General features: G+C 38.1%; 1 long non-coding RNA gene across 1 annotated transcript; it reads left to right on the top strand.

The window, feature by feature from the left end:
• Positions 1-81562: 81562 nt before the first annotated feature.
• Positions 81563-215135, top strand: LOC122241001. Its single transcript, XR_006220893.1, has 3 exons — positions 81563-81834; positions 136708-136754; positions 214988-215135. It is a non-coding gene; the product is annotated as an uncharacterized LOC122241001 (long non-coding RNA).
• Positions 215136-245243: the final 30108 nt, after the last annotated feature.

The following is a 245243-nucleotide window of genomic DNA, read 5'->3' as shown; positions in this document are numbered from 1 at the left end:
TATGGAGTCTTAATGGAATTTAAACCCTCTCCTTTCTCCTTTCTCCCTTTTTTGTTCAGTCTCTCGTGTATTCTTTCTTTTCTCTCCAGATGCTTTCGAGTGGGGGTATGCTATCTGCACTCTACCCGCCCCCCCACCATGTCCATCCTCTCTCCACAAGCAAAAACAGCTCTTGCCCCCCCCCCCCCATGGCTTCTCTCTCCCTCAGTTCATCTCTCCACACCATGTACCTCCTGAGTTCTGTGTTTCAGGTTGTATAGATTGTTGTGTTGATCCTCAAATCAGTTTTCTAGGTGTGCAAGATGGTTTAGTGTTGATCTGGCTTCATTTCAGGGAGGAGAGACGCAAAAAACAATTTCCATGCTGTTCCACCATCTTGGCCCATCCTGTTTATTTTTTTTAAGAGAGAGAGAGAGACAGACAGACAGGAAGAGCACAAGCAGGGGAGGGGCAGAGAGAGAGGGAGACACAGAGTCAGAGGAAGGCTCCAGGCTCTGAGCTTTCAGCACAGAGTCTGACATGGGGCTTGAACTCACTAATCGTGAGATCATGACCTGAGCCAAAGTAGCATGCTTAACCAACTGAGCCACCCAGGTGCCCCCTGAATTCCTTTATTAAACTCCCATTTTCCTTGATGATGGAAACTTGACCTTAATTCAGGGTGTTTCTGTCTCCTTCTACTCCTGGGGGCACATCTTCCTTCAGAGGCAAAGTGGGGTGGAGAGCAAGGTGAGTTACAATGACGTTTGAATGGAGTGGGTTGGGTCCTTGGTCTTCATCCATCCAGTCTGGCATCCTCTGAAGTGTTATTCCTCCTACCCAGTCTTGGTTACTAATATCTTTACACATTGACATTCTGTAATTTCCTCTTTGGTCTAAATGAAATAAAAGAGGTTATAAGAATGTTTAAAGCAATATGGAATGGGAGGGAAGAAATACACAAGCGTGGATGATATGATCATCTCAACATATTTTGGCAACTTTCTCCTACTATGATTTATATTTGGGGTGCAACTTGTAGCCTTTGAATGAGGAAAGAATATTAATTTTATTTTCACAAAGAAAGTAGTAGGTGCTCTATTTAAGTACTTTAAAATGAATTGATTCAAATACTTCAAGCAAAGAAATTCTGAGGAGCCATTTAATTATTCTCACGAGACTAACTGAATGTGAACTTCAGAGACCTTATTTTTAAAAATTTAGACATTGAGTTGTTTGGAGGAAGGTTTTTCATATGTTCCTCTGCCCCATGGGGAATTTAAAGTGCTCTATCATCTAATCTCTTATTTTATGAGCAGTACTTTGGTACTAAATCTATAGCTAAAAGTTGAACCACTCATTCACAGTTGGAGCACATCTGAAACAAAGATAGGTCAAAAATAGCTCTGTGATAATTATCATCTTTTTGAATAACACAGGTTAGCATTTATAACCCATCTAATTCTTTTGTACTGATGAAATATATTTTTTAAAAAATAACGATTTCTGTGTATGTTATTAATTGTAATTTTCACTGGGGAAATTGGAGCACAAAACATCACAATGTTCCCCTAATTACACTGTGGCAGATGGAACAAGAACTGTATCTTCTGCCAATTAACTGTGTTTTTTTTCTTAAATTACAAGTGCATGGTCATTTCAATAAATGTCATGTTTCCTATTTTATGCATAAGCTTTCTGCTCCTCTGGAATATTTTCTTGCCCCCCATGGAAATAAAGGAAATTGAGCAAAATGGAACAAAGAAGATAACAAATACATTCAAAAGTGCCATTATTTAATATTTTCATGCCACCACTTGAGAATGAAATTAGACTGCAAGGTACAACATGGGCAATTGGGCAGACCTTTGCATAATAGGTGTTCCCATTGTACAAGAATCTGGGGGATTAGAGCGTTTATCCAGGTGGAATAGAGGGTGAGAGGAAGTGAATTGGCCACTGCTCAGCCTGGGGGAGATGAGGTGGAAAAGCCTCTGAGAAGAGAGACCAAGGGAGCATTTACAAGGTAAGTGAAACCCAAATTTTGCTAGTTCTTTTAGATTCCAAGTGGAGGGAGCGGATGTCAAAGGAAGGAAGAATCAGAGATCATCGGCATGAGATTTTTAGAAGGGATGTGGAGTAAGGAGTTGGAATTCAAACTGGAAGAAACCACAAAAAGAGTTAATGGTATGGGGCACCTGTGTGGCTCAGTCGGTTAAGCATCTGACTTCAGCTCAGGTCACGATCTCACAGTCCGTGGGTTCTAGCCCCACATCAGGCTCTGTGATGATAATTCAGAGCCTGGAGGCTGCTTCAGATTCTGTGTCTCCTTCTCTCTCTGCCCGTCCCCCACTCTCTCTCTCTCTCTCAAAAATGAATAAACGTTAAGAAAAAACAGTTAATGGTAGCACTAATGACATTTTCTGTTACAAGGTGATATTAGAAATTGCTTATGCTTGAAATGTTTTTATTTCTGTTCCTTCCACCATTGATTTGGTTGGGTTTCCTATCTATAAAATATATGATCAAGGGGCGATGACAAGCCTATTATTTATTGTGTGCCATGTGCTGTGCCAATTAGCAGAAGCATGTAGCATGGTCCCTTGCAGTGAAGTATGGGATGCATAGAAGAATGATAAAATTATAATTTGGTGGAATTGCAAAAATTAAATGATTTGCAAGTTATGGAGGTAGCTCATAGAAGAGAATGATTGTTGCCTGGGTTTGAGTAGGGAATTCTGGGTAGCTTTTGCAGAGAAGTGTTCTAGAAGATAAATAAGAGATGGTTAGGTACATAAGGAAGGAACAGCATTTTAAAGTTTATTTATTTTGAGAGAGACAGAGACAGTGCAAGTCGGGGGTGGGGTGGAGAGAGACAGAGATAGAGAATCCTAAGCAGGCTCCGTGTTGCCAGCCCAGAGCTGGATGTGGGGCTCGAACTCACAAAACTTTGAGATCATGACCTGAGCCAAAACCAAGAGTTAGATGCTTAACCGACTGAGCCACCCAGGAGCCCCAGAACAAGTATTTTAAATGGAGGATATAACATGTGAAAATTCACTGAATCAAGACATTTCAAAGGAAGTAATTCTCTTCAAATATTTAACATAATACAGATTTTAATTCATAGTTATTAATGTTTTAAATAAAACTCTTGTGCTAGAGAACTGTCATTTTCCTGGTCATTTTGGGGGGAATTATTATTATTTTTTTTTATTTTTCTACTGCCAATAGACATTTGCCAATTTTGGTACTGACTAATGTCTCTTTCCCCATGCTGCTCTCAAAAAAAACCCAAAAAATAAAAAAAAACACATTGCTTGTATTTTTCACAATCTGTTCCTTACTCCATCTTTGTCAGAGCACCAGTGAAGGAGGAACTCGATTCTTTGCGTTAGAGAAGGCTCAAGTTACCAAGAAATGATTGAGTCAGTTGCAACTGGGCAGTGGTAATTCAGTAGTACTAATACTAGGAGCTTTTCCCAAGGTCTTGGGCTTTCTTTGCCTTCTGGGTGGATCTCAGAAGATGAGTCTATCAGGCAAGAAGCAAGCCTGTTTCTGATGGGTGGCGGCCACAATTAATGTGGTTTTGTGTCAATTTAGCTAATCTGGAAGTGCAGTGCCTAGAATTTCCTTCCTTGTCTGATTCTAGGTTAGTCCCAAGAGAAATTTTGTGAGATTCGGAAGATGAAGCCAGGCAACGGCCGTATCACTACAAAGGCTTGTTTGGCTGGGTACTACTGCGGCCTTGCGTGACTGCTGCTCCAAGTCTGCTTGTTGACCTTGCACACTAGCTGGGACCCCAGCTTCTCTCACTCCTTTTGGATCCCTTTCTTCAGCTTCTCAACTTTCTGGGCAAAGCCCATGTATGTGGTCTTAGCCGAGCGCACTGGCTTCTGCAGGTCACTCGTGTTAGGTGTGAGATAGACAAGGGTTCAAGTTTGTCCTCACTCTCCCCCACTTCACGTTGGCTGTCAACTCTGCTCACTGAGAGTCACTTCAGGCCTGTGGCCAGAAACAGAGCCAATGGCATCCACAATTGTGTAAAGTTGCATTTGTAGTAAGTCTCTTCTTTCCTGCGGTGGTTCTGCTTCCCTGATTGAAACTTCACTGGTACAGTTCCCTCACCACATGTCATGATGCTCATATAACTAATTTGTAATTATTAATTGTGTTAAGGAATTTGAATAGCATATGTAATTGAAATTACAGGTGATCAAAGGTCTCATTTAATAATTTCAATGATTTTGGGGCGCTTGGGTGGCTCAGTCGGTTAAGCCTCAGACTTCGGCTCAGGTCATGATCTCGTGGTTTACAGGTTCGAGCCCCACGTCGGGCTCTGTGCTGACAGCTTGGAGCCTGGGGCCTGCTTCAGATTCTGTGTCTCCCTCTCTCTCTGCCCCTCCCCCCTCACGCTCTGTTTCTCTCTCCTTCAAAAATAAACATCAAAAAATAAATATATAATTTCAACCATTTCTCCTAATAAATATTAAAATTAGATGACTCACATTTCACCACCTTTACAAATGGATTGAATGATGAATTCAGTTAATGATTTTTTCATCTAAATTAATGCTCTTTCCAAAGAGCACAACTTAGTGCTAGGGGGGATTAAAACCGTTATAAAACCTATCCTCTTTTTGGCATACAGTGGGGGTGTATGGACAGAATGTTTACAGGTAGGATAAAAGGAGAAGGCTAAAAATTTGAATGATGATTTGGTTATAGTATAGGTACACATACAAATATTGACACCATTTTTAGAAATTCCAAGAGCTCTTGTTCTTGCATATGTGAATCAATCCTTATTGACTCTGGGCTTGACCATGCGATTTTCTTTGGCTAACAGGCATTAGCAACTGAAGTGCAGACAGAGGCTTGATAAGAGCTTGTGCACTGGGGCTTGGCCTTTTGGAAAGTTCCTTCTTTAGAGCTTGTTGCCATACTATAAGGAACCTTGGGCTGAGTCATGAGAAGCAATCTGGAGAGAGGCTTGGAGGATTAGGGGCTGTCTGGGACTTATCAACTGAAGGCAACTGCATGAGCAATATCCATGGAACAGGAGAATCACCAGCTGAACCTTGCCGGAATTCCTAATAAACAGAATTCTGTGGAATAACAGATTGTTGTTTAGGGGTGGTTGGTTATACAACAATGGAAGATTGAAATAGCCATGACAAAGCATTAATAATAAACTTGTTCCTTCTTTTTTCTTTTCTTATAAAAAACTGTTCATTGACTTAGTTCTGACTATGCCTCCTTTTACTCCTTCCTTAAATTCCTTATTACTTTTCATGGTCTCCACTTCTCCTTTTCTCATCAGAGCATGGGTGGTCGTTCTTCTAGGTAGCATGAGTTGGGAGACACTTAGAAACCCCATATACCCCAGAATATCTTCCTTCTCAGTCTGTCCTGGTACTTGAGACTTCAACATTATTTGAAGAATGATTTTTTTCTTCTAAGCTACGAATTCCCTTCTCCAAGGACGAACTATGCCTGGACGCATAATATTATCCTCTGTCAATCACCATGGAGCCAGGATTAGTTTGTTCGTTTGCTCTCCTTGGAAGAGGCAGGGAGGAACTGACTCTAGCTTGCCAGGGGGCCCTGCCCACACATGTACATCTGCCTGCAAGTCTTCCCCCTTATTCTGTCAGCCAGTTAACTACTTCTCTTCCTTCAGCTCTGGACTCCATTAACAGTTTCTTAGGGAAGTGTCCCTGAACCCCCTGATTAAATCTATTCTCCGATTACAGGTGCTCATAGAACCAACTGCCTCTTGTTCAGAGCAATTTCAATCAACCTTTTAAATATGTAATTATGTTATATTTACATCACCTGGGACTATAAGCTCTAAGGAGATAGAGATCATGATTATTTTTGCCCACTGTGGTATTCTCGATACTTAGAATATACTCTGACACATGGAGTGTATTTAATACATATTTGTTAAAGAAACAAATGAATGACTGGGTGAACTGAGATTCTGAGCAATTGAATTCTCTTTTCCTTTCTTACTTTAGACCCTTTTGTGCCTGGACTGGATGTATTAATACCATTTTAGGCAAGAAAGAAGGCACGTGGCATTCTAAAATCTCTGAGATGTTTCAAGAAGGGAAATTATTAAAATATCAATACTACCCAAAACAATCTACACATTCAATGCAATCCCAATCAAAATTGTACCAGCATTCTTCTCAAAGCTAGAACAAACAATCCTAAAATTTGTATGGAACCACAAAAGACCCCGAATAGGCAAAGTAATATTGAAGAAGAAAACCAAAGTGGAAGGCATCACAATCCCAGATTTTAGCCTCTATTACAAAGCTGTAATCACCAAGACAGTACGGTATTGGCACAAAAACAGACACATAGACCAATGGAATACAATAGAGAACCCAGAACTAGACCCACAAATGTATGGCCACCTAATCTTTGACAATGCAGGAAAGAGCATCCAATGGAAAAAAGAGAGTCTCTTTAGCAAATGGTGCTGGGAGAACTGGACAGCAACATGCAGAAGAATGAAACTAGACCACCTTCTTACACCATACACAAAAATAAACTCAAAATGGATGAAAGACCTAACTGTGAGACAGGAAACCATCAAAACCCTAGAGGAGAAAGCAGGCAACAACCTCTTTGACCTCAGTCACAGCAATTTCTTACTCGACACATCTCCAAAGGCAAGGGAATTAAAAGCAAAAATGAACTATTGGGACTTCATCAAGATAAAAAGTTTCTGCACTGCAAAGGAAACAATCAACAAAGCTAAAAGGCAACTGATGGAATGGGAAAAGATATTTGCAAATTAAAGGGCTAGTGTCCAAAATCTATAAAGAACTCACCAAACTCCACACCCGAAAAATAAATAATCCAGTGAAGAAATGGGCAGAAGACACGAATAGACACTTTTCCAAAGAAGACATCCAGATCGCCAACAGACACATAAAAAGATGCTCAACGTCACTCATCATCAGGGAAATACACATCAAAACCACAGAGATACCACCTCACGCCGGTCAGAGTGGCTAAACTGAACAAATCAGGAAACTACAGATGCTGCTGAGGATGTGGAGAAACGGGAACCCTCTTGAACTGTTGGTGGGAATGCAAACTGGTGCAGTCGCTCTGGAAACCAGTGTGGAGGTTCCTCAAAAAATTGAAAATAGAGCTACCCTATGACCCAGCAATAGCACTACTAGGAATTTACCCAAGGGATACAGGAGTGCTGATGCATAGGGGCACTTGTGCCCCCAATGTTTACAGCAGCACTTTCAACAGTAGCCAGATTGTGAAAAAAGCCTAAGTGTCCATCGACTGATGAGTGGATAAAGAAGACGTGGTTTATATATTCAGTGGAATACTACTTGGCAATGAGAAAGAATGAAATCATGCCATTTGCAGCAGAGTGGATGGAACTGAAAGGTATTATGCTGAGTGAAATAAGTCAGTCAGAGAAGGACAGGTATCATATGTTTTCACTCATATGTGGATCCTGAGAAACTGAACAGAAGGCCATGGGGAAAGGGAAGGGGACAAAAATAGATACAAACAGAGAAGGAGGGAGGCAAACCACAAGAGACTCTTAAATACAGAGAACAAGCTAAGGGTGGATGGGGTGTGGGGGAGAGGGAAGATGGGTGATGGGCATTGAGGAGGGCACTTGTTGGGATGAGCACTGGGTGTTGTATGTAAGCCAATGTGACAATAAATTGTATTCATAAAAAATAAAATAACACGAAACAAAATTTAAAAAGGGGAATTAAAAATTAAGGGTGCTATGCTGAAGCTAAGACTTACTAGAACATTGTGGACTCCCTTAAAATGCCTTATCTATTTAAATTCTTACCCCTGGATAGAAAAATTCCCAGAAATAAGAAAACTAGTAAGAGTTAACATGAGTACTAGCATGTGTTGTAAAAACATTACGGGGCTGCCATAAATAGTATTTCTCTTTTTCCATGCAGTAATAGTTAAAAGCTTCCCTTTATAATTAAACAATTTTGGATTATTGAGGAAGAACTGTAATGCTTTATTTTAATTGAGGTATAAGTGATGTATAATATTATATTATTTTCAGGTGTACAATATCGTGATTTAATATTTGTGAACACTGCAAAATGATCACCATAAGTCAGAACTACAATGCTTCAATACACTTTGTAGTTCTCGCATTTATCTTCATTAAAGTATGTAATAATTAAACAGTCATTTATAGTAGGTTTACTAACATGAGAAGAAAAAAAGAAGTGTTGGAGCTTTACATTTTATTTTAATATTACTATTCTCACTTTGAACACGTTGAGCAAGAATGGCAATCATGATTTAGCCAGTATTTAATTTATGAAGAGTGTTTTTGTAATCCTCATAGCGTTGTGAAATCAAAACCTTCCACTTTTATTTCCTTAGGGATAATTGCTGTTTATTCTCCAATTTAGAATATCTGGGAAAATAATTGACCTGGAGAAGCATCTCTCAAAAATGTGGTGATAATGGCAGGTAAGAGGAGAATGGTTTCTATGGTTACAAAAGTTTAGGCAATGCTGGATTAAACAAAATTCAATGGTATTTTTCTCTTTTTAATCACAGGGACTGATGACACTCTCTGTAAAGCTCCAAGAAGAAAGGATATACAGCATTTCCCACTGTCTTCTGGTGACTGAATTTTAAAATGTAATTCAGCATTTTAATTAATTAATTTTTATTTTCTTTGTGTGCTGTTTGGAATTTAAATGTGCTCTGCTAACCACCTAGAGAGAAGTCTTCTCTTAAAAAATTTTTTTTTAACATTCATTCATTTTTGAGAGACAGAGATAGAGCATGAATGGGGGGGGTGCAGAGAGAGACGAAGACACAGAATCTGAAGCAGGCTCCAGGCTCTGAGCTGTCAGCACAGAGCCCAATGCGGGGCTGAACCCACGAACCATGAGATCATGACCTGAGCTGAAGTTGGACACCTAACCTACTAAGCCACCCACGTGCCCCTAGAGAAGTCTTCTCTTACGCATTTAGAGAGGTATGTCTATACATTTACCAAATCCCTGGTGACCTGTTTCTCTCCTGGCCTTTTCTATAACCTATGATCCTCTTGTTCTAGGAAATACTTACTGTGTTCCTATTTCTATCAGCATGCTAATTATAATAATAGTTACCATTTTGAATATTCACTATGTGCCAGGCATGACTGTAAAAACTTTCAATGTGATAACTCATTAATCACAAAAGAATAATCCTTTGAGTAGGTATCCCATTTTACAGATGTAGAGGCTCAGAGTCCAGTGAATTAAATAGGTGGTGGGATCAGGATTTGAACTGGGAAGTCTGGCTCTACTCTGAGCCACAATACTATGCTGTCATACAACTGATTTGCCAACTAACTTTAAGAAAACAACATCTTGGTAAGTTGAGAACTACTTGTAAATTGTGAGCTCTTCGAGATGCTAAACAAGCAAGGCAGTGCAGTTTAATGTACCAATTTGACATTTGCTTAACTTCATGCATGTGTTTGGCAGTCGATTTTTCCAGAAGACTTCTTCACCTTTTAGAAATACAGAATCTGTTGTTTTGGTGTGGTGCCATGAGAAGGATCCTGTGCTTTGCTGCTAGGATATGGACTACTTGTTTCTAAGTGCAGGCTGCTCTTGAGTTTTCCTTTTCTTCCTTTTTTTCTTTTTTTAATGGTGTAGCTGTAGACCTTATGTTAAATTTAAACAAATATATCCACACTATAAGCTACAAATAATTCAACTACAAAACCCATCGTGCTTCTGGTATTAACTACCACTCCTTTCTTTCTAGAAAGTTATGAAGCTTGTAGTCTAGACTGGTCCTCCTCTTTGCTATTACCTGAGATCTTTCTTGACTTCTGTTCTCCATGTTTCCTACAGAGGTTGCTTCTTTAGAGCAGAGCTTATTCGGCTTCTGCAGAAAATTGTCTCATTCTGCAGTTGCCCAAGTTTAGAGTCCTCTCTTCTTTTTACAGCCTAAGAATTCTGATGAACCACATTCTACTCTCTGTATTACCCCAAAGTTAGTCTTTCTATACTTGTTTATATAATAAATGTAAAATCAAAATAAAAGATAAAAGTTTATTGATTATTAGAGGCAGAGCACAGCTGAAGCTGTATAATCTAAGGAGACTCAGGAGACTCTTGAGCTTTCGTTACAGTTTTGTTTTTTTGCTCGAAATTGTGTAAAATTATCAAGGTTTTCTAAAACAAGAGAACTTAACTTTAATCCCAACATTAGTTTATCTTCTCTATTTGAAAGCTATTTTCTTTATCAACCAAAGCTCTCAGATGGGTAGTTGACTTTTGCTCACACTCTCTTCACTTGTCAGAACCCTTTGTTTTTGGCTCCTACCCTAATTATTTAGCTGAAATCACTCTCTTGAAAATCAACCTCCTTATCACTCAATGTAAATCTCAGGACTCATTTTCTTGGACATCTCTCTAATATTTGACAGCATGGACCAGGCACTGCAGAAAATGGCTCCTCACTGGTATACTACTGCTGTAATTAACATAGTCTCTGAGCACATGACCTCCTTGACACTTCTTTTTCCTATATTGAAAAAGATCTTATATTAACTAAGATCCTTGACAATTCTTCCACACATGCTCCTGATTATTCATTTCTCTCCCATTTGTACTCTGTATTTTTTTTTTCTAACTTGGTTCATTTGGGCCCATTTCCTTTCCTTTGCGATAAAGATCCAGAAGCCTGCCATCCAGTGGGTTGACTGTTGCTTCTAACTTTGTGTTACCTACAAGTATGGCATCAATTTTTTCATCGAATTCACTGAGGGAAATAATTCCCTTATTTCACAGAGCGTAGGATGAAACTGAATGATACAGGCTACAGACTCTTCTCCAAGTCTGACATCAATCTGTTAATCAGGACAATTTAGGTACAAATAGCAATAAATCTATTGCATCCACATTTCTTCACTTTTTGTCCAGGAGGGTATCTTTAAAAGCTTTGTCAAATTTCTTCTGAAAAAACACAGAGATAAGGAACTGACTAACCTAATAAACATACAAAAACAGAAATGAATTAGTTCTGGTAGGACTTGTTTCCTATGACATAATCATGATTCACATTACATACTGTTCCCTTTTAAAATGTTCATAGCCTGAGATTTTAATAATTTGTTCTAGAATGTAGTTGAGGATGATCAGTATATTTCCAGTCCATCGTTTATAGTATCTACGTCTTGCCATGTTTGGAACGTCAGGGATATATCTGCCCTCTATCAGTCTTACAACATTTCTCTTAATTTCTCAAAGATGGCTGACCACACATTTAGCAGTCTCAAGGCATATTCTGAAATTATACTTGGAAAAAGCATATACAGATCTTATTTGGACACATTTTAGAAGAGTAAGAGTTTCTTTATAAAGTCTGCTCTTCTGCCTTTCCCAGCTAGAGTTCACTCTACTTTTCAAAGAAGAAAGGAAACTAGCATTTGAAGAAACCAACCCTCTGTATGTTCCTTATTACCAAGGTCTGAAAACTTGTGTCTCTCATGTTCACATTTTTTTCAAAATACAACATAAAGAGCCCAGTTTATTGTTCTATTTTTCCACAATCTTGAGTTCACTTTGTACTTTTGCTTGCTTTGGCATTATTCTTATACCTCTATGACACTTTTTATTATTGTCCTTGGTAATGAATCCTTTTATCATCTTTTGTTCACTCCGTTTTAATTTTTTTTAATGTTTATTTATTTTTGAGAGAGAGAGAGAGAGCAAGCATGTGTGATCTCGTTAGCAGGGGAGGGGCCAAGAGAGAGGGAGACACAGAATCCAAAGCAGGCTCCAGGCTCTGAGCTGTCAGCACAGAGCCTGACTTGGGGCTTGAATCCATGAACCATGAGATCATGACCTGAGCTGAAGTCAGACACTTAACCGACTGAGCCACCCATGTGCCCTGTTCTCTCCCTTTTAAAAAACATTTTTTTAAATGTTTTTATTTATTTTTGAGAGAGAGAGAGAGAGAGAGAGAGAGAGAGAGAGAGAGAGAGAGAGAAAGGGGCAGAGAGAGAGGGAGACACAGAATCCTAAGCAGGCTCCAGGTTCTAGGCTCTGAGCTGTCAGCACAGAGGAACTTGAACTCATGAACCACCAGATCATGACCTGAGCTAAAGTCAGACGCTTAACTGAATGAAGCACCCAGGCACCCTGTGTTCACTCCCTTTTAAAGTTTGAAATCCTAGAAATGCTGTGTATTGTCTTTCTTGCATAAAACATATTCATAAGCATCACCTAAGACTTCCAGGTTTAAAGAAAAATTAGAACAAGAATCTAAAAATACCTTCAAACCAGTTTGAATGCAGAATCATTCTAGATTTTTATGGTTTCTCCTTAATCTTCTATATTTGTCTCACTTCCACCTGATTCCACCCCAGTTTTTGAACTTATATTTGATAAATTGATGTAGTATTTACTGAAATTGTGTAATTAATACTGTATAACTACAACTAAATCTGGCATAGACGTATTTGGGACAAAATCTAATTGCCTCTTGTTGAGCATTCAACTCAGCTGCTAGGAACAGAAGTTTTATGAACGTTTTAGGGTAGCTTTCTAGCCTAAGCATCAGTAAGCAGTAGGTGTAAATCAATACATTTTATAGACATAATAGAGAGCTTTGGTTAATCTGGTGAGTTGGTTAAATGGAGGTTGACCAAGAGAGCTCCTACTGTAAAGATGTACACCTTGCCATCTGATGAAATTGCAAAATAGTATCAGTTCTATTTCACCATTCTGATTGGAACTAATTCTACTCTACACTATACTCTATCATAACACCTGTAATACTTTATGTCCCTAATGTCTATATCTGCTGGATAGTGAATTTCTTGAGGGCAGAGATTGTTCTCGATAAATGGTTAGGTGAATATATTAAAAAAAATCATTTTAGTGTGATAATGAAAAGGGGAGGAAGAAAAGAAATGCATGGACAGATACAGAAAACAAAATGTCAAAGCCATTCTGGGATATTGCTACGGTGAAATGTGCCACTTTATGCTGTCTGAGGACCCATATTCATTGGTCGTAGAAAGGCCAGTGGGAGTTGGAAATAGAAAGCAAGCTAATTCTCAATTTCTGAAAGTTCAAAAGAACAACAAAACTTGAAATACATAGTTTTTTTAAAGTTTATTTATTTATTGAGAGAGAGAGAGAGAGAGTGAGCGCACAAGCAGGGGGAGGGGCAGAGTGAGAGGGAAAGAGAGAGAACCCACACACTGTGTGGAGCCAGATGCAGGGGCTCGAATTCATGAACCGGGAGATCATGATCTGAGCCAAAACCAAGAGTCTGAACTTAACCAACTGAGCCACCCAGGCATCCCAAAATACATGACATTTTTAACCTTAGCCATAATATTTGCATTTAACAAATCTCATTCTGTTTTAGAACAATGGTAAAATGGTGCTCATTTAGGCTTAATTAGTACAGATTAAATTGTGATCATCTGCAGGAACTGTTCTGTAATTATTCTGCTTCTTCACTAGATGGTGCTTGTGAGCCAATTAGAAAGAAGATTTTATTTATGGTTTATTCACTGAAGGGGAAGCAAGGGGAAATTTGTGAATTAAATAGAATAAGGCTATGAAAAATTAGAAAAATCTAAGACAGCCCTTTATAGTTGTTAGAGTACTTGGAGAAAATCTCATCTTCCTTTTTGGTAAAAATATTAAACTCTTGAATGAAAAAAAAAACCCATTAAGAAAAATCACCAAATTCTGAATGTTTTATGGGCTAACTGTCCAAATTTAGTGAATTAAAAATTTCTCTTTCCTCTGCTTAAAATACAGCATTAATCTTTGGCTGGAAGCAAAACCATTTAAATTGTTACATTATGAGAGTAATAGTTTCATTTCATAACGTTTCTTTGTGAAAGGGGTTATTGTCTAGATTTTACATGGTGTGCGATCGGCAATATCCCTTTACTTTAATTTAGAGGCATTAAAGTGTAGGAGCTGAAAGAGAGGGCTCTGGATTCATACCACTTGGACTTTACCCCAGATCTGCCCCTTCCTAGCTGTGCAATCTTGGTACTTCCCCTCTATAAACTTCCTTTCCTTCATCTTGCAAGATGAGGTGCCATAGTCTCCATCTTATGTATAAAATAATATGTGTATTAAAGACTTAAAACGGTGCCTGGCACATAGTAAGCCCTCAGGAAATGTCAACATTCTTGACATTTCTCATCATGTTTCATTTAATAATAAAGACTGATATTTTCCCAGTGACAAGACAATCGTGGAAAATGTCAATTTAATTAAGTTTGCACTTCTTTCCTCCTTTTTTTTCTCATTCCAGTATTCTAACCTATTACTACTCTGCCTTTATCTTATATTTTACCAAGTATTTGTTTCAGGAACAAATTACGTTCTTGCACAGGGGAATTCTTATCTCTGCGTCGTTCCGATTCCAGTCTAAGTGCTGCGGAAGCGAGCACCAGGCATTTATGTCCTAACGTGTGGTAGCTGCGATCGCTTAGCCTTTTTGAATTTCAGGAAAAGATGGTTTTGTTTTCTCATTATAGTTCCTGAGATCGAATGATTGCGGTGACTGACGGCAAACATCCCCCAGGGGAGTTTCTGTTGCTGATACTACCTGACGGTTGTTAGGATGCTTGGCAAGTATCACAGCAAAGAAAGAAAAGTGTGTGGGGAAGAAATTATTCAAGAGAAATATTTTTTCTTCCCCAAATGATGGCTATATGAATGTGAAAAAGAAAAGGATAACCGTTTGAATAGATAGATCAAAACTGAAGAAAGGCTATGTCCACATCTGAGAAGTATTATGAACAGATTCCCCAATCGCAATTTTTGTTTACACTTCTATTTTTAGTGTATGTGGACCCCCAGCCCCCACCTTAACAGTTGTCATCATATGATATGATTGGCGGGACCTGTGTCCTTTGTGCTGAAATATAGGAGATGATATATGAGGAAAAGGTAAGTGGACCATGATGGCCACAAGACAGCTTGTATTTACTAGAGAGTTACTCTGCTAGGGGGGATGGTAGAAATTCTACCTGAAGGGTTACATTTAATGCTCACCACAACTCCACAACGTTGCCTTTATTATCATCCCCCGTTGCCATTACTGCCATTATCACCACTGAGGAAATGGGTATTTGGAGACATTAAATGGCTTTTCCTAGATTGCATAGTCAGCAAATGATGGAGCTAGTATTCAAGTCCAGTCCCGTCTGACTCCAGAGTCGCAGCATTTATCCATCATCCTCGAATGTCAGTTCAAACAAAGACATTGTTTGAATTGATGCTGGAAGTAGGCTGTACCCTAAATGACACATTTCTTAATTGGCCTACCCTGCTGAGACATTAATTTGTCAATGTAGGGCAGTATCCTTCATTGGTTTCTTGCATGCCTGGGTAGTCACGAATCAAACTGTCCTTCATAGTTTGAAGATGATACCACCGCACGTGTGTTGTGGCTGAGAAAAACCAACATCCGACAAGCAGTTCTTTCCACATCATGTATACATGCAGATTGCTCTCTGGTTTGTGGCTCTGGCCTCTGTCGGCAGAACCTTGCTTCTGTATTTTGTTCCGCCAAAGCGTGGTTAGCCGAAGCTTCGTTTGCAAAAGGCTTCGCTCTCAGTGAGACTATACGCTCATCAGGGCATCTTCTGTTCCTGTCTCCAGCCATTCTTCGCTTGGCCACACCATCGTCTGGATTGAAGGATCGTCGGAAGTCTTTTGGCTTCCCAGGTTTTATGTGCAAGACCCGTTAAAATAGTGTGCTGAGGTCCCTTTTAAATACACACCTGGTCTATTAGAACTGAGTTGGGATGATTCACCATTTCAAGGCTAGCGGACAGACTGAACTGCCGACCTTGGTTACTGAGTCTTGCCGTTTGTTGTCCTGAGATAGTCGCTCATTGGACGGAAGATGCTGGCCATGTGTCACAGTCGTAGGGAGGATTGGTCACCCTCCCTGTTTTATAAAACTTCATTGTGATCAGGTGCTTGAGTATACTTCCAGGGCCCACCAGTCTATAACTCTTATTAGTTACCCTCTAACTACTTGTCCAGGTAGAAAGACAGCTGGTGGCTGGGACTGGGGGTGCATTTGATGACAGTGGGTCATGATGGCTTGGCATTCAGCTAACAAGAAAGCAGCTGCAGTGAACTCATCTTTGTACAACTGTATCCCTTCTCCTCTTCCTCCTTCTCCTCCTTCTGGGCCATATTTATTGACTGCACATTGTAAGCATGAGCCAGGGCATGAGCCAATGTGTAAGCGCATTGAGCCAGGGTTTCTCAGCCTCAGCATCTTTAATATATTATGAGTCCAAATAAACCTTTGTTGTGGGAGGCTGTCCTGTGTGTTGTAGGATACTAAGCAGTGTTTTTGATCTTTATCTACTAAATGTCAGTAGCGGTCTCTCATCCTTTCCTCGTCATGATAATCAAAAATATCTTTAGACATTACTAAATGTCTCAAAGCGGGGCAAAATTACCCCGAGTTGAAAACCACTGGTCTAGGGATATTGTTTCATTTAATCCTCATAATAATTCTATGAAATAGGTAGAAGTATTATTTCCCAGTTTACAGGTGAGGAAATGGAGGCTTATAATGTTAAGAATTTGCCGAGGGTCATACAAAGAGTAATTTTTTGTGCTGACATAGCACAAATCTGACCTCAAATCCTGGTGTCTTCTACCTATATGCCATACTAATTACTACTATATGAATTTTGGGTTCTCTTATTGATGCTGTGTCCTCTGATAGTCCACTCCCGGGCCATATTTAACTACTTTCAATCCCTGTATGTATTTTATTTTTTCATTATTCTGTGCCTTTGCACATGCTGTTCTTTCTGCCTAAGATTAACTTTGCTCCCTCTTTCCATCTAAAGGAAACACATTAATCTTTGTAGCCTGAGCCCTAATGCCATCCCTTCTATAACACTAGACCTTGTCACTATACCTATACCTACCCATTGCCACTTCAACAAGTTGCCTGGGTATTTTGTACTTACAGGTAGGACACTGATATAATATTACGTGAGCTTCTAAAAACATAAAATGTAAAGAAATAAGATTGTATTTTAAGAGTTAAAACATATAATAAACACATAATAGGTTAGAGATGGACAAAGTGACTTTAAAGAGACCAAACTGTCCCTGGCTTAAAAGCTTTGGATATTTCCCTTTTTAAAAAATATACTTTATTTTTAAGTAATCTCTACACCCAACATGGTGCTTGAACTCACGACCCTGAGATCAAGAGTCGCATGTTCTGCCAACTGAGCCAATCAGGCAACCCAACTTTGGCTACTTCCTGATAAAAGGATTGCTGTATTCAAAGAAGAAAGTTTGTCCATGAGAATAGGGCTGGGAATCATAGAAATAAAGTCAGAAGCACCTGGTGATGATGTCCATCCCAGCACCATCTAGGGTAAAGGGTGTTATGTCAGGCCAATGTAAGCACCTAGTTTGTCTGTTGGTTACATCTACTGTGGATATTGAGACAGCAGAGTGGTAGAGCCTGATTTTGTTATGTGTTTGACTATCCACTACACCATTGTTTCCTCAAGGCATAGACAAAATGATGTAGGTAATACATGCACGTTCTTACGCGACATAGACTCATATGGTGAAAAAGATATCCGCTTACACTTACCCTTACAGTTTTCTATGAGACATTCTGACACTTTAAGCAGAAAGTTTAGTTTTGGGGCCAGTATGCCTTTAATGCCTTTAACACCAATCTCCCTTTTAAGCATAGAGAGAACAAGACTTGCACTCAGGTCCCTTTGCAAATAATAACTTCTAGTTAACTTGAATATTATTGCTTAGTTTCCATTTATTTTTGTTTCTATATTATGTTTGGTTGAACCAATCAAAGGCAAGTTATTTCGTTTTCCATTTAAGGGAGTGATTTAAAGTTTGTTTTGAAAGTAATAAGTAACAAAATGAACATATTTCAAGAAAAAAAATTAAATAGCCATAAAGGTGTGGCAAACAGATATGTCAAAGTCAGGTAGGATTAGAGTGACCAACTCATCCTGATAGAAAAACAGAAAATCTTAAATCCCACCTCAGTCCTGTGCAAGCTGGAATGATTGATCACCCTAAGTAGAATATGAAAATGTTTGGTGTTTCACACACACTGTGTTACTCATTAAAATTGCAGGACAATTCAGCCCGAATGATTCGAATGAAGAGATTTACAGAGGTGTGGTTAGGTTGAGGGAACAAACAGTGGATACTGAGGTGGTCCACAGAGACTAGCAACAACTGGAAACTATTACCTATCTGGAGGCTGAAGACACAAGGGGGAGGAAGTAGTATTTCCAGGCTCAGGGCCCAGTCAGTGGAGTTGGAGCGTAGATGATGAGAATCCCAGTGGTCTTGAGAGATGAGGGTCCTGCCAAGAGAAGTGGAACCAAGCAAGGAGAGAGCAAGGAAGGAACATCCCAACTTTTCTCTTTTCCCACCCTCTAATTTCCTGCTGGTGCCTCTCAATAGCTGAACCCATACTGAAGCCTCTGGCAAGGAGGGTAGGGGCATGTATGAAGGCCACTGGGGCTAGTCTCTCTGGACACAGTGCAAGGCAAAGAAGGGCAGAAAATGAAGATAGAGGGAAGGAAGCAGAGGAAAACCACATAGCTTCCAAGTTCGTTAGATCATCTTCTGGGACGGCTTATAATGTAGGTACAGGGAGACAATAGGCTGGTCAGCGTGACCTGTGTTTGTTTTTGTTTCTTTCTTATTAGATATTAATGAATCAGCATGTTGGTTTTATAAACCAGGATTTTGGGAGCTTTGTCAGAGTAATTTTTCCTGAGTCTGATAAACTCTGGGATACTGTTTCTGAGAAACAAATAGATTCTGGGTTTGGTGAATTTACCAAGCGAATGTCACCTTGTGCTAGATTTCATGAATAGTCAACTGGCCTCCCCCAGACAAAAAATAGACCCTAACTTCACAGTTGTATGAGCTGTACTCCTTTCATTAAAGTGTTACCGTTATTATCTCAATTTAGCATTCTTGGAGTTACCCAATTGCCATAGTGACTGAATTTCTCACCCACGAACCGGTCTTGCTCATGAACTAGATTGCATCTCTTACTACCCAACCCATCATGGTGCTTAGATCCAGAGTCCTTAGTGTGTCATATTAAATTGTTCAGAATGTGGCTCTTGATTTCCTCTTTAGTTTTGCATGATATATCTTTTTTGATACTTTTACTTTCAACTTTTCTATGTCCTTATGTGTTGTTGTTTTTAAATTTAAATCCAAGTTAGTTAACACATAGTATAGTAATGATTTCAGGAATAGAATTGAGTGATTCATCACTTACATATGATGCCCAGTGCTCATCCCAATAAGTGCCCTCCTTAATGCCCCTCACCCATTTAGCCCATGCCCCCACCCAACACCCTGCCAGTAACTGTCAGTTTGTTTTCTGTATTTAAGAGTCTCTTATGGTTTGTCTCCCTCTCTGTTTTTATCTTTTTTTTTCTCTCTGTTTTTATCTTATCTTTGCTTCCCTCTCCCTATGTTCATCTGTTTTGTTTCTTAAGTTCCACATATGAGTGAAATCATCTGATATCTGTCTTTCTCTAACTAACTTACTTCACTTAGTTCCATCCACGTTGTTGCCAATGGCAAGATTTCATTCTTTTTGATCGCTGAATAGTATTCCATCCTATATCTATATGACATCTTTATCCATTCATCTGTTGATGGACATTTGGGCTCTTTCCATAATTTGGCTATTGTCGATAGCACTGCTATAAACATTGAGGTGCATGTGCCCATTTGAATCAGCATTTTTGTATCCTTTGGATAAATACCTACTAGTGCAATTGCTAGGTTGTAGGGTAGTTCTATTTTTAATTTTTTGAGGAAACTCCATACTGTTTTCCAGAGTGGCTGTACCAGTTCTATGCCCTTATGTTTTTGACCTGTTCCTTGTAAAAAGTTTATTATTTAATTTTTAAAAATCTAGGTACATACACATAGATACACACAACCACATATATATCTATTTAAAATTATATTTATTTCTCTTTATATACTGGAAACCATGAGTTCACATCAATATTTATTAATTCCTATCTGATTCTATTTTTTTTCTCTTTCTGTATTTGTAACTCAAAAGTGAAAGCATTTGCTCCCATTACCCTAAATATATTTCCTTGTTTGACCAGCTCCCCTGTTGATTTTCAGATTCCTAATGCTGCTGTTGTACCCTCCCTGGTGGATGCTCTTGTTATTTTCTTGGAGGTCCAATATGTCATGCCTACCTGCCCCTCTTATGTAGATCCTGGTCCTGCTTGGGCTTTGACACCCACATTCAGCTGCCTCTCTGCATGGATACATCTTCTGCTCAGACTCTTATTTCCCCTTGTTGGGCTGCCTTTGTGCTTGGACATCCTCTTCATCTTGCTTAGGTCTTGACTTCTGTAATTTGGTCACTTACCTGTATAGACACACTCTAGTGTCCAGATGGTAATAGTGGTATGGATATCCTTCTTACCTCACTTGGATTCTGATAAGCCCGGCCACACTCCCTTGTGAAGGTCTTCTCCCTGTTTGGGATCCTGAGTCTAATGTCTCATGCCTGTCTGTTCCCCACACCCATGTGGACTCCTTCATCTTTCACAGGATACCCCTCCATTGGACACCCCACATCAGACTGCCATATTGCATGGATGTCCTTATTACCCTGTTTGGGTTCTGACATCCCATGCTGGACTCTTCTTTCATGCTGGTCCTTTCTGTACTCTGCTTGGGCTGTGATTCCCTATCCTGGGTCACCATTTTCTATGGATGCCCTCCTCACCCTATTTTTCCTCCCCTCAAGGCTCTGACTCCCTGTGACAGGAAGCCCTCCTCATGGACACTCTACTTAATCCACTCAAGGCTATGATGCTTCACTCTGGGCCACCACCACTACCCTAATCCAGGGGATGCCTACCTTGCTCTGCTTCTCCTAGTGGCTTTAGAACCCAATTTTTAGGGAAGAGGTAAGGAAGGAAAAGAAAGGGAAAGCAAAGAGGAAGGGATGACTTACATTTTTAAAAAGATCACTCTGCCATTCTGTTGAGAACAGACTAAAAGTGAGCAAGGGTAAAAGCAGGGATACCAGTTGGGAAGCTAATAATCTCTAGGTAAAATGTCAGTGGGTCCATTTAGTATGTGAGCAGTGGAGGGGAGCAGTCATCATATTCTATACTTGTTGTTGAGATGAGATAGTGCCAACAGATAGTGCCAACTCATTGCTGACAGAATGAGTGGATGTGGAATGAAAAGAGTCAAGGTTCACTCCAAGATTTTTGTCCTGAACAAGAAGAAAGATGGAGTTGCCATTCATTGGAATGAATGGAGACAACTTGGAAAGGAGTAGGTTTTGGGATTGGAAATCAAGAGTTCAGTTTTGGACATATTAAATTTTAGATGCCTTCCTTTTGGGATGAGCACTGGGTGTTGTATGGAAACCAATTTGACAGTAAATTTCATATATTAAAAAATAAAAAAAAAAATAAATAAATTTTAGATGCCTTTACTCATCCAAGTGGACATGTTATGTATAAAAGACAAGAGTTCAGGGGAGAGATTGGGGTTGGGGGTCATGAAGTTATATATGGAATTCATAGACTTGAGCTCACCTAGGAATGAGTACAGGTAGAGAACAGATGAGGACTTAGTACTTGAGCATTTAACATTTTGAAAGATAAAAAAGAATAATCATCAAAGGAGACTGAATAATAACATTCCCTAAAGTTAGGAAAAGAACCAAGAGGGAGTGATGTCTCATAAACCAAGGGAAGAAAGTGTTTCAAGAAGAAGAAAACAATGATGCTGATCCAGTAGAGTAAAACTGGTGATTCAGAAGAGAGTAGGAGCAACCCTAGAAGCCATGACCTTGGTTTAAGTGAAAGCCATCATGTACAAGTGGAATCATGTACAAGTGGAGGAGTTGGCCCCCCCATGAGACCATGGGCAGTTCACTGTTTCTAACAGGCAAGAAGACAGGGTGATGGAATAGTAGAAGTGATGGGAGTAACATGTGGAAGGTACTCTTTTTTTTTTTTTTGACAGCGAAAATGAGGGTGCAAGTCAACAAGGAGCAGAGAGAGAGAGAGAGAGAAGTGGGACTCACCTGAAGTGGGGCTTATGTTTTTACCCAAGTGGGGCTTGAGCTCACCCAATGTGGGACTCGAACTCATGAACCATGAAATCATGACCTGAGCCAAAGTCAAATGCTTAATTGAGCCACCCAGGTACCCGGAAGGTACTCTTCTGATGGTTTCTATTTTCTTAGTGAAGTTGGAAGTAAGGCCTATGATGTTACTCATATGTGGAATTTAACAAACAAAACAAACAAGCAAAGAGGAAAAAAAGAGAGAGAGAGAGGCAAACCAAGAAATAGACTCTTAACTATACAGAACAAAGTGAGGGTTACCAGAGGGGGAGGTGGGTGGAGGGATGGGTTATATAGGTGATGGGGATTAAGGACTGCACTTGTGATAAGCACTAGGTGTTGATTGAAATGCTGAATCACCATATTGTATACCTAAAACCAATATTACATGTATGTTAACTACCTGGAACTCAAATAAAAAACTAAAAAAAGACAGAGGTTAGAGCTTACAGTAAAAACAAAACAAACAACAAAAAAAGAAAATCTAACAACTTTACTAAAATTTTACATTTTTGTGTGAAATCAATTGATTTATTCATTCATCAAATGTTGTCTATATATGTGCCAGGGTTCAGGTTAAAGCACTGGGGACACACAGATGAATGAGACTCGATCTTCACTGGTTTGGGACTTGTGTTTTTTTTATTTGAAAAATAATAGTAAGAGCTTATACAGTAACTACAGGACGGAATCCTAAATACAAGTAGGTGAAAGGAGTAATAGGAAGGATTCTAGATTCTGACTTACTGAGCTCTTATTTCGGTTCCTCCATGTACTATTTATGTGAACTCCAGAAAGTAATGAACTTTTCTAAGTTTCAGTTTCCATGTTATACAATGGACATAATAATAGCACCTTCTTTATACAGGTGTTACTAGGATTATGCTATTTAATGCATTTTAGACACTTAGTGTTATTAGCACATGTTGGGTGCTCAGTAAATATTAGCTATTATTGTTATTATCACTACAAACTTACACAAAGTGTTTGGTGAATGCCAGAGCTAACTGAAGGCATGATTACACAAGGAGTTTGTTCCTTAAATGGTAGGTTTGCAAAGCTATAAGTAAAAGTCTACTCAAATTATCACACATTAGAAATGACCTTACTAATAAATTTATGGAGTTATATTATAGAAAATGGACAATACAGTATTTACATGACACAAATTTTAGAGGCGAGATAATGGATGAGCACCCAAGGTGAGCATAGCCATGGGAACTGCACACCAGACCAGGCAGGAATTGAGAAGCAATCAATGTGATGAGGCACATGGACCAAAGGGAACTTCATGAGTGATAGTAGGAAACGGAGAACTCAAATTTCCTCAGACCAACAGTTCTTTTCCCCCAAGGTATTTTCAGTAATACAATTTTGGCTTTTGTAAGTTGAGTTAGAGATCTGTTTCTACCACATCAGAGGAGGCATGTATTCAGTTTTGATACATGATCCATAACGTGTTCATGTCTTATTATGCATCTGAAATAGTCTTTAAATGGTTTGTTGAATTCTCTTTTTCTAGTGTTGTAACAAGGTCGTTTTAGAGCCTCCCTTCTAAAATGGCTAGAACATTTCATCAATCCAACTCATGTAACTGTAATAGCTATAATTTATTTAGTCCTTATTATGTGTTTTACTAAACACTTGTGTGTGTGTGTAAAGTTATCTTTAATCCTTGCCATAGCTTTGTTAAAAAGGCATTTTCATATCCGCTTGACAAATGAAGAAAGTAAGGCCTAGGCAGTTAAACAGTCTGCCCATGGGACAGACACCTGGGTAAGTGATGAAAACAGAATTTGAATGCATGTTGGCCTGACTCCAAAATCTGGGTGCCTTCTATGACTCAGAAGAATTTTTCGAGAGTTTAGTTTTTATCAATTGAAATGGCATAACAGAGTCTTTACAATGGACTTTTGTGTCACAATTTTCTTTTCTCAATGGTACGAAATATTTCAAAAAGGGATTTAAGATGTTGTTCGGGGATCATTTGATAGTGTTGTTGTTTGCACATCCAGCCTGCTAGCCCTGAAGCATCAGAGGATTGCAAAATCGTCACATACCCTCTCTGTGTATTCTATTTCTAATCAGATCCTTCTGTGATGTGGTCCATAGAGAAAGCAGTGGTGCCAGAGAAGGGTTGTAAATCCAGTTTATGAATCTTGGGAATGTCTCATTTTTCATTCAGCTTTGATATCTAAATATTGTCATTGTTCTGGAACATCCGCATGAAGAGTCCTGATAAACACACTTCTCAATCTGATATAAGTTAACCCATATTACGGTAACCCAGGCTGGCCCTCAGTCAAATGCTTTTATGATGTCACTAGCTTGGGAACCAGCTGACGCACGTTGTCTATTAATTTTTAGGGCTTTAGCCAATCGTTTATTTCCTTGGCCTTGAGGCAGTGTAGAATTGGGATACTCAGTGAGTAAGGAGGAGGGAAGATGAGCAGAGCATCATGTGAGTGTATCAAGTACAGGACATATATACTTCTTAAACATACCAGGCAAGATCAGGTAGACAGGTTCTGGGTAGAGCTGTTGATAATTGACGATGTCACACCTGAATTTGACCAAGAGTCTTAAAAAATCTTTTTATTAGGAAATTTTCAAAAATCCATAAAAGCAAAGGTAACTAGTACTAAACTCCAATATATTCATCACTCAGCTTCAACAATTGTCAGCAGTTTCCCAATTTGATCTCTGCCCCCAGGCCCCCATGCCCCCAGGCCCCCGGGCCCCCAGGCCCCCATGCCTTGACTTGCTTCCCTTTCCCACCAAGGACTGGGAGCAGATTCCAGACTTCATCATCATTTGATCTATAAATACTTCAGTACATATTACTAACAATTAAGGGCTTAAAAATATCATCACAACACTATTGTCATAATCTAATACAAATAACATCAATTGCTTAATATCATCTAAAATTTAAGATCATTTAAAAATTTGCCGGTTTTCTCAAAAATGTCTTTTCTAGTTGGCTTGTTAGAAGGAAAATATAAATAAAGCCTAATTTAGATTTAGTTACAATGTCTGTTGAATTTTCTTCAGTCTATAACAGGTTCTCTTCCTTTTCATCCCCTTTTTCTTTGATGGCGTTATTTTGTTGAAGAAACCAAGTCATGGGTGCTACTTGAATGTGCCTCACTCTGGATTTGGCTGACTGCATCTTCGTGGCATCATTTAGTTTGTTCCTAATTGTCTCACATACTTCCTGTGAATTGGTTGTTCAATTTAGAGACCATAATATTCAAGTTAAAACAATTTTGAGCTACTTCATAGGAGGTGCTGTGTACTTCTTATTACATCACGCGAGGAGGCACACAATGTCAAGTTCTCTCACTATTAAGGATGCTGACACGGTGTTTAGGTGTTTTCAGCCTGATTCCTATCTCAGAGGTTCCCAGCAACCTTTACCTAACGGTCTTAGCAGCCATCAATGACTGCATAGTTTTATTACTCTTCCTGCAGTAGCATTGGTGTTCTTGTTCCCAACCACAGTTTAGTTGCCCTCAGGTAGAGTTTGTGCCAAAGAGACAGGATAAATAGTTAATTATTTCCCTATAGTATCAGTTTATTATTTTTGCGTAGTGAGTTGGTGCCCTTAGAGATTCAGTGGTGACTGAAGAGGTGATTGTTGTAGTTTTTTCTTTCGGTATTGATAAACTCATAGATTTTTATATATTTGATGTTTTTTTAAAATTCCAGTATAATAACATACAGTGTTATAGTAGTTTCGGCTGTACAGTATAGTGATTCAACAATTCTATACAGTACTCAGTGCTTATCATGGTAAGTGTCCTCTTAATCCCCCATCCACTTCCCTTCTGGTAACCACCAGTTTGTTCTCTACAGTTACGAATCTTGGGGCACCTGCGTGGCTCAGTCACTCAAGTGTCCAACTCTTGGTTTCAGCTCAGGTCATGATCTCATGGTTCGTGAGTTTGAGCCCCACATCGGGCTCTGTGCTGATGGTGCAGAGCCTGCTTGGGATTCTCTCTCCCTCCCCTTCTCTCTGCCTCTCCTGCTCTCTCTCTCTCAAAATAAATAAAGTTAAAAATATCTTTAAAAAGGGTCTGTTTTTTGTTTGTCTCTTTTTTTCTTTGTTTTTTCCTTATATTCCTCATATGAGTGAAATGAAATGTATTTGTCTTTCTCTGACTGACTTATTTCACTTAGCATTATATGTTCTAGCTCCATCTATGTTTTTGCAAATGGGAAGATCTCATTCTTTTTATAGCTGAATTATATTCCATTATATATATCAATCTTCTTTACTCAATTATCTATCAGTGGATACTTGGATTGCTTCTATAATTTGTCCATTGTAAATAATGCTGCAATAAACACAGGGGTACATATATCTTTTTTGAATTAGTGTTTTTATATTCTTTATGTAAATAGCCAGTGGTAGAATTACTGAATTATATGATAATTTTATTTTAATGTTTTGAGTCTCTATACTGTTTTCCACAGTGGCTGCACCAGCCTACATTCCTACCTACAGTGCAGGAGGGTTTCTTTTCCTGTACATCCTCGCCAACACTTGTTGTTTATGTTTTTGTTTTTGTTTGTTTGATGCTAAAAATGTCTTCGCTTTGTGAGAGCCCTCTTTAGCCAGTGGGTTCATTTGAGTTCATTTCTATGTCCTTATTGCACGACCCTGGTATTCTCTGACTTCTTGCTTCTGGCATGACAAGTTCTCAGGCTCATCTTGTATATTGTGCAACCTAGAACATGGTGTTTTGAGGTCTGAGTGCTAGATGTGCTTATTACTACTGAGTTGTCATTTTTCCCAGGCCCTTAATAAATATTTGTTTTTTAGAAAGAGAAAAGTGAATTATGAATTCATTGTGATATTTCATATTCAAACGTAAGATACAAGGTTTTTATTTAATCATTTTGACTTTACACGTACACCTCTGTTCTCTTATAATTGAAGCTTCATTTCTAATCACATTAACGTATTACTTATTTACTTTATCCAAATATATATAATATTGGAGTTATATATGATAGTTTCAAAATAACAGTCATATTAGGGGTGCCTGGGTGACTCAGTCAGTTGAACATCTGACTTCAGCTCAGGTCATGATCTCAAGGTTCATGGGTTGGAGCCCCACATCAGCTCTGCGCTGACAGATTAGAGCCTAGAGCCTGCTTCCAATTCTGTGTCCCCTCTCTCTCTCTGCCCCTCCCCCACTGGTTCTCGCTCTCAAAACCAAATAAACATTAAAAACCAAAGAATTATCACTACTAACAACAGACATTTAAATGTTGTTTAAGATGTTTTTTGTGGTTCTTTGTATCCTTAGGATGTATCCCACTATTAATGTGTAATACAAATAGTGTATTTTGAAATACTTGAAACAATCCTTCTCTATGTGGTTATGCTGTCAACTTTATATTCAGTTAGGCTAGCTTGCTTATTTAGTTATTTATTTAAAGTTTATTTTGAGAGAGAGAGAGAGATAGCATGAGTGGGGGAGGGGCAGAGGGAGAGAGAATCCCAAGCAGGCTCCACACTGTCAGAGCAGAGCCCCAGGTGGGACTCGATCTCACGAACCATGAGATCATGACCTGACCGGAAATCAAGAGTCTGACGCTTAACCAACCGAGCCACCCAGGCACCCCTACGCTTATTTATTTTTAAATTTTGGGGATTGCCTCTGCGATTGGGGAAGCATACATTGAGATGGTGCCTCCACAAGTTTGGGTCCCTGAGGCCACATAATTACAGAGCTCCCTGCTGATCTACCCTGGACATGCAGCGTGAGTGAGAAGTAACATTTTCTGTCTTTGAGATTTTTCAGGTTGTTTGTTACTACAGCAAATCTAACCTATTTTGATGGATATGATCTTTTCATAGTAAGGATATTATTAACCCTTTGTGATACAAATTGCAAATACTCTTCTTAGCTTGTCATTTGTGTTTTTACTTTGCTTGTGGAGTTTTTTTGCCTTGTAAAAAGTTGTTATTTTTAAATTCGCAAGAAGTGTAGTCAAATATATCAGTCTTTTCCCTTATTGCTTCTTGGTTTTGAGTCATGATTAGGAAAGTATTCCCCAAGCTCAGATTATTAAGAAATTCAGTCATGCTTTTGTTTAGTATTTTTATGGTGTTTTTGTTTTTGTGTTTACATTTAGATCCCCGATTCACTTGGTTGTGAGTCGGATACATTCCCCACCCCCTATATGACCCTCTAGTTGTCTCCAAGATGCTTATTAAAAAGTCATTTCTGGGGCACCTGGGTTAAGCCTCCGACTCTTGGATTCCACTCAGGTCTTGATCTCACGGTTGGTGGGTTTGAGCCCTACATCAGGCTCTGTGCTGACAGTATGGAGCCAGCTTGGGATTCTCTCTTTCTTCCTCTCTCTCTGCCCCTCCAGCGCTCTCTCTCTCTTGCTCTCAAAATAAATAAATAAACTTTAAAAACCCTCAATTCCTCCAATTATTTGTGATGCTGTGTTTATTCTATATTCAATTTTTATGTGTACTTTGGTCTATTTCTGGATTTTCTATTTTTTTTTTTTATAAAATTTTTTTTTAACGTTTATTTGTTTTTGAGACAGAGAGAGACAGAGCACGAACGGGGGAGGGTCAGAGAGAGAGGGAGACACAGAATCTGACACAGGCTCCAGGCTCTGAGCTGTCAGCACAGACCTGACGCGGGGCTCGAACTCACATACCGCGAGATCGTGACCTGAGCCGAAGTCGGAAGCTTAACCGACTGAGCCACCCAGGCGCCCCTCAATTTTCTATTTCATTGGTCTGTTCAGTCATGAGTGCTTTTTATTTTATCTATCTATTTGTTTATTTTTAAAGCAGGCTCCAGGTCCAATGTGGGGCTTGAACTCAGGGCCCTGAGGTCAAGAGTTGCACACTGTGCGACTGCTCCCGACAGGCACCCCCATCAGCCCTATTTTAATTATAAGGGCTTTAGTGTATATTTAATATACAGTAAGATCATACCTTCACATTGCTCTTGTTTTAAGATTTTTGCTCACTGTTATTGCACGTTTCTTCTTCCAGACTTTATATCTAACTTGTCTAGTTTTTGAAAAAAATCAAGAGCTATTTTTATTTGGATTTTATTAATTTGTAAAATAAGTGTAGGGAGAAATGACGTGTATACGATGTGGAGCCCTCAACAACACAGTGTGTTTGTTGAGTTTCAGAGAATTTTATAATTTTTCTCATACAGGCTTCAAACATTTCTTGTTACCTGCTTTACTATTTATTTATTTATTTATTTATTTATTTTATTTTTTATAAAAGTAATTTTATTTAAGTTTTAGTTCACATACAGTGCAATATTGGTTTCAGGAGTAGAATTCAGTGATTCATCACTTATATACAACACCCAGTGCTCATCATAAAAAGTGCATTTTTAATACCCATTACCCATCTAGCTCCTTCAACCGCTAGTTTGTTCTCTATCATTAAGAGTTTCTTGTGGTTTGTTTCCCTCTCTCCTCTTTTATTTTCCCTCTTCCCATATATTTATCTGTTTTGTTTCTTAAATTCCACACGTAAGTGAAATCGTATGGTATTTGTCTTTCTCTGATTGACTTATTTCATTTAGCATAATACATTCTGGCTCCATCCATGTGGTTGCAAATGGCAATGTTTCATTCTTGATGGTTGAGTAGTATTCCATTGTACATATATAGCACATCTTTTTTTAAAAATACTTTGTTTCTTTTAATACTTTGTTTAGAGAGCAAGAAGGGAAAAAGTGGAGAGAGAAAGAGGGGAACAGAGGGTCTGAAGTGAGCTCTGTGCTGACAGCAGAGAACCTGGTGTGGGACTTGAACTCATGAAGTGTGAGATCATGACCCGAGCCGAGTCAGATGCTTAACTGACTGAGCCACCCAGATGCCCCTTTACCATATTTTCTTTTTTTTTAATATGAAATTTATTGTCAAATTGGTTTCCATACAACACCCAGTGCTCATCCCAACAGGTGGCCTCCTCAATACCCATCACCTACCCTCCCCTACCTCCCACCTCCCCCATCAACCCTCAGATTGTTCTCGGTTTTTAAGAGCCTTTTATGGTTTGGCTCCCTCCCTCTCTAACTTTTTTTTTTTCCTTCCCCTCCCCCATGGTCTTCTGTTAAGTTTCTCAGGATCCACATAAGAGTGAAAACATATGGTATCTGTCTTTCTCTGTATGACTTATTTCATTTAGCATAACACTCTCCAGTTCCATCTACGTTGCTATGAAAGGCCAGATTTCATTCTTTCTCATTGCCACGTAGTATTCCATTGTGTATATAAACCACAATTTCTTTATCCATTCATCACTTGATGGACATTTAGGCTCTTCCCATAATTTGGCTATTGTTGAAAGTGCTGCTATAAACATTGGGGTACATGTGCCCCTATACATCAGCACTCCTGTATCTCTTGGGTAAATTCCTAGCAGTGCTATTGCTGGGTCATAGGGTACGTCTATTTTCAATTTTTTGAGGAACCTCCACGCTGTTTTCCAGAGCGGCTGCACCAGTTTGCATTCCCACCAACAGTGCAAGAGGGTTCCCATTTCTCCACATCCTCTCCAGCATCTATAGTCTCCTGATTTGTTCATTTTAGCCACTCTGACTAAAGGCATGAGGTGATATCTGAGTGTGGTTTTGATTTGTATTTCCCTGATGAGGAGTGACATTGAGCATCTTTTCATGTGCCTGTTGGCCATCTGGATGTCTTCTTTAGAGAAATGTCTATTCATGTTTTCTGCCCATTTCTTCACTGGATTATTTGCTTTTCGGGTGTGGAGTTTGGACTTGTCACCTGCTTTGAAAGTATACCTTGGATTATTACCATTTTGATAAGGCAGGAAATGTTTCTTATTGATTGCTTTAATTAGCATAAATTTCTAAGTCCTTACTCTACTGCAAACTGGCCACAACACCCTAGACTATCCAGCAGTTAACCTGTAACCAAATTTTCTCTTCTGGAAGAAGGAGAACAGATCTTGTTTGAGATTTCAGATTGAGGGAGAGAGGAACTGTAAAACGTAAGCTTGTAGTGAGATGCAATTCTTCAACTCCTTGTTGTTAGTTTATATATTTTATAAACAGTTTCTCCTTAACATTTTTTCCCTCTAAAAGCATATAATTTCTTTTTCAATTCCTGCCTCATATTACATTACATGAGACAAATTCCCCACAGTACAGAACATTCTGAAAAATTGCTATAAAATAATATTAGATATAATAGGAACACTGAGATCATATATTCTTAATTACATACAGTCAAATGTATATAGAGAGCACAAACCAAGCCTAACTTTGTTTGTGAAAATTGGGGCAAATGAAATCCTATAGGAATTACCCACAGATTACAAGGTTTATAAATGGGTGTTCCTGTGAAACAGAACCATTTCTGGAACAGGTTTTTAAGTTATCAATGCAAGTGAAATTATCACTGGCAAATAGTTGTGTAACCTAAATCCAGGACCAAATCCAGCACTAATATTTTACCCATTTTTGTCTTCAAATACAAAGCTTTCTCCTCCCAGTTGGTTTTGCAAAAGTGGTAGATATGCTATACAACAGAAAATAGTGGTTGCTTTTTGTTGCTATTTCATTTTTTAATCGACAGTTTTTACATATAGCTTTTTTAATTAAAAAGAAAAAGTTGTAAATAAGATTTTGGTTCTCTCCATGTTGCCAGAGGCAAGTGGTGTATACGGCAGCACAATTATGGTTTTATGCATAGTGCTAGGTCAAATCCTGGGCCTGCTGGTCTCTGGCTATGTGACTTGGACAAATCAATAAACCCATTAATCATAGCTTTGATCGCATAAAGTTGACATGAAGATTAAATAACTTTTTAAATGCTTAGAGCAATGTCTAACAAATAATAAGCTATATGACTCCTGGGTAAATTAAAAAAATAAGCTTATGCACTCTACTGTCTTTGTCAACATCTTGGTTCAGATGAAATTAAGTCAAAATAAACATAAAAAATGTCTGCAGGTATGGGTAGGGATGAAGGGAGAGAGCCCAAGCTAAAGAAGGCACAGTCTACTCTGTTTGTTGTAGTAATGGTAAATGGATTTATGGGCTGATTTTTCTCATATGAATCTCAAGTCTTTCTACCATCTGGTGAACTTACCTCCTTCCATCCATTAGGATATTTTCTGAGTCTTCCAAGTAATAAGAAATCGGATTCTGGGGTGCCTGGGTAGCTCAGTTCGTTGAGCTCCCGACTTTGGCTCAGGTCATGACCTCATGGTTCATGGGTTCGAACCCCACTTCAGGCTCTGTGCTGGCAGTTCGGAGCCCGGAGCCTGCTTCGGATTCTGTGTCTCCCTCTCTCTCTGCCCCTTTCCCACTCATGCTCTGTGTTTCTCTCTGTCTCAAAAATAAATAAACATTAAAAAAAAAGAAATTGGATTTTGGAAAGCTTGCAGTAGAGACACTCAGCTCAATTGCTGCCTCCGAAGGAAAGCCCTAGGAGCAGAACAACAGTAAAATCATGACAAGTCAACAGATAGGCTGTTCATTAAAAATAGTTAGAGTTAATCCTATCTGCTCATATTCTGCTTAATAGAATCCTCAAACACTTCCCATTTCATAGAATGCTTGTTCCATTCTAGTTAACTAGCTGTTTTCACTGAAGCTCAAATCCATATGCAAACTATGAATACTTGTAAATAGGAGATAATGGGAGTATCTGCCTTTTGAGTTATATTGGATTCAAAGGAAAGAAAATTATATTGGACTCAAAGGAGAAATAATACAACTCAGCATCCATTTTCCGTTATTCCTTTTCATACAACTCCCAAAAGAGAAACAAAACACCCTTCACATACAGGGATATTTTTCTCACTGGTCATTGGTCTCCACTAATAACTCTGCCGTTCACACTCAGGGAGACCACAAAGAGTGAAATTAAATGGAAACTCAGGCAACTGCGTGCAATAGTACAAATGGCATAATGTATCCTTAGGGCCATTACACAAGTGTTTGCTTTCATGGAAAATTTTAACTGTCTATGCTTGTAGAGAAGGTTTAGTAACATCAAGTACTAATATAAGATGAAGTGCATGTGGGAGCCAATCCAGGCAAAGCGTCTCCCGCTACCACTCTCCTAAAAGACTCAAATTCTACATGTATTGTATCTATCTCATGGTGTTCCCTTCTCAACCCTTTTCATTTATTTAATGTTCACTCATTTATTCATCAAACATTTATTTAGCACCTACTAAGTGCCACCCACCCTTCCAGGGCCTAGGGATACTATGGAGGGCAAGGCATGGAGCTTACATTCTAATGGAGGAAAATATATAATTATGCAATGTAGTGTCAGGTAGTGACCAGGGATTTGAAGATAAATATAGTAAGGTAGGTGGCTATTTTAAGTATGATAATTAGGGAAGGTTTCTCAAAGGGGAGGACCTTTAAGCAGATGCTTGAATACAGTAAAGGAGGGAATCAAGGACTTCTGGAAAAGGGTTCAGGCACAAAGAACACTAGGAGAAGAGACCAGTAGTTGGAGGCTTCTTGGTGCAGTTGAGGAACCACAAGAAAGAGAATTTGGTTTGTGAGCTGAGTGGGTGGAAAGTGTCAGGTAATAAGATTGGAATGGTGGCCAAGGACCAGATTCTGTAAAACTTGCTTGGCCATGGATTTCGTTCTTTACATGAAAGGAAGTTGATGGAAGGTTCTGAGCAAGAGAATGAAATAAAATGGCTTACTATTTTCACAATTCTTTGGCTGATATGTAAAAAATGGAATGTAGAAAGGCAAGAGTGGAAACAGAGAGGCCAGCTGGCTACCACTACACAGTTACAGGTGGTGATAAGGGATGAGGAGAGGGACAAAGGAATAGAAAGTATGTGCGTATAATCCCTCATTGGTGTTCTATTTGGAGTAGGACTCGCGTCCTCTTAGCTATACAGATTAAGCTTTTATATATCTATCCACTGTACTTGCCTTCTAATTGGATGGTACTATTTTAACTGGCAAAAGATAGATAATAAAATAAATCCCCATCAACAGAGAAATGGTTGATTAAACTCCGACACTTACTATGAACTATTAAGCAACGTTTAAAAGGAATGAGCTAAATTAATATTTGGAGGGATTCAGCTTTTATATATCTCCATTGTACTTTCCTTCTAATTGGGTAGTACTGTTTTAAGTGGAAAAAAAAAACCCCAGGAAATAAAATGTATCCCCATCAACAGAAAAATGGTTGATTAAATTCTGGCAAACACTTACTATGAACTATTAAGCAACCATTAAAAGGAATGAACTAAATTGATATTTGGAGGGATTTCCATGATAAACTCTTAAGTGAGCAAAAAAGCATATATATATATGTGTCACCTGATCCTTGCAAATCAAAGAGAATTCCCAACACCTATATTAGCATGTATATCAAATTATGTATATATAAACATATTAAAATGAGCATGCAGAAGAGTATAAAAATATACATGCAGGTTGTTAACAGATTGTTAACAGTGGTTACTTGGTTGAGAAGAGATAGGCTTTCAGTGCTTAAGGAACATCTATGAGATTTGAAGGCAGAAACCCTGAAGTAAGGATACATCCCAGTACAAACCAGATGAAATAAGCCTACTGCGGGATACAAAGTGAAGGATCTAGAATTGTACCTGAATGAGTCCCTTAGTTGTGGTAATTAAGGGTTACCACCAGTTCCTTAGGGAAGAGGAACTGGAACTGGATTGCAAAACCCAATGTACACTTTTTATGTGGAGTTTTACACAATTTATTCATGGTAAAGTGTATAAAATTCTCATGTAAAAAACACTGTAGACATAAATTGATCTAAGAAGAGATCTAATTCACAGTCCTTTGGATCTTTAGCACATGCATGATGTAAATGTACTTCTGAGAATGTTAAGGAATGAAATGAGTCGGTGACTTCAAAATGGCGTGTATGTGTGTTCAGCCATCTTGAATGGCTAAGCAGAGAAAAAAGATGTACAGGTTGCTAAAGACAGACTTCATCCACTTGGTCTGGAATCTGCTTAGGAGGGAGGTGTGACCATACTAAGCAGAGTTTTCTGAAGCCCACATCAAACACCTTATCTCCGGGGAACTTTTCTCCTCTATATTTTGACCGTCAACCAACACGTTTCCAACGAAACCTGTGTTTAAGCAAGAACATTTGGTCTCTGTGGCGACATTTGGTAATTAAAACAATTCCTTTATTTAAACCCCCGTCACTGTAACGATGACTACACTTTAGAGGAATTCTGGGAAGAGGAGTGATTTCTTCACCTCCTGAACTCTAGTGTGTGAACATCATAGAGAGACTTCTCATTCTGGCTAGTATGGCTTGGCCTACATAGTTCCCCAAGTTGAACTTTTGGCAGGTTAGTTCACTAGTGACCAAATGGTCCTTGTAACAAGCTCTGCTGATCATTGGGCTGCGTTTCTTCATCTGCTTTGACTTTTAAAGTGATTATATGTGAGTAGTATCTCATGGGAGATTGAGGAGAAGGAAGAGGTTTTTTTACCTTTTGGAAAGGCCATTCATTCAGTTTTGAAAAAGTTGCCAGAAAACCCCATTGTTTACAAATTTTTCCACTGTGTTCTGTTTATTTGCCAAGAAAAATCTTGCACCATACCAACTTGTTTTAGTAAAACAAATGGCTCCTTTCACAATACAGCTCAGCATATTTGTATATTTACATGAGTTTTCCAGCATGCTTTGGGAGGAAAGATTCAGCTACATTTGCACATGTTTTGTTTTCCCTTGTGTGTAAGCTTTGACCTCCCAAACTAGCTCCCAGTGAACCCACAGGCCATGGATTAGTTGTAGGCATTTTGCTAAGCCCTCAGTTGGATAGAATTTTGCTGGATTCCTTGAAACAAATAGGATGTTTTCAGGGAGGTTGAACTAGTTTTAATATCTGGGTAAATTATGGGTGTAAAAATGATCGTGGACAGTGCCCCTGGCACCCCACCTTCCTGGGAAGACTTGAAGCTTATGGACACTTTGTTGGCCGTTATTTAATTGTGTAGCCTATCAAATAGCAACTTGCAACAGGCTCATAGACATGGTACCAGGCTATTCAGCTTGTCTGGACTGGAGGCAGATTTTGTGCTATCCATTTGGCCTATGCTTCACGGATTATATTCCCTAATAATTTCATGGTTGGTCTATAAATAGTCTAAGCAAAAATTTTTCAGGCGTTTCAAATAATTTATAATTCATATGGTATGTTTCTCCAAGGGGGTGAAAGAAATGCTCAAAGGCTCACACTTTTTAAACCTAAGCACTTTCTAGTTGGGTGATCTTGAACTAATTCCTTCTCTTCTCTCACTTTTGGTTTCCTCCTCTGTAAAATATGGGTTTATAAAACCAATTTCATAAGCCTATTTTGAGGACTAAACGAAATAACACAGTTAAACATCTAGTATGGTGCCAGGCACATGAGCAGGTCTTTAGTAAATAGGAACTGCTACTCTTATTATTGGTGTTATGATGATGGTTAGGATGATGTAGGTTATTTCTACTTCTGTGGATCCAGGGATAGGTGACTGAATCTAAATAACAGTGAAAGGCACATACATAGGTAGGTTGTTATTCTGGTTCTCTATACACCAAGGAAGCCTCTAGAAATGGAGGGGAGAGGTTCTGTAAGTGTGCTTCAAACACTGCTTAACCTTCCAGTAAACAGAGTGTTTTATTCATAGCAAGGAGAATTTGGCCATCTTCTGTGACATATTGGTTTGGGCTGGAACCAATCTTGAGGAAGTTTTGGAAATCTCAATTCCATACTGTGAAATGAAGCATTATGTTTCTTTTTTTAAAAAAATTTTTAATGTTTATTTTATTTTTGAGAGAGAGAGAGAGACAGAGACAGAGCGTGAGTAGGGGAGGGGCAGAGAGAGGGAGACACAGAATCTGAAGCAGGCTCCAGGCTCCAAGCTTCAGCACAGAGCCCGATGTGGGGCTTGAAGTCAAGAACCATGAGATCATGACCTGAGATGAAGCTGGATGCTTAACTGACTGAGCCACCCAGGCGCCCCTGAAGCATTATGTTTCTAACGACACTACCCAGCATGTTGATGTTCACTGGAGCACAATCATGCCTCAGGACATCGGTGCCAAGGAAAAGGCTAATACAAACCAGCTATGCCTTAAGATGAAAACTTTAGCCTAAAATGTTGCCAGTGTTTTGGCCCGTATAGAAAGGTCCATGAAATCATTGAAGGATAAAGTAGCATAAAAGTCGTCAAGAGGAATTTTAAATCAGTTGAACTTGCCTTTAGGTCCGGTTCCTAAATGTCCAATTTAGTAATAGAGAAAGCAGCAATGGGGTAAGAGTCAGTGCCATTCTCAACTCTTTGCCACTCGGGGGAAAAAGTGAAAGAAGGCACTAATGATTTTGAAAAATCACCCTGCCATGTCACAGCATGTCATGCATTGGGTTCTTGGATAAAATACTTCCATGAATAGTGAGTCAGTTTCCTAGGTGCCAACCTCACAGGGCAGGGTAATAAATCATCCAAACTATAGGGGAGTATTGACTGTTCTTTTGGCAAAGGAAGTAATTTCCCCTCACTGATTTTAATCCAGTGATTTTCTTCCATAAATGTGCAAGAAAGTGCTCTCCAGGCAACAGAGAGCTGAGCCCAGATTATAAGTGTTATTTGATGGTGCTGCTCTTCTGTCATTGTCACAATATACTAGGATATCAGCTTTCAGGATACAAATCCAGAATACTTCAATGCGGGGTAAATTTCCATGCCATGGTCGTTAATAAATAAATGAATGTAAGACCCCAGTAAAGCCATTCTCTCAGGTTAGTGTGAGTATTTAGAACCTTGGGGACTAAAATTGCAACAGAGAGTCTTGGTCATAGCATGTGCATGTTGTTCCAGTGTGAAATAAGTCTACCTGTTAGTGACACTGACAGCCACCCTACAGAGAATTCTATAATCTTCATTTCAAGAACAACTGTCTGAGCTCTCCAATCTTATATCCCCATTCTACAAGCAGTGCTTTTGTTACTTGTGGATTTATTAATTTATAGTTAAGAATAATGGTAAAAATCTGTGATATGCCCCTAGCAAGACAAAGGGCACAACATGAATTTTATTTACTGACTTCCTTTCTCCCTCTCATTTTTCATCCCTTTAGTTTTTCTTTGATTTTTTTTTTCCATATGTGTTTTAAAGTTATTTTATCTGGCCCTATTATAAGTTTCTTTTGAAGCTACTTTAAATCCTTTCTGGAGTAAGTCACACTACCAACAAACAAATAAAAAACAAATATTCATTTGTAATAATTGGACCACCCAGTTGAAACATGCTGGTAGCTTTTCTCCTTGAAAGGGTAATGGCATTGCTGTTATTTCGTCATCCCCCCTTCCTTTCTTTGAAACCATTATCCTGTGGCTTTGAAAATTCCCATGGAGGAACAAATAGTTCATTTGCGTCTAGAATTGCCAGCAAGTTCAGAAGGAAATTGTATCAGAGGTAACTTGTGTCTAAGGAGCAAAAATGTAACTTTTTTCTTCTTCCGCCCTTCCTGAAGACGACTACAGGCTGAGGCCTTGGTCAGAACTTCTAAGGCATTGCAGCGCTCTGACAATGGACTGCTGGACAAGTTCCTCATCCTTCCATGAATGATGCCACGGTTCATCATGTCAAACTGGGAGGTGGCCCTCGTCACAATGTGGAATGGGTTGCAAAATGATGAAAACAGTACACCAACTTGGCAGATTTCAGGAAATGGCAGAAATTACAATGTGGTCTCACTTTATTAACTATTTTAACATTCACTTAAATTCAAGAAGAGGAAAGGGAAAAACTGATTTATGTACCAGAGATTAGGGCTGTAGAAGGAAAATGGAAATTGCAGAGGCTTCTCTCTTAGTTCATCTGCCAGACACCTGTAGAATTGCATTTCAATTATGTGTCTGGGTCAGGTAAAAACTGGCTGGTTTCTGACAATGGTCTTTCAGATGGGACATCACCGAGGAGGCAAGACGCACAGGAGGCTAATGTTCATTTCCTATGAAAGGAACTGAGGATGTCAAAGTAAATTGGAAAGGATAGAATCTGGGCAGGCAGCTGGGGCTTGGCTCACACTTCAGGAAAACGTTGTGTCTAGTGTCTAGTGATTGCCCACAATTACAAAAAGCAGAGGAAGGGGGCCCCACTTGACAACAATTGAATTTCAGTAAGTTTTGCTATTGGACCAACATGAGGAGGTGGGTTTTCTTTTAAAAAGTTCTCAATAAAAGTCAGGTCTTCCCTGAATTCATTATTCTAAAGACATCTGCATTTGAAAAATACTTAAAATTCTTCTCATATCAATGGATTTAAATGTTATTCACTAGTAATTCTTTGGGTCTTTGAAGCTTTCAGCTAAAGTTTTGGTTTATGACTCAGTGTTACCTTATGTTATTGACTATCTATTGCCATCTTTCATGTCAGGAAGCTCTTCATCTACTGAAACTATTTGTGAAGATATGCCGTGCATTCCTCTCAAAAGAAAAATTATTTTAATGTGACTTGCTTCAACCAAACTTTTTATTTATATTATTTACATTCATTTTACAACACCTCATAAGGGGGGGGGAATATATGTAGTATTAATGATTAAATGAAATACCGAGAGATATCCACTTAATTTTATTTTTCTTCTATTTCTCTCTAAATGAACCTACTCTTTTCTTATGCATAATCATAAATATTATAACAATTTTTGGAACAGAAGTATAGACATTGGCTTTAGGAGCTCTCCTGGTGTAAGAAAATATTTTATTCTTTCTGGATTTAGGGGGTTATTTTTGATACGTTTAAAAGAACATTTATTTTTATAAACATTTTTAGGAATATTTCTTTATTTTTGAGAGTGAGAGAGAGCCAGAGTACAAGCAGAGGAGGAGCAGAGAGAGAAAGAGACACAGAATTTGAAGCAGGCTCCAGGCTCTGATCTGTCAGCACAGAGCCTGATGTGGAGCTCAAACTCACAAACCACGAGATAATGCCTGAGCTGAAGTCGGACACTCAACCGACTGAGCCACCCAGGCGTTCCTAAAAGAACATTTAAAAGAAGGGTCTTGGCAGGGTGTCTGCGTGGCTCAGTCGGTTAAGCTTCCGACTTTGGCTCAGATCAAAATCTCAACGTTTAGTGACTTCGATCCTCGCGTCGGGCTCTGTGCTCACAGCTCAGAGCCTGGAGCCTGCTTCAGGTTCTGTGTCTCCCTCTCTCTCTGCCCCTCCCCTGCTTGCACTCTGTGTCTGTCTGTCTGTCTCAAAAATAAATAAATAAATAACATTAAAAAAAATAAAATAAAAGAAGAGTCTTGGGGCACCTGGGTGGTTCAGTCGGTTAAGCGTCTGACTTCAGCTCAGGTCATGATCTCAGGGCTCGTGGGTTCGAGCCCCACATCAGGCTCTGTTCTGACAGCTCAGGGCCTGGTGTGGTCTCCCTCTCTCTCTTCACCTCCCCCACTTGCACTCCCTCTCTGTCTCTGTCTCTGTCTCTGTCTCTGTCTCTCTCTCAAAAATAAATAAACACTAAAAAATATTTAAAAGAAGAGTCTTAAATAATTTTCTAATTTCTAAGCTAAGGCACACATTTATTTAGCAATTATTTTGGATAAAAATGAAGGTTTTTCCCCCTTTCAGAGTACTCTCTAGAGTCAGTGTGAACTTCATACTCTTGAAATATCAGCAAAATCCAAACAGGAATCCTTTTCATCAGTAAGACAGGCGATTAATGATATATAGGACTTTCTGGTCATGTGTTCTACTGACTTACCTATGAGTTAGTGTTGCAAATTAACAATCTCAGTAGTTTCATTCTACATAACAGAGGTTTAATTCTTAGTTTTGTTCTCATAATGTTGAATATAGTCTGCTGTGCTGAAACCAATATCTATTCTTTTCATTACCCTGAGTCCCTCAATGGGGATGGAGAAAGGGTTTTAGAAATGAAGGCATTTTATAGAACAGATCTTTACCCCTTAGAATGATCCATATGTTTGCTAGTGCTCCCCTCAAAAGTGCACAGCAATGATGCTTGAAAAGGAGATTAAAAAAATACCTTGTTGCTTGCTGTGCTTTGTTTCTGTATCATCCACCTCAGAGCGTTTCTTTTGGCCTGTTTGAATCTCAAGTTGTGGAAACATTGAAATTTCCATGAGTTCTGCAGAAGATGGAAGTACTTAAATAAACTTGTTGTAATTTGGAGGTATGATATTTATACCACTCTATGAATATTGCTTTTACTGTCTATTTAAACAATGTATTAAGGAGGAGTGAACTGACCTCCGGGGTGTCAGCTTGACACAAACCAGAGGCAGATGGAATGAGGGCCCCAGGCATTATGTCTTCTACTGGAATATTGTACCATTTGCAAAGACGCTGCATGTTTCACTGTTCACGCAGTAGATGACCAGTGGTGAACCCTGAATGATTTAGAGATGTTGTGTGGGGTATTGCTAAAATTTAATATAAAGACCTAAGTCTTACACACGCAGGAATTTCACTTTTGATGTTAAGATTGGAATGAAGAAAAGTGTGGAGGAATGTAGCCAGATTGAAAAACCATCTTGACCTATGAGGGTGAAATATACGATGGTTATGTAATGCCAATTCCCTAAAAGAATGAACATTTTTTTCTTGTGAAAGTGTCACTAAATCAATGCGGTGACAATTAAAACCTGACTCTAGGAAATGCATACAAATGAGGCTGGGGGACCTTCCTTGAACCATTAAAAAAAAAACTCCAACTTTCCGGGCACCTGGGTGGTTCAGTCGGTTAAACGTCCAACTTGTGCTCAGGTCATGATCTTGCAGTTAGTGAGTTCCAGCCCCGCGTCGGGCTCTGTGCTGACAGCTCAGAGCCTGGAGCCTGCTTCAGATTCTGTGTCTCCCTCTCTCTGCCCCTCCCCTGCTCGTGCTCTGTCTGTCTGTCTGTCTCTCTCTCTGTCTCAAAATAAACATTAAAAAAATTAAAAAAAAAACTTCAACTTTACAAACTAGTAGATTCATTTGCCAAAAAATACAGTTCTCAGTCAGTTCTTTCCTCAGATCACTTTAACTATAATTCTTATTTGAAATGATCAGCTGAGATCCTTTTTTTTTTCTCCTTGATATGGGAATTGATGGAAGCTCTTTCTGGGCCTCTCATCATTACTTCCTTAAGTTGAAGGATTGGCTGAAGACTTCCACGTTTTCGAAGTTAGCATTTGGACTTCGTGGGAAGTGGTCAATAATGTCAGGTCAGGAGATGGGGCCAGAAGAAGGCAGAAGTAGTTCAGTGACTAATGGGAGCTTCTGGGATAGATTGGAGGTTAGGACCTCAGAGATCAGGCCAACCTGGGCATCGCAGAGTTTGAGAAGATGTTGGGGTGGACATATACAGGTTCAAACTGAATAGAGATTATAGGCAAATCCATGGTTAGAAGATGCAGAACTCAGTGTCCACAGCAGCCTCGTGGAGTGGAGCAAGTAGATTTACAATTCAGGAATCCCAGGTAAGATTTACTAAGGAGGTTTAGGCGAAGCAGCCAAGCATTAGCAAGAATGTTGATTTTAACTTGGGGCATTAGCCAGGCATAAAGAAAGAGGACCCAGGAGATGAGGGAAATTTTCTCAAACCCTGAACAGTTAGGTGGATTTATACAATATCAGGTTAATCTCAGGACAAGGGTAATCTTTCTTTTGTTATTTTTGGAAACTTTTTAAAAAAAATTATTTATTTATTTTAATGGGGGAGGGGCAGAGAGAGAGAGAGAGCGAGAGACTCCCAAGCAAGCTCCGCACTCTCAGCGCAGAGTGGGGCTTGATCCCACAAACCATGAGATCATGACCTGAGCCTAAATCAAGAGTCAGATGCTTAATTAACTGAGCCACCCAGGCACCCCTCTTTCATTGTTTTAAAAAGGTTTTTTTTTTTTCTTGGAGTGAGCTTAACTAAATCCTCTGTTGGCACTTGTCTGTTTTAGTAATTCCTTTTTTTTTTTTTCCTATACAAAGGAAAAGAGAAGTAAAGGGTTTGGGTTGCTGTAATTTGTCCATGGAAAACTTGCAGCCTGATCAAGTTCAGGGGTTTTGGGAGAAGAATGGATTTGTTACATAGGACCAAGAGTCATCTTCTGGTATTGATCCCTAATTTTGCCTGGGAGAAGAGATGCTCCTATATTATCCCGGAGCTGAACTCCTTTTTCTTACATGATCCTCTCTTGGTAGGATATGACCATGCTTGAAAAGATAGAACTCAAACAAGGAAGCATGGAAGATGGGTTAAATCTGGAAGGACTTTGGTAAGCCTTGTGTGTTGGTTGAATAATGATGAAAGATCTGTAATGTAGGTATAGAGTTTGACAGGTCTATGGTTTTTGAGTGACAGTTATACATTTTACCCCACAGAAAAATCATGTTCTACTCAGCAGTAATGTTTGGCTTGGTCTGCAGAAACTTTTTTATTTTTTTCAACTTATGGGTCAACATAGAATAGATCTTTGCACTGTTTTGTATATAATTAATGATGGAGGGATCAAATAAGGGCCTGGGTATTATAGCATAAGTTTGGTGGAGAAAACTGGCTCAAGAATAAGGAATGATGGAGATAGAGTTGTGTGGAATGAAGTTGTGGAAAGAAGGGTAGGGGTTGTTCTGATGGTGACAATCCTAGGAAGTATCTTAGGTACTAATAACCACTTTTCACTTTTTTCATGTTTATTTTGTTCACTGTAGGCTTTGCAATGATGAATAGTAAGTTCTAGAAGGATAAGGAGAAGCTATAGACTAAGGGTAAGGTGAAGGTCTTGACTGGAAAGGATCTCTATTAGAAGGCAGTATGTTTAACCAAAAATAAGTTCAGAACCATCTGATTTTTGGAAAAATATGCTTAAAAAGCATGGGTAGTGATGATGTTCTCAAAGAACTATGAGAAAAGATTGACAATTTAGAACAAAAGTTTTCACAGGGAACTGATACTACCTCGCTCTTAGGTGGGAGCAAACACATGGCCTAGAGGCCTGGGGCTTTCTGTTCCGGAATCTTTTGCTTTCTCACATAGGATATTTAGCTGAACTATTGAAGAGTTAAAATTCCACAGCCATCTTATTTACCTTAAAGATCTTGGCTGAAATCTTGGGGCCTTAGAAGCTCCTTCTATGTACTATTCTATTTCTATTATTTCTATTATTTCTATTTCTATTTCTATTTCTATTTCTATTTTTATTTCTATTTCTATTCTATTTCCTTCTATGTACTTTCTCTGTATGTGATATTTTACATGGGCCAGAAGCTATATCAAGCATCTTAAAAGGTGTCTTCTTTATATCTTTCTTCAGGTGGTTCGTTTCCCACTAATGTAAATTTCTTTTTTCTTGGTTGTGAATTTTATGACTATTACGGTTTTTTTTTTTTTGGTGTGTATAACATAATTTGAATGATGATCTCTTGGTCCAGAAAGGCAAGAAAAAATTAGTATATTTAAGGTGTCTTGGTATACAGTTGCCTTGGTTGGAAGCAAGGATAACAATGGGTTACGTAAGGACTAATTCAAGTATATGAAGCAGTAGGCATCTCATTCAGGGTCTCACTCAGCAATGCTTTGTCAGTGTGTCCTATTTAAGACTTTTTGAATCTTTTCTGGAAGCTTGTCTCTGATTTTAAACTTCTTTAAACTGGCCCAATATGGACAGTGTCTGGTGCACCCAGGGCTCAATGTTGGTAGAACAAAGACATGGGAGAGTCCCATGTGAGAAGGGAAAAAAAATCTAATATAAAAGCCTGTCTCATAATGTGTTAGATTCAAGTGTACAGGAGAAGGGTATAATTTAAGAAAAGAGACCTTTGCCAAGAAACTAAAACAAAAGTACAAGACAGTGAAACTTAATACCAATTAAAACCTCAAGATATAATGCAAATATTATCTAGCTCTTATAAAGTTTGACCAGAGAAATGGAGGACCCAATATGGAACAAAAACAATTGGCTTTAAGGTTATTAAGTGTTCCCCGCCAAGGAAGTCCTGTGTATGTGCCTAACTAAATGGGACCCTAAACCACTCCTGCATTAAACATGATAATATAAAGAAGTAATTGGAAGAACAGGCCTAGTTATGTTCAAGGTGGGTGACCCTGCCTGACTTTCCTAAACAAAGTACAAGGAAGGAATCTGGATCAAGTCAAAAAGGATAAAAGAGGAAGAGAGGAGGTGATCTTATAGAAATATATAAACCCAAACCTGTGTGATTGGGAAATTGTGAGATCCTGGAGATCGGTTGCTCCTTCTGCTTCTCCAGTTTTCGTAGGCAACCAGTCATTAACTGAGTATACATGCCTCACCTGTTCTTCTCATTGGCATCACTGCCTGAAAGAAATTATAGTAGGAAAAGGCAAGAGTCCATTCTCCCCGAGTCTCCTTTTGAGTGGCTAAGATTGGAGTGGTTCTCAAAGTCTAGTGAGTTGGGCCTAAAAGCCTGGAGGTTTGCAATGACATTTGAAAAGTGAATGTGCTTTCAGAATTTTAATGTTGTGTTCCATATCGTACCTGATTTGCTTCATTATGGTGCCACTGTTTGCATCAATATGAATGACATTTCCAGGTGTGATCTTTCAAAGATTCTGGGATCTAGTTTCAATTATTTGATACCTTTGGGTTTTTTGAACTTATAATTACATAATTGCAGGTCTTATATTTCTTTATGGGATTGCAATGTTCCGTGGACTTCGATCTGGGGCTTCTAATTCACAAACTTTCTTAGTCACTTTTATGCTCAGACCAAGGAGTGATAATGGATTAGAGGATGGGGAATCACATATTATTGGCTGAATTCCCACATTGCACATCTGGGAAAAGTCCCCCTAGAGGAAAGCACTCCACCCACAGAGTACATACGGAAACTGAGACTCCATCTTGGAATAGGTCACTCAGATCATTAAAGGGGGCCAAGAAATTTTTTGGTCCCCAAAACCCAACTTCAACTTTTTAGGAGGATACTCTCCCAAGTCATTTGGGTGGCTCTTCATTTTCCATGACTTCTTCTCCATAGCTATTTTCCCATTCTTAGCCCCTTTACTATTAGTCACTTCTTCCCAAATCAGGAAAGGAATTAAAAATCCTTTTGTTTCTAATCCTTCCACTCTCCTTAGTTCTTAATTATATCACTAGCTACTTTTATTTATTTTTTTACTGTTTATTTATTTATTTTGAGGGAAGGGAGGAGCAGAGAGAGAGGGAGAGAGAGAATCTTAAGGAGGCTTTGCTCTATCAGTGCAGAGCCTGATGTTGGGCTCAATACCATGACCTGTGAGATCTTGACCTGAGCCAAAACCAAGAATCAGATGCTTAACAGGTGCCAATAACTAGCTACTTTTATATCCTTAATACCCAGCAGAGTTTCTGGAATTGTATATTATTGGGTTGTCTCCCAGAAATTGATAAAGCAGGACCCGGTTTCCAGTTGGTTGTTATTTCCTTGAATAGCAATTACTGCCTTTGATTGGCAGTCTTAAAAAGGAGGTGTGACGGATTGAGCATCCAAACCCTAACAAAGTTCATAATCTACCGATTTTTCTCAGAAATATATTCACTTGTACTTTAAAAACCCCTTGTCAGAAATTGTAAAACTGAATCAGCAGACATTCATGAGTATCCATACTAGTGATATTTACCATTTATTGAAGTACCCTTTTGTATCAGGAAACTGTTTGCTATATATTCTTTCTACTCCTTGTAACAATCATGCAAGGTGAGAAAATTGAGGCTTGGAGAGTCAACAGCTAGTAAGTGTTATGGCTGGTGTTCAAATCCAGGGTATCCTAAACTCATCACAGAATGCCATACTGACTTATGAAACTGTTCTACACAGAAGAGATACAGAACTTTGGATTGACACACTATGTGTTAGCTGTTTGGGGCTGCTTCTGTTCATTTGATGGCAACTATACTCATTCATATTTCATTTTATCCTAGCAGTCTAAAAGAGTTGACGAATTTCCCAAATGCCCTAGCTTTTAATTAGAAGGGAGAGGTGGCAGTATTTTCTGTATTGCTAGGCACTTTGTTAAGAGATAGATTATCCTGTACTCACAACTTACTGTCAGCCAGGTACTTTTCTTCCATTTTAACAAGGGAGGTAACTGAAAGGTTAAAGCTTGCTAAAAGTCAAATCACTGTTAGTGGTGAGGACAGACAGGATTTGCACCAAAGTTTGTCTTTAAACCTCATACTCTACCCTTTCCAGAATGTGATAGGTCATGTATTAAAAAGATCCTTTAGAACTTATTTTTAATTAGAATGATTTGAGATTACACATACCATGCCCCTTTAGCTCCTAAAACTTTCTTGTATATATCTGAGAGAAAGAGGTATTTTCTTTTTCTTTTCTTTCTTTTTAAAGTTTGTCTGTTATTTATTAATTAATTAATTTTAAATTCTTTTCTTTTTTAACATTTATTCATTTTTGAGAAAGAGAGACAGAGCATGAGTGAGGGAGGGGCAGAGAGAGAGGGAGACAGAGAATCTGAAGCAGGCTCCAGGCTCTGAGCTGTCAGCGCAGAGCCCAGTGTGGAGCTCAAACCCATAAACCCTAGGATCAAGAGCTGAGCTGAAGTGGGAGGCTTAACTGACTGAGCCAGGCATCCCTTATTTTATTTTATTTTATTTTATTTTATTTTATTTTATTTTATTTTATTTTTGTTTTTAATTTTTTTAAAAATTTTTATTTTTTAACGTTTATTCATTTTTGAGACAGAGAGAGACAGAGCATGAATGGGGGAAGGTCAGAGAGAGAGGGAGACACAGAATCCAAAGCAGGCTCCAGGCTCTGAGCTGTCAGCCCAGAGCCCAACGCGGTGCTCGAACTCACGGACCGCGAGATCATGACCCGAGCCGAAGTCGGAAACCCAAACGACTGAGCCACCCGGGCGCCCCTTTAATTTTTTTTTCTAATGTTTATTTAGTTTTGAGAGAGAGAGAGAGAGAGAGCACGAGTGCAAGTGTCAGCAGGGGAGGGGCAGAGAAAGAGGGAGAGAGAAAATCTGAAGTAGGCTCCAGGCTCTGAGCCATTAGCACAGAGTTTGACACCAGGCACAAACTTACAAACCTTGAGATCATGACGTGAGCTGAAGTTGGATGCTTAACCTACTGAGCCACTCAGGTGACCCTAAGTTTATTTATTTATTTTGAGAGAAAGAGTATGCACATGAGAGAGAGTCTGGGGGAGGGGCAGAGAGAGAGGGAGAGAGAATTCCAAGCAGGCTCCACATCGTCAGCACAGACCCCGATGTGGAGCTGTAACTCAAGAACCAAAATCATGAACTGAAATCAAGAGTCTGATACCTAACTGACTGAGCCACCCAGGTGGCCCTGAAGGAAAGGGATATTTTCTTATATAACAATGATACAGATATCAAATTTAGAAATTTAACTTTGAGATGATATTTTAATTTGCAGTTCATATTTCCACTTTTCCCACTGCCTAATAATGTCCTTTTTAACATTTTTCCTTTTCAGAAGAGGATTTAGCCTAAGAGCACGTATTTCATTTAACTATTATGATCCATGTGTCTCCTTTAATCTGTAACAATTCTTCAGCATTTCCTTGTCTTTCTTGGAACATTGACATTCTTGAAGAGAATGGGCCAAGTATTTTATATGATGTTTGTTGATTTAGGTTTGTCTGTGTATTTCCTCATTACCAGATTCAGGTTTTGCATGGTCAGCCACAAGACCTCATAAGGATGTCGTATCTTTGTCAAGCTATCATATCAGGAAGTACATGTTTGTTTGCTTTTCATTGGTGATGTTAAATTTTGATAATTTGGTCAAGGTGTTCTCTGTTTTCTCCACTATATAGCTACTATTCTCTTTCTTGCAACTAGCAAGCAATCAATGAGGAGGCATTTTTAAGACCATGCAAATTATCTTCCTCATCAAAATTTAGCAACCATTGATGATTCTTATTTGTACCAATTTTACTATGATCATTGTCAAATACTGATTTTCAAACTCCTCTCCTTTCACACTTATCTGTTGGACTTTTGCTGTAATTAAAAACATTTCTCCCCTATGTATTTATCTATTTATTGTCAGTATTGACTCATGTATTTCTGTTTTATTCAGTATCTCATAATTTATTTTTTGTCTTTTTATTTTATTTTAGAAAAGGAGAGAGCTCACGAGTGGGGGAGAGGGAAAGAGGGAGAGAGTGAGACAGAATCTTAAGCAGGCTCCATGCTTAGTGAGGAGCCCGAAGCATGGCTCTATCCCATAACTCTGGGATCATGACTTGAGCTGAAATTTAGAGTTAGTTGCTCAACCAACTGAGCCACCGAGGCACCCTAATATCTCATAATTTATTATTTCGTGTCACTTCTTTTCATACTCATGGATATGGCAAGTTGGAGCCCTGTCATATGGCTTCTGTGTTCTTTTGATATGCTGTCATCATGATTTTGAACACTTGTGTTTTGGCTTAAAAATCTATTTCATGCTCATATTGTACTTTCCCTGATACCCTGAAATGGCTATTTCTCCCAGGAGCTCGTTTTCCTTTAAGTGAAGAATGGTATTTGGGAAACAAGATGGGCACTGCTATGCTGCTCACTGCTACGAGGGTTTAGTGCTCCTACGCCCTGTTCCCTCACAGCCTAGCCAACAAAATGTATTGTTGAGCGTTTGAATATTTATCAGTCTGATGAGAGAAAAATAATACCTCAGGGTGGTTTTAAATTTGCACTTCTATTATTAGGAGTGAACTTGCCTTTTCATATATTTAAGGAACTTTATGAATTACCTTTTTTGCTGAATGTTCCGTTTGTCTATTGCCCATTTTTCTAAGGAACAACTAGCTTTTTCTCTGTAATCTGTATTGTATTTGTCATTTTTTAGTCTTTGACCATGATACGCATATTATAATTCTGACGCCCAATTCCAATATGCCTGCATGCATCTGTGTGTGTGCAGTTTCCCTAACCACCGAGCCATTCTCTGACACCAGCTGGGTGTCCTATAATTCAACTCAGTTCTGGCACCATCTACCCAGAGATAGCATCACATCCCACAGGTCAAAGCTTCAGGCCACCCACACCTCCTTCAGATGTCAATCTCAAGTCCAGGTTACCAGCTGGGCTCCTGAGCCACCAACTATAGATTGGCAGTGACGACTCCCTTTTTGGGTTCGATTAGTTTGCTAGAGCAGCTCACAGAACTCAGAGAAATAATTACTTACTAGATTACTGGCTTATTATGAAAGGATATAACTCAGGAACAGTCAGATGGAAGAGAGGCATTAAGGCAAGGAACGGAGAAAGGGGCTGTGAAGCTCCCATGTTCTCTTCAGGAGAACCACCCTACCCAGACCTGCAGGTGTTCACCAACCTGGAAGCTTTCTGAATGTTGTTTTTGAGGCTTTTATGGAGGTTTCATTATCTAGGCATGATTGATTAAATCCCTGGCCATTGGTGACTGAATTCAAACTCTAGGCCCTCTTCCCTCCCCAAAGGTTAGGGGGGTGGGGTTGGAAGGTCTAACCCTCTAATCACGTGACTGCTTCCCCTGGCAACCAGCCTCCATCCTTAAGTGAAGTCCCCAAGTAACCTCATTAACAAAACAGAAGACAACTTTGTGGCTCTCAGCTCTTGGGGATTTCCAAGGAATTTAGGAGCTTTGTGCCAGAAATGGGGACAAAGACTATATGTATATCTATATCTATATCTATATCTATATCTATATCTATATCTATATCTATCTATACCTATATCTATAATCTATCTATTTCACAATATGGATTTTGAATCATAGCTTATAGAGGAATTCATTCATGTTTTCTTCAAGTACTTGTATGCCTTTATTTTTACATTTATATTCCAGATTCTGGATCGATTTGGAGTTTCTTCTCCCATATATTGTTGGAATGGATCTAAGTCCATCTTCATTCCAAGTGGCTATGCAGTTGGACCAATATCATTTATTAAAAAGGCCACTTTGTCCTCGTTATATGAGATATTCCCTTTACCATATACTAGATTTCCATAGTAGTTGGGTCTTTCATTTGTCTGTGTCTATTTATGTGCCAGTAACACATTGTTTTACTTACAGGTAGATCATGTTCTAACTTCATCTTTTACAGATGAGTAAACAGAGACTTAGAAGGTCAAGTATCTTTTCCCAAACCAGACGATGGCAAAGTCAGGGCTGGAAACTGGTTTTCCTTCTCCATGCTGTATTGCTCTCATCTTTCTCTTCCATTGCCTTTGGTGAGAGTGGAAAGTCTAGTTACACGGAAAAGCCTATGTTGTCTAGAGAGGAACCATGGGATTATGCTCTTCTTAAAACAGATTTATAGAAAGAGTCAAGAGGCAAATGTCTTTTGGGAGAATGTAAAGGAATACTCTGCCACTGGACTGTTCTATAGAAAGTTAGACCTGAAAAGACATAGGGTGAGCAGTAGAGAAATCAATAAGAAGAAGCTGAGGAGCAGGGGGGTTAAGTGATATGTCCAAGGTCACACGGTATACTAGTGACAGAGCTGTGGTTTAACACAGATGCCCTCAAATCCCTTCCAGCTCCTTGGCAATGATTAATCGAACACTTTTTTGAACAACCACTTCTTTTAAGCTGCTGTACATTTGTGTGTACATTAAAATTGACCTTGTTATATAACGTCTGGCACAAAAAGTTATTGGTAGCCTGCCTATACCCCACTTAAGTTCCTGCTGAAGTTTTTACCTAAAGAATGAAAAAAATTGTTGGATGGGCTTGAAGAGACAATTCTTCTTATAAATAGTGCTAAAACTCCTTTTTATATTGGACCTGTTCAACTAAAATCTAAACAACAAAGACATTTGATTTACTGCAGGCATTAGGTTGGAGTGTTAAGTGGTTGTTTTAATTTTAGAGTTTTTATAAAAGAGCTGCTCTCACCATATAGTTGCTTACAATTTAAAAACAGAGACAGATGATTTATTATAAACAGTGTTTTTGAAAACTAAACTTTTTTTTGAAGAACTAAAAATATGTATTTCAAAATTTTTCAACTCCGGGAGATGTGGGACCTGTTTTCTTTTCCCCCTATGGGAATGGTATGTGGCTGTTGAGTTTTAAATGGTGAGAGAGTCTTCCTTGGTGGCATCAAAGAGTAAGAGAGAGGAGATGGGCATATTGTGGGTTCTGCATTTGAGCTGAAGACAGGGCTCCAGACAAACGGGGTAGGTAACAAACAGGGTAGGTTTGATTTGGCTCGTCCACTCTCATCTACATTGCCTTCTCTAAATTCCCATCCCCTCCCACCTGGCCCCACCACCCTCTCTCAATCCAGCCAACAGAGGGAGCATGACTGATCTGAATGGCAGAAGAGGTGAAGTCACTACTAAAGGGTTACTCTAAGTCTCACCGTAAAATTCTGCAGTGCCCAGGAGTGCCAATGCCCAGTTTACAAAGGTGTCCCCTTCACCTTTCAAGAGGAAAATCCATGAAAATCGGGTTTTGAAATGCTTAGGTTGTTTAGCTGTCATAGGCACGGAGTGTTTCAAAATTGTTTTGTGTAGGGGTGCCTGGGTGGCTCAGTCGGTTAAGCGTCCGACTTCAGCTCAGGTCATGATCTCGTGGTCCGTGAGTTCGAGCCCCCGCGTCAGGCTCTGGGCTGATGGCTCAGAGCCTGGAGCCTGCTTCCGATTCTGTGTCTCCCTCTCTCTCTGACCCTCCCCCGTTCATGCTCTGTCTCTCTCTGTCTCAAAAATAAATAAAGGTTAAAAAAAATTAAAAAAAATTGTTTTGTGTAAATCTGTTCTTGAAAGATGGAAGAGATTTTTTTCTTGGGAAACTGTTTTTGACTATTTAGAAAACACTAAATGTTTTTGTATCTCTGTGTGTGAGGGTCTCTATTGTTTAATGGCTTTACTAAATGAAAAATAAAAATAATTCTGATAAAGGTCTATATATTGGAGAGTGCCCAACACAATGCCTTTTATATACTAAATATCCAGTTATTATTATATCCCAGTTTCCAGATGGGCTCCTGTTGTTCCTCATTGCATCTTGGAAAGAGATTGCATCATCTCTAACATGGACACACACACACACACACACACACACACACACACAAACAGCTAAAAGCAAATTGTGGTGTTCTAGCACTAGATAAAGATCTGAAGAGACTCCAAGTACTGGAAAGATTATTCTCTTCATCTCTCCACCCCCAAGTATATTATTCAAAGTAAATCAATGCTAAGCCATCTGAGATTTAGAAGTATGCTGAAATTAAGATGGTTTCTTTCTTGATTTCCTGATAAATCTCTGAAAGCTCAACGTCTCTTTTTTTCTGTTAACCATTCCTCCTCTCACTCTCATGTTTCCTCTATCCTTGCCTTGAGGGTGCTCCAAGCAAGTGTTTAGTTGTGTAGACAAACCTTCTACACATTTCCTTGGAATATGTAGTAAAACACTTCAGCCAGAAAAGTATTGTTTTCCAGATTTTGTTACACCAAAGCTAACAAAAATCTTGTTTAGGTCAACAATTATTGAGTAAACAGAGCAATACGGTATTTTGCATATATTTTGGGTATTGTTCTAAGTGATTTACATGTTTTATTCACTCAATTATCACATAACCCCATGAGGGTTTTATTTTTATCTCCATACTACAGAAGAAGAAACAGCGACAGAGAAATTAAGAAACTTGCTCCAGGTTACCATCCTAGTAAGAGGCAAAATTGGAATTTTGCAATAAATTAGGAATTTACTGCATCTAGGCATTGTGGCTTTAGGTTATTATGCTCTACCGCTGCTCCTCTCCAAAAGAATTAATAATAGCCAGCATTTTCATAGTGCTAGACACTCCTATATGCACTTTATGTATATCAGCACTTTTAGTCTTCACAAGAACTCTATGAGGTGTGCTCATTTTCTGTTTACTTCTTCAGACACTCTCCATTCTTCCATACTTGCTCTGTGCCTTGAGAGACTGACCTCTGTTACTGAATATTTTGCTTTATGGTTTCTGCTTATGTTTGGCCAATGGAAGTTTCCAGCATGAGGTCAGAAGGTGGAAGCAAAGTGAGATCATGGTACTTATTTCCTAAGTTCCCTTCCTTTTGGGTCACTGGGAGTGGTTGTATCGCTTACTCAAAGGCCATATAGCTCCTGTTTCTTTAGTCTTCTTTAGTAGTCACTCTCTTTGGGTTCTGGTAATTGCTCCCTCCTCTTCTCTATTAGGCTTAGGGGTAGCGAAGTCTCTCTGCTGTTGGTAGCTTAAGGGTGCCTGGACCCCCTGCTCACAACTTTGTAAACAGTCCCTTCATTAAACTCTCTCACACTGAGAGTGCTATTGTTTTCTTGCTAATACCCATACTAAGCAAGGTATATTCTGTTATTATCAGTATTCATATTTAATTTATAAGGCACGGAGAAATTAAGTAAAGGGCCCAAGGTAATTGGTAGAATGGTGATTAAAATCTAGGCTGTTAGCCACTACATTATTCTGCCTCTTGGTTTAAATATATGATGGGGCGCCTGGGTGGCGCAGTCAGTTAAGCGTCCGACTTCAGCCAGGTCACGATCTCGCGGTCCGTGAGTTCGAACCCTGCGTCGGCTCTGGGCTGATGGCTCGGAGCCTGGAGCCTGTTTCCGATTCTGTGTCTCCCTCTCTCTCTGCCCCTCCCCCGTTCATGCTCTGTCTCTCTCTGTCCCCAAAAAAATAAATAAAAAACGTTGAAAAAAAAAATATATATGTTGGGCTTTCTTGCAATATCAATGAACATATCAAAGGATAATTGATGGGTAGTTTACTGTAGCTAATGATAGTGATGTAAAGATTTACAGCATAAAAGTTCTATGGGGTAAATGTGAGTTCGTTCATGCATGTATTAAATATTTATCCAAGTTTTATTATTTTTGTCTTTTTTTAATATTTAAATTTGTTAGTTAACATACAGGGTAGTCTTGGCTTCAGGAGTAGAACCAGGTGATTCATTTCTTACGTATGACACCCAGTGCTCAACCCAACAAGTGCCTTTCTTGATGCCATCACCCATTTAACCCATCTCCCCAACCCAACACCCCTCCAGCAGCCCTCAGTTTGTTCTCTGTATTTAAGAGTCTCTTATGATTTGCCTCCCTTTCCGTTTCTATCTTATTTTTTCTTCCCTTCCCCTGTGTTCATCTATTGTGTTTCTCAAATTCCACATGAGTGAAATCATATGATATCCGTTTTTCTGACTGACTTATTTCGCTTAGCATAATATACTCTAGTTCCATCCACATTGTTGCAAGTGGCAAGATTTCATTCTTTCTGATCACCAAGTAATATTCCATATATGTATAATGGAACATTACCACATTGTGGTAATATATGGTATATATATATATACCATATACATAGTGGTATATTATCACATCTACTTTATCCATTTGTCAGTCGATTGACATTTGGGCTCATTCTGTAATTTGGCTATTGTTGATAGCACTGCCATAAACATTGGGGTACATGTGCCCCTTTGAATCAGCATTTTTGTATCCTTTGGATAAATACCTAGTAGTGGAATTGCTAGGTTGTAGGGTAGTTCTATTTTTCATTTTTTGAGGAACCTCCATACTGTTTTACAGAGTGGCTGCACCAGTTTGCATTCTTACCAACAGTGCAAAAAGGCTCCCCTTTGTCCACATCCTTGCCAACATCTGTTGTTGCCTGAGTTGTTAATTTTAGTCATTCTGATATGTGTGAGGTGGTATCTCACTGTGGTTTTGATTTGTATTTCCCTGATGACGAGTGATGTTGAGCATCTTTTCATGTGTCTGTTAGTCATCTGGATGCCTTCTTTGGAAAAGTGTCTATTCATGTCTTCTGCCCATTTCTTCACTGAATTATTTGTTTTTTCGATGTTGAGTTTGGTAAGTTTTTGATAGATTTTGGATAATAACCCTTTATCTGATATGTCATTTGCATGAATATTTATCCAAGTTTTAGATTTTGGGGATAAATCATGAACAAAACAGATTCTTGGTTTCAAGAAATTGTGATGGTTTGTGGATGGTTCAGAGACTTACCTATTTTTTCTCCAATATTTTGGATTTGATTAGCAAAGAGTGATATAGCAAAAAAAGCCCTGGTGTTTGATACACGTGTAATTATTATCCAATATACACAACTTTAAAAAACTTTCTTTTGAGTCAGTAATGTTAATTGGCGATCAGTAATATGTTTTATTTTTCTAGGCAGTAGAAGTTCTCCTTTGAGTTATTATGTGCATTCAAACTAAGCACAATATGATCAAGGTATAGAGTCTTACAAAATCTGATGACACTTTTTTTTATTCTAGTACTGGAAATAGAATACCAATTAATATACATGTGAATTCTTTTCTCTAACCAATTGAAATATTCCTTTTGGGCAATCATTCCACTATAAGCTTTTAGAAAGGAGAACCTTGAACTGGACATAATAGTCCTGGATTCTGATGCCAACTTTGCCTCTAACTGGCTATGAGATCTGGTTCAGAGAGGCTAATTGTTGTGGACTGAAGTTTTCTCATTTGTGTAATAATGAAGCCGGGCTAGGTTCTTTTAACAGTAAGGCTCTCCGACTCTTTGATTAACCTCTATTGTTTTTTATCTCTAACCATTATTAGGACACACAAAAGTGAAGGAATGCATCTAAAGTAAACATTGTATTTAAAAATACTGCAGAGTTGGAGTGATATGCAGGCCTCTTGATATCTGTTCTCTGATTACAGTGCCTACAAAGAAATGAGGGCTCGTTAGGGTGACATTTGCTGCCATAACAAACTCAAAATGTACAGCCACTCAAAAACAATAGAAATTTATTTATTTCCCAGTGGCCCCCTTTTACTCAGAGCCTCGGATTGATCAAAGCTCTGGCATTTTTGATACATGTCTCTCAAGATCATTGTGATCTGACAGCCAGAGGCAAAGAGAACATACAGGAACACATTTAAGTTTTTGTAGGTTAGGTCTGGAAGGGGCACTTCCATATCACTTCCATTCAGATTCCCTTTGCTAGAACTCAACACATGGCCCCACCTTAATGCGGGGAAAGCTGTAAATATAGTACAGTTGTATGCCCAGGATAGAGAACACATGGATTTTAGTGAATCATTAGCTTCTGTGCCTTAGAATGGAAGTGACATATGCAAGAGTGATCTTTGTTCTCAGAGAAATTACCTCATTCCTACCAGGTTGTTTGGTGGCCTCATTTTGTCATATTTTAATAATTCTTTTCTATAAATTCTCTTTACATTAGTTCTATAATTTCTGTTTACAGTTGTTGCTTCTTATGATGCTTCCTCTTTTTTTTTTAAATATTTTATTTTTTTAAGTAATCTCTGTACCCAAAGTGGGGCTCGAACTTATGACCCCGAGATCAAGTGTTGCACATTCTACCTACTAAGCCAGCCAGGGTGCCCTCCTGATGCTTCTTATATCAGTTCCTTCGATAGAAATAAGAAAGAGAGACTATGACATTGAGCAGGAATGAACAAAAGTATTTTTTCCTGGGGTGCCTGGGTTGCTCAGTTGGTTAAACATCCGACTTTGGCTCAGGTCATGCTATCACGGTCCATGAGTTCAAGCCCTGCATTGGCTCTGTGCTGACAGCTCAGAGCCTGGAGCCTGCTTTGGATTCTGTGTCTCCCTCTCTCTCTGACCCTCCCCCATTCATGCTCTGTCTCTCTCTGTCTCAAAAATAAATAAACATTACAAAAATTTTTTTAAAAGTATTTTTTCCTGAACATGATAATGAGGGAAAGGGTGGAGGAAGAACTGATGGAAAAAACAGTTTTAAAAAAAGATGCAGCAAAGAAATGTTTTTAAAAAGACAGATGTGGGTGGAGCAGGGGCACTTATAATGGCTCTCTGAATTATCATTCTTTCAAGGGAATTGAGACAAGAGTCACAAGATTAAGACTGCGGTAGGATGTGCTGCCTTCAGGAGTGTCCCTGGCAAAGACAACCTGAAAATTATGGCTTTTGTGGTTTTCTTCTTGTTTCTTGCTAAGAAATATATGGAGCCACAACCCTATCAGTGGAGCCTCTTTTTCCTCAGTCTTCCCCTCTCCCAGGGCTTGTTACATGCTCCCTGCCAGCAGCCACAAAACACTGAGAATGTCCTGAGATAGCATGTTTTCCATCTCAAATCGTGATTCATGAATCCCCTTTGTTGCAAACTAACCTGTGGAATGGGGGAAGGAAAGGAAAGAAGGAGCAGTCAGGAATAGCACATTTTTGAGGCTTGGGTTCTGAAGTATTCCAAGAACTTCCCTGAAATTTGATTTATCATCGCAGCATCTTTGAAAACGTAAGCAAGAGCCCAACAAATTAAAATAAGAAAAAGGTGACTGCCCAAGTGAACCTCAGAGGTAACTGACATAGAGGAAGGTGACTTGGAAATACAGTATAATTTTGTTGTAACTTATTATAGATATCCATTTATGTAATAGGTGTCAAATTATGCCTTTGGGGGAAATAAGAATCATAGACTATAAGGGCTGGTTCTGATATTGTTAGCCTATGGCATGGTGGTAGTCCAGACCCTTTCTGTATTTGGTAAGACTTGTCAACTTATTTATTCACTCAGAAATATGAGAAGCAGAATGGTGCAAATTACAGAAGAGAAAGGGTACTTCGTTCCTAAAGGGGAAGCCTAGGTTTTAGGACTGGCTCGCCATGATCTTATGTGACATTAGGCAAATTATCTAACGTCTTTAGACCAAGGTTTCCTCATTAGTAAAATATGTTGTTTTAAATTATCTTTAAGGATTCATTAAATGTGGACATTCTGTAGCTGTTGGTTATTGCCTTCCTTTTTCCAGAGAAGTTTAAGGTAGCTGATTCTAGAAACGTGTATTTTTAGTTCTGTATGCCAGGGTACCACAGGTCTTTAATAATATATTATTGAATAATATACTCTACTAGTTCCAACAAATATAGATTTGGCTTAAGAGTCTTCCTTCAATATTCAACGAGTTTTTCTTTGTAGAGGTGTCTGGCCAAAATTAATTCATTCAAAAAATGATTTGTGCCTACTATGGGACTCTGTAAGTGATTAAGGTATGGCTTCTGCTTGTTAAAGACTCCTCGAAGAGTAGGAGATCTAGGGCATTTATTTGAATAACTATAATATATGATGGAGTGTTAAATGCTCCTAACTGCCTGCTTCTCATACGACAGGAATTCACCTAAGGAGATTTCTGCCTCCATTCTCTTTTCTTTCCAGACCTGATTCTCTCTCCATAGGTGCATGTGAGAGGTGGGGTAGTGAGAGAGGGCTCAGAGATGCTTGTGAGAATAAGGCCCTGACCAAGGCAGCATAGGCATATAATAGTGAATTATGTAGATAACAGACTTCAATATCATAAAAGGTAAATCTAAATCCTGGTTTCTTTATTTAATAAATTATCTAAAGGTGGACATTTTTGGTAACCACAGTGTGTAAGAATGATTTCTCACTTGAAAACAAATCTGTTCTTGTTTGCAGGAGAAATACGAAGATAGCAATGTTTTTCTTTTCCTGTGTGGCCCAACGGAAACACCATGTGGTTTTGGAAACAGAAACTCCCAGATTTTGAATCTGGACACTGTTTCTTACTTGCCAGTCATACGATTTCCCTTTATGTGAAAGTGGAGGTAATAGTACTTGTCTCATAGAATCGCACAGTTTAATAAATGACAGTCAATAAATGTTTGTTTTCTTCTTTGATAGTTGAGGCAACAAACAATAATATATTTATTTACTTACTTGATGTATACCTATAGTCATCTGTTTTCCATTGAGAAAGCTACTGTCATTACCACTTTGACTAAAACTTAGACAGTTATTCTTTATTTTTAAGATAATATATTAGTTAAACCTTCAAAACATTAAGTAGACAGGGTCTATTGGTATGAAGAGTGAGACATCTGATTCATTTTACTTCTGGTGTTTTACCAACAAATGGCCAAAGAGGGGGTTTGCTTGTGACTCATCTTCTCTCAGATGCAATGTCTAACTTGCTGACAGGTCAACTTTTGTCTTTGTTTTACACAGATGCCTTCTGATAGTGATATCTACGTAAGATGAGGGCACATGGTCTTTAAACATTGATGTCATGGGAGAAAGAATGTTTAATCAACCAAAGCCTCTCTCCCCCACATCTCCATTCCTCCCTGTTCTCCTCTCCCTTAACAACTCACACCAGATTGTGCATGTTCCTGCACGTGACTTTAAAAAGATATCCACGCTCTTGTTTTATTGACATCTAAGGAAGAATTCCACTGGGTAAGAGAGAGCCATCTGGATCATGAGAACATGGCCTATACCACACTCACTCCGTCAGTTTATCATAATTAGTGTGATAGGTACCAAGGGAGGTTATAGCAGCTCTTTCCGTGGAGATGTTTAACTGTTTGTTATCACTAGGGACCATCTGACTTGGGTACAAAAGATGGGGCTATATGACATCTGGAAGCTTTTTTCAATGCTGTTAACTCTATTTCCCAGATGTTGGTGTGGTGGTTTGTAGATACTGTAATACAGTATTCAAAGGACAAGGAATTCAAATTCTCTTCTTGGACATTTCTAGGTCTCCTTCATTCTCACGTACCTTTTGTTGAAACATGAAAAAGAGACAAGTAGGGTGGGGAGCAAACGGCTGAGGGGCTAGTGAGAGTAGATAAGGGGGACACATAAACTTATGTAAGGCATTGAAATAAGTCTCCATGGAACCTCATGTTTTCAAGCAGTTTGAATTAATTGCTCCCAAAGAATTAATTTCTTCTCAAGGGAGAGAACCCTACATCATAGCAATGAATGTGAGTCTTTGCACAAAACAGAGATACATGGTTTTTGTTCAGTGGGTTTGAAAAGAATTCTATTTATGAATTTCCTTTGTAGTTCACATCATGATATTTCAGGGGCCTTGTCCGTCTTAACATAGTACAAAATTAGCAATGCATAATATAACTGGGCACAACAACATTAGACTCAATAAACAAAGCCAGATTGAACAGAACAGTTTGTTCAGGACTCTGTGTAGGGTCAGGAGTTGGGGGGGTGTGATGTGGAGAAGTCTAACCAAATTTCATGCCAACGATTTTAACATGTGTGAGACCGAGGAAATAGTCAACCGAATGTTATATCCATCAAGTTTATTTTTTAGGATGTGAAGTGTGAATGTATATTCCTTGGAAATTTATCTCCTTAAAATGTAGTAAAAACACGGGGCGCCTGGGTGGCTCAGTTGGTTAAGCGTCCGACTTCAGCTCAGGTCACAGTCTCGCGGTCCGTGAGTTCAAGCCCCGCGTCGGGCTCTGGGCTGATGGCTCAGAGCCTGGAGCCTGCTTCCGATTCTGTGTCTCCCTCTCTCTCTCTGCCCCTCCCCCATTCATGCTCTGTCTCTGTCTCAAAAATAAATAAAACGTTAAAAAAAAATTTTAAAAATGTAGTAAAAACAGAAAGAATTTCTAGAAAACTCATAGAACATACCATTAGGAAAAATGATTAATTGCTGTGTCAATTACCTCGCTATTAAATTTTGGGCAAGTTCCCAAGGCTCTGCCAAAATAAAGCCTCTAGATATTAGTTTCTTCATCTATAACATGAGAGGTTAGATTAGATGATTTCTAAGGTCTATTTTTGTTATAACATCATATGGTTGTCTAATAATAAATTCAACATTCAATATGTATTGAAGGGTATGATAATCCCAGAATTAGCCTGGGTACTGTAGACATGGAGATAAAGAAGGCAATAACCTTGCCCAAGAGGCTTGTAGACCTGTCTCCTCTGCCTATGTTCTAAAGAGCTTATTTAGAATTATCTTGTTTTTTCATTCACATTCCAAGATCCATGGAATATGTTGGTGGTGGTGTCTCTGAATTCTTACCATTGATCATGAATTACTGCAACAGAAAACGAAAGCATTAGTAGGATATTGATTAGTGACAGAATGTGCTGATGGAACGCTAACTATGGAGCTTAAGTGTTCTTGGCCTTTGGATGCTAAATAAAGTAATCCAAGTTGGGACATTACCTGCATCTTTTTTTTTTTTTTTAACATTTATTTATTTTTTAGACACAGAGAGAGACAGAGCACGAGTCAGAGAGGGGCAGAGAGAGAGAGAGAGAGAGAGAGTGAGAGGGAGAGGGAGGGAGACACAGAATCTGAAGCAGGCTCCAGGCTCTGACCTATAAACACAGAGCCTGATGCAGGGCTCGAACCCACAAATCATGAGATCGTGACCTGAGCCACAGTTGGATGCTTAACTGATTGAGCTACCCAGGCACCCCACCATTACCTGTGTCTTAATGAATCTCCTGTTTTTGTCTTTTTGTCTTTTTGTCATTGATTCTGTATCATTCCACTGATACTTAAAAGCCTATGGAAAAGTTAATTTATAACTTGCTGAAAGTATTTTGGAAACAGGCAGAAAATGTTATCTCACTGTTCCAAATGGTTCCATGTTCAAGTCTGAGCCTGAGGAGGTCAGTGGTGGTGTTGGAGACGATGGTGGGAAGAAGACAGAGCAATTATGTCAGTTGAGAGGAATGAGCATAAGGAGGGAACAGATTATGAAGATGGACAAGGAAGATTAAGACCAGTCTCAGGGGGGCCCATGCTTGGAGTGGGTGGGATGGAGGTGGGTGTGGGTTAGTAGGCAGTGACAAATTTACTGCATTTCTACATTTCAGTGTATTGAAAGTGGGGAAATTCCTTGGTAAGTGAGAAGAGATAAACTTCAGGAAAAAAAGGACTATCACCATGAATACAGCAGCAAGGCTTTAGAGAATACATTGTAGAATGAAAATATACAGTTCCAAATAAATTAATGCATAGTAAGTAATACATGGGTTATTAAGGAAATTTGAATGATTGAAATGTGTTTCAGGGACGGTGACATTATTTTAGGACTGAAGGTCCTAAAAAAGCCAAGCTGTATGGGGCCATAATCCTGATTCGAATTCTTATGTTCTCTTGAACTGATTTTTATTGTCAGGTTTACTATGTTTTATATCTTACTATGTAGTATATTTTATGTTGTGTGATGACATGTTCTTTGTCCAAGGATATATTTCAGTGCTGGGCATCGTGAGCTGAGGTTAAGTATCTGAAGAATAATGACTGAATTTTCCAAATACTTGGTTATAGAATTTTCTCATGGTTTGAAGTGTAGCTCAGAAATTTGGCTGAGGCTTTAAGAATTGTTAATTACTTGCTAAACTTTACATTTCATCCATAAACAGATTAATAACTCATGACCAAAAAGTTTTAATTTACATTAGCATAGTCATTTACCAAGAAAATTTGCCAAAAGTGTGCCACTTTCTGGTTATAATATAGGAGCATCCACCTTTGGGCAAACTTTATAGTTAAAACTTGAATACATGAAATAAATTGGGGTGTGATTATTCCTGATTAGAGTAGGATCTTTCATTTTTATGAGAATCATAGAATTATTTTTATATGTAATTTGTTATACATACAAAGATTTGCAAACCTGAAATTAAAATTAGTCACAGACATTGCAGATTATATTGATTAAAAGTCATGAAGCATAGTATTGTTTGGCATGATGTAGGATCAAAATAGCTTTTTATTTGGTCTTGAACTATATAGAAAATTGCCATTACTTAACTTATTAACAAAAAAAAAAATTTTTTTTTAACGTGTACTTATTTTTGAGACAGAGAGAGACACAGCATGAAGGGGGGATGGGCAGAGAGAGACGGAGACACAGAATCTGAAACAGGCTCCAGGCTCTGAGCTGTCAGCCCAGAGCCCGACGCGGGGCTCAAACTCACAGACTGTGAGATCGTGACCTGAGTTGAAGTCGGACGCTTAACCGACTGAGCCACCCAGGCGCCCCTTAACTTATTAACAATTTTTAATGTACATATATTCAACATGTGGTGGTTTTAAAATATGTCCACAGATTCTTTCTCACTCTTCCTATTGAGAGGTGGAATCCTCTTAGAACTGGGTGGGCTTTTGTTCTTGCTTCAAGGGATAGAGTATGAGATTGCTGGAATACGAATTCTGAAAGCCTTCAGCAGCCGGTTAAGTGGGCTGACTGCCTTGAGGCCACCATGCTGTGAAGAAGCCCAAAGTAACCCATGTGGGAAAACCACATGGAGAGACCCTGAGTTTCCATGAAGAGACAGAGATGCTGGCCAACCTCCAGGTCTCTGGCCTCTTGACATTTGGGCTCTAGTCACCATCTCACTGCACCCACCTAAGAGACTCTAAGCCAGAACTGCCTGGCTAAGCTCTTCCCGAATTCTTGCCTCAAAGAAATGGTGAGAGATAACAAAATGTCTCCTTATGCCACTAAATTTGGAGTAATTTGTTATGCATCAGTAGTGACTGAAAAATGAGGATTTGAAAAGAAATATGAAAATCACAAGATTAAAAACCATTTTGGGCAGTGATTGGTAACATTAGTGGGGATGTGTCGTATACTCCTTTGAGATTTTGCTGAAAGCAATGAGCCTTTATCTTCCACCCCCCCCAAATTTTTTTATGTTTATTTAATTTTGAAGGAGAAAGAGAGACAGAACATGAGCAGGGGATGAGCAGAGACGGAGACCCAGAATTGGAAACGGGCTCCAGGCTCTGAGCTGTCTGTCAGTACAGAGCTGGGCGTGGGGCTCAAACTCACAAGCTGTGAGATTATGACCTGAGCTGAAGCCAGACAATCAACCAATGGGGCCACCCAGATGCCCCTAAACCAGAAAAATTTTATATATAATTTCAGTTTATTCATAATTGGCATGAAGCACAGCCTTGCTCAAGATGTCCGTTTTAGAAGCAGTTGGACAATAATTTCTTCAGGTATGTGATACAAGATAATTATTGCAGTCGTGTGCAAAATGTAACTCTCTTTCTTTTGACTAAAAACGAAAGAAGATAGTTATACAAATTTTTCATTGTCTACTAAATGAAAGCATAGATATGTGTCCAGGAAGACTGGCTTTTCCATGGCACAAAATTCCTGGGGAAATTTATAGTTTGGAATTGTATTTGACCTGACTAGCCATTAGAAAGGGTATCAACTGCTGTTTTTCAGGAGTCATTGTCAAATGGCTATTTTTCACATAGGTTGATTGGCTTAATTCTTGGCTAAGTAGATATGGCCTTAGGAAAATGCACAGTTCCCAGCTGATGGAAACTTCATGAAGTTTAAAAAGTGCTTATTTTATTATCTTCTCAACTGAAGAGGAAGGAAAACCTTAAAATTTACATTTTTTATTTGCTTCAGGCTTCTAACCAACTTTGGTATTTAACCAAGTAGTTGTTTTATTTTTTATCATGTGACAAGTAGTTCAGTGATTGGTAGTTATTGGCAGCAGGTTAGCAGGTGAAGGGTGCTAGGGCCAAGGTCTCTGTGAGTCCTCTGGCTTCCCTGTCATAGTTGCAAACTGGCTGTTGCAGCTCAGCCATCAATCTCATGTTCCAGAAAGGAAGAAGGAGGGAACGTGGGAAAGAAAGGGTATCTATATCAGAGAAATAAAGTTCTCAAAGTTCCCTCAAATCAGTTTTCCCAGAAACATTTACCGACTTCCATTGGTCAGAACCGTCACAATGTTACTTCTAGCTGCCAGAGTTGCTGAGGTTTTTATTCTTTCTTTTTTTTTAAACTTGGGAACTTTGCTATCTTTCTGCCTTCCACTCCCCAAATAGGGATTATTTGGAAAAGAGATAGGGAAGTGTGGATACTGGGAAGGGGAGCTAGTTGTATATACCAGCTCTTTCACTAGTAAAGTTTTTAATAATGTTTTTAATGTCATATTCTGAAAATAGTTTTCAGAGCTATCCCATGTCTGTTGATTTCACTGGCCTTATGTTTTCTATTACTTGCGATGGTATTCCTTTGCATATATCTTTAAATAAGATAATTTGGCATTTGAGTCAGACGCTGGGGGATGCAAAAGTGCAAATATGTATTTATTCAGGCTCTTTGGGAAAAAACACCCCACAAAGTTATAACATCTTTTTATGTGAAGAGTTAGAGATTGAAATCTATGACAAAGAAAACTTATGCCTCTTTATTTATTGTTGTATTGTCCTCTGTTATAGACGACTTTAACTAGTGGTTCTAACACTGGCAATATATAAAAGATATTCAGATATATTTCCTGGCAGGGCAAATCATTCTTAATAAAAGATGACTGTCACATGAGTCCTACCATGTTGCCCATCAACGAGTCTGGCTACCAGTGTATAATTTCTGTGGGAGCTGAAAATATAAAGACATGTTGCAAAAGTTCATTTTCAACTAGCTGTTAATATCCAGTAAACAGTGTGTTCCGTATTATCAGCGCTTTTAACTGAAATTGATTATTTTATAGCTGAATAATGAAATTTCCTATTGTTTTCAAGACTGCTAGTCAGAAAAATTAACAAATTGCTAAGAACAAAAAGGATGAGTATGTTTTGAGGTGATATGCTACTGTACTTCCCAATGGCTGCTACTACATTTTTCTTTGTAAAATGAGAAAAGTCAGGATTTGAACTTACCGCAAATTAAGTAGTCAAGTTGAAAATTCTCTTTCTGCGAAAATAAAGGAAATGAGTTATTCTAATTTTCTGGCAGAAAGTTCTCAACATGACCAGTTTTAAAGAATAACGAATCTTCCTAAGTTCTGAGAGAATAAAGATTTGAATAAAATGTGTGCCATTTATGTGTGTAGGGGGAGAGTGGAGCCGAAAGCTATAAAGAGGACAGATATTACCCAACAAAGCATCTGAAAAATGGGGTTTTGAGTTTCTTTTTATAGTGAAGCTCTGCGTGACTAAAGGTAAAAGGGGTTTTGAAAAGAAATTAATAAAATATTCGTTAAAACCACATTTCAGACTTAAAGATGAAAAATAAATATATTCTCAGAGACAACTAAGTCACATTTTATATACTATCTAAAGAAATTGAATTTTGCCTGCAGCTTGAAAAATAAATATTTATTTGTCTCAGTGGAGTGCTTTGCAAATTTGTTTTACAGGTGAGTCTATGTTTCTAAATCCTTCAGCATTCTTCTGTATCCACACAAATGGGCAGAGAAATACACGCAAATGGAACATTATTTCCCCCATAAATTGTTTTAAAAGGTATTTTAAATTTAATTTGGAAATTATGGAAAGGTTAGGAAAATATATAACAGTAGGTAGAAGGAAGGAAAATTAACCAGAGACAGCCAGTGTTAATATTTTAAAATAATGTTCTTGAAGCGGCATTTCAGGCATCTTTTTTTGAATGATTTCTTTGATATACCAGACAACCAACATAATGTATTAGAAATAAAGATGAATCTTACTCATAAGGAAAAATAATAGAGGAAACTTTTTTTATGATAGGAAGTAGCTATGAAAATTTAACTTGACGTAAAAATGTAGGTAATTGAAATATAAGTTTGGCATTTCCATTTTTTCAAAGTAATTGTGCTGGATGTGAGTGTTTCTAGGGATATCCAACTTGTGAGGCTGGTATGAGGTAGCTGAAATTTTATTATTCCATAAAATATACCTACCTGGTTCTCTCACTGCTGTGGTTATTAGTTCTGATTATTTAATCTGATAAACTAATTTCAAACAAATTATTAACTTTTAATTTTTTTAAGTTTATTTCTTTTGATTAAAAAAAATTTTAATGTTTATTTATTTTTGAGAGACAGAGCATGTGTAGGGTAGGGGCAGAGAGAGATGGGGAGAGAACTCCAAGCAGGCTCTGTGCTGACTCAGTCGGGGCTGGAACTCAGGAACTGTGGGATCATGACCTTAGCCGAAATCCAGAGTCTAAGGCTTAACCAACTGAGCCACCCAGGCACCCCACAAATTAACTTTTAACGGCTTCATATGACTCTTTCTCTTTTCCTTCTTATTAGAATATTGCTAAATGCAACTTAGTACCAGTGAACCAATTAAAAAAAGTTTTTTTTTTTAATGTTTATTTACTTTTGAGAGAGAGAGAGAAAGACAGAGCACAAGCAGGGGAGGGGCAGGTAGAGAGAAAGAGAGAGGGAGATAAAGAATCTGAAACAGGTTCCAGGCTCTGAGTTGTCAGCACTAAGAATGACTCAGGGCTTGAACTCAGGAACAGTGAGATCATGACCTGAGCTGAAGTCGGATGCCCAACTAACTGAGCCACCCAAGCTCCAATTTTTTCACCTCAGTGAACTAATTTTTTTCATATGAAGCTTGTAAGAAGGAAGTTGGATTTTGTCATTTTTAAAAAATTTTTAATGGTTATTTATTTTTGACAGAGAGAGAGACACAGCATGAGCAGGGGACAGGCAGAGAGAGAGGGAGACACAGAATCCAAAGTAGGATCCAGTCTCTGAGCTGTCAGCACAGAGCCCGATGCGGGGCTAGAACTTGCAGACCACGAGATCATGACCTGAGCCAAAGTCAGACACTCAACCAACTGAGCCACCCAGACGCCCCTGGATTTTGTCATTTAAGTCAGTATTATATATGTGATGCCTAGCTCTATTTATGTATGAAATATAATCATCATTCCTAAGAATACTATTATATTAGACTTAGACATCTTGTAATATATCATCAATAAAACATTCATATCACTATACAGGAGGAAGATCTTAAAATGCAAATTTATAAATAGGCTCCTATATCAAATGACTTAGTCATAATCATAATCTTAACAATTTTTTTGAGATTAAATTAGCAAGATGCTTCTTTTAGTCATAGTTTCCAATGTCTTAAAACAGAACCATAAAGATATGATAGCTGGTTATGTTTTTTTTCAGTATGTTTAAGGATTCAAAGGTTAAACTATTACTTCAGAATATACTTAAATGTTACTACAATAATATACAGATAATTAGAATAGTACAGCCTGAGTAAAATAAACATCACAGAGGGGATAGCATGTGAAAGAGGCTAATGTTATAAATAAATATTTTTCTAGGTAGGAAATAAGTCTATTGGTTTGGACACTAAGGCATTAGGGTCACATCTTAGTGATCTATTCCTATTGCCTGACCTATTCTCTCCCTTCCAGACCTTGTGGATTTATTTTTCTTCTTACAGATTTGCTGTGAGAAAAATTAACAATTCTTAACACTGGTCTCAAATAACAAGGTTATTACTTTGACTAATGTAAATTCTGTACAATACCGAGCTTTCCAGCAATCTCCAATCTTTTCTTACATCAACTATTTGGCCAATGTCATACGTTGCCATAGTAAAGAAAACCACACACAATCAAATGTGACTCCAGAAATACCGAAGGTTAATAGGTTTCTACTGAAGGTTTATGGGAAGAGTAGAAATGAGCTGCATTATAAAGCAAGATTACCTAAAAATGTTCTGAACATCTTCCCTGAGAATATTGTCATCAATCCTATTGATATCAGGTAGTATTCTATAAACTAACAAAGAAGTGTGTGTGTGTGTGTGTGTGTGTGTGTGTGTGTGTTGGGGGTGGATTTTGGATAAATAATCAATGGTATCTGTGACATCTTTGAGGGTCCAGTATCCAGCCCTGGAGTAAAGTCATGAAAAGGAGCTAGTGACTTTTCTCCTTAGAGCCTAATCCAGGTGACTCCCTCAGTTTATTGTTTGGGTTTAGATTTGATTTAGATTTGATTCTTGGTTCCACCATTATCAAGCTGTGGGATGCTAGCCATTTTACTTAATCTTTCTGTGTTTCAGTGTTCTCATTTGTAAAATGGAATTACTGATAATCTCATTTCAATAGATTATTGTGAGGATTAAATTAGGTTGTTTATTTAGCACATCACTTGGCATATCCTCAACATGCTGAATTTTCAAGTTAAGCTTGAAAAAAAGGTAGCTTTTAACCTCATTATTGTCTATTATTGTTTACTGGAAGCGGTAGAAATACTTCACTGCTGTATCTAAAAAAGAAAAAAAAGCCCTGATTTTTAGTGTTTGCCAATTTCTGTGGTGTAAACACACCCACTATAGCTGATTCAGGCTACGAATATGATGTCAACAAGATGACCAAATTCTGGAAATTTTAATTACTGGCTTTCATGAGTAGGGTCTCAGCTGGCTCTAGCATATCCCTGAATGAAAGACTGTCATTCAAACGGCATCTGGTCATGTATTTACTCATAAGCTTAAGTTGCATTAAGGTTGTTCTTTTAGTTGTTAGCAAATGAAGAGGAAGTTAATAATCTGGGTTTCAAGCAGATCTGATAATTCCGTCATTGGGCATCGTCATTGCCTCATTGATTAATGTTATAAATGGGCATATATATTTAAAGTGTCATATTTAAAGAACTGAATGGACCTGGAGAAAAATGATCATTTTTACTTTTTCTTCTTCTTTTTAAAATGTCTTCTGAAATGTCTTCTTTAAACATCTTTGTTCTGAGAACCAGCATCATTTCCCTGGTTACAAGTGCTTGATGAAATGCCATCCTAGTTATTTAGAATGGCAGATGTCAAGCTTTTGTTCATGTTTATCCTTTTTAATTTAATTTAACTTTTTAAATTTAAATTCAAGTTAGTTAACATATGGTGTAGTCTTGGCTTCAGGAATAGAACCCAGTGGTTCATCTGTTACATATGACACCCAGTGCTCATCCTAACAAGTGCCCTGCTCAATGCCTATCACCCCTCTAGCCCATCCCTCTACCCACCTCCCCTCCAGCAACCCTCAGTTTGTTCTCTGTATTTAAGAGTCTCTTATGTTTTCCCTCCCTCTCGGTTTTTATCTTATTTTTCCTTCCCTTCCCCTATGCTCATCTATTGTGTTTCTCAAATTCCACATATGAGTGAAAACATATGATATCTCTCTCTGACTGGCTTATTTCGCTTAGCATACTCCCTCTAGTTCCATCCATGTTGTCGCAAATGGCAAGATTTCATTCTTTGTCATCACCAAGTAGTATTCCATTTTGTGTGTGTGTGTGTGTGTGTGTGTGTGTGTGTGTGTGTGTGTATCACATCTGTATCCGTTCATCAGTTGATGGACATTTGGGCTCTTTCCATAATTTGGCTATTGTTGATAGTGCTGCTATAAACATTGGAGTGCATGTGCCCCTTTGAATCAGCATTTTTGTATCCTTTGGATAAATAACCAGTAGTGCAATTCCTGGGTAGAAGGGTAGTTCTATTTTTAATTTTTTGAGCACCCTCCATACATTTTCCATAGAGGCCACACCAGTTTGCATTCCCACCAGCAGTGCAAAAGGGTTTCCCTTTCTCCGCGTCCTCACCAACACATGTTTATATTTTATATATATAAATATAAATATATATATATATTTATATTTTATATATGTACATCTATGTTTATGTATATATGTTTATTTGAATGATATTGTAAACAGAATGATTTTATCTGGAGTTCTCTTGTTCATTTATTTGTTTAACTTTGTTCTTCTCTACTAGAATTTAACCTCAATTGAGAGAAGTGATTACATTATTGCCTTGTTTACCTTTTATTGTCAGTGCCTAGAAGAGTACCTTGTGCATTAGTGCTCAGTAAATATTTGATAAATGAATACATGAATAAACAAATTATATATCTAGATATACTGAAGAAAATCATTCTTCTATTTGGCCTTTGGGACTTGGCTTTAATTTTCCTTATGATTTATGCTTTTTAATAATTTCATTCAAGAGAGAAGATAAGAATCATCTAAATATGCAGATAGAAATTACGGTTTACTACTTAATTCTTACTGGCTATCTGCCAGAAACTCTGAGAAGTTTAGGTGAGTATAAAGGACCAATTATTCCCAAATGTGTAATTGTTTCTTCAAAAGAAGTATGGGCAGAAAGGCCAAGTTCTGTTGCAAATTGAATGCTGTATTGGTAACCAACTAGGTAGATAGTATTCCCTAAAAACCAAAATCGGCATGATTTATAGGGTAAGGTGAACAGTGAATCAAAAATACAGTTTTCTTATTACAAAACCAGATTCAAGATAGGATGCTTTAAATTGTTTTGAAATACCTAGAGTTTATGGACTGATGGTTGGAGTTACAATGACATCATTTTATATCTATTTAAGACTGTCTAGCAAGCTCAATTACTGAGATTGCTAGCTCCATTTTTTCCATTTAATTAGTCTGAAGTGGTCAAGGTCTGAAATTCATTTAGGGACTTTGGGCAATTTGATTTGATATCGAATCTCTTAATATATGACTCTTGAGTGCATTAAATGGTCATCAGGGATTGAATGGGTAAAGCAGCTTATCAATATTATAGATTCTCTCTGAGATTGAAACTTAGTCCCAGAAGAGTTTATGTTCTAATGTGCAGCTAACTGAAAACACAAATCCATAGTATTTGGAGTTTTGGTGATGGCAAAATTAGCTTTGAACTTTCTAACTTTAAGATGTCTTAAGAGGAGACATGGAAAATGGAGTTAGGACCTGATGCCTTAAAGGCTAATGAGAATTAAAACCAACTTTTATGCCACAATATGAGCTAAATGTAGCTAAAAAGCAGAGTTAGATCAGAGAAAACAAATGTTTCAAAATAGCACACGTTTTCAAAGTGAAAAAAGCTGAAGGAATAGCAAGAAATACTGATATTAAATCTGTAAAATAGATCATTTACCATTTGTTTTCTAATAAAGATGTATTCATTCTCAGAGCAAAAATATAACTCTTTCAGCGATTAAAAAAAGATTTGTAGGAAGTGTATTAAAAGATGAAACTTTTTGGAATCAATGAATTTGGAATTGTTAGTAATGAACTGTTACCCCTATTGAAAAGAAAAATTCTTCAAAATGTTCTCAACCCACTTGTATTGGTTTGGAACTCAAAATGAATTGTTTTAGATCATAGTGCAGTCTTTAAACTGTATCAGATGGGTCTTTATAATTTTTTTTAAGTGTTTATTTTATTTTTGAGAGAGCATGAGCGGGGGAAGGGACAAAGAGAGAGGGAGACACAGAAACTGAAGCAGGCTTCAGGCTCTGAACTGTCAGTACAAAGCCCGATAGGGGACTTGAACCCATGAACCATGAGATCATGACCTGAGCCAAAGTTGAACACTTAACCGACTGAGCCACCCAGGGACCCCAGGTCTTTAATAATGTTTTTTTTGCTTCAAGGAAAAAGAATATATATTCATACTATACATAAACATATAAAAATATAATATAACAAAATCTTACCTATAAAATTAGCGTACTATCCATACAGCTTTTTATTTTATATATATATGTATATATATATATATATTCTCTAGTGGAGATTATATATATACTATATACTATATACTATATACTATACTATACTATACTATATACTATATACTATATACTATATACTATACTATAGTATATAGTATATATATAGTATATATGTATATTAGTATATATATATTAGTATACTATATATTAGTATATATATTAGTATACTATATATTAATAGTTTATTCAAAAAATTGAATATTTTTACTTTCAGAGATTTTCTTATTAAATGTATACACTTGGTCATACAAGAGTTCAATCTATGTTAAAGATAACTCTCTTTGAAGATCTCCTGTTTTATGTTTATATTTAAAAATTTTGTAAGGCACACGTAAGAATTTGTTAAGGTAGATCTCACCATATATATATGTATATATATATACACACACATATATATATATACATATATACATATATATACACACACATTTACCACAATAAAAAAAGATATTCTCCTTGAGAGGTTATTTCTCAATCGGCCTATCCATCTGTCCACTCACTCTCCATTCACCTCTTATCTATTTATAAATATTAAACTAGCAGTTCATTGATATGTAGGAGACTGCAAGTAATAAAGTCCCATATCAAAAAACTGTTTTATTGTTTTTATGACTATGTCCAAATATTTTTTTTAGGACACTCAATATCTGTTGTATAGGTTGTTTTAATCACTATAATGTATTAAGGAGCTTTCTGCATAATCACCACTTGAGTGGTCTGACATTTCATGTATATAATTTAAAATGTTAATAGCAAATTAGAATCTCAAGTTTCATATCCATTCAAAATCAGGTATTTAAAAAAATTTGCTTAAATTATTTGGAAGCTCCTGATTTTTTAAATTAAAATTATTTTTTTCTAATAGTGATTTTTTCCATGGCATTTATCCAAAATTAAAGGTAAGTTTCAGAAGAAACTAGAAGGATTATCTTGTTCTCAAAACCTTATGAAAGCAAGTAGTCCATTCTTTCCCTTCCTCCTAGCCCAAGTTCACCATCTCTTCAAGTTTCTCTTACCCTGAACCCTGGTGCCAACCTCTGTTGATCCTCTTCATTTGCCGCTCCCCCGTTAAAGCTCCAACTCAAGTCTAGACTAGAACCTTTCTTTTGGCTTCCCCTGCTGCCCAGATGAGGCTGATTAGAAGTTTTATGAGATTTTGGGGGCGGGGGAGGGGGAGAAAAAAAGATAGAAAAATTAAAATAGTCAAACTTATACAGTTCAACTTTTTGAGTCTACTATACTTAACTCATCCCCAAGGCTCACAGACCTATCTTTTTCCATAACTTAGTTCTTAAAGTAACAACTTTTCAGCTCCTCCAAAGGTACTATCACATAAGAATAACCTGTTTGCCATTTTGTACTCTTGTGGATGAGATCAAAAGGCAGTTCTAAGCTTTCTCATGGTTCCATTTCCTGTTTGTAGTGATGTACTAATTCCAGGGTCAGGTATTGGTGAGATTCTAATGATCCATAGAATGAAATCATCTGTCTTTAGTGGGATCTTGTCCTGTGTATACTAAGAATGTGTAAGTCTCCTCTAACAAAATATTAACCACAAAATTAGCCTACTATTCATACAGCTTCAATTACGTGGTTTCTTCAGAAGAATTCACTCTATTTCAGAACTGTGTAACAGGATTTTTGTGATGCACTTATGTATATGTGTAGGGATGTGGTGGGGGCACGACAATCAACACTGTAGGATTTCACTCATATATGGATCTAAAAAAAGTTGAACTCACAGGAACAGAGAACAGAATGCTGGTTGCCAGGGGCTGAGGTGTGGGGGAAATGAGGAGATGTTGGTCAAAGGGCATAAACTTTCAGCTTATAAGATGAATAAGTTCTGAGGATCTAATATACACCATGGTGCTATAGTCAATAACATTGTTTTGTATACTTGAAATCTGCCAAGAGAGTGGATCTCAAGTGTTATCACCAAAAAGAAAAAAAAAAAAAAGGAAAAAAAAAGAAAAAATAACTCTGTGATGTGATGGGTATATTAACTTGATTTTGGGAATCACTTCACAGTGTGTGTGTGTGTGTGTGTGTGTGTATATATATATATATATATATATATATATATCAAACCAGCACATTGCACACCTTAAAATATATACAATTTTATTTCTCAATTATACCTCAATAAACCTGGAAACAAAGGATTTTCTCTATTAGTTTTATTTCCCTACTCATTCTGTTTTTGGGTCTTGTGCTTCAATCTATAGAAGATAAGTTTTTGGATTGCCTACTGCTTGGAATCATCCGCATTCCTTCTCCCTCCTATTCATTTGGCTGTTGGAGATGCGCATAATCTTTTTTTCCATTTTTTTTAAAGTAATGATCTTCTTAATTGGTTTAAATAAATGAGTCCTGTGCCACCAGTTCTCAAAATCAAAAAATATAGTTTAAACTCATTAATTCAGATCTAACTTATTCAGAATTTGTGATGATGTGGTTTAAGACTGGCTTAAGTTGACTTTGAACAGTCTTTGAGAGAATGGTTGCTGAGTAAATTATTAGCCCTATTGCATCACAAGGAGAGTCATATTTCCAGAAAAAGACATGGAATTTAAGAAACTGTCTCAAAGTCATGCAATAATTAATGATGGAGACAGGACAACAGCTCAGGACTCCTAATTCCCATCTACAGGCAACTTATGAGAAGAAACTGTTTCGGACATTTCAGCCATTTTAGAAATTCCATTTGTGTACACAACTTGATGAAAGCCTACAGTTTTTCAGAATCATCTACACTTTACTGTGTGTACATGTTCCTGCTGCTCGTATATAACAAGATGTGACTATTTCACCCAATTTGGAGGTACAAATTTCTAACTAAATGAAGTTTGGGAGTAATTGAGAAAGTGAGAAGACCTTTAAAGAACTGTAGTATCATTGTTAAGCAACTCAAAATTAAATTTAGTCATAGGGTAAACTGATATGAGGGAATGTGGCTAATGCTGTCTGAGGAAACGGAAAAACAAGGAAAGGGTATATGAAAAGAATAAATAAGGGGTTATGGACATGTTCTCCCATTTGGACGTAACTGGCCCACAGGATGTTAAAAGAAATCAGTTTAACTCCACATTTGTGTACACGGTAGGGAACTGGTTGGTTACCCAATATGGACTTTAAAGGAACAAACAAGAAAGGAAATGATTTATGTCTGTCTTTTGAGTAACACAGAGGAAATGATTGGCGATGTAGACATAAGGGACTGCTTAACCGAGTGATAGCCATCATAATTCAGTTAGATTGTAATTGAGAATCAAGTGAGACCCAGAAAAGTAAAATTTAGGATGATGATTGCCAAATTAAAGCAGAGAAAATGCTAAAAAGAAAGGCGATACTCAGATACAAAGTCAGGGCAGAAGCTCAGGAGGACAAAATTGAAGGTTAAAAGAAATGGTCCCCCAAAATATTCATTGGTTTGGTTTTGCAAATTTTAGAGTGACTAAACACATAATATGGGGAAATGAAAAGTGTGTGACTAATAAACTAGACAATTCAAATGATGGCCAGGAACAATTATAGAATGAAGCTAAAAATAGTGTAAAATGATAATAAAAGTTACATTGGCAAAAGTAAATATCGTATCACAAGAAGCTAACATAAAGCAAAACTTTTTTCAAGATTCTAACATATAAAATCTCAGACGGGGCTGCAGCTAGCCCTAGGAAAATGGCAAGGAAAATCCATGCATGGAAGGTGTGGGTACATTGCTAAAAAAAGGAAAAGAATTTTAAAATTGAGCTGACAGCAAATACAGCGTGCCCTGCCCCCTTAGCTTTGACGGTACAAGTAATTATTCTACCTAGGGTAAGGTAAAGACCAAGATTTATTTGAGCTTTGGGGAGATCCCATGTAGAGCATCACACTGAGACTGCCTTGTTACTGAGCTGGAGGAATTTGCAACCCCTTGCCTAAGGAGGCAGTTCTTCCGTTTGGCAGAACTGATGCCATGGAGAAAATATTGGCCCTGGAGTCAATAGGCATGGGTTTGAATCCAGGTCTGCTACTTAGAACCTGCATGAATTTAGACAAATCATGTTAGTTATGGGATTCAGTTTCCTCAAAGTTATTGGTTAGATGTGACCATTTCTCATTTCCTTTTAAGCTGAAGGATATGGGAAGAGAAAAATATAAAAATAAAACCAAAACTGCACTTTCTTTCGTTTCTGTATCTGTGTGACAAAAATCTGGGGCTTAGAAAAGGGAAGCCTCCTAATTTCTTTCTTTTTCCTCCTGATCTCTGGTCCTAGTAAGGATTCTAAGACCAAATGCCAGGTGGGGAATTTCATAACAATTGGAAGGAATATTCTTTGAGATTCTGAAAGTCTTTGTAATTCTGTTGAATCCTTGCTTAGAGACGGGGCCGAGAAGCTTAGATACCCACTGTGCTTTTTCAATGCACAATAATTATCCTCACTCCTTCATTCAACAGAGATCATTTTAGAGCCTACCATATGCTAGTATGTACTAGGGTGTATACGTACAAAACTAGGAAGGCTTACTCTTTCTCCTTAAAGACTCACTGTAATGAATTCAAATTTCATGTATTGCATCAGTGGAAATGAATATGGATTCGTTGCACAGTAACTTGGATGTTTTTGTGAAGAACACTAGAAAACAGGTTACTTGACATCAGCGTACTTGTTTTTCAAAAGGTACTTTATGAACTTAATATGGCTTTTCATCAGGTTTAAGACATCGTCAGTTATTAGACACATCACCACTGTAACAACTCCTTAACGGGCGAAAGAAGAAATTGCCACATTTATGTACACATTGATTTTCAGACACATCCCAGTTTCTGAACTCTTAAAATATGAAAGAAATGTGATTTATAATTCAAGTCATAAAATAGTTAGCTCTTGTTTACTTGGTTTTGGAGATAAGTAGTGCCTCAGAGAGTGAAAAAATAGCAAATTCTCCTAAGCCAGAAATATTAAATAAGGTATTCCTGCACTTAACAACAGTACAGAAAGGCATCTGACAATCAGGACATCTGCTGCCTTCCACACAAATCACAAGACTATTTGTGAAGATGTCATTTGCGAGGGAATTCCAAGACAATGCAGCTTCCCCGTGTCAACCTGCGTTATCTCAGATACACATTCTCCACTGAGTAGGCCTAAAGGTTGGTGACCAGGTCAAGCTGAATTGCCACTTTTGAGAATTCATGTAGAGTCAAAAGTGGAGGTGTTGCAGGGAAAGGATAGAACAAATGCTGTTTATTTTTCATGTTTTATCTATACAACATGGATAATTACAAGTCAAAGGCGCAAATAATCGAAGTGAAGACGGTGGCCAGTTGCAAGCAGCTGCGGCTGTAAACAGCACGGGGAAGTAGATCTCCAAGCTGTTTCTTTGAAAATAATCAAATTTCTCAATGTACAGGGTGATTGGATGTATTTGTTTTGTTTTGTGGGCATGTGTGTGTGTTTACATAAATCACATTTCTTGTGCCTTCAAGAATATAGCACACACACATATTTACCTATCATGGGACTAAAATGCATGCTCATACAATTTCAAAAACATCACAATGTTTTGAAAAACTAGGTTGCAAGTGATATGTACAGTAAGCTTTGGGCCAAGTAGATGTAGAAATGGATCTCGGGTGCCAAATCTGATTTGGACAGCAAATTGTCTACAGAAATCGCTGCCAAAAATAGTAGTAGTGGGTCAGAATTTCTTCCTGTGTAAACTTATAGAAACATTTTCTGTATCAGGTATATTGTGTGTCATCTGACTAAAGTCATCTTGAAATAAGCCAATAAACTATTTGTTTTAAAATATGCACATACTTAACATATTTTATTTCAATAAAAAGCCCGTGGGCTAGAAATAGACCATATCTGATTCTGTAGGATTTTTCCTGTATAAATAATTTATCCATTTGTTCAATCATTTGCTCAGCTAAAATTTATGGGACGTGGCAGGAAATATATGAGTAAAAAATTTTAAAGTAATATGATGGGTGCTCCTATTGCTGTAAGCACAGAGTACAACAGGCTTTCCTGACTCAGCCCAGGGGAAGAGGGACAAGGCAAACCACAGAGGGGTGGGAACCACATAGCTTGACCTGGGGATGCATGATCAATGCCTTGCTTCTTTCATTGATAAAGAATGAATATCAGGGCCCCTGGGTGGCTCGGTCGATTAAGTGTCTGACTTTGGCTCAGGTCATGATCTCATGGCTGGTGAGTTCAAGCCCAGCATCGGGCTCTGTGCTGACAGCTCAGAGCCTGGAGCCTGCTTCAGATTCTGTGTCTCCCTCTCTCTCTGCCCCTCCCCTGCTCATGCTCTGCCTCTCGCTCTGTCAAAAAATAAATAAACATTAAGCAAAAAAGAGTTCCAAAACAGAACAAAACAAAACGTCCGCTGAACTGAGCAGTGTGCTTTAGGGACATTCTGGTGCAAGCTCCTTATCTCCTTGTGGACAAGAAACAATTTACAGAACTGTCACCAGACTGGGGACCACAGTTTGAAGACAATTTGAGTAGGGTTATATTGGAAAGGGTAAGACTGTCTTCAGGGATTTAAGTTGGAGATCATTAAATAGAGGTAGTGCCAGTAGAAGTGGAGAGAATGGGACAAATTCCAGGAATACTTAGGAGGAAATACGTGTAGGATTTGGGGAGTAATTGGAAATGGGGTTGAGGGTAAGTGAAATAGTGGTTGAGCATTTCGAAATTTCTGGCATGGGCAACTGGTATTCATCAACACAGGTGTACCCAAAAATAAGCCTGGTGACCAGATGATGGGGTCAGTTCTGAACATGAGCATCAAACAGACAATTGTGGGGCAGCTGAGAAGGTACTTGCAAATACGCATCAGAATATCCAGATAAGAAGTCTTGACTGGTGGATTTAAAACTTCATAAAATTAATAGCAGTTAAGTCTTGATTATAGAGGAGGTTACCCACGGAGGGTAAATAAAGTAGGAAGGGAAGAGAAGAGAAGCAGGGATTCTATCTGGGGTCAACACTGATGAGTAGTTAAAAATTTTTTTTTTTAACGTTTATTTTTTATTTTTGAGACAGAGAGAGATAGAGCATGAACGGGGGAGGGTCAGAGAGAGACGGAGACACAGAATCTGAAGCAGGCTCCGGGCTCTGAGCTGTCAGCACACAGCCCGATGCGGGGCTCGAACCCACGAACCGTGAGATCATGACCTGAGCTGAAGTCGGACACCCAACCGACCGAGCCACCCAGGCGCCCCACTGGTGAGTAGTTTAAAGAAGAATCAATCTTCGGGGCGCCTGGGTGGCTCAGTCGGTTAAGCATCCGACTTCAGCTCAGGTCATGATCTCCCGGTCTGTGAGCTCGAGCCCCGCGTCGGGCTCTGTGCTGACAGCTCGGAGTCTGGAGCCTGTTTCAGATTCTGTGTCTCCGTCTCTCTCTGGCCCTCCCCCGTTCATGCTCTGTCTCTCTCTGTCTCAAAAATAAAAAATAAACGTTAAAAAAAAAAAAAAAAGAAGAATCAATCTTCAAGGGCTGAAGGAGCAATGGAAAGGGTTAGAGAAAATTCGGAACAATGTTACCGGAGCCAGTGTTAAAAGATTTATAAAAAAGGAGAGAGTCAACATGGTTAAACTCTTCAGAGCTGTTTACAAATTCATTTTGGTAATACCACATCTAGCTGCAAATGGGGTGCAACCCACATTTCTGTCTGGCCATATTTTTGGAGCCCCCAAACTGATGATTGCTGAGTCAAGTTCTTAGGACACAAATGAGATAAACAAGAAGACAACAGCTGTCCCTGGGGCAGAAAGGTTTGTTAACTAATGTTTTTTTCCTGCCAATCTGAATTTGGAAAGGAAGGGACAGTGTGAAATTTTACCTTCCTGTCTTGACCAGGCACCGTAGAGAGAGAGCTTCGAGAGCTGATTCTGGTAAGAATTCTTCCTCACTCTTAGCTGGCTTCTGCCAATTTTCCTACAATGCCGTCTGCGCTCTCTAGAGTGAGTGGACAGTCCCAGCAGGTCTCATTCTGGTCACCAGAAGCTGTAGAGGAGAAAAAATAATTTTCCCGCCAGCCTTTATAGTGAGTGTGGGGCTCTTTTTCTCTGGGGCACCTTGAAAAGGGATACACTTATTTAAGATGGTTCCAAGTTCTCCACAATGACCACTGTAATTCAAGATTATCTTTGGTAAGGTTAAGCTACTTGTTCTGCCTTAAAAACAAAATTTTATTCACCTGGGGGCCTCACACTGGACCCAGTTCCGCTTAAGGAAAATCCAGTCCGGTTTTTAGGTCAGACCCGGTCCGATCCGGGGACTTAGCCCGAGTCTGGACCCAGTTCGGTTTTTAAGTCAGACCCAGCTGGTTCAGGCTGGTTCCAGACTAGTGGGAGAAAGAAGTCGTTCTTAAGTCTGAAGGCCCTTCATGCAAAAGCTGTAGAACCAGAGTCCGGGATCCAAGAGGTGCTTACCCCCCACCTCCGGAGGCAGTGAGAACGCGGCGAGTTCAAGGGGCTCCACAGGTACCTACGTTCGGTTGCTCGGTGCTCCTGGGGGCTCACGGGGGTTCCTTCCGTTCCTTCTGACACCAGAACTGTTAAAAGATAAACTGAGGCGTATTAAAAACGTTAAAAGTTTATTTGAGCGAAAATCAGCCCGAATCAGCCAGCACCAGGCCAAAAGGGGTTTGAAGCGCTCCCATTCCAGTAACTTCTTTTTTACAAAAGTTTAAATTTAAAAAAATTTTTTGGGAGAGAGAGAGAGAGAGAGAGAGAGGGAGAGCGAGCGTGAGCAGGGGAGGGCCAGAGAGAGAAGGAGACACAGAATCGGAAGCAGGCTCCAGGCTTTGAGCGGTCAGCACAGAGCCCGCTCGGGGCTCCAACTCACAAACCGTGAAATCCTGACTTGCGCTAAAGTCCGCTGCTTAACCGACTGAGCCACCCAGGCGCCCGCCACTCCGGCGTCTTCTATGCAGCAAAGATATGTGGTGACCCTCAGAGTAGATTTAGTGAAGTGCAAAGCAAAATCCAGATCAGCAATTTCCTTCGTTAATTTACAGTTTCTTACTGTTCAGTAACTTCGTTCCTAGTTTACCCTCAAGGACTTCAGTTCCTTCATAAACGTTAATCTATAGATTTTCCTAAAAGAATAATGGTTTGAACAAAAGACCAGCATTCTGGAATGTCTTCAGCCCCTGATTCACCAGTTAACCAGTTAAACTTGGGATAACCCTCTGAGCCTTCAGTTTTCTTATAGGGTTTTCAGGGAGATTGATCCAGATAACGAATTTGAAATTATTTTGTAAGATAAATCGAACAGAACAAATGTTGGTAGGTACGGTTTTTGTAAGTTATTATTTCCATGCGGTGTATGGTAATTTCACTGGAGTTGGGGGTTAGGCTGAGTTGTTTGTGTGCTTGGTTCTGTCACTAGTGGTATAAATTTGGGTAGTTACTTATTCTCTTTTGCTCTCAGTTTACTCACTGATGAAATGGGACTAATAGTACTTACCTCACAAGCAGGTAGAGAGGAGGAGTGTGCCTGGTGATGCATCGAGCGCACATTGGTCAATCAGATCCCAGCATTAGCTTGTCGGGTTCTGGGTTCATCGCTTGTAGCTGGTTGTTGCAGTTTAAGAAAAGGACTGAGAAGAGTTTGCACACCTCGAAGCGGGCCTGACTTGTCCAGGCAGCTAGCAGTTAAGGGTCAAATACTCATCTTTCCAGTCTCGTTTTGGGCATTTTCCCCTAGTGGTTGCTTGGGTTCCAGCTATAAACAACCATTGTGTGTTCCTTAATTGTGCCCCTGTGCTTCTGTATGTGTTATGTGTCCTCTGCAAAATGACTTTTCCTCTTTATTGCCTGAAAGACTCCTCTCGTTTTTTTTTAAAGATTAAATTTAAGAGCTACTTCCCCAAGGTAGAATTATGTGTGCTTCCTCATTGCCTCTATCATGTTGAATCGAATCTTTGGTGCTATTATCTTCTATATACAGATGGTAACAAATATCTATTGTTTTAATGATTGTTTCTTATATTTTAAAATGACCTCGAGATGTAAAAATACCTCAACAAAGTACAAAGGAGAAATACTGTCAGTTTTGATTTGCCTATATAAAATACGTCTGAATTCTGTAATTAAGAAATGGTATCAATTTATGCTACATAAGGACCTTGCCAGCCTTGACTTTCTTACCTTTGGAATATTAGGCGCTTTCCATTTATTTAAGGGGACAAAGGGTCAGCCTTACCCGTTAGGGGTGAGCTTATTTCAGAATGGAGGAAATACCATTTATATTGAGAGCTGCATGGTTTGTTGAATACTTGGCTGGAATCCTATAAAAGGAGAATTCATTAAGTGTCGGTTAAGCCCTGTAAGTCTCTGTCATTGTTATCATCGTGTTTTCTGCCAAATAAGAAGATAACATTTGTGTGGAAACATAAGGATCCGGGATTCTTCAGCAGGGGGCATCTGGAAATAAATAAGTGGACGCTGTTATGTGATTACAGTTGCAATGATCTGTGCTCTGCAAGAAAATCCTGATTGTGGCATGTGGCAGGGAGGACCCTATTGCAAAACTCTATCCTGCATGACTGTAGTTCAGGGTGGACAGTGTGAAGTGCAGGGAGAACACGGAACTCGGTATTAGAATTTGAATTCTGGGAGTTTGAATTCTCATTCAGCCTTCACAAAATATATGACTTTACTTTTATTTGTTTGTTTATTTATTTATTTATTTATTTATTTATTTTAAAATGAGGTCAGTGGTAGTTGCTTCACTGGTTTAAAAGGACTAAATCACGATTAAATGAAGATTAAATATGACTACTTTATGCAAATAAAGTGATATGCAAGTGGAATAATTTTAATAGGGATCTCTTGAAAATGCAGTCATTTTAACCAAAATAAATTAATTTCTTGTTGTGAAATGTTGGGTTCTATGCCAGTTGGTGATAGTGGAGAAAGCTGTGTTGGGGCAGACAATGCTTTCTCTTTACATTAAATCATATAATATGAGCAACATGGCGTGGAGTCAATAAAAAGCAATAATGAGGGATATAAGATTTATTTGATTTTTTCATTAAGACTGCTCATTTTTTCTCCATTCTGTGATTATTTTGCTTCCAAAACTTTTGGCATTTACATATAAAGATTAACCAATAATAAGAAAGCACACAAATGTTTTTACATCTTTTTTTTTTTTTTGAGTTTACCTCATTCTTTTATAGCTTCTCTCATTGATTCTGTTCTTTTTCCTTTGTAGAAAGATAAAAAAAAAGACTGACTTTTTAGGAGTGGTAATTTATAGATATATCAGTGGCATGAATTGGTTTTCTGATGGATCTTATTCTGCCTTTTACTTAATCTCTCAGCAAATGATTTCGTATTGAGATAATAGAAATACCGATAGATAAATAAGCAGAGCAAACAGGTAACAGAAGTCACAGTCAAGGATACTTCCCACTTGGCTTGAGCAGATACAGGGAACACCTTGCATTTCGTGGTGAGTCTGGCCGTGTGGCAGGACCACAGCCTGTGCCCTGCAGCAGCTACCACAGTGCACGTGTAAGCAATCTCTGGAGGGCACATGGCGCCATGGGGTAGGATAGATTTATGGGGCTGTGGTATGTGAGTCAAATTAGACTTTTTTCTCTTCTTTTCTTTTTTTTTTCGTTCTCTTTTCCTCCCTCCTTTCCTCCCTCCCTCACCCCTTTCCCCCTTCTCTCTTCTTCCTTTCCTTTCCTTTCCTTTCCTTTCCTTTCCTTCCTTCTTTCCTTCCTTCCTTCCTTCCTTCCTTCCTTCCTTCCTTCCTTCCTTCCCATTTTCCCTTTTTCTTCTTTTCTCTCTCTCCTTTTCTCCCTCTCTTTCTCTCATCTCTCTGTCTCTCTCCCTCCCTCCTTTTTTCTTTTCTTTTCTTTTCTTTTCTTTTCTTTTCTTTTCTTTTTTCTTTTCTTTTCTTTTCTTTCTGTGTCTCATGTCTGAAATGAGTATGTAGTTGGAATCTCAGGTTTAGTAAACTGTCAGTGTGCAGAGGAAGGGGGAGAAGGAGGTGGGTGCAACATGAGCTGACCACAGCTGGAGGCAGATGGGTTCCTTAAGGACCTTGAGGGCTTTAAAAGAGGGTTAGAATGTGAGCTGGGGGGTGCAGAGTGGGATGGTGGTGTGTTTGACAAGATGTTTTGTTGACAAAGCTCAACTATAAGCTGGGCATATGGTTGACCTGGGTAGGCCTGAAAAAAAATTGCAGTAGATGAAATTTTTTTTTTTTTTTTGCTTCTCTGTATGTCTTTTTTCTGGAATCTAGATTTCCTTTTTTCTCCTTTCTTAACCTTCTGGGAACAGCCCTATTGGTTAGGAGGAATTTATGTGACAATTTTTTTGTGTTGCTCTTTTAAGGAATACTCACATTGTGACTATATTAATTAGTTGAATGTATTGATTAGATGTCGGTTTAGTTGCTTGTCATGGGGGTTGGAAACAGCAAGGTTTTAAACAAGATGCAGTTTTCCTTCTCTGTCTCCTAAAAGTCTGGGGAGGTTTGGTGACCTCTCCATAGAGGTCTCCATAGAGAGGCCAGGGGCCTGGTTTTTCCTATGTTGTTATTCCACTTTGAGTATTGCTCTTATCTGCTCGGCACTTTGTCCTGCCAGCATGAAGAAGAAAGGAGGAAAAGGGAAAATGAGGGAATTCCCATTTCCTTTAAGGGCATGACCAGGAAGTTGCCTTTGCATCCCATTAGTTCAGACTTGTTTCCACGACGCAAAGGAGACCAGCATTTTTCCTTCCTTCCTTCCTTCCTTCCTTCCTTCCTTCCTTCCTTCCTTCCCTTTTTTCCTGAGTGCCTATCTTAGCTCAGGCTGCCATTTACTGGGGGTTTAAATAACAGATTTTTACTTCTGTTAAACAGAAGTTTTTACTTTCTGTTAAACAGAAATTTACTTCTTATAGTTCTAGAGGCTGCAAAGTCCAGGATAAGGTGCTGGCAGATTCTACTCCTGATGAGAGCTTTCTTCCTGGCTTGCACACAGCCACCTTCTCCTATGTCCTTACATAATGGGGAAAGAGAAGGAGAAGAAGTTCTGGTCTCTCTTCCTCTTCTTAGAAAGACACTAATCCCATCATGGGGGCTGCACCCTCATGAGTTCATCTAAACCTCATTACTGCCCTAAGATCCCACTTCCAGATACCATCACATTGTGGGATAGGACTTCAACATAAATTTTGGGGGTATATAAGCATTCAGACCATAATGGTACCTACTCCTGGATAAAAATTTGGGATTCTATTTCAATAGGAAGGGAGAATAGATATAGAGATATTAATTATCAGCTTCTCTGGCATTACTAGAGAAGCTAATGCTTAATGTAGTGGGTTAGGATTTTCATGGAATTTTATTGGAAGGTGATTTTTAGGGTGGGATAATATTCTAGGGTTTATTTCTTCATTCAACAAATATTTACTGAGTATAACAGGGACCATGCTAGAAAGTATTGGGGATACATTGATGAGAAAAAACGTACATGTTCCTCACTCTCATGAAACTTACATTCATAAAGGGGGTGAGAGAAATCTATAAAATAACCACAAATATAAATATGTATTTCAAAAGGTGATAAGTGTTATAAAGGAAAAAATACTGAGTCCTATGAGATTGTATAACAGGGCAATTTGGAAAGACTTCCTTGTAAGGAAGACTTCCTGAGTAAAATTTGAGCTGAGTTTTGAAGAGTAAGAAAGACAGAGGGGAGAACCTTTTCAGCAGAAGAGACTATGTGTACAGGCCCTGAGGTGGAAAGGCACATGGCTTATTTGAGGAACTTAAGGTGGAACATGACAACTGAAAGGAAGAGGGCTATGTGGTGAGTCTGTAGGCACAGCAAAGGCTATATTAGGCAGAGATGTGGAGGCTATCTTGAGGATGTTGATCTTTAAGAGCAATGTGCTATTATTGAAATGTTTTTAGCCATGGTTGAGGTGATCAGATTTACATTTGGAAAAGCTCACACTGGTGGCCTGGGGGAAGGTAGGTTCCAGTCGATGGAGAAAGACCAATTAGGAGGTTGTTGGAGGGATCCAGGTGAGAAATGATGGCAGCTTAGAAATAAGCAGTAGCAGTGTGATGGAGTGAAGTGTATGTATGCAGGATATAATAAGGACATAAAAAAAAGTTAACACATCTAGTGATACATTGGGTGTAGAGGATGTTGGAGAATAGGAGTCAAAGAAGACTTTTTGGTTTCTGGTTTAAACAGTTGGATGAGGGACGCATGGTGGTTCAGTTGGTTAAGAGGCTGACTCTTGATCTTGGTTCAGGTCATGATCTCACAGTTTGTGGGTTCGAGCCCTGTGTCAGGTTCTGGTGCTGACAGCTTGGAGCCTCCTTTGGATTCTGTGTCTGCCTCTCTCTCTGCCCCTCCCTTGCGTGCTCTCTCTCTCTCAGAACTAAATAAGCATTAAAAAGTATATTGAACAGTTGGATGAATAATGGTGCCATTCACTGCATGACACGGGGTCTTTGGAAAAGGACTAGGTTTTAAGGAGAAGAGCATGAGTTTGGAAATGTTGAGATTGGGGGCCTTTGACATATTTGGAGATGTTAAGAAGGCAGTTGTTTCTATAACTAGAAGTTCAGAGAGTGGTCTAGTTGGCCAACATTAAAAAAAAATAAGAGGCAATTGAGACTATACCTTGTGTGGTCCAGAGAAAGAAGAATGTCCAGGGAAGAACCTGGGGAAACTAGAACTTTTACAGGATGATTAGGAAGTGGTTGAAACAACTGAACAATTGAAATAGAAAGTAAGCAGAGAGGTCAGGGGCAAACTAGGAACCTGGGGTATTATGGGAGGCAAAGAAAGAGTGTTTGAGAAGGAAGTGTCAAATGCTGATAAGAAGTCAAATAAAAGAAGAGTTGAACATAGATGAACCTGGAGGACATTATGCTAAGTGAAATAAGCCAGACAGAGAAAGACAAATACTGTATGATCTCATTTACATGTGGAATCTAAATAAAAGTTGAACTTATAGAATCAAAGAGTAGGAAGAGAGTTACCAGGTGCTGGGGCGTGTCAGGGGGAAGGGGGGAATGGGGAGATAGATGTTGGTCAAAGGGTACAAATTTGCAGTTATGGAGGATGAATAAATGTAGAGGTCTTGTGTACATGCATGAAGACTGCACTTAATACTCTGTTGAACACTGGAAATAGGCTAAGAGAGTAGACTTCAGGTGCACTCATTACACACACATACACACACAATGGTAGATGGTAACTGAGTGAGGAGATATGTTAATTAGTGTGTAGTCATTTTACTACGTATATGTGTATCAAGCCATCATGTTTACACCTTAAATATATAAAATTTTTATTAAAAAAAGAGCCAGATGTCCTTTCAGTTTAGCAAAAAGAATTGTTAGTGATGTGAGAGAGAGTTATTTTTTCTTAAAAATATTTAATGTTTATTTTTGAGAGGGAGAGACACAGTGTGAGCAGGGGCAGGGGAGGGGCAGAGAGAGAGGGAGACATAGAACTTGAAGCTGACAGGTCAGAGCCTGGAGTCCCTTTGGATTCTGTGTCTCCCTCTCTGTCCCTCTCCCGTTCATACTCTGTCTCTCTGTCTCTCAAAAATAAATAAACATTAAAAAAGAAAGAGTTGGATGCTTAAGTGACTGAGCCACCCAGCTGCCCCCTATTTCTGTTTTTCTAAGGTGGAAATTTAGGTTGTTGTCAAGTTTTTGATATCATAAATGATGATGTCATAAACACTATTGTATGGATCTTTTGTACTTGGTATAGGAATTTCTCTGGACTGTATGTCTAGAGTGGATTTATTGAATATAGAGTATACATAGACTTAATTTCATAACATATTGCTGAATTACTCAGTAGAATGGCTGGCCAAGGACATTCCTTCCAGTTGTGCATAGGGGTCCCCATTTCTTCATATGCTTTTGATTTGTGGAAATGTAATGGTGGATATCATGGAAGTGAATGATTAGATCTATATGGCAAAATTTAAGGAAGAAAGGAATATATATGCAATTAACTTTCAAATATCTTATAATAAAATTATTAAATTCTGGCCCATTTTCCATGGCAGTCCATGTATCCTTTTCCTTGGATTACTGTTCCCCTTCATTTATTTTATGTGCTTTAAGAATCCAAGAACTAAATAAAATATTTATAGACAAATTTATGAAAAACATATCCTCTATCCTAAATAAAATGAGTAATTACAAGTTGAGAGTAGGCTATTAGTCTAATTCTAAGAGTTAAACTCTTAGTGGAAAGCTGCTGTGAGGGACTATTTCCCAGTTGTCCTTCTTTCAAGGTTTTGAGTTGGCTGAGAAAACTTCCTGAAATTTCTGGGAGCCCTTTGAAATGTTAATAAGATTCTGAATCACCCGGTTCTGTGGAAATTATGCAATCAAGAAAAAATGAATATGTAGTTTATATTCATAGTTCTTATTTGTGTGTTTTATATTTATTTTGTAATAACACGAAATATTTAGTTTGTGTTTGTGTTGGAATTTATTATAACCCTGTAACCCCATCCTCTTCCCTTCAGCATATTATTTTTTTTTTCTGGCTTTTTTGGTCTTGATTTTCATTTTTTATCCTTTTAATCCTGTTGACTGAGGAAATAATGATCTTTTAGGTCCTTTTAGCTTGTAAGAAACAGAGACATGCCTAGGTTACCTTATTTAATGGGGTTTATTGTAATGATACCCTGGGAAATAAGGAGGCAAGAAACAGTTTCAGCTGCCAAATATTCAGGCCTCAAGAAGACTGTAGTGTACTTTAGGGTATAGTTCTTAATGGCTCTGACACTCTGAGACTTAGAAATCCAGAAACTCATTACTCCATATTTCATGTGTTGCCACTAGGCTGTCATTATTTGCTACTTCTACGTCTGCTGTCCCTGACACTTCTCTCCCCCACCCCCTTTGTAAATGCCAAGTTCAGACCTCCCCCTCCCCCCCCCCAGTTATACCAGGGTGTTATAATTAATCATCATCTATTTTAGAATGCTTCCCCAACCCCCACACTGAGCTGAGTTCTCTTATGAGATTGCCTCTAAAAGACTGCCTTTGGGTCAGCTGCTCATTCCTAGTCCAGATTTTGTGAGCATGTATCTGGATATCTTACATGTGAGTAGGTGGGCATGGCATGACTAGACACCTTCCTTTAAGTGGTCGATACAACTAGAAAGGACCTTGCTTGACCAGACGATACAAATTACCTCTATTTTGTTAAGCATGTAGAATAAACTTATATACTTCATCTGCAGGCATTTATATGTCTACATAATCCTTTAAAGGATTTCCTTCAAAGCTAATATGACCAACTCGTCCTGGATTTCCTGGGTGTTTCTGGGTTTGAGCACTGAAAGTCCCTCATCCTGGGAAATTCCTTATTCCCGGGCAAATTGGAAGGGCTGGTCACCTCAAAGCCTTATTCTTTCCCTTTTCTCTCTTTTTCCTCCCTTTCCTCCTTTCTTTCTTTCATCCTTCCCTTCCTCCCTCTCATCTACCCTCCTTCTTCCTTCCTTCCTTCCTTCCTTCCTTCCTTCCTTCCTTCCTTCCTTCCACAAATACTTATTGAGTATTTGTGAATCTCTATGCCGGGTGGTGGAGAAATATGGGTGGTAGAGAAGTAGTGGTGAATGGGACAGGTACATTTCATATTTTTTCTGAAATGACAGTCTTTGGTGGTAGATAGAACCATCAGACAGTAATTGTGTGATGAGTGAATGGAAAGGCAAAGTGCAGGGTATACTGGGAGAGAGTAATGGGACCTGGGGGTCTCCATTTGATTTAGTGGATAGTGAGGAAACAGCTGAGAAAAAAAGACAGACAAGCCCTCCTTCTCATGTTTGTGTGTGCACGTGCATGCGTGTGTGTGTGTGTGTGTGTGTGTGTGTGTGTGTTTAGTGGGGGAGATAATCAACAAGTAAACAAAGTGAATACTCTGAAGAAAATAAAACCAGGTAATGAGACAGTAACTTGACAAGAGACCAGGTAGTCAGGGAAGTTCTTTTTGAGAAGGCGACATTGTGGCCAAAACTTGCATGGCAATAAGGAGGTAACTATCCATGGTAATGGGAATGGAAAGGAAGCTTGCGTCACTACAGTTAGAGTAATGAATGATAGGTGAGCCCAGAGAAGCAGGTAGAATCCAGGTCATATAAGGTCTTGGGTTTGTAGGCCATGGTAAGAAACTTTATTTTAAGGGTGATGTAGTATGTTTTATGTAACCAATTCAGGGAATAGTTTCCTTCTTGAGTAAGATGATTAAAGACAGAAGTAATATGAACTATAATATTTGAGCTACAGGGATTAAGGTTGATAGTGTCATTCCAGGTCATAGAGAACTTAAGAACTGATAGCCTTTGGAGAAAGAAATTATTTCATATTCAAGATACTAGGTTTAAGAGGGGCAGTGAAGCATAAAAATTGTCTAATAATTTTTAATTTAAGGCTGATCTCCAAACTCGTATTTGGAAGCCACTGTGTATTTATACTAGTGTTTGAAGAGATGTGATCATATTAATTTCCCAGAGCAATGAGTACAGAAAGAGAAAGTCAGAGAACCTAGGATTATATGTGGAGACAAATCCAATTTGACTGTATCAAATATTCGAACCTTGTTTTTGAAGCATTTAATAATGGCAAAATGTCTTGAGCTCAGCAAATAAATGCTCAATAACGGTAGTTCACTTAGTAAAACAGACTTTCAAAACCTATATAGAAAAACTATGAACAACCCTTGCCTCAGGGAAGATGACCCGATTCTCAGACCTTTAAAGTAATGGCAATTGTCTATGGAAACTCACACTCTTATTTTAACCTGGGTAACTAGATGGTATTCCTTCAGAATGGGAAAGTTTTGGATGAGGTTTTAAAAGAAACATGCAGACTATGAATTTTATGGGAACATTGTAGACAAAAAACATGAGTCTAGTCTGAGTCAATTTGTTGCTTTTTTTGAGCAGCCTATTTTTTTGTGAAAAGTTAAGTCTCCTTAGCAAGAAAAGTACTCAGAACAATTGGCAATAGTTTTCATTTTATATGCCCATGCATCAGAAAGACCCAGCTGACACTTAGCTCATCTTTCAGAAAAAGATTGACAAGGGAGCAAATGAAGAAAAAATGGTAAGGGAAGAGAGAGGAAGGACCAGTGAAGAGCTGAGGATTAGGGACCCAAGAGGGTGTGGAACTAGTCTAAAGGGGTCTTTTTGTGTTACTGTGAGAGGCAGGGAGTGGAGTCTTGGGCTAATCTTGATGCATGTAAGCCAGGGCGTCACAGAGAGAGGAAGAGGGGAAACTCCCCATTTCCCATATCCTGATAACAGGTGCTCTGAGTTCAGTGAGGTAGGTATGATTTCCACTCTACAGATGAGATATGACACGGTGACATGGCGCATACGAAATCTCACAGACAGGACATATGAGAACTAGAGCAAGAGCTACAGCAGTCATGTGTTCCTAATTTTCCTGCGGAGTCATGATTTCAGGGCTCTGCTCAGTGGTCCCCACCGCACATTTTTATTTGTGAAACCATGTGTCTCAACTCACTAGAAGCCGTGTATTTTGGGGCATGCCTCAGCACTCTTTCTGCTCTATTTCCTATATTATCTCCAAGAAGGAGTCTATCAGATTCTGTAACTTTGACAGATATTATTTCGTAAGAAATTTACCCAATGGATATCTAACAGAGAAGTGAATGTCTCACAGTTGGGATGATTTACCCTTAAATTATGGGTAGCCACTGGGCAACCTATTTGAGATGGAAATTTCTGCAATAATGACTAAGCTGTGGTGTTCAAAAGGCTTTTTCTTTCTTTCTTTCTTTCTTTTTTTACTACAGTCATAAATATCATGGAAAAACAAATCACTGGTTTTTGTATGGAAAAATAAGGGGAAGCATTTTATCTTCCCAACTGAAACATTGGAACATTTGGGCAGTGTCAATGAGAAAGATATTCGAAATAGGACTGAGATGTATATCCCAGAAAGAGAAAACTGTCTTGGCATGATACTAATCCACATACTCTTGAGGATGAGAATGCGCTCAGAATGAGAATGATTTACAATTTAGGAACTATTTTGTCTTAAAAAGATAAATTTTCTTTTTTTAAAGTTTATTTATTTTTGAGATAGAGAGCAGGGAAGGGGCAGAGACAGGTAGACAGAGAATCTCAAGCAGGCTCTGTGCTATCAGCCATGAACTGTGAGATCATGACCTGAACCGAAACCAAGAGTCGGACACTTAACCGACTAAGCCACCCAGGTGCCTCCACAAAAATAAAATTCTGAGGTACAGTCATTAATGATTTCGCTATGGGGAATTCAAAGTTCAATAATGACTCAAGCACACCATACAACACAGTTTGAAGCAAAGCATTGTGATTGGTGAGAAATTCAAATAAATACAGACCAGATTTTGAATAGGAAAGAGTAGCTTGTTTTGAATGTAGGTAATGTGTAAAATGAAAATCATGAGCTATGAACTCTTTGTAAGTTTAATAATTTCTAACTAAAGAGTAGACTAGTCAGAATATACTCTGATCTTAAAAACAAGTTTTGTAGAGTGTCTTATCTAATTAACATTCCACTGGAAGCATAGGGTATCATGTAAGCTGGGGATAATTAGAAAAATAGGTCTTGTAGATGGTCTCTGATTTACAGTACTTTTTGCTGGATAACAGATGATTGGGTTTCTAGAAAACACTTACTGAATATTTTAATGTGGAGGGTTGAAAATAATCCCAGAGGTGCCCGTACCCTCAAGAAGCTTCTAGTGAAGTAATAGAAGACATAAATATGAAGAGCTGATCATTCTCTCTTTGATTCTTCTCTCCCTCTACTTCCTATCTTCTCTGTCATTTAGGCAAGCTGTGTTATTCCTATTTGCACAAAATACTAAACACACTTTAACCTCCTTGTCTTTTCTCACACAGTTCTTACTTTTTAGAAAACAGCTTCTTCCCTTAATCTCTGCATATCCAAATCCTACCAATCCTTCTGGCCCAACATTTAGTTGCCTTTAGCTTAGGTGAAAGAAAGGACTTTAGAATTGAGAAAGTTGAGAAGCTGAGAAGTTAGACATTGGGGCATTGGAATCATCCTCAACCTGAATGTTGAAGTCACTGAGAGTGATGACTGATGGAGAGGTGGAAAGGAAGACTGAGCGAGGGGTAGGTATAATGAAAAGAGACCAGAGTATTTTAGAAACTGGTATTTGATGGAAAAGAGGGTGAGGAAAAGGAGGCATAAGTGAGGTTTCCTTTTAGAAGAGGAAAGATATTTGAGTGGGAATTGTAGGAAAGTCATTTGGGAACAGTGTTTGGGAGGAGAGGAGAACTTTCATAGTGAGTCCCAGAAATAGGGCATTCAAGACTAGGTATGTAGCCATCAGCCCTGTGGTATCCCCACATGGTGGCCTGGTTGCATTTAAGAGCAGGAGGTGGAAAGACCAATCAAATAAAAGCCTGAGCCTATTGAAATGCTAGGACTTTGTTCTGATTGAACAGGACTTCCACAGAGCAGAGGGGCAGAGGGCAGATTGGGCAGATTAGGTGCTGGCATGAGAGGGACCATGTGGAGTAGGAAAAAAAGCATGGCAGAAATTGGGAAGGGTGAAAGCTTGTGCTGAGGATGCTGAGAGTGAATAACTGCATCAGATTAGGAGAGAGCTGAGAGGGATATAGTGAGAAAAGGAAGAAGTGAGTGTGGAAGAAGTTGTGACTATTTTCATGTATGATTATTTATCGGATTTGATATAAGTGGGGTGTGGATTTCAATACCAACTCTCTATCAGCTAATAGAGCTTCGGGGCTGGGAAATTAACATTTTTAAGTCTATGTCTTAATTTGTAAAATGAGGAATCATGACACTTGGCAGACATCTCTCATGAGTTGTCTTGGGAGTTATATTAAATAAGATCATATTAAATATATAAATATATTTTTAGAGGAAGGAGTTTTATTTAAGTTAAGTTGCTTAGTAAACTAAGCTGCTGTTTCAATTCAACAATGGTAGTCATTTCTTTCTTAAAGAAGTTGGAATTCATCATCCCTAGAGTTCCAAGTGGAATCCTATGCCTTCCAAGGAATGGCTTCCTCTACTGAGGAAATTGACATTTCCTTCTCACAGGTGAACCACACTTAATAAAGTGGGGTTCAACAAAGTTGCCACAAAGGAATTGAATCTCGGGATCCAATGAAAGATAGAAGGAGATTAAAATTAGTAAGAGTTGTAATTGCTTTTTGACTTTGGGGTTTTCTGGTAACTAAAAAAAAAAAAAAAAAAGGAAACAAAAGCCTCTGTCTTTTTTCTATCGATCATTAGATGTCTGCTTCATTCTCTCATGCTCAGGCTGGTCATTTTATTGAAAATTGTTGCCAATGCTGTGTGCTGTGTTTAGGAAAAGGGTGCGAGAGGGGAGTAATTATAAGTACTCTGGCCTTTCATCAAACCCAGGAATCTTAAGTGACAGCTGTTTGAGGGACTTGTCATTCAATTAGGCGGTTTGAAATGCTGCCAGTGGTTAAAAAACCTGTGGTTCATGAGTTTGCAGCCACTGAGGCCCTCACAGTCTCACAAGAGTACTTGCATTTCATTGGAAACCACTGCTTTGTTGGGCCAGAAGGATGCTGGGCAGACATCCTGACCACGATGTTTATTTCTGGAGGGCAGAAATCACAATGGAAATTGGACCTGAGTCTAGCAGAAAATGATTCCCCCTCTTCAAACATGTATAACATGGCAGTTAGAAATGAAATGTCTGTCTATGTTTTTAGCCCACTGAAAAGATATGGAAGGGTTAGTACCAGAGGAGTACTAGCATGTGTTCTGTATATTTCTGTCCTTCTCACCACGTGAAAACCTCATCTCTACTTCACCCGATAATGATTAAGTTTCTCTTTCGTAAATGGTATTCCTAGATGTATGTGGGATGAAAAGAAAGTAGAAAGCAAAGTACTTTTTAGAATTTGATCATTATTGGGCGAGTTACAACAGGTAGTGAACAGTTTCAGGGCAATTCAGAAGCCCCCGTGAGACTGAGTACCGATAGGGTTCAGCGGAGGCTGAGTTAGGAATGACCTCCCACAAGTGGGGCTCCTAACGAAGTGCTCCTGGGAGAGGATAACGCCACCAAGCCCATGCCGGAAGAGGGGGAAGTAGCCCTGCCCTGAACCAGTTCTCTAATATCAGTCTGGTCTGTCTCTCTGTTTCCTCTGTTTTTCTTTGGCCTCTGCCTGGCTTTTTTTTTTTTTTTCTTGTCGTAACTGTACTGTGCTAGATATTGCAGACCAAATATTTATTTATTAATCTGTTATCCAAGGATACAGTATTGCTTTTGGCCCTCAAAAGTGATTAGGATTGTCTTGATGAGGGCTCCTTCACTGAATATATTCCCAATCTTAAGGCCTTTTAGAATGTTACACTAAAACATTTTAAAACTATAGAAAAATACATTAGAAACAAATAGTGCATGAAGAGGTTATTTCTTAGAACCTGTCCTATAGGCTAGTAGAAACGATGCAGAGTTTTCTTACCTCAACTTCATGCTGTTGCCATTTTAAAAAACGTGTAAGATGAATGTTGTGCGACTAAGGTACGATAAAGATGTTTAAGTACAAATAAGCAAAAAGAGGTTAACCTACCTTCATGCTTTGTGTCCTTTGTTGATGTCACCCAAATCACTTATTGCCAGAATCATCTTGTCTTTGTTAAAATTTGGTGGTCAAGCAGGAAGCCTTTCTTATTCATGTCTGTCCTCTTGCTCCACCAATGTAAGAAGCCTATTCTCTGAGAACAAAGGACATCTCCGTTCAAAAAGTTGCCCCCGTAACCCTAACCCGATACCTGTCTGCCGTTAAACCTTCTACAGTAGATCATTCCTCAGGCACACAAAGGCATCTCTTCTCCCAGCGCCACATTTATCAGCAGAAAAAAAGCAAACACCACCACTTTCGCAGGTACACAGTGTCTCCACACCTATTACAGTTGAGGGCAGTGGTGACCTTACCCTGGCCCAAACCACCCACGAGTAGCCTTTGATGTTACCGAGCCTCATGTTTGAATACAGTCTAAACACCCCACGTTTGAACTGCAAGAGTTCTGCTTCCAGCCATGTTAGAAATGATATCAAAGACGGTCCCATTTTAATGGTCTTTCTCTTTCAGAGAGAAGGCAGTTGGCGAGGGAAAGCGCGCCGAAGCTGTTTCTTCTCTGTTTTTAGTTCTCCCGCCCGTCCGCACTCCATCTCTCCTTCTCCACCCTATGCACATGCCACACGTCTGTCACGAGAAGGATTGACTGTTTTGGGGAACAGTAGAGTCCTCTGGGGGAAATGAACCCCTTTCTTTTTACAAGTGAAAAAAAATCCTTCCTTCACAAGAGATAATTTTACGTGGAGTTTCCCCAGAAGAGTGGGTGACATTCATAATTTGGGTAAGGCACCAGGTGGTTTTATAGCACAGTGGGAGAATAGTCACTAGAGGAGGATAATTAGCCAGTGGGCCCAGGAAGTCAGGAGTTCCAGGCTTAAGGCTGATGATCATTTGAGTAGGAAGAAAGTTTAACAATCGTATTGTACAGGAAGTTCATTTTACAGGTGAGGATATTCTTGGTGTGAAATAGAGTCAAGGCCTTTCATGGAAACAGATTCAGTGATCAGATTATTTCAAATATGGAATGGCGTTCAAAGGCTCTGAGAAGCTGGCTATCTTCTGTTATAATATACACGCGCTTAGGGGATTTAAATCTTATGTTCAGACCGTGAAAGGTCATTTTTGCTTATAGACTCCTAAGAATAAGACACACTATGTGATTATGTGTCTCGTACACTTCTAAGTACTTGGTAGATTTAATTCATTTATTCCTCACTACAACGCTATGAGGTAGGTACGATTACTGTCTTCCCAATTTTCCAGATGGGGCAACTGAGACGTAGAGAAGTCAGGTAACCAGGTCGAGCTGACCCAGTGAGGAAGTGGCAGAAGTAGGATCCAAAGTCAGGCTTTCGGCTGCTGAGTCCACACTCTAAACCACTGCATTATACCAGGTCTCTGACAGTATCTGACTGAGAAAGTCAGAAATACAATTTTTTTTTCCTTTCTCACAAGTTTGAAAATAGAAATTATTAGATTAGATTTATTATTACTTTTTAAAGAAAAACAGATTTCTATATCTGGGTTGCTGTCACTGTGGCAGCACAACGATACATAAATGTCCAGTTGATCAATTCCTGTGCTTTCTTGCCAAGTGACAGCATTCACAAGGAAGAAACCCCTTATGGAGCTTTGCCTGAATTGTTTCATTTGTATACCTCTTGGGAGGGAAAAACGTCTTTGCAAATTTCTTGACATTACTTTCTTTGAAATTGTTAAAGCCTTTTGTTTACCAAAGGCTTTACACTGTTAAAAGTAAAACTTCCTCAGTGTTCTGAATTTTGGCCCAGTTGGTTAATCTTTCAGGAGTGTTGAAAACAGGGCTTTAATTAGCAGTTTTATCAGTTAACCTAGTCACTCATCTCCAGTTCTTATCTGAGTCCTTGGTAGTGCAGGCACTTAGGGACATCAGAAAAAGGCCGACTTGTCAGTGTGACAGTTGAGAGGCCTTCTGTGGAAGGAAAAAGAAAGATCTCAGAAATGGACAGTATTACATGGAATCTGATACCGATCCAAAAGAAATGATCTCACCAAAAGAAGCTGGAAGAGGACTTGGTTTCTCTTGTATTTTTCTGTAATCCTCTATGGTATGTCAGTCACCTTTGTGAGTCAAGACAGAATCAGTGGTCTTGTGTGATGTGAAGATGGAGCCTCAACGAGGGAAAAGTTCTAAACCAGCTGCTTGGTCACTGAGCTGAACGTAACCCTGGAGTGGTGCTTCGCTACGCAAAACCAAAGGACCGTTTGGAATATTAACACGGGGCTTGGAGAGGTCAGTTTCCTGGTGAAAGTGAGAAAAGTACCAGTCACAGGAAGTATATAGAAAGAGCAATCACATTTTGCCTTCTCTAATGCAATCCAATTAGAGAGGTGTGAATCTCTGAATTTAATTTATTTATTGGTCTCATTTACTTATTATATTCCTCATTTGCTAAACATCTTGTTTCTCCTGTATTTGAATTGCATTAACACGTACCACTACCTGGAAATAAACCTCTACTTCTTCAGAAATGAAAAGCGCTTGAACTATAAAAAGAAGATCCGTAAATTCATTATCTCAGCATGGGTCTGCTATCATTGCAACAGCAGAGAGAATCACAGGGAAAAAAAAAATCCATAAGGGATACTTTGGAGCCAGGAGATACTTATGCTTGCCTAAGCAGTTCTGATGATTTGATAGTTGAAATGTTTACGCTTTTGTCCACTTAGATAACGTACTTAGGACATCTATTTTAAACAACAGATAATTGTAGTGGTGCACTGAGGAGGCTGACATAGTGGTAGTTGGTATCTGAGGATTATTAAAACAAACTTAGATGGTTGTTGCATAGGGTGACTCTTTTTGGCAAAGCAGTTACTTAGTGTTTCATGCTAAAAATGATAGTGTTTTAGATTTATCCTAACACCACAGAAAAACACATTTTTCTTCAGAAGCAGAAGGGTGGAACATTAGTTAGAGCTTAAGGAAAGCTTACTTTGATCTTCTGTTTCTTTCAGCCGTACCTGAAAAGTAAAATCGGCATATGACCTTATTTCGTCTCTGGTTCTCTATTCTTTTTTCTTCTATATCGTTCGACTTAATTTCAAAGTAGCTAAAAGTGCCAAAATCAAAGACCAGGTTAAATTTTCCCCGAAGGATATTGAATGTCATGGTCATTATTCTAATAATAAGAGGTTTGTGTAGCTGCTTTGATTTCCACAAGCTTCGTAGCCCCTTTTCTGAGGGGAAAAAAATACCTTTCGCCTCAAGTTTTCTCACAAGTAAGCAAGCTAAATATCATGCCAGTCTTCGAACTTGTAGCAAGCTGGAATCCTGCTGCCTTCACTTTTTGAGATAGAAATATTGGCAAATAAAATGGAAAACTCACCTCAGTCAACTTTATCAGGCTGTGATTTCTATAGATAAAATCTGTAGGAGATTTGAATTTTACACTTTTCTAGTTCCAATAATGGCACACTTCATGGAGTTAAAGATTTCTCAAAATTACAGGATGACTATAACAATTACATATATATGTATAATAATCTCTGTAGATGATTGCAGTAATAACTTGAAGTAGTTTTGAATAAGTGAGTTTTAAGCATCTCTCTCCCTGATCATTACTGGTAATTTGCCAGTTCACACCCTCTGGTACCCAGACACCTACGTTTTTCTGGGTCTGCGATCTCTTGTTCCATCATCTTTCTTTGTCCCTCCCACTCTCATATCCCTTCTTTCCTCCTTATCTGACTAACAGTCTATCATTATAATCACTTACTTACACCTTCAGCTCTTTGCCCCTTTCTGACTTCTCGTACTAACTACTTGTCTGCTCTGATCCTGTGCAGCTGAACATGGCTGGAAAAACACACATAAGCAAGCTGAGTGGCCTCGTTTTCAATCCGTGACCACTAACCTCAACTGAGCCTCAGGATGACCACAATCTGTTTACATTTCTCTAATCCATTCATTCTCTCTGTCTCCTAGTGGAAGCAGTGGTTCTCAACCAGGGGTGATTTGTGCAACCCCTCCCACAGCCACAGGGCATTGGCAATGGCTGGAGATGTTTTTGGTTGTCACAGCTTGGAGGAGGGAGTGCTACTGGTGTCTAGTGGGTGGAGATCAGGGATTCTGCTAAATGTTCTATGATGCACAAATAGTGCTCCCTGTCCCCCCAAAGAATGATCTTGCCTTGAATGTCTATAGTGCCAATTGAGAATCCCTGTGTAAAGCATTTTATAACTTTTCTCTGTTTAAACGTCCAACACTCTCTCTGTCCTGTGCTTTCAGCTAATGATTTTCCCTTTTCATCTGAGAAAATAAACAGTTTGAAGACACTTGTTTCACTTCAACTAGCATTCCTTCCTGTTACTGTGGATGCCCATCTCTGGTCCTAGATAAGGGTGACCCCTCTTCATGTATTCTAGCTCCCATGCCCCCTCCTCTACTCAGAGACAGAGTGCCAGTAATTTTCTATTTTCTCTTTTGAATTACCAATTCCCACCCTTGATTATTCCCATCAACAAAGCAACATGCTGATAACATCTCCTGTCTTAAAAATGAAAACAAACTAAACCCCCAAATCTCTCTTGTGGACAGCATGATCCATAAATTTTCTTCCACTTTCTCCTGAACTTGCTCAAAATGAACTTTCATCCCCTCTACTCCAGAGAAATAGTTATCAAGGTCACCAGTCATGTGTGTACTGTTTTATCCAGTGGTCATTTACTCATCTTCAATTTTCTTGTGCCATCAGAGACTTTTTACATAGTCAGTCACTCCCTCTTTCTTGAAACCCTTTCTTCACCTGCCTTCAGGATAATACACTCTACTAGTTTCCTTCCTCATTTATGTATATCTCCTCTCAGCTTTCTTTTTTGGTCTCTCTGTGTGGCATAAGAAGAAAGATATTTGGCCTTTATCCCTGGGTTCCTGGTATAGGGTTCTTAAAATGCTAGGAATTCCCTGAGTAATAAAGAGTGACAGGAATATCTTTTGTTCTAATGAGGTGACTATTGGTGGCCCCTTAGATAGCTTTAGGATGGGGGCTGGTCACCAAAAAGATCAAGTCTTGATTAAAAGGTTGGAACTTTCATCCCCATCCCCCAACCTCTGGGGAAAGGAGAGGGGCTGGAGATTGAATTAATCACGATAGGCCATAATCATGGCTATGTAATGAAACCTTTATAAAAGCCTCTAAATGATGGGATTCAAGGAGCTTCTGAATTGGCAAACATATCCATGTGCCAGGAGGTGGTGCATCCAACTCCATGGGGACAGAGGCTCCTATACTCTGGACCCTTCTGGACCCAGCTGTATGTACCTCTTTATCTGGCTGTTCATTTATATCATTTGTAATAAACAGTAATACTAAGTATGGCATTTTTCTGAGTTCTGTGAGTCATTCTGGAAAGTTATTAAATTGGGGCCAGGGATTGTGGGAACTCCTGACTTTGTAGCCAAGTCGGACAGCTTTGTAACCTGTGTGGTAACTTGGGGACCTGATGTCTGAAGTGGTGTCTGAAGTGAGGGTAGTCTTGTGTAATGAACCTTAAACATGTAGAGTCTGACTCAGGCTCGGGGTAGATAGTTTCAGAATTAAATTTTAGGACACCTTGTTGATGTTGGAAAGTTGGAGAATTGGTTGATATGAGGAAAAGCCACTCATTCGGTGTCAGGAGTGGGACTGGCTGGACTAGTCCTGGCTCATGGAAACTTGTGGTTTAGGAAGAGAAGGGATGATTAGACACAGGATAAGGAACCTTTGATTGTTGGGTGGCCACATAGTGACCTATGGTATGGATCAGCAACTGTGTTGCAACCATTTACTAAAGGTAAAGCTTACCAATGGAATTTAGAGATAGATCCAACTCCGAGGGAGTTGGTTCAATGGATGTATAGGGAAAAGCAAATCAATAAAGTAAAAACCAAAACATACAGTCCCTTGATTATTGTTATCTGTAATAGCTAATATGAAAGTAAGAGAGTGCTGGGTCGGATCTTGATGCTGGAACAAGCTCAGATTTTGGTTAGTTTGAGGTTTGACCAATAGCCTCAAAAGCAGCTCCCAAAGTGAAAAATTATATAGGACAACAAGAGTACCTTTAATACCTCTGGCACTAAGAAGGTAGTCTATGTAGGGGAGGGCAAAAGCAAGAAATTATTGAAACCAAGGGGGTATGGTATAAAAGAGTTGTCTCATTTTGTGGATTGATATCATCAGCTTCCTGAAGAATATTTACCAAAATGGATTGTGAAGGTGGCTAATTAAGAACAGTGGAGTTTCTTTTGGATTCAATGCTCTGCACTGGAAGAGCATGTTTGGACTGATGCAGAACCCACAGCTCACTGCAGAACAATCACAGATGGCTGTCGCTGATCCAGACATACATTAGTTTATTCCGAAGGGAACAGTCACTGTAAGGTCTGGTAACTCTGAGAACAGACACTGACTGACTTTCTCTGTAAATGCCAAGTGGAACACCCCAGATAAAGCAGCTTATATGTTTCATATGCAAGCCATATGGGATTGGCATCATGATAATCAGGAAATTAACTAACTGAATATGCCTGTTATCCAGGTCCCTTTTGGTCTCTTTTGCATGGGTATCCCATGTAACCTTGTTGCAAAATCAGCAACAGTCTAGGAAGTCTTATTGAATTTGTTGTCTCAGCTTCCCCTGCTGGGTCTCACACATGCTAATAAAAACATTAGATTACTTAACAAGAGACTGCAGAGGCTGAGGAGAGAGTCAAGGGACTTGTCTTAGCAGAATGGGAAATTTTAAATGGTTATTAAGAAATGGGGTAAATAGAGCAAATATTGATAGGGGCAAAATAAGGAGGTAAAGAAAGGCAAGATTTAAGAAACTCATCCCTGCAGAGTGCAAATCTTTAGATCGTTATTATGAAATGGGATGAATTAAATAGGGTTGAAACAAAGGTGCTAATAATAGCACTATGCTTTGGGTGGATCAAAGGGATCCCTTGCTGATCCTCCAACATTAAAGTGCTGTAAACTAATCTCTTGTATATACCTTAGTGTGTAGAAATTTTAAAAGCCATAAGCCATCAACATAGGCAAATCAATAAATGTGATACACGCCATTAATAGAATGAAAGATAAAAATCATATGATTATCTCAATAGAAGCAGAGAAAGCATTTGGCAAAATACAACATCCTTTTGTGATAAAAACCCTCAACAAAAATTGGGTATCAAAGGAACATGAGGGATGTTTGAAGTAGTTGTGTCTCTTTTACCTGAATGTCTTTTGGGGATGGACATTGTGTGTGACTGGAGAGCTGTTCCTGTAAAATAGAAGACATGTAAATCTACCTTTCAGGCAATATTAATTGGACATGCTAAATGGGAGCCAACAAGATTCCCTGAGCCCACGCAGTGTAGAATAGTAGCTGGAGTGCTGGCATAGACAAATTGTCTGAATGGAGTGTAGACTGGGGCTTAAGGCAGAAGCTTATGAGTGCCTCCCAACATTGACAACTAGGACCAGAGAATTTTCGTTCGTCTTAGTCTGTTTGGGCTGCTGTAACACAGTGCCATAGACTGAGTGGCTTGAAAAGCAACAGAATTTTTTTTTTCATACTTCAGGAGGCTATGAGTCAGAGATCAGGGAGCCAGCACGGTCAAATTCTGGTGAGGATCCTCTTTCAGGTTACAGATTGCCAATTTCTTGTTGTACCTGAACATGGCAGAGAGTAGAGAAAGGAAGCAAGCTTTCTCGTGACTCATATAAGGGCACCAATCCATTCATGAGATGACCTCATCTAATCATAATTACTTCCCAAAGGCTCCACCTCCTATATGTCATTACACTGAGAGGTAGGGTTTCACCATAGGAGTTTTGGGGGAAACAAATATTCAGTTCATTGTACCAGTTGAAAGGCAATTACTAGCTTGTGGCCAACTATTAATTGAAACTACTCTTGAGGGTTGATGGGGGGTGGGAGGGAGGGGAGGGTGGGTGATGGGTATTGAGGAGGGCACCTTTTGGGATGAGCACTGGGTGTTGTATGGAAACCAATTTGACAATAAATTTCATATATTAAAAAAAAAAAGAAACTACTCTTATGACTGAGGGATATAAAATAATTTTGAAATCTGAAATACCCATGATGTTTTGGATGATGTTGAAAAAGCATTCTAATGGGGAGGACAGTGCCGAGAGAGTTCCATACTAAAATGGAAATGGTTTATACTAGATCATACTACCAAAAGAATGTGGAGAGGAGATACTCATAAGCAGGGAGCCTCTTTTCTCTAGGGCTGAATTTGGAATTGTCACTCAGTGCCCTATAAACAGTTCCAGACTGACCAACAAAGAGCTGTTTGGTTTGTGAATGGCAGTTCCAAGGTAAATGGATGGCATCCTATTTGGAATGCCACCACTCTGACTGAAAAAGGTAAAAACAAATCAGCTCAGTGGGCTGAATTGCATGCTCTTTTTCTAGTAGTGATAGAAGAATTGAACAACGACAAAAGCACCGATGGTTTTTTTTTTTTTTTTTTTTTTTTAATTGACTCATGGATGATGGCTTGGCCATATGGTTAGGCAAGAGGAAAGTGGGAACCTGACGTACTGCAGGGGTGCCCTTATGGGGCACAGCTCTGTGGAAATCACTATGGAAGTTTGAGGGATGCAGTGAAGTAAGACATGTCTATGCCCATCAGAAGAACTGCTTTCCAGGTTCAGAAGGTGATTGGAGCCACCAAGTAGACTTTTTGGTACACTCTCTTGAAGTGGCTGCCTGGATTCATGAATTGAGTAGACATAGTGTGGACTGCAGCAATGCACAGAGAGGCTGAGCCTAGACATATTCTTCTTGTACCCTCTGAGACACAAAATACTAACAAGAACTGTCATGTCAACAAGAGAAACAGAGATGTCAGATGCCTGTGAGGAGGATTCCTGGAGGGATGCCCCACACATAACTGGCAGATAGATTATATTGGACCAATGCACGTAGCCCAGGGGGCAGTAAATGGGTCCTGAAAGGTATGGACACTTACCTATCAAAATCCATATGGGATTTGCATACTTGGTGAAAGGTGCAGATGCTCAAAATACTATTGAAGGTTTGGAACAGAAGATAACTGCACCAGTTTGGGCTGCTGAGTTACATTTCTTTTGACTAAGCAACACTCTTTATATTTCATGGTATCCAACAGTGGGTAAAGAGCTATCATATCCAATGGACATAATCATGTTTCATGTCATCCTCAGAGTAGTGGTCTAATAAAGAATTGGAATGGGCAGTTGAACATTTTTCTGTTCCAAATGGGAGGTGGGGAGATATGGGTATAAAGGGCTGGTTTACATGAACGTGTGCTTATATCCCCACGTGAGAGGGGTAAGGACTACTCCACCGGATAGATTCTGTACATTTTTTACCTGTATCACTTCAACTTTTGCGTTTTCATTTCTGATGCAGTGGTTCCAGTCTAGGGATGCAACTGTGGGTGACAGAAGCAGGGATGATTCCTAAGCAAGTAACTTGTAACTATACCTTTGCTTTGTGCCAGAATTCCTAAAGGCCTGACTGGGGGAGGTGGGTTGCGTTTATGCCATCTGGAAAACGTGGGGCTGATGGTTGAATAACTGCTGTGTTGCCTAGTTGTTGGGACAGCTCACTAGTTCTGTACCTGGGTAACCCTACCCTGTGTGAATGGGAGTGAACTGGGAGGAAAGCATTTGCTTGTCTAGTATTGCTGCTAGCAATTTGGAATAGCATAGGGGCTAAACCTTCCGAAGGTAGACATTTTAATCTTTTGACTTCCATTTTTCAGGTTATATCTAATACAGAGGCTATCATTTGGGAAGGAATTTCTGAGAACTGCTTCCTATTGCTATTTCAAAATCTGTGGGGTATGATACTCAGCCAGACACTGTGTCAGTATAACCTTGATGTGATCAAATGCTTAGAAAAGTCCCTGGTTATAATGGACAAAATATAATGGCAGCATGCCCACCATGCCTGCGCATCACCCTTGTTTTCTGGATGGAAAGCTATTAAGCAAAATAGGGAAAAACAATAGATTCCTGATGGGATTAAAGCAGTGGACATCATGTGTAGATCCTAGATCTCCTGGGTAATGTCCCCACATTGAGATGGCAAAGGTCATTAGAGACCTTATGTAGGTGTGAATACCATTCATGTAACTCTAGTATGAGGGACTGAACATTTGTGGGTGCAAAACATACATATTAACTGCACTCAAGACATTAGTTCCTAATGGCAACAACATACATGGTGAATTAAATAGCATTGGCCTGCAAGACAGAAAAGGGATTCCGTGGAAACAAGTGCCAGTCTAGGTATCCTGGGACAAAGTGAATTTGCTTTTAATGAGGAGCAGCATTTGGAGGAAAGGGATTTGTTAGCTAGAATAAGTAGATTAGAGGGAATTCTCTTTAGGGATAAGACAGAGAATGGAAATCAGCCTGGAAAGATGAAAGATCAGGCAGATTCAACAAATAATGCTGGATAATGCTAGAACCCAGCATTGGGAAAGGGTCTGTACCCTGACCCAACAGAGCATCTTGACTATTTTATTTTAATACAGATAGAAGCTGAAGTGGCTATGGGACAATGGCCCTTAATTCTAGCCATATTTATCAATACATTTTGTAATTTCTAGAAGTATGTTCTTCCTTACAGTAAAATTTTCAATGTGGCACAAAACATACTTATTTATGGTAATATACTCAAGTATCTTAAAAATTGTTTTTGAAGCTTATTTATTTTGAGATTGAGACAGCACGAGTGGGTGAGGGGCAGAGAGAGAGAGGGAGAGAGAGAATCCCAAGCATGCTCTGCACATTCAACATGGAGCCCAGTGCAGGGCTTGAACTCACGAAACCATGAAATCATGACCTGAGCCGAAACCAAGAGTCAGATGCTTAACGAACTGAGCTACCCAGGTGCCCTATAGACTCAAATATCTGAGGTCCTCTGTCAAAGGTAGTCAAAAGTGGATAAACCTATGTGCAGTAATTAATATTTCTGTATTTTATCTTATTTACAAATGATCTAGCTATTCAACAAATGTCCTTCATTTAACTTGTCACAATATACCCTTAATGTTTCAAATTACCAAAAAGATTTTTGAAACTATCTTTAAGTACACATACTATAAACCATAATTGTTGTTAAAAAGTTCGTTTATAAACTTTATCTTACATCTATTAAATTTTCTTGTTCTTAATTATGTTTTGATTAGTCATGAAATTTCATGAGACATTAACCAGCTAACCATCATTATAAGTTATCTTTCTTGCTGACAGATTCTGTGACAGATAAACTTATTTGGCTTTTGTAAACACAGGTACAATAAAAGTATTATTTTTAAAGCTGATAACGACGTGCCTGTTTTAATTAAACCAACAAACTTAAACTAGCTTGTTTACTGAAGATTATCCTAAGATTATCCTCGACTGCCTGAACTTGAGAAACATTTGGGTTAGTTTCTACATTTCCGAGAGTATACTTGATTTATATAAATGCTTGTCTGTCTTTGAGCCAATTCAATAGAGCTCTTTACAAATTAATTTTGGTAGCACCATCCAGAGGCAGAAAACAAATCCCGCATCTATAACATACATACATACACACGAACACACAGATAGATATAAGGAGGGATTTTGTAGCTTTTGTTTTAAAATTTTAGCTCTGAGACAAGTACAGTAATGCAAAACTCACTAGTTTATAAAAGAATAGTTGGATCCAAATTGTGTTTCCCGCAGATGTAATAAGTTACCTGTTCATATGGCTAAAGCTTTCATTAATATTTGTGGCAGAGACTTTTAAGATTTTCATGGTTTTCAAAGTAGCCTTTCTATTTCTTTCTTTCTTTCTTTCTTTCTTTCTTTCTTTCTTTCTTTCTTTCTTTCTCTCTTTTCCTTCCTTCCTTCCTTCCTTCCTTCCTTCCTTCCTTCCTTCCTTCCTTCCTTCCTTCCTTCCTTCCTTCCTTCTTGTCCTTCTGGTAAGAATTACCTTAGCTCCTGGAGAGGACCAGGCAGTATACTTACATCTCAAGGCAGAGAAAGAATGCAAGTTCCACCAAGAGGGATTTTTAATCCCTAAATCCAGATCTTTTAACAGTATCTGTAAGCCTTCTGAGATGAATAGGGAGGTTTTGGGATTGGTAAAAAGGGGATGTGGACTTGGAATTGTTTGTAGAGCTTCATTTCTGTTCTTGTGAAAACTCGATTTGTAAGAGATGTACCGTTGTTTTTAATTTTTCAAAGAATGAGTTGCAACCTGAATACTATCAAGAGGCTACTCCTCCCATCCAACTCGATTATCCTCAGTTTACTTCTTTATATCAGGGAAAACATCTTCAACTGAGATGAAAATCAGAAGATAACTATGTTCTAGGTAGAGCGGTGTGTCTTTGGAAAGTTTTAGTAAATCCTTCCTCAAAGGCTTCAGGATGTTTTTCTTTCCCTCTGGATACATAGTTCATTGTAGCTTGGGGGAGAAAGCCTCAAAAAAAGTTCCTATCAGGCTCTGAATATCAGTTTCCAGTTTTGTCAACTTCTGACCACCGAGCTACTACTTATCAGCCTGGATGAACAGTAAATATTCCTGGCAGTATTGAATATACCCCTTGGACACAAATGGCATTCCCAAAGAGGGTGCAAAAAATATTGCCCTCCCAAGATCCAGGGCCACTCTCAAAGATAAGTGAAAGAAAGACTCAGATAATTCCCCTGAGAGCTGGCAACAGTCAGCAGGACCCTAGCTGCAAATGGGGTACAACCCACATTTCCGTCCAGCCATATCTAGCCACAAATGGCACGCAACCCATGTTTCTGTGTGGCAGTATTTTTGTGGCCCCCAACCTGAAGGTTGCCAAGCGAAATTCTAAGGACACAGACAATACAAAGGAGAAGGAGACAGCTCCCTGGGAGAGAAAATATGAACAACCGGTGGTTATTTGAAAGCAAATTATGAGTCACATTTCAAAGATCTAATTCTTAGCAAATACTTTTTGCTCGCCAACCTGAATTTGGAAAGGAAGGCACAATGTGAAATTTTACCTTCTTCTCTCAACCAGTCATCACAGACGGTGATCTGGGAGAGTTGAGTTTGGTAGAAATTCTCACCCTTTGCTGGCTTTCTGCCTGTCTTCTAGGATCCTGTCTCCAGGCTCTGGAGTGGATGGGGTGTTCCAGCAGGTCTCATCCTGGTCACCAGAAACCGTAAAGGAGGAAAAATAATTCTCACTTTTGCCTTGGCTGAGACACCTTTTGTTCTAGGGAAACTTTCAAGTGGATAAACTTATCCAGGTTAGAAGTTCTCCACTGTGGCCACTGTAATTCACGATTATCTTTGGTAAGGTTAACCTGCTTGTTCAGACTTAAAACAAAATTGTATACACTGGAGGCCTCACACTTGACCCAGTGCAGTTTAAGTGTGCCCAGTCCAGTTTTTAAGTTGGACCCAGTCCAAGTCTGCTGTTTCTGGACCCAGTTTGGAAAAAGAAATGCTTAGATAAAGTCTGAAAGCTCATAATGCAAAGCTGCAGAGCTAGGATCTCAGAGGGCCTTGGCCACCACCTCCAGAGGCAGCGAGAAAGCAAGCTCCAGAAGCTCCAGAGGTACCTATTTCTGCTGGCTCATTGCTCCTGGGGGTCATTTGGGGTCTCCTTGGTTCCTTCTTCTGATACTAGAACTGGTAAGAGATAAGCTAAGGCATATTAAAAATTCCAAGAGTTTATTTGAGCAAAATTTGACTTGAATTGGGCAGCATGCAAACCACCAGATTAAAAAAAAGAGCTCCACGGCAGGTCATGATCTCATGGTTCCGTGGGTTCAAGCCCTGCATTGGGCTCTGTGCTGATAGCTCAGAGCCTGGAGCCTGCATCTGATTCTATCTCTCCCTCTCTCCTTGCCCCTCTCCACTTGTTATCTGTCTCTCTCTCAACAATTAAAAAAAAAAAAAGAACACAAAAAACCTATTAAAAAAAAGGGCTCCAAGGAGCAGTACAAAATGAGACTCTTATAGGCAGAAGGGAGCAGGAACAGAGAAGTTATGCCAGGCAAAAAAGCAGGTTGGTTATTGCAGTTACTTTCCTTTAGGGAATGGCAGGGTCTCTCAGGCAAATTAACTAGAACTGATCAGGTGATTCCTGATTGACTGGTTTAAGGTTCCATTTCTGAAAGAGTAAAAACTGTACTTACTCTCATTTTGAAGATGTGGGGCTTAGCATAGGTAATTCCATTTTGGGCTGGTTATCTTGTTTTTAATACTGGGAACTGGTGTCTAAAGTGGGGGCAGTCTTGTGGGATTGAGCCCTTGAACCCATGGAGTCTGATGCTAGCTCTGGGTAGTTAGTGTGAGAATTGAATTGAATTGTAGGACACATATTTGGTGTTGGAGACTAGGAGAATGGGTTGGTGTAAGAAAAAAAATCACTCACTCGGGGCGCCTGGGTGGCTCAGTCGGTTAAGCGTCCGACTTCGGCTCAGGTCATGATCTCACGGTCCGTGAGTTCGAGCCCCGCGTCGGGCTCTGTGCTGATGGCTCAGAGCCTGGAGCCTGTTTCAGATTCTGTGTCTCCCTCTCTCTCTGACCCTCCCCCGTTCATGCTCTGTCTCTCTCTGTCTCAAAAATAAACAAACATTAAAAAAATTAAAAAAAAAAAATCACTCACTCGTCATCTGCCCAACTTTTAAACACTGACTGCTCTACGGCTCAGCCCTGGATCTCTTTTTTGCCCTGTCTATGCTGATTGGAGATTACATCTGCATTCTGATTGGAGGTTACATCTATTTTCGTGACTTTCAAAATCATCTATAAATTCTTGAATCCTAGGTTTTTATTATTAGCCAGAATTTTGTCTTTAATTCTAGACTCTTTTACCCAGGTGCCTTCTTGACACGTCCTCTAGAATGTCTAGTACATATCCCAGACTTCACATGTATGAAACCAAACTCTTGTTTTTCCCTTCCCAAACTTCTCCTTTCACAGTTTTCCTCAGTAAAAAGCAATTCATCCTTCCAGCTGCTACGTCCAAAAGCTTACATGTCACCCTTGTCTCTTCCTTTTGGAGATCTCACATCCTGCATGTAATCTGTCAGCAAATCCGAGTAGCTCTGCCTTTAAAACATCAGAATTTGACAACTTCTCACTGTCCCCACTGCTGTTATCTTGTTCAGACCACCATTATTTTTCACTGAGAATATGGCAAAATGGTCAAATAATGTCACCTTTCTTCTACTCCTGACACAATCTGGTCAATTTTCAGTTGCTACCATTTAACTCAGAGTAAAATCCAGAGCTATTAAAATGGTCTAGAAGGCTATAGATGATGTATCCTCCATTCTGACCTGCCAGTCTCCCGTCCATTCATGACGCACCATCCCTGGCCTTGCTACTTTTCTCATATGCCCGACTTGCTCCGGTCTTAAGCCCTTTATATTTGCTCTTTCCTCCACCTGGAATATTCTTCCACATATTCCAATGTCTCTTCCTCATTTTATTCAAGTATTTGTAGAAATTTATCCTTCTCAGTGAAGCCTACTCTGTCCATCTTAAGTCTTTTTTTTTTTTTTAAGTTTATTTATTTTGAGAGAGAGAGTGAGAGCATGTATGCATGTGCGTATGTGCAAATGCACACACATACACACACATGCGTAGGAACATGTGATGTGGAGGGGCAGAGAGAAGGGGAGAGAGAGAATCCCAAGCAGGGTCCATGCTGTCAGCAAAGAGCCTAACTCAGGGCTGAAACTCATGAACTGTGAAATCATGACCTGAGGTGAAATAAAGGATCGGATGCTTAACTGAATGAGCCACCCAGGCACCCCTGTTCATTTTATTTAAAATTGCAACTACAGTGAGTCCCAGAATTCTTTGTTACTCTTTCTTGCTGTGCTTTTCTCCATACCGCTTATACTCACATGTTATACCATATTCTTTACTTGAAAAAACAAACAAACCCTATTTTCCTCTTTGAGCATATAAGTTTCATAAAGTTCAGATTTTATTATTATTTTTTTGGTCTGTTTTGTTCACTGGTAAATCCTTAGCACCTAAAACAGTTCCAGGAACACAGTAGACATAGGACAGATATAAGTAAGATGGATAAATGAGTAAGAGAATTGTAACTGGATACCATACAAATTATTCAGTGATAACAAAGTCCAGCTGGAGAAAAAGCACTAAGTGACAGTATTAGAGAGATACATAGTGGGGGGAAAGGAACCAACAGCTGCTGACCATTTACTCTGTTCCAGGTACTATGCTAGTTTCTTTATATATGGTATCAAAAGAAATATTAACAATGATTCCTGTGACATGAGTATTCAGTCATTTTATAGAAATAGTAACCAAGAGGAGTAAAATGAATAGCTGAAGTTCACATAGTTAATAAATAGAAGAGACAGATTTCAAAGCTAATACTGATTCCAGATATCATAAACTTTCTATGTTAATCATGATTCTCACAAAGAGGCAGGGAAATACCAAAAGACGTAGCTTCCTCTGATGGATGTCATTGAGTTTAGATCTTTTTTCCCCCAGAGTTTCTTAAAAATATTTGTATCTTAAAATAATCACGTATCACAGAATCTGGATAATATACACACAAAACGTAACGATCAGATTTTAAATCAAGATTGTGTCATAATTATATTACATTTTTTATTTTAGGAAATCTTGCTAGGAAAATTATCTCAAGGTTATACTGCTGTATAAAGTGAAATTACGCTGAAATATTAACTCTGATTTGTCAGCATTTTTTGAAGCTATAGAAAAACTTTTATCTTCTTGACTTAAATAATTTTCAAGGGTTGTGTCACCTTATGCATTTTGAGAGTGCCTCTATTTTCTGTCTCATTGCAACCATGTGCTATATAAAATACAATCCAACAATACTCATTTTCTTTTGAATTTATTCCATTGAGACATTTCCTAACGCTTACCCTCACAAGCTTCCAAAAGGAGATTATGTTTATCCTTTTAGTAAAGAAAGTGAAAAAGTAGGTAGTGTTTGGTTAACTCAGTTATATGGACATGTTCCCTTTGGAAGGGGAAAATTAGATAGGTCTCCCAATAGATTTATATTTTAGTTATGATTTACCATCATCAATTTATAGCAGAGAAATTAATTATTTTTTCATGATAATAGAGGTCACAGAGCAGTCAGTGACTGGATGCTAGTGTCTGATGATTCACAGCAGTCCTTTTATTTTGGACATTTATTAACTTTCACAGGGTAGCTTTCTATGGGCTGTGACAAAGGTTTATCTTATGGAACAAACTCAAAGAAAGATACTAACTTGTATGGGGTTGAAGAGCACAAAAATCAGTAGTCTATTACTCTGGAAGGCAGCTGTAGGTCAGCACATAACTAAGATAAAGGAATGATCTTTTTCATGATAAGGTCACAAAGTTCTATCAGTGCTGTATATTTAATTAATATTAAAAATGGAAATTATATAAAAAAGTGAAAAGTTGAAAGCATGATATAGCTACAACTTGGAATATTACAGGGTCATTGAACATTGTAATATTGCAGAATTCTATGAGTATGGGGGAATTGTTCACAATGTAGTATCAAGTAAAAAGACTACATCCACAACAATGTGGAAAATAGGGTATACTTTTGGGAACTATATATCCATATCTGCACATAAAATGCTGAGTGCTTACACTTGAGAGATGGTGTAAGGTTATTGTAAGAGAGATGTGAGGTTATTGTAGTAAGAGGTGTAAGGTGTAAGTTTATTGTAAGAGGTGTAAGAGGTGTAAGGTTATTGTAAGAGAGATGTAAGGTTATTGTAGTAACCTCATTAATTTCACTGAATCATTTGCTGTGTGTGGGTGGACAGGGTGGGGTACGGCTATTCCATATAGTCAATCAAGGATTCAGGCTGTTGTTTCCACCATCTTGGATTCAGGCTGATGTTTCCACCATCTTCAATCAGGGTTTCCAGTGTCTCCTGGACACTGACAATGAACTGGCAGATGGGAAAAGAAGGAGAGTAGAGGATCTCTGGAGGTTGTATGGGCCACGCTAAAAGTGAAGCAAATCACTTCTGCTACATTGGCCAGAACTCAGTTCTATGGCCTCATCTAATTATAGGAAGAGTAGAAAGTGTGGTCAGCTTGTGCGTCCAGGAGAAGAAGGATTAGCTTTTGGTAAACACAGAGCAGTCTCTGTCTCATGTAAGATCCTGGGTAATATGTATACTCATTCTCATTCTTTACTCTGTTTTTAAGTGGTCATTGGATTTCTATGTCTGTGCTTAAGGCAGAAAGCAACATCTATCATCACTTGATTTTGTGCCAATTTTGCTACTATTGCCACCACCAGATCTTGAGACTGACAACAGGGTTCTATATGGAGGGACGTAGGGTGGATACTTACCTAGGATGAGCTTTTCAACGTTGCATTGGCCCACTCACACTCTGTTGTGTCAGCCATTATTTTGTTGTGAGTCAGAGTCTTGAAAACTTGCCATTAGTTTTGAGGATCATAAACCACAAGCCATTATAGAAAATGACCACAAAAATAAAGTAGCTAATTGCAGCCACACCAGTTTTATGTCCGTGGCATTTAGTACATAGTAGGTGCTGGAGGAATGCGCATTGACTGGACTGATAGTCTTCCCACATTTTTCCAAGTGGTGGTCTTTTTCTGTCCATAAACTAGGAGCCCCTGAAAGGCAAAGACAGTGCCTTCATTTTGTGAATCTCTTTTGGTATGTGTTTGTATAATTCATTTTTAGTCTCTTTCTGCCATATGTTGGGGAATATACAAGATTATGTTGTTAAGGCCAAATGGAAAGATCTCTGGGTTTAGAGGTAGAAGCTAGGCTTAGCAAATAATCAGTTCTCTGGCAAGTCCATGGGCACAGTGGCATTCACTAAATACTTTTTGGGTGATTTAGGCAAGTAATTTCTCCTCTCTGTCCAGTATTTCTTTTTCCATAAAGCAAGTATAATACTGATAATATCTGCTCTATTTCTGGCACCCCTGTGAAGATCAGAATGCTCTTAGTTTTCACTTACAAACTTAAAGGATGTATGTGACCTATCTAGACTTTAGAAATACAATCTTCTACAGTATTCAGTTAAATTCTGCTGGATAGTCTCCATTTGTCTCTGTAGGTCCACTCTTCAGTCTTCTCCACTCTTCTGTCACTCAAGAGGCTGATCTCTGGATTTTTATCAGGTGGGCACCCTTGACCTATGGCTTACGCCTCAGAGAAGTACCAGTAAGGAGACTAACTAGATGGCTGGAGGAAAGGGAGTTTGGGATGTTTATTCCACAGTTTCTTCCCTGCAGGGCTGTGGGTTGGCAGAGTCTGTGTTCCTCTACCAAAGGCTGTGGCTCCTGTCTGGTAGGTCTCTCCTACTATAGTTACAGCTTTCTCCAAGTTCCTATAATGTCTCTTTTCCCTTACCCTTTCAAGTCTAGGGGTGGTAGTGGTCTCAGGGTTTTTAAAAAAATTGAAGTGTAGTTGACATGCAGTATTATATTAGTTTCAGGTGTACAGTATAGTGATTCGACATTTATATACATTGTGAAATGATCACCATGGTAAGTCTAGTTACCATCTATTAGCATACAAAGTCATTACTATATATATATAATATATAATATATAACATATAATATATAATATATTATATAATATATATTATATAATATATAATATAATATATATAATATATAATATATAATATAATAATATATAATACATATATTATATATTATACATATATATGTGTACATATATATTATATATTATACATATATAATATATATGTACACATATATATTATATATATATCAATTTTTAAAATGTTTATTCATTTTTTTTTGAGAGACAGAGAGCATCAGTGGGGGAGGAGCAGAGAGAGAGAGAGGGAGACAGAGAATCTGAAGCAGGCTTCAGGCTCTGAGCTGTCATCACAGAGCCTGACATGAGGTTCAAACTCACAAACTGTGAGATCATGACTTGAGCCAAAGTCGGACGCTTAACCGACTGAGCCACCCAGGCTTCCCCAAAGTCATTACAATATTATTGACTATATTCCCTTTGCTGTACTTTATATCCTTGTGACTTAACCTATTTTATAACTGGAAGTTTGTACCTCTTAATCCCTTTTATCTATTTTGGCCATCCCCCACCTCCCCTCCTGTCCGGCAGCCACCGGTTCTCTGTATTTATGAATCTGTTTCTATTTTTTGTTTTGTTTTGTTTTTTAGGTTCTACATATAAGTAAAATCATACTATATTTGTTCTCTGTATGGCTTATTTAACTTGGCCTTAGGGTGTTTTTATCATCCCTGTTGTTGCCTTTCACCTTGCCCACCTTTGAAAGTGGCCCTTACCCTCAGATAATTCACTCCTTTTGAATGTGCCATAATCCTGTCGGGACTCTGACCTATACATATTCCATAGATATCTGTGCTGCATCACCATGCATAATATGCCACACTTAAGAAAATGATATTGCTTAATGCATGAGCTGTAACAAGAGATTTCTTCAGAAATGGAAGTAATCTTCATATTCCCCTGTGTGCATTATGCAGTAGCAACACAGGCTAAGCCTGTCTGTAGGAAGCTGATCAAAATTCCTGACAATTAAGATCGTAAAATGTCATAGACGTTATTAACTTAGAAACAATGAAAGGGCATAAGAATATTGAGAAATGTTAGAAAATTATTTATAAGTTGTGCAAATATTGTGGCTGCCTAATTAATATAGGATATTATGCATGCATCCAGGTCAGCTCCTGAGCAGAAGGCTCTCTGATTCTCTGCTGCTTGGGTAACTTGTATCCCCCTCCTCAAAGAAGGTGTATTTTTCCTCTGAAGATTTCACCTTTGGTATCCTTTCTTTGAAATGTTTCTCTGGCATAATACAGGGGTTTAATGTATGATTAGATTGACTCTACATCTCAGTTTGAGATTGTTTCAGTTTAATTAAGTGCTAGTTTAATTTTAGTATCACCCCCCTTATACTCTTAAAAGTGTTCTAATTTGAATGAGAAGTTATATTGACCCCTATGTATAATAACCTTTGCTGTTGTTTATGGAGATATTGAGCTATATAAACTTTATAAACAACCTGTGTAAGTTTCAAATACACAGCCTCATTCTGTTATACCGTGTCATTTACACAAATTCTTGTATGGTGGTACCTGTGGTTCTTGGTTTGTTTCTGAAATTGGCTACCTGAGTATGGTAGACTTAATTCTCTGGTCATTTAGTTTTTCTTTCTTGGGTTCAGGGGTAGCATTCAATTCCAGGTTGAAATAGCTTGGCCTTTCAACCTTATCTAAGTGCTGTATTCCTTTTCTAAAGCAGCACACTTCTTTTTCTTAACTATAAGCTATTCTTTGATAGTTGAACACTTAAAAAAAAAGCTGTATACTTTTTTCCTCTTGGCAGAAGTCATTCTGAATTTTTCTTTGCTTTTTCTATTTCATTCTGTTATCCAGTTTAAAAAGTGTCATGACAAAGTATCATGGTATCAGTTTTAAAAGTATCAGGCATATCGAGATATCTCTATGCACCATGTCAAATTTGTTTTTCTTCAAGTTCTTCATATTTTTGAAAACATTCATAAATTTTAAGCCCATATAATTGTACCAGCCCTGGGAAGTGGGAGTTTGAGGAGAGAGACGTTTTAACTGTGGTACCTCACTGAAGATTTCTGAAATATGAAATCACAGGCAGAATTTTATCTTTTGTAGTCATTACCACATAGTCAGAGATAGCTTATTAAAGCTCTGAGATAGGATGCATAGAGTTAAGAAACTTGGCAACCTAATGGAATTTTTCCTCTAGCAAATAGTATTTGTTACATAACCACCTACTCATGAAACACACATCATCAATAAAATGTTTCATGTTTTCAGAGATATTGTTGAATAAGCACTGAAATATCCATTGCTATCAATTACTCCAGTTTCTATATATTTTTAAAATAGCTTGATTAGTCAAAATATTATTTTGTCATTTATTATCCATTTACTCATCTGGTCAAGAATTATTTATTGCGGTTACTCTATGTCAGACATTGTGTTAGGCACTGGGGATAAAATGATAAATGAGAAAGATACAGTCATTGCTCTTGGGGGGGTTGCTTACAGATGGGCAGAACACAAATAGGTACCTAAAGAACAGTGTGATGAGAGGCATACAGGTGTAAAAGGCAGACCTATCTGAGAATTAGTGATCAGACAAGCCTTCCTGAGAAAAGTCCAGTTTAAGCTGGGCCTGAGGAACAAGTGTGAGTTAGCTAGGATAGAAGTAAATGGGGCTGGGAGAAGGAGAAGGGTGGAATGTGTTCTAGAAAGAGAGGATAGCGTGTGTACAGGTCTGCTGGTCTGGGAGAATGGGACGCATTCAGGGAACCAAATGGTCTGGCTGGAATATGGAGTGTGAAGGGAGAATGAGGCTGGTTGGAAGCAGAGGGCTGATAGGTTGTTAGCCAAGGGGAGGACATAGGATCTAATGGTTGAGGGCACATGTAAATCATCTTACATCAGATTCAAGGATCTGGTCCAGCATACTTTTCTGGGATATGTTTCTACCATTTATCAATATGTGCTCTAGGGTGCAGGCCCTGAAGACCGTAGGCTGTTGCTCTTTCAGGGAGGTCCTCTTTCATCTGTCTCCAAAGTCTGTGTTCTCCATTCGACTTTCCTTGATTTTCGTGGTTGGGAAATGCCCTCTTTCTGTTGTGAACTTCCACAAGTCTGTGTACCTCCCTGAATGAGGCTTCACGCATAGTTTTCTTGTGTTTATGGCATATATTAGCTCTCTTTGCCAGATCATGCCTTAAGGACAATAGTTTGTCTTCTTTATCCATTTATCTCTGGTAGCAATTGCCTAAGAATAAATATGACACTTGTTTGGTTCATATCCATCTCCAGTGAATCCATTACAGTTTGGAAACATTCAACCTCATGCAGTCCACATGTTGAACTCTGGGATCTTCTTCTTTTTCTCTATTCTGAGTGTACTTGCAGCATTGTTGGTGCGCAGGGAGCTAGCCTGAACATCACTACTCTGACCTCAGTGGAGTAAAGAACTCAACCAGCAACAACAGTACCTTGGGGTTGCAGGCTGCTCTTTTGCTATTATAATGGGGTGAAAGAAAAATTTATATGAAGTATAGACAAGGACTAGCAGAGAACCTACTAGACAAGATTAGTGGACTCCCAGATCTATTTGGGAGGAATTGGAAGGAGATTAGAGTTTTTGTGAAACAGGTGGGGGTTAAGCTAGAGAAATACTTTTGTAAAGCTGCCTTCATGTTCCAATTTCCACTCCTGGTCTGGGTGCATGGCAAACATAAATCACCTACATTACGTTTCATTCATTTCCTCAAATGTATCTATGAACATCTTCTGGAGGGGGACCCTGATCCTGTGGGATAATTGAGCTGCATGGTTAGGGAAGCACACACCTTCCCTGTGATTAGGAACTGGGGTACCGCAGCAGTATGACATTGCAGAACCTATCTCCAGTTCTTAACTGCCAGCTCACATTAGGGGCTCTCGGTGCAGCACACCAGCCTCTCCTGGGGTGATCTGGGTTCTGGGGTCCAAGCAGTGAAGTTGCAGATGTATGAGGTGGTAAACTCGGAGCCAGGTTAGCATCATCATCCCTGAAGGAAGCACCAGTCTTTTTCCTGACCTGATGGGGAGCTGGAGTCCAAATCTTGTTGTTGACCATTTTGAATCGTTTTAAGCCCCTGGCCACAGTCAGTTTCCACGGAGCTTTGTGGGATGCCAGCCTTCTCTCTGGAAGGTCGTCTGCGGGAGATGGATCTTGGACAAGTTATCCTTATTCCTTTCTAAACATGTGAGGTTAAAGGTGCGGAAAATATCTGATTGTTTTTTGATAGATGATCTAATTATTTTATTCTGCTTGTACATTGCTTAGCACTATGACAGGCACAACAAAATTTTTAGCTTTTTTTAAAAGTATAAAACTTGTATTTTTATATTACAAAAGTAATAACACTGTGTAGAAAAATTTAAAAAATCAGATAATGTAAAAGAAAAATTAGAACAGAAGTAGTTTTCCATAGCTTTTTTTTCTTTCTAGAGAAAAGTATATACCTACACATGCAAATGTATTTGCATACACATGTGTGTATATACATCTTAATTAAATTTTTGTTGGTAGTCTTGGACTTCATATAAGATAATGGTATGAGACATTTGAATATTGAGGGTTTCTATAGGAATTTCATTCACATAGATGTACATATATATGGGCAACTTTGGAGAAGAGACGATTATGGTCACATTATTGAATTAAATTATTTATGGAATTAAATTAAAATTTTTTGTAATCCAAAATAAAGAGGCCTTCAGAAATTGTAGAACAATTTTGGTAACACTGAACTAAATATCAACACAATTGTACTCAGAGAATTCTATCACATGATAAACTTAATAACTAATAAATGGTGTCTAATGATCGAGAAAGCCCTTACTGTCTGAGAAGCAATCATGTGACAAGGGTCACCATGAGATAATGACACAGATCATTCTGGTAGCTTCTGTGATGTAATGCCCATTTTTTTGTTTGTTTGTTTGTTTGTTTGTTTGTTGGCTAAGTCTCTTTCCAGGTGGGTCAACATAGCTGTGAAGAGTCTCAAACTGAAGTTTTGCTGTTTCATTTGGGGAGAAACCGCTTTGTTGGGCAGACCCATTGAGAGTTCACTATTAATGCTCCAAGGATTGTTGATTCTTTTCTTTGAGGCAAGAAATTTGGGGGCAATTTGTATTGGATACAATATATTGTTTGATAAAGTAAAATTAAAATGAATTTTAATTTTTTTCTTTTACATCATTGAGAGGGTTTTTTTTTTTTTTTTAAATGTAAGCCACAGAAAAAATATTGCCTCCCAACTATCTAAAGGGAGAATAACATGGATGCAGAGAAGGAGTAATTTGTTGGGAAGAGATGAGGCTGTTCTTCCACAAAACATAGACATCATCGAAGCAATGTTCTTGGATGGTAAAACTTCTTGGTGGCTGCCAAGCTTATATGGTATATCATTGATGTCTAACATTTATTATTACCTATTGCATGGATTCTGAATAAAAGTATTGCCTTGGGAACTTGAAATCTAAAGTAAACCACTTCCAGATACTGAAGAAATGATGACTTTTAGGAGTGCCAAAATGATTCAAGATGAGATCTTACAAAGAGCTTGTAATGAGCAGTTTCAAAGTCGCCATCAAGAAAAAAATTTGCAAAGGATAAGTAAGATATTTTAGACAAAAAGTTCATTTTCTGACTAGTTAACATTTGGTATGTGAATACCTTGTTTGTATGGGATGTGATATGCAGAATTAAGGCAGTGCTCCTTGTAAGTTAAATTTAACATGTCAATGCTTTAAACTTTAGGCATTAAAAAAAATTGTTGTTGAAATTTATTCATTTTTGAGAGGCAGCAAGAGACAGACTGTGAGCTAGGATGGGCAGAGAGAGAGGGAGACACAGAATCCGAAGCAGGATCCAGGCTCTGAGCTGTCAGCACAGAGCCCAATGTAGGGCTCACACTCACGAACCGGGAGATCCTGACCTGAGCCGAAGTCTAATGCTTAGCCGACTGAGCCACCCAGGCGCCCCTGGGCATTTTTATTATTATACATCACATACCTAACTAGGGTTATCATTTGAAGGATGATTTAATTCGTTTTGATCACTGGGAGTCACAGATGTGAATAGCAGATATTACTTTAGTATAAGAACAATACAGTGAGAAACTGCTAAAGTAGGTTGAATTTTTATTTTTTAATTAAAAAACTTTCATTTTAATTCTAGTTAATATACAGTATTACAATAGTTTCAGGTGTACAACATAGTGATTCTACAATACCATACATCATCTGGTGCTCATTATGACCAGTGCACTCCTTAATCCCCCTCACCTATTTCACCCATCCCCCCACCTACCTCTTCTCTGGTAGCCCTCAGTTTGTTCTCTGTAATTAAGAGTGTTTCTTGATTTGTTTTTCTCTCTCTATTTTTTTTCTCCTTGCTCACTGTTTTGTTTCTTAAGATCCACATATGCATGAAATCATATTGTATTTGTCTTTCTTTAGCTGAGTTAATTCACTTAGTATTATACTCTCTGGATCCATCCATATTGTTGCAAATGCTGAGCTTTTGTTCTTTTTTTATGGCTGAATAATATTTCATTACATCTATCTATCTATCTATCTATCTATCTATCTATCTATCTATCTTCTTTATCCATTCTTCAGTTGACGGGGCTGAGCTGCTTCCATAATTTGGCTATTGTAAATAATGCTCCTATAAACATTGAGGTGCATGTATCCCTTTGAAATAGTAGTTTTGTATTCTTTGGGCAAATACCCAATAGTGCAATTGCTGGATTGTAGGGTGGTCTTATTTTTACTTTTTGAGGAATCTCCACACTGTTTTCCACAGCAGCTGCACCAGTTTGCATTTCTACCAAGAGTACACAAGAATTCCTTTTTCTCCATGTCCTTACCAGCATCTGTTGTTTCTTGTGTTGTTGATTTCAGCCATTCTGACAGGTGTGAGGTGATATCTCATTGTAGTTTTGACATGCATTTCCCTGAGGATGAGTAATGTTAAGCATCTTCATGTGTCATCTGGATGTCTTCTTTGGAAAAATGTCTGTTCCTGTCTTCTGACCGTTTTTAAATTGGATTATTTGCTTTTTGGGTGTTGAATTTTATAATTTCTTTTTATTTAAGAATTTTTTTAAAACCTCCCAATGTGGGATTCAAACTCACAACCCTGAGATCAAGAGTTGCATGCTTTACTGACTGAGTCAGGTGGGCACCCGGAGTTTTGTAAGTTCTTTATATATTTTGGATACTAACCCTTTATTGTATATGTCATTTGTAAATATCTTCTACTTGATAGGTTGCCTTTTAGTTTTGTTGATTGTTTCCTTTATATGGCACCACAAAAGACCCCAAATAGCCAAAGCAATGTTTAAAAAGAAAAGCAAAGTTGGAGGTATTACAATTCCGGATTTCAAGTTATATTACAAAGCTGTTGTAATCAAAACAGTATGGTACTGGAACAAAAACAGACATGTAAATCAATGGAACAGAATAGAAAATCCAGAAAGAAACCCACAGCTATGTGGTCAATTAATCTTTGATAAAGTAGGAAAGAATATTCAATGGAAAAGGACAGTCTCTTCAACAAATGGTGTTCGGAAAACGGGATAGCAACATGCAGAAGAAAGAAACTGGAACACTTTCTTGCATCATACACAAAAATAAATTCAGAATGGATTAAAGACTTAAATGTTAGACCTGAAACCATAAACATCCTAGAAGAGAACACAGACCATAACCTCCTTGACATTGGCCATAGCAACATCTTTCTAGGTATGTCTTGTGAGGCAAGGGAAGCAAAAGCAAAAATAAATTATTTGGACTATAATATATTGTATTTTTAAAAAAATCTCTTCTTGAAAAATAAGAATTTATAGCTCTTTTCTTTTCTGTTTCTTATCAGTGTGATTTCTCTCTTGTCACAATATAGGACAACTTCTAAACTGCAGGTTTTTGAGGTTTTTTTTTTCCCCCCCTGGAAGAACCTGAGAATAATTCTGCCTTTTTGAATAAAATGAATTGGTTTTTGGTATTTTTGTCTGTTTTTAGGCCTTCCAAGTTTGTGGGTGTGTTCTGGTCAATTAAAGAATTAGAAGCATGACACAAACATAAATGATTGTTTTATTATTTGTCTTTTCCAAGAAGAACTTCTCTATAATTGCATAGAAAATTTTGAAAAGGTTCAGTGCCCACATCTAACTGTCAAGGTTTTTGGCCATTATCAGATAAATTCACAGAAAAATGAGGATATTATTTGAACTCGAAACTTATAATCTATTTCCAGTTTGTTGACATTGACAGCCAGAAAGATAGATTATTTGGAATTTTTGCTAAGCTGATGATATAAACAAACACAACTAAATGCTCTTAAGTTTTAGGTTGTTTACATTGTACTCTGTAAATTTCTGTCCCTGTTGTCACTGCATAATGTTAGATATCACTGATACCTGCTTTATCTGTGGTGTCTGAATAACATAATGGTCAAATCTATTATTTCTCTTGTTTTAAATTCAGCTAAACAGGTTTGAATCCAAATGCTTTGTTTCTTATTTGTCTTTGAGCAAGTAGTTCTATTGAATTTTCTGCTTAGTAAAAATCTAATCTGATGAGTTTATTCTGGGTCCTTGTGTAAGAGGTGATTCTTAGGTGATAAAATTCACTGTTCATCTTTCCTGCTGACATTGCCTAAACCTCTGCCATTAGGTCCTTTAAGTGTAAGTATCTTTATCAGCTCATTTTGATATCTTTACATCACATGTATTGTGCCTGTGAAGGTTAACATCTATTTCTGAACAGTTTTGTTAATGCGCATAGGGTGGCAGAAATGGATGGGAGGAGGACTAGATTTTGATAGGGATTTGAGGCGAGAAGTAGTTTGAGCATAAGTGGCTGCCCCGGAGGGCTGGCTATGATGGCACACCCACAGTGACACATAATCTATTCATGCCCTTCTGTGACTCCATCCCCTTTCTTTTCTGCCTCTTCTCAGCGGTGATTGTTATCCTGAATCTTGTGTTTCTCATTTCCTTTAAGAATTATACAGTTTAGCGTATTTGGTTTTGCATGATTTTGGGTTTTGTATAAATGGAGTTATACTTTTGTAACTTGCTTTTATCACTCAACATTATGTTTCTGAGGTTCATTGATGATGATGTGTGTAAACATAGTTTATTCATTTTTACTGCTAGATAGTATTGTAATATATGAGCATACGATGTCTCTGTAAACATATTTAGATTTATCTGTAAATATAAAATTGAGATGTTTCCTTCTTTATACAGTTGTAAATCATGCTGCTGTGAGTATTCTTTTGCATATCTTGTGGTGCGTGTTAGTTTTGCTAGGGTGGTGTTTTTCACACTCTGGTTTGTGACCCATCACTGGAATATGAAATCAATGTAGTGGGTTGTGACTAGCATTTAAAAAAATTCCTACAGTAGACCAGACTAGATTGGAAAATGTCAGAGTGCATTCTGCCTCTAAAGGCTGAGGATTGTTTCTTGGAACTTTTACTTCAGTATGTATATGAGTATGTTATATATATGCATGTGTTGAATTGTGACATAAAATATATATATTATCTATTTAAAAAAAATTTTAATGTTTCATTTATTTTTGAGAGAAACAGAGTGTTAGCTGGGTGAGGGGCAGAAAGAGAGGGAGACACAGAATCTGAAGCAGGCTCCAGGCTCTGAGCTGTCAGCACAGAGCCCAATGCGGGGCTTGAACTCATGGACCGCGAGATCATGACCTGAGCTGAAGTTGGACGCTTAACCAACTGAGCCACCCAGGCGCCCGATTTATTTATTTTTTAAATGTTTATTTTTGAGAGAGAGAGAGAGAGAGAGAGAGAGCGTGCCCCCGTGTGTGTGCACAAGTTGGGGAGGGGCAGAGAGGGGGGGAGAGAGGATCCAAAACCCCATGTGGGGCTTGAACTCATGAACTGCAAGATCATGACCTGAGCCGAAATTAGACTCTCAACCGATTGAGCCACCCAGGTGCCCCTAAAATATATTTTTTATTAGGGGTCATAACCCTAAATTTTGAAAGCTACTGCTCTAGTATACATGGTAAGGAGTAGGATTAATGGGACACAGGTTCTCAGCTTTATTTTATTTTTAGGTTCTCAACTTTAACAGTTAACACCAAATTATTTTCCAAAGTGGTACTACCAATTTGTGCTCTCAGCAGTGTGGAAGAGTGCCAGCTGCATGTCACACTCACAAACCTTTAATATTCTGGATTTTAACGTTTGTGATAATATGTGGGTGAAATAGTATGTCATGGCGGTTTAAATATTCAGTTCTCTGATTATTGTTAAAATTGAGCTTCTTTTTAACTTTCCCCATGTCCCTCATAAACAACACTTTTTGCTCCCTTTAAAAGGGATGCTTCCCAAAATAAGATTGCTTCTGAAGATTTCTTATTCATTTATAAGCTTATGCTTTTCACAGTGAAGTTTCGTAAAGAATCTGGTTGGATTCTAGCTTGAAAATCCTGCCAGTGTGATGATAAAGGTTTTGGTAGATTTTATGGCAACTGGAAGTTAAATTTAAGTTAATCCTGAAGCAAGAATATATGTAGATCAAAATGAAAGGTTTTAAGTTGAAATTGCTCTTACGAGTTTAAGATCGTGTTTTGACACATTTACTTTCTGAGATATGTTTCATGCAGCAAGGGGTTTCTATTGAATTAGTAACTGCACTTTTGATAGAATCCTTTTCTTATCTGCAGTGGGAGTGAAGAAGTGGGTGCTGTTTTAATGTCCTATAAATATGGCACTGAGGGCTATTTGTTGTTTTTCTGACTCTGCCCCCTCCCCATCCCCTCTGCCGCCGCCGCCCAGCTTTATTGAGATATAGTTGACATATAACATTGTCTAAGCTTAAGGTGTGCCATGTGATGAGTTGATAACATGTAAATAGTGTATAATGGGACATGTTCACTGCCACAAAGTTAGTTAACACATCCTTCATCTCACAAAATTACCATTTTGTTGTTATTGGTATAATGAAAACATTAAAGCTCTATTCTCATAGCAACTTACAGGTATACAGTACAGTGTTGTTAAGATAGTCACTATGGTGTACTTTAAATCCCTGGAACTTACTAGTTTCATTAAGTGAAAGTTTGTACCCTTTGACCAATATCTCATTTCTTTTACCACACAGGCCCTAGCAAGCACCATTCTACTCTTTGTTTCTAAGAGTTGTGTTTTTAGATTCTATATATAAGTGAATCATACAGTATTTGTCTTTCTTTTTATGACTTATTTCAGCTAGCATAATGTCCATAAAGTCCATATGTTGCTATAAATGACAAGATTTCCTTCTTTTTTTATGGCTGAATATTTTATTATATACACACATATGTATATATATCACATATTTTCCTTATCAATTCATCCATTAATGGACACTTAGGTTGCTTCCATATCTTGACTATAGTTAGTCTGTTCTAGGCAGCATATAGTTGGGTCTTTTTTTTTTTTTTTTTTTTTAAATCCTTTCAGCTAGTCCATGCGTTTTAATTGAAGAATATGCTCCATTTACATTTAAAGTAATTATTGATAGGTGAGGATTTACTGTTGCCATTTTATTAACTGTTTTTTGGCTGTTTTATAGTTTTTTTTTTTCTTTTTCTTTTGCTGTCCTACTTTATGAATTGATGATTTTCTGTAGTAGTGTAGTTAGATTCCCTTCTCTTTATTTTGTGTGTATTTACTATAAGTGTTGTTTTGTGGTACTTGAGGCTTACTTGAAACACTGTGTTCATATAACAGTAGGTTTTAAGCTGATAACAACTTAACTTTGATCACATACAAAAACTCTACCCTTTTGGGTAAAGGGGAGTAGGAGGTACAGATTTTCAATTATGGTATGAATAAGTCATAAGGATGAAAGATACAGCATAGGGAATACAGTCAGTGGTATTGTAATAACGTTGTATGGTGACAGATAGTGTCTACACTTGTGTTGAGCGTAATATAACATATAGAGTTGTCAAATCACTATTTTGTACACCTGAAACTAATATAACATTCTATATCAACTGTACTTCAAAACCCCCCCAACCCCAAAACTCTACCTTTTACTCCTGCATTTTATGTTTTCTGATGACACAATTTATATCATTTTATACCATGTACTCATTGACAAATTATTGTAGCTATAGTTATTTTTAAAAAATGTTTATTTATTTTTGAGAGAGAGAGAGTGCTTGTACGTGAGTCAGGGAGGGGCAGAGAGAGAGAGAGAGAGAGAGAGAGGATCCAAAGTGGGCTCCATGCTGACCTCAGAGAGCCCAATGTGGGGTTCGAACTCATGAACTGTGAGATCATGACTTGAGCTGAAGTCAGATGCTTAACTGACTGAGCCACCCAGGCACCCCTAGCTGTAGTTATTTTTAATATAGTTGTCTGTTAATCTTCATTCTAGAGTTAAGGAGCCAACACACCACCATATCACATTATTAGATTATTCTGAATTTGACTATATACTTTACCTGTGTGTTGTGTATTTTTATGTTTCCATGTTACTTACTAGTGTCCTTGTGTTTCAGCTTGAAGGACTAACTCTTTTTAGTGTTTCTTGTAAGGCAGGTCTAGTGGTGATGAACTCCCTCAGCTTTTGTTTGTTTGGGATAGTCTTGATCTTGCCTTCATTTCTGAAAAGCAGCTTTACTGGGTAAAGTATTCTTGGCTGGCAGTTGTTTTCTTTCAGCACCTTGAATATATCCTTCTATACTCTCTTGGCCTGCAAGGGTTTCTGTTGAGAAATCCGCTGATGGCCTTATGGGAGCTCTCTTATATGACAGAAATGTTTTTTCCTCTTGTTGCTTTTAAATTCTCGCTTTGTTTTTTATTTTAGACAATTGAAAAATATTTTTTTTAACGTTTATTTATTTTTGAGAGACAGAATGCGAGCAGGGGAGGTGCAGAGAGAGAGGGAGACACAGAATCTGAAGCAGGCTCCAGGCTCTGAGCTGTCAGCACAGTGCCTGATGTGGGGCTCAAACCCAAGAACCATGAGATCATGACCTGAGCCAAAGTCAGATGCTTAACCAACTGAGCCACCCAGGTGCCCCTGATTTTAGACAATTTTTAAATAATGTGTCTTAATATCGGACAAAGGGCTAGTATCTAAAATCTATAAAGAGCTCACCAAACTCCACACCCGAAAAACAAATAACCCAGTGAAGAAATGGGCAGAAAACATGAATAGACACTTCTCTAAAGAAGACATCCGGATGGCCAACAGGCACATGAAAAGATGTTCAATGTCGCTCCTTATCAGGGAAATACAAATCAAAACCACACTCATATATCCCCTCACGCCGGTCAGAGTGGCCAAAATGAACAAATCAGGAGACTATAGATGCTGGAGAGGATGTGGAGAAACGGGAACCCTCTTGCACTGTTGGTGGGAATGCAAATTGGTGCAGCCGCTCTGGAAAGCAGTGTGGAGGTTCCTCAGAAAATTAAAAATAGACCTACCCTATGACCCAGCAATAGCACTGCTAGGAATTTATCCAAGGGATACAGGAGTACTGATGCATAGGGGCACTTGTACCCCAATGTTTATAGCAGCACTCTCAACAATAGCCAAATTATGGAAAGAGCCTAAATGTCCATCAAGTGATGAATGGATAAAGAAATTGTGGTTTATATACACAATGGAATACTACGTGGCAATGAGAAAAAATGAAATATGGCCTTTTGTAGCAACGTGGATGGAACTGGAGAGTGTGATGCTAAGTGAAATAAGCCATACAGAGAAAGACAGATACCATATGGTTTCACTCTTATGTGGATCCTGAGAAACTTAACAGAAACCCATGGGGGAGGGGAAGGAAAAAAAAAAAAAGAGGTTAGAGTGGGAGAGAGCCAAAGCATAAGAGACTGTTAAAAACTGAGAACAAACTGAGGGTTGATGGGGGGTGGGAGGGAGGGGAGGGTGGGTGATGGGTATTGAGGAGGGCACCTTTTGGGATGAGCACTGGGTGTTGTATGGAAACCAATTTGACAATAAATTTCATATATTTAAAAAAAAATAAATAATGTGTCTTAGAGAAGATCATTTTGGATTGAAATTATGGGATGACTGTTAGCTTCCTAACTTGGATGTCTAAGTCCTTCCCCAGGTTTGGAAAGTTCTCAGCCATTATTTCTTTAAAATTTATTTATTTTGAGAGAGAGAGAGAGAGAGAGAGAGAGAGAGAGAGAGAAAGCACGTGTGAGTGGGAGAGGGACAGAGAGAGAGGGAGAGACAGAAAATCCCAAGCAGGCTCTGCACTGTCAGCCTGGAGCCCGATGAGGAGGCTCGAACCCACGAATAACTAGATCATGACCTGAGCCAAAACTAAGTTGGGCGCTTAACCGACTGAGCCATCCAAGTGCCCCTCAGCCATTTTTCTTGAAATAACTTTTTTGCTCCTTTCTCCCTGTCTTCTTTTTCTGGGACTCCAATGATGTGTATATTGTTTTTCTTGATGGTGTTGCATTAGGTCTTGTTTATCTGTGTTCTTTTGTAGTTCTCTGAGCATCTTTAGAACAATTATTTTGAAATCGTTGTTGGATAATTCGTTATCTCCATTTCTTTGGGTTCATTTATTGGAAGTTTACTGTGTTCTTTCGTTGGTGACATGTTTCCCCAACAGTTTGTGGTTCTTATGGCCTTGTGTAGATGCCTGTGTATTTGAAGAAGCAGTGACCTCTTTTAGACTTATGGACTGACTTCAGTAAGGAAAGACTTTCGCCTGCTGGGGGACACTGTGAAGTGTGCTGTGATTATGGGTTTAATGGTACCGGACATCAAGTGCAAGGGCATGTGGTGGTTCTAGTCTGGGGGGAGTATGATGTCTCATTGCTCAGACTGCTGAGGTCCATGGCATCAACAGCGGTGTGTGTCTTAGTGAGTATTGGGGTCTGCAGTGGTTGCAAAGGCTGTTGAGGTCCTCAGCCACACCTCAATATTCGGGGGCTGGTGGTGGTCAGTTACCAGGGCAGGTCCTGGCGGCGGTCAGAGTGACGGTGTACATCTACTTGTGTGGCTACGGGCACCAGCTGCAGGCTCCTGTGGTCTGGCAAGGGCTGGCTGTAGATATACACATAACGAGGGCGTTCAGGACCAGCCGCAAGGACCAAGGCCAGCTGCAGGCACACTGGCCACTGCAGAGGTCCCGGCTGTTGGCATGTACTCTTGTGGCTGCAGGGTTTCACCTGGGGTACATGCACAGCCGTGGAGGCTGGTGGTGGGAGTTGGGCTGGTGCTCTGGGTGCACAGCTGGAGGGGCTCATTGCAAACAAGCCCGGCGGTGCAGGCCAGTGACAGGAGACAGGGCTAGAGCCAGGGCCACACACAGCTGTAAGGTCCCCGGCTGTGAGTGTGCACTTCTGTGGCTGTAGTCTCACCCTAGGCATACACTGTGGAGGCTGCTGAGGGAGATTAGGCCAAGGATGTGTAAGTACTCAGTGGAGGGGCCGCCCGAGCATACACACGGCCGTGGGGGGTCAGCCTCAGGGCTCTAGGCTGGCTTCTTGCACTCACGCAGCTGTGGAGGCCTGGGCTGGTGGCGGTGTGGGTTTCAGGCTCCAGCATGGGGAGGTGATCAGTGAGTGTGAAGGGGACCGTGGGGTAAAAATTGGTGAAATCTGAAGGGGGTCCACAGCAGCCTTGCCGGCTATTGGTTTATTCAGTGGCAAAAGCTGCCAGGGTCCTCTTCAGAGCAGGACACTGGGAAACACAGTTGATTCTGCTGTGTGGTTAATACTGGTAGCCCCTGCTCTTCTTCATTGATCCTAACTGCCTCAATTCCTTTCAGCTTTGCTGGACTCTGGATGGGGGAAAACTGAAGTGGGTCCTTTGTGTGGTGTCCCAAAAGGCTGGGAAGGAAGCTGGTCACTTGCTCTGCTCTCCCTTTTCCCAGCCAGGGGAACTCTTTCTGGCCAGGGAATTTCCTCTTGGCCGTAAACAGGGCTGGCCTGAAGGATGGGATGAGGCAGGCAAAATGAAGCTGTTCTTCCTTCCCTTTTTGTATGATTATTCTCCGGTTTTTTGTTCCACTGCACTGCTGAAGTTTGTTAAGTGGGCTCCTGAACTCTCCCAGAGCTGTTCTTGTTCATAGATAGCTAATCATTGATCTTTGTTGAGGGATTGGGGTGGTGTCTCCTACTTGGCCATCTTCGTGAGATGGCTCCTTTCTGATTCTTGAATATGTCAGATTAGAGACACCTTTATGTGGGTAGCTGAAGGGATGTCCTCATTATTTCTATGTGGCAGTCTCAGCACATAGATGTGATCTGTCACACCTTATATCATTGCTCACAGCATTCTAGCCTCTAAGAGTGAGTGGTCCTATGAGAAGTTCTAATGAAATGTTCTTTAATCATGCAGTTAATAGCTCATCAGCTCCAGAATAAAACCTACTTGGTTTTAATATTCCTGGTCTTTGATTATGCTTCATTGGACCTTAATTGTTAGAATTCCCTCATGGATACTCCATCTCTTAGAAGGATGAGAGAGAAAGAGACAGATAATCCTTCTTATATGAAAATAAAAATGACTTTTAAGTCTGCCTTATGTTTTGGTAGCCTATATATATGTATATACATATATATGTATATATATATATATATATATAGAGAGAGAGAGAGAGAGAGAGAGAGAATACATATACACACAAACTCTTAAAATATCTACATTCTCCAGTCATCATCTTTATTTTGTTGTGATCTGCCCCATCACCTTAAACTAGCCTTGTGAATTTCTGTAAAAATTTTCAGCATTTGTTCTATAAAATACCAACATGTTAATAGACATTCCTTATGTGGAGTTGGGGCACATATATTTTAAATAATCCCAGACTGAGAAACATTATTCTTACCTGAAAAATACAAAACTATTAATGAAGGAATCACATTTTGGATATGGTTGGGAACACCTAAACCACACATCTCTTGTGCAGTATTATAAAAGTTGTGGGTACATTAGATCAAGTTGATTTCTTTCAAAGTGCAGACATGAGAGGTAGATTTTAAAGGAAGAAAACATTTACTGTAAATACAGAAATAAAGGAATGAGAAACCCCCAGGCAGCTGCTGTGGCTCCTCACCTGGGCCCTCTTGGGAAATACAGGAAAAAGAAAAATGAGAGATCAGGGCAGAGCCTGGACACAGCCGTAGGCTAGGATTTGCTTGTAAGTAAACAGCTTCTGACCTGAACTTGAAATTCTAGCATCTGTCTCTCAGAAAAAGACAAAAATGTTAGAGTTCTATAGCATTTCCTTAGAGTTTCCCTAAATAGCCAGGTCTGTTTGCATTTCAGTATCTCTACAGTTAGCTGTTGGCCTTCCTACAGCTTGCCCACCTGGCACCTTCCTCTTTCTCTTTATGTCTCACTTCGAATAACTTCCTCCTTGAGTTGTCCCCTGATTACTGAGCAAAGGCTCTGATGCCCCCTCTCATAGGCTCCTTTGCAGGACTCTATTTCCTTGAGTTTCTCTTCCAAATAGAACAAATAAATAAAAACCCCAAATTTGTCTTATGGTCAAATAATTTTGGGAAACTGTGCTCTAGACTTCTCATATATTTATTTGAGTATTAATGGTCCTGAAAGATAATTCAGGGAAGAAATGTGTTTTTACCCAATGGTTCTAGGATTGATTGATCATGAAACATCTCTTTTGAAAAACATCTGTCTTATGTCTCTTAACAAGGTTGGGAAATGCTGTTTTATTTTGTTGTGATTTATTTTCTTTGTACTGTGTCTATACATGACCATAATTTATTGGTATCATCAGTGCTTGATATAGTGCCTGGCACATAGTAGACCTTTAATGAAATTATTTGTTAATAAAAACATGGGAGAGAAGAAGGTAATGACTCCCATGTTTGACGCGTGGGAAGCTAATAGTTACTGTTGTATTACAAACTACCCCAAAATTTAGTGGCATAAAGCAGTCTTTTTTTTTTTTTTTTTTAAATGTTGATGGCTTTCGTGGATTTGGAATTCAGAAAGAGCACAGTGGTGACAACTTCCCTTTGCTTCACAATGTCTCTGATGTTTTGCGGGATGATGCAAATGGCAGGGGGTGCCTAAAATGGCTGGGGGCTGGAAGGGCTTGGCTGGAGGACCCACTTTGACGATGGCCTCTTCACTCACAGGAGTGGCCAGTGCATCCTACCTATGACCTTTCAGGCATGGCCATCTTAGCATCATTGAGCTTTCTGCATCCTGGCTCAGGGCTCCAAGAACGTGTGTTTCCAGAAACCAAGGCAGAGCTGCCAGTTTCATTATGACCCAACCTCAGAAACCTCAAGTGCATCAAAGAACTTATAGCCATGCTTCACACTGGCATAGCAACTGTGAGAATAGTGATGCCACTAATTGATGTGAAGGATTCAGGAGAAAAGTTTGCCGGGTAGGAGAGAGCGGGAAAAGAATGTGTTTCAGTGTGAGGCACGTGTGAGCATCCAGGTTGGGATGTTCCAGGGGAGTTGCAGGAGTGTATCTAGAGCTCAGGAGAGAGATCGGGAGTTGAAAATGAGGGTTAGAGGTTACATCATGTAGGTTGATGCCGCAAGCACAGATACGATTCTCTAGGGAAAATTGGTAGAGAAGGAAGGAGAGAGGCTCGGACACAGACCTGGTGTTAACAACGGAATGTGTTCCCCCTCAAATTTATAGGCTGAAATCGTAACACTCTATATGGTGGTCTTCAGAGGTGAGGCCTTTGGGAGGCGATTGAGTCATGAGGGTGGAGCCTTCAGGACTGGGATATAAAAGAGACCCCAGCGAGCTCTCAAGTCCTCTTTCTGCCACTTGAGGCTGCAACATGAAGTTGGCAGTCTGCAACCTGGGTGGGGGTCCTCACCAGCACCTGACCGTGCTGGATCCCTGATCTCTTTGGACTTGTAGCTTCCCGAACTGTAAGAAACAGATTGCTGTTGTTTATAAGCCATGCAGTCTATGGTACTTTGTTAGAGCAGCCCGAACTTGACTAAGACACCTGGGTGATGCCAACATGTAAGGGGAGGCAGAGGAAAATAAGTGAGGAAGAGAGCTGAGAAGTTGCAGCCACAGTGATAGGAGCAGAGGGCAGTATGGTCCTGGGCAGCCCAGGGAAGACTGTTCCGAGGGCAGGACGGTCCACAGTATCACAGTCCCAGAGAAGTCGAGTATAAGGAGGCCCAAGGAGTATCTACCGGATTTAGCAGTTACAGGATGTTTTGCCAAGGGAAGTTTCAGTGAAGAGGCTGTGGGTGCCAGAAGTGGTGGCGGGGGCCTGTTGTTGAGGTGTTGGGGTGAGGCTGGTGGTGGGAAGCCGGAACACGGGGTGCTGAGGGAGGAGGCTCTGCTTTCGCAGTCAGGCTGGGGCTGTGTTCAGGTGGTGAGAGATCGCCTTCCCCTAACCCACAAAAGCCTTTCCTTGTGATCGGGAGTCACATGACAGCTCATTCACAATTGTTAGAAATGTGTAAAAGTCATTGAATGGAAAAAGCTTTTAGGAGCACAAGGCAGCCAGGGTGGATCACATAACAGCGCAAACATGTGACACATCTCTAGATAAGCCTGAAGCCACAGCCAGTTACAGCTCCGGAATCTGCCCGGGAGTAGCCAGTGCGAGGAGCAAATATGCTTCCTCTGTTTGGCCTCTGCTGGCTGCTGGGAAGGGCAGTTTGCCAAGTGAGTTTTCCTGAAGGGTTAAGAGTCGTGCGGGCTCTATAAGATATGTCTCCATATGAGGAGTGAGTAAGGGCCGTTGGGACAAGGAGGTGTTATGTCACCTTACACATTCTACTAGTTAGCCTGACATTTCCCTTTCAGAAAAGTCAAATGCAAGCCTACAGGAAAAACTGTTTTGCTGTTCGATGTTTTCGCTTCTGCAGGACTTGAATGTGGCCATTGGAAAAAATTTCTTCCAGTTAAATTATGATTAAATGAATTAGTATACCCAAAGTTCTTAGAATATCGCCTGTTCTAAGAACCAACACCATATAAATGTTAAAGTATTATAATTTATATTTTATTATTATGTTGTAGCTTTAAATACAGAATTATAGTTTGATTTGAAGGACATTCTCTTTTCTTTTACATTTCACAGATGAGATAAACTTCATATTTTGGATCTTTTCAAGAAACATTATAAAGGTAGGAGTAAGATTTCTTTAGCCCCAAGTGAAACCATTACTGGACAACAAAGTGGTAGTGATCCATGGGGCCAAATTTGACAACCGAGTGGATATAGTTATCCTAAGTGGATGTTCTTTGTGGCTGGTGAGCTTTGATTCCAGTGATTTGTTTTCAACTTTGAATATCCAGATTGAGAGGGCATCCTTTTGGGAAAAGCGGTGTGTTCAAGTGATAAAATGTACGGCTGTAAGGTGATCTGACTTGAAGGGGCCTACTGAAAATTTGGAGCCCCATTGTGTACCTCCTGTCTTTTTTGCTGTCTCAGAGAGAGAGAATGCTAGCAAGTTCAGGTCAGAAGCTGTTTACTTACGAGCAAATCCTAGCCTAAGGCTGTGTCCAGACTCTGTCCTGATCTCTCATTTTTCTTTTTCCTGTGTTTCCCAAGAGGGCCCAGGTGAGGAGTCACGGCAGCCGGCTGGGGAGGTCTTGAGTGGGATCTATGGGGATTATTTTATTCCTTTATTCCTACTCTGAAAATAAAATCTTGTCTACCAAAAATCTTCTTGTCAGGCTTGCACTTTTGAAAGCAGGATTCCAGCGTGAGTCAATGCCCATCCATATTGGTTTGCTATAAATCCACATCTAGCTGTGGACTGGAAATCAGGGAAAAAGTAGAAGATGTGATTTCTGAGTTTCAAGAAGTTCCACAATATATTTTAAATATGAATCAAATCTATCTATATGAAGTAAATATGCACTTAGGAATATGAAGTATTTATTTTGAAATCTAGGTTTTCTGATCAGAAAAATATTGGGACACTTTTTTGTCATCTTATAGGGATGTTCGAGGAAGGTGGGATAGACTAAGATAGAGGAAATATGATTAGTTAGAGACAAAGTCTTGTTCTAAATTTTTTTCCCATTGGTTAGAAATAGACTTTCAAAGTCTTTTAGACAGAAATAATTATGGGGAAATCGAAAAGGAGAATAGATATGACTAGTTATTCTATGAGTGTGATCACTGGGCTTTTCCAGCACTTTTCTCAGTTGAGGACCAGGTTGAAAGGGGTCATCTACAATAGTGAGAAGGGATGCTGTGTCCTGACAGATATATGGACTTGAGCTTCTGGAAACAAGTAAGGTGGTCTCTGATACTTAAGTAGAGGAAATTTAATTTCAACACAGGGAAATCAGTGTGTTTTACACCCAGCAGGTGTTCTGTAAGTTCTTATTGTTCATAATATGCAACTGACACCTGAACTTCTGAGGGTTTCATGGATCCTAAATTCCTGAAATGTCTCCACCCCCCGCCCCCCGATAATGTGCTCTGACATTCAGCTGAGTCTTGAATCTTCTTCAGGCTGCACATGCATGCTTGAAAACCTCTTGGAAGCTAAAATGCTATGCCCAGATTAGGCAAATTTCATAAATATGTCTCTTTCTTTTACTGTTCAGGATAATAAAGTCTTTAATAGGATTTTTTTTTGGCCTTAAATATCAATTTGGGTGATATGTCTATGAATATTGGTCCTCAGTAATTTTCAAAACTAAGGTTGGTTACCTTCTAGAAAATTATATCTAAAGTCAACTGTTCCTACACTGAATTTTGTGGGACTTGGAATAGAGCTAGTTTCTATAGAGTTCTTATGTCTCTGGAACTCACATCCTTGTTGGTATAGAGACTAGAGTTTGTATCTTTAGGAAACGAGGCAAGACTTACTGGTAGTCAGAAAGCATTAGTAGTAAACCCATCTGCTCAGGTCAAGTTTTGCTTGCTTGATGTCTGTGGCAAGATCAAATGGAATAACAGATTATTTCTAATTTTTCTAATTAAATTTTGGTTATCCAGATCAATGGAGATGTGACAAGAGATTATGGGGGAAAATAAACTCTCTGTCTTTCACACACATACACATTCACACAAATGTATATGTATATTTGGAATTTCAGTGACTCAAAGAAGAAAATAGTGGACTGTATAGACTTCACATCAAAAACATTCATTTGGAAAACCATAAAATAGTTAGGAATAAACATAACCGAAGAGGTGAAAAATCTATACCCTGAAAACTATAGAAAGCTTATGAAAGAAATTGAAGAAAACACAAAAAAATTGAAAAATATTCCATGCTCCTGGATTGGAAGAACAAACATTGTTAAAATGTCGATACTACTCAAAGCAATCTACATATTCAGTGCAATCCCTATCAAAATAACACCAGCATTCTTCACAGAGCTAGAACAGACAATCCTAAAATTTGTATGGAACCAGAAGAGACCCTGAATAGTCAAAGCAATCTTGAAAAAGAAAACCAAAGCAGGAGGCATCACAATCCCAGACTTCAAGCTATACTACAAAGCTGTAATCATCAAGACAGTATGGTACTGGCACAAAAACAGACTCTCAGATCAATGGAACAGAATAGAGAACCCAGAAATGAACCCAAAACGTATGGCCAACTAATCTTTGACAAAGCAGGAAAGAATATCCAATGGAATAAAGACAGTTTCTTCAGCAAATGGTGCTGGGAAAACTGGACAGTGACATGCAGAAAAATGAACTTGGACCACTTTCTTACACCATACACAAAAAATAAACTCAAAATGGATGAAGGACCTCAATGTAAGACAGGAAGCCATCAAAATCCTCGAGAAGAAAGCAGGCAAAAACCTCTTTGACCTTGGCCGCAGCAACTTCTTACCCAACATGTCTTTGGAGGCAAGGGAAACAAAAGCAAAAATGAACTATTGGGACCTCTTCAAACTAAAAAGCTCTACACAACGAAGGAAACAATCAGCAAAAGTAAAACGCAACTGATGGAATGGGAAGAGATATTTGAAAAAGACATATCAGATAAAGGACTAGTATCCAAAATCAATAAAGAACTTATCAAACTCAGTACCCAAAAAAGCAAATAATCCAGTGAAGAAATGGGCAAAAGACATGAATAGACACTTCTGCAAAGAAGATATCCAAATGATGAACAGACACATGAAAAAAATGCTCCACATCACTCATTTTCAGGTAAATACAAATCAAAACCACAATGAGATACCCCCTCACACCTGTCAGAATGGCTAAAATTAACAATCAGGCAACAACAGGTGTTGGCGAGGATGTGGAGAAAGAGGATCTCTTTTGCACTGCTGGTGGGAATGCAAACTGGTACAGCCGCTCTGGAAAACAGTACAGAGGTTCCTCAAAAAATTAAAAGTAGAGCTACCCTATAACCCAGCAATGGCACTACTAGGTATTTATTCAAGGGATACAGGTGTGCTGTTTTGAAGGGGCACATGCATCCCAATGTTTATAGCAGTGCTATCGAAAATAGCCACAGAATGGAAAGAGCCCAAATGTCCATTGATGGATGAATGGATAAAGAATACACACACACACACACACACACACACACACACACACACACACACACACACGTGTGTGTGTATATAATGGAGTATTATTCAACAATCAAAAAGAATGAAATTTTGCCATTTGCAACTAGAGGGTATTATGCTAAGTGAAATTAGAGAAAGACAAATATCATATGACTCCACTCATATGAAGAATTTAAGATACTAAACAGGAACATAAGGGGAGGGAAGAAAAAGAATATAAAAACAGGGAGGGGGATAAAACATAATCAACTCTTAAATATAGAGAACAGAGAGTTGCTGTTTAGAACAATTATTTCCTATGAAAATTTAGTGTCTGAATTGAGATGTGTTATATATATAAAGTATGCACTGGCTTTTGGAAATAATACAAAACAGAATGTAGAATATCTAATAATTTTTTGTAGTAATATTGATTGTTGAAATCATATTTTACATATATTGAAGGTATTATTTTATTTAATTTCATCTGTTTCTTTAAAGTTTTGTAACGTGGTTACTGGTAAATTTAAAATTACCTGTGTGGTTCACATTATATTGCTGTGGATGGTATTGGAATAAGCAATACATGGTACAGTGTTTCTTTTGAGTTTAAATATTATCATTTATTGTGGTCACTGATATATCTTTATTTATTTGCATTACTTTGTTATTTTGATGCTTTTTATGATTTTATTCTTTCTTTTTTTTGGTTTATATAAAAGTTTTAATTTTTAGCTTCTCTTTCATGGTACAGTATTTCAAATGAAAAAAATTCAGTAAAAGCATGGGGAATATCTGAAAATAGCTGGGGCTTTTAGGTATTCGAAGGAGAAAAAACATTCCAGATAGAATGATACTTGCAAAGGGCTCACATAGGAAGTGTATGTGAGGTTCATTCAGAGCAAAGTGTGTGCATTAACTTGATGTGAAGTGGTGGGCAATTCAGTTATAGAGGTAAGTCCTGATAAGGCCTGATTGTGAGGGTGCTGAATGCCAGGCTAACAAGCATGGATCTTATTCTCTAGGCAATTAAAGAAAAACTGGAGGTTTTTAAGAAAAGAGGATATTTTATGGAGGTTAATTTTGTTTTATTTGAGTGGAGAAAAATTGAAGAGGAGATCAGTTAGGATAACATTATGATACTCATGGTGCAAGGAGGACTTGATTTCAGTTGGTGGTGGTATTAGAAATAAAGCCAAGGGGTACCTGGGTGGCTCAGTCCGTTAAGCATCTGGCTTGACTTTGGCTCAGATCATGATCTCACGGTTCGTGGGTTCGAGCCCGCCTGGGGCTCTGGGCTGACAGCGCGGATTTTACTTGGGATTTTCTCTCTCCCTCTCTTTCTGCCCCCCTCTTCCATTTGTTCTCTTTCTCAAAATAAATAAACTTAAAAAAAAGAACTAAAACCAAGAATGAGAAAATAGTAATATCTAATATTTATTAATTGTTTATTTTATGTCAAGAATTGTGTTAAATATTTTTGCATGAGTCATTTTATGTAACCCTCATAATGCTTCTCTGACATAGGTACTATTGTCCCCATTATCTACATGGGGAAACTGAAACATAGTTAAGTATCTAGATGAGAAGAACATCTATATGACTTCAGACTGGGGAGAAGCGATCAAAGAAGTTTTGGAAATCTATTTGGTTATGCCACTAGCGAGTATCCTTTTCTCTTTTTAGAATATCAGGAGATGGAGGTTGTTATTTTACATAGTTCACCAGTTGAAATTAGGTCCTGCTTACACCATGAATATCATAATGTTATCCTAACTGATCTCCTCTCTAATTTTTCTCCATTCAAATAAAACAAAATTACCCTCCATAAAATATCCTCTTTGCTCATAAACCTCCAGTTGCTCTTTAATTGCCTAGAGAATAAGGTTAGCCTCCTCTAATAAGTTGAGAGTTGACTAGATATCTGGAGGAAAGGAGAGAACAAGGCTTATGGCTCTTTGGAAGGAGAGCGTTCCAGGGAAAGAACATCAGGTACATGAACATGAGGTAGCAGCATGCTACTTGGCATGCTCCAGGACTAGCAAAGAGCCTCAGTCCAGTGTTGACTGGGCAAAATAAAGAGGAGAGCTGTGTGGAAATAAGTTCAGAAATGCAGGTATGCCAGCCCATGTAACATCTTGTGCCTTTATATAACTTTGGGTTTTATTTTGAGTGAAATGGTAAGATACTGGAGGAATTTTAATAGAGAATTGACTTAATCTGACACCTATTTTCTTTTTCTGAAAAAAAATTTTTTTTAACACTTACTCATTTTTGAAAGGCAGAGAGAGACAGAGCGCGAACGGGGGAGGGGCAGAGAGAGAGGGAGACACAGAAACAGAAGCAGGCTCCAGGCTCCGAGCTCTCAGCACAGAGCCCGACGCGGGGCTCGGACTCACGGACCACGAGATCATGACCTGAGCCAAAGTCGGCCACTTAACCAACTGAGCCACCCAGGCTCCCCAATCTGACACCTATTTTAGAAAGAGCACCCTGGCTGGTATGTGAGATTCAATTTTATGGGACAAAGATGGAAGCCAGTTAGGAGGATACAGCAATAGTCCAGATGAGAGATGATGCTGGCTGAGACCAGCATGATAGAGGTGGAGGTGAGAAGAAGTGTTTGCATTCTGAATATTAAAACAAATAGGATTTTCTTAGTTATGGAATATGTGGTTTGAGAGAAAGCAAGGAGTCTAGGACGACTTCAAGATTTTTGGCTTGAACCACCGGAATTGGCTATTTATTGAAATAGGAAAGAATATGGTCAGAACAAATTCTGTGGGGAGGTGAAAATCAGTTCTGTTTGGAACATTTAGAGATTCCTGTTAGCCACCTATGGCAAGATGTCAAGGAGACAGTAGACTATAAGTCTGGAGCTCAGGGCACATATTTAGGTTGGAAATACAATTTTGGTGGCATTTGTAATATAGTTGGTATATGAGGAAAGAAACTGGATGAGATCACTAGGGCATTAGCATAGACAGTTAAAAGACCTGAGATTTGAGCCCTGGCATGCTCTACATTTAGCATTTGCAACTTGGGGAGATGAGCAGAAATCAGCAAAGAGACCAAAGGCATTGCCAGTGAGGTGGAAGGAAAACCCAAAATGTGGTGTCTTGGGAGCCAAGTGAAAATAGTGTTTCAAGGAGGAGAGTGTGATCAAGAATTTCAAATACTGCTGTTAGGTTAGATAAGATAACTTGGGAAATAACCATTTGATTTCTCAACCTGGAGGTCACTAGTCACTTTAACAAGAGTTATTTCTCTGGAGTGTTGAGGGAGGAAGATTGTGTTCAGAAATTCAGAAGGCAGTTTTGAGAAAGGACAATAGTGAGTGTAGCCCTTTTATGGGGGAGGAGTTTTGCTGTAAAAGACGGAAAAATGAGATGAAATCTGGAAGGAGATATGGCGTCAGGGAAGATTTTGATTTTGTTTGGTTTTTAAGAGGGAATGTAGGGTGCTTGTATGCAAATGGTAGTGATCCACTGTGGCACAGGAGGGGAGGGGAGAATTGCCAGAGCAGCCTCATTGAGCACTTGAGAGGGGATGGGATATTGTGCACAAGTGGAGTTGGTCTTTGGCAGAAACAACTGTAGTAACGGGAATGGTATTAGATTTAGTAAATTCATAGTATCCAATTGCTGGTAACCAATTTACCAAATTGCACATCAGACTGTTTCTTTAAAAATGCATTCTTCAACATATTAAAAGACCCTCATTCACACTCAGAGTAAGAGAAATGGAAAGTTAAACTGCAGTGACATAACTTTTTACATCCGTCAGGCTAGCAATGAAAAAAAAATCTTTGATAGCACACCATGTTGGAAGAGTATGGAGAAATCCTCATTCTTATACATAGCGAATGGGAGTGTAATTGGTACAGCCTGTGTGGAGGGAAATTTGGCAAACATCTAATTTATAAAAAGCAAAATATCTCTGTACCAGATTTTTCACTGCCAGCTTACTCTACAGGTATGATTACCTATGTGGGAGGTGATATTTATTCAAGAATATTTATTGCACCGCTGTTAATAGGAAAAGATGATGGAACAGAGTATTTAGCAGTAGTGGACTGATGTGAATTGATGTGATATGAATTGGATACAGTTCAACATGATGGAATTGGATGCAGCTGTAAAACAGGAGTATGGACTCCATTTATCTGTTAATACAAAAAATGAGAAGTACTGTTAAGTCACAAAAGGAGTTATAGAACAGCATGGTACAGTTTTCTATCATTTGTGAACAAATAATATACAGATATGATTCATTTATATATTTGCATATGTCTAAATGTCTCTGGAAAGATCTAGCAAATATTTAAAATAATATTACATGGAAGGTATTGTACTGGCTCATTTTTTATTTGATAATCTGTTTCAATGAGGAGGTTTAGTTTTGTAAGAACAAGGAAAGTATGAGAATCAAACAGTAAACATGTTTATGACTTCAGTACCTTTGATCTAGCTAAAAATTTTAGTTATAGGCAGCTACTAATGTAAATCTAAAATATCAATAAATGAAAATATGTGTTATAATTAATGAATCAAAGCAATCTATTTCACTTTTTAAACAAGTTAGAATATCTTAATTTTTAAATTGCCAGTAAAATGTAATAAATTATAATTTTTTATAATATGTGGCATGTGCTTTAAAATATTTTAACAAATTATATATTAATCTCATTTATTACATCTAAAGTTATATTCAACAGTGTATTCGAACATATTTTATATATGTTAATAAAATATTGAATGCTTTGGTGGATTTAGCATTTAAACAATTTTAATATTCCAAATTTTTTCTTAGATTTAGATTTTTTAATAGGTATATATGTTTTTCATTATTGTTGCAGTAGTGCATCAGAAATAGGCTTTATAACTGCTTGAAGAAAGTGTAGTGCAATTCTCCTAATTTACTTCTCTTTTTTTGGTTCAGTTATATTTCTTTCAGATTCTAGGCAATTAAGATCTTGCTTTGTTTTGTATATTTGATCTACACCAGCACAAGGAAATTAAGACCATTTAGTTTTTCCTTCAATTACCTAAATTTGCTCCAATCTTTTGCTTCTTCTTGTCTGGGGAACAGAGGCCTTAATATATATTGAATATATCATAACAGATGCATGTTGAAATCAGACCTGATAATAATCCTTTTAGGTTCCTTAACGTGATATCATATTAACCTATGCTAAATATTTACACATTTAGGAATGTAGGATTCTGTTTTTCAATGTTATTGACTGTACTTTCTAAAGTAGCACTTGTCAAATTAAGCTCATTTCTAATAGTCAACAAGTGGTGTTAATTTCAAGATTTCTAACATATAGTTTTTAAACACTAGAGTGATATCTTTTGTCAGAACTGAGTACAAGAGTTGACAATTCAAAGACATACCTTTTTCTGAATGCTGTATTGTTAAGAGGAAATACTTGTGAACAAAAGGTGGAAATAACCATACTGGGAATCAGGTAACACAGGCTGAGAACAAGGATAGTGAATAGAACATATGGGCAAAGTCTAAGGGCTTAAATGACAGCTCAAAGACAAGATGGGATTTCACCCATTTTCAAAACATTACTTTTGTGTTCTGCTTTAAAGCATCGGCTTTAAAAAGCATTTGCTTTTCTTCAGTTCATATGATAGTAAATATCAATGCTCAAGCAGTATCTATGAGCTTCCATTTACTTAGGGGTGGTAGAAGTATTCATATTTTATTGCACTTTATTCAACAACTAGATCCTTTTCCAAGATGCACATTCTCAGGTGTATTTTATAGATTCATTCTTTACATGTACATGCTATAAATATAATTTTATTTTTCCTTTTTGAAAATACTAGGATTGTGAAATAGAGAGGAAATATTATAGTCACATATATTTAAAAATAATTAATTTACCTTTAAAAGCTAAGGTCAAGAACTACAAACGCCTACTAATATGTGAAAGCATGTAGAGGTAATTCTAGCTGTGTAATTTTGAAAATCCTCATAGGAATATTTTATAATGGTGCTCTTGTAGCAAACTCATCTGTAATCACCTAAGTGATGTTAATTAGAGCAATTTAGAGACCTGGAACACCCCTGCAGTATTATTACTAGCAGAAAAAAATTACTAGATATTTCCAAGAACTATCTACATATTATTTGGTATTCTGAGTGGTATTTTTGTGAATGAAAGATAAATATCACATTGTCAAGAAGCAAAATAACTGGCGGAATAAGGTAAACGATGTGAAACAGGGCAAGACTGTAAGTTTGAAAGACATCTGAAAGGCACAATCTGGAGTAATTATGACTTAAATTCTTTTGTAGGGTTGACATATCAAACTAACACATGATATGGATAAGTAAAATGAGATAACATGGGTTTGGGTGGAAAGTAGGATAGGATTTTGGAGCTAAGGTCAGTTTTAAGATAGAGATTTTATGTTGGGATATTAATAATGAGAATATCTGGGGCGCCTGGGTGTCTCAGTCGGTTAAGCATCTGACTTCGGCTCAGGTCATTATCTCACAGTTCGTGAGTTCAAGCTTCGAGTTGGGCTCTGTGCTGACAGCTTGAAGCCTGGAGCCTGCTTCGGATTCTGTGTCCCTCTCTTGTTCTCTGCCCCTCCCCTGTTTGTATTCTGTCTCTCTCTCTCTCAAAAATAAACATTAAAAAATTAAAAAAAAAATGAGAATATCTGATTATTTATGCTATGATTTTTTTACACCGTTTTTTACTTAAAGCCAGGAACATTTTGATTAGTTAAAAATCATTTGAAAAGGGGTAGTCAACTGGAAAATTTTATTTTTGGTATTTTGGTGAATAACTAGACTATGCAAAAACTTGGCTTAAACATAGTTTACCACAAAATGTTAATAGAGAAAATAAAATAATGCAATTAGAGGTGTTATCCTTAAAATATTTTTGCAAAGGGGTTTTTGGTTCCTTTAAGTTGTATTAAAATGAAAACAACCTCAAAACAATTCCTCTGTGACAAACTAGAAAATCCTAGCCCTTAACTGTATCAGAGAAAATTTCCAGTTCTGCTTCTTAACATTCTTCTTGAATAGAACCAGAGTGGAACCAAATCTGAAAGAGAAACCCATCTGCAACCGATAGGTTTACCGCAAAAAGGCTACTATTGCACCGAATTTTGCAAGACATGACTTTAGGTACATACACATTTGTAAATTTCGGAGCAGAAAGGAGGAACTTTGACATTTTAGTCATTGGCTGTGAGAGGTACCTTAGTAGACATTTACTATGCCTCGTTTTGTTAGGAGAAGTAAGTGGGGTCCAGAGAGATTGAATAATTTCCTCACGGTCATGTAGCTAATTCATGGCAGAGCTGGAATGTTATTGACTGCCTTCTGAGCATCGCACACATCTACCTTCCTTCCATTCATGGTCCATCACTCTGCCCCTGTCTTTACCATCTCTCATACGGTCTGTGGCTATAGGGCTATTTCTGGGATGTGTGTTTCACAATTTGGGGGCCTGCCCTGCTCTGCCCTAGGTAAACTCAGTGAGCTGGCAGCGAGGTAGGAGGATGAGTATAGATGTTCCTCCTGGCACCTCTCTCCATCCATCCATCTGTAACATAGAGTCTTCCTTCCTGTTCCTACATTCACACTCCAGTAGCATAAGTTTGCATGCTTTCTGCCTTTTCCATGTTAAGACTGCTTCCAGTGTTCATTTTAACTTGATTTAATTTCATAAAATGTTCCAGATGTTTTTGGAGTGTGGGACAACAGTATGATCATAGTTGAAATATGTCCTGTGACCCATATCTTCCAAGATTGTCCCATCTGCTGACACCTCGTCCGCAAACTGTCCCCCACACAACCGTCAGGTTAATCTTAAAGCATAGGTTTTCCTAGTGTCATTCTTTTCCTTAAAACTATGAATTTACTCTCTATACTTAAAGAAATAATTCCTTAGTTGAATGTTTAAGATTTTCCGTGATCTTTCTTCTGAGTTTTCAGGGTCATTTCTATCCATTTATATCAATTAACACTCTACTTCAGTACCAGTGGTGTTATTACTCCCTGTCCATTCAACAAACTGTGTTTTTCCTGCCTCTTTTATTAGGTCAAATGGTGCCCGATGTTGAGAATGCCATGACAGGTGAATGTTACCTACTAATATGGGCAATTAGTTTTATTAATAGTTTATCTGGTCTCCCAACTCAATTTTACCCTCTAGGTGACAGGATGTCTGTTCCTGAGATCCGCTCCCCCAAAACAACTATACTAAATGTTCAATTGTAAATTGTTCTAATTACAATTAGAGCAATTGTAATTTAAATACTTCACTTGTGGGACGCCTGGGTGGCTCAGTCAGGTAACAGGCTGACTTCGGCTCAGGTCACGATCTCGTGGTCTGTGAGTTGGAGCCCTGCGTCGGGCTCTGTGCTGACAGCTCAGAGCCTGGAGCTGCTTACGATTCTGTCTCCCTCTCTCTCTGCCCTTCCCTCCCTCATGCTCTGCCTCTCTCTGTCTCTCTGAAAAATAAATAATCATTAAACAAATTTTAAATACTTCACTTGGGTAATGTTCAATCTCTCTAGGATCAAATACCCAGTCTCTTAGATATTTGAATCTTCTACTGTCCCCCCTAGTTCCTAAGATGGTATCTGTCGAATGGGTGTTGGTGGATGGTAAGGAGGGGCTGGTCTGAGCAGAAAATTAGGGATTTTGGGCAGGGTGTCCCTTGATTCTCTGCATTAGTGTCCTTTGACCATACGGTTGGTGTTTATTACACTTTCTTTTATAGCAGAAGTTAGCAATTGGTGTACCTCCTGGTACTCCCAGGTGGATTCAGTCACAACCGTTTTATGATGGCACCACAGACCTCTCTGGGCCCTATGTGGGTGGGGTACTTTGTAGTCATTGATTCAGAGTCTTCCAATACCCCAATCTCTGCAAATTCCTCACTCAGATCCAGCTGTCTGGGGTCCCATCCCATTTGTGTTACGTGGAAAGATAGCAGAGGAAAACCACACGTCAGGACTTACCTCTGCCTGGGCCTCCTGATGTGGGCTCCCTGTACAGAGTTCCAAATTGGCAGTGTGGGCAAGAGAGCTGTCTGAGCTTGTCTCAGGGCAAAGTCTCTTATTGAATGCATATTACCTTTCCAGGGAAAGTCTGGGGCCTTGTCTCGTCTCCTTCCTGCTCTTTCTTTTTTTTATACCGTTATATTTGTGCCCAGAGAGACCAGCCTACCTCACATCTTCAAACGTCTGTACTTTTGTGGCCAGCTGCAGAACAGCATGCCTCATGACCTAGCTACTCTGCATTATGGGTAGGCTCTATGAACCTCGTCCCAAGTTTGGTCCTGAGATGGACCAGCAGGAACTCTGATGGTCTTTTTATTTAAAAAAAAAAAATTTTTTTTTTTAACGTTTATTTATTTTTGAGACAGAGAGAGAGAGAGCATGAACAGGGGAGGGTCAGAGAAAGAGGGAGACACAGAATCTGAAACAGGCTCCAGGCTCTGAGCTGTCAGCACAGAGCCTGACGCAGGGCTGGAACCCACGGACCGCGAGATCGTGACCTGAGCTGAAGTCGGCCGCTTAACCGACTGAGCCACGCAGGCGCCCCTCTGATGGTCTTTTTATACACGGTTATCTCTCATTTCCAGATGAATGTGTTTAAAAGAGAACTGCTACCTTCTCCTTCCTCAAACTTGACTTTCCTTCTTTGTGCCCTACTTCTCTTAGTGGTGTCACATCCCACCTTGTAAGGAGCCTTTGGTTCCTTATTCTCTAAAATCTCTACCAAAGTGGGCTCTAGCTTCACCTAGTTCTTTCTTTAAAATTTCATCTTTGAGTTCTCTTTATTCACCCTTGTCTTATTTATGTACCTCAATTCTATTTCCCCTGCGTATTTATCATAGTTTCTTAACTAATTTTGCCACCTTCAGAATTCCTGTCCCTAAGCTGTCGTCCACACTGCCACACTGTCAGAATTATGAAATACTAATCTCAGAATTTCCATCCTAAAAACTAGGGGTTTTTCAATTTATTCCACAAATATTTATTCAAAGTGTTTTGTATCAGAGCTACCGTTTTAATAGCTGTCACCTCTGTTACTTTTCTCTCCATCTCCAGTCACTGCTGCCCTGATTGAAGATACCATCATCTCTTGCCCAGAATACAACACCCGCCTCCTGACTGTCCTCTTTGCTTTTCTCTTGCTCATCTCCAATTGATTTCCCAGAGAGCAGCTGCAGTAATCCTTCATTTATTTATCTTTCCTGTATTATGTTTCCTTAGGGAATTGTCAGAGTTGGTTATCAATTCTAGTTAGTTAATTTCCAAGAGGTAAGGACTATAATATTTGCATTTTAAACACCTTAACTTAAACTGGTGAGTAATTTCAAGAACCGGCCTTTACCATACAAATGGATGGGATATAAGGGAGGGGAAGCCGTGGACAACTTCGGGAGTATATATTTAATGTGTTGTTGTAGTCTCAGTCAGTCTGATTTCAAATCACACCCTTCCAGGCACATTTCCTCTGAGATGATTCCTCACAGGCACACACTACACCTCACTGCTCTGTCACTGCTCCCCAGTGAACGCTAGAAACTTTTTCATGCCCTTTTGATTTTGTTATTCACTAAGACTTGACTGCTCCTCCAGTTACCACCATCAAAATCAAATTTTAATATGTTAAGATTTGAAAGAAATATTTTTTCTTTTCTCAAGACTCTCCTTTTCTGTTCACCTGAATTAATGACTTCTCTGATGGCTCATAGTACCTTAAAAGGAAAACTCAAGAGTTTTGGGAACACATATGGTAGATAATGCAACGGTCAGATTGAAAGTCTGTATGTTGCTCTAGATTGTAAGTTTAATTACTGAGGGAAGTCATGATATCTGTGCCTTCTGCAAACTGTACCTCCCATTACTGACTGCATTGCTTATGGTAGCACTGGATAAACATTTGTTGTTTCTTCCTTCTATTACTTATACTAAGAACCAGACATTTCCTAATGGTGTCCAAATGCCCCCTGGTGACTCCATATTTTGAGATCACCAGTTTTCTGGGTCATGATGCTAAACAGCCAGACAAGTCACTGAATATATGGTTGTCTTTCTTACTTGCTTTTTTCTCTTCTCTCTTCTCTTTTTCTTCTCTTTCTCTTACTTGCTTTCTTTTCTCTTTTTTTCCTCCTGATGCCCATTTCTCTTTAATTTTAGGAAAGATTCTTTAATAATTATTCAGAAGTTCAGTCTCTAGAAATAAATCATGAAAGGCTTAGGCATTAAAATTTTATGGCCATATGATTACTGATTGTAGTGTAATTGATTTTGAAAAATGATTGTGGCCCTTTTAATTTTCATAATACCTTATGCAAAAAATAATTGTATAATATAATCCACTTAATAATTCATTTTTAGGAATGAAGGCTGTTGGTTTATGATGACTATGGTTCATCCATCTTGGCTCTTCAAAGCTTAAAATCTAGAGCAGATCTAACATGCAATTGGAATAGGAACTGAATAAGCTGGTATAGTTTTAGAAGTGTCCAAAGATGACCCTTTCTTTTATGGTTCCTGAAATTACTTGTTAGTTAAGGTATTTAAAATGTAATTATAGTCATTAAAACTTGGAAATTAGCTAACTAGAATCGATGACTAATTCTTGACAACCTCTTGAGTAGATATAATATCAGAAAGATATATTTTGAAGCAAAGTGAGGGTATTGTCTCAGAGAGGAATTTCCATCATTCTTAGCATGAGATTGATAAAGGATTGAGGAAAATAGTTGTGAAATAGAAGCCTAAATAAAAAAGAGAAGGAAAAAAAGCAAAGAATGGGGAAGAGGCTGGAACTGATATTCACTGAGTGCTTATAATATGCCAAGTGCTATGTTAGACTTTTCTTTGTTGGATCATTTAGCCATAAGGGAGTTTTAAAGACTAGCTCTGCCTAATTTACAAATTTACCTGGTCTTGCCCTGAATAAATCTGTCTCTTATAGCTCTTACTCATTTAACAAGATTTGTTTTTCACTTCCTGCAGCATATCACTTTCACTAGTGACCTGCGTTTTGCTCACCTCCCTGTGCCAGTGCCCTTTGATGGTGCCCTTTCACTGTGACTCTTGGTATGATGATAGACTTCCTTTGGCCAATAGACAGTAGACTGTGTAGAAGTAGCAGGCTTAAGGAGCACGTGTGCATTTTCACTTGTCCTTTGCATGATTGAACTTCTTTGCTCTTGTTTCTCTGCCCAGTCATGAGTTGGTGCCTGAACTAGCTTGCTGGAGGGATGTGAGATGCACACAGAGAGGAGCTGAGGCCAAGTGACTCCAAAGATAGAACAGAATAGCTAGGAAACAGCAGAGCCTGTCCAATACACTGCTCACTGCAGATGCGGGAGTGAATCCTGTTGTGACCTGAAAAACTACTCAGTTGACCTGTTGACTTGTGAGCAATAGTAAATGGTGGTTTTTTAAGTTAAAGGGTGATCTGTAACAAAATATTGTTTTGGCAACAGATAACCTGCTGTATGCCAGATACTGAGATATGTGCTGGGAATACAAATATAAATAATAAGTAGCTCTACCTGCAAGGTGTTCATTTTCTGGTGAGGGAGCCAGCAACAATAGGATCACTGCTGTAATAAAAATAGTACTGTGGGAGTCAAGACGAGGGCCACCCAACCACCTGTGAGAATGTGGGAAAGGAGGAGATATTGAAGGAAATTCTTGAAAAATGGGTAAGAATTGCCTTAATGAAGAAGAAGGAAGAACCTTCAAGATAGAGAGGAAAGTACGTTAGACATATATATATATATATATATATATATATATATATATATATGGAAGGAAGTATGTATAAAGGGAAGGAAGTATATCAAAGGAAAAGGCAAGAGGAATTCTAGGAGATGGGGCCAGAGAGGTTGGTTGTGACCCCGCAGGATGGGTCGTGGGCACTTTTGGTATTTGGTTCACTATTGGAGTATCCAGGATACGCATTTGTTTGTAATTGTTCATGAGTTCTCCACTATGTATTTCCTTGAGTAAACTGTGATCAATTTGTCCTTTCTAGAAAGCCATCATTATTGGTAGTAATAGCAGCTACAACTGAAAATTATAAATAGTAATCATAACCCAAATCAATAGTATTAGGGTTACAGGTTTATATATGAAGAAAAGAGAAGATGACACTCTCTGATTGGGTATAGTGTTACACACTAAATATTTGTTTACACACTAAATATGTGTGTAACACTAAATAGTGTTACACACTAAAACTAAATACACATATCTTTCTCCCGAGTTTATAATATGTATGAGGGACAGTGATTTCTCAAGAATCTCTAAAATCCCTGTTAACCACTCTTTTTCAAAAGGCCTGACTCTAGCTTCTTCTCTCTTTCTCTTTTCAATATCTACTAAGTTATCCTTTCTTCCTCTACTACGTCTATTAACTTAAATTAATCTTTGTTACCCAGTGTGGATAGTGATATTAAATTATTTCTTTTTTTAAAGTTTATTTATTTTTGAGAGAGAAAGAGAGAGTGTGAGCAGGGGAGGGGTAGAGAGAATCCCAAGCAGGCTCTGAGCTGTCAGTGCAGAGCCTGATGCCAGGCTCAGAACCACGAACCACGAGATCACTACCTGAGCCAAAATCAAGAGTTGGATGCCTAGCGACCAAGCCACACTAATTCTTATAAAGGAATTAAGGTTAGTATTATTAAAGTGGAAGTGAATAGCCACAAGCCTAGTGAGTTATGGATTCTTAAAAAGTCACTGGTTTTCATGTCTTCTCTTCTCTCTTCTCATTACTTGCCCAGTTGAACAATCCATCCTAATGATTATTTGGTGCTCTTTTTGAAAGTTCTTAGAAGCTTAGTACTTGTTTCTAAGTCCTTGTGGCATAAGTGGAAGAAATGAGGGAAAGCCAGAAGTTTATACGGCAGGGGTTATGGACACTGCTGTTCTCAAGGACCACCTGTGCTGGATTTCTCCTCCACCAGTTTGGATTGAAAAGTCTCTTGCAGGAAAGGAAAGTGAGGATTCTTTTGGATAGAATATTTATCTGCTTTTTCTGCAATAAAGTACAAAGTCCTTCAGGAAATATTAGGCCCTGAAGCAGGTGTCACAGAAACATTTGTCCCACATTTCTCAGTGCTAGAGCATCTCCCGTCAGTTCTCCTGAAACAATCACAACCATATTATTATGGCAAAGCTTGAATGGTGGGAAGGAGCAAAGCGTACAGGTGTAGGATGTTCATATTTCAAAGAAGTGGCCTTTTTTCCCCCTTTAAACACAGACTCAGGGCACCTGGGTGGCTCAGTTGGTTAAGCGTCTGACTCTTGGTTTTGGCTCAGGTCATGATCTCACAGTTGTGAGACTGAGCCTCGAGTCAGGCTCAGTGCTGGGCATGATAGGATTCTCTCTGATCCTCCCCGGCTCTGTCTCTCTCTGTCTCTCTCTGTCTCTCTCTGTCTCTCTCTCTCAAAAGAAATTTAAACACAGACTCAATTCAATGAATTAATTCTAAAGGAAGGTTGGAAGCTAAAAGTGGCTTTAAAGTGGAAATACCTTTTGCTCTCTTTATTGAACTTTCTCTTGTAGATAACAAATGCTAGTCTTGTATGGGGAGTAGAGAATTTTGGAATTTCACTCAGTTTTTTTTCTCTTAAAAGACAATTCCACATATTCATAATTTTACCTATTTCATGTCTGTACATGTGTTTCATTTGTTTCTTTCATTTTTCTCTTCTTTCTTAAAATGTACAACTTTTGGTATAAGAATTTGTTATTTGCTTTTGGTATTCTGGGACTTATAGTTTTAAAGATTGATTTACTTTTTGTTAGGTGGCTTGGTGCAGTGGCAATGTTTTAGTTCTGGAGATGTATTTATTAGTTTTATCTCTGTTTTTTCAAAGAACTGAGGATACAAAGAATTTAAACACATAGCACTCCTTTAACACAACAAACAGTAGCAACAGGAGCAGGGCTGGGGACATGAAAGAAGAGAGAGGGCATTTTCTCTTTTTTCATAGCTCTTTGTTCTGTATTTTAACATGCTAGCTGTTCAATTCTGTAGAGAGTTTAAAAATGCAGTATATCTGGAGAATGTGTATAAGTTCAAGTTGTGCAATATAATTTATGTCTTCTTACAAAGAAGAGTAGCTAGCATGTACTTTAGACTCAATTGTTGACTTACTGTATAGAGAATAAATTTAGCAAACTCATTGCTTTACTTCCTTCAAAAACTTTTAATCTTTTTTCTTTATTTTTTAAGGAAATTTTTAGAGCAGCATGTCAATGATAGAACCTAATAAAATCTTACCTTCGGGCAAGCCTCTTGTATATAAAATCAGAGACTACAGTGCCAAGGCTTTCTATTAGTACCATCCATTTTGTTAGCATTTTTCCAATTTATCTTGCGTTACTAACTCTCAGCGTACTATGCCTATTGTAAATATTTAAGCATTACTGTTGACATAAAGATAATACTGACAAATTGAGTTAACATTTCTGTTGAGGATTACCGACCATGTGTAGCCCAGAACAACTTTAACACCCGCACCAAACCCTATACTCAGGCCAAATTGTGTTTAGTCTACAATACAGCCCTGTTCCTCAAATGAATTTTCAGCTTTGATTTACACAAAACATGAAACAACCTTTCTTGCATCAATTAATTGTTTGACTTTCCTAATACATTTCCATTTTAACAAGATTATATCTATATCAAAGGAAAAGGGATGTGTGCAAGATGTCAGTGTCTTGGGTGCACATACCCGCCCATCCTGGGGTATTGTAATTTTGTGTGATCTGAATAAAAGGGAATCTGTTCTGTTTCTCAGCAGTCTTACCTGAGACTGCTCTTTCTTTGCTACATATCAAGTTATGTACCTGTTTCATGTTGTGACTAGCTCTAGCATTATTTAACTGGCTATACTATCTTACCCAAAAAGAAAATAACTTGGAGAATTTTATCTTGTGGAAGAATTTCAGACCCATCAGCAAAAAATTACCACGTGATGTAAGAAAGACTTGCCAAAGGTGAAAACCCACTCATATATGTTGGTATATTTCTGGTAACCTATAAGATTTATTTCTCCTATTTTCCATTTAACCAGTAAATGACCATAGAGGTTTAGTTGATGTCATATCAAGCTTCATATCACTCTTGGTTCCATATTTATAATATAGTCACCACTGTAAAGATGTTTAGAGGGGAAAGCTTTATAAAAAGAAATGCAGTGGCATTCTCACATAACACACTTAATTGTGGAAACATTTTGGAATCCTGGTGTTTTCAGGCTACACTATGTTAATAAATTAGCATGAACAGTTCTCTTTCCTGTTTTGGTTAAATTCATCTCCATAGAAAAGCTTACTACTACCAGATTGATGGAGTTCAAAAACACATTAATTTTAGTTATTTCCTTTTTCTGAATTCACTGACTTATTTGAGAAAGCAGTAACAAAAGCCTGGTGACATCAGGAAGGCAAAATTATAATTTGTTTAAATTGCATCTTTCTTAATTACTTTGAAATTTAATTTCCCTCATTGCTTCAGTTCAGAGCCCCCAGGATCCCATATACAATTGTAGCTTGCTCTAAGAAGAAAAGCTATATTGTTCAGCTTATTTTTATGAAATGACCTGCATCTATTAGTTTATATTTATTAATTTCTAGAATGGAAATTTAGGCAAAGGAAACCCTTTCATTATTGTTACCTTTTTAATTCTGTATAAGATACTTTTTCTCAAAAGTCTATTTTTAGACCTGCTGCATGAGGCAACTATTTATTTTTCTTAGAAAGTTGTCATTCTTATGAGATTAAAAATTTTAAATACTTGTCATGAGGGTTTTGTTTCCTCAGGTAGAACGTTCCCTATTTGTGATGCAGTGGTCAGAAGTAAAATTTCTGAAAAGATAAATATGAACAAGAGACTGCATTTTGAAGTGTGTGACTAATGAAGCTGTGGGGGGAGCAATTTCCTATTGAGATGCTCTTCAAAAAGGAAACTCAAGTTGGGAGAGGCTCTAGAAATGTGATAGAGGTCTGTGAGGTCTAAGATGCCTGAGGTTCTAGTTTCATTAATCCCTTGGAGAGATCTATAGCCTTCTATTGGGAAGCAAATGGCTTTGTGGAGACTCACTGGGCTTTGTGACATCAAATAGCTCTTACAAAACAACAGCATTTTGAAGAAGCAGAAACAGATGGATTGAATTTCCTTTGAAACACAATAGGGTTTAAAAATGATGGGGAGGAAAAAATAATGCCAAATCCTCAACTTTTGTAAAAGGGTTTGAAACATTTCCCAGCCGCAGAGTGCTGTCGTATTTACTTATCAGAACATATTGACAGAGGATCCTGCAGAACCCCACCTGTCTGTGAAAACTCCATAATTAAATCAGTCATTCAGATCCCATGATCTGCCTGACCAGGCCAAAGACATCACATTCCAAAAGAAATTATACTTGCACCTGGTACTGAACTCCAGTTTTTCAAAGTCAAAAGTGAATGACTTTAGGGGGTGCCTGGGTGCCTCAGTCACAGCTCAGATCTTGTTCTTATGGTCCTTGAGTTTAAACCCCACATTGGGTTCTGTGCATGAAGCCTACTTAAAAAAAAAGTGACTGTCTTTAGTGGAGTTTTTAAGGCTTTAGTATAAAAACAAAAATGTGTTAATGGCTGATGTTTCCTTTTTTGGTTATGAATTAGAAGAAGGACCAAAAATGGAGACCTTCCAAGGCCCTGGATACTTGGAGTTGTTGGTGACAAAATAGAGAGGCATCTCGTATGGTGTTTTCAACACCTTTTTAAGTAAGACAGACTTTAGATGCAAATAAAACAAGTTCCAGGGGAGAAAAATTTGATAAATAAATTCAGATGATGTAGATGGCTGATAAATGGAACTTGAGCAAGGCAGTGTCATGATATAAGTTTAATTAAAATTAGCTTGACTATAATATATGATGCATTGGATTTGGGTGAGGTAATGATGGTACCAGCAGCTAAAATTTACTGAGTTCTTATTAGCAGCTAGGAATGGTGCTGTGTCTTTGTGTACATATGTCATCTCATCCTCTTGACAACCCTGTGAAGCCATTACCTTTACTATCTCCATTTTACAGATGAGAAGATTTGAGGCTAAGAAGTTGAACTTGCATAAGGCTACACATTTTGGTTAGAGCCAGTCCTGGAATTCAAGGCAGTGTTTTTCACCATTTTGCTGCAGAGGATTATATGGTATCATATATGCAACTAAAATATAGTTATTAATCTAGATGAAAAGGTACTAGAGATGAAGAATAATGCACATTTGGAAGAAAACATTTACGGGAATGAATGAAGTAGAAGAGTAGGAGAAAGATGATGTCATGATTTCAAGGTTGGATGATTGGGGCGGGAATGTGGTCCTTTGAATGCAGTGATGATGATGGGGTGAATTGATGCAGAGGTGGGAGAGAGAAGATGATGGATTCTGCTTTAGATTTTTAGAGTTTTTAGTTTAATGGTTTTTAAATTTTTTTATTAAAAAAAAGTTTATTTATTGTGAGAGAGAAAGAGAGCGCATTCACAAGTGGGGGCGGGGCAGAGAGACAGAGAATCCCAAGCAGGCTGTGTGCTGTTAGTACAGAGCCCGATGTGGGTCTTGATCCCATGAACTGTGAGATCATGGCCTGAGTCGAAACCAAAAGTTAGACACTCAACCAACTGAGCCATCCAGGTGCCCCATTTTTTTTTTTTAACAGCACAAGTGGGGGAGGGCCAGAAAGAGAAGGAGACACAGAATCCGAAGCAGGCTTCAGGCTCTGAGCTGTCAGCACAGAGCCCGACATGGGGCTCGAACCCACAAACTGCAGGACTATGACCTGAGCGGAAGTCGGACACTTAACTGACTGGGCCACCCAGGAGCCCCCAGGTGCCCCATTTTTTAAAAAAAAAACTTTTAGGTTGAGTTCGAGGCAACTGCAAGACATCACGTAGAAGTGTCCAGTAAGTAGAAATTGAAAAGGGGGTTTCAGTTTAGGAGAGATGGCAGGCCTGGAGCTATGGAATATTGAGAAGATCTTGGAAACTGTGGGGATAGTTGAGCTCTCAAATGGAGTGCACACAGAGAGGGAAGAGGATTAAGAATTGAGCTTTAAGGGATGCTGAAGTTAGAATAGCTTTGATTTTTGTCTTAGAGTATTTCTCTGAAGACTCAATATGGAGAAATAAATGGTAGAGGAGGAATTTTAAGAATTGCTTCATTGCATATAGTTGATCTTCAATCTTTTTATACTTTTGTTTTTAGCAATGATTGATGCTATCGTAACAACCTCTCCCATATGATATCTATTCATCTTGTATTTGTATAATTATGTTACTTTCTGTTCCCTTGTTTTAAAAGATGAAGGAACATTCCTACTTTTTCTCATTCATTTCAAAGAGAGTTTATGGAGAAAGTGAAATGTGATGGAGTCATGTGTGAGCCATGATTATAGCTTCAGTACTTCATTACAAAGCTTCCAGTGTTTTCCTTCTTGTCTGATGTAAGACAGAAAAACCACACCACATTCTTTCTAACAGAATGATGACCACCATGCTATTTCATTGAAACAGATGCATTTCAGAAACTTTACTAAAATGGAGTAATAGTGGATCAGATGAACATTTTGGTTAATTATTTTCAAGTAGAAAATATGCCAGTAATTGACACAGAGCAGTAGTATGGGTTAGGAGGAAAATCAATAAATTTGAGCTGATATCAATGGTTAATACTTATGTAACCCACAACAATTTACCAAAGATTTTCTGTCCCTCAGTATTACTGCTAGAATTAGTGAGTTGTCTCCACTTGTTTTTCAGTTTCTGTAGTCTTTTTTTTTGTTTGTTTGTTTCTTCCTTTTTGTGCCCACTCTTTCTTTCAGCCTTTTGCTGGGACTATTGTAATTTTATGCCTGGTCTCTTTCCCTCTTCTTTCAGGATCCTTCAATTCATTAGTTTATTGTACCAGAGGAATACATTTAAAATGCCTATTTATTTATTTTGGGGGGGGGTGGGAGAGAGGTAGAGGGAGGGAGGGGGGAGAGAGAGACAGAGAGAGAGACAGAGAGAGAGAGAGACAGAGAGAATCTTAAGTAGGCTCCACACTCAGCATGGAGCCTGATGTGGGGCTTGATCCCATGACTCTTGGATCAGGACCTGAGCCCAAATCAAGAGTCAGATGCTTAACCTACTGAGCCACCCTCGCGCTCCTAGAGGAATACTTTTAAAATTTAGATTTGATCATTAACTCTCTTGTTTAGGAATCTTTAAAGATCTATTATTTCCTATCAGATTATACCCAAATAAATCAGTTAGTATGGCATTCAATACCCCTGTTTCTTGTTTTTAACTAAATCCCCAGCCTCATCTACTTCTCTCCCTCATGCAACTGAATTCCTGCCAACCTCTCTAAGCATCAGTAATTTGTAGCCTCTGGACGATAATTATTGCAGACTCAGGCTTTTGCACTTCCCTTCTTCATACATGTGTTGGGTTTATGTGGGAGAAACATCTATAAGAAGGCTTCTCGAAGATTTTTAGCTTAGAGAAGGTATATTTACTCCATAGAATGTGAGAACCCTGACAGAAGGAACAGTATTTTCCATATCCATATTTTTCAGTTTTGAAGCACAGTTCTGGGCATGTAGTATATTCTCAAGAAATACTGGTTAGTCTGAGCTGTTTGTTTGTTTTTACTTGTTCTAGGCCCCCAGGAACAGTGTGACAGCATAGGAATTACAACAAGGACAATGAAGGGCAAAGGACAAGATGCTTATGGTGGTTTAGAAAGATCTTAAGTGGTTACCCTTTTAAGGGATTCTGGTCGTTGATCAGAGGTCAGGTATAGAATCAGTCAGGATCCTAGCAGAAAACAGATAACACTGTCAGAATGGTTAACTCGGAAAGAATTTATTGAGGGGACTATGAAGAGAGGTGTGGACAAGGTTAAGGAAACCCAACAAGGAATGGTGATGTACCCAAAGACCAGCTATTGTAGGAAGTTATTACCCTTTCAATTTATTAAGAAAGGATATTCCACAGTGGAACTTGCCCACATAATCCTTTGTCATGAAGTGACACTTGAACAGCTTAGGGACTCTCTGACCAACACTTTCTTGTGCTTAATGATTTCAAAGAAAATATTCAAAGAAGTAATACTTTTGAGTGATGACTGTGGCAACTTTCTTGCAAAAGTGTTATTATTATACAACAAAAGGCTTGCAGAAAGATTAAGGAAACACATTAATTTGCTTGCAGAAAAGTTTCTGTGATCTTTTAAATTTTCATTAAATCTCCTAACCCTACTTTCTCAGCTCCTAAGACATGTCAAGTCCTCTGAGCTCTTCTTGAGATTACAAGGTTTAAGGAGCTGCAGCTATACAGAAGTTTTTCTAAAAGTCTAACACAAGATAATGGAGAGGCAGAGGTTAATGGGTTGACTTTCAAGATTGACTTCTTTTAAGCTTCTGATCTCAGGGCTGAAAAACTGGGAGGATGGTGTTTATTTGACGTGTCTGTACTGTGAGTCAGTAAGGCACCCCAAATACCATCTTATTTTTATTTATGGATTCCATTTCCTAAAAGCAATAAGACTCTCATTCTCTACCATGCGTTTTTAGGATATGACTGAATAGTTCAAGTGGCTAAATCAAGTTGGTTTGGAGCTTGGTGACTCATAACACTCATACCATTCATCAATTAGAGCAGGACTGCCTGTCTGCTTGTAATTTAGTGAGCAGCATTTTGTCTTCCAGAAGCACTCAGAAAAATTCTTCTGTCAGAAGTGAAGGATGAGGAAAAGTGTTCAATGAAATCAGCAAGACAAGACACTTGCCCTGATTAGACAGCAGCCACAAGCTTGCTACTGGGGTGCATTTTCCACGGTGACTGTCATTATTACTTATAGGGAATGGAAATGAGTTAATCTCACTCTGTCTTCATCCCTAGCTGTAAAATGAAGAACAAAACCTATTCTGGGAGGTGAAAAAAAATGCTGATTTCCAGAACATACTGAGTTTCTGTGGGGGAAAGTACTTTATAAGCCAGGGATTAAATTAATTGTAATTCTATTTTTGTCCCCAAGAATAAACTGTTTAATTGTGTGAGCAATATGATGGGACCTAATTTCCTTTGTAGTCTAAATCATATTACAGCATTTACCTCCTTGCTTATACCCTTGTTTCCTATTGCAATTCGCATAAAATCCACAGGTCTTCATGTGGTCACCAGAGTGCTGAAGGTGAGTTGGCTTTCCTACAACTTCAACACTGCCTCCTCTCCTGTTTCCCGTTGCTTGCAACACTCAGGTCACACTGGCATCCTTATTCTCTCGTGAGCTGGTTGAACTTCTTTCCATCTTAGAGCCTTTTCACGAATCACTCCTTATGCCCAGAATCCTCTTTCCCCAGTTCTTCATGGGCCTCCTCCTATTTTCATTTGGTTCTCAGTTCAGATGCCATCATATCAAAGAAACCTTCTCTATCCACCTGATTTAATTCTGCTCTTTGATGTTCTTTTTTATATTTCTTCTTTTAGCACCCTCCTAGTACTCGACACTACTTAAAATTACCCTTACTTACTGATTTGTATACTTATTTACTGACCTCCCTCCATAGGAGGAGAAGTTCTGGAGAATAGGAATCTTATTTGTCTTCCTCACTGCTCTCTCCATGGTACATGGAAGATTGGCTGGCATGCAGTTGGTACTCAGTAAGTAGTTTAGTTATTGGATGGATGAGTGAATTAGATAGCTTTCAGTGACTTAGCAAGCATATAAAAATGCTATTTTCTTTACCGACATCAATAATTCCATAGTCCCTAACCAGTGTTCACAAAGAAATAGAGCATTTAGAAAGTTGGGTTGTATTTTAAATTTGTCGGTTACCTTGAGCTAATTAAAAGATTCTAATTTTTATAGGGTAGATTTATTTTACCGTGGTCTTACTAAGTCCATTGGTATAGCAATGAAGTCCATTTCATTAAAATATAAAACATAGTTCTAAATAGGTTTTAGTATCACTCTAAAATGGTTAATTTCTGAAATTAGATTAGTATTTTTCCAGAATATATCATCCTTCTTAGATGACATAAGTAGCTATATTTGTGAAACATTCCTTACACAATTATTTTATTCTCAGTGAATCTGACTGGCATAACATAATTGTATTTTCAGCATTTGTATTGACTTAACATTCAATCATTCTAAATTTTGTTTGCATGCCACTTAAGTTCTGTGTGATCTTACTATTTTTCACAAGAGGCTGATGATGCAAAATTCATCTTCTAGACCTGCCTTAAAATTTCATGAATAGTTAGTTGAATTCTAAACAAAATCAAATAAATTGGGCTAAGTGCTCTAATACTACCTAGCTCTGTAAATATTGTCATTGATTGAAAAGGGTGAGAAAGTAATTTGTTTATTGGTGTCTATAAAAGACAGAATGACATGCCAGTATCCTCAAAATTTCATAATAGGTAAAATGAGGTTTCAAATAATATTTTATTTGTGTTTGTATTTAAGAGAGATCTTTACTGAAGTGAGGTGGGTAACAGCATACATTTTGATGTCAGACAGATACAGATTTTAATTCTGGCTCTCCCCTCCTCGAGCTAGGAAGTCCCAAGAAACTTATTTCACTTCTGTGATTCTCAGTTTCTTCACCTACAAAATGAGGACAATAATACCCATCTCACAATAAAGATTAAAGAAGAATATTGTAAATCTCTTTGCACAGAGTCCAACACATAGTAGGTACTGAATAATTGGAGGCTATGATTATTATTAGGTTGAAAACTTCTGAAGTCATATTTTAAATGATCATGCTCTGTGAAACGTGAAGCTTAGAGTGACTGAAGTTTGCAGTCTGTGTATGTTTTATAAAAGAGATCACACGGAGTGCCTCTTGGATTGTTTTTTTTATCTATTTCAGGTTTCTTTTGTTAATGCAGCCACTTTTTATTGTTAATATAGCTTCCAGTTTATTAATTCAGTCAGTCATTTATGCTAATTCTGTATAAGCTCAAAGCATGGAAATGAGAACTAATTTTCCATCTAGAGTCTGTGAGTCTGTTAGTTACATACTGGTTAAGTAATTTCCTTTTATAGAGTAGTCATATATAGTAATATATGGTATTTGGTTTTTGAAGACCACTGCATTCATTCACCAAGTAACTTTAAGAATTTTTGGGTTCAGAATGTGTTTCTGAGTAAAGGATAAATAAGACATATATGCTGTACTATAGCACGAGAGATAAAACTTGCTCAAGAATAGTTACAGTACCAGTTACTTTTTGATAAAAAACTGAAATTTGCATTTGCATTCAGAAAAAGGATGGAAATTTCTGTGGAAATTTTAATGGAATACATACTATTGAGTTGAAGAATATGGAGTAGGACTCCCAGGAGAAAATAACAACATAAATAAAAATGGATTAAATATAAGGGGAAAGTTTGGTGGGGCATGTTCTCATATTGGGTAGGCATAAGGGGGATCCTGCAGGATGGTTCAGAGGCTAAAGTAAAAGGAACCTGAAGTAAAGACAATGAACCTGTACCTTTTAGACCAAAGGAAGCTCTTGCTGCCTATTCAAAGTCAGGGAGTGATCAATCCCATTAATAATGTGGAGGGTGGGACATGACAGAAAATTCAAGTAGGGTAAGCCATTGAGAGACAATTGTAATAATCCAGGCATGAGGTAGGAAGGCCTTAAACCAAGGGTGGAGGCCATTGGATTGGAAAAGAAGGGAAGTAGTTAGGAATTTGATGTCTGAGTGGATAGATAAGGAAATGGTGGGTTCAAGAAGAGCCTGAGGAATCAAACTTCTGAAACAAGGAAAACTGTTCTACAATTACTAGTAAGAAGGAAATCGAGGCATGAGTTTGGACTGACAACATATAGGCTAAGATGAGTCAAGGTGTTAGCCAAATAATCTTTAGCATATGCCATCACTGAAAAAAATTTTTTTTTATTAATGATGTAGATTGTGGTCAAAGTGTGTGTTATTTGGAACTTAGCCTTTGTATCTAACCCAACTGGTCTGGAATTTTGACTTGGAACAAGCTACTTTTTGCCTTAGAGTTTTTTCCTTCATAGACTGAGTCACACCTTTTCCTAGACCCCCACATCTGGGAGATTAAGTGGTATTAACTTATCTTCCATTATAGAAAATTTCAATTTTTAATAGACCAAGTTATATCTCTATCTTCATCTCATATAACTATTTTATTAATATGGGTATTTTCACTCGATATACTTACTGGTGACATTAAGTCTATACATGGATGTGTCTAGCATTTTGGATCATTTGATCTGTGTTTGTGTTTGTGCCAATTCTTGGCATTTATGAATTCACATGGATCTCTTGAAATTACCTTATGGGGAAGGAAATTTCCATGCTATTTCTTAACCCAAATATGAGTTTTTAAATTAGATCTCTGGATCTGAAGCAACCGTAGTCTGTTTGGCTCACCAAGAACTAAGAAATGGGAGCAACTTAAAAACTGTAACTTTCCATGTGGTTTGTGCTCACTGAGAAAGAATCTCTTGGCTAATTTGGGAGAAAAGAATGTTTAAATAAGGAAGTTAGAATTGAATCAAAAATAACATTTCAATATGAGAAGCCAGAAATGCCCACTTCCTTTAGTTATGAAACTACTTCTGTTGCCTATAAAGAATTGTAAACATGCATTATCATCATCAGTTGCATTGTGTAGTCTGTGCTAATGGTTTATCATAGTCTCCATATTTGGATCCATTTCTGCAGCAGTGTAAGTGTTCTGTAAGAATGTTGGAGAAATAGAAATCATTTCCCTTTCTCCTCTCATTCCTTTCCCTTTCTCCTCCTGTATCTACTAAATGGCCAATACTATTAGCATAACTTATCTGATCACTTAAGTATAATAAAGTAAGATTAGAATGAATACAATATTATTTTCTTCTTTTAGTTGGTAATAAGTTTTGTATAGAGCTTTTATTCGGGGGACCTGAAGTTTTTTTCTGGATTAAATACCGGTAGTGTTTCACATTTTAAAATTTAAAAAAATTGGTAATGACATAAAGTTGTCATGAAAAGGATTAAAAATTCTGGATATTCTCAGCATTTTACTGCAAATCTCCAGTTATGTTGCTGTCACTGTATAATCATGAATGGCATCATTTACCATTGAATTTTATAAATGTTTTGATTCATATAATCTTCAAAGACAAGCTGATACCTTCCTTTCTTCATGAGGTCTTATTAAGTAATTCTTGTCTTTACTGTATTCTTTATTCCTTTTATTTTAGAGAGAGAGAGAGAGAGAGAGAGAGCGTGTGAGTGGGGGGAGAGAGACAGGGGAGGGGAGAGAGAGAGAGAGAGAGAGAGAGAGAGAGAGAGAGAGAGAGAGAGAATCTTAAGCAGGCTCTATGTTCAGTATGGAGCCTGATGCCAGGCTTGATCCCAGGACCCTGGGATAGTGACCTGAGCCAAAATCAAGGCTCACATGCTCAACTGACTGAGCCACCCAGGCACCTATATTCTTTATTCTTTAGGTGCTTAGAAAAACAGTGGTTTATGTCACATCATTTTGTGTGTCTATCCCTTTTGATCCTATATTTTATTGTATTACTCTTTGGGCCTGTGGCAGATTATCTTTAGAGTGGCTCCCCCATGGTATATGCCTCCTGATGTTCATGTTCTGGTATAATTTCCTCTTCTTGAGTGTGGGCGGAAACTGTCTCGCTCCTAACCAATAGAATATGACATAGGTGATGGGACGTTAGTCCTTTAAGTATGCTATGTTGTATTAATCTCCATCTGGCTTGCAGAGTCTTTGTGGAGACTTTCTTCCCTTAGCTGGCTTTGAGGAAGTAAGTGACCATGTTGGGAGGCACAGAACTTAGAGTAGCCTTTAAGAGATGAGGAAGACCTCCAGATGATAGGCAAGAAGCTAATACCCTTCCTTCTAGAACCATAAGGAAATTAACTTTGCCAACAGCCTGAGTGAGCCTGGGAACAGATTCTTCCCCAGTTGAGGTTCCAGATGAGAATGTAGCCTAGCTAACACCTTGACTGCAGTTGGGTGACCCTAGGCTGGGTACCCAGTTAAGCTATAACTGGACTCCTGACCCAAAGAAACCACAAGTAATAAATGCAAGCTGTTTTAAGTTGCTTAGTTTGTGGTAATTTGTTACCCAGCAATAGGTGATCGATACAGGGATGTTTTGTTTCCCAAACAAGGTTGGAAAGGCCATAAGCAGTAAAGTTGTTGGTATTCTTAGGAATACAATGCCAAGTATATAGTAGGTGACAGGCAAATCTTTGTTAAATCTTTATCACAGAAACTATTGAATGTGTATAGACCTTTTGAGACCAGAGACTCTGTCATATTTTTCTTTGCATCTTCCTTAACTGGCAGGGGTCTGACACATAGTTGGCCTTGAATATATACTGTGTCAATCAAAGTTCAGTCAGTGAGACATAACCGCTATGAGTTATGGACTAAATCAACAAATGATGACCCGCTGGTTAAATCTGATCCACTGTCTATTATTGTACAGCTTTGAGCTAAGAGTGCTTTTTACATTTTTATTTTTTTTTAAATTTTTTTTCTTAAATGTTTATTTATTTTTGAGAGAGAGGGAGACAGAGATGGAACATGAGTGGTGGAGGGGTAGAGAGAGAGGGAGTTGCAGAATCCGAAGCAGGCTCCTGGCTCTGAGCTGTCAGCACAGAGTCTGATGCGGGGTCTTGAACTCACAAACCATGAGATCATGACCTGAGCTGAAGTCGGACGCTTAACCGACTGAGCCACCCAGGTGCCTCCCTTTTTTTAAAAAAAAATTTTTTTTAAATGTTTACTTATTTTTGAGAGAGAGAGAGAGACAGAGACAGAACATGAGTGGTGGAGGGGGAGAGAGAGAGGGAGATTTTACATTTTTAAATGGTAGAGAAAAATAAAAATAATATTTTATCATATGGAAATTTTATAAGATTCCAACTTCAGTGTTCATAAAGTCTTGTTGGAATACAGCCACACTCTTCATGTGTCTGTTATCAGTGAGTGTGTCCATGCTAAGAAGGTAGAGTTGGATTAGCTACAGAGGCCGTCGTTGGTACTCTGATTACTTTGCATTGCTGCCTGGCATACTGCAAATGCTAGTGATGCAGTTGTCACTCAGCTGTGTTTCAAGTGCCAAGCACACTGGCAAATTGTGACATTTTGTGTATTCTTACTACCAGTGCGTACCTATTGTGTCAATGCAAGGAAAGTAGACTTGGAACGCTGCTCTTTCACAGCACGTGGAGTGAGAATTATTTTCTTATCGAAGTAGACAGCAAAGCATTGTGTTTTAGTGCAATAACACTATAGCTGTGCTAAAAGAACAAAATATAGGTCAGCTTTGCCAGACTAAGCACTTACACATAAAAAAGAATGAAATCTTGCCATATTCAACAACATGAATGGCTGTAGAGGGTATAATGCTAAGTGAAATAAGCCATTCAGAGAAAGACAAATTCTATATGATTTCACTCATATGTGGAATTGAAGAAGCAAAACAAATGAACAAAGGAAAAAAAGAGAGACAAGCGAAAAAACCAGACTCTTAACTATAGAGAACAAATGGATGGTTATCAGAGGGGAGGTGGGTGAGGGGCTGGGCAAAATAGGTGAAGGGGATTAGGAGCACACTTATCTTGATGAGCACTGAGTCATGTAAGGAATTGTTGAATTGCTATATTGTACACCTGAAACTAATGTAACACTGTATGTTAACTACACTGGAATTAAAACAAACAAACAAACATATTTTTATAAATTTATACATTACGTATTAAATACATATATAATACATAAAAAAGGTAAGAGAGTGAAAGTAGGAAGAAGGATTGGCACTTGCTCTCCCTTGCTCAGATCTAGTTCTGAACTCCCTGTTGATAACCAAAGAGTGTTTGAAACATTCTGAATGTGGTATCCAGTGAGCTCTACATGCGATAAACTATTTCCTTAAGTAGGAGTCAGCATTTTTTTCATTCTACTGAAAAAAATCTCTTTGGTAAATGTATTCTTAAATACTTTAAATTAATAAGCATTTTTTAATGCTTGCTAAAAACCTAGCACCGTTCCAGGCTCTGGGGATGATAGGAAGGAAGTAAACATTATAGACACTGGATTCATGAGAGTCTCACAATATTTTGAGGTAATGGGATTTATATGTATGAAACCATTACAAGCACAACAAAGAAGTTTGTAATACAAAAACATAATAAATAACATTTTGGGTGATTCATAGGCACCCTGCCATTTCTCATCACCAGCTGTCCTGATTGTGCATCAGAAGATGCAGGGACCTGATTGGCTAAGACAAAGCTCTCTTAAATGGATACGGAAGGAGTTCTGTAACATAGGGCAGAACTGCCATGTTACTAAAAATTGTACCATTCCCTGGTGCACATTTGTGTAAGAAAAAGCGAACCAAAGGGATATCAGTATCATTTAGTATATTGTGGACATTTGAGCTCCGAGCACTTACTGCAATAATGAAGAAAAAAAGTTTTAAGGATGTGGAATAGAAAGGAAACTGGGAAGGTCAAAGCAGAGGTTTGCGTGAGCACTTTTAAAATGACAGTTACTGAATAGTAACAGGACCACTTATTGAGGAGTGTGCAGTACTAGATCCATTAGGCAGGTTATGCCTAATCCTTACTACAACTTTCAGAATTTGGAAGTTTTTCCTGATATTTAACTGATGAGGAAACTAAAATGCCAAGGGTTTAAGTGATTTGTCCAAGGTTTCACAGCTCGGGAGAAGTGAGTAAACTGGGATTCAAGTGAGACTCATCTGACCCTTAAAACTATGGCTTTTCCACTCTGCCCAGTTTCTCCAAACTCCATGTGGGCCTGGAACCCACGTGGATGCACGCACATCTCAAGTGCAGCAGGTGGCACAATGAAAGATGAAGTGGAGCAAACCTTCAGCAAAATTTATTAGGTTCGTTTTGGGGCCAGGCACTGGCTAGATGCTGGATGTGCAAGAGTGAAGAGGCAGCCGCCAGCCCTTGCCTGTCTTGGGGGGAGTTGAATACAAGATCAGGGACAGATAGGAGGTTAAGAGGAGAGGGTCTCTGCATCATCTCACACACATCAGAGACCTGCTTGCCTACAAGTTGTCAGAAGTGCACTAGAACTTCAGTTACACAAGATGAGGTAAGTTCACACCCATGCCCGATTTCAAGCACCAAGAGCAAAAGGTCCACCAGCAGAAACAGAATGTGGTAATAATGAGGACAACAATCAAAATACATTGAGCGGGTAGAAGGTGCCAAGTGCTCTTCTATACTTTTAACATATGTTAATTCATTTCGCATGGAAAAGATAAGAGCCATTTGTAGGCTAAGAGCAGGAAACAGCGTGGTAACAAAACTGATTGTTTCCTCAAATCTTTGTGCCAGTTTTAACCTCAATAAAACCACAGGCCTTTGCCTCAATCTACTTCAGTATCTACATATCATCTGTGCCAAAATCATCATTCTGGCAGACGATTTTCAGTATTGAGATGAATAATTTAAAAGGAAGGAAGGAAGGGAGGGAGGAAACTCCATTCAACTGCTAGATCATTTATTATCAGGAGCATATTTTGCAGCTAACTCATGCTGTCCAGCCCTTTGAGAAGTTTCTTCTTCCAAGCCTCAACCTATTGGAATGGAGTTGTCGTTATGAATAATTACTTCTCCAGTCCAAGCCCGTGCCAGGGTAACATGTACCCTCTACTAGGTAGCAATTTATATCAGCCTCATTAATATTCAAAATAAAATATTAACTTTTCTGCATTTATGCCTGGTATCTAAACTGTGTCTTGCTTTTCAGTCAAGAGTGTAGAATTCCTCCTGTACCTGAGGATCCTTCAGTGGCCCCGCATACAAACTGACTGCCAATAAAGGGCAATTTAACAAGAGAATGGCACAAGATTTGAACAGACACTTAACAAAAGATAGCATCCAAATGACTTATAAACATATGAAAAATATTCAGTGTCATTGGTCATATGGGAAATAGAAATTAAAATCACCTTAAGGTGTTTTTACACTGACCAAATAAATAGCTAAAATGAAAAACTATCAATACCAAATGTTGGCAAGGATGTGAAGCAAATGGAACTGTCACAATGCAAACTGTCACTGTTTACAGAGTGTAAAATGAAAAACTGCTTGTCAGAATTTATTGAAACAGTGTATATACATGCTATAATGGAATACTTCTACCCTTAGATATATATCAACAAAAACGTATCTGCATATCACAGACATCTACAGCACTATTCATAAGAGCAGTACTCTTCATAGTAGCACTATTTGTAATTGCCAAAAATTGGCAATTACCCAAGTATCCATCAACTGTAGAATGTACATATAAATTGTGTTATATCCATATAATGAAAAACTACACAGTAGTAAAACTTGGTGATCTACAGCTGCATTCAAATACATGGCTAAAACTCACAAACATAACTTTGAGAGAAAGAAATTAGACACAGAAGGCTACATACTGCCTGATTCCTTTTATATAAAAAAATAAGCATACAAGCAAGACTAATATATACTGGTAGAATTCAGAATAGTGGTTATTTGGGGAAAGGGATCCTTAATGGCAAGGGGGCATAACAGGCGCTTATGGGGCTACCGGTTAATATTCTGTTTTTTGATGATCCGGAAGCTGGTTACATGGGTGTGTTCACTTTGTGAAAATTCACTGAGCTTTATGCTTATGGTTTGTGTGTGTGTGTGTGTGTGTGTGTGTGTGTGTGTGTGTGTGCGCGCCTTTTTCTGTATATAGGTTAGATTCCATTAAAACTTCACCAAACAAGCAGGAGGTGGGAAGAGATGTTTGAATATTATGTATCAATATGTTGAATATTTCTGTCTTCAGCAAAATTGCTGCTGATATCAATGCCTCTATGTAGTAAATTCCTCTTAGAATATGTCATAAGAAAAATATTTGTCTCTCTTGAATACCTTTATGCCTCATTTATTAGGAAGCTAAGAGCTGACCTGAATGCTTCAATGCAGTAATTACTTTCAACAAAGTTTTTTTTTTAGCATTTTAAAATGTCCAATTCAATATTTTATGTTCTTTAATCCATTTTTGCATGATTCCATCATATTTATATCTATTCAAGCAACTAGCATCCTCAAAACCTTTCTGGAATTTATAGAGGTATAAAAATGCATACATGAGAGTAGTGAGAATAAACCAGTGATCAAATACAGCCTCTGAAACTATATGGTAAATTTATAGGTAGATACTTAATTTGTAGTATACTCTATAAGTGTTCCTATAATATGGCTAATAATTCTTAAGCAAAAATCTGCCAATCATACATCCAAGCAAACAATTTCAATGTATTAAATGCAAATACTAAAGTCAAGTAGACCATATCAACCATCTGGTTATTATACTGGGCTGTCTCAGACTAAGCCTATGTCTTATTTGCTAGAGAGGAGAGGAAGTTTACACCATCTTCATCATGAAAGGTTAACATTATAAAACCTACAAAGACATCCTCTAGACAAGAGGAAATTTACTATAACAAATGAATTTGAATGTGTAGCCAAAAACTCTCATTATATGAAAAATAAAACCAAATGTAATAATACAAATGGTGGCAAACCAATAAAGATTTTTGATGAGTTTACTATAAACTCCAAATAAAGGAAAATGGGAAAGAACTGATGTGGGACTGAGATAAGTATAAACTGAATAGAACTTGTTTTCCTGTTGTTTGTAAAAGCAAATAAATGTCAAATTGTGTAACTAATGAAAATAAGCGAACATCAAATATTTGTAAAGGGGTTGTTTCAAAAAGAAAATACAAATTGACTTTCAACTATTAATAACTTGAGCTTCCCAAAGGGATTATTTGGTTTTAGGTTGCTATTGTTGTTGTTGTTACTGTCATTTAAAAAGTATTGTGACAGACTTTCTCCATTAAGCAGAACAATCATACATTTTTATTTCCTGTCCTTACTGGTAAGTACCCCACAAAATTCCTTTATTGATTCTTTTTATTCTCTTAACTCAGTAGGTTAGGCTTCTTTTTTTCCATTTTCTCTTTCTTGCTGACTATATAATATTTCCTAAATAGTAATACATAGATAATAACAGTTAACACATGTTGAATGGTAACTGTAGGTCAGGCACTCTTCCGAACACATTACATATAAAAATTTGTTTAATCTTCAGAACAACGTGATGGGTTAGGTGTTACCATCACCACCATTGTAGAGATGAAAGAAGTAAGGCACAGAGGATTTAAGTTACATTCCATGGTTACCTAGCTAATGTGTTAAAATCTAAATCCAGTAATACAAAAATACTACGCAGGTTAATTATTTACCATATGATGAAATGGATACGTGATATAGAAATATTCAAAGGTTAGTTCTATAGGGAAAACAACTTTCCAATAATGTTGAACTATTTAACTCAGCATTGTCTTCTTCCAAATTACCACCATTAACATAACAACAAAGTACACTAAAATTAAAACAGAAAAAGCCTCTAACTGTCTTGATACCTTGTAAAAGAATGGGGGCATTTTGTTTTGAAGACTATATCAGCTGAAGGGTTTTCTTGAATCAGAAGTGAATATGGTAAAGCTAATATTGTAGCGCCATGTCCAACATCAGAAGAGTTTGAGAAACCTTCAAGGTTCCTCAGGGATCAATTTATGAAAAACAGCCCACTGTTCAAGAGTCTCCCCATCAGTAGCAGCTTTGTTGGTAATCACATGAGCAAATAATATAAAAATGGGTAGATACCCTCTGTCTAAAAAGGAGTAAATACAATAGCATACCTCTTCTCCACATTATGAGCAGATGATCTTTGAAATAAACTTGCTAAAGAAGATGGTCAAGTTAACATCTGCAGTGCTTCAGGAAGAGATTAGATAAAGCCTGGTAGGAATGATGGTGACTCATCCTGAAAAATACAGAGACCCACATCATGAGGTGATTGTGTATATAGGAAACATACCCAAAGACAAATAGTGAAAGAAAAGCAAAATATTACAAGATTGAGCAATTCATTTTAAAAAGAGAATTAAGAGTTTAATTCTTTTAATTAAAATAATAAAAATGGCTAAATGAAATATAAGGTTAAAAGAGATAAGTAGTAGAATACTACTAAAAGTAGTAAAATGCTATTTGGAAAACTGTGGTAACTTAAAAATGCAGACTGTAAACCCTGGAGTAACCACTAAGTTAATAAAACAAAGAGGTATATAGCTAAGTAAGGCAATAGAGAAGATAAAATGGAACACCAGAAGTACACTTAATCTGTAAAAAGACAATAAAGGAGAAAAAGACAAAAGGACAAACAACAGAACAAAAGAAAAAAAGCAAACAGTATATTTAAACCTAACAATATAAAAATTAGATTAAAAATAAATGGTTTGAATATTTGCATTTAATAGTTAATAATAAATGTCTCTATTCAGGGATAACGTGATATTGTACATCAAAAATTACCAGGAATTCACAAAAGAGCTGTTGGTACTAATAAGTCAGCAAGGTGGCATGTATTCATGGTCAGCCTCGAAAAAATTATATTTTCATATACAAACAAAGATGAAGAAATAAAATTTGAATATATATACATTCAATATATTTTATATTTTACATACATAATATATTCTTATATATTATACATATGTCAATAAATTATAATAGCACCTAAAAGCCTGAAATATTTTTTTTTTTTTGTATTTCTAGAGGTTTTTATTTTTTTTTTTATTTTTTATTTTTTTTAATTTTTTAATATATGAAATTTACTGTCAAATTGGTTTCCATACAACACCCAGTGCTCATCCCAAAAGGTGCCCTCCTCAATACCCATCACCCACCCTGCCCTCCCTCCCACCCCCCATCAACCCTCAGTTTGTTCTCAGTTTTTAACAGTCTCTTATGCTTTGGCTCTCTCCCACTCTAACCTCTTTTTTTTTTTTCTTTCCTTCCTTCCCCTCCCCCATGGGTTTCTGTTATGTTTCTCAGGATCCACATAAGAGTGAAACCATATGGTATCTGTCTTTCTCTGTATGGCTTATTTCACTTAGCATCACACTCTCCAGTTCCATCCATGTTGCTACAAAAGGCCATATTTCATTTTTTCTCATTGCCACGTAGTATTCCATTGTGTATATAAACCACAATTTCTTTATCCATTCATCAGTTGATGGACATTTAGGAGCCTGAAATATTTAAGGATAAATTTAAGAAAACACGTACAAGAACTGCACACTGAAGGCTACAAAACATTGCTGAGAGAACTTAACACCTAAATAAATGGAAAGATATACCATGCTCATGAATTGAGTACTGAAGATTGTTAAGGTTCACAAACTGACCTATAGATTCAGCACAATCTCATTCAAAATTTCAGAAAGGTTTGGAGTTTTTTGTTTTTTGTTTTTTTGTCTGTTTGTTTTGGTTATTAGTTTTAGTTGTTTTTCTCTTTTAAATAGCAATTTAAAGTTCTTTCTAAAATTTAAGTAGAAATAAAATGTGGGGCACCTGGGTGGCTCAGTCAGTTAAGCGTCTGACTTTGGCTCAGGTTATGATCTCTCGGTTCATGGGTTCAAGTTCTGCATCGGGCTCTGTGCTGACAGCTCAGAGCCTAGAGCCTGCTTCAGTTTTGTGTCTCCCTCTCTCTCTGCCACTCCCCCACTTGTAGTTCTCTCTCTCAAAGATAAATAAATAAACATTAAAAAAATAAAATGAACCAACATTAATCAAAGTATTTTTGAAAAAGAACAAAGTTGAGTGTTTACCTCGTTTCAAGACTTGGCTGTAAAGCTACAGTAATCAGGGTAATGCAATATTGGCATGTAATATCAGAGCAATGAATACATATACAGATCATTAAACAGAATGGAGTTCAGAAATAGACCTACAAATACATGACTGACAGATTTTCAAAAGAGATGCCCACGGAATATAATTCAGTGAGGGGGAAAGATAGTCTTTTCAACAACAAATACTGAAACAAATGATATCCATAGTAAAAAGAAAAGAATCTTGACTCTTACCTCACACCATACACAAAAATTGTATTTAAAAATAATCATAGACCTAAGCGTAAAAGTCCAAACTATAAAACTTCTAAAAAAACCTCCTAAGTGTGGGGCACCTGGCTGGCTCAGTTGGTTAAGCATAAGTGAAAAAAAAAAACATAAGTGAAAATATTTTTAAATCTTAAAGATTTCTTAAATGAAACAAAACACACACACACACACACACACACACACACACACACACACACACAATGAACCATAAAGAAAAAAAGCAGTAAATTGGACTTTATCTAATTGAAAACTCTTTTCTTCAATGTATGCCGTCAAGAAAATGAAAAGACAGTGGGTGCCTGGGTGGCTCAGTTGGTTGAGTGTCAGACTTTGGCTCGGGTCATGATCTCACAGCTTGTGAGTTCGAGCCCCACGTCGGGCTCTGTGCTGACAGCTCAGAGCCTGGTGCCTGCTTCGGATTCTGTGTCTCCTCTCTCTCTGCCCCTAACCCACTTGCATTCTGTCTCTGTCTCTCTCAAAAATAAGTAGACATTAAAAAAAATTTAAAAAGAAAATGAAAAGACAAGCCATGGACTGGGAAAAAATATTTCCAGTATTTCTTCTTAAAAATTTTTTTAAAAGCTTATTTATTTATTTTGAGAGAGAGAGAGAGAGAGAGAAGGTGGGGGGAGAGAAAGCACAAGTTGGGGAGGGGCAGAGAGAGGGAGAGAGAGAATCCCAAACAGGCTCCACACTGTCAGTGCAGATCCCGATGTGGGGCTCAAACTCACAAACCATGAGGTCATGACATGAGTCGAAGTTGGGTTGCTTAAATCACCTGGGCCACCCATGTGCCCCTCCAGTTTTTCTGACAAAGAACATGTACCCAGAAAACAAAAAGAGCTCTTAGAGTTTAATAATAAAAAGACAGTATATTTTTAATTTAGCAAAAGACTTACACTGTTTTTATTTATTGGTTTTAGGAGTAGAAATTAGTGATTCATCCATTATGTATAACACCCAGTGCTCATCACAACAAATGCCCTCGTTAATGCTCATCACCCATTTAGCCCATCCTCCCACCCATCTCCCCTCCAGCAACCCTTAGTTTGTTTTCTATAGTTAAGAGTCTCTTATGGTTAAACTCTTTATTAGAGAAGATATACTAACAGCCAATACCCATATGAAAAGATGCCTCATTATCACTGGTCATCAGGAAAATGGACATTAAAATTACAATGAGCTAATATTACACGCTCATTAGAAGGTTAAAATTAAAAAGAGTAATAACAAGTGTTGGCAAGGAAGTGGAACACTAGACCTCTCATACATTGATGATGAAATTTAGAATGGTACATTCGCTTGAAGAACATTTTGGCAGTTTCTTATAAGGTTAAATATTTACCATATAAAAGAAACATTCTACTCCTAGATATTTACCAGGAGAAATTAAAGCCTGTGTCTACCAAGAGACTTGAGCACAAATATTATAGCAGCTTTATTCATAGTTGCACAAATCTGGAAACAATCTAAATGTTCAGCAACATGTGATTGGATAGATAAAAGGTGATCTATTCAAACAATGGAATATTATTCAGTCATAAAACAAACTAATGATAAACATAATGGATTAATCTCAAATACAAAATGCTTAGTAAAAGTAAAGAGAAAAGAGTACATAGTGTATGATTCTATTTTAATGAAACTATAAAAGAAGCAAATCTAATCTGTAATGCCATAAAGCAGATCAGCAGTTGTCCAGGTCTAGTGGAGTAGTGATTGGCTACAAAGAACTTGAGAAAAAAAGTTGGAATAATAGCGTTACATATTTTGAGTGGAGTGGTAGTTACATGGGCCTGTGCATTGGTCAAACTCATCTAAATATATATGTGAAATTAGTTCATTTTACTGCATAAGTCTTGAAAAAATTGATTTTAAAGGAAAATATTTATTCCATAAAAAACGATAAAATTAAAAAAGCTGACTCAAGGAGGTCTGGGTATTAACTCAGCCCAAATAATCTAACTGAAACTGAGATCACTCTCCATCTGTTTATTCATTCAACATAGTGGTTTATATATGTCATTTTGCTTAAGCTGGAAAAATTTCCCCAGAATCCTTTGAACTATATGGTCCTGAGTTAGAATTGGCTAAAAGAGGAATCTGCATGAGACTTGGAAGTCAGAAGAGAGCAAGCAGCTTCTTTTCTGAAGGTTACATGGTTAGATGTAGTAAAGGACTTAGAGGTACCCATGGGGTCCAAACTGTCTTGCTCTCTTCCACTCCATATCTAGTTCCTCTTCCCAAGTACTGACACTGTTGACTAATAATGGCTCAGATACACCACCAGATACTTGGTGTGGAACCACGGAGGTGGAATCTACACAGAAGCACTGTTCCCTCCTCCCTACATACTTTTGCCTTCGTTTTGCAATATGATTTTAGTATCTGAACATGTTTGATTTCTCAGATTAACTGATCATTCTTCTCTGATCATCCAACTTCTCTCAATCCTTTCTACAATTATGTAAGGACTAATTCCTATAATAAATCTATTATGATGGGAGTTAACAAACTTTTTTCTGTAAAGGGCCATAGAGCAAATATTTTAAGCTTTGCAGGCCAAGAGGCAAAATCAAGTGTATAATAACATAGGTACTTGTGCAAAAAGAGAGAAACAAATTTCCGCAAATTTTTATTGATGAAATTCAAAATAGAATAATCATAATCAACTACAATTTTTATAATACATATATATTAGTTATAAATGAAAGTTTTTGGTGTGGGACAACACTGCTTTTAATTGGGATTTAAAGTTAGTGTACCCTACCCCCTGAGCATGCAATATTATTTTAACATATTCCTCATTTACTAGGCATTGCAAGAAGTATTAGATTCTTATTTTGATATTTTTCCTTTAGCATGTCATTAAATTGCTGATCAGTTACTTCCATTTGAAGAACAAGGTGGAAGCTTCTCAGTTGTGGGGTTAAATGCATTTTGAAATATGGAAATTTCTCGGAATTTGTATCAAGATTTAAAAAGCATTTGCTGGGAATGGGGGAAAATATTTGCAAAGCATATATATGATAAGGGAATATTTGGAATATATAAAGAACTACTACAACTCAACAATAGAAAAACATAATCCTAATTCAAAATGAGCAAAGGACTTGAATGGATGTTTCTCTCAAAGAGATATACAAATGGCCAATAAGCACACGAAAAGATGTTCAGCATCACCAACCATTAGGGAAATTCAAATTAAAACCACAATAAAATATCACTTCACACCCGTTAGGATGGAGAGACACACACACACACACACACACACACACACACACACACACACACAATGGCAAGGATGAAGAGAAATTGGAACCCTTGTATATTTCTGCAGGTGGGAATATAAAATGGTGCAGCCACTGTGGAAAACAGTTTGCTGGTTCCTCAAAAATGTGCCATGTAATCCAGCAACTCCACGTCTTGGTATCTACCCAATAAAGTGAAAGTAGGGGCTCAAACAGGTACTTGTACACCAGTGTTCGTAGCAGCATTATTCATAAAAGCCAAAACATGGAAATAACCCAAATGTCCATTGACAGGTGAATGGATACACAAAATGCGATGCATACCTACAATGGGATATTAGTTAGCTTTAAAAACGAATGACCATTGTATATATATACTGCATTTTATTTATCCATCAATCTTTTGATGGACATGTAGGCTGCTTCCATAATTTGGCGATTATAAATGCTGCAATAAACATAGGGGTGCATATATCCCTTCGAATTAGTGTTTTTGTATTCTTTGGGTAAATACCCAGTAGTGCAGTTATTGGATCATAGGGTGGTTCTATTTGTAATTTTTTGAGGAACCTCCATAATGTCTTCTACAGTGGCTGCACCAGTTTGCATTCCTACCAACAGTGCAAAAGTGTTCGTTGCCAATGCTTGCTGTTCCTTGTGTTTTTGATTTTAGCCATTCTGACAGATATGAAATGATATTTTATTGTAGTTTTGATTTGCATTTGCCTGATGATGGGTGTTGCTGAGCATCTTTTCTTGTGTCTGTTGGCCATCTGTGTGTATTTTTTGGAGAAATGTCTGTTAATGTCTTCTGCCCATTTTTAAATTGGATTATTTGTTTGTTTTTTTGGTGTTGAGTTGTTTAAGTTCTTTATATATTTTGGGTACAAACCCTTAATCAGATATGTCATTTGCAGATATCTTCTCCCATACCATAGGTTGTCTTTTAGTTTTGTTGGTTGCTTCCTTTGCTGTGTAGAAGCTTTTTATTTTGATGTATTCCCAATAGTTTATTTTTGCTTTTGTTTCCCTTGGCTCAGGAGACATATCTAGAAAGATGTTATGCCTTATGTCAGAGAAATTAGTGCCTGTGCCCTCTTCTGAGATATTTATGGTTTCGGGTCTCACATTTAGGTTATCAATCCATTCTGAGTTGATTTTTGTGTGTGGAAAGTAGTCCAGTTTTATTCTTTTGCATGTAGCTATCCAGTTTTCCCAACACTATTTGTTGAAGGGAGTGTCTTTTTTCCATTGTATATCCTTACCTCCTTTGTTGAAGATTAATTGACTATATAATCATGGGTTTATTTCTGGGCTTTCTGTTCTGTTCTGTTGATGTATGAGTCTATTTTTGTGCCAATACCATACTGTTTTGTTTACTACAGCTTTGTAATATAATTTGAAGTCTGAAGTTGTGATACCTCCAGTTTTGTTTTTCTTTTTCAAGATTGCTTTGGCTCTTCATGGTCTTTTATGGTTCTATGCAAATTTTAGGATTGTTTGTTCTAGTTCTCTGAAAAATGCTGTTGGTATTTGCATTAAATCTGTGGACTGCTTTGGGTAGTATAGGCATTTTAACCATATTTGTTCTTCCAATCCAAGAGCATGGAATGTCTTTCCATTTCTTTGTCATCTTCAATTTATTTCATCAATGTTTTATAGTTTTCAGGGTACAGGCCTTTGACCTCTTTTGTTAAGTTCACTCCTAGGTATTTTATTATTTTGGTGTAATTATAAATGGGATTTTTAAAAATTTCTCTTTTTGCTGCTTCATTATTAGTGTATAGAAATTCAATGGATTTCTGTACATTGATTTTGTATCCTGTGACCTTACTGAGTTCGAGTATCAGTTTCATTAGTTTTTTGGTGGAGTCTTTGGGGTTTTCATTTTTCTTTCTTTCCTTTTTAATTTTTTTAATGTTTATTTTTGAGACAGAGAGAGAGAGAGAGACAGAGACAGAGACAGAGACAGAGTGCAAGTGGGGGAGGGGCAGAGGAAAGGGAGACACAGAATCCAAAGCAGGCTCCAGGCTCTGAGCTGTAAGCACGGAGTCTGATTCAGGGTTCGAACCCATGAGCTGTGAGATCATGACCTGAGCTGAAGTTGGATACTTAACTGACTGAGCCACCTAGGCATCCTAGTTTAGGGTTTTCTATATACAGTATCATGTCATCTGCAAATAGTGGAAATTTTATTTCTTCCTTACCAGTTTGGATGCCTTTTATTCCTTTCTCTTGTATGATTGCTGTGGCTAGGAATTCCAGTACTATGTTGAATAAAAGCAGTGAGAGTGGACATCCTCGTTCCTGATCTTAGGGGAAAACCTCTCAGTTTTTCCACATTGAGTATGATGTTAGCTGTGGGTTTTTCATAGAAGGCCTTTATTATGTTGAGGTATGTTTCCTCTAAACCTACTTTGTTGAGGGTTTTTAAAAATCATGAATGGATGTTGTACTTCGTTGAATGCTTTTCCTGCATTTATTGAAATGATCTTATGGTTCTTACCATCTCTCTTATTGATGTGCTGTATCACGATGATTAATTTGTGAATATTGAACCACTCTTGCATCCCAGGAATAAATCCCACTTTGATAGTGATGTATAATTTTTTAAATGTATTATTGGATTCATTTTGCTAGTATTTTGTTGAGGAGTTTTGCATCAGAGATACTGTACTGTAATTCTCTTTTTTGGTGTTTTTATCAGGTTTTGGAATAAGGGTAATGCTGGCTTCATAGAATGAATTTGGAAACTTCCTTTCTCTTCAGATTTTTGGGAAAGTTTGAGAAAAATAGGTGTTAACTCTAATTTAAATGTTTGGTAGAATTCACTTGTGAAGCCATCTGATCCTGGACTTTTGTTTGTTGGGAGTTTTTTGATTACTGATTCAGTTTCATTGCTGGTAGTTGGTCTGTTCAAATTTTGTATTTCTTCTTGCTTCAGTTTTGGTAGGTTTTATGTTTCTAGGAATTTATCCATTTCTTCTAGGTTGTTGATATATAATTTTTCATAATATTCTCTTACAATCTTTTGTATTTCTGTGATGTTGGTTTTTGTTTCTTCTCTTTCATATGTGATTTTGTTTATTTGAGTCCCTTTCTTACTTTTTGGAGGAGTCTGGCTACAGGTTTATCAATTTTGTTGATCTTTTCAAAGAACAAACTTCTGATTTCATTGGTCTGTTCTACTGTTTTTTCAAAATTTCTATATAATTTATTTCAGCTCTAATCTTTATTATTTCCTTCCTTCTGCTGGTTTGGGGTTTTGTTTGTTCTTCTTTTTCTAGCTCCTTTAGGTATAAGGTTAGGTTGTTTATTTGAGACTTTTCTTGCTTCATGAGGTAGGTCTGTTTTGCTATAAATTTCCCTCTTAGAAACCTCTTGCTGCATCCCCCAAATTTTGCATCATTGTGTTTTCATTTGCCTTTGTCCCTGTGTATTTTTCTTATTTCTTCTTTGCTTCTTGGTTGACCCATTATTTAGTAGCATGTTACTTAACCTCCATGTATTTGTGTTCTTTCCAGATTTTTTTTCTTGTGATTGATTTCTAGTTTCATAGCATTGTAGTCAGAAAAGATCCATGGTATAACTTTTATCTTTTTAAATTTGTTGAGACTTGTTTTGTGGCCTAATATGTGAACTATTTTGGAGAATGTCCCATGTACACTTGAAAAGAATGTGTATTTTGCTGTTTTAGGAGGGAATGTTTTGAATGTATCTATTAAATCCATCTGGTCCAGTATGTCACTCAAAGCCTTTGCTTCTGGGGCACCTGGGTGGCTCAGTCAGTTAAGCATCCAACTTTGGCTCAGGTCATGATCTCACAGTTGGGGGGTTTGAGCCCTGTGTTGGGCTCTGTGTTGAAAGTTCAGAGCCTGGAGCCTGCTTTGGATTCTGTGTCTCTCTCCCTCTCTTCCCCTCCCCCGCTCGTTTTCTTTCTTTCTCTTTCTCTCTCTCTCTCTCTCTCTCTCTCTCTCTCTCAGAAATAAATAATAAACTTTAAAAGATTTTTAAAAAGCCATTGCTTTTATGTTGATTTTCTGTTTAGATGATCAGTTCTTTGATGTAAATGAAATGTTGAAGTCTCCTACTATTATTTATTACTATCAATTATTTCCTTTATGTTTTTTATTATCTCTTTTAGGTATTTAGGTGCTTGCATGTTGGGTACATAAATGTTTAAAATTACTATGTCTTCTTGATGGACTATCCCCTTATATAGTGTCTTTCTTTGTCTCTTATTATGGTCTTTTTTTAAAGTCTATTTTGTCTGATATAAGTATTGCTACTGCAGCATTCTTTACACTTCCATTTGCATGATATGTTTCTCCATTCCCTCAATTTCAATCTGCATGTGTCTTTAGATCTAAAAGGAGTCTCTTGTAGACAGCATATAGATGGGTCTTGTTTTTTTTTTTTTTTTTTTTTATCCATTCTGTCACCCTATTTCTTTTGATTGGAGCATTTAATCCATTTACATTCAAAGTAATTATTGACTGGTATGTATTTATTGCCATTTTGTTACTTGTTTTGTGGTTGTTTCTTTATCTTTCTGTTCCTTTATCTGTTTCTTATCTTATCTTTCTGTTCCTTTCTTGTTCTCTTCTCCCTGTAGTTGGCTTTCTTTAGTGATACACTTGGATTCATTTCTCTTTAGTTTTTGCATATCTACTACTGGTTTTAAATTTTGATTTGTGGTTACCATTAGGTTTGTATATAACATTTTATGCATATAGCAATCTATATAAGTTGATGGTTGCTTAAGTTTGAACCCATTCTTTAATTCCCTACTCTCCATGTTTTAGGTATATGGTGTCATACTTTATATCCTTTCATTTTGTGAATCCCCTGACTGATTTTTACAGATATACCTATTTTTACTGCTTGTTGTGCTTCCTACTTTTCTTACTCTTACTTATGGTTTTTCTGTTCCACTCAGAGAGTCCTCTGTAAAATTTCTTGTAGGGTTGGTTTATTGATAATGAACCCCTTTAACCTTTGTTTGCCTGGGTAACTCTTTATCCTTCTTTCTATTCTGATCTTCTACTTAAAAAAAAAAAAAACCCACCATGGGTACATGTGCTTCACTACTAGCAGGATGGTAGAAAAAATATAGTAATGTTTATTTTTAAGTGTTTTGCTCATAGAAACTCTGATGAGATAGAAACATTTCATTCACTTATTACAAAACTTTGAAAAAACTTTTTTTCTTGGTATAAATATAATTGGAAATTTTTTATTTTAAGTTGGACCAAATAGTCATTTTGAATTAATGCCAAAAAATCAACCCTCACCCGATGGTTACACAAAAGCCAGTTAAACAAGTGTGTTGTCCTTTCTTGCCTGAGGTATTAGCTCTGTTTGGTTCTGTGTTTGTCAGACTTGTGCTCGTGTCCCGCTTTCCACATCCATACACTCTTTGCACAGTCAGCTGGCAGTGAGGGGAAGGAGACTACATCTCAAAGGAGGAAAAATGTTAAGCAGGCTACTTAAGTTCCAGACTTCACTGCAGACCATGTGGTGATGTAATTTAGGGTCAACATACCTCCCCCAAATCTGGGAGAAACCAGGTAGCCTGAAAAAGGGAAATAGTAGTGATTGGCTCCCATATGAAGGATCTCTTTTTGTCCTATATAAAGTGAGACCAAGAGACCCATAGTTGTGTGGCTTTACAATTGTAGGGATTTTTTGGAGAAGGTGTTGTATACACTGTGGCCCTAATAATGGTATTTTCAAGGTGCCCAGAGTCTTAAATGTAATGATTCATTAGTATGGTTTGATCATGTCAACATTCAAGAGCCACTCCTCATAGAATGCAAATATCTGGGACACAGTTTTAGATTATTATTATTATTTTTATTTTTTACAGATTCTAGAAGACAATGTTAGAGGAACAGATTTATAGTTTTTACTACAGACAGGATGGTGTGACTTAAGATTTTTCAACTTCATGATGGCACGAAAGTGATACCAATTCAGTAGAAACCGTACCTTAAATTTCGAATTTTGGTATTTCCCCAGGCTGGTGATATGTGGTACGATACTCTGTCCTGATACTGGGCAGCAATAGTGAGCCGTAGTTCCCAGCCAGCCGCGTGATCATGAGGATAAACAGCTGTTACACTTACAACCATTCTGTCCCCACACAGCTATTCTGTTTTGCACTTTCAGTACAGTATTTAGTTAATTACATGAGGTATTATAAAATAGGCTTTGTGTTAGATGATTTTACCCAACTGTAGGCTAATGTAAGTGTTCTGAGCAAATTTAAGGTAGACTGGGCTAAGCTATGATGTTTGTTTGGTAGGTTAGATGTATTAAGTGCATTTTTGACTTAATGAAAATTTCAACCGTGATGGGTTTATCAAGACGTCAACCCATCATAAGTTAAGGAGTATTTGTATATCACTCATTGCAGTGGCACAAGTAGATTAGGAAAGAGCACAACAAAAAGGATCTTCCATCATCTCTTTGTTCACTCATCTAACAAATGTGTTTAGATGACTACTGCAGGTCACATAGAGGCAAGATGGCTCTGAATTTGATTGCGATGTGATGTGTTCATATAATTGTGAAAGATATGTGTCGTAGTGAGGTTTTAGCACACAGTGATTATGTTCAAACTGAGAAAACAAATCATCGTTCACGGTATGAAGGAACTAAAATTTCCTTATTTGTTTTCAAAGACATTTATTATGTTAAACATAACTATTTAAAAGTGCTCAAAAGCATAGTTTCTTTAACTGGTAATTGCTTTTAGAAGTTACCAGAGCGGCTGACAATCTTGTTTTCCTACCCTAAGCAGAAGAATTTAACAGTTATATTATGGTAGAAAAAAGGGAGAATGAATCCTGATGAATCAGTCTCCATAGGCCTTTGGAAGACACACACTTATGTGATGGAAGACACCCTAAAAAGCGTAGGGGGCTTCACGAAGCATATACCAGGGTTGGCCAAACCATTGAAGGGAAGGTGCTAGCCAAATTTTAAAATTAATTTTAAAATGAGGTGGATACTAGGATGCTTAACTTACATGAGGTGAAGAATTTGTACATTTAGATGATAGCACGTTAAGGTGTAGGTAGAATTTTTCCTTATTTTTTCTTGTGTCATTTCTACGTATATGTTACATTTAGCTACTTCAGAATGATGATTCCAAAATTATATCTTGAATGAAATATAAAAATGTATTGCCTTTCATAGTTTGTGCCCTGCCCCCCCCCCCCCCCCCCCCCCGAATTTTAACCATCAATGCCTATGCATACAATGTAGATCTTTAATTACAGGGCATACATGTATTGTTTCAGAGAGCAACTTAAACCAGAGCCATCTAGTGGCAACTAACCTGACTTACAGTCATGTGACTTCAGTCCAAGGAAGCAGGGGCTAAGGATTTCAATGAACCTGATTTTGAAATTACTTGAATATCATAGAAACCTGTACATTAATGACATTTAAACACTGTTTGGCAACATTTACTGTGAAATATGGTGTGGGGGCAATACAAGCATTGCTGTTGTGTTATACATGAGCTCTCTATAGGCCATTGGGAAATATTTGTTCAGTGTTGTTTATTTTGGAAATATCTTTCAGTTAAAGGTTATATACTTAATCACTGCTCTGTTTGAATTTTTTTCCTTTTGATGTAACAAGCCATTCAGCTCAATGAAGTTTATTTTTAATTTAAGTAGACAGAGACTTCAAAGAAGAGAGGGTGGGGTTGCAAGTGAGTGAGAAAAGATGGCCAAGTTGATACAAAAAGTAGCAAAACAGTGTAGGAAAATATCAACATGTCTTGCACAACCAATCCCTGAAAATGTGTCAATAAGAATGAAGTCATCTCGGAAAGGTACAAAAATAGCTGAAATAAAAAATATAAGAAAATGTGGTAGAACTCCTAAACCCAACCTATCTCTTAAAGGAAAACATTAAAAGATAAGACTCTAGTGTCTGAAAATTAGTACAAATTACAATAAAAGCAAAAATATTTCTTGTAGTGAGATATTTTCAGTCATGAAATTTAGCCATCTGGAGTTATTTTTAAAGGACTATACTGTTAAATCTTTTGAAATAGAGAATTTTCCTTTTAATGGGAAATCTGTATTTGATTGTAAAGATGGAACACTGTGTCCTTGGCCTGGCTGTTCTTGAGTTGTAGGCTTAACATATAGTAGAGGCTGGGATTCCAGTAAATTTATTTCAGGCATGAAAGCCTGGAGGGATAAATGCATACATGGGAATAGAGGAGTGTAAGAATGTGATACCCACTTCCATCGTGATGAATTCCATGTAAGTGACACCGTCAGACTCCTTGTTTTATTGTTTGTTATGATGCTGTGAAGATGGAGTAAGTCAATGATTGCTGTAATTAGCTATTGGCAAATCCAGCTGTGTAATGAGATGCAAAATAGCACAATGGCAAGTTTACACAATAAAAGTCTGCCAAAGGACAATATTTTACTTTTTTCAGGAAAGGAAATCATGTACCACTCTGAGACCACATGAACTTGTAATATATGGAACAAATTTAAAAGGAGAATCATAAACTCAAATATATGACCAATGTGCCTAAAAGAATTTTTTTAATGTTTATTTTTGAGAGAGAGAGAGAGAGAGAGAAAGAGGGAGAGCGTGAGCAGGGGACGGGCAGAGAGAGAGGGAGGCACAGAATCTGAAGCAGGCTTCAGGCTCCAGGCTCTGAGTTATCAACACAGAGCCCACCATGGGGCTTGAACTCAGAGGTCGTGAGCTTGAAGCTGTCGGTGAGAGACTTGAGAGCGAAGTCCAACGCTTAACCGACTGAGCCACCCAGCTACCCCTGTGACCAATGTTTTAAAGGGGATTCTAGTCTACTTTTTTTGTTTAGAAGCTCTTCAAGAGGTTAAAGTGATGGTCAGTGCTGGCATGCCTTCAGCTAAGGTGAACAGTTGGTAAGATAAATCAGAAAGGTGGCATAGGACTTACGAAAACTGATAAAATGAAGATTTGGTCTCTGGTTATGGAGAGCGTGGATTTTTTCCAGCTGTACGCACAGACAGTGCCTTTCCTCTTAGCTCATTGCTGAGATTCTGGTAGGGCTGGAGACTTTTTTAATTTTTTTTTTTTAACATTTATTTATTTTTGAGACAGAGAGAGACAGGGCATGAATGGGGGAGGGTCAGAAAGAGAGGGAGACACAGAATCTGAAACAGGCTCCAGGCTGTCAGCACAGAGCCTGACACGGAGCTCGAACTCATGGACTGCAACATCATGACCTGAGTCGAAGTCGGACGCTTAACCGACTGAGCCACCCAGGCACTCTGGCTGGAGACTTTTACAAAGCTGAAGGATTGGAATGGGGAGATAAAAAGTTGTGAATGAATTGCTTTTGGAATTTTCTCTGATAGATATCTCTAAAGATTTCATTCTTTTCTTTCCCCCTAGGATCCTCAGCTTTTTAAATGATATTTCTAAGGCTTTTCACTTTTTAATTTATCAGTAACATTAGACCCCTAAACCACTTGGGGTAGCATTTGAGAGACTAGGAAGATGTTGGGGTGGTATTTGGGGGAGCCACTATGGTATACGTGTAAGTGAAACTGAGCATTTCCCAGTGACTGCCTGATTAAAATTTGTAATTAGTTTTAGTCGTTTTTTATCTTTTTATTTTAATTCCAATGGAGTTAACAAACATTGTCTTTTGAATTTATTTAAAAATTTTTTTTAATGTTTATTCTTTTTTGAGAGATGGAGAGAGACAGAGCATGGGTGGGGGAGGGGCAAAGAGAAAGGGAGACAGAATGTGAAGCAGGCTCCAGGTTCTGAGCTGTCAGCACAGAGTCGGACATGGGGCTTGAACCCACGGACTGCAAGATCATGACCTGAGCTGAAGTCAACCGACTGAGCCACCAAGGCACCCCTAACAAACAGTGTTATATTAGTTTCAGGTGTACAATATAGTGTTTCAACAATTCTGTACATGACTCAGTGCTTGTCATGATAGGTGTGCTCTTTAATCCCCATCGACTATTTCACCCAACCCCCCACCCACCTCCCCTCTGGTAACCATCCATTTAGTAATTAATTTTTGATAGTTGTAATTTTAAGCTTGATTATAAGCTTAACATTTTAAGCTTATCCATGGATAGGAAATGTTTGTAATGTTTTTCTAGTACTCACTGTTCTTATTGAATGTCTATGCATGTTTTAAAGTCATAGTAGCAAGGAACCGTAAATAATCTTGTCTGACACCCTCAGGCAGAAAGATTACCTAACTTGTCTAAAATCTCACACATAGAAAATATAAGTATTTCTGACTTGAAGAGAAGATAGAAAAATAATCATAAAAGTCCCCAGAAGTTCAACACTCCTATAATAGTTCTGTCAGAGACTTTGACTAACAAGATTTTGAAACTTCACTCACATATATCCAAATGTTATTGACTTAATTTTAAAAGTTTCATTGTGTGGAAATGAGTCTGATATTTAAGAAACTCAAATATCTTGGTTAGAATTAAAACAGTTCCATGAAAAGGAATATGAGACAAAATTAGAGAAGAGACGATTAGGGCTATTTAAAAATGAAATACAAATCTTACAATAATTATTTAGAAAGTTTAATGCTTCCGATAACATTTCCTTGTATGATAAAACTATTTAGACAATGTCATATCTAGATAGTATTCAAAATATGTTTAAATGTGATATTTTTAATTCAATTTTGCTGCAAGAAAATAATCACATCAAAATTCAGAAACAGACTTTTGGGTGGGTGGGAAGCCCACTTTAGATTGTAGGCTTAAAACATTTTAATTATACATTGAGAAATCTATTTTACACATTTAAAATGATTACAATGAAACTATGGCTTTATTATTATTACTACTAATTCGATATTCCTGCTCTAACAAATTGCCACAGATTTAGTGTTGTTACACAAACAACACTAGTTTGATGCACAAACATTATCCTGTAGTTCTCGAGATCAGAAGTCTGAAATGTGTTTCCAGTGAAGGTGTTGGCAGGGCTGTTGCTTCTGGAGGCTCCACGAGAACATCTGTTCCCTTGTAGCTTCTAGATGCTGCCCACGTTTCTTGACTTGTGGTCCCTTCAAAGCCAGCAATGGTAAGTTTGGCCTTTCTTCTGTCACATCACTGTGACTCTGACTCTTCTTCCTCTCTTCTCTTGCCTTCTTCCAGGACCCCTATGATTATACTGAGCCAACCTGGGTAATCCAGGATCATCTTTCTACTTTAAAGTCAGATAATTAGCAACCTTAGTTCCATCTCCAACCTTAGTTACCCTCTGTCATGCAAAACAACATACTCCTAGGTTCCAGGGGTTAGGATGTAGAGTTCTGTGTATGTGTGTTGGGGGAGGGGGGCATTATTCTGACTACCATAATTATTATCAATTTAACTTTTCTGGTTCATTAGACACTATAAATTTCATTTAGAGAGCTGAGATGATGAAATATATGATGCAAATCTTTGTACAGTTTGGTCAGTTATGAAATTAGAGGCATGTTAAATAAGAAACACTAGGGGCGCCTGGGTGGCTCAGTCGGTTAAGCGTCCGACTTCGGCTCAGGTCATGATCTCACGGTCTGTGAGTTCAAGCCCCGCGTCGGGCTCTGTGCTGACAGCTCAGAGCCTGGAGCCTGTTTCGGATTCTGTGTCTCCCTCTCTCTCTGACTCTCCCCTGTTCATGCTCTGTCTCCCTCTGTCTCAAAAATAAATAAATGTTAAAAATAAAAAAAAAATTTAAATAAGAAACACGAATAAGGTAGAAGAGATGAACTGGGTTGTAGTCTGCTTGTGCTCCTAGGGGCTAACTGGTTAGTGTGGTCCATTGGGCTGCTACTAACGGTTGCCAGTACTTTGTAGATCTGAATGCCATCCAAATCAAAGTTCGTATTCTTTATAAGTCAGTAGCTATAAAAAGCGCCACCTAAAAATCATATAGTCATCTTAGAAATGGAAGTAAAATATTCTCTCATTTTGGTAAGTCCCTTAATGATATTGGTGTCAGCCCTATTTTCTCCTTATGTATTGTAGATAAAATGTGAAATGAAAGCGGGCAGTGGTATAACGTCAGTATTTGTTAACTTGGTAATGTGCTAGGTTGGAGACCCTACACGTGAATGTTGTCTCTTCTGCTTGTTCTGACCAACTTGATTATTTAGCAAATGAACTGAGAGCCCAAGACTTGACTACATCATGGGAGACAGGGAAGACTATGGTTACATTTCAAAATGGCATGAGACTTGCATTTACCAGGGCAAGAGAGAAAGTAGGGTTTTAAAAAGTGGTGGAAACAAAAAGGAAAGGAAAAAGTGAGTAAAAACCAAAAGTATAAAGATGTAGCTTAATGGGATATGTCAACAAAGACAATGGAGCAGGAGAAAAAGTCACAGCAGGAAAATGAAAGTTATACAGAAAGTGCAGAAACTTAAGAGAGTTTGAGGAAAAACAGATGTAGGAGAAAAAAAAGTGCAAACACCCAACATTGGGCAATGCAAGAGAAAGTCCAGTAAAATGGTGGAGAAAATGTGAGCCAGAAGTATAACAAAGGTTAAAATAATGTTTGCTTTGCTTAGTCTTAATAACAGGAAAGGGACTTACTGCCTTCTTATAGTTTTCCATCCAAAAATAAAAATTTGTGGCCAGTTCTACAAAGCCTAAGACAACAAGAACTAAAAATTTTTACTGACTCAAAAAAATATATAGTAAATTTTGTCATTGGAACATTTTTTTGAAAGTTTATTGTGTTCATATGTTTATTACTATGTTAATATGAGTATATTATGTTTTTTAAGTGAGTAGAGATGAAAATTTTCAAATATATAAAATTGCCATGCAGTGTAACCTCCTTGCTAAGAGATGGGCACGTATAGCTTGGCATAAAACTTGGCCAAGTACAATGATTGAGAGGGACTGGAAGCAGTGGGCACTGTCTGCCAGGGCAGAGTGGAGATGTTTCCTGTGCTTTCAGGGAAAGAGATGGATTAAATGATATTTTTGACTCCCTTCTGGTCTTAAAATGACCATTAAAATTATAGTGTGGAAACACTCCACTTCTCAGCTGGTTGGCCGATTAGCTATTTTCTGCTTTGAAAATAAAGTTGACTTTCAGTTATCTGCACTAATTAGAAGTGGTATGGGATAGATGAACCAAAATGATAGAAAATCCAAAAATAATTTTATTTTTCTATGAAGGGGGTTTGTAGTTCCATGTAAAGTAGTGTTTAGAAAGTTCTGAATACATGCAACTTTTCAGACAAAATGAGCTGTTTGGTACCAGTGACCTTCTCTATATCTTTATCTTCTTTTAGAGGCTGGTACAGGGTCTTGCATATATTCAAGAAATGTTTTGTTGAATTAGAATTGAAAATGCACTGCCAGACCTGACCATGGAGCTTCCCACCTTGCATCCTGCTCAGTCCCTCTCCTACTTCCCTTTCCAAGTGGGAAAGGAAATACATGTCTTTGTTCATGGATGGAGCGATGGTGACTGAAAACACAGTAAGCTTCACTACCAGCCTTTGGGCTAATAAGGCTTCTCTTCCAGCTTTTGCTGTTCCTCAGATATGCCACTGATACGCTTCAGTGTGTTTCTACTTATTTTCCCTCTTTTCTGGAAGGTTCTTTTCCTTGTATATGGCTTTCTTGCTTACTTTCTTTAAGACTGTTCAAATGTCACCTTCCTTAACCCTCTTATATAGTAGAACTGTACATACCTCAGTCACTATTTCCCTCACTCTGTTTTATCTTTCTCCATAATAATTATCATCATCTGATTATCTAACCTGTTGTTTACTGGTTTTTTTAATTGTTTGTCTCTATACATTAGTATAAGTTCTCTGAGGTCAGAAACTTCATTTTGATCTCCTGTATATTTATAGTATCTATATGTGTTTATTGAATAAATTAATTCAGGATCTTTATATATGAAACAGAAGTGAAAAAAGTAGCATTTATTAAATATGCCAACTGCTTCCCACTTCCAAGGGACAGAGTGAGTCAATGAGGAGTGTTCATTATCTCATGTTATCGCCAAATAAATGGGAGTACCAAAGATGTTTAAGTCGAATGTCATTTAGCTGAACTAGAAACTCAAAATCACATTTGTCTGGTTCCTGGGTGTGTACTCAAGGGCATAAATTTCTCTGATTGTTTTGAAGATTTCCAAGGGCATGAAAGTTCTGCCAAAGGATTGGAACAACAAGTGGGATGGGCAGAATGGCCCCAGGATGATCTGAGGCAGCACGAGGAGAGGAGACTCTTCGTGAAAATAGACAGGCAAAAAGTCACAGCCCAGGACATCATTCAACAGTGTGCATCATTCAACAGAGTGACGATAGGGGCAGATATAAAAAAAGAAAACAAATTGTACAGTCTACGGCCTGAAGTATCAGGTGAGAACAACATGCCAAGGGCAAAACAGGGAAGTAGTGAGGCTGAAAACAATTGTCAGATATTAGGGGCCAGTTTTCTCTGTGCTGATATGTATGGTCATGGTGAATTTGAGGGTTTATGGATGGTGGAGAGCCACATACAGAATTGTCAAACATCCTTTTGGAGTATTACCTCTATATGCATTCTGTGACTAGTGATGCAGCTATCTGTCCCTTATATAAACAGATTGTTCTTTTATGTTTTCTCCACTCGCAATGAGGGGCTATGCAACCAGTCTACCTGTGATTTCTAATGTTCGGGGTGGTGTTGTATCACGCAGCGTCTCATTGTCTGCTCCTTCTGGTTACCTGGCAGGTTATGACTAGGCTTTGCCTTTGTGGGCCCCTTCCTCCATAAAATATTACAAATTGTATTTTATGATTGTGTTGGTCAAAAGGTGAAAATGTTACTATTATATAGTAAAACATTTTCTTTTCCTTAGAAGTGTTTTTTTCTTCTGATTTTAAAAGAAATGAAAACATTTTTGTGGTACCCTAAAAATACTGTGGGTGCTAAGCACTGTGTCTACAAGTGGCTAATCAATAGGGCAGCCCGGCTTATGAACTACCTGCTTGCTTTAAAATATAAAATAATCACATGTGACATCCTTGGTTATAGTAATGCTTGGACATTAGGTTCTCTGATCATGAGTAAAACAAGTGTACACGTTATCCTATCCGGCTACAGTTAATCTTTGTCAGTATAGAAAATGTAAAAATACCTGGAGAGGGTCTCTTAGATTTCTTGGAAAAAGATGAAATTTCTGGAACTTATTAGATTGTAGAATCTTTTTTTTTTGTTGTTCTTTTTATGTTTATGGCCCTGTAATGCTATCAGCTTGATGGATAATTTCATGTAGGAAAAGTAAGAAACAAAAGCTAAAAGAGAGTTTTATTCCTGGAAAAGCTGGGAACCACCAAAATGAAGATTACTTAAGAAGACTTTAGAATTGCCTAGAGTTGCTGAAAAAGGATAGTATAGTTGTAATAACAGTGATAATTAATCATCAGCATCATCTAACTACCATATACTGAGTTCCTTTTATGTTTGAAGCATTAAGTACTTAACCTGTTTTTTTTTTAAGAAATAAATCCTAACAGGTAGTTACTATTATTAATTCTAATTTATGAATGAGGAAATGAGAATTATAGAGGTTAAGCAACTTTTTCATTGTTGATGAATGACAAAGCCAAGGCTCAACTAATTTTGTGTGATGTTAAAACTGTACTTCTAGCCTCATTTATCTATTATCTTTCCCATAGCTTCTTGGAACTATTGGGGAGTTCTTTGGAATTTTGCTAAGTTTTGGATCCAGCCATGAAGAGATGGTTTGGAAAAACCCCAATGAGAAGGGGTGTTTACTCTAGCAGATGCTTGGGAGCATCGTGGGGACACGATAAAAATGTGATGAGTTGATTTGACTCTCTCCACTAATTGTGGGTTCTCTGAATAAGAGGAGGAAAAATGTCCCCATTTCTCTCATTGCTTGACCTATTTCCAAAACTATCTTTCTGTTGAAAAATGAACTCCTTTTCAAATTAAATTTTTGGGAAGTATACCAAGAAATATTTGCCAAATATATAGACCATTTTTATTTAGACAACATGTATTTAGTTAGGGTCAATTATGTATATGATTCTGTGTGAAATACCAAGGGAAATCCCTGGTTGCAGTAATGTTATTCTCTGAATCTGCACTATTCATTCAATAGGTATATAATATGAGCCACATATGTAATTAAAAAATTTCTATTAATCACAAAAAATAAAGATAAATGAAATTAATTTAATGATAAGCTTAAACCAATATCATTTTGACATGTAACTAACATGAAAACTATTAATGAGATATTTTATATTCTTTTTTCATACAGTTTTCAAATTTTAGCATATATTTACATTCATGGCACATCACAATCAGAATGCCAGATTTTCATTAGAAGTACTTAATATAAATTTATATTTCATAAAATTAATAGTTGAAAAAATAGATTCATGTGCCTAGGTTATTTCAAAATTACTTGAAAAATTTCTAGTTATTGAAATTACCAGTTTTTAAATTTAATTTAAATGGATTAAAATTAAGTAACATAAAAAATTTGCTTCCTTCGTTGAAGTAGTCACATTTAAAGTAGTCATTTGTGGTTGGTGGCCATTGGATTAGACAATGCATATCTTAGAAATTCTGTAGAGTCTATGGATTTTAAATGAATTCCACTTACAAGGGCTTATTCCATTTGTTGATTGGAAATTTGAACACAAAAGCCATTTTCTTAACATATTCGGGGTCCCTGCTATTCCATCCATTTGGTGTAAAAGAGCAAAAGATTGTTCTAAACAAAAGTAGCAATACCTTAACATTATTAGGTTTATTTTGACCTAGTTTGAATCTTCTACATTTTGCCTCTCTTATCCATCCTTATTCTTTCTACTTTCCACATTTAGAAATAGGAGAACATGGGCAGGGTTATGAATCAGAATAATTTCAGATACTTTCTCTATCACCCTTAACATCTTTGAAATGCCACTGGCAATCTTTGGTTATTAGTAACATAAATATTATCCATAACTAGAAAATGAGATAGCTGCAAACATCGTTTTCTTAGCTGTTACTCTTTGGACTTTGACAAATACTATTTTGGAGTTTTTGGAAGTAATGTTACTTTATGGATGGATTTGCCTTTTGGTTAATGCTTTTGGTTACTAAAATTCTCTGGATGCCATTGAAGATGGGATTAGGGTTATTGGAGGCTGGACATGGAATGCTGTGGCAGTATGGGAAGCCAGGCATTGGAATGGCAATAGCTGAATAGTTAATATCAAGGTGCTCTAGGGGACATTATATGATGTACAATTCTATATATACACTGGGCAACAATGTAATGCTTATGGCACGAATAAGCAAACTGCGACTGGTGTGGCTTTCATTAGCTTCATTCATTAGCTCCAGTCAGCCATTGGCCTGACGTTGGTGTCATATTAGTTTACCCTTTGTTGGGAGGATTTTATGTATTTGGAGTGGTCCTACGATATTTCAGCTGTCCAGTTAGGTTGAGGCATCCTAAAGTCGCTCCAACTTATTGGAGAATGGCTAGAGGGACCATAGAATTATGTCTGTCGTGTATTTTGGGGGACATTTAAAACCAAGGACAAATTAAAAGACTAAGATCAAGGACAAAAGGCCCTGGTGACTTAGGCCCACTTAGTCTGAAACTTTGTGAATTTGGGTTGTGTTCTAGGGGCAAATATGGCTGTGCCTTGCTGCTTTCTATCTCTTGTCTTCTCAAAAAAGGCAAATCTCAGACTAGATAATTAGGAAAATTGTTTTAGTTAGAATTGTTAGGAATAGTATTACTGTTCCCACCTCTCACTCTTACCCTATGCCCTGATTATTGATGTCACTGATATGACCACGGTGAAACTACTTAAATTCCTGTCTGGAAGCTCCATCTATTTGTCTTAAAAGCTTTACCTGAATTTTCTGGTTTTGTTGTTGTTGTTGTTGTTTTTCCTGGATAAAATATTTAGTCTCTACCATAAGTGGAGAGTAGTCCTTTTCTAAGCACTCCCTTGATAGCTTCAGTGTTCCTTGAGGGGCTTAGCGGATTAGACTGTTTGGTGCCCTTGTATGTGCAGTGTTCCCTTCTGCTGTGAGGACTTCATTTGTCTCATAGTCTGTCTTTGTTGATTTGAGTGTAATTTTTATATTAATGCATTCCTTGTAATGAGAGGTCGTAATATAACTCTCATTTTATTCTAATGGAACTGAACAGATGAAGCCAGAAACGTGGCGGGAGTAATCTTAACTGCCTTTGGGTACTCTTTGTCCTCATATTTAGAAAATTCAATATTACCTGGTTTTTAAGGATACAAATTTTAATTTTCATTACCTTTTAGTAGAAATGTTGTTGACAATCTACTAGTGCAAGTCTTAAATTTGTCCCTAAAATTGAGAAAGCGTGTAAGAGCAATGGTATCCAATGCATAAAGTTAGAAGAGGGATCCTTACTAAATATAACAGAATTCCTATAAATTTATTTCCTTTCCTTTTCTTCTTTTTTGCTGTTCACACTTTTTTTTATATTTTGTTTTTTTATTTTTGAGAGAGAGAGAGGGAGAGGGAGAGAGAGAAGGGAAGAGAGAGAGGGAGACACAGAATCCAAAGCTGGCTCCAAGCTCTGAGCTGTCAGCACAGAGCCCATGCAGGGCTCAAACTCACGAACCATGAGATCATGACCAGAGCTGAATTTGGATGCTTAACTGACTGAGCCACCAGGTGCCCAGGTTCCACTAAATTTCTATAACTCTAATGTGGAATTTTAATTTTGTTTTCATGTACCCTATTCAAAAGGGATATTGGCATAAATACCAGGAGGATGTTATATAATATATCCATGTATAAGTTAATAGAATATTAATATTTCTTAGAGGCTGAAAAATTAAATTTATTTCATTAAAGAAATGCTGGGCAGCAGAATATATGACTGGGTAAATAATGGAAATGTGACTTATATAATTAAGGAAATGAATGTGAAAAATTATAGTAAATTTGAGATACAGATGCAGTAATGACAAAGATACCAAGAATGTGAAATTAAGAAAAAGAGGGGAGGTTAACTGAATGGATATTTAAGAAATGTGTTTTTTTCTTATTACCAAATCTTAAGAACATATTGGAGAAGATTTTGAGCATTACCCAATTTCTGTGGAAGTAATTTCTAATTTAGGGATGCAAAACAGAAAATGCAGATATATTGATTAAAGTACAGAGGAGGGAGTGCTAGATCCATTTTGAGGAAGATTATTCCTCTGAGCACTGAATTTTTATGCAGGAATTTTATCCACTTTTAGCTTATTGTGATGGTAAGTTGCTCATGAAATTTCATCTGGGTTTCCATGAAAAGAAGTATACTTAACTCTGTGAGTATGGGCAGAGCAGAAATCTCTGTTCTTTATAAATTGAGTATTGGGACACAGACATTACTGTGGTTTAATTTTACCACATGACCATACCAAGTGCTGATGGGAAAGAAAGATTTAAGTGGAATTGGAGAAACCCATCTGATAAGTTAATTATCATGGGGGATTTTATCTCACATGCTAGCAGTGATGCTGAAAAAAAGGAAGAAAAGTCATCAGAATTCATAGAATTGTGGACTAAAATATTATACAGCAGATCTCTAGAACTTTCTCAATTTTGCATGAATGAAACTTGATGCCCATTGAACAGCAACTCATTTCCCCCTCCCTCTAGCCTCTGATAATCAAAAACCATTTTACTTTTATTTTATTTTATTGCATGTAGGAAGTGTGCCCAAATCAGTTTGAATCAACTAACACCATCTTTGACTTAAACATGGGAAAGAGAATGGCTGCTTAAAGGCTTCTAAACAGAGACTTTTAAAAATTGGGTGTCACTGTTATATAACGGAAAGGGAAAGCAGTCCATATATGGCACTGAATATTAGATTGTCCATTGCTTGACATTCTAACTTCTCAGGGAGGTGAGGGGAAGGACTGAATCAAGAGCAGGCCTCCGAGGTATTGAGAATGTCCTGGTGGATAAAGACATGGACAAGAGAATCTGAAATAATACCATGAGTGGTAAATCACCATGAGAACCAATTCTTTGAAAGATCTACCAGAAGACTACAAGCTTGCACAAAGGCGTTCAAATGAATGATTGATGAGAGTGATTCTCCAAATGCTAAAACAGTGAGCTCACTGGCAATATGTCATACCAGATCCAGATAGAAGGAAACTCTCATGGCAGTTTGTATAGTATAAAAAAAAAGAAAATTGAGGAGGAACCAAGGTTGAAGAGATGTAGGGGGAAGATTGTCAGTATTCAACCACATTCAGAGAAAAGTAAAGAACATTTATTGATCAATAAAGAATGAAGTTTGAGGGGCGCCTGGGTGGCTCAGTCGGTTGGGTGGCCGACTACAGCTCAGGTTATGATCTTGCGGTCTGTGAGGTCGAGCCCCGCATCGGGCTCTGTGCTGAGAGCAAAGAGCCTGGAGCCTGCTTCTGATTCTGTGTGTCCCTCTCTCTCTGTCCCTTCCCTGCTTGCTCTCAGTCTCTCTCTCTCACAAATAATAAACAATAAAAAAAATTTAAAAAAGAATGAAGGTTGAGTCAGCCTTATCAATAAAAAGTTCTGAGTAATGTCTTGATTTTGTTTGACACATGGAGTTCTAAGAAAATGCCAAAAATTTCAAGGAAACAGACATCATTCAACATAAGATTTGAGAAAGTTGACTGGATAATTTCTTTATTGTGGTAAAAAAAATACATAATATAAGGTCTACCCTGTTAAGAAATTTTTAAGTATAGAGGCCACCTGGGTGGGTCATTCGGTTGAGCATCTGACTTTGGCTCAGGCCATGATCTCATGGTTCACGGGTTTGAGCCCCGTGTCGGGCTCTGTGCTGACAGCTTAGAGCCTGGACCTGTTTCAGATTCTGTCTCCCTCTCTCTCTGCCCTGACCCTGCTTGTGCTCTCTCTCTGTCTCTAAAATAAATAAACATTAAAAAAAATTAAAAAGAATTTATTTAAGTGTACATTATAGCACTGAGGTTATACAGCAGATCTCTAGAACTTTCTCATTTTGCATGAATGAAACTTGATGCCCATTGAACAGCAACTCATTTCCCCTTCCCTCTAGCCTCTGATAATCAAACACCATTTGACTTTTAAGTGTTTATTTATTTTTGAGAGAGAAACAGAGAGAGACAGAGATCTGAGACAGAGCATGAGTGGGGGAGGGGCTGAGAGATGGAGACATAGAATCCAAAGCAGGCTCTAGGCTCTGAGCTGTTAGCACAGAGCCCAACGCAGGGCTGGAACCCACAAACCTTGGGATCATGATCTGAGCCTAAGTCAGACGCTTAACACCTGAGCCACCCACGTGCCACCCAAAAACATTTTACTTTTAGCTTCAATGAATTTTACTGCTTTATCCTTCTGTGACTGGCTTATTTCACTTAGCATCATGTCCTCAAGGTTTATCTGTATTGTAGCATATGACAGGATTTCCTCCTTTTTATGGCTGAATTCCATACTGCCATTGTATACATACATACTCCCTTCTAGGTAAGTACCACATTTTCTTTATTCATATGCTGATGGCCATTTAGCTGGTTGTAAATAGTGCTACAATGTGAATAGTGCTGCAATGAACTTGGATTTACATGTATCCTGATTTGAGTTCTTTTGGATGAATATCCAGAAGAGGGATTGCTGGATCATAAGATAGTTACATATTTTATTTTTCAAGGAAACTCCACACTGTTTCTATCGTGGCTGCACCATAACAGTGCGCAAGGATTTCAATACTTCCACATCCCTGTCAGCGTTTGTTATTTTCTGTTTTTTGAAAAATTACTGTTTTTTACAATGACCATCCTAACAGGTATGAGTTGGTATCTCATTGTGCCTTTGGTTTGCCTTTCTCTGATTATTAGTTATTTTGTGCATCTTTTCATACACCTGTTGGCCACTTGTATATCAACTTTGCAGAAATATTTCTTCAAGTCTTTTGGCCAGTTTAAAAACCTTTTTAATTAGTGGAGCATAGCTGATACACAGTGTTACGTTAGTGTAAGGTGTACAACATTGTGATTCAACTAGTTTATACATTATGCTATGCTCACCACAGCTGTGGCTACAGTCTGTCGTCGTACAGCACTGTTCCAGTACCATTGACCATATTCCCTGTGCTGTACCATTTATCTCCCTGCCTTATTCATTATTCCATAACTGGAAGCTTGTATCTCCCACTCCTCTTCACTCGTTTTGTCTATCACCCTACCCCTCTGGCATTCATCGGTTTATTTTCTGCTTTTATGAGTCTATTTTTGCCTTTTGTTTGTTTGTATATTCATTTGTTTTGTTTTTTACATTCCACATAGAAGTGAGATCATAGAGCATTTGCCTTTCTCTTTCTTACTTCACTTAGCATAATACCCTCTTGGTCCATCCATGTCACGAATGGCAGTACCTCGTTGTTTTTTGTAGCTAAGTAATATCCATATACTTTTGCCCATTTTTAAAGTGGATTATTTGTTTCTTTATTGTTGAGTTGTAGGAGTTCCTTATGTTAGAAATTAGCCCTTTATCAGATACATAGTTTGCAAATATTTTCTCCCATTCCGTAGACGGCCTTTTCACTCTATTGATTAGTTCCTTTGCTCTGTAGAGGCTTTTTAGTTTGATGCTGTCCCACTTGTCGGTCTTGGCTTTTGTTGCCTGTGCTGTTGGTGTCATATCCAAGAAATCATTGTCAAGACCAACGTGAAGATTTTCCCCTATGTTTCCTTTCAGGAGTTTTACTGTTTCACATCTTACGTTTAAGTTTTCATCCATTTTTGAGTTGATTTTTTGGGTATGGTGTAAGATAAGGGTTCAGTTATGTTCCTTTGCATGTGGATATCCAGTTTTCCCAAACCATTTTTTGAAGACATTATCTTTTCCCCATTGTGACTTCTTGAAATCCTTGCTGAAGAACAGTTGACTGAATATGCATGGACATTTCTGGCCTCTTTATAGTGTTCTATTGGTCTCTGTGTCTGCCTCTATGCTAGTACCACACTATTTTTTTTGTTGGTGTTGTTAATGTTTATTTATTTTTGAGAGAGAGAGAGAGAGAGAGAGAGAGAGAGAGAGAGAGAGAGAGAGAGAGAGATTGTGAGCTGGGGAGGGTCAGAGAGAGAGGGAGACACAGAATCTGAAGTGGGGTCCAGGCTCTGAGCTGTCAGCACAGAGCCCGACATGGGGTTCTGTGCCAGGGGGAGGGATTATGGTCAGAGAGTACCATGAATTTTCATACTTGAATGCAGTTGGTTTCATGCTGGCTTAGGGTGTAGGAGCCTCTTAACTGCTTTGTGTATTTCTCATAAAGAAAATTGGTCTGTGTATTGTTTTTGAGGCACTATTTCTGTAGGAGAGGAAGGGTTTGGGGCTTTCTATTCTACCATCTTGCTGATGTCAACCCCTCTGACTATGTAATTTTTAAGGCAACTTGTTCATTGTCGGTTAAACCCTAGTTAGAGGCTTACTTGTTCATGGTCGGTTAAACCCTAGTTAGAGGCTTAGGATGGGCTAATGTATTATAGCATCAAGGCCAGTATTTCATTTGGTAAACAAAATTCTATTATGAGTTGGTAGAATTCAATTTTCTCCATCGTTATCAGATTTGTGCTGTATCAGACACCTCTGCTGTGCATCTTTTTCACTTCATCTTTGCTTTCAGGCATAGCAGATGATAACAGTTCTGTGCAAGCTTCAAATTTAAATCACAGTGGTAGTGCCTTGCATTAAGGGCTTTATAGTTCTTTCGTTTTCTGTTCTGGGCTGCTCCGAGGTTGCACATGCTGCTCAGAAGTATGGGGGCATTAACACTCTCATGAGGGCTACCTTAACTCATGACTTGTAGGAGACAACAGATAAATACTTCTCGTCCATTCTTGGGTGGACAATTCTGGCGGCATCTTACAGGCTTTTTAGAGGTTGCAAAGTGGGAACACGCTTTGTTGTCCCAGTTATCAGCAGTGACCTTGGGTAATGATTCCTTTGGTAATGATTGGCTTTTCCTCATTTCCTCATTCTCCCTGCTCCATTTTTACTGGTCCTTGGCATTACTTCCAAATGAATAACCTATTACAAACATTTGTCTGAACTCTCCTTTTGCGTAGAATATTGGTAAGACAAGGCCTTTAATTTAACTGTTATCCCACTTTATCAATGTCACCTCTAAGGATTTTTTTTATTATTAAATAATAAGGTAAAGTCCACAATAATCAAGTTCTGCAATCTGTTAGCACTCAAGTATGAGATGAAGAAGGGTACTCTGTTCCAGACCTTGCAGGAAAAGAGTACGAGCAATGGCCATGTAGTGGCTGAACTGGGGACAACCCCGAGTCAGAAAAAAATGTGGAAGTTTGGAGGGTCTGAGGTGCCCAGCTGAATACAGTTTGGGAAGATGATGGAAGGGTCTTTGATGTGTCTTACTGTTATCTTTGGTGCCTTTAACTTCTAATGGTCAGCGTTAGCTGTTTCACTCAGGGAGGAAAAGAGTCTGATGAATTCATCCACTGGGCTGTGTAGTGACTCTATCTTAGCTGTCTTAGGAATGTTTGCATTGCAAAAGAGGTAAGGGAGAGTGGCTCTTCGGGGGTGACATTTCCTTTACACGTAGGGTACTGGTTTTCACAGAAATTCTTAAGTCACCCCACACAGGCCACTCAGTATTTTGTACCAAAGGTAGTGCCTATGGCCTGGGTTTAAGCTAGGGTATTGGAGGAAAAAAAATCCTATTGTATTTAATACATTGTATTGTATTTAATCCATTAGTTAAAAGTTGAATAGACAAAATTAAAAATCTTTTTTTTCCCCGAGAAATCCTTAAGCTCTTCAACTGTCTTGAATGCCTGAAAAAAAATATTATCTCCATACAGTCTAGATAAGCTTTGCTATATAAGAGGAATCTGAAGGAAGTGATGGTGGGGTGAATTTGTGATGATCAGAGCAGTCCATTCTGTAGAAATGTGAGTCCTGGCTGAAAATCATTCCAATTATGATCAGCAGACTCTGCCATCAGCTTGGGCTTCCAGACTGGGTCCCCTGCAAGGGTGTGACAGAGAGCTGTTTGGTCTTTTCCAGTGATGTGAAAGATCAAGCAATGCTAAGTATTGCAGTTAGAATTACATTTTTGCATTCTCTTGGCTCTTTCCTAGGATTAATTCCCTGCTCACCACATCGACCAGATGCAGGAAATTTTATAGCAACCCTTTGTGGCAAACTGTTCTAGATTAACTGTAAGCATTAGAGGAAGACTGTTCTGTTTTTTCTTTCATTTTATTTTTGTTGTTGTTTTGTAGCATTACTACTTTGGTTAAGAGATTCTATTTATGGTTGGAAAAAACCCTGATTGTTGAAAATTTTCGCACTATCTCCACAGAATGTATTGGCTTGACTTTTCAATTCTGGCTTTCTAAGGGAATTACTGGGTAGGTATATGGATTCTAGAATTATTTCTTTTGACCTCCACAAAACTCCTTTCTGAGGTGCTGTCTTCTAGCAGCTTAAAAGTGGGTCCAGCACTTTCAGGATGTTTTGATTATATGCTTCAATTAATTTATGAATCTGAGTTTACACAGAATGCCAAAACAATGAAAAATTTAGTTGTAATACTTTAAAATCTCATAAAAATGCTATAAACTTTTAGGAGAGTCAGAATATTGGGAAAAGCTAAAGGGATGTGGAAAAGTCTGTCTCTTTGATGGCTTAATCAAAATGGAAGGTTAACTACTATAAAATTTTGAAGTGAGAAATAAAATTCCAAAATGCTTTATTTTCATTCAATTTATGCTAAAAGTTAAATAATGTTTTTTCACTTGAAAATTCTATTTTATCTAGTTTTGTGACTTATTTTTAAGGATGTAAACATACATTTCTTTTTTTATATTTTATTTTATTTTTTAATTTTTATTTATTTATTTTTTAAATTTACATCCAGTTAGTTAGCATATAGTGCAATAATGATTTCAGAGGTAGATTCCATCCCCTGTGTATAAGACCCAGTGCTCATCCCAACAAACGTAAACAGACATTTCTTAAAGCATTTATTGTATGCCAGGCACTTAGATAATTGCTGTTATATAGATTATTTTACTTTGTATAATCTTCCTAACAACCTTTGTAGATTATTACCACATTTTAAAGATGAAAAAATAGAGGCTCAATTAATGAAGTTCATGAAGCTCATGTAGTTAGTGAGGACGGAGTGTAGAGACAAATCCTATTCCCTGTTTTCCAGTCCAGGCTTTTTGAAATACACCATACCTTCCAGAACTAAATTTTAATATTCAAACCACTGCACACTAAATGCTTCTGAAACAGACCTGAAATTTGTTTGAGGACCTCTGTGTATTCACATATGCAGACTAATGGCAAGTAAATGGTGAAGATACAGACATGAGTGTACATGGAAGGTTTACCTTGAGCCATGAAACCATGTTGAGCATATTAAACTCCAAGTTACCTTGGCCTATTGGGGGTGGGGGTGGGGGAGATGGATTATAGATGAATCTGGAAGGAGACCGAGGGACCCAACTATCTCAGGCTTAAAGCAAAACATGTAGAGAAACTATAATCGGATGGATTAAGGAGGTCTAGTGAGCATTTGACAATAGACTAGAGAAAGGTCCCTTGGAGGCTCCATATGTGCAGAGAAAACACTTCAGAAAGAATATAGTTTTTGAAGCAATGTGGAAATTCTAGAATCCAATAATGATAGGGCTCCATCAGCAAGATAACAAAGTCTTGTGGCGGTTATGAATAAGGGCTGACAATATGCCTGAGAAAATAAATACAGCAGGTAGAAGGAATGAAGTTGGAAAGGGGCAGGCAGGTTGAAATGATTGAATTGTTGACTTTGGGACCAGCATGTTGAAGGTTAGGACAAGGTTTTAAAAGGCCTAAGAAATACTGAGATACCACTTCATACTCATCAGAAAGGCAGAGTTACACCTTTTAAAATTGTCCAGTAGGTCTTAGATGGTCTGTTCTGTTTTCTAAATTATTTTTTTCTCTTTATATTTCAGTTCGGGAAGTTTCTATTCATCTGTCTCTAAGGTCACTAAATTTTCCTTTGGCTATGACCAGTCTACTGATGATCCATCAGGGATATCCTTCATTTAACGTTGTTTTTGATTTCTAGTATTTCCTTTGGTTCTTTCTCAAAGTTTCTCTCTGCATACACTATCCATCTGATCTTACATGTTGTCTATTTTTTTCCATCAGAGCACATAACATAACATAACATAACATAACATAACATAACATAACATAACTACGTAACACAGTTGTTTTAAATTCCTGCATGATAATTCACAAATGTGTATTTTATCTGAATTTGGTTCTAATGCTTGCTTTGTCTCTGTGGACTGGATTTTTTCTTTCTTCTTTAGCTGCCTTGTAATTTTTATTGAAAAATGGGTATGATGTATTGGATATTTGGAACTGAAGTAGATAGGCCTTAATGTGAGGTTTTATATTAATCTGACAAGGAGTTGGGCTGTATTTAATGTTTGCCGTGGCTTTAGGTACCAGAGTCTTCAAATTCCTCCAAGATCCTTATTTTTCTATTCTCTGTTGTCTTTAGGCTTCCCTAAAAGCCCTTCTTAGATAGAGTCTGCGTCTTGCAGCTCTTTCAGCAGTACCCTACTGTTACTATACTGGAGTGCTGTGGGTGTGGTCAGGTGTGGAAGAAGAGAAGTGTTCTATAGTATTGCGGTTAAGTCTCAGATGTTTAACAGGTCTGTGCCCCTGGACTGTGACCCTTACCAATACTTTATAGCTGCTTTCTAGCCTTAGGTGGGACAGAAAACTAGAAAGGCATATATTATGGGAAATTCCCTTCCTCAGGTAGGATGAGGCCCTGATAAAGCCTTTTAAATTCTTTCCTGATCAAGTCTTTTAAATTCTTTCCCTTGTCATATAAGCCTTGGTTATGGAGAATGCTCTGGGCATATTTCACAGGGGATAATTTTCCCCTGCCTCTATTAGAGCCATGAGGGAACTATCTTGGCTCTTCACTGTGAGAATCTGATGCTGTTCCAGGAGGTAAAATCCATGAAAATGTGGAGCCTTCCTAAGACTTTGGCTTCCAGAAGTTTCTCAACCTCATGCTAGTCCATCCTCAGCTTCCAGCAATATTTCAAAATAACCGTTTCAGTGTTCCTTCCAGTTTATGGTCCCAGAGGCTTCTGTTCTTGATTTTCCTGGAAAATCTGTCTCTCTGGATTTTCTTGTCTCTCCAGTTTTTGAGGTAGCAGTTTGCTCTACGACCTCAGTTCTCTAATAAGTCTAAGAAAAGTTGTTGATTTTTAGGGCTTCTTTCCCCAGCTTTCTTCTTGGAAGGATGAGGCTGACACCTTCCCAGCTCTTTACACATTGGAGCTGAAGCCACAGTCTTCTCACAGACACAACAAAGACAAAGTTTAAAAAAATGGAGACTATCAGGTGGTATGATATTGTATGAAAAAAGGAGGTAGGAATTCTTTTTGTTTTAAAGTTTATTTATTTATTTTATGAGAGATGGAGACAGCACGAGTTGGGGAGGGGCAGAGAGAGAGGGAGAGAAAGAGTATACCAAGCAGGCTCCACACTGCCACTGCAGAGCCCAACACAGGTCTTAAACCCATGAAACTGTGAGATCATGGTTCGAGCTGAAACCAAGAGTTGGATATTTGACCGACTGAGCCACCCAGGTGCCTCAAGGAAGTAGGAATTCTTATATGGTGCTATAGAAAGTATAAATGGGCACAGAAATCTCACATACATCTGTCACCTTTATTTACTGAAATTAGATCTGCTTTGGCTCTTTGAATCAGCATTGCCACTCCTAAGTATATAACCCGGCAGGATGGACAGTTTGAGGATGTTTATTTTGATGTGGTTTATAGCAATTGGAAATTATCAGTATAGGTATCCATCATTGGTGGATTGGATAAATAAAATATGGCAGATATATACAATGGAATACTGCATAGCGGTTAGAATGGATTCCTGCTGGATAATGGATAGACATTAAAAAGACAGTGTTGAAAAAGTTGAAAGACAATCATATTTATAGCCTAGCATTCATATAAATAAAAGAAGAAATACATAAACAACACTAAAAATTTTATAAGCATACATGAATATTTAAGGACATATTTCAAACATACTAGAATTGATGTCTGTGCAAAGGAAGCAAATGAAAATGAAGATGGATAAGAAGGAGAAAAATAAAACAAACAAGAGAACAGCTTTCCGTGGCTGATAAGGATAATATGCTATGGACTGAAGAACATGACTGACTCAACTCTTTGGAGTTCTAAAATACCAACCAACCAACCAACCAATCAGCCCCCTTCTCTCTCCCTCCTAAAAAAACCTAAGGAAGTACAGAATTTGAAAGTCTAAAATAAATTTAATGGTATGAAGCTGGATTCAAATATGAGGAATATATATATCTAGATATCAGCAAAGCATAATAAAACATATTTATGGAACTTGAATTTGCCTATGTATTAGCCAAGAATTTGTACAGCTTATTTTGCACTGCATGATATGGTTGACAAGTTTAAAATTGTTTGAGTGGTGAAGAAAATAACTTTCTTTACTTGTTCATTTTTACATTCAGAATATGTATAATAGGCATAAATGGGATAGTTCCAAATTGGCTCACGTAATCCCACTTTGGCCAGAGGTAGAATTTCCTTTAATATCACCATTATATTATCCCTCATGGAAGGCAAGTGTGTAATTGTCTATACAAAGGCTTTACGTGTGTTGGGGTGCCTGGGTGGTTCAGTCAGTTAAGTGTTCGACTCTTGATTTTGGCTCAGGTCATGATCTCATGGTACATGAGTTAGAGGCCCAATTTGGGCTCTGTGCTGATGATGAGTCTGCTTGGGATTCTCTTTCCCTGTCTCTCTGCCCCGACCCGCCTCCTCCCCCCCATGCTCATTCTCTGTCAAAAATAAATAAACTTAAAAAAAATTTTTTAAATAAAAAAACCAAAAACAAAGGACTTACAAGTGTTCTATTGGGCTACAGTTATTTAAAGGAGAGCATTACATTAATTAGACAGCTATGCCCTTCACTGACCAGACCTTTTCATCTCCAAAAATTGAGGTGGTATTATTCCTTCCGCTCCAGTTTATGTAGACTTACTTCACTTTCTCTTCTCCTTTCTAGTTGGATTTCTTTAAAAACAGAGTAGCTCAACCTGCCTTTCCATATCTAAACTTTTCATTTTGCACAGTCCTTTGCTATTTTCCCACTGTAGGTGACAATTCTGTTCTGAAGTTGGGCAGAGGAGGGGACCAAGAGGAAGAATTTGGTGAGCCTGTGGACAGGGTAATGTGGGGAACAGGCAGGAAGCAAGTTAATACTTGGACTATCATCTCCACACATATGGAGATGGAAAGGCCTAATGAGGTATACAGAATGAATGAAATAACTTTGAGGAGCTTACAATTTAGTAGTCCTACTCATTCATACCCTCAAACATAGAGTAGACATGTATTGAACACTTACTTTGTTCTAGCAACTGTGGAGGGAACATGGTGCTTGCATTCAAGGAACTCAGTCTATTGAGGGAGTCAGCCATGCACAGAAATAAGTCAAATAGATCATAATAAATGCTGAAATAGAGGAAAATGAAGTATTGTGGAAGCTCTAAGAAAGAGTGTCAAACTGCTAATCCCAAGAGGAGGCTGGTGGATGGAGGGTGACAAGAGCCAACAGAGGAAAGAATGGGCAAATTAGGGAGGTCTTAAATATATGGGACCTTTTTTTTTTTTTGATTTCACGATTTTATTTATTTTTTAAATTTATTTTTAATGTTTTTATTGAATTTTTTAATGTTTATTTCTGAGGAGACGGGGAGAGAGATAGAACATGAGCAGGGGAGGGGCAGAGAGAGAGGGAGACACAGAATCCGAAGCAGGCTCCAGGCTCTGAGCTGTCCGCACAGAGCCCCACATGGAGCTCAAACTCACAAACCGTGATATCATGACTTGAGCCGAAGTTGGACACTTAACAGACTGAGCCATCCAGGCGCCCCTTCAATGTTTTTATTTTTGAGAGAGAGGGAGAGAGGGGGCGGGGAACGGGCAGAGATAGGAAGACGGAGGGTCTGAAGCAGGCTCTGCGCTGACAGCAGAGAGCCCGATGTGGGGGCTTGAACTCACAAACTGTGAGATCGTGACCTGAGCCGAAGTCAGATGCTTAACCGACTGAGCCACCCAGGCACCTTGCATTTCAGATGATTTTAAATTATTAATACGTAAAGGGGAAGGACATATGAAGGACTCATTTAGTTGAGTATGCTTTTAAAAGGAATAGCCTATCCAAATGTCATTAATTTGTTCATTCATTTATTAATTTATATAACCAATGTTGCAGGTGCTATGCTAGACTCTCAACCACAAAACGGTAAACTCCCTCCTTCAGAGGGCTCACAGCATATCTAAACTTTACCATTGGTTCAAGTGGTGTTCTATATATAGGGAAATTTTAGGTAGAGAAATTACGGTTAAGAAAAAGTTAACGTTCTTAAAGTAGACACTATTTTCCAGGCATTCTGCTGTGCGCTTTTCACCAGTTATGTCATTACTCTCAGTGTTTTAATGAAATAGGTATTATTTTTCCCACTCAGATGAAGACTTGCAACGCAGCTGCAAAGTAACAGAATCAGAAACCTCTGCCCCTGGTTTCCAACTCAAAAACCCATGTGGTATATATTTTTTCTCTGTTCAGGCTGCCTCTCTTTAGATATTTTAAAATACCGATTTTCCCCCTGATTATAAAAGTGGAATGTATAGAAAAGCATAAATATAAAAAGAGAAATTGGCCATTTCTGACATTCTCGAGGTATACTGCCCAGTATGGTAGCCTGAAATAAGTTGTGCTATAAATGCAAAATACACACCAAATTTCATGGACTTAGTATGAAAATATATAAAATATCTCATTAATCATTTTTTGTATTGATTATATATTCAAGTGGTAATATTTAAATATATTTGGTTAAAGTATGTTATTAAAATTAATTTCATTTGTTTCTTTTTGCTGTTTTAATGTGGATGTTATAAAATTAAAAATCACATCTGTGGCTTACACCATATTTCTACTGGACAGTCCTGATCTATAGGATATATGCCAAGTCTTTTTCCTATGCATTTACATAAATTAAAAATTATGATTGTTTTATACTCAATGTTTTAATTTTATTTATTCATTTATTTTGGTAAATGTTTATTTTTGAGAGAGACAGAGAGAGAGAGAGAGAACGGGAGAGAGAGTGAGTGAGTGGGGGAGGGGTGGAGAGAGAGGGAGACACAGAATCCTAAGCAGCTTTGAGTCTGTATGAGTTTTAGTTACTCAGAATTATCGTGTTGCTTAATATTGTTCTTGAGCTGCATCTTCTAAGTGAATAATGAGTTAACTGTATACTTTTTAGGACAGCAACCAAATATAATCCCATAAAAAGGATTCCATTTGATGGTCACTAAAAAGTATTTAAAATGACCTGTTTTTCAGAGATGTATTTTGGTTTCAAGCAACTGCTTTCTTTTCTTTTTGTGTCAGGTCCATTCAGTGGTTAAGTTTTTTTTTCCTCTGTACTTCAGAGGAAAAACGTCAGAAAAATCTCCTTCTGTTACGTGCAAAATAAACAGAACCCCACTGGAGTTCATGAGCTGCCTGACTGGTATTTACACCAATGGGCTCATTGAATAGCAGAACATGCTGTTTCTGTCATATCAAACTTGGGTCAATCTGATAAATAGGCCTAACAGCTCTGCTGTTTCAATGACTCTGAGTTACTCGAGTCCACATTTCTCTGTCTCATAGTCAAGACCAGAAGATACATCCCAGGTGTGACGGCCCTCTCAGCCGCTTCTCCCTGTTGGTTTGCCTGGAGTTCAGGCTTCCAGCTTGAATACTGTGAGCCTCACTGGCAAACACCACGTGCTTCATATGGTGGTCCATCTGAACTCAATCATCACAGGACAGGAAAGAGCAAGTGTGTGCCATGCATTATTCTTGTTGGCTTGCTTTTTAGTTTGGCTGCCTTTATCAGTGTTTCTGTTTAGCTGGGACACTTGGAATTAAAACTGTTCTTTTGAGGCAGGGGTATGGGAAAAGGGACAATCTTTCTAACACAAAATGCTAGCGACAAAAGGGATAATCACTGGTGTGTGTGTGTGTGTGTGTGTGTGTGTGTGTGTGTGTGTGTGTTTATGATTCCAACCAACTTATAATGGACTCAACTGGTTTGGGGTTTCCTAATGATTCTGTTGTGACCAGATGAGATGAACAAATATTTTAAAATACACTTTAGCCAAAATTAAAGTCTCTGATAGTAAACTTTAACAGGGAACCGAAAACCACATGTGAAGGAAATGTTTATTTCTTTAAGTCCTAACCACTGGCTGAATATCTAGCACTCAAAATAAGGCCATCATATTTGTTGCTTACCTAATTTGTGGCCCTTTATATAGCCTTGTGACTTATTTCTCTAGGGACTTGATCCTGTTGATCTGGCTATGATTTTTCTTTATGTTTCCTTTCAAATACATGCTGATAACCAAAATCTGGGAGAGACAAATGTGTATCGTGTCTCCTTAGCTGTTAGCATAGGAAAAACTAATTGAGGTTATGTGTAGGATAAAATTGGTGTTTGTGCAGGAAAGAGCAAAGGGATGGTAGAGTCTAATTAGCAAGTAAGAAAACTTTCCATATGCTAGTGGGAGAGAGCTCTCGTCTGTGATGTTGCAAGACTCTTACACTGTCAGAGCCTCTTATTTTCTGCTTTGGCCTATAGTTGTTAACTAATTATTTCTCCAGTCCAATCTTAGGACAGAGCGCTTTTCTGGGATGATAACCACTGAGAATGCCTGGCCACAGGGGCCAGGAATATTGGCAAAATGCATAAGCACCCTAATTCTGATATCCATCCCCTTAAGAGTTTTTGTTAGGTATATGTGTGGTAGGGAATGGTGAAAACAATAGATACTTTTAACAAAAATGGCCAATAAATTTATACTAGCTGAATTATACTAGCGGAATTAACAGAAACAGAAAAAGTGTGACAAAAGATGTGGAAAGCTTAAATTATCTTAAATGGGGTACAATTAACAGAGTTAAGTGTTTTTATATTAATTAGTAAAATAGAGCAAAACCCCAAGAAACACTAGAAGATGAGTACAGTATATTAATAAGGACTAGGAAGATGTAGAATTTCTTCCTATTTTTATGAAGGCACTTATGAAGGCACAAATGATTTTTGTGTCATTGACTTGTTTATTATGTATCTGTAAGATTTTCAGATGCAATTTATATGCAGTCACTTTTGTGATTCTGTCATAACAGGGATAACAGAGGGATTTTAAAGTGGGGATAAGATTTTTTTTTTTTTTCTGCCTAACAAATGTAACCTAGGTAAGTTTTTGGTCTGGTGACCAGAACCTGCTTTCTAGAAATCAGTGGTCTCTTTTGGCTTATTTTTGTGATCAGTAGTGACTCCTCAATTAAATCAATATTTAGTAAGGGCCAAATAGCCATTCATTCATAAAGACCTCAAAAAAAGTGTGTAAGCATCTACCATGCGCTTAACATTCTTAATTTCAATGAGGGATGCAGTTAGAAACAAATTGTTTTATACCTTCAGGGAATTTACAGTGTCACAGAGAGAGAAGACATTACAGGGATTGAATAATCCTGAACCAAGAGAGCGGTGGGAGAGTTAATGAGTAGCCTGAACAGGGAAGAGGGAGAAACTGCTATGGGTTGGGCTAGTCTGAAAAATAAGTTGGACACAGAGGCATGATATTCATGAGCAGCTCTGCGTAACTTCCATGACATCTATGAGTATTTTGGTTCTGGAATTCCTCTACTCCAACTCTTTCATTTTACTGATGGAGAAATTGAGGCCCAAAGAACATAAGAAGTTTGCCTGAGGTGCAGTCAGGCAGTGGCTGACATGGGGTGGAATCCAGTTTCCCAGACCACTGGCTTAGGGTGCTTTCCTTTTTTTTCTTTTAAAAGTGTATTTATTTTGAGAGAGAGAGAGAGAGAAGGCACAAGTGGGCAAGAGAGAGAGAGAATATCCCAGGCAGGCTCCACACTGTCAGCACAGTGCCTGACGTGGGGCTCAAACTCAGGAACCGTGAGATCATGACCTGAACCAAAAGCAAGAGTCTGATGCTTAACGGACTGAGTCGCTTAGGTGCCCCCAGGGTACAATTTAAGAGATGGGCTAGTGGACCAGCACAGACCTTTGTAGTTAATCTCTTTTTTATTGTCACTCCTTTCAGATTTTCAAAATTTTAAGTTTGAAGTTTATATTTCTGATTTATTGTTCACAACTACTGTAGTGTTTACTGTAGAAAGATGTGATCATGTATGTGCCATTGAGACCTCCTGAAAGTACAAAGTTGAATGAAAAGTAAATGGCTGCACTAATGCTTCAGCGAAGCACTTAACCCTTTTTCCTCTCTTCTGCACACCTCCCCCATCCCTCCCCAGCCTTTTGTTTCAGACACTGGGCACCACCCTGGAAATGATGAATGAGGCTGGCGGCATGGACACAATTCCTGTCGAAACTGTCTAGATCTGGTATTTCTCTATGAAACCCTCCAACACCTTCCTCCCGGTGGTGGGCTTGCGGTTTTTGAAGGCCATACCTGCTGCACCCTCTTTTTCCTTGCAAAGCAATAAAGCGATTGTTTCTCTTTATCCCCAACTCTGTCTTCATGTTATATTTTGGCTCTGAAACACAGAGGTCGGTTTTCGACAAAACCGTTTTGCTGTCCTATGAAAGTGATATTCATGGAAGGTAGCATGAACTTGCAATTTAGAGTAGGGATATGTAAAACAAAATGTTTTTGAGTTTGTCATCCCCCACCTTTATCCTTTACCTCTCATGGCCCTAATGACCTCCATTTTCCCCCTCCATAAAGAAATCTTTCAACAGCTCTCATATATGTGCCTGTATTATTATCATTATTATTATTATTATTTTTTTCCCTGACAAAGCCTACCAGGAAAGCACTGTTTGAAAAGTTCAGTACGGCTTCCAATCTCAGGCTTTATCTTTGAAATTTTGCACACTGAGTTAAAATATTGCTACATTTGTGGCCTGGGATCGTCCCTCCTAATTCCATATGAAACAAGAGTGCCAAAGAACTCTTAGAACTCCCCTTGTGAATTTGCTTGGTGAGCAGTTCTGGACTTGGCGTTTTAATCTCTCCATCAGGATCAACGTGATCCTGTGTTAAAGCCAAGGTCAAGTGGGATAAGCAGTTGAACTTTCTGCTTTGTCTTGCGTGGCTCCTTGAAACATGTAACCTTTCTAGGCTTGGTTTTGCTTTGGAGGGGAATCTGAAGTCCAAGCAGATGTTTCTTTCCTTCTTTTGAAAACCCCTTTTCATTTTACTAGGCATGGTGTCAAAGAAGCAATTGGGGGTAGATTAGGTAGAAGGTGGAAGGTCAGTGTTTTCTTTGTTAATATTGCAAAATAAGAGTTTTTTTTGTGTTTTATTTATTTTTATTTTCTGCCAGTTGGGCCACTGAGAGTAAGTTGTTGATTCTGAAGACGTAGATTTAATCCCTTCATGGGCCAGCAATGGCTCTGGAGTCAAGGTAAGAAAAGAAAAGACTGGGCTATAGCCATATGATCCCTTTTAGTTGGCAGAAAATAAACCCCTTAAGCAATGAGCTGTCACCTTCTAAGGCTTTTTCCTCCAATGCAGTCAGTGTAAATGACTCCCTTCTTCCGCATAATGCTCTAATTTATCTTTGTTACTAATAACGTGTGAATAAAGCGGTAGTTAAGCTGCTGTTCTCCGATGCAGTCCCATGTTTTCTCAAATGAACCAGCATGCACGCATTATCTTTAATTAGAAGCGACATTTATGGTCAACTTTATGGCCTCTGTCATTTCACGTGGCTCACTCACAAGTCCCTTAAAATAACTGTCCTTTCACAACATCAAGTGGTTGACCTTCTGCTCCAGGATAGCCTGTGGGACAGCCTACCAGCTGGTAGTGGTATTTGATGACACAACACCATACACTCACTTCTGCCTTTTTCTACCTGGAGGTAGAAGTCTAAACCTCCAGTTCATATTTTCTGTAAAGCCTTTGGGATAGTGGCAAATCATTCTCTGGCTAATTTCGTGGGCAAAAAGTAATTAAGAAAAAAAAACCCCACAAAGAATGGAGGGCACATATAAAGGTTCTAGAATTTTATGGTTGGGAAGAGATCCTTGCAAGGAAATTGAAAAATGGCTTCTAGGTATCATGGCCAAGAATCAGTGCCACTTTTGTGGAAACACTAAGTATGCCTGAATTCTCACGTAAATCATTTTTTTCTTGTTTTGCCCTTGTCTAGTAGCCAAAATTAGCTTTCTGTCCTTTTGTCATTAACTGGGGAGCACTGCTAACTTTTTGACTGAATAGATGGTATAATGTAAATACCAAATAAAAGATGGATTTTTAATTCTCATTGCACATAAGAAATACTGTGCCTAGGTTCCAGTTTCTAGGCTTCTGATTGAATTGGTTTTGTGCTGAGGGAGGATGGGTGGCATTGATTTTTTTTTGTTGTTGTTTAATGTTTAGTTTTGAGAGAGAGAGAGACAGAGGGAGAAGCTCAAACAGGCTCTGTGCCAAACAGCCTGATGCAGGGCTCAGTCCCACAAACTGTAAGATCATGACCTGAGCCCAAATCAGGAATCAGAGGTTAACCAACTGAGCACCCAGGTGACCTTATGTTGATTTCTTTTTAAAAGATTCTGAAATTATTCTAATGAACCCCAGCTGACAACCATGGTAGGCAGAGACTCTGGAAGCTACCACCTATGTTAGGGCATTTTGATTGGCAAAGATCGATTCTTCTTTCAGGAAAAAAAAAAAAAAAAGAAAACAATCATTTCTTGGGGCCCCCTGGGTGGCTCAGTTGGTTAAGCGTCTGACTTCAGCTCAGGTCATGGTCCTGCAGTTCGTGAGTTCCAGCTCTGCGTCAGGCTCTGTGCTGACAGCTTAGAGCCTGGATCCTGCTTCGGATTCTGTCTGTCTGCCTGTCTGTCTGTCCCTCTCTGCCCCTCCCCACTTAATGCTCCGTCTCTCTGTCTCTCTCTCTCAAAAATAAATAAACATTAAAAAAAGATATTTAAGAAAACAGTCGTTTCTTTTTCACTATATATTCAACTGCATAGTTACGTATTGAAAAACTTCTGATGAAACTAAAATTAAGCCTTGTTTAATCTTCACGAACTAAAAGTGTATAGTGACCTAGATAACTGTCACTATACACTTTTAGTTCGTGAAGATTAAGAACTAATCTTAATTGAGAGTTTGCTTCTTGGGCCAGGATTGCAAATTATGATGAATTGATAGAGAATTTTTATAAATATGAACAAATAAATTCCCTTTTTTTGCCTAACCTAATTTGAGCTGCTTCTGTCCCTTACAATCAAAAGATCTCTGCTCAAATGTGGGGCAGACAAAATATTATAGCAACTATTACACTTAGTTGCTTATTACTTAGTCAGGACCTCAGAGGTTCCCAACACTGCATCTATCTTTTGTATGAGTGTTTTATGCTTTTTAAGAGTTTTTGAGTTGAACATGTAAATGTTTTCTGCTCTCATTTGGAATCATGTATTTCTAGCTGGACTATAAGCTCCTTGAAGGTGATTTAATGTCTTGATTTTTTTTTTTTTTTTTTTTTTTTTACTTTGCAATGTGTAGCATAGTGCTTGGCCCACAGTAAGCATTTAAATTACTTCTCAGTTGAGTTTTCAGACCAAGGAAGAAGAGAATTAAATAGCCATGTAATAAAAGATGCAGAACTAGCCTCAGCACCTATTAGTTGAATGTGACTTTCGTAAGACTGAGGACAATTAAAAAGAAAAAAGAGCCCCCCTGAAATCTTAGTATAGATCTAAGTACTGACAGATGAAAAGATCTAGAATGAAGGAATGAGCTGAATAAGATGCCGAGGAAGTGTAAGAAGTTCTGATAGTTTCTTATTTACTGGGCCAGTTTTAGGTGCGGACTTCACAGTCTTTGGCAGACTGTGAGCCATGGCAGTTCAGTGGGTGCCAAAAGCATGGGCTCTGGACTCAGAAACACTCAGGGGTCAGATCCGACCTCCGCTGTTCACTAGCAAGATGATCTTGAATAAATTATTTAGTGTGTTTCAGAGTTCGTTTTATTATTAGAAATTGTAATTCAGCTCATTACATTTATGTAGAGATAACATGGTAAAGAGGAAAGAGTGTGGGGATTAGCATCCAGTGCCCTGGGTTCAAATCCCAACTCTGTCACTTCTTGTCGCCTGTTCTCTGTTCCGCGAAATATGGGTCATAACTTTCTGTTGGTTTACCTCTCAAGGCTGCTATGGGCAATAATGACAAAGCCGATGAGAAATCGTAAAGGGCTGTCCTAATGTAATTATAAAAAAAAGAGAGAGCATTCCTATTCTTCTAACTTAAAAAGTCTGTAAATAGAAGGGTTGGGGCCTAATCATTTCGATGAAGTCCAGTGACAGTAAGCATACCATTGTCGATACAGTAGAGTAGGTACCTTTCAGCATAGTCTGTCTTTATTCCGGGATTAGCCCTGGGAATAAACATGAAGCTCAAAAGTATCTTTGGCTGCATAGACTTAGAGATGACAAAAACATCTAAAAAGAACATTATGATCTCATAAACGACACCGAAATTCTCACTTGGGCATTGTGATTCAGCAGGTTTTTCCTTTATTTGAAGGTAATTATCTACCTGGTGGCTGTCATGTTTATAAAGTAAACCCAAAGTATTTAGTTTCCATTTGTTTTGTTTAGGTTGGTTTTTCCTTTGTCTTGCCCTGGGTCTGAAGAAAGCCCACGCATAATAGGAATGGCATGGAGCTATTTTCAAAAATGTGGCCAGAGGAGCTAGAGCTGAACTACCACTGCAGAAATAAACAGTATCTACTTTTATGACCTAACTTGAACAGCAGCGGGGACCACAGAAAGCCTCCCACCTGCTATAGGCATTCCTGCCCTTTGTCCTGTGTTCTTCATTTATTCTCCCACCAATGGTACCTGTTGCCACATCTCCTTCCAGTGCTGGGCATGTTTACTTTTCTCTCAGTGTGCAGGTTTGGATGCACTTTCTTTCTGGAAATCTATCAAAGTCAGCCTCTAGCCTGCGGTCTAGAGCGCAGAAGAGTTTTGTCATAGCTTGGTCCAACTTCTGAACAATGATATTAAACTTCTGATGTCTGAAATGTTTACATTAGCTCTAGCCACGCTGTTTACTGCAGTTGTGGCCACTAACACTGTTTGGTCCAGATGAGAGAACAAGATCAGCAACTGAGATTGTTTTGTGTTGTAAGTTCTACTTGCAGATGTCCTCCAACTAATGAAAGCCAGAGTGTATTTCTTTCTCTGATCACATGATCAGAAAACCAAGGTTGATGGGGACATTCAGAAAGCGTTACTTTCCAAAGTTGACAAGTGATTGTGGGAAGTAATGTCAGGCCTCCTTAGACATTTTCGGATAGAATTAAGAGGTAATTTGCTTTCTTGGGTATATTTCAGAGGCCCATCAAAGCCTTGTATGTGGAAAGGAGTATGCACTATATTTTAGTAGTGTCTGTTTTGCTATTACTTTTTGAACTGCGAGGGTATGAATTGTTTCGGTACGTAAAACAAGCATTGAATTCAAGTAGTTTTCAATCAGCTAAAAAGATGCTTTATTTTCTCAATAATTTTGGCTCTGTGGACATGGTTTTGGAGCATACACTGCCTGGTCTTAGAAATATGCATAGAAAGGACCTCACTTCATTTTTCCTTTTGTTTTCATTTGTTTAATATTATACTAATAGACAAGTTGGGCCAACTAAAGAGACAGAAAAAGAGGCAACTTAAGAGAAGGGTGATTTTAATTAACAAACTCCTTTTAAAGCTGCTGAAATATGCCCCTTGGATTGGCAGTGCTTTACCATTAGAACCAGACAGACCTGAAAAATCTTGAACTTTTCTTTCACTTAAATTTTTCACAAAATAATTTCTTTTTTTCTTAATGTTTTTATTTATTTTTGAGACAGAGAGAGACACAGCATGAGCGGGGAAGGGGCAGAGAGAGAGGGAGACACAGAATCCGAAGCAGGCTGCAGGCTCTGAGCTGTCAGCACAGAGCCCGACGTAGGGCTCAACTCACAGACTGTGAAATTGTGATCTGAGTGAAGTCGGACGCTTAACCGACTGAGCCACCCAGGCACCCCAACACAAAATAATTTCTTTGGAAAGAAAGGAGTGATCTTTCAGGAGATTTTCCACATTGCCCTAGAGAGAGTATAGTTTTAAATCTTACTTGAAGAAAAATACAGTTTTAAATCATTCCTTGAAGGTATTAGTGGACTGCATAGGCTTTATTCCATGATAGAAAACACTAATACAATGGGAACTTATACAATGAAAACAATTTTCAACTTGTACACCATGGAAGCTGCGTGCTTTGCAACAGGAAGATATTGCAGCAAAGGAATTTGGACAGCAGCTTGAGATTTGCTATAATAGCATTTGAAATGCCACTTTCTAAGGATTTTGTTCTAATCTACTAAGCTTGGATCTTTGAACATTTGAAGCCTGAGAAAGCCTGCTTGATTCTTTTTATTACCATAGTAATATTAAAGAATATACATAGTCTTTTGTTTAGAACCCTTTTGACATATCTGTCCATTAAGTGTGTAAAGCCTTTTCTTGAAAACATGTTGCTGTTATATTTTAACTTTGAACATATGTGAGTTTCTCTAAGCCATATAATACAGTAAATATGCAGAAAAATATGTATTCACCTGCCCTGTCAACGAGGCTAGTGTCTTCTAAGCTAAATGAATTCACTTAGGAACAACTTTATTAACAATGGTGATAGCAAAAAGCGAACATTTTTCTGAGTACTGATTACATGAAAGGAAGGTGCTATGCCCTTTACATGTGGCAGAGAGTGGCTCGTTTTCTCCCATCCTGTTTCCTCTCTTTCCTGGCAATCCAGTGAGTACATTTTCATGCTCATTTATAATTAGGTGTGGCCATGTGGATTATTTCTTGCCAATGGAATAGTAGTGATGTGTACCACTTCTAGGTCTAGCCCATAAAATCCTCCCACATGGGATGCTCTGTGCCCTTTTCTTTTCTGCTGGCTTGTGGTTCCAATGTTCCTGATTGAAGTAGAGCCCCCTGACAATCAAGAAAACCAATGTAGGATTGTATGTGTGTGAGAAATAAATTTTGTCCTATTGAAGTTGTTATAATTTGGTCACTGACTTGTTGGAGCAGCTAGCATTACTTTAATGCACATGTATTTAATTCTTTGCTCTTTGAGATAGAAGTACTATTTTACCCATTTTAAGGATAAGGAAACTGGCTGATAGAGAATTAAAAAAATAATGCCTAAGTGAACAGTTCCTAAATGGTAGAGCTGAGACCTGATCTGAGTTCTGTAGATGCCTCTTTCTCTTAATATGATTAGCAGTAAGAGGTAAGACAATACTTTATGTTTCAAATCTTATAGTTTGCATTACACAGCTCAACCCTTTAGTATTGAAAAAATGTTGTTTGCATAGTAGGCTCTCAGTAAAGTCCAGTATTCACCAACCTTTGTCTGCAAAATTTTTGTGGAGATAATTGGGAATTGTTTTTCAAAGAAAATTGAGATTTATTTAAGTTATATAGCACTAATATTGTAGATTTAAAAGAAGAGTTAAAAATTATATCACTAGTGGGGCACCTGGCTCAGTTGGAGGAGTGACTCTTGATCTTGGGGTCGTGAGTTCGAGCCCCATGTTGCATGTAGAGATTACTTTAAAAAATTGGGGTACCTGGGCAGCTTAGTTGGTTAAGCATCCGACTCTTGGTTTGGGTTCAGGTCATGATCTCGCGATTATGAGATCAAGCCCCACCAGGCTAATCTCCAAGCATGGAGCCTGCTTGAGATTACTCTCTCTCCCTTCACCCCTTTCCTGCTCTCTCTCTCTCTCCCTAAAACATATATATATATAAAGAAAAAGCTATGTCACTAGAGTGTCATTATATGAAGATTTATGATCAATATTATCAAATAATACAAATCTATAGTGTACTTTTTCAAATCACTTTTTTTTAGTTTAAATTGGTTATTTAAAACATTAACAGAAACTACTTTTGTTACTTTTGGTATTTTACTCAAGTTATTTTCACTGAACTATTTTGTGGTTTTGATCATAGGAAATCTTCATAGTCATTTTAAATCTGAGGTCTGTATTTTTAGATCCCTGTGTCTCATTGTCATTCAAGAGACTGTGGGCTTTCCCACATCTATCAAGGGATAGCACTGTAACTGCATCATGTTATTTGGATCATTGGAAAATATGTTTTGAACTGTTGCCATAATGTATGCACAATCAAGTTAAACAAGCACACTAAATTCATCACAGGATAATACGTCTTTAAATGTAGAGACTTTGCATGGCTTATTAAAAAGAAGAAGAAGAAGAAGAAGAAGAAGAAGACGACGACGACAGAAGAACCAAGTCTTGAAGTCTTGGAAGTACATACATGCCTAAAGAGAAAAAGCCTACTGGTTAGTAGAAAACTTGAGCATCAATTAGATTTAAGGAAAGCATTCTCAGAGGTTCAAAACAAGTAGTGAAGTACATGAAGGCATTGAGAAAGCTCACAATTGGTATAACAAAATGCTTGGAATACCAGAGGAAATACACTTTCGCTATTGTTTTATAAAATAACATATTTATTCATGGTTAATAACTAAGTATAACATTCCATGCTAAGGACCAAAGTCCTTCATTTTCTTATTGAAACATTGGAATGGTTTTCTATAATAAAGAATGACAAAACCTTGCTTCTCAATAACAGAATGATGAGTTTGTCTCACTGGAAAGTGTTGTTTGGCAGTTTTCTCTTTATCTTGCAAAGGGCTCCCTGCTAATTCTCAGCATTACCTGTTACTCTTGACCTCAAGACTCTAGGAGTAGAATCTAGTTTATGGGCCAAACTTCCTAGAGGAACACCAGGTCCTACACTTTTTGCATATAAAGTTCCATTTAGTCCTGGCAACGCAAGGCTTTCTGGTTCAAAGAGAAGAGTCTTATAAGACTTCTTGGACACCACATAACTCTTACAAAACAACATTTTGATGAATTAAGTGTAAATGAATCAGAAACATATGGATTAAATTTCCTTTGAAATATGCATGCCTTTTCTGAATTAAGGGGGAAAGCATTTGGCAAAATGTATTTTGCTGAACCCAAAACACTAGAATAAAGCTCAAAGTTTTCCTGGATCCCCAAATTATGCTGGAGTCTCTTTTCTTTTGAAATTAATTCATGTTTAGGTTTAATACTGTTTATTTTTTATATTTGAAAATGACTTTACTCTGACCTCTAATTTCTTCCCTGGATTTGTGCTTCCCTTTGTTCTTGATAAAAGCCCTGGCACTCAGAAGGATGCATCCAAGTTTAAATTCATGTTATCATCCAAATTTTGGTAGAAGATGTGCATTCTGCTTCCCTGGGTGTAATTGTGCAATCTTAATTTTTACATCTTATTCAAACTAAAAAGTATTGTGTAAGTTGTCTAGAATATTCCCCCATGCTGTGGTCACTTGGAAAAGGCATGAAACTGGAGGACGTTTGAAGATGTGGAAGAAAGAGACACCAGGTCCCAATTTGATAGAGGTAAACATAGCGACACCCAGCGAGGAAACTTGTTGTGTGGTAAGGGCGATTCTCTTCCTGCTCTGCTGCTGTAGAGGGTACGTCTACTCCTTTTCCACCTTCCTCATTAAGTCATGGTGATAGAAGAGGAAATGAACGCAGTTGGCTCTTACTAAATTTTAGTATCCCTTTTTCCTCTTTGACTTTATTTACCTCTTTGGGTGGCCCTATGTTAAGAGGGACAGTAGATGCTTACTGAATTTGCTCTGTTCTGTGCACTGGTGGTTAAGATTCTCCTTTCCTTTTACCTGAGAATTCTAGATAAGGAACACAAGCCTTCTGACCTCTCCAGTCTGCTCCAGATACTTCTTCTTTACTTCACTCAACTATATGCAACAAGTCTTCTTCATCTTACTTAAATGAACTTTCTCCCTTCAGGGTCTTTGCACATGCTGTTCTCTGGGTTTGGAGTACTCCTCTACTTTCCGTCTCCCAGTCACTCCCATGGCTAATCCAATTCAGCTTTGAAGTCACAGTTCAGACGTCACCACTCCAGAAAAGGTCTTTGGTGAACAGCCTATCTCCAGTAGGTTCCGTTTCCTTCTGAAGTTATTTTTTTCCTTCAAAGTAGTTAAAATCACAATTTGTAATGATTCCAGTGATATGTTTGTTCCCCTGTTTGTATTTCTTCCAAAAAGGTAAGGATTGTATTTGCCTTGTGTATGATTTTTTATTTCAATGTCTAGCAAAGTACCTGGCGCACAGCAGGCATTGAACAAGTGTCGAATGAGTGACATGCAATTTCTGTAGCAAACTTGCTAGAGAAATAGAAGAGATAGTAGATGGAATCGGTTGAAAGGGTTTGCTGGGACGTTACATTGTGTGTGTTGTCTTGGTTTAATGATTAATGATTTAATGTCTCTTTCACTTTCAGCAATGCCCTGGTTTGGATTATGAATTACATGGTCACTCTAGTTATCTAGTATTTTGAATTTTCTTAGCTTCCTTTATGTAAAGATAGTGTCCCCTGTAGTTACATATGGGATGATGCTTTGGTTGGATATATCTTAGGGGAACATATGACTGTGTCCATCTATGATCTGGAAGGCACTTATACTCCCTATAGGGGAAAAAGAATATTGGTTCTTCCTATGTAGCTGAGATGAAAGATGGGTTTAAAAAAAGGCAGTGAAGTTGTGTATTATTTAGCTTCTGAGCTTACAGACAGCAATGATCTCAAGTAGACTTAAACATTTTTTTAAATGTTTTTATTTATTTATTTTGAGAGGTGGGGGGAGGGGCAGAGAGAGAGAGAGAGGGAGACAGAATCCAAAGCAGGCTCCAGGCTCTGAGCTGTCACCACAGAGCCCGACACTGGGCTTGAACTCATGAACAGTGAGGTCATGAGCTGAGCCTAAGTCAGATGCTTAACCGACTGAGCCACCCGGGCGCCCCTCAAGCAGACTTTTGATATGAATATAAGAATAGATAAATTGAGGTTGATAACTCAAGTCCTCGTGATATGCACCATCTTAGCTGCTGAGGTTGCAAAGGTGTCTAAGGGTTTTCTTTCAGCCCTTGAAAAGCTGATAACCTACTTCAGGAAAAGAAACGTACATGAAAATGTTAAATGGACTATGTGTACAATGTACGGAGAAAATGTGCTGTAGGATCTTATAAGTTAGATCAGGATGTTTGGTGACCAGGGAAAGATGTGTGGTGAAGCAGTCAGAAATAGGCTGAGAAGGTCGGGCCACATTATGAAGAACCTTCTTTGACTGAGAGATTTAAGTGGAGTGTAGTAGGAATGGAGAGGAAGAGAAGTAGCCTGGAAGGTATCTGTCTACCATTTGAATAACCCAGAAGTAAATTAACTTAAAAAATATGACAGTCGAAGATAGCTATCCTATCTTTGAAAATTCCTGATGCAGGTACTTGTAAAAAATTGGAAATTATTGATCTCAACACTTTTCCAAACCTTTTCAAAGATGCAGCAAATTAGAATCAGTTAACCTTGTAAATTTCTGATTCATTTTCATGTGACTCTTCTATTTTATAGATTTGTAATTGCGGGATATGCTTTAAGAGACTGTTTATTTTTTCTTAAGGGCCATGTCTGGAATTTGGTAACCTGCCACTTGGTTAGTATTTCCCAAAGCATGTTCCTTAGACCATTACTTCTGTGGGATGTTATGGTTGTAAGGAGGAAAAGGGGTTCATAGTCAAATTATTTTAGGAAGCACTAAGTAAACAAAGTTGAACATATTTCTTTTTCGGAAAAATTGTCAGCAAGTTTAATATGTTAATTTACCTTGTAATTTTAAGAATAGGATTCAAGATGCTGAGTTTCTAGCGCTTGAAAAAAGACTTTTTTTTTTAGAGCAGCTTTGGATTCATAAGAAAATTGAGAAAGTACAGAGACTTCCCATATACTCCATGTGCCCCACATGCACAGCATCCTCCAATATCAATATCCCCCACCAGAGTGGTACATTTGTTATAACTGATGAATCCATATTGACCCCAAGACTACAGTTTACATTATGGTTAACTCTTGGTATTGTTTATTCTATGGGTTTGGACAAATGTATAATGATAGGTACCCATCATTATGGTATCACATAGAGTATATTCACTGCCCTAAAAATCCTCCAGGCTCTGCCTTTTCATCCCTCCGCCAACAAACCCTGGCAACCACTGATCTTTTTACTGTCTCAATAGTTTTTGCCTTTTCAGAGTGTTATACAGTTGGAATCATACACTATGGCTTTTGATCAACTCTGACAATCTCTGTCTTTCAATTGGTGCATTTAGATCATTGATATGTAAAGTGATTACTAGTACACTTTGATTAATATTTACCATATTCATTACTGTTTTCTATTTTTTGCCATTGCTCTATTTTCATTTTCCACTCATTTTCTGCCTTTTGTGGTTTTATTTATTTATTTTTATTGATTTATTTACAGTGTCTATTTATTTTGAGAGAGTGTATGCACATACATGCACGAGTAGGGGAGGGACAGAGAGAGAGAGGGAGAGAGAGAATCCCAGGCAGGCTCCACACTGTCAGCACAGAGCCTGACAGTGGGCTTGATCTCACCCATGAGATCATGACCTGAGCTGAAATCAAGAGCCGGATGCTCAACTGACTGAGCCACCCAGGTGCCCCTGCATTTGGTGGTTTTAACGGAGCATTTTGTGATTCCATTTTTTCTTCTTACATATCAATTATACTATTTTAAAAAATTTCTTAATGTTTTTGTTTTTTTCAGACAGAGAGTATGAGTGGGGGAGAGACAGAGAGAGAGGGAGACCCAGAATCTGAAGCAGGCTCCAGGCTCTGACCTGACAGCACAGAGCCCAACATGGGGCTTGAACTCACGAGCCACGAGATCATGACCTGAGCTGAAGCTGAAGTCAGATGCTTAACCAACTGAGCCACCCAGGTGCCAACCCCCCCCTTTTTTTTTTTTTACTTTTTAAATGGTTGTCCTAGAGTTTGCAATATACATTTACAGCCAGTTCTATTTCATTTTCAAATAACAATATACCACTTCATGGATAGTGTGAGTACCTTATAATAACAAAATGATCCTAATTCCGGGGGACCTGGGTGGTTCAGTCGGTTAAGCATCCAAGTTTGTCTCAGGTCATGATCTCACAGTTCATGGGTTTGAGCCCTGCATCAGGTTCTGTGCTGACAGCTCAGAGCCTGGAGCTTGCTTCAGATTCTGTGTTTCCCTCTCTGTCTGCCCCTCCCCCACTCACACTCTGTATCTCAAAAATAAACATTAAAAAAAAAAAAAATCTAATAAATAAATAAATAAATAAATCCTAGTTCCTCTCTGTCATTCCTGTATCATTGTTGTCATTCATTTCACTTATATGTAAGCATATATAAATAAGCATTCCTTTATAAGCATACATAAAATATACACATAAGTATGCATAATCAAATACATTGTTAGTATTATTACTTTGAAGAAACTGTTATCTGTTAGATAATTAAGAATAAGAAAAAAAAATTTTTTAATTTACCTAGACTTATTCTTCCTTTGATGTTCTGCCTTTATGTGGAACTTGATCTACATAAATTCTTTATTCTTACTAAAGAACTAATTTTAATATTTCTTGTGAGTCAAGTCTACTGGTAACAAATTTCCTCAATTTTGTTTCTATGAGGAAGTCTTTATTTCTCCTTTACTTCTGAAAGATAATTTTGCAGGGTACTGAATTCTAGGTTAGTGGCTTTTTTTTTTTTCTCTTAATCCTTAAATATCTCACTGGGTTTTTGCTTGCATGGTCGAAGGAGAAGTCAGATGTGATTCTTACCTTTGTTCCTCTATAGGTAAAGTGTTTCTTTCCTCTGGCTTTTTTCAGGAATTTTTCTTTATCTTTGATTTTCTGTGGTATAAAAATGATATGTCTAGGTATAGGGATTTTTGGTTTGTTTTTGTTTTTGTTTTGCATTTGTCCTGTTTGATGTTCTCTGAATTTCCTGGATTTTTGGTTTGATTTCTGACATTAATTTGGGGGAAATTCTCAGTCACTATTGCTTCAAATATTTCTGCTGTTCCTTTCGTCTTCTCCTCCTGGTATTCTCATTACATCTTTGTTACACATTTTGTAGGCATTCCACAGTCTTTGAGTATTCTATTCTGGTGTTTTTTAGTTGTTTTTTTTTTTTTTTGTTTTTTTTTGTTTTTTTTTTTGTCCTGTTGTCTTTGCTTTTTACTTTTCAAGGATTCTATTGATATATCTTCTAGCTCAGAGATTCTTTCCTCAGCTGTGACCAGTCTACTAATGAGCCCATCAAAGGTGTTCTTCATTTTGGCTATAGTGTTTTTTAATTCTGGCATTTCTTTTTGGTTGTTAGAATTTCCATCTCTGTGCTTACATTTCCTATTTTTTTCTTGCATGCTTGTCTACTTTATCCCCTGGAGCCCTTAGCATATTAATGATAGTTGTTTTAAATTCCCAGTCTGTAATTACAAGCTGTGCCTGGTTCTGATGCTTGTTCTCTCTCTTCAAATTCTGTTTTTGCCTTGTGGTATGCCTTGTGATTTTTTTCCTTACAGCCAGACATGATGTATCAGGTAAAAGGAACTACTGTAAATAGGCCTTTAATAATGTAGTGGTGAAGTATGTGGGCTGGGGAAGGAAAGCGTTCTATAATCCTATGATTAGGTCTTAGTCTTTTATCCTATACCTCTAGACTGTGAACTTCACAAGTGTTTCTCAGGTTTTTTTTCTCCTCCCTTAGGTGAGACAGGATGGAAGAGTGGGCTGGGGTTGGACATTTCCCTTTTCCCATGTGGAAAGGTAGAGAATGCTGGAGTTGGGTATTTCCCTTCTCCCAGGTTGGTTGGGCTCTGATAATACCCGTGTTGTGGTTGATCTGGGCTCTGGTTAACCAGTTTCTCCTGTGAGCCGGCCTTATTAAGAACGGAGTGCTCTCATGTATTTCAGAATGGTCCCTTTTCCCCTCCCCTGCTAGGGGCATAAGGGGATTTTTCTTTGGTCTTTACTGTGGGGATTTGGTTGAGCTCCTGGAGGTAAATATCACGATACTGTGGGTGCCTCCCTATGACAGGATCTCCCTGGAGTTTTTAATGTTCAGAGTTTTCCATCCTGAGCCACCAGCAATTTGTTGGTTACAGTTAGGATTTTCCTTCCCTGGCCCTGGTTCCCATGGAGGTTGCTGCTTGTAGAGTTCTGCTCTGGTAAGTTGTGACTCTCTGTATTTGCCTCTTTGTCTCTCCAGTCTTGGGGGCAGTTGGTTTGTTCTGTGTCTTCCCCTCTCCAAGAAGAGTTGTTTTGTTTTGTTTTTTTCCCAGTCTGTTCAGCTTTTATTTGTTGTTAGGACAGAGTGGTGACTTCCAGGCTCTTTACATGCAGAATATTTGCAGTACTTTTTGAAAGATAGGAACTTGTTTTTTTAAAAATAAGAAAATAGGAAGCAGATACTGAGATGAAGTTAGGAGTGCAAAAGATTTATCAGTAATGCCTGTGAAATGAAAGGGGGCAAAAGTGGGGCTGTGCAACCACAGCTCTCAGAATGAAGCAGATCTGACAAAGTCTCTCTCAGCCCCTCTCAGCCCCATGGGAGCTGGGGAGCAAGGATTGCCCACTAGAAGAGGCCTCAATAGGACAGGCATGGCTGGACCCTTGTACCAGAGTCTTGTTCAGTCATTGTGGGTGCCATCCTGAGAAGATTGTGACCTTCTTCGAGAAGTTTTATAATTTTAATTTTAGTTTTTGCATCTAGTCTTGGACCCATTTTGAGTTAGCCTTTGTTATGGTGTGGGGTAAGGGTTGAGATACTTTATTTTGCATATGGATATTGAATTGTTTTGATATCATTTGTTAAAGAATTCATAAATGTAGCCATTTGACCTTGCCATTTGTTATGTTGATTGCAACCCTGGTTTCTGTGGTTAAGTACCCTTACCTAGTCTCCCTTGCATTAGAGCCCCATCATCTTCATTGGTATAGATGAGCCAAATTCTGTTATGGCATCTATCATCAGCTCTGATCTGCAGAAGAGAGCCACTATGAACTTCTTAATAATGATGGTGCTTCTCTCATCAGCATGTTCCTGATAGCTTTGATGAATGGTGTGCTCTCTGGGTCTTCTCATGGCATAGAATCCTTAGGTGGGTTGTCAGGCCTTACATAATATAGCTGTGCCGGTGTGCCTGACTCCATAAGCCTTTTATTCCTTTGCTATACCATCTGCTGTGGTAATTCAGGCAGTTCAGCCTTGCTCGGCATGAGTCATCAGTTTCTCCAGGCTCCTAGGAGCCAACCTAGTGGCTAATTTATACCATCTCCTAGGGCCCTCTCCAGAGCATTAATTCTATGTCCTAAGACTGTCTACATCAGTTAATACTCCATAAATCCAGGCCCATGGTATATAGCCTCCTTAGTTAAGTATTCTCAAAATCAAGTCAGTAGGTATTATCCATCCCTGTTAATATATGTTGGCTGATTCTTGCATGTCTGTTTGCATATAGCCCCTGTTTCTGAGGCCCAGCTTTCCCTGGATATATCATTGCTGCGAGCTAATCTATTTATTGGTGACCTGGCATAAGAGGTGAGAGCAGATCCTGAGGTGGGGGGAGGGTCTTGTTGCTTAGCAGAACAGGGAGTCCTGCAGATTATTTTTACATGGAAAAGTGCTAAATCTTAATAGGGAGGTCTAGATCACCTTCGCAGGTTCTTAATTTAAGAGTAGTCTAGAGAAATTATCTTCACAGGCTTCCACCCAGATGTTCCCATTTCATGGGAACCTGTCTGGGCTTCAGGTTTTCCCAACCAGGGTCCTAAGCTTGGCATAACCTAGTTCAGCTGAGCATTCAGTCTTTTTGGAAACTGGGAGACTCTTCCTATTAAATCTGGAGTTTGCTCCTTAGCTTTTCCTATCCTCCTACTTCATGGAAAAGGGAATGAAGGCCTTTTTGTAAACTGCCAAAGAGGCCCTGTGGCCTTTTCATTTTGTTAGCCTTTGTTAGGTTTATGTCAGTTTTTTACTGTCTTCAGCTCGTCACAACCCCTTATAGGGGTCAGTGTAATTTAATCATTATCAGGTACTTCCATTGACCTTGTTTGCATTGGCCCTCTAGGCTTTTCAGACCCCTGAATCCTGTCACAGTGGCTGGAGTGCCACTTTCCACAGGTACACTTTACCAAGGTTGGCCCATTGGGAACATGCGTTGAAAAGGGACTGCCTGTGCCTTGCATACCACCTGGAATGGTTCTTTATTGCCAGCCAGACATTAAGTTATCCAGCCCCAATACCTCACTTTACTGCCTGATTTCATAGGCCATGAATTGTCCACTGTGGATTCTCTGAGGAAAAGATGGTGAGCCTGAGTTGGGATGCAAAAGGCTTACTGGAGCTGAACACTATGAAAGGAAAAGGGAGAAAACAGGATCAGGCAGTGAGTGGGAAGTAGGATTGTAATGCAGATCTGAATAGTCTCTCAGCCCAGTGAAAAACCTGAAGCAAAGATTGCTGGTTTTGGAGCAGTCTTTTGTTGCGTATTATGTGGCTGGGCTCTTTACCATGGTCTTGCTCAATCATTGGCTGATGGCACCTTGAGAAAGGCATGACCTGGGTGCAAAAACCGAGGCAGACATGAAGGAGTTGACACCCCCTAGGCTGGCAATTAGCTGCACTCTTTGGCACTGGATAAAGAGTTCCTTCTTGAAAGGGAGTCTGTGTGGCACATCTCCATGTCTCCAGCAGGATGTGGTGGTGGTCTAGTTTTCTATGGGACACTTTCATCTTGGATTTAAGAAACTCTAATTCCATTAATTCTGCTAATTATAATGACAGTAAAACAATTTTGTAATAGAAAAGCATACTTATTGATGAGTATTAGCATAACCTAGCAATATTTAAAGAATTGTTCAAGTTTAGATATAACTGGATACTTTCTACCTACACTACTTATACTAAACTTTCAGTTCCTACTTAAATTTCATACCTGAACTAAAATTGTCTTTCTCCCCCAACTTTAGGACTTAATAAGTCAAGATTCTTAGGTTTATTCATAACTTCCAAAGACCCCCCCCCCCCCAACTGGATGTTTAACTGATGCTTTTTTTACTTAGCTTTGTTTCTCCCTTCCTTAAAAACTAGAGTAATTCTCTAGATTGTATGCTGTTCTTTCTTCTTTTCCTCTACTGTCTGGTTTTGCAAAGAGAAATTACAGTTGCTAGGTAACGATTGTGGGGTTTTGATCATATTCCATGGTAGCTCACCAGGGACCTCTCAGAGGGGAGTGTAGGAAAATGGGAATTGCCTCTCACTCTATCTAGGAGCCTGCTGGGGAGCTTCTCCCAGGTCATTCTTTCAGCAGACACTGCCTCCCTGGCCTCCCCCACCCCTTTTAATGCAGATAGCTTATTAAATGCTAATTAATATTTAAGATACAATTTCTTTAATAGAATGTTAAGGTTTGCATTTTTAATTTTTTACACATAGTTTTAAAGCAATTGTAACCTTTCTGGGGAAAGAAAACATTTAAAAGAAATTTCGCATTTTGATTTTTGGATTTGTTTTATTAAAAATGATGATTGCAGAACCTTTGAATTGACGACATACTTGTCAATGGAAAAGTGCTGCACAAGGTAATAGGGAGCAATTCTGAATTTGGGCAGTGCTTAGAAGAATGAAAATAAGTATGAGTTAGAACATTTGTTTTTCTCTTAGCACGTGGATGTTTTCCAAGACCATAAAAATAATGACTTTATAGCCAAGGGCAGAATTTGATACCAAGCTGAGAATTATAAATATGGACAGGAATTTTGAAATGGAAATTGAGAATATTAAGGCAACTGGATAGAGCGATGCTGTGCATGTGAGATAATTTCTACCTTTGAACCTGCATTTAGAACTTCTTATCCAGAGGGTATTTATTACAGCATTGGGTTATGTCAGTCTACCTACTATATCCTTTTGATTGTTTTCAATCAACATTCATGTCAAAACAGTTATTTCCCCACTTTTAAATTGCTTTGAAAATGATTGGAGGGGCACCTGGGTGGCTCGGTTGGTTAAGCATCTGACTTTTGATTTTGGCTCAGGTCATGATCTCAACGGTTTGTAGGATCGAGCCCTGCATCAGGCTCTGCACTGAAACTGTGGAGCCTGCTTGGGATTCTCTCTCTCCCTCCTCCTCTGTCTCTCTGCCCCTCCCTCATCGTACTCTCTCAAAATAAATAAAACTTAAAAATGATTGGACACAAAATTGGTTATATTTCATACAACCCTACTACAAAAGGTTATATATATATATATATATATATATATATATATATATAATCTACTTGTCTCATAGCTAAGGAAAACAGAACAGATTAAGGTTCTGTGTCAAAGGATTTATAGGAAAATTAAGATTAATAATCATAATTCCCTAGTTTCTTTTTATCCAAATAACCACACTGTGTTTTAGAACTCTTACTATATTTTATTTTTTTTTCTAATTCCTATTCAACAACTTCTGTTGCACATGTGGTTTTTAAATACTCAATATAATTTTAAGTCTCTGATGGAAGTTATTAACTAGTGATGGCTTGCTAGAGAAATACACATTTAACTTATGTTTAAAAAAAACCTCTATTTGACCTATTTAGAATTTGTGTAAAAATCAAAGCTGTATAAATTCTAATTTTTGCCTCAACTCTAACCTTCACACAATTGTTAATATGATGCATTGAAAATGTATTTTAATCACCTATTCCATAAGTATTGACCCTTAGATACATAAAACATGCTTTACTTTTCCCATACTTAAGAGAGTGATATAAATTATGGAATTCTAGACTTTAGAGAAAGGGGAAAAGCTATGAGGGGTTTTGGGGAATTCAGTTTTCATTGTTACCAGAGTTTTTTTTTTTTTAATTTATTTTTGAAGGAGAGAGAGAGAGCATGAGTGGGGGAGGAGCAGAGAGAGAGGGAGACACAGAATTCTAAGCGGGCTCCAGGCTCTATGCTGTCAGCACAGAGCCCGACGCAGGGCTCGAACTCAAGAACCATGAGATCATGACCTGAGCCGAAGTCGGACACTCAACCGACTGAGCCACCCAGGCACCCCCATCACCGGAGTTTTTTATTTATCAAAGGAAATTTTTGTGCTCCTCCTAGTATCCTAACAATTACCTTAATGCTAGGTTTCTTAAATCAGTTGAAGTTTTGTGAGAAAACATAATCTCCTAGGATACGAAGGAAAGTGAGTAAGCATTTAGCATTGCAGCCATCTTTTCAGAAGGATGATATATGTCATGATAACTTTTATTTTCTAAAGAGCCCTTGATTAATATTTGATCAATGAATGGATTATTAATGATCAGTTTCTTTCTCCATATTTTTCTGCAACTTAAAGACAAAACATAGATGACTCCTCTCCAGACACCGCTGGCCTATAGACACAGCTGACTTGTGTTAATTTTCTTATTGTTTTGTGAAAAGGAAATGCAGTATTTTCGGCAGGGTAGTGGAAACTTCTTTTTGTTAGTACTTTCTCTGTTTTGGTTTTCTTGTTAGGATCTGTGAGGCACTTCATGAATTGTTAGCTTGTCAGTAAACCAAAAACCAAGGAGATGTAGATCTTCTTTGAGGGCATGTCTAAAACTTTACATGGGTGGTAAGAGTATTTCTGATGCCCAGTTTATAGCTGAACCTGGATGAATCACAAAACTTCTAGCTTTTCACCCTTGGTGGCCGAGGGCTCCCTTAATTATATATGTGATAATTCTATTTGGGGTTACTAAGACTCTAAGGGAACTGATACAATATGTAAGAGAATGGAACAAATGGAGTTTAACTTGTATTTATTTAAATACTTCTATAATTTGGGGATGAAGCTTTTTTTAAGTGTAAACCCCCCTCAAAGAATCCTGTTTTAAAAACTGTTTTCCCCATTAAGTACCTCACAATGAACAAGACTATCTGAAACAAAAATTTTATTTTTATTTTTTTGAAACAACTAATTGAAATGTCTCTGTGGTGGTGCTGTTGCAAGGAGGCTTTTAGTGATTAAAGTGAAAGTTTGTTTGTTTTTTAGCAACCAGTTTGTTTTTCAAGAAAACACAAATAAGGTTTTTGCACACATTATCACTGTCCAGTAAATCACAAGTATGCTTCAACTTTATGTATTTATGAAGTGGTAGCTGAGAAATTTTTACTCTAATCTTGGGCACAGAGGAAAATATAAAATCAGGTTTTATAAGACCCTGCAATAAACGGTACTTTATTTTTATTTTTTATTTATTTCAATGTTTGTTTATTTTGAGAGCATGCATGCATGAGCAGGGGAGGGGCAGAGAGAGAGGGAGAGAGCATCCCAAACAGGCACCACACTGTCAGCTCAGAGCCTGAAATGGGGCTCAGTCTCCTGAACCATGAGCCAAAATCAAGAGTCAGACACTCAACCAACTGAGCTACCCAGATGTCCCATGTAACAAGCAGAATTTTAAATGGTTAGCAGTATGTGTGATATTTTTAAATTAAAATCTTGAAACAAAGACTTATTAACTATTAATATTTGTATTTAGTGACATTTAATAGTATATAGCTTTTGCTGTTTTAGGTGCCAACGTGTTCATTAAATTTAACTTGAACCATAACAAATACAAAACACTTTGGATTTATCTTAACTTCTCATATCATTTAAGATGTCTCATAAAGTAGATTATATTTTGTGATTATAAGTTCTTTCTTAATATAAAATTGATTGTATAATTCAATTTACATGAAACATGTTGCCTTCATTCAAAAACATTTTCTAATCTCTTTTTCTGCTTAGTAAGATCTCTGTAAATATTTATGAGTTTGCCCTTTAAAACAAAACAAAAAAGAACTTTTAAAATTCAAAGCAAAACGCAACAAAAGAAACAAATTAGGAAAGTATTTTTTTTCTTGGCAAGAGATCTTTTTGTGAATATTTGGCTTAGGACGCAATTGAAAGTTGCGACATTTTATTCTTCTGGGGCAAGGGCTTCCCTCTTCCCTCCCTGCAAAGTAATTCTGGGTGCTGGTTGTTCTCTATTTTTATGCAATGGTGACAGCACATCTTTATGTTGACCAGTTATTGACAGAAAACATCTTTTAGGTAAACAGTGACAGTCGTGCTTCTCCATTCTGTCTCCATTCTGTACATTTTATCTGCCACAGCAATGTCTTTGGTACTGTCTTCCAAATTTCCTATATACCTTTTACTTTGTCCCACTTCCAATGTGTTAACTGTAGGTCCTGAGAGTGTTAACTGTTACCCTCTTGCCAGATGTGTTTCTTCCATGAAATTCCAGAAGGTAGAGGAATTCTTAACCAGTGTCCACTTGTCCTGTCAACCCTTCAAGATCCTAATTCTCGCATAACTGGATGGTCCCAGTGTCTTTTTATACATGGCACTGTGATATACTATCCCCTTTGGAAACCTCAACGTAATCAATATCTCTGATAAACTGATGTGTTAGCTTTGCATTGCATCGAGTCTAGAAATTATTTGGAGTTTTATTGACCTGTTTAGTCACATTGACCTTTTGAAGGTATAGGTACAAAGTGCATGCTCAGGAGGAAAGGGATTTACTAAGAGGGAAAGACCACCTGAAACATTTTTGGTTTTTACATTGTGCTTGTGTAGGTTAGCATGAAAGACCAGGAGCGTTAGGTTGTTGACTAAAATAAGACCTACTCATTTAGGGTGGGGAACCGAAAATTGTTATGATGTTTAGGAATATACATAGACATTTACCATTTATAAAAGATTTTCAACTTCATGAGGAAATTTCCCTGCTAATGGAGTTATGAAGCATTAGAGTAGCTTTAGGAAGAAGAGTTCCCTGTAAGTGGGATTGTAGAATAGATAGGATTTTCACCTTTCTAGAGCTTCCTGAGCACATGCAAAGGTATGGGCTAGAAATTCTTTTAGACTTTTGTCATATTTTTTTATTGATAATAATCTATAGAAAATGAATATTACTGTAACCATTTTGAGCAGTCTCAGCTCAATGGGCTACAAATGTGGATTTTTTCCCCCTATTACTATTGGAGTCAACTCTCATTGTGTTTTCTGTTATGTGGTAGGCTCCTCTAATAACATTCCAGTTTGATTCCATGAAGTTTTCAATGTCGGGACCTGAAACATTACAGACTCTTATAACTACTTACTGTACTTGAGAGCTTCTTTCTCCCACTCTGCCCCAGCCAGTGGTCCTGATTTGGGTACCTCTTCCTCTACCTTCAAAGTAGCCCATTGAGCTTCAAAACCTGACAATCTGATGTACCCTGTAGGGTCCTGCGGCTGGGATATGGACACATGCCAGCTATCTGTGGCCGCTCAACATTAGAGAAAGTAGTAACTTTTTTCCTAACAATGTGCTACATATGCTATAATGCATGCACTATTTGACTTGGAAGAGATCTCAATCAGCATTTCACCCTTTTAGTACTCTAAGATCAGGTAGGCACTGGAGAAGAGAGAATGACTTTGTATTAGAAATTAGTCACTTTTAGGATAGTATAGGAAAGACAGTTAAATAATTTATTCCAATATGCCCCCTTACTCCCTCTTCCAGTCTTTCTCTGAAGTGATTGCTTTAATTTCTAGTTGAGTACTGCTTCCCAGATCTTACTTAATTTTTGTCTTGTGCTCTATTGAATCCTGCTTTTGCCAGTCTCTACAAGATATGCAAGATCAGGTTTAAGTAAGTAGGCTCTATAGAAATGGTCACAGATTTCTAAATTATTCATTCTAAGCCAAATTAGTCTATTTATAGCTGTCCGATCTTAGGTTTGAAAAGACTTATTAAAATCTGGGAAGTATTAGTAACTCTATGTGTCAGGTATTGCAGGTGATATAGGACTCGTGAAGGATGAAGATACCTTTATTCATTTTAATGCATTTTCTTCCCCTGAGTAAATACTTGAGATGATTCATTGGAGGAGTATTTACATGTACGTGAATCTTATCTTACTAGAGACAAGTTGTATTGACAGCTCAAAACACACGGTGTTTTCTGTATGGAGAATGCATTTTTTCTCTGTTCTTTATTATTACCTGTGGCAGGAGGGCAAGAATGGTGGATGACTTAAGGTTAGAATTCAGAAACCCAGTTCTAGAGAAAAGTTTTATCTAGAGGAATAAGGTAGCCCAAGGTATAGCAAAGGAGCTCACTGAGCAAGTCTGTGGAAGTCTAGGACTAGAAGGCTGAGCAAAAAAAAAATTAAATGTGGGGTCTTCATCTAGAAGTGGGATGGGAAGATGGCCAATTTGAGATGTTGTCATGTGGTAGGAGATCTGCCAGGATGGTCTAGCTCTAGAGAACATTTAAGCTGCACACAAAGTTCACTTTTATAAGGTGACCTAGGTAACAGGCATGTTAGTTGGAGTCACCATGAAAGGGACATCAAAGCCAAATTCCAGTAGGCCGACGAGTGAGTGAGGAGTACTGGTTCTGGGCTTAAACATATGCCAAGGTGAGCCTTAATCATGATGCTTCCCGGGTCTGGTGGATAGGTAGAGAGAGCTTAGATTGGCCTAGCAGTTCAAGTCTGTGAAAGGCGGCCTAATTCCCATCCTGACTGATATCTTGGAATCTGGGTGGTAATATTATTCCTGTGCTTCTCAGAATGGCCCTCAAACTAGATTAGGCTCATGGAGAAATCTGAATGAGGGGTACTAGGGAAGGCAAAAGTGGGAAGACAAGAGTTGCATTACAAAGATGAAATTATCTTCTTAGGTTTTGGTTTCAAGGAATATAGCTTCAGGATAAAATTTTCAAGATAGTTTTGTAAACGTCTGAAATTGACAAATGTGGTGAAAGCTTAACTGGCTATATGGTGTAAGCTTAAACATTATTTCCTCAGGAGAAAACACAATTGAAAATTCAGGTAGACACTCCTGGATAATTTTCAGAAAAGTTTTAGAGGACAGTGGAAGGTCAATAATTTAAAGCAGTTAATCTGGTAGAAGGTCCTGACCTAGAAATATAGTTGAAAAAAATGACACAATATTTATTTACTTATTGGCAAGTAAGTTAGTGATTATTTTTAGCTTACTTTCATTTCATCTTGGTTAATTTTTGGCTATACATTGATGTGTTAGAAAAATTTCCCCACAATGCAGCAGTATCTGTGTTCATCTATGCTGGGAGCATCATGGGCATGTTAAAACTTTCTCCTGTTTTGTTAAGTAACTAGATAAAATCCATCTAGAGTGTTGTTCCAGTATCAACTTTATTCAAAGAAGATGGATTTTTTTCTTTAAAAACAAACTGTATAGACTTAAAGCTTTTAATTATTTTAGGAGGTTTGCAATAGCTACAATTTCGTGCCATTATTTGAATGACCCTCCCCCCACTATAGCCCCCCCCCCCGCCCCATCCCCCCAGCCCCCAACAAAGATCCTCCTTTATTTCCTATTTACTTCACTGGGCTGCTGTGAAAACTGCTTAAAAACTACAGATTCATTTGATTGTTTTTATGCCTGTAACTATCATTAGGAAATTCCTACTTGTGATGATGGAGTCTTTGAAGTTTTACAATACTGTGCTAAATTCTAAAGAGAAATGGAAAGTAAATGTATATTTGTCATGAAGATAATTAAAAAGGGCAGACTAACATTAAACTCTGTTTCCCTAACCAATAATTATCTTCTAAATTTAAAGAATAATTAATTTTATACCAACTCAGTTATCAGGGAAGAGCAGGAATGAGGATTCAGAGATGTTTTGTAAAATAGTGCTGGGGCGCCTGGATGGCTGAGTGGTTTAAGCATCTGACTCTTGGTTTCAGCTCAGGTCATGATCTCACGGTGTGTGAGTTTGAGCCCAAGCAAGCTAAGCACTATCAGTGCAGCACTGATAGTGCAGAGCTTGCTTAGGATTCTCTTTCTCTCCCTGTCTCTGCCTCTCCCCTGCTCATGCTTTATCTCTGTCTCTCAAAATAAATAAAATTAAAAAAAAAAACCACTTATTGATTTGATTTTTTATTTTAAGGTAGTGCTGAATAGTGGTTGGGGTGATAGAAGAGAAGTCTCTTTAGCTGGGTGGAAAAATAGGGTTAAAAACTATATTGGCTGATTTTTTTTTTTACTAGGTTAATTCAGTACTAGATAAAAGTAAAATTCAAAGTAAGTTTTTGGAAAACTAGAAAAATTGGCATCAGTCTTTAAAAACAATTGCTGTTAGAGGGAACTACAGTAGAATTTTAATCTAAGAGTCAACTTAATTCACTAGAAAACTTTTTTTCTGTGGATGTATTTATTAACTCAAGTGCTCAATAAATGTTCGGTCAATTTAATTGAGAAATTAAAAATTATGGTTATTTTTTAGAGTCTTCTGCCAAATACCTCTAGATTATGTTGATTAAATTAGAGTGTAGAATTAAAAAAAAAGTTTTTTTATGTTTATTTCTGAGAGAGAGAGAGAGAGGCAGAGGCAGAGGCAGAGGCAGAGTTTGAGGAGTGGAGGGGCAGAAAGAGAGGGAGATGCAGAATCCAAAGCAGGCTCCAGGCTCTGAGCTGTCAGCACGGAGCCTGACGTGGGGCTTGAACTTGTGAACTGTGAAATCATGACCTGAGCTGAAGTCGGACACTCAACTGACTGAGCCACCCAGGTGCCCCAGAGTATAGAATTTCAAATGACCTCTTACTGTTTGTTTATTTATTTTTCTTGTTTTCTCTCTCCCTAACCCAATTATTTAATTTTTCCAATAGGTAGTATTTTCACATGATTCACAATTCAGAAAATAATAAAGGGAATTGAGAGAAATACTTGGCCTCTTATTCTTGAATCCCAGTCACTGCTCCTCTTTCCACAGACAACTAGTGTATTTCCTTTCAGAAATATTTTGTGTGTAATAAACACCCATATATTCATTTTTCCTCATTTTTTTTAATGTCAGGATTCTATAGTGTTTTTAAGCTTAAAAGATTTTGGAGACCTTCCCATAGAAAAGCACCTTTATTAATTCTATGGCTGTATTTTATTCCATTATATAAACATACCATATTTGGCCAGTTTCTTATATCTGCACATGTAGATTACTTACAAACTTTTGCTATTACACAACACATAGCAAATAATCTTGTGCAATCATTTTTTCCTGTGTGTGTATATCTGTGAGATAAACTCTTAGATGAGCAATTCCTGGTTTAAAGGGTATGTGTGCTGTAATTCGGATGCATAATTGCCTATTGATGTACAAATTTACATTCCTATCTACACCGTATAAGAGTAACTGTTTGAGATTGTGTCTCAAATCATTGAGGAAATGATACATTTTTCAGTAAATGGTGTTGAGAAAACTGGGAAGCTGGATGAAAAAAATAAAATTGGATCTGTACATAATACCTTCTGCTAGGAGTATATTCTAATTGGGTCAAAATTAATATATAAAAAAGTCATAAAAGAAACCACAGAAAAGACTAATGAGGTCAACCATAGAGGGAAAAAATTCTCCATGGGGAAAATTACTATAAGCACAGTCAGCAAAAGGCAAATACTAAATTGGAAGAAAATATAACTTGAAGAAAAAGAGCTAATTTCCTTAAAATACGAATGCTCATGAAACAATAAACAGGAGAACAATTGAAAAAAAATGAGCCTGGAGTTCACACAGAAGAGGAAATAAAAGTAGTCATTGAAAGAGGAAATGATGCTCAACTTTTAGCTTCTACTGATTCTTCTTTGTTCATATAAGCACTACTCATTTGTGTACATTAGTTTTGTATCCTACAACTTTACTAATTTCCCATAACATTTGTGGTAGTTCCTCAGTTATGGTAGTTTCATTGTTTTCGAACCTGAATCTCTCAGGTTCTCAAATTTTCCAGTCACATCACCCACACATAGTAACCTTTTTACTTTTCTCTGATTTTTACATCTATGCTTTTATTCCCCACTTCCTTAATTTCATTGGGCAGTGGTGAGAGTGATCTTGTTTCTGCCTTTAGTTGGAAAGTCATCTGCTATCTTCATTAGATATGGTGCTGATTTGGAGGTTGAGATATGAAATCTTTCCATTACTATTTTATTGAGATTTTTAAAACTTAATGACATTGAATATTATCAAATGCCTTTCCAGAATTTGTGACGATAATTTTTTTTTCCCCTAGTATCTAATGTTGAAACATTCTTTCATTCCCCTGGCTTGTGGTTTCATTTAATGTGTTGCTGGATTTTGTTTCCTATTTTCAATTTTTTCTCAATATTCATATGTGATATTGGCCTGTAGTTTGTGCGTATATCCTTTGTTGGGTTTTTACATCAAAGTTATATCCATATCCTAATACATGAGTGGTTTTTTTTAATCTTTTATTTATTTTTTATTTTACTATGCTCTGGAAAAGCTTACATGGCTTTGGAATTATTGGCTTTTTAGCAGATTCATAGACTACCCCAGTGAAACCATGTGAAAATTAGCTCTAAAGTTTTCTCTGTTTCTCCATTGGTAATTTGTCTGTTAGGATTTACTGTCTTCTGGAGGCACTTATTTTTTCAGAAAATACTCAATTTCTTGCAGGTTTAAAAATATACTTGCAGCCACAACAAGCTATCACTTCACACCCCCTTAGGGTGGCTTGTATCAACAAAACAGAGTAGGAAGTGTTAGAATGTGGAGAAATTGATACTCTGTGCACTTTTGAACAGTTCCTTGATTTTCTACATCCTTTGTTCCTGCCTTTTTCTCTGCCTAGTAAGCTCTTCTCCCTTTTCTTTGCCTGCTTGATTCCTATGAAATCTTTAAGACTTGGCTTGAACTGTTGTTCCCTCCAGGAAACCTATCATCCATACCTGCCCTTGCTGCTTTTCTGATTTCCCAATACTCCAGCATTACTTGCTATTAATGGACTTACCACTTTGTACTGTAACACTTACTTTGTTGCCAGAGGCTCCTCGAAGGCTAAATTCATATTAGGTATGACTTCTTACGCTTTTAGAAAGTTCTTAATAAACTTTATTGACATAAACTCAGCAGACTTTTCTTTCTTATCCCCTTAAACTTAGGGCAAGGATGCTACTCAGTTATGACGACTTTTATCAATTTCTTGATTACTTTGTGAGTGCCACTTGAGGTTGTGTGCTCACTACATTTTGTACTATTTCAGAGCTCCCTGCTCCAGTGTAGTGGTCCCCACACTCATAGATTACATATAATAAACATAAATATAATAAATATAATCTATATTATATTACATATAATACATATAAATGCAATTATATAATAAATATAACTTCTGCTTTAAAAAATTTTGATGTTTCCTCTATGTAACAAAATGTGAACTTTGTATCTTTATTTCTGGACAATACCTGATTTGACCTGATTTTCCAGCCTTCTTTCCAAAGGTTTTCTCCTCATCAGTTATGTATCTCCATGTACCCTAAACTATTTAACTGTTTTTGTTAATGAATCCTGAACATCCTTACACTGCCCTGTGTTTGTAGGAACCTTTTGCTCTTCTTGGGATGCCATTTCAGTCATCAGTACTGACCAGTATGCTATCTATAGATCAAGCTCCAATCCCAACATTATCGATCAATAAAGGTAGTAAATGTCCCCCCTTGCCCTCAGTCCCTGATGTGCCATGGATGCTTCCTTCTTGGTTCTTCTAATTTGCTCTTTTCTGAACATACACAGGGCTTTGTATTACTCATATGGCATTTCATTTCATCTTGTATTATTATAGTTCATCAAAAATGTCACTGTATCCTTTTGAATTGCTAATTTCTTGTGAGCAGAAATTGCATCATTTTTTTTTCCACGTACCACAAAAAGAATCAGTAAACATTGGTTATATCAATGAATAAAAGTGACTAAGAACTTTCTATTTTAGAGTTCTCTCCTGTATTTTTTTGTTACCAACCTGAAGACAAAGATTCTTTAACATAATATTTTCTTGTTTTCATTGATGCACGATCTCCTGTGAGAGGGGGTGGCTTGAACTCAAGTGGATGAGTGTTCTTTTAAGGAAGGAATTGTATTCTTTCAAACTACATAATCCCTTGGTACATCTAGACTTTTTGATTTTTATAGTTTTCAAGTATTATACATATGATTATTTGTTCTTTAGTAAGGTCAAACTGTAGATTTTAGATACAAAAGGGGTCTTCATTCTGCATTTTTTATTTAACATTTCTCTTAAGGTCTGTATCATCTGTTCCAAAAAATGTACTCAGCTTGTTTATTAGAAAGCATTTCAGTATTGAACTTTGCTTGTGGACTAAAGTTATAAAATAGTCTGGAGAATGTGGGCAAGGAAATTTCTTCATTGTCGTTGTTACTCTATGAGAATAGGATGTTTCCTGGAATTTGAAAAATGTAAGCCATAGATTCTATGGCTTGGTTAGTAACTTTGAGATCCTTACATTTATGAGTAATCACAGTTAGCCAATATGCATGTCTTTCTTTACAGTTTACCTAATTTCATTTGAGGGAAAATTTTTTTTCTATGTGATCAGTGATGAAATCAAAACATGTTCTTGGATAGATGGAGCACTTTATCTTGGACTACTCTATTTCTGTTGTTGGAACTGTTAGTGAGGAATTAATTCCAGGTAAAACA

Source organism: Panthera tigris, chromosome A1 (assembly GCF_018350195.1).
Source record: "Panthera tigris isolate Pti1 chromosome A1, P.tigris_Pti1_mat1.1, whole genome shotgun sequence".
Lineage (NCBI taxonomy): Eukaryota > Metazoa > Chordata > Mammalia > Carnivora > Felidae > Panthera > Panthera tigris.
The sequence above is the reverse complement of the archived record's forward strand: the minus strand, read 5'-3'. Positions and strand labels throughout refer to the sequence as shown.